The following is a 254,404-nucleotide window of genomic DNA, read 5'->3' as shown; positions in this document are numbered from 1 at the left end:
CTTAGAAGTGAACGACATAAAATAAATGATATTACTTCTTATTTTGTATCTTAATCTGACTATAGATATACCTATTATATGTCACAAGGATCCTCGTAGACTTTTTGACTCATTTTTTTGGTAAGCATATTTTTGAAACGTCAAATTAGTGAAAATATAACAACCTGAAGCTATAGTTGCACGCTATATATATTAATTTAAATATTTTAGAAATTATAATAACTTTTTACTATAGTCTGAGTGCCATTTCACGTATATCGACCTGTCATTTGCATGCAGGTGGTTTTCTCAACGTGTTCACGATAAATAATTACAGTCTATATTTGAGCGGAGCCCGGTTTTTGTAATTTTCAAGTTTTAGTATCGCCAAAAATAAAAAAAAATAATTACTGTTCGACGTTCATCGGTGTATGATGTATATGACACAATATTAAACTGATTTCAATTGACCGAAAATGTTGGCGTTCTATTCTAAGAAAACTCATTTATTTTAAATGGACGCGCGCGCAAAACTTTCATGTTATCTTTATTGCCTCGCTCAGTGTTACAATAACATGTATGACTGAGGGAAAATCATTTATTTTACAGTATAGGTGAGTAAATTCATTTAACCATTAGGTGTCTTTGTACAATTTCATACATCATTAAACAGCATACATCTAGTTTCAACATCTTTCAAACTCAATATTATACATCTTTATATTCAATTCATTCACTTATTAGAAGGCATTTTATTTTTCTTAAGATTTGTCTAAAATAGCAAAATTTTAATATTTTTTCCAATAATACTTTTTGATAATGTCATATTTTTTTATGGCCTAGCTGTATACGCCACGAAAGCATATTATAAATATTATCACCTACTTTATTATTTCATTCTTAAGATAAATTATTTTTAATAAAAAAATTATGTAATAATATACTCAATACTAATATAATATTATGCCACTAATAATTTATAATTTATTATAATTATTAATTATTAGGGCTTAGAAATTGTATAAACTGAAAAATATTCTATGGAAGTTCGATTTACATATTATTAATTTATAATAAAAAATTTAAAAATTCAAAATGCTTAAAATGCATATTTTACATATTTGTGGCAAAAAGTACATAATTAATGTTTTTAAAAAAAAAAAATGCTTTTTATATTTTATCACTGCATATTTAAGTATTCAACATGACAATTATTAAAAATAAATTTTTATAAGTACTATTTTTACCGGTAATATTTTTTCAGTTCAATAATAAATTAACATCACCAGCCATTAAGTGTAGTTGTTCAGTATAGTAATTTATACTAACAGTATAAAAATTTCAATAAATAATAATTAAATATTTATACTTTTATTTTTTGATATATGTTTGTATATATTTTAGATTTTATCATGCAAATTATATTTACTTTAACTTCCAGATTTCCTGAGCCTTACTAATAACTAATCAGTTCTAATTTTATTTACATATTCTAGATTTTTACTTTTATATTTCTATAATTTTTGATCCCTAGTCATGAATATTTAACAGTTTCGCATTAAAACGACATCATTTGAGTAAATAAAACATTTATGATACACCCTGTATATAATACATACTTTTATTGTAAAAGTTGCTAAAGCGTGCAATTTATAAACAATAAAAATTCTCTAATCCAAACGGTAGAATTTAGAATTTATTCGGTGGAAACAATTGTTGCAGATAAACATTTTGTGGTAAAAAATGTTCATTTGGTACAGAAACTATTTAAATTACCTAAATATCTTATCTCTTTTTTTGTGAGGGCTTAATACATGTGTATGATGCATAGCGTGTGTTATATATAGAGTAGCATACCAATATATAAGTAGTATAATCCGTATCTGAGCCCATGAGCAAATTCGCAATTATACAATTCATTAAATATATATAAACTACAACAGCTATTGCACGACACCATCTGAACCTATTATACATTTCAAGGCAACACAATATTTTACATTTTTTTTTCCATTATTATATTGAACGGCCGCAAGAGTTCATTTATTATTGCGTCGCAACTTAACTTGGTCATTTTTTTTTCGTCGCAATATATTAATTGCGTGTAGAACACAATCGAATTTTTTACAAGTTCAAAACGTATTTCTACATAACAATAAACTAATTTAAATAAGATGATAATATAAAATAAAAATTTTGAATATTTTTACTTCATATAAAAATGTTATACAACTCATACAATCAGTATCACTTAAAATAAAACCAAATGTATCCATTTTAAGTTAACCAAAAAACCATAATAATTAAATATCTATCAAAAATATACCTATCATCATGGAATATTTAATAAAAACAAAAATAAATTGAAACGCTTATAAAATGTAGTATAGTTAACTTACTAAAGTTGTATTATAAAATTATTTATTTTATGTTAATATAATAAAGTCAAATAATTTGGCCGATCCGTTTATTTCCTATACTCGTATATTATATACGTTGATTATCATTCACATCAACTTCAATACGATCTGGCTCGTGAAACTTAATGATATGAAAATATTTTTAATATCTTAAAATTATTTATAAGACAATGCTTATTTAAAGTTAAAAAATTAAAAATTAAATTAAATACATACAAGTAATAAAAATTAATATTAAAGAGCATTTATTACAGCATATTTTTTAAAAGATCCAATGCTCACAAAATTTAAATTATAGCAAATAATAATATAAATACTAACAAAATAGATTTTGCTAAGAACTAGTTTTTTAGAAAAATTCTTGTTTTTTCTAAATTTTATTTTTGTTTCATTTGATTATTTTAAAAAATATTGTGAAATTTCTCTTTTTAAAAATATCAACAAATTAACAAAATTCAATTTTCATCAGAAATCACGCTCACGGTTAAGATTGAAGCATTTTTACTTCTTATACAAAAAGTGGTAACAGACTGATAGACACAAGAATCTCTAAAAAAATATGTTGAAAATAGAACACACATACCTAATTGTATAACCAATACATTCATCTATTCATTCAGAATCTAAAAGTCCATGAAGATTCATCGAATGAAAATATGATTTGAAAGAGGTTTTAGAGCATATAATATAAGCAGTACTTATAAATCGGGAACACAATATTTTCGAGGGCGTCTATTGAAGCATTTTTTTCTTAAATTAAATTTATCGCTTAATATTTTTTGTTGTGTATTTTCTTTTGAAACTTCATACTATAATATCTACACGTTTTTCACATAAACATTTATTCTTTTTAGAAACAATAAGTTTGTAAGATGATCTCAAAACAGTCAAGTTGTTCTCATCAATATTTATAAACATATTTATTGATGTTTTACCTCTAAAATCACTTTCTCAATAATTTATTACAGTCCTTCATGAACTCGTTTTTGCTCCATATGTCCCGTACGCATATAAGAGACAGAATCACAGAGATGTAATAACAAACCTTGGAGTAACTACGTCCTCTTACAATACATATTACAATATATGTGTGTGTGTGTGTGTCAAAAAACACATGTTATTGCACCAAGTCGCCCCTCGTCAACGTTTAGTGACTTTGAATAACACCGCCAAAATTATATATATATAATAAATAGTTTATATATACATATTTTATTTATATTAAAAGTTTATCGATAAACTCAATCCGACGATGTGAATGTTATACGCGTATAGATGAGATATCTCGATAATTATATGCGTTTTTATGCTGTATCGTCGTATCGGTGAGACGATGAAACAGATGAACAAATAACATAAATAAATAACAAATACATGCAGTCGAGTTCTATATTATTATATATACGCGTACTTAATACCTCTACACTATATTATACCGTTGCAGGATCATTGCAGGATTATTGAATAATGTTACGCTTGACCTATATAATATAATATATCCATCCCGTGCGTTTTCAGGTACACGGTTATGACATTTTTATTGAAACATACAACCAATAGATTATTGTTATACATTTAGTTGTAAAACGCATTGCAAATAATTTAAAAATAATTCAAAACTATTGTCAATATTACGTCCAATCTACGGCATGGAAGTTGACTCAGTTAGATGTCCACATAATTTCAAACTAAAATCTTTCATCATAATTATAACTTTAAACAATACTTTTCCTAGCACCTCCCTGTATTTAATTTTATTCAAAACTCCGTCTCCCGACCTATAGCCGTATTCTTATATCTTATAAACGAACTTAGCTTTTATACTTAGGATAAAATTAAATATTATAATACTAACTTCTAGTATTTCTTTTGTTTAAGTATATTCAATTGATATATATATATATTAAGTATAGCTCTTCAATACCATATTTAAACACTAAATACATTATATAATATTGAAAAATAAAGATTTCCTTATAATAAGTTATAATATTATAAATATATATTAGGTATTATATTGCTGCTGGCCATTTAACCGTAAAAATTATCTTGTTAAAAATTAAATTTACACACCGTGCCCTAAAATCCTTATTTTTTTTTATTTTTCTAAGGGGCTGCGTTGATCTTAAATCCTAAATAGAATTTAATAATATAAATAAATAGACATCCACTGATTTAAAAAATGTTATCCCTGACACCTGCCACTCAAACTATACTATATTGTGCATTTTTTCACATTTGAATTATTATCATTATAATACTTTTTATGGGATGTACTTATTCAACATAAATGTTTAAAAAATATATATGTAATACCTACATTTTATAATGATATGAGTGCAAAGTGTCATAAATCGATACCATCTCTTAACACTGAATTATGTAATATATATACATACCTATATGTTTCGAGTGATACGTTTGATATTTGAATATTATTATATAATTTATATCCACCCTCACTTATTTCAAGCCACTTCGATAACATTCACTATTCAAAAGGGATATAATAAATTATATACACATATATATATATATATATATGTATATCTGATCGTTAAAACCAATATATGTAGTATATACATAATACAACAGTACTCTCGGCTACTATAATAATATAATAACAAATAACAACAATAATAGTAAATGTATATAACAAATGTGTCCGTCGAAAAGAGACGCTTACCTATATATTATATGAAGCACTGTGGTTAACCCTCTGGAGAGTTTTCGTCACGCGCATTTGCCCATATATAAACACGAAACATCGAGACTATCACTATCACTATCTCTCGCTATCACTCTCGTCGTCTCCTCGACCTACGCGTTAAAATTTGATTTTTTCCTAGTATACCTACCCATTATCATTATTAATACTTACTCTACGCCTACACCCTTCGTACGGCCGAACATGCAATAGCTATATCCTGTTACATAATACGTATCCTCTGACACACTGGCGTTTTTCCCTTAACCCACATTATCGTACATTTGTATACCTGCAAGCCACCTGCCTAAATTTTAAAATATGTGTTCAACTATTTTAAAACTTCCTGGAAATTAATAACTCAAATTTTAAGGTAAATGTATACATTTACATTAACTCTCTAATTATTATCAATCCGATACTATTGGTAAAATAAACAATTATCCATTTTGTTTTATATGGAGTTCATGTAAACCCAATTTAGATCGTGTGTGGTTTTCCAATCAATTATGAGTGTTATTATGACTATTTTCAAAAGATATTTAACATTAAAATTTTACTGACGAACTTATAGTCTCCCACTCTCTTTATGTTTAGTTATAAATATATATCGTATAGTGACATGTCAGTATTATGTTCTGCGCAAGTCAAAACGCTGATTTGCGATTCGAATATATTATATTATTTTCGAGATGGATATTCCGAATACGTCGGCGATATATTGCATAATATGTCATATTGACGTATTGTTGACTACAATTAAGTACGAACACCATCCTGGCAAATGAACTTACGTCCTGACGTGTTTGTTACCACTTTTTTTTCATTGCGTTCTTTCGAAACGTATTTCTATTCTGACAATGATTCATATAATTCTTTTGAGAATGTTTTTTAAAGTGTTTCCTCGAATTTCATCGTTTTGCTTGTAAAATTTAAAGATTTATGCTACTGGAGTATTAGTTACCTAAAATATAACATTTATACTATTTGTTATGTCTTTTATCACATATATACACTAAATAAATAATAATATTATGTTCATTATCATGAAATACATCTAAATGGTTGAATATCATCGTAATACAAATCATTTAATTAATTTATATTTATTACTGGTGTGTTTGTTCTCGTTGCGTTTCCCATTTTCTGAGTGGATTTCCTTGTTGTATTATATTATGTATATATATATATATATTCAATGGTGTTTTTTAATTTCATTACTAGTCAAAAAATATACCCAAGAGAAATTAACCAAGACACATATATTTAAAATTTTAAACACTTTTTAATAATTAATTTTTCATTTTCAATTTTATTTCAAATAACTGTGAATGTTTAAAGGTGAAAAATAATGGGTTTAGACACATTTATTTTAGAAAATAAAAAAAGCTAAGTAATGTAAAATTTTCAATTTTTTTTTTATTTAATAACTTTGATCCCTTAATTTCAAATTATTTATATTTTCCAGATCTATATACGTATTATACATTTAATGATTTGGGAGTGGCTTATAATCCCGAAGGTCAAGCGTGTTCGAATAAAAAGTACGTCAATGGTCAAGTGTTAGAAATATTATGCACGCGAACGATTGTGTGTTCGAAGTAATTTTATAAAATTGTTTTTAAATACAAAAAATGATCATGATAAATTATTTAATTTTTTGGTAAAAATAAATAAGCTATATGCATGTTTTGTAGGGGCTTTTTTATATTATACTTTTATTACGTACCAATTGACGTATAAAATATATATTTATAATTATTAATTTCAACTGAAAATGTGAAAATGTTTGGATTTTTAAACGTAAATTAAACTAGGTATGCCAATGAAATATTAAATACATAAAAAATAATCTCCAACAGATCTAACAAATAAAGTTAAAATACAATTATTTTGATTCACAACCATTAAACGAAAGATGAGACACAGTACTAATGAAAATATGAAAACTTAAAAGGTTCACTTATAACATATCAACCAAATAGAACTGTCATGGAAAGTATTGTGCTAAATGGGACCATTTTAAATATTCGTGAAAAACATGGATTGAAACATCTTTTAATATTCATAAGTTTTCATTTTTAAATTACGAGTATTTCCTGAATATTCCCTACAATTAACTAAACTATTCAAAACTGTTACCGTTTCACCCTCTCAAGAAAAACCGTTGAACTTATAAGTAATATTTTACAAGAATACTCTAAATAAATTGAAAATATATATTACACTTAATCATTCGAGTCAAACATAACATTTTTAACACTTATGGCTATTCAAACACATGGACATGACCTTCAATAACAAATCATTTTTGGACTGGTAACCCTCAGAATTAATTGAATTTAATTATAAATACATTTATATATTATATACCTATAAGGTATTATATTTTAGTGTTTTCAAAATAAACTGTCGATAATAATTGTAAGTAAATTATGAATATCCGTTTAGGTCATATTCAACATATTTTTACTTTTTAGGTACCTGCTAAATATTTTTATTTATTAAACTGTTTGATTAATTGCGATAATTTTATTTTATTGATATAAATACTCATCAGTCACCACGCACATCATATAATGCAGGTCAAATGAATAATATTAAAATGAATAACAAATTTATATAATATTTGAGTTACTGCAGGCATTATAATTAAATATAATAAATCTGTTGTATTTCAGTAACTTGTAAACTTGAAACTTCAATGGTTCAATGGGAATAATTCATATTTTATCGTAAAAATGTCGATTGTAATTTATGAAAGAAAAGTATCTTCAACTGATGTGTTCAATCGTTTAGCATTCCTCAAGAAAATAAAAAATTTCAATATTAGAGTTTAATTTTAGACTAGATCGATTAATACATGGGATTTATATTTTTATAATTTTTATAAACCCATTATAATTAATATATATACATATTAAATAGTCTATAATGAAAAAATTTTTACGATTCACTGGTTTTCGATTATAACAGTAAAGATATAATAAAATTATTGTTCTATATACTTAACGTTTCCTTAATTTGGAAGTTTTAAAATCATTAATCAAGTTCAGATTAATATAACATTTTTATAATAATATTATAAAAGATAATTATTATTGATTAAAAAGTATACATCGGGTATTAGTTAAAAATATATATAGTAGGTACTAGGTAGGTGCACAAAAACACTATTAAGAATATACAATACCTATATTTTAGTATTGTAATTTTAAAACAATAATACGATTCGAACTTAAAATATAAATAAAACAAGAAATTATTTTTATTTTATTTGTTGTGACTTATTCGCGTTATATTAATTGCAATGATAAATCATTGCATATACAAAAAAACAATTCGCTCAATTCAGATACCATAGCTAAAACGTGCATCAGCCTCTATTTCTTAAGATATTTCATAACTTAATTATATTATTATTGCTAATTTATTTTTCTATTAGTATAATATATGCCATGAAATTAAATTATTTTTGCCAAACATATTATCATATATCATTATTTTCGGATCTTGTTACAAAAATTATAAATAATTTTAAATGATAATATATGAATATGATGTAATATAAAATGAATGTTATGTGTTTTGAGCAATAATTATGAAACTTTAAAATATTGTAAAAAAGAAATCGCAACGCAATATGCCAAGTGAAAACGTCTAGTATATGAAAAAACTGTGTATAGCCCCATCCTTATCATACATTATTGTTATTGTTAGAACTTGTCTCAAAACAGCAAAATAACACTCACCATAGAATTGTGTGAATATTCTCATTGTATAAATTAGCTTTAAATTTATTACTATAAATGTTTTGGAAATGTTAAATTATATATAAAAATAATAATATTTTCATGATGGAAAAAGTTACATGTCCCATTGGTTAATATTTTTTGTCTTACAACTCAATAACTAAAATCAAAGAAATTAGTTAATTTTTATCTAAGTACATAATTTTGTTAAAATTAAAAGTTAAAATATCTATAAAAAAAATTATAACTATGCATCATATGTATTTTTGATATTTTTAGAACACTGCAAAAAAAATTTATGAAGAATCTTAATTTAAATTTTTAAGCATTTTCACTTACAGACAAAAAAAATTGTAACTAAATAAATAAATACAATTTCAAATGTCTATAAATAGCAAAAAAATGTTTCATATCAAGAAAATTCTAATATAAATATATGGTCACAGTTTTAAATCTTTACAATATTATCTTTACAATTATTAATTTGAATCACAACTATAAAAAAAAATTTTAATTTAAAATTAAAAGTTGAAATATCTATAAAAAAATTATGCATAATATGTATTTTTGATATTTAAAATTTTTTTAAAACTGTTTTTGCAAAATTTCTGTATTTCCTTAAATTTTTTTACTAATTATGATTATTTTTAAAAACACTGTAAATTCAATTTTGATCCTAAAACACTAACTAGCTAAAATTTTCTACCAGAAACTACCCTCAAAAGCTAAAATGGAAAAATGTTTACAGCTCCAAAAAAATGACGATAGACACCTTAAAATAAAAAAATATGCATCGTTGTAAAATTAATTTGTAATACATTCATCGCTATACTTAGAACTTATTATATTTATAAAGATAAATTATACATCAAACGAGTATGATAAAAAAATTAATATTTTACATGGTTTCAGTTAAAATCTGAATATAAATGGTTATGAATTTTTGGTTTTAGGCTTGAACATTTTGTTTCAGTTTTGGTTTTATTAGTAATCATTATTTATATGGATTTTATATAACTATTAAGATCGTTTCAAAATAGTTAAGAATTTAAGATTACTTCAATTATAATATGCAACACAACATATGATAATGCTAACGTATCCACTATATCCAGTCATCTAATTCCAGGGGCTACAGTGATTGGTAAATTCGTATAAAAGACGACTTCAATCATTTTCCTATTTTCGAAGCATCAGATAAAACATCTTTGAAGTAGTATTAGTCGTGTGGGGGGGAGGGGTTCTGATAATATGTTTTTAATGACAGAAGTTTTGTACACAATGTGCAGTATATCCTTATAGTATATTTAAGATCACATTTTCATAATAAAGTTCACTAGCTATAATCATTTATGTTTTGCATACATTATATTGTCTATTTTAAATAGTACGTATATAATATTATTGAGTAGGTATTAAATGTGTCTAAACCATAAAATTTGCGCAATTTAGCGTAATAATTCGTTTTGTCAATACACCCGTAAGCACTGTAGTCATCGCGTTATAAAGTTTCAATTTAAGTCGGTCCAGAACGCATGTAGTCGACGTAATGTACCAATAAAAGCTTATTTAAACAGTGCATATATATATAAATCTATAAAATGCGATGACTGATAATATAAAATCTATAGACAGAGGCTTATTCAGACTATAAGACAACAAATGTTATCATATTTATTTTACAAAATTACAAAAGAATTTTATTTTAATTTAAAATAATTATTTTTTTATGTAGAAAAATATTTTTATAAAAATTATATATTATAAATATTATAATATAATATAGAATTAAAGAGTGAACGATCGTATGCGTTCGTTCAAAATTGAGTAGCTACTTACATATTATTATACAAATATATGCAATACGGCCCAGTTCGCACATAAAAATAAATGCGTGCAAAGTTTGAATAAATATTGATTTTCGAAACCGATTTGCTACTGACTTTGAATTATGATGTTTTCATTAATAAATTTGCTGAAGAAAAAAGAGTAATATATATATTATTTCAAGTACCTATAATTATTTTATAAATTATATTTTATTAAAAAAAAGAGTACTTAAAATTTAATTTACATCAAAATATATCTTTTTTGTATAAAACATAATATAACAAATCATAAGTTCAGATGTATTTCATTATTTTATTATTATTATTATTTTTTTTTTTATGAAAAAAAACCTAAATACGCAACTGCTAATAGACACTATACAAACATAGTCAAATTCAAGTATACAGGCATACAGCTCAACTAATTTGTCACATTTATATTTATCCTACTAGTACCGCATTTTTTATGACATAAGCGACTAGAAAACACTGAAGATAATTTTAACTAGGTAAGTATATGTATATTGTATAACAGCTAAAAAAGTCACTGTATGAACTATAAATAATTTGTTTATAGAGATTTTAAATCTGTAATACAAGTACATTGAGTAATGATAAAATATTGGATTGGTTTCCAAGGAAACCAGTAAGTACTGAGGAAATGAGAAAAAGGGTAAAAATAACACGAACGGAAAAGAATATATAAAAACTAAAAGTAATCATAGAAAAATTTATCTTAATTTACCTTATTGAGTACTACATAGTACATATGGGTAAGGTCCATTTTACTTCAAACTTTTTTTTGGACTTAAAGCATATCCATTTTCCTCCAAGTATTATATTAAGCCGGCATTTGTTTTGTGGACAGTGGACCGTATTATAAAATGAGCGACTAACAGTCATTACCATCGTAACGTTATAAATTTGATTAAAACTAATAAATTAAGTTATCTACGTACAAGACATGTCCAAAATACATGCGTATTTAGTACACGGTCATAAGTTACATTATTGTATATTAGTAAAATCATCATCAATCATTTTGATAGTTTTTATGGTCACCTACACACAGACTTATATGAAACAAACATACGAATGTTTGAAATCTGAGGTATTACACTGTATTTTTAATACTATAATTGTACGTCGATAAATGACTATCGTGTTGAATGTGTTTTATGGTTATTGTACTTCTCTCAAGTTTTAATTTTTAACATGTCTAAAAAAGCGATATTCATGGAAAGTTTCCGCAGAAATCCTTTAATAATTCACAAAATTATCCCGTTAGTGATGTCGTTTAACTATTTGCCAAATAGTAATATACAATAATAAAACTGCTAACGAATTACGAATTATATTTGTATATAACATAAACATTATTTTTATTCTTAATTCTTTATTAGAGGAAAATGGAAAGTGAAGAATAATAGTCAAGATTTATTTTATTTTTTTGGAAGAAAATTCGAAGAGTGGAAGAAAACAGCATCTCATTTTTGCCATTTTTGGAGGGAAATGGTTACCGCTATCGAGAGCCATACATGTAAATATCTAAATAGTATTTCTATGGGTGATATCAATTAAACAATTTAAAAATTTCTCTTTTTTCACTATACCTACTTGTAAAAATAGAAATAAAAACATTTTTTATTTACAACAGACATGTAAAATGAATCGATTAACACATTTTAATAGTATACTATAGTAGTTATTAAAAATTTAAATAATATAATATTCTAGTTTTAAATAACTTCTTTTAAAAATAACCGTGATAGAATGATGAAAAAAATGAACATTTAAATAAATGAAACTCATCATTATTAATTTATTCATCAAGGTTTTTATATAATCAAAAATATACTAAAATAAATATAAATATCCAACACCAGTCATCACCAATCATGAAGAAATACTTTAAGAATATATTTTTTTCTGCTACATTGTTAGTTTCGGGATGGTTGGAAATTAACTTTTGTAGTTAATATTTTAACATCAACATATTAAAAATAAGTATTTTGTTTATAATACAATAAACAATAAACAATAAATCTAGGAACAATTATACAAATTATTTTACTAAAATAATTTGTTCTTTTCTTTTGAATATAGAAAAAATATAAAGTTAAGTATTCTGAATACGTATTTGAACACATTTATTCAAATACAGATTGTATACTACAAGGTTGCCTAACACTTATCCGTGGGTTATGCATTTTTGTTATATCAATCATATCAATCGTTAAATATCATTAGATTTTTAATTACGTTTATTTAAACTGTAAAATCTTCTATACAAAAATAATAAATTGGTATTATGGATATCGATAAGTGTAACATATCGATATTTGTATCCATGGTTTTGTTGACAACTAATATTTAAGCATTTTTTTTTATGAAAAAATGTCTATTGTTTTATATTAATTGGTATAGATAGAACTATAGAATAGTATTTAAATTCAATATCACATTTTTTTTTTACCAACATAGAAAATCACACATCTGCAATATTCAATATACCTACATCATACCCATTCATCATCTATTATCAAGTACGCGTAAAAAAATAGAAAGTACCTATAGAGGTACCTGTAATAATAATTGTATAGGTACTTGTAAAGCATCCAACTAAGAATGTAATTTGAATGTAAAAATTTTCAGATCTCTCTAATTCATACTATATAATGATTTATGTAATAATTAAATAAGTAGTCAAAATTGTAAAATATTATCACGCATTTTGTATCTGCGTGAATTTGTGTATTTCATTCCTTACATAAAAACGATAAAAAAAATTTAATTATTTAATGAATTTAATTATTTTAATTTATAGGAACTTAAAATAAAAAAAGGTAAGGTTATCATCATATGATTTAAATGATAATATAAACATTTGGTGACATGGTGACAATTCCAAGTATCTACCTATTTTTTTTTTTTTTTTTGAAACAATCAATTATAAAATTATAAAATTTAATTTTAGGAATTTTCACTTTTTACCCCCCTCCCCTCATAAAAAAATTACAAATCAGATTCAATTTTCTACCATAAATCACTCACATTTTTAAAAATCGAAGCATTTTACTGTTCCAAAAAGTATCAAAGCATCAAAACGGTAGATCGCTTAATAATATCTATTTACTATATTTTATATATTATTTACAATATTGAATATATTAATCTATTAAAATTTAAAGTACTATATAGATTTAAGATATATCGTCAGACTATGATACATTTCTATTGATAACTATATGAAAAAACCACCTGTATGAAAATCGCAAATACGCCCCTTTAAAGTCATCGAAATACGCCACTGCTAAACTTTAATAATATTTAGTTTTTCTCATATCTTATGTGTATTATGTAAATATACTGAAACTCGTACCTAATTTATATATATACATTTATGCACTTAATTTATTCGTGTATACTGTATTACATATTCCATACAAATTACTAATACACAAAGCTTGATGGAATAATATTATTATGCATCAGTATTACATTTCTACGCGTTACTACCATCAATAAATTTATAAGACATTTGATTTATTGCGAGACTTGAAAATAATAATGGTCAAGTCCATTCATCTATATACAATGGCATAATATTTATAAATATATACGTATATTATATATATATATATACTATACATATTACATTATCTATGTACCTACTATTGTTCAAATACCTATACATATAACATCGGAAACACTATATATATATATATATATATGCGTTTTGTATAATGTCATGTCATCCAACATAATATACCTACATATATGATTTGCACGGCTTTTATACAAACCCTTGAATATATATTTTGATATACATATATTTATATGGATAAATATATAAATATATTACGATTTTACGATTTTACGAACCGATGATAGATTTATGTTTTGAATTATAAAGCAGCTATGTCGTGTGCGTGGTTATCGCAAGTGTCAGTATAATGCATTTATAGCTTAGTTTATACGGGTATACCTACCTAATACAATGCAAATATAATAATTACTTGTGTTAGCGTAGATGCCGAAATGGCGTACTTTATCTGGTAGATATGTGGTTAATGCGGTTATACTCTGATATTCCAAAAATATAACCATTAACCACGTGCCTATATTGTTGACCGCGCGAGTTATGAAAATACGGCGTAGGTCAGTTTATAACAACAACAATAATTGGATATCTCTTACGAGTCTTACGTATTTATGTATAGTAGTAGATGATATATATATATATATATATATATATATTATACATGGCTATACAACGTGTACACACGCTTAGCGTGTACATATTATTATTATTATTATTATTATTACTATTACATGAACTTCAGAATATTATCATCGTATTATGAGACACGTTATCATTGTGTTATTGCGTATTAAATTTGAAACCGTTTTTATTTCTCTTATACTGCAGTATAGCTAGGAAGTGCACTTGTGTATTAGACCAACCCTCTGAACTTGATAGCAAAATATTTTTTTATGCGAATAAATGGAAAAAACAGATAATATTGTAATTTCAACATTTTCTTAATCTATGGAAAAATACCTCGCATGGTATTACGTGCAAACACTTACGTTTTACGATAAACCATAAAACAATCAGTTTTGTTATCTAATATAGGTACCTATACAAAAATTAAGTGATAAAATGATTTGTATTTTTAATTTAATCTGTACCTAACTTAATTACAAAAAAAGTTGTTAGATAAGGTAATACTCGTATGTCCATCAAACAGGAGATGAAGCATCTTATATTATTATTAATTAAATGTGTATTATGTTATAAGGTAATTAAAACGGTTTAAAGTGATTTAACTATATAAGTACATATGTTATACAAAAATACATTAAAAAAACTATAATTTAAGATAGTACAAATACCAAAGAATAAAAATAAACCGTTTAACAATGACAAAATAATTATAATTTAAAAGTACTTAAAGATTCTCAAGTCTTTTAGAATAAAAATACCAGCGTAACTATACTAAATGCGGAAGTAAAACACAATAAAGTTATGAATATTAAACAGGTATATCCATTTGACTGTGCAGTAGATGTTATCTTGTTATATTAGGTTATATATAGCCACATACGACATACTCTATAAACAGCGGGATGGTATATTTTCACGTATTTTCAACTACTAGCTAGTTGGTATTTAACTATTTATGTGCCTTATGTCTTTATATCGAACATTAACAAAAATATTTTGTTGTTGTATTTCGGTTTAATAATATAATTGTTATAACAATTCAAATATTTTTTATTCTATGACCCTTATATTATAATAACATAGGTATATATAACTTATAATGTTGTCAAAACAGAACTTTTTTAGAGCTTCAGGTCATTTAATTTGGTCCTATATAATAATATAGTTCACGACTCAAGAACAAAGTATTACTGTGTACGATGTATTGACGTTATGTGTATTTATATAAAATGTATAGTATTTTACATCATTAAAATATTTAAAAAAAAACTACAATATAAAACTTACTGTAAAAACCATCTACCGTTGGGAACCATGTATTATTATGATAAGGGTCGGATATTTGAGCGCGTCCGCTGGCACATTATTAAACACAGCTCTAGTTATTGGACACGACTGACGACTCGTAATCCTCACTCGGACATCAGTTTTCATCAGGACATCTCAAGCGTTAGATAGAACATTATCAAAATATTATACACGTCCTCGGAATATGACGTGTTTTGACAGGTTCTCTCACTATATTATATTATATTATGCATATTAAAATAATTATTTATAAACACGTAACTACGTAAGACTGTAGACATATACGTACACAATAATATTATGGTCTGAATTCATCTATCGTCTTCGTAATTTTAATGTTATAATATTCATCAACGTGTTACGTTGTTAGATTAATGTGCAGCCATTCGTGTTTTCAGACTGTTTTATCGATTTAGATAATTTTCGCTATTTATGCGGTCGAATAGGTTTAACAACAATACTAACATTGTTTTTTCTAATAGTATGTAGGTGATAAGCAATAAAATTCAGGAGTAATATTTCGAAAAAAATATATATCACAGTGTGGTTTATTTCGGTGTAAACTGAAAATGTAGAAAAATTAAAAATTGAATTTCACCTTAATACGAAAAACAAAACGCCTTTTAAGGGGTTCAAGATAGGCAATTAACAGAAACAGTTTATTATTAAAGAATCAAACTAAGTGTTTTATCTTTCAATAAATTATTCATAGAACGGTATAAATGGTTTTACGGCGATGCTTCTTGTTGTCTCGCCTAAATTACTTAACTGTTAAATTTAATTATTACAAATTTTCCCAGTTTTCATTTATTATGTAAGATGTGAATCAATTGTCTTGCGAACTCCATCCAACTATTTTTTTAAATAAAAAATATGTGAGAATCTACTAGACAACATTTAAAGAATAATACAATCATAATCAATATAATTTAATTTAATTTAAACACTATTCTATGAAATATATATAATTGTTAATATACACATTTAATTACATTTTGAATATGTAATAGCCTAAAATGACATTATAAATACCAAGATTTGAAAATGGTAACTAAATTTCAATAAGTGTATCTTTGGGGCTATGAATACAAAAATAAAGCATTTTTCTAATAACTTTTTATCATGCCATATTTTAAAATAATATTTTATACATTTCATTACTATTATTCATCATTAATCTTAATCAAGAAAATATACAATTGTTAACTAATTACAATTATTTGTTTATTTCTTCAAAAAAATCAGTATGACTTTAGTCGAATGATAAAATTAACTATTTACATATAAATTATTATACAACACTACAGCAATGTTTCAAGTGACGGAAATACGAAGTAATTTCATACTTCCGCTTCTTTCTGTAGACAATTCCCATCTACTCTATTACTTTTGTTTAAAATCATACATTACATATCTTTCTCTTAGAATTTGAAAAATTAATTGTTTTCATATTAAAATTTGTAACTTTTGTAAACGATTTCGATAATTTTTTTTTACAAAACTACCTATTTTAAATAAACTTTTTTTATCAAAAATATTTTATTTAATATAAATTTAACATTTTGGTATAAAATATAACAGTCATGACACATGAGTCAATAAACCAAAATTTCACACAATCACTAAAAATATAATTTAATAATATCAATTATGTATTAGGTAATCACTTATCACTAATAACTGGGATAGATAACAGTACAGCAGATTATATCGATTACAGTAAAATACTAAAGTTTTGAAAATGCGAAATGCTATTAACTGGACGAGTGCTCACATAATATTTTGATCCACTTCGATCACTGTAGCGTACAACACAGTATAATATTATAATAATGTGCATATTCTGAAGCATCCCCTTGGGGAACGGGGGGTAATGTAAATCATTATATACTTATTTATATATGATGATGATAATATATACACAATAATGAACACCAATACATATATATATATATATATATATATATATTATGACCACACATAATTTATTTATAATTTTGAATATTTATCGTAATTTATTACGACTCTTAAAATATTTATATACTATATTATTGGTTTTTTAATCATATACCCGTAATGTTTAATCATTTATATGGAATATTTTATAATATTATCAACTTAATTATATATTATATTATTATACAGATATGTCACATATTTAATATTATATTTGACTGTGATTTGTTCAATTTAGAAATCGAATTTTCAAAATGTATTTATCTAAACTGTAAATTCAAATAATTTAGTGTTAAAGTTCACAATAACTTTAAATAATTGAATGTTAATAATATTGGTATAATAATGATTAAAATATGATATATGAATAAAATACATTTAAAATAAATATTATATTACTATATTGTATTTCAAAATTAAAATGTATTAAAAGAACAAAAATATGTAATTTTGGTTTATTGAATATTTAATTACACTGTGTAGATACGATATATATATATATATATATTAATATAACAATATTACATTATTATGAGATTATTGACATTAACTCAACTTGAATATCATAATAATTTTATTATAAAATATATAAGTCATAATAAGCTGTAAAGTCAATATTTAATATATTTTGAGATTAAAATTTAAAATTCACTTATACGTTATTTTTATTGTACATATTTTAAAAGTTAAATATATATTATATTTAAAAGTTTAAGCATATATTTAGTTTTAATGCTTATACGCAACAACCTAAATAAAATATACATAATAATGTAAGTTAATACCTATACCATAACATAATGAGATATTGATATAAGATTTAAACACATTAGTATAGTGCTCTAAGGAAAACTTGCTATCTAATATATTATACTGCTTACTATATATTAAATGTACTTATAGTTAGATTACAGACTAATGAACGGTGTCCTGTACAATACAAAAATAATATCATATATAGATTTGAATTTGAATCTTATTATAATAGATATTAAATAAGCGTACATGTACCTAATTATATAATATATTTTTATTACAGTAAATTTTTAGTATGTAAAATGTGGCAAAACGAATAGATAACACAACACCTTTTAAAATTGTATAATTATAAAATATTAATATTTTCTATCTCTCACAATATCTTGTACAATATTATAGATATATATATATCTGTGAAAAGAGAAAAAATTAACCACACAAGTAAATTTCAACCTTAAAAAGTTTAAAGTATATCGGTATATGCACATAAAAACCATAGGTACAAATTTTAAGGAAAAAAATAATATACATTACACGTTATAATATTAATAATTGTACCTATTAATGTTCGGTGAATATAGTTATACAGCAGTAATAGAAACTAATGGAAACGATATAAACACTAAACAGAACGTTGGTTGTTGAGCCTTCGTTTTTTAAGATCGGTTAATACAGAAATAAAATAATTTTTTTCAAACCAGTAGATATACAAACCGGTTATCTGATAATATGAGTATTATAAGCTAAGACTCTAACATTATAATTGTATAGGTCATAAAATATAATGTAAGTACTACACCACCTACCGAACGAAATCGAATAAATACCGAGTTGACTAGGTTTTCAAGTAATCGATTAAAAAGAAAGGAAATAACGTAAACGCTATAATCCGAAGCAAAAAACTCGTCGAAGTTTGGTGATCTACAAGCACAAGTTTAGAAAACGGTTTTTTCGGACACTTAAAATTAATGAGCTTTCGGTACATACGGAAAAAAATCGGTCGGTAAACTCAATTTGCATTTTATGTAATATACTTACGTAACATGATATTGCAAAAATATTTTTTCGCTTCAAAAATACAGAATGATTTTCTTACCGTGAACCTCGACCAAACCGACAATATAATCAATAATCATTATAATCTGCAGCTTATCCCGCTACAGTTAATATAATATTATTTATATTTTAACGTTTTATTTGAATGAATCGCTTTATAAAATGTGTGTCAATGCATAATAGTTAAAAAAAAAAAATACTCGGTATTTAGTAGGTACTATGTAGGTAGAATATAAGTATAAATATAATGCCTTGATAAGACATGCGTATTATACTTAAGACACGATAAAAAAAAATCACCCTGTAAAATTTAATTGCTTTAGCAGTATGTTTCACATCTAAACGAAATAATAAATTATAAACATAATAATATTATTATATAATATACCTACCAAATACGGTAATATGTATAATATTAATATATTTTTACTCGCGGATGTGGTTGTGCATATTATACAGTCATGTACACCACACTATAGTCACTATAGTGACACACGATGTATGATAATATTGCTATGTACCTATATAGATAAAATAAACCACAACGACAGCCTGCAGCAGTGGTGGTGGCATATTTATTATAAGCACATATTATACTTCGAAACCTACGTGGATGCATACATATATATATATATATATAGGAGCTGTTACGACAACATGGTATACGATTATTCAAACATTTTAATGGTACGATCTAGGTACAGCTGTAAGGGTGGCAGTTTACTGCGGAGGTGTATTAAAACTAAACTGATCTCTTTGGGAGCGAAACGCAGTGCATTTCAATCAAATCTCGTTACACAAATGTTTCGACATCACGCCATCGCGTCAACCATCGGATCATATTATATCCGACGTATAAGTCCATTTTATTCACTTATTTAATCATAATAATACGAGGTATACGCATAAAATATATCGTGTGCGTTGTTTTTTATTTGATTCTTACATCTACTGAAGCGAAGAATATACCTACAGTATTCTATATAGTCATATTGAATTCAGGTGATTTATATTTTTACTGGGTGAACGTTTTTTTTTTGTTGGATAAAACCGGTAAAAGCAATGCTCAAAAGTTAAAAACGCGTTCGTGGAATCTAGTCTGATCAGTGAGACGATATTCACCCTACGAACAGTTAGTTCTTCAATAGTTCTTTCTTTACAAACGTTTATAAAGAAATATTACCGACACCTGTCAACAAATAAGTCGTCTACCGGCCATGACACTCTGGAGGATTGAGTATATTTTGAAATCATTCAATCATCCATATTGTATATTATATATGTATATTATATTATATGGGCTTGTTGGATTGCAGCTGGTCTGCCGGTTTAGATCGACATCTATTTTATACGCATATATTGCATAAATATTATTATTATACATTTTTATTGGCCTATCTGAATATTTAAGTCCGACAATTTGTACGTTATACGATATGAGAAAAGACGCGTGCAAGAATATTTTGTGCCGCTTAGATAAACTAGTTCAATGACCGTGTGTTCAGTGAAAATATGTAACATTTTAGTCAAAAGATCACGGACAGTTGAACGGGATATTAGGTTATAGTTAGATGCCCACAATAATTTACTCAGTATAAGATTTAGCCATTTGGGATGAATTTGGTTATTTATATACGATATACCCGAAATAACAATAACATTAAATTTTATAGGCTACGTACGGTATAGTCTAATACAAAATATATGGTTATTCATTTTTATAATTTATTGGTAGATACTGGTGCAAGAGAGAATATAAATTTAGAATATCCAATTTATCTTTATTAATTACTATAATAGTAGTTCAAATTATATGATTGGAATATTTAGATTATTATATGAATATTCCTAAGCATAAAACAAATATTTTTTTTAATAAAGTACCTAGGTACCTAGTACCTACATAAAATAATTCAATTATAAAAAGGAATTGCGTTCAAATATAATTAAATTTGGATTGCCCTTGTATAATTCATGGTTTGAATAAACATATAAAATTAAAATAGCATTAATTACTATTTACTAGAGTTGCAAAATAGAAGAATCTACTAATTATTCCAAAAAATATTGATTCACTTGAAGTTTTTCTATCAGCTTATGGAATGGACTTGTAAGGGATAATGTTTGTGTATTGTGTATATAATAATATAATACGAGTATATTGTTTATTATTGATCTTTTTATTAAAAACATTGACAATAATAGAATTTGTATATTATGTAACTCTTAACGATTAAATACAAAAATATTAATTAACAGTCTGATAATATTAGCCAATGGCTGAGTGGCACTGACAATGAGGGCGAATGATGGCAGGGGTATTTAAAGTGTCCATAAATACCACCGTTAATGAGCATTTGAACTATGTTTTTGTAAAATATATTCAATGTAGTTTTCGATCAGGGAAAGCGATATTGACCAGACAAAAATGAAAATATAACAATGGCTATTTATTATGTAAATTTACTATGTATCTAAAAGGTTAGGTACTACATACTCAATAAGCATAGACCGCCCCGCGGTATAAAAATAATAATATATTGAACAATAATTTTTAATATTTTTTATAAATTCATTAACTATACCTATAATATTATTCATGTTTGTGTAAACAAACGAAGATGTACTTACATGCATAGGCGTAACTAAGATGATGGCTAAGGATGAGCTTATCTCCCTGAAGTAGTTTTTAATCCAACTGAGTTAAAATCAAAATTCTTGGATAAGAAAAAAACTATCATTGGCTCAACATGTAAAATAATTAATAAAATAATAACTATACTTGTATTTATATTGTGGATATATCATATTATATGAGAAGAATCAAAACATATATCAAGTCGACTATGATCAAAAACAGATTTAGTAGTCTCGCTATACTAAATAAATGTGATGTACATATTGATATCAGTTTATTTTGAAACAAAATACTTTCACATAAATTAAATTTATTACATATTAAATATAGTTTGGAAGTCTTAAACAATTATTAACATCCAATAAAATCAAATACTTCTGGAAAATACAAAAAAAGTGAAAAATCTTATAATTTAAAATGCATGTTTATGATATTTCCACGGTTGTCATATTCAGCAATAGAAGATTTGCAAATTTCGTGTAGCATTTTCTAAATCTTTAGTATCTATTGGGTAGTATGAAAACTTTATTTTGATTTATCGTGATCCCTTAATCCCTATTACACCCCCACTCACACACACGCAACGAACCTGCAGGATACGCGCGTTCCTGACATAATCATAATAATGTGCATATCAGTATTATGAGAACATTAAATAAAATTTATGCTCCGAAGCACATCAATCCTCCTAAGGGAGCTTTTTTGAGTCCACCGCAAGACGAAAAAAAAAGCGCAAAATTATCTGGTGTAATGGTTGCGGTGACAGGCGATAGGCCGACACTGGGGGGGAGGGGATCCGATCATTAATATTGTTTCGCTGCGATAATAAAACAGCCGTCGTCACCACCGTCTTCTCCCAAGTATGCGTTGAGGGAGATGTCTCCACGCCGCCAACCCGTTTAACGACGACGCATATTGTTAAATTACTCGTTTGTGCATTATTATTATTATTCGTAGAGATCGACCGCCGCCGCCGCCGTTGCCACTACCGACAACAGACCGGAGCCCCTAGCCAAATAAATCGAACTATACACATATTATATATAATACACGTATATACTATATAGTATATACATGTGTAATTGCAGCAATTGTCGTATTTATAAACACGCGTCACAAATAAATAACTAATTAGTCGCGTAACGATCATACATTGTGATGTTTTGATTGTGGTTCCACATATGAGGTATGTCGTTGGGGGACCTAAGTATAGCTATAGGTACTATAATTACTTATTACTATCCGTTTTGTCCTCAAATTAACGAAGAATTTCGAAAATAAACACCACAGACTTCTATATAATATAATATTATTATAATATATCACTAAAATAGTGTACAGTCTGCTGTCAAAGCGCGTAAAATGGTATAATTGAAATCGTCCATCATAGCAATATATATTATTATTAAACAATATTGTAAACCTTAAATTATCCTTTCAGATGCAAGGGCCAAGGACACGCGTCAATCGTACGACTTTAATAATAACAACAGTCAACAGCGTATAATGTAGTATATACAGTGTATATATTCATGAAAACAAATCGGTTACATTCACAGTAACATCTGCATCAGCGTATACGAAAAACAAGAATATTGATATTTTAAATTATGCCTGTGGTTTGTATTAGAATCGATTTTTGTCTCGCATGTTTATATATTTATATAGTGGTTTAGCCAAACTGCTAACCAAGCGCAACTAAAACATAACGCAATCGTCAGAGGGAGCTGTTATAGGGCTGATTACAAAACACCACAAGGGCTAAATCCAACAATACGGTAAACAAAGTATATTTTCTGACATCAACCACCATTACTCGATACACTCACAGTCAGTCCTGTCTTCAAACGATGTCTGAACTCGAAGTTCAGGAACCTAATGAATAATGATATAACGATAATATATCTCGGTGGATGTACGAAAACTTAGTCTAATCCAACGCAAACCTAATCTTAGATCGTGGTGGTAGTGTTGACAATGGAATTCATTAATATACATTCAAAATATTATGTCAAATATGTGAATAAATTATTGCCTGATGTTAAGAACATTCACGAGCCTAGTCACACCGCTCTCCCCTATAAATATATGCATATAGGTATAAGAGTATATTTCCTAACTTTTACAAGATTTAAAAATGAAAAATTGATATCCATCATTAAACGTTCAACGTAAATATTAGGTACCTATAAACAAACTTGAATATATTGAATATATTCCAATAATAATTAGTATAAACATGTACTGTAAGTCTGTAGATCTAACATTAAAAAATAAAAAAGTTTTACTAATTCTGTAAAATGTAAAAAATGTAATATTTATTTATTTTATTATTTTTAAACTGTACTATAGATAAAATTAGTCTGTAGTTGTTATGTAATATGATAATAACTGACAATACAAATAATCATATAGCTAAAAAAAGGATTATGGAGGGAATCAATCGCAGGGCAGGACACATACCCATAGATAGCTCATCTGCAGTCTCCTCACGTCTCAAGACTTTTGTCTTTACATTTTAGCAAAATAATGTAACATTTTTTTTTTATTAGTAACGACATGATTTCTAAGTAGACGCAAACTACCCAACAACGAGAAAATTCTACAACGCATTATTTAAAACTTTAAAAGAATAGTAGGTACATACAAAGCACTACATTATACATGTAAGATAAGTGTTATTATACTAAGGCCGTTGTATTGGTTATTCATTGACCAGGGTGCGTCCTGGCGTTATTCGATATGATGTTAGATGAATTATTTTTTTGCAATAACCTAGGTTAGGTTATATGAGTCAAGCTTTTTTTTAAATTTATTATCATTTTAAACATGACTACTCAAAAATCACGAAGGTCTGTAATTGCAACCTTTTTCATTTATGAGCGGGATATACCCATTATATATAATATATAGTATAATAAAATAACATATAGGTTAGAATACGATCGCGTACCGTACTTAATATCAGTAGTACCTACCTACCTTTTTCATTATTCAATACGTTATTTTTATGCAACCACGGTGCCTCACCAGGAAATCACATAAACTACAAGGTATATGCCTACTATAGAGTAATATAAACGATATTATCGTGTAATCAAGACTGTGAAAGTTTACTAATATTTTTAACTGGTTGAGTTAAAATTTACTTTTTTCCTTTTCAACTTGTAAAAGTTACAAGTTAATTAGAAAAAAAAACAAATTAACTTAGCTATAAATCAGTCATATATTTTTTTAAGCTTTATATTTACACCCATACTAAAGTGCAATAAAAAAAAAATCCAACAAAATTACAGAAACTTAAAATAGAAATGTACAATTAAAATATTACATAAGAGACTAATGAAAAAGTAGGCAATAAAATGGTAGAAAATTAACAAACAATAATCGTTGAAAATATTTAAAATTTTGGATAAGCATAAACATATTACAATATATACATATCCATTTCTTATAGGAAAAATGTTAACGCTAAATCTTACGTGAGATTGTAAATTAGAAACTTGCGAAATCTATTATGTAGTTTTTATGATCTTATAATCAACAATTCAGCAACGATTAAAACGCAATTATGATGTGATACTTATGGATTTCCATTGTTATTCAACTAACATACACAATTCAACAATCGTATTCTACCCAATAATATAATATATATTTATTACTTCTATAAGTTATTAATTTTTTGTTAATCATATATATCATAATAATAGGTACTTATAACTTATATCGTTTTTGAACAGAATCTAACGTTCAGTATTTTGTGGTAGAAAATTCCTGGTTGCGCATGATAACCGTATAGCTGCATGTCATAATTTTGTTTTAAGATGACATTTATACACTTATGTCTCATGACGGCTATTTTATCATTCCATATTTAAAATTAATATGTGTATAAAAGTAAGGTTCTGACTCAGTGACTCATGAGTACTGAGTGTATAATTTATTGTCTGAAAAATATTCAATTTATGTTTACAGTTACAACTACTGTAATTCCATAGGCTCATATCATTTTTAACAAGTTTATTTTCTTATGTATTTAATATTTATACAATAATCTTCCGCATGATAACAAACAGTTTCCTGATGAATTTTGTAATTATCAAAACAACTTACAATAAGACACGAAAGTATCTGCAATATAAGTAGGTACTCAATATTTATGCAGTTTTGTTTCTATAATTTAAGTCAACGAGAATGTAAACATAATTATCTGTAGAATAATGTAATGTATTTTATTTTTGTTTTTCGAATTTTATCTCCGTGAAATCGTTTTTTCATTTTAATCCTTGTAATTATTTATCTTCTACTTGTAGTCAACGTATGTTAGCTATTAAAATATGATGTATAACCTTCATATAATTATTATATTTACCAACTGTTTGATTTTAGATAATTCTATTAAATAACCATTGAACTGGATATAAGTAATATAATACATGACTATACTGCGTTTTATTCAATAATGTTTAGCTTTAGCTTATCCGAAAACTAAATACACAATATCATAACATTAATTAATGTATTATTTGGATCAAAGTACATATTAATTGTTGTTTATTCAAAACTATATTATTTCATTGTTTAAAGCATAATTATTAGATATTAAATATTTGATTCACATCTAGCTGACTGCAGTAACCTATACGCATTACGCAGTGTACAGGTTCAATATTTACATTTTAATATTTTATGACCAATATAGACAGGTCATAGGTAGTATATTATTATGAACTACATAGACAATTGTAATTTTATAATACTTATTATTTTGTAGTGGCGGTTCTGGCTGTATTTTTTTTTACTAATAAGTGACATATCATAATATCCACACATTCACCCCCACGCTGAAAAAATATACACATCGCAATAAGAAAAGTTTAAAAACGTTTAAAAAAATATTATTATCGATCAACAATGTCAACAACTTGTAACTTTAAGCTTAAATAACTGTAATTTCAATTTAAAATTGAATGTGGATATATAATTATAATATATTTAAGTATATTATGTCCGGCGGTCAAGTGTATAGACTATTCGACTATTGGAGTAATAGCACAAATATTATCAAAATATAAAAAAATTATTGAACAATTCGGACTAATACCTGACAACGGTTCGAACAAGACTACTATTAAACATAATTAAATGTTAATTTGACTACAGAAATCCAATAGTTTTCATCCGAATTGATTTCATCTCTCCTTAGCCACTTCATAGATGTCTTGATATAGACATTAGACAGTGTGACGATAACATGAATTATTTTATTAATTGTTTACATGAACTTTGAACTTTATCTAGTGCCTCAATACAATCATTACGCACAGTAGTGATTTTTATAAATTAGCTATCATATGTGCTTGTTTTTTCTGTACACATATACACCATATTATGAGATTGTGAGACGATGTCAACTGTTGTTTACTTCAGTATCAAAATCCTACATTGCCGCCGGTATGTATACTATACTCGTATATAAATGTTTGCTTCCCGCATTTTATTTCATTTTATTTACTATTTGGTAAACTTATAAAACTTACCTTATTTGGCTTAAACTTGAATTAAAAATAAAAATAAAAACAACGACTAGGTTAAGATGTTTCAAAGATGTCAACCATTGGTGAGCTAAAAAAGAAAGCTAAGCATTATTTACTCAAAAAGTTTAAGTGAAATGCTGCCTCTTACAGTCGTGACTCTTCCCCAGAGCTACCAATGTTATTTTTGTTTAATAAATGGAATATCATTATTTATAAAATCAAATGTACTAATATTTTAGATTAAAAGTGAAGCTATATTTTTATTTTTATTATTAAATAAAAGCTTCAACGTCACAAGTTATTAGCCTAAAGAATTAAAATGTAAATTAGTAAATTTTCTCTTATGTAACCTTATGAATATATAACATATGCATTAGGCACTTTAATGAATTAGCACGTTTACTCCAATATCCTTCCTTAAAGCGAGATTCATATCCGAAGTAATATTTATTAATCTATTATGTTTGAAGCAGTAAAAATACTTAGATTTTCAAATTCAATAATTTTTTATAGAATCTAGTCCATGGTACTTTGAAAGGTTTTAACTACAAAATGTCCACAGCGTTTTTTAATAATTCGGTAAAAATAAATAAGCAGCAATATAAATATTCCATAAATTTTACTTAATAATGTATAGGGTGTCGATCCGTCTCCTTTCAAAATCGTTTTTCATATGCAATAATTTATCTTTGAGTTCAAATTTAACACAGATTTGAGGGGGGTGGCTTGCAAAGCGATTAGGGACAGATCCCTCTAGTTATATATAGTATACGATTATATCTATTATTATTATTATTATTATTATTATTTTGATGTACCTGTACAAAAATTGACGAAACACATTATTCATCACTTATTTTAATACCTAATCAAAAATATTATAAGTACCTGATATAGCTTAAATATTTCTCAACAAAAAATACATTATATTTATTTAATTTCATCATAATCATACATTCCTACTGTACAGCAGAACGGTTACCCAGTTTTCCCTCTTTTTTTCTTATTTACATTAATAAAACAAATTTATTTATACTGTCTAGTGTCTATTGATCATAGTCCAGATGCCAGACTTTTTCAATCACCAGTTCAATTTTATACTAGCTTTTCTGTGTATTACATCTTAAATTAATCCTTTATCCGTGTGTACACTATTTGTCATATCCATCATTCTTTCTCTGCAATTAATAATCGAACATTATAATTTATAATGAAGATGGGTGTATTCCTGTGTGTGGGCTCACATCTGACAAAAATAAACAATTATGTTGACATTTTTATAGTAATTATAAGAGTATTTGATTCTGCTTAATTTTTTTTTGTTTTATTTTACTTGAAAGCTGTAATTAACGTATCTTAACTGATATACCATACTTTCTTATATTATTATCTAAATATCTTTTTAGCTGAATATTTTGAACTATTTATAGCAACGGGTTTGATGTCAACAAATTGTATACATATTTATTTGTTATTTTATACTACAATCTAAATTACTATTATATTTACCGGTATCAAAAATAGAGTAGTACATCAAACTATCACTTGTGGACAATATTGAGCTGCAATATTTAAATCAACTTTTGGCTTTTGTTTTATCTTGATAATTAAAAAAAATATTTTCTTTTAACTAAATAACTGACTTATTATTTATGATAAATAAATATTAAAAATATTTTTTTTTTTACAAAAAATAGAATGTGAATGATGAGTACTACTATACTAAGTAGCTTGCAGATACTCTGAACTTCAGAAAAATCTTTGTTCAACAAAATATGAAGTAATAATATTTTTATTGTGCTTTATTAACACAATTTATACCATAAAATACACTTTTCACATTTTTTATTCTCTAAGATTTTCAAGTTTCAAGATTAATAATTTATTACTTGTAATGACTTCTACGCAGAAAAATATTAAGATGCAAACTATATTAAGTCGTCGTTCAATTGATGAGTTAAACGCAATAACAACGCAATAGTTTATATATTATTATTGTGTATCGATACGATTCGCACGTAGTCAATTTTATTTGCTTTTTTCAATCCCTCGTATTGTGTCAAATGAAAATGTAATTATTATTTTCATCAATATCCTCAACATGACTTCATAAATCATTTACAGTAATCGAACAACAACAAAATAAATAAGGGAACAACATTCGGTGTATAGGTATATAAATAATAAATATATTATGCTCGACATTGTTAGTCGATAATCAATTGTCGTCGATACTCAATAATACACCTAAGTATTTTATCATCTGAGATTTTTGTGTTTTTATTTTAAAAGATTAAAAGAATTATTAAGAGGACGTTACACCCGTATTAGTTGTCTTCGCCTTACACAATAAATGTGTGACATAGCAAATTTACGCTCTGCAGTTTACGTTTAGCTTCGTTAGCTTTAATATTATAGCGAATCTACTATTATGAAACTTTATCTGTCCTAAGAACTTTATCTGCGTTCTTATATGTAGGTTTTTACGATAATTCAATTTTTTAACAAGTTTTGCGTAAATAAAATAGCGCAGTTTTAAAATCCTTATTATTCGCTTAAAAACAGAATTATCATAAAAAAACTAACATACAAACGCATTAAAATGCTCTTACCATTAAGTTTCATAATAGGTTATTCACTCTAATATTTAAGCTAATGAAGCTAAACGTGAACTGCTGAGTGTACATAATTTGCGATGTCACGCACTTACAAGACAGTGACAACGAATACGGGTTTGACGTCCTCTTAAAAAGTAAATTCAAGTTTCAAAGTGATACTTAAATTAATATTATATAAAATAAGTTAAATGTAGGTGTATCTATTATAATAGGTAATAATTTACAACTATTTCCAGGGTAAGACTGTTCCAAATATTATTGAAGAAAAATTGCACATAACAGCGGTTTAATATGTATTACTTACAATATATGACAGACGACAGTATAGCACATGAATGTTTGATTATAAATTATATATTTATATGATTTACGTCGTGATTTTATATTACAGTTAAGTTTTTTAAATATACATAATTCATAATAATGATAGACCGAGGAGAAATAGTGTAAAAAGCATTATACCTCGTTCCACGAAGAATAAGAAAAATAATTCTTACTAAGTAATAAAAAAATTTAAAAAATATACATATTATATTTCAATAACATAAAATACACTGTATTTTGTTATATTAACCTTTTTTTTATTTTTTATTGTATTTTGTAATAAATTTATAAATAAATTAGAGAAAATAAATATTTGTTTATATTTAAATCATAAAATTGAACATATTACTGAATAATTATGAAAATTCAAGTAGGTACCTACATATTTTTATATGTACATTGTACATATTCGGATAAATCTGTCTTTCCAAATTTAATTCCATTTTACAATAGATAGTGGTGTCAACCGTTTCCGTTTATCATGAACGCTCTTATTTTTTGCAATGCAAAAAATTAAATATGACTTACTTAGCCTAGAACTTCAATGTATCAAGACGAATTTACAAATAAATATTTCTTGAATACATTTCGGACAAAAAGAAATATTTTCAACAAGATTTCTATGGAATATATTTTAAACTAATTTTCAAAGTACGTTCTCTTTTTTAAAATAAAATAAGTATACATTTAATATTAAAAAAAAAAAATTGACAGTGTCATTTATTTTTTTATGGAAAGGTGTGTGAAGTGACAATTCTTATACCATTTTATCTAGAAAAGCTTGAGTAATAGTCATATTATATTACATTATAATGACTTAAATGTAACAATAAAATATTATATTAAAATCTAGCAAGATTTCAAAAGGTATGCTAGGTAAAGTCTTGTTGAGGAAGGGAAGAAGGTAAAGTCACTCACGAGTCTGATTGTTATAAATTTTTCCAACTTTTCCTTCCTTAAGTAAAAAATTTAAATTGCGCCTGTACATCGCTTATAATATTTGATTTGGGATTTTGGAATTTAATTGTAGTCTTATTAAGAACCCCTGGTTTAATGACAGAATATTATTTTGCTTATGGATACACTTTTATCATTTCATATTTCACGTGACTATTACATAGTACAATTATATAATGCACGTTAGTTGTGCAAAAATGTAATCTAAAATTATTACTGTGTACCTAACTATATTTTTATTTAATATCGTTTAAAACAAAATATTTAATTATTCATAATTGTTCTTTAATTCTTCATTCATCATCAACCTCTTACATCTTCCTCTGATTGGAGTATACCTAACCGAGGAGCCTGTTATAACAGGCTGTAGGCCTGTAGCCAACAAATTTTATACATGAAAAATATTTAATTAAATATATCTAAAATGTTCGATATTATATAGAAATGATATTTGTTTTTATTTTGCTAATATTATTGCTTTTTTAATATTTGTATGGATATAATAGTTAATGGAAACGAAAAATTATTTAAAAATTTGAGAACAGTTTGTTGTTACTATATTTTAAGTTGTATACGTTATATATTATAATTAATGAATAATTATCTTTATTTTTTTGTAATATTCTAAACTTTCTAGTTTTTCGTGGCTTTGTTGCAGTTCAGTAATTTTGTTTGAATTTAAATGCTATTATATACTTAGTTGAAGTCATTATATTTTTGAACTTCGAAAAAACTAAAACGCACATTAGTCTGAAATTTAGTAATTTCATAAACGAATTTAAAGTTAAACGAACAGTAAAATAAAATTAAAATTAAGTTTGTTGTTATCTTGTAGCTCGTTAAATTTCTTTTTTATACACTATATACAGATATAATGACACAACATGCTCATTTTGACGAAGCTATTTTGTATGTGTACAATTAATATTTATTAGTAAAAAAATCTTCAGATCTATGTAACTAACATAGGATTTAGTGGTTTAACAAAAGAACAAATCAAATTCTATTAAGTACACATGGAAATTTTAAAAACGACTTTTTAATCACATTTTTCAATAAATTAAATTTCTTATGCAGCAGATAATTGTGTGTGTGTGTATAATGTAATATATTTGGCAGTGAAATATAATATGACATAAATCCAACAGTTTTTCTTTATATGCAATAGTAGTGCAGCGTCGGGGTCGGGCTGTACCTATATATTGTTGTAAAAGTTTTAAAAATAATATATAAACCTTATATAATACCTTTACGGGCGGGACGACATGACATGACGGATTGTAATATTCAATTATTATTTCTATAGTTGTATGAAAAAAAGTTATAATACATATTTTATACGCACGTATAACTGTGTGTTTTTTACGAACACATATAATATAATAATGCATTGTACTTGTGTCCTGTCTTTAAAAACGAATGTATAATGTAAATACTTTAATGAACCTTACATACTCTCATATGGACATTGAACACCAGTCACCGAGCGAAGAGGAAACTTCCTATAGAAGTGCGAGTCCGCGTCTTAATCAACCATATTATATTAGTAGTTATAATACAACATAATACTTTCAGAGGGTGGGTGAGTGGGTTAAAAAAAATATTCAATATTTACCCATGAACTTGGGGAAATAGTTCGGCGCAGACACGCGTAGACCTGCAGTGAAGGTTGAATTCCCTTCCACCGAAATCCTTTTCTACGACGTGCGTACCTGGTTCGGCGAAACTACACCGAATATAATATATATTATATATGGATCGTGTCGAAAACAATGCATTATAATATTATTATCGTCCTGGAACGACGGTGATGCCCACCCGATGACGTTTGCTTTTAAAAAACTAAAAATAAAAAACCGACCGGCGTTTTTTGATACTGACCCGACAAGCAAATCGTCGACGTCACCGCGATTGCGTCATCACGACCTACAACAATCCGATAAGGATATCTTATATCAGTGGTGGCGTATAATAAAGTACTCATACTATTTATTATTGTTGTGGTTATTAATAATATAAGTAATTATTATTATTAAATGTTAATAACCACAACAATAATAACAAACGAGGCAAAGCTCGTGTGCCGTCAACTCTTCCGCCTGCGTTCGGCAGCCAAAGCGGAACGGACGTTTTTCCAGTAAACCCATCTACCTACGCGCCCAGCGAAAGGGGTGGTTGGTATACGCTCCGTATCGCACCCCCCCGCGGGCGACCGTTCACCGCCAGTGGGGAGGGAATGGAAATTAATGGTTTTCGTTTTTGCGCCGCGGAGGAGAAACGGAGGCGTGGCTCGCGCGGTCGTCGTGCGCACGGTCTGCGCGGTGGCTGGGACCATGCCGGGACGGCGGCGTCGACGGTGGTGAGCGGGCGGGTAGAGCCGACAGCTACGACGACCGCGACGGTGCACTGCGCTGCACTAGCACTACTCGACGACGACCGCCGCTGCCGTCGCTGCCACCACACGCCACCGGCAGTTCACAGCGGACCGTACTTCACGACGCACTGCTGCAGCTGTCGATCATTGCACTCTATCGTCGCCACTACCACCACCAACACCACCACTACTACTACTACTACTACTACTACTACTACTACTACTACTATTATTACCACCTGAGCAGTAGGAGTAGCAGCAGTAGCCGACGTCTCTCGGTGTCGTCCGCGTACGGATAATAATAATAATATTAAGAAAAAAATTAGACATCTCCTCTCCGGGACATAGTTACAATTTTTTCATTTAATTCAACTCACCCCTCACAGGCCCACGTCCGACCCTCCCGAGACCCGAGTCCCCGTAGTAAATAACCCGCACGCACCACGTCCGTTTATTCTCTTGACCGTGTCGCCGGCAAACTGGTAACGATTTCGCACCGCCGCAGCTACCCGACGTAGTAGTAGCCACGGCACCCAAACGACCGCCGCCGTACCGCACGACCGCCGGCCGCAGCCGCCGCCACTGCTGCACCACTGCAGCGCGCCTTAACGACGACGGACAGCCACACGGCTGCACCAGACCGCACCAGACGCACCGCTATGTCGCATCATTTCGCCGCCGCCGGAGACGTCGCTGGAGTGCCCCTGAAGTCGACGGTAAGTAATTGCGACAGCGATCGCGCTCGCTCTACATTATATATAATGTACCTATTGCGATACCGTTATTTTAATTACTATATTATTATATTATAACCGTCCCGGGACACTGCCGTCACCACTTGCACCACCTACCACTAACCACCGTCCGGTAGAGTATGTTAACGCCACTGATTTTGCGCTGGTTCGGCCGTTTGGCGGAAGTATATTTGATCGTTTTGCCACCTGCACTTGGCGAAAGCGCAGCGTGTGTTTCCCTCCCCAATTTTTCACGAACCTACACGATTTTTTACGTTTTTCCGGCACGACGAGGGGGTTGATAGTTTGATACGCGTGTTATCGCACCGCCGCGGCCGCCAACTCACGTGCTGGCCAGATGCCGAGGTCCGATATATATTTACATAATATGTATATCCGCACCGCGGCACATTGGTTCGTAAAAAAGGGTTCCTATTTGTTAATATTATGTTGTATACGTGTTATAATAATATATATCTATCGGTTGTCTATATATAGTGTTGTTAATAAATACCACGGTGTTGATGTTTTATGGATACATGTTATTTTACATAATATAAAATGAATTGTGATGGTATGTTCCCCACACTATAAGATTACAAAAACGTATTCGCGTTCGGTAAAATCGGTGTTTTTCTTCAATTTTTCTTTACAACTCTATAGGTTCCTTGTAATCATAATATTACAATAATATTAATATACAATATTATACTGTTATTTATATTTGGTGGTACGGCTTTTTTTTCTTGACACGCTTGCCCGTTTTCAGGTCGGGGTGGGTATACCTGTCTCGGCCGAAGATATAAACCTACAGACTTTCGACAATGATGACAGACTGCAGGTGTGCGTATGTATGCTTTGGAAATCTAATAGAAAAAAATGTATTTTAAAAACCGAATTCTATAACGTTTGTCTCACCCAAATTCTACACGCTTGGATATTAAATTTCTACATCATAATATACCTAATAACAATTATTTCATGTTTTATATAATACTCATTGTTTTTTTTTATTTTATTTTGTTATAACAACAATGTTCTTCCAACTGAAATGCATGTGAGAGCTTGTTTGTTGGCATGCCACGATTTTATATCACGACGGTATAATATTATTTTAATTTTATTATATTATACATAATATTTTGACATAATATTATATTATAATATACACAGGGTCGACGAAATTGTTCGTTTATACAGGCGGGGATTATGTCAAAATGTATACCTACTTACACTCTCCGCCAGTTTTATAACGAAACATTTTGATGACCATAATTTGTATAGATTCATATTAGACGATTAAATACCTATACGGTATGAGATGATAATAATATATAAATATAATATTATAATATTAATAACTATTAATAACTTATTACGCGCAACTTGCCGCGCGCGCATTTGTGTGTGTGCGTGTGAGGACCGCTTTCATCCATTCTGAGTGTTCCAATAGGACAACGCGAAAATATAGTGTTGCATTCTGTTGTATTTTTTAATTATTTTTTATTGTTTCCATAATATTGTGCCTAGTTCGATTTATATAACACATGCAGACATGCAGTAAATGCAGTAATAGTAAATTACCACAATAATAGTATTAATGATAATAATAGTAATAATAATAATACGATACGTTCGTTTATACATAATTATGTATGTATAGATATTATTATTAGTAGTAGTGCTTACGAGCTGCTGTGTTATTGTTTTAATATTATTATTATTGTTATTTGTTGTTATTTGTTGTAATTTGTAATTAAAATTTAACACTAGCTAACTTACCACTGCATCAGTGCAGCGTTCGAATAGACGGGCATCACTACTGCATTAGTATACTAAATAACATTTTTACATCATATTAAACTGCAGACACCGCTTACGAATAAAATTCACTTTTTTCATATCGTTTTTTATTGTGACGACAGTAATTACAACACACGCGCCGACGAACAATTTACACAGCTTTTTACGTGGTATTAAAATCTGCTCGTATCATTCCAGTGTAAATATTGAACGTGTATTGGGGGTCGGGATATCAATAGCGATTCGTGTTTTATTTATTTTATTAAGCGCAGTTGCGTCAGCAGTCTATGCCTAGTTGTTTTAGTTTATAGTTATAGTTCTATAAACTAACTATTTGAATCAATTTTATTGGTATAAAAACGATGGTTAATAGGTAGACTACGTTCAGTGTATAATAATATGATTGCGATGCCACATGCGCGCGAATGCACGCAATCCTCTCGGAACGGGTACTATACCCGATTTCTACAACACTCAAATTATACTTACTATGATATTTTGTATTATATTATGATTGTATCGCAACAAAACTTATGAGTCTTACCACGAAAATAATTCATTTTTGAAAACCTATACTCACGATTCGTTATACTACTGTGCAGTTAGTTACAAATCACAATCAATTCTATATAGTTGTTGGTATTTGTTTGTAGTACAATCATGACTTTGAAAATGGGTTTCAGTTTCAAGTTTTGAACATCCTACTGTGCTGCCCGTTTACGTGTGTATAATAATATGCCATTATATTATATTTTCTTCATACCTATACACGTACACGGAGAGGGCAAACTGGTTTTACCGATTTCATACAATAATAACGTTATGTTTGTGGGATCCCATTTACCTACTTAAAAATAACCTATAACACCATCCACAACATATGAGTGATGCCTGCGCATAATCCCTAAACTCTAAACTACCTACTAAGAGACGTGTTCATGTACACAACAATGTTTAATTCAATATTTTGTTGGTGGTGGCACGAGATTTGTCAAACATCGAAAAGAAATGGTGACTAATTTTCATTAAATTTGCATGTTAATCGTATAACGTATTACATGTTAATATTATATTATATAGTTGCGAGTCAATCAATCGATTTTTCGTTTGCGAGTGGTCCCTTAAGCTTCCTATGCCGAACAATATGTTTTTTTCGAGTACTCTTTCTAGTGTTTTACATTGTATTATTCGTTTGCGACTTCCATTTCTATATAATATTATAATAGTCCATAATGGAGAAACGTCGAGACGATATAATAAACTAATCGTTCTTTTTATTATATTGGCATTCAATACAAATATACTTACATTATTCGCATTCTTCAAATATTTATAGGTGAATGTGCGTTTATTCACTTCCATATGGCCATATTATGTATAGCTGATGTACACGACGCATATTATGCAAATACATATTTTAATCAATGTTCTAAAAGTCTGTTAAATATACTTCCGGGCTTTAAAAATAATTATCGATTGGTAAACAATCAACATTGACATCGGTATAAAGACATTTAGTTATTAGAGAACAGAAAAAAATTCCAAATAATATGATATTTGCCCACTACAGTGTACACACTCAAATATGAATAATTGAAGCGATCGTCGATAAAACTAATACTAATTCAGTTTATTTTTACGCAACACATTAAAAAGTGATTTCATTGAATAAAATTGAACCACCACGTCATTATTAAACCACTCAAGTCTCTTAAGTATAATAATATTATATTATACATAATAATATATTTCTATTTATTCCCATAATATAATATTCCTTACGTACCTGTAGGTTTGAACTTTGAACGATTTATTATTAAAATTATATTCTTTCATGTATAAATGTATAATGCTATTTTTACGGGGTATTTCGGTCGTCTATTTTTTCTTTCAGGAAACACAGCGACCCCCTGTGACACGGTCAAAAATAACTTTGTATATGTTTTTTTCACATTAATAATGTATTTAAATTCGTGTATACATATTGTATAATAATACTTATGGTTCATTACAAAAGTGTCGTGGTGCGTTTTAAATTTTAATATGCACTTAAAAACATTACGGCCACTCCTCTTGTCGCTGAACAAACATTTTGTTCTATTTTAGACTTTGTAGTTAGGTAGGCGGCTAACCAACAGACGGGTTTTTAGGACAGAAGTGATCGATTTCTAATGGGGTAACACGAGGAATGAATTTCATACCAAAAATTGTGAACTTGCTTTATTGAATACGTATATGTTATAGTCGTCATATTTTAATGTTCAATTTTTTTTTTGTTTTAAATATTGATAATACTATTAAATATATACTATATAGTTAGATGTTATATGATGTAGGAAGTTGGAACTTATCAAATAATGCTCAAAAGACTTTCAATTGTGTTTTGTTACATTTTATTTTTAAGAGATATTTCGATGGACATACTTAAATTTAATTATTTTTATAAAAATATTTTTAACATGAATGATATTTAAATACTATTTTGTTTGTTTAAAATGTACAATTATCTTACCAGTACAGCTCTATTAACTATTTGTTTTTACATATTGGATTTACTTTTTCATACATTTACATAAAGACGGCTAGAAAGATTACAACGGCAGTAGGTCACTTTCAAAATAAAATCAATATATATTTTTTTTTGTGTATGTATAGTAGCTGGTCGATATGATTTTGCATTTTCTTAATTAAACTGAAAAGTTTGTTTCCCCGTCACATCTGGTCCAGTATAACTGTTTAAGGAACGCCAAGGTTTGTTTAACATTGAATGACCTGTCGGGGATGGACGTAAATCGAAAATGTTTAAGTCAGTCTGGTCACGTACGAGCGATGCTTGTTTTGAATATACTTAGTGCAGTGTTTTATCTGACGGTCGTGTAAAAAACGGACTGAAGAATAACTTACGGAGTAAAAATGTAAAAGAGTTTTTTAAAAATATTATTCTTACTGCACATCGCGCAAGAGGTTGTACAATTTTTCCTATCGATATTATTTTTTAACTGGCACCAGTTATTTAGTTTTTTCTAAACCCGGTAAGGTCATGTCAAACTTAAAAATAAATTAGAACATCCAAGTAATTCTTGAATGTCAAACGGTGTATTTCTTTTCCTCCCACCATACACCTACAGACCCGATGTATATTTAGCATCTGGCATCTCATACACTGTGGCAACAAAAACACTCGTGTATTGTAAGGGTGGGGAGTCGGGTAAACAACGTAATATGTTATTATAAAAAAAATGATAATAATTTAAATTAGAAATATATTTCAATATTGTGACATACTGATATTACGTTAATTAATTTCATGAATTTTGTTTTGAAATTAATTACATTTTTCTTTAGAACTGGGTGTGTAGTAACAATTACAATTTACCCTAAAAATGGTCAAATTATTATGCAATACGATTATTGTAACCAACATTTTTTTTTAAATATACAACTTTTTCTTTAAATTTGATAATTATTAAAGATTTTAAATAAGGAACGGACAGATTAATTGACAGTGATAGTAGACTTAAACATTACCGTAATCGAATATTAAAATGTATATTGTGCAAAATAGGTATTATCATTATTATATGATATTAATAGACATTGCTGTATTTATAACGGTTTCTTAAAACTTTATAATAAATACCAATATTATCATCTCAATAAATGGCGTTTACGCTACAATATTCCCTACAGTAGCTGTACACAGGTCATCAATATAAAACGTATTAGGTACAATTTTAATAGAGCTTTAACAATATATTATTATATCATAATAAATAAGTAATAAGACTCTATTAATAACGTATTACGTCACCAACCAATATCTCAATACCTACATAATTGTTATTATATACTGTATTTACTATATTTACACTTATATTTGTTTAATAACGTAATGTTATCGTTCGAATCCAAAGCATTTAAATATTTTTTAAACAATATAATTTCATTCCTATTGTGACGTCTAGACGTATATTATACATGAGCTACGGTTACACAAATTATAATTCACAAAATAATATAAACACGGTTTCTCGAGCGTAATATTATTATTATTATTGTTACTGTTGTTGTTCCTACACAGCCTGTTTTAAGATTTATGGCCAATGAACGATCGCGGTTAATTCGTTAGATGGAGTATGTGTATAATAATATTATTATACATTAGGTACCTGCGCGATGCCCAAACGTCCTAAACCAGCACTACCTTATGATGAATAATATTGTTTCGCCACTGTTTCTCTTTTCTTTAGAGATCTTACTCGTGTAAGCTTCGTTACTTACCATACGAATTTTGAATTTACACGATCATACGTGTTTCAGCTTAGCGTCGACAACAGCAATAATTATTTATAATTATACAATCTATTATCCTTTATTCCCGTCCTTTCGCCGTCCCGAGTCGGTGTTTCACTAAGAGTATATTAATATAATGGTCATTGTTCGAAATTTTACAACCAAACAACCATTCGTGACGGTCTGTGAAAATCGGTAAAATCCAGTACACAATAATTAATAATATTTTATTTTTAATACTGGTATATTATATACTTAGTATCCACGCGTTTGGTTCGTTTTCATACAATACATTTTATGTACAGGTAAAATATTGTTTATGTGTTCGTTTGAGCTACAGAACGCGTCCATTGAGGATTTAATAACAAATATTATATTATTTAATACCCAAGTACAGACAAAACAAAAAATTAAGAATAAAACGATTATTCGGTGAAAACCTCTGATTACAGATCAAAAACTATAAACATAAAATAAAATCAAAAATAAATATATTTTATGCTTATAATTTATATTATTTTCATAATATCTGCCACGAATGTTATAATTTTTCATAGCATCTTACTCGGTGGACCAGGATTATCTACATGTCTAATCGGATTCGTTATGCTCCTATTCCGAATACATAATATTATTCGTATATCATTATTTTTAAACTAAATCCTCTGATGAATAATTACTATTCGTTACTAGTAGACCTAGATATTTTTACGATGTGTCTACAATATTGTCTGTAAGACGTAAATAAAAATGACTGTTACATAATATTAAAGTTACGCAAGACGAATTATAATAAAATTATTAGGTACTTAGATCCTCCTCTGATGTACCTGCGTCTTTTTATTATTTATTTTTTTTTTAATATCTTAAGGCTGCTTGCGTGATTATAAAAAGCCACATTTTTTCACTACGTAGTGGGTTCTCATTCATTTAAGCATCTTTTTTTTACGTCCGTTGATGATTGCTTTTTATTTTTTTTATGATCGTCGAACTTCGTTTATATAGATAGATTAGACATGTGAGTATGTGACACATCACTCGTAACAGTCGTAACATAAGGAAACATCAGAAAAATGGTTAAACACTAATAAACGATAATAATTAATGTGTAACTGTTTAAGTATAACCTATCGCGTTGACCTCTGCACATTACCTTCCGCTTTCCGGTTATGAGTTTACTAAACGATCTTTATCGTAGGATAAACTATTGATATTTTTACATACTATTATCTTTGAAGCATTTATTTATGTGAAAATAGACTGATTTATCAAGCATGTTCATCCACATTAGGTTATTACTTTATTAGTATTAAAAAAAAAATCGTTGAAGGGTATATGCAATTAGAGTAGAAACAATTATGTTAACTTATTAGACATGTCTTATGGTGAACCTCAAGCCTGGGACTGGGTGTTACCTTTGGTCTCTTTATACAAATTTGTTTATCCTTTTGTCCTTTTACTTCGCCTGGAAAACGATTCGAATAAAATTTCCTTCTAGGATATATTTTTGAAAATATCATTAAAAACAAAAATATCACACATTTGAACTTTAAAATGTTTTTCTTAAAAAAACAAACAAACAAAATTAATCGTGTTAAAAATATATTTAACAATGTATGTGAACAATATTTTATGTTCCACTATGTCCACTAATCAATTTAAATTTAAATTATTTGCGCACCGTAATTAAGTACCTATATTTTAATTTAGTTTTATACAACAACAAAAATATGTTGAACGAATTATACAGTTTTCATATTTATATTCCAATTATCATTTTATATTATAAAAAGATAAGGTACTTCATGTACATTTATATTTACATTTTGCAAATTATAATTAAACACTAATAATAAAATTTGTGTATTTTATGTTGAAAATTGAATTTAATATTTTTAATATTTTACATCGTTGTAAAACGAAAAACTAAGGTTAGGTATGATCAAAACGCTTATTCCATTATTGCCATTATTCAAAGTTAAATTAAATTACTGTAAATTATTATCGTACAATTAATTAAGATATTAAATATTATTAAAAACCCAACATTTATTTTAAACAAGGTTTCTTGTTGCACATCGCATAATAATATACTCCAGTTAATTATTAGTGCGTGTTTCGAGTGCTAAATTTACTTTGAATTAGTCAAAAATCTCCATATATTTTTACTTACTTATTATTCAATGTGTTCAAAATATTTTACGTTTTGTTAAATTAATGTATAAACGATTTTTTTCAAAAGCTAAATTTGTTTTAACATTAAGAATTTAATTGATTAAATTAATTACACAATTTGAAGTCATTTTAAACCAATATTTTAGAAAAATTAGTTTTTATTCTTCTATTTTTTTTTTTTAAGTATTACGCAGTATAACAGCATATATTTTTAATGAGCAGAAGACCTAACATTTTGTGTGGAACTCCAGCGACACTTCACTTCGCTTATCTTGACTTTAAACAAATGAATTACTCTAAATTCGATTTTCATACTTTGAAATTCTAGGAAAAATATTCTTAGGAATATAAAAATTGAAAATACACGTCATTAAAAAAAAAAATACTTGAAAAATAAAAACCATACAAAAAGTAAATAAAATAATTGTTTTCACAGATTTTGTTTTGTAACTACTTCACAGTTGAAATTATGTAAATCTAATATTACTCAAAACGTTAATACTTTTCGATCAATTGTTTGACAGAATAGCCTTGTTAAAAATTATTATTACTGTTTAGAAAAAATATAAAATTATTAAAATTATAATTCAATTTTCTATAATTTTCGCCATTCAATGCCATCGGATATGAGCGGAAATGCCTATAATGTTCGTTATCCGAATTATATGTTAATTGAGAACTTACCAAGATCAGAGATTATGAATGTCGGTTCTAAATCGATTCTTAGTCCTTAAACAATTTCTTTAGGTACTTGAGTTATTATGGAACGCGGGTGTTGTATCAATTTCTATTGTATTCTATCGATTTCCATGACAACGTACAATAATATAATACGTAAGAAAGTCCTTTGAACGAATGGTATATTTTTATGACGAAGTTCAAGACTCCTATATCTGTGGGTGGGTGGTTGGTTAAGAGGGGGAGGAAGATGTCTTCCGTGCAAGCATAATATTTTTATCATAAAATTTTCAACAGTCTATGATATTTTAATAATATTCATTGTGACAATTTCACAGTAATGTAACGGATTGTAACATAATATTATCAGTGTTTTGAAACGCTTTAATATATTATTATAATATTATGAATTGCGTGTAGTATAATAATATGTGTCTGTATGCCTACATTATTATGTGTACATAATATACGCGTAATGTGTATAATGTATAATATATTTGCGTATATGTAATGTACGTATATTACATTGAACCGGTGTAAGATGTGTGAATGTGCGTGATTTATAATGCGGATTTCGACGACATGATATGGGCATCGTATTGGCGATTTCAAGCCTCGTGCGCATGACGTAGGTTCTCTACCTGTTTGACGAGAACCGATGAAATCGAAAAATATGTCTTCGACTCGCGTCTGGTCCGAATGAATTAGCAGCTGCTCGGTACGTGATCAATATTCCTCTTGGCTCTTATTGAAACAAAAATACATATTAATCGGTATGTTCAACAGAAACGATCGTTTACTGTAATATCCATATTATTATAATCATTTCGGTGAAACTTGTGTTCCGCGAACGCCGACACTGAAACGTAATAAATTACAAACATTCGGCGTAACGTAAAAGAGGCGGCACTGATGTACAGTATAAACTGATAATAATAATAATATAATAGTACAATAAAAGTGAAACGTAAAAAAAAAATAGGAGGACAAGTCGTCATCGTCTCGCCGATATAGTAGCGGTCAAAGCCCAAAGGTCGTCGTCGTCGTCGTCGTGGATTATCAATCAAAAGAGTTACGTGCATGATGCGGAGGAATAAAAATAATGAAAAATAAAGTGTACCAATAGTGAGACGAGTCAGGGCAGTTACAGTGGTTTTTTTTTGCATTTCGCTGACCGTCCATTAATACGGTAAAAATAATAAAGACATACATATGTCATTAAATACGTCATGCCAGTGACCTACTCATGTGAATCGTGTTCACGAAAACGGCAGGCGAAATATCCGTTTACCGCAACGCACAGTCGTCGAATGCCAACCAAAACCTGATGGTCCATACTATGTACTGTAGAAATGAAAATAATATAACGAGTGTTATTACGGTGTATTTTAACCGGTACAGTACGATTGGGGGCATTTTTAGTAACTATTTTTTACCTGTTCTGTGTTCAAAATCCACATTGCGTTTGAACACTCGTGTCCCTAAAAAAAAAAAAAAACACCACGTTTGGACATTATAGTGAAAGAAGTATAATATACCTTTTGTTAAGAATTGTTGTATGCCGTTTATGACAAATATTATTCACTGTCTAACCCTAATATACGTGAAAAATGTGTATAAAGTTAAATGCGTATGTACCAAAAATACTATATAGTAATCATATTACTAAAATAAATAATATAAAATAATTCGTAAAATTTAAACTCAAATATTATTTTCCTGTTATCGAATTCCCATTATTTTTTATACACTTTAACACTGTTCCACCTAGTGTTTGGAGTGTTATGCAATCGTCGTTTTTTTTATGTACTTTAAAATTCGATGGGATACATGCGCGTAATTGAGCGAGAAAATAAAAAACAGAACTGGAGTTAAGTGAGTTTCATAATAATGACATCAAATAATACAATGATGATAATAATACTATTAATACTGCAATATATTATTTTATATTATGAAAACTCATTTAGTCGATTCAATCAAAATATCCCTTACATCATCCAAGTCGACAAGTACTGACACGTACCTATCACCTAACCTGTATTAAATATAACTTTTAATTACAATATAATAATATACTTACCGTGTATACCAATCGGCAATCGTTTCCACGACAGCCAGCGTGGGTGCTTTAAATTTCCCGAATGACAAACCCTCCCACACACACGTTTCACCGTGGCGTGTACAAAATACGACCGTATTACGACGGCGGCGGACTTATTGACTCAGACTTTATAATATCAAAGATAGGTATTTCTGTAAAATCCAATTATTGTACAAAATTATGCTGTACAGTTCGGAGTAACTGCGCGACGCACGCAATGGGCGATTTAAATTTAGCCTATGATTGCGTAGTAGATATTATTATGTTCGATTTGAATTAAAAGGACGAACATTGTTTTTTTTATAATATCATAAAATTAATGCATATGATGATTATGTACATGGACGAATGACGTAATAATGTAATAGGTACTACCTAATATTTGTATAGATTTCGAAACCGTTTTGTTGTTTGACAATAAAACCTCACTCAAATATTTTTGATCCATGTCCGACGATGACAGCGATTATATTTTTATTTTTTACGGACAATACAATATATATATATATATATATATGATAATCGTGTACAAACAAATTATTTTTGCGGTGCGACATCGGTAATGTTTAATAACAATTTGTATTTTCAATGTGATCGAAATGCAGGCGCCTAAATGTAAAGTTGTATATACGCAGTACGCATTGATTGGAAAATAGCGTACAACTTTTTTTTAAAGCAATGTCAATATATTACAGTGAACAGCGTGTATTGCACTATATTGCTATGTTTCAGTAATCGGTATAGACTTGTAAAGTACCTATATATATATAACAAATTTCCCTCTGTAAATATACCGCAAGCAAATGTCGCTCATCTGAACGCTACACATTTTACGATCGTTTACGTGTCTTTGACAAATTCAATATTTCTATTTTACATCATAAACTAAAATACATCGTTGATTAATTCTAAATTAAAAAAACTGAAAATTCGTTTTAGTCGACTGGCACATTCAACAACGAACTTGAGATTTACCTTCCTATAACCATTAACCCGGACTTACATATATATTTTATTTGTATAATTTTATACTGATAATTTCATTAAATTTGTTTTTTTTATTCGTATTAAGTAAAAATATCCAGGTGTACATTATAATATGGCTTAGAGTAACTTCCAAAGTTCTAACCACACAGACAGGTATTGTAGAAAAGTCACGACGATCTCTCGCTAAATCGTACAATCATCGTGACCGGCAAGTAAAACACTTGTCTTGTATTTCCCTACAGGCTTTTTAATATATATTTTATCACCCGGTGCCACGCCATGTGCGAATGTCTGCAATATAATAGGTACCTATATAGTCTCAATCGGTTCTGTTTTCGATTAGCTCCCACCACAATTTCCCGAGTTTCTGTACCAAATACTCAATCAACTCTGTATTACTGTGTTCACTATACAACAACGGATTGGGTTAGGTCAGTTTGTTGTCGTGGGTATAAACCATAATATTATGCGACCCCCGCGTTACGAAAATCAATTACAGCCTGTAAGTGTGATTTAAGTGCGAGCGATTAGGGATTTACCATAAGTAACCAGAGGAAAATAAACACGAATTTAAACACCAACGGTTGCAGGTTTCTGAGTGAAATAGTATGACCCGTGTGCGTGGGTGCGCGAGCAAGCGATTTTTCACTATTGCCCCGACACGGTCGTTTCCGTCGGACTTTGGCCTTAACCGTCGCGGCCGAGTCGTCTCGGGTACGGCTTTTATTTTATTTTTGCCCTCCGGCGTGCGTCATTCGGCTGTAACCCTGCCGCCGCCAAATATCGATTTGAACGTTTTCGCGACGAGTATATTATATTGTGTGCATATAGACCGTGTTTGTGTTTATATAAAAGCGCACGCTATTTTCGGTAGTTGTAATTGTCTTTGACGTTTACGGAAGTCGGCGGTGATTTCAGTACTGTCGCCTCATCAGTGGAATAATTTCAGTTTTCAATAGAGGAAGTCAACAAATAGCTACCTAACCAGACTATATATATATATAGTCAAAAAATGAAAATAAACCCTCTCTATAAAATACTATCAGAGATTTCTTATAAATTACGCGGATAAATCTAGAAGTGGCTGTTTAGAATTTTTATTGTGGTAGTTGCTACATACTACCGATGGAATAAAAAAAAAAATAAGTTTAGAAATAAAAATTTGATGGAACTATAATATTATATGTATTGTGGTTGTACATGCCCGCATACAAATCTTTGTAAACGTGTATCTAATATTTATGTAATATCCGCGTCATTCTGTACGACAGTAAAAGAAGAATACATAATTAATAGCTCGCATTTAAAAATACATAATAACATCTAGACAGGTATAAAATATTATGTTTTTTCACACACAAACATACACCATAATTTATACCAAATCTTCTTATATACACGCCTATATTTTCCAACTTCAATAAACTACAATAAAAATGTATAAACTCCCAGTACTTTTACAGTATATTAAATTTTCCCAAAGTTATAAAAATATCTATGTTTTTTACCAACAACCATTGGGCCTTGGGTTGCTTTTAAAATCAAACAGTGGAAAATGCCCATTTTGCTCCCTCTCCTCGAGTGATGCATAATTATTGATATACCCAGCCGGATTATAATTGACGGATATGAAATTAAACTATATTATGTTATTTCACGTATAATATATTAATATTCATGCACGGATAGATTGATCAATCGACAACCTTGCTATTCGGTATGCCATAAATTCGTCTGTCAAAACAACGGTGAATGCTTTTGATACGTACACCGAAATGTGGTAGTTCCCTGTCGGTTCTGTTATTTCAACTTGTAAACAGGCACCAGTGCACAACCGCGGCTTCCCTTTATCTACACAAATTACACACAACTTCATCAGTGGCGTTTTAGAGAGTGTTTTTTTTATATCAGCGATTCCTTATATTAAATTATTTATATTATAATCATCGATTTGTAAATGACTGAATTAATTGTTTGTATACGCTCTGCATAACTAAACATCGTGTTGCATAATAATATGCTCTTTTAAATATTCCACGATATTGTTTTCACACATCGCGGATAATAATTTATTCGAAACAAATGTAACTGTATTCATTGGGGTAGATGTTTTTGAACTTTGTAACTTTGAAAGCAACAATAGTTTAGTATAGTTGACATAATGATCGACAACATTTAGTTTAAATCAATGTGTTCGCTTTCATTCGATCGTCACTGTTTCCCTAGAGATTTCAAAAACGACCTCTCATCGGACAGTATTTGATTTGAATATAGTAATCTCCATTGGCATTTCATTTTCTTTTGCAAAATGTGATTTATGAAAAGAAACCGTAAAAAAGCACACCGCATATCGTTGTCAACAATGAAAAAAAACCACCAATAAAATACGCATTTCTCGACGCGCGTTCGGTGTCTCCAAAAGTAGAAAAAGGAAAATTCAAATGTAATGTATACCCTCCACCTCCACTTGAGAACGATTTCACCAACACTTTGCCGATATAACGATGCAATATGTATATTTGTATAATATATGACACGCGTCCACGATAAACTGTTGAAATGTCGTGTATCTATAATAATAGGTTTACACAGATTATATTTTATGTGGCTATATATGCGTCGTACGTGTGTGTATTTACCCTGCGTTTATAGCGTGAGACGACCAAAAATCGATTTTGACACGACGGCGGCAACGGCGACGACGACGACGACGATAACTTTGACGCGTCGACGTTAACAATATAATAATATGAATAATATGATGTATTTTATGTTATATTGTGTTTGCGCGAAACCGAATTTGTACGGACGACACGTAGTCCTCGGGTTAGGTTGTGTACATTATTTTGTGTGTGTTTGCTCGCAAACGATATGTACACTCGGTCATTATACCGCTTTTTAGTATAGAAAACATTTGTTTTCGTATTCTTTTTCTCGCGGAGTTCTTCGTCAGGAGACAGACAACGTGTCACATAATTATTTACATCTTGTGCCACAATCGAGTGAATGAATAGACTTGATGGGTATCGCATGGCGTTTAATAAAATACACACAAGTACTGACAGTAATAGTTATTATAGTACTGTGTACTTGTGTCCCAAATATTTAGGTAAATATAATATCCGTATCGACGCATTGTCTGTAAGTACACACTACATCGATCATCTCATGATAAAATATAACTATGCTTATTTATATATTGTTATTACTTATGATCATCGGTATAATTAGAGAGACTTATCCCCTAAAGATGTTTTTTGCCTTTTCTGGGATTTTTACCAAGTCCGCTAAAAATTAGGAGCTTATATTTTGTCATTTGCTTAATACTCTTAACTGGTTTGTTAAGCCATTTAATATTTAAAAAAAATACATCTTATGTTTAGATTAAAGATTAATAAAATTAAAATTGTAAATTTCGTTATTAATACTGTCTTGTATTATTATCTTATGGTAGTTATATTTATGTAAATATTCTTTATATATACCTAACCCATCTGCCTTACCTATTATTATTATTATTGTACGTATTATACATTTATAATATAGTTTATTAACTTGCATTAGTGGTTTATACTTTTATGCTGGTAAATTATATACCTATGATAGTTTTGTTCGGTTTTAGTTGTAATTTGTAAATTAATACGCAATATATTATTATTTATTATTAATATTTTATATACAGAGTGGCAAGTGCCTTATTTTTTAGACGCGGTACGCAAAACCCACCAAAGCCTTTTTTTTGAACTCTGATTTTGCAAAACTCTAGCCCCCTGCACAGGTTATGACTAAATTCTTGTTGTACACCCATGACTATAATACTTGTATCTACGGACGTGTATAAAGCTGTACTACACAACTACACAAGTATGTAGGAGACAGAACTACAGGAGTGTATATATATTGTGTTTTTCATTCTTTTTAGCAACTATAGTTCTTTTATTTATTTTTTTTTTTCGGACAATGAGCTCTGTTATTGGCGAGGTCGGCGTGTATGCGCCGGCTCCACACCGCCTCCGGTCCCCGTCCGTTTTCCAGATCAATACCAGTCGGACCGCCTGTTACCGGACGTCCGAAACCTACAGCCCGGACGACGCTTTATAACCTCTGTTGGCGCGCTAACAACCAGGCTTCGGCTTACAGTGCACACGCGACACACACATGTCATTTCACACACACATTCAAGTGTGTGTCTAACTAGTATTAGTCATTTTTTTAACCACGTTATGTAAATAATGAAAACCGTAAATAATGATGAAGTACACTACGTCGGTTAATTTATTAGGTAATAATAACATGTTTTGTGTATATAGTAACGTAATCGTTAAAATTAAAAACCGCTATTTTTTTTTCTTAAAATTATCGGAATACTCGTAATCGTTACATTCGTTTTCGTGATACCTGTTATCTATAATAATAATATATTGATATCGATACACCTAATCCCGTAACTGTGTTATTTTAATTTAAATAGGCATTTCGTAGTGACATTAACACTGATCTTATACTTTGATCACTTTAAATAATATTATAAGTTTTTATAACGATAATAATCATTACAATTTTTACGTGATTTCGTACAATATTATTGTATCATATAATCGCTTGGTGTGTGTCCGGGTGTAGTGCGAAGGTGTAGGTTTCGTATTTACTCTGCCAGACGCGGCGAGCACGTGTATAAAGCGTGATATTCGCGTGTATACCATTTCTCATTTTACGTACAGGCATGTGTGCGGTGAAAAAAAACCAGGCTGTGCGCCTGCCAAATGCCTCCTCTCTCTCACTCTCTTTCTCTTTCTATATCTCTCTGTATATGTCATATCTCAGTTACCCCCTCCCCATATTTTTCTCTCTCGCTATCTCCGTACTTTGGTGTGCAATGTGCATCAGCATCGGAAAAAGCGGCCCGATCATCTGTCCCGTCTACTGTATATAATATTGTTGCCCCGCACAGATAACATCATTATCATCACAGACTGCGATGGCAAAATGGAATTCACATGTACGGCGGGAAAGCCGGCACTGCCACGAAGATTGCGCGAAACGTTTATTATATGTGATGTGTACGTTAGAAGAGAAATATAATCCGAAGAGCGAATAAATAAAATAAAGAGCGCAGGACACGAGCACGCACTATTCATTATGCATTCAGGCCAGCCGGTCAGTCTGTACCTGAGCCCGAGTTACTGCAGCAGAGCCGCCTGTCCCCCCGAACGCACCTGTGAAACGCACGCCGGCAGATCGTAATTGGTTTTTCTTTTTTCTCGTAAGTCGTCGTCTGCCCACAACCACCCGCTCCCTACCCTAACCCGGATTTTCATTGCACAGTTTACACCGTCTAAATAAAGACACGCGGTCCTCGACCGAATTAGACACGTGATTCGTTGTACACGTTTCAATTGCAGAAAATCCATCGTAGACCGTAAACGGAAATCGTTCAAAAGATTGATGTCTCACAAATAATATATACGTTTCCGTCGGTTTTGGAATTCCACGTCGGCCATAGCAATGAAATAATATATACTCGAATTTCCTTAAAAATTGTGTATGTATACACATAGTGTATACATACACAATATGTAATTATCTAATTTCAGTTAGCATTCGAGTTATATTCAAAACGAGTTTGCCAATTTAGCGATTAAATAATATATACACTATACTAATCGACTTGAAATCATATACACAGCGATGAAAAAATGTCGCGTGTTCTAGTCGTACAATATATTTTATGTGTGTTACATAATTCCGCCGCAATTCGGCAATCATTATCGGGAGCTTTAATGCCGGGACTTGACGCAAGCGTTTACTTCTATATCGCGGTGTAACTGGCTAGTCGGTGAAAAAATACAGAAAAACGATAGAGTTGTTTTATTGTTGAGCATTGCAACCTTTTTCGGCTTTGCGCCTCACACGACTTGCGTTGTCCTCCTGCAACTCTATTGTTTTCAACAGTGGTTTCAATTGTTCTCGGGTCACAACTCACAAGCGCATAACGTGGGCGTGTGTATATAACGAATGGCGTAGCCGACGATCGTAACTTCGTAAGTCGTACAATTTTATCAATAAACGGGTTTTATACTTTTACATTATGTATACCTAGTTACACACACACACACACGCACGCGCGTGCGTTTATGTTCAATTTTCACACGTTTTTCTTTATAATATTGTATATTATATATGTTGTACGCACGTCGAACACACGATATGCGGTTACAACACTATGCGCCTACGACGACGGTTTATCGACTCGCGGCGATTTATCTACAATTTATGCGCTGGCTAGAATTTAACACGATAAACACACGCCGAGAACGACTAGAAAATCAGAGTTCGCTTTTTGCTACTTTTCGCTGATTCGCCGATCCTCTCAATCACCGGAGGCAGCTATAATAAAATATATATTATATTCGTTTTTGGGACGCCGGACGGTCGTTACACGCGCCTGCGGTCGTCCGAAATATGCCGAATCGCGATTTATGTAAATTAGATGTCCGTATAAAGGTTTCGCTCAATATTCCTGTTTGCACGTGAGCAACACGATTGTCAGAGATATCGTTCTTCGATAGCAATATGTCCACGCATATTATTATAGGGTTGTGGATGGGATTTAAATCACTCGAAAACAATTTTTTTTTCAAATCTATGATGTCATCTCCATCCCAAGCGGCATTATAATACACACAACTGTCATTTATTAGCTGATGGATGCTGAAAGTGATATCAGATTATACGTTATCATATCTAAATATATTTTTAATGTATATGTTCCTTCTCTTATAATATACGTAAAAATATATTAAGTTTCTAGTCCCGATAAATACTTATTTACCTCGAAAATATATTACCGAGTACGCGCTTGACTTTTTTTTATGGACACTGGACAGAGGTCTGTTTTGCTGCTGATCGGCGACTAAACGATTATGATGAAATTCCGAATCAAGTGTACGTCAAAATTTTTCCAACATGTTCGGGGCCCGTGGGCCGTGGTTCTTACGGATCGAGTGACCAAAATATTCATCACTACGCAGTCAAAATACAAAAATACAAAATGCTAATCGCGCGCATTCGCAATAATTATTTTTGTATACCGGAGGCAGTTTTGTTATTTTTCATCGTTAGCACAATGTGTACCTAGCAGCAATGCATAGTATAAGTTGTTATATATAATATATATGTATTGAATAGAGCTTACACAATGGTGTGAATTAAACAATACGAAAACCGCACTTATAGAACATGCCAATAACCTTTTCAATAATAACATAATATGTGTACGACTAGAGACATTCGTGGTGCAAATTATGAGTAGGAAGCGATGTCGTATGATGATAAACATTCGAACTAACCAAAAAGTATTAACAATATTTTCGTATGTAATCGCCTTGAACCCAATTTTCTGAAACGTGAATATATAATATATAGGTATCTAATACCTATTATTTATTATATTTATTGCCTTCAAATAACTATTAACGTTTTAAACAATATTTCCTTCATGTATAACTACTCTACCACTGTTATACATTTTATCAAAATTATTTCTACAAAAACTATGAAACATTGAACATTAATATTGTAGTCGCCATCAGGCGTTTTAATATGTTAAAATAAATTAAATATTTTTTTTTATTATTATTATATTATACCTAATACATTTGTAACAAAAATTGGGAGTTTGAACGAATCTAATTCACGAGTTTATTTGAAACCAATCATTATATAGAACTTATAAAATATATGTGTGTAGATTGACCATCATTATAATAATTTATAACATAAATCTCGTTTTGTTTGATAAAAAAAAAAATAATAATATTAATAATACCTCCTATGATAACTAGTCAATCCGGTTGAGTCTAAATCTTTCTTACAATATTCAAGGTTTAGGTACATTCGTTTATCTATTAAAATAGAAAAAAGGAAACAATACGTATTTAATTTTTTTTATTAAAAATGAATAATTACAATCTAAAAATAAAAAAAACTTTGTTAGGCAACATTGATTACACGTTATAGTGACAAGAATAATTGAAATAGGTAAGCAGTAATTACTCAGTAGTACCATCCGACATATTATTAATCCCAAAATACCGAAATAAAATATAATGGTTACATGACTACTGTTTAATTGAAATTTAAAATATATTTATTAATTTTTTTAGTAAAATTGCATCACATTTTTGAAGTATACATTTTTTATATTAGAATATTGTTTAGTGTATACATTTTCAAAATCAACGATTTAACGGGTTTTCTTTTTTGGCATACTTTCAATAACATAAATTACTGTAGTTTCCTAATGAATGTGATAATTATGAATTATGACCTACAAAATATTATAACTGTATTTATATATAGATATACCTATATTGTTAAATTGTTATGTTCAACCTTCACTTATTTCTATTGGACTTGAATTTTATCAAAAAAAAAAAAAAATGTGTTTTATTAGTTAAAGAGCTAGGTATATAGCAATCAGAGTACCTATATTTATGTATAGTAAATAAACATAACCTTTGTCTTGGTATAATAATGTGTTACAGATTACTTCAATAATTAAAGACATTAATCAAAGCGCCTGCCATACATAAATATTAATATCAATCACGTTTAGGTATTTGTTATTTTTTATGAATAGAAAGAAAAAATTGAATTAATTATTAAACTCTATTGCAATTTGTAATTTGCACCTATATAATTTGTAACATTACCCATTTAATAATAAATAAATACATACAATATATATTATTTATATATATTTTTTTTTTTGACTAGTAGATTAGTTGCTCAATATAGTTAGATCAATTATAAATATATATCGACTATATGTCTATATCAATCAATAAGAGCGTAATATTGAATGCATTTCGATTTATTTATATTTAATCTTATTAAAAATAAATAATCATGGTTATAATTTAATTTATATGATGAATTATTCTTTGCTACCATTAATAAGGTTAAGAACACTGTTTATCGAATGAAAAATGTACACAAAATCTAACTCGTGAATTATAGTGAATAAATCAAATATATTGATTATGTCTAAATATAATATATTTTAAAGTAGGCATTCAGCTTATTCAGCTTTTATTAAATCGATTACATGTACTGATGTATTACTATACTGCGAAGCTGATCGTTTAAATACGGTTAACATAATCAATTTAAACGTTAAATTTAATTTGATTTAAAATATTAAAAAAATATTTAAAACTAATTAAAACTTAATGAATTCCACTTAAAAATGAGAACTATTTGGTCATGAATTTCTATTTTTTTTCAATTTTATCAATTTGCATAAAACTTTTATCTATTCTCAGACTGTGCAGTTCTACACACTTTTTAACCATCTTGTACGATTCATAACATTAATGTTTAATAATATGACTATTTTGCTAAAAAATTTTACATTTTAAATAATATTATCTCTATACTATTGTGTTACGGTTGAGAAAAATATACATACTAAGCTACTTTTAAACTCGTATGTCAGTGAATTCTTTGATCCCATATTTGTTTAGGTTTTTTTTTCATTTACGCTTAGAGGTACACTTGTTCAAATAAATGACTAATTTATAATTTAAAAACTCATTTAGATGTTATTTTGAAAATATATTTCATGTACAACCGATATTGTAATGCCATGTGCTAATTGTCTAATACATTTTTATTTAGTTATAATAGATTGTTATTTTAGATTAATAGTAAATAGTAATAATATTTATAATTATTTATTTATTTATTTCACGTTATGTTTACGATAATAAATTATAGATATTGATAATCATTATTTTAAAATCTTTCGAGACTTTAATAATTTATAAAAATAAACATTGTAAATAAGGTGTATTCACTGAAAACGTCTACGAGTATATCAGTGGAGGTCCTTGAAAAATTCCAGGGGGGGAAATATTTTTTACATTAAATACAATCCTCAAAAATAGAAGTCACAAAAAAAAATAATGTAAAATATGGATATACCTATTATCAGGTTTTTGTTTTAATATAATATAGGCCAAGGAGGAGGGGGTGATTCACTCATCTCCACCACCCTTCCGTAGGACCCCCACTAAAGTATATACAAAAAATTATTTAGAATCTTCAAACTAATACAAATTAAATTTGTACATACCTATTATTCTTTGTTAAATATTTATTACACCACATAAAAAAAAAACAATACATATATGTATTGAATTTCATTTAAAGCGCCCATTTAGTATACATTTCTCGAACCTATATTTTAAAAAATGTCACTATATATAGATAAAAAAATATTATATTGCTTTTTTAATTACTTTAATGTATACAGCTGCATTGTTTGAAATTTTAATATCAACAAATCATATTACCCGTTCCTACTGGTAAGATAATTGAAATACCTCTGTTAGGTAAAAAAAGAATTTATATAGAAATATAGAAATATAGAATTAAAATTTCGTTCAAATTTAAAACTGAAACGTTATAACATTGCAGTATTGTGCGAACATTAAAGTAGGGCAGAAATGTCATCATTCTTTTATTTAAATTTATGTTTAAATTTTTTTTTATATTCTACGAACGTAAACATTTTAAAACTACCCCCGTTAACAAAAACCAAGAATAAAACCGTTGTCGCAATTCATATCTATCTATAAACACAAACAACGCTGTTTGTGTCGTATTGATATATTAATTTTTTTTTTATTAAAAACAATAAGAGATCATTACGTGTCATTATTACGACGCACTCCAGTGATGACTGAAGCGTTAATTATTATGGAATAATTAGTTTTAATTAAAAACAGACATTGTGCGTCCATTACTATTTTATTTTTATACCAAACGATAATCGTGATAAATTAACATCAATTCTCGGAACACATCCACATATTCAACGTCGTCCCTCTTAATTGTTTTAATATATTTTGAAATCGTCTTCGACAAATTTTTGCCGTCCTTACATTATAATTTGTCAATTGCGCCACAAACAAAACGTCACTGTTTACTGCTCCAGAGATTGTATATACACATGCATATTGTACATGATATTATGTGTATGAAATATGCATATATAGCGGCCCTTCAACGGGTCACCGAAGTCAAGGGTAAATCAATTGTATAGAACAATATTGAACGGCATAAGTTGCCGTTTATTTAGAACGAATAGAGAAAAATCGATAACCATTACGCACATGGATAAAATTATGTAAACCAATTGAGATGACTTGACAAACGATATGTACTTGGACAATGACGTGTGTACCCGTGTTTGAGTAACGATTTTTATACGTATTTAGTATAATTATTTGTAGATTTTTCAATTGTCATTACTTAACAATAATATATTATGTTTATACCAATAAAACTTCAGTTGTGGTATTGAGAGGGACAATTTCCCTTAAAACCTTCTTAAAACTTTGTTAATTTCATTTAATATATAAATAAAATAAAAAAACAGGCGATAGTTACCTAACTACTAATTATTTACAATACTTTAAAAAAAAAAATCGAATACAACTTAAGTATACGATTTGACAGTTTTCAGCAAGAGGATTAAAATAATTTTTTTTCGCTTATTTATTTGTACCATGGTACTAAATATATGTAAATATCAATGTTTAATAAATTACCAAACATAATACAGCACCATATTAGTAGTTTGTGTATGATTTATAATATTTATAAATTTTAATTATCTTTCTATCTATGTATAGAGGTACAATGTTATAATCTTATGAATATTTAAAAGGACCTGTAAATAATATGTAAATAATTACATCATTGTTTATTTTATTTTCAAAATAAAACAGTCTAATTTTGGGTAGTTGTGTTTGAATAAACTTATACTGAAAAAAATATTCTTCATAATAATCCGTTTGAAAATACTGATTTTTGATTAAAAATTACAGCCCTCGCTTTATATTTTATACTCAAATTACAAGTAGTTAAATATTTTAAATTATATTTATGGCTTATGTATACTAGTATACTAATTAATATTTTTATGATCCAATACGATTGGCATGGCGAAAATTAAATTTAAAGCCCTTGTAAACAACCAAAGTCGGTATATACTGTAAAATATAAATATTAAAAATTTCCCTTTACCTCTCTAAACTTACAACGATTATAATTTTAACAAATAAACGAATATTTATGTTTCGATATTAGATTTAATTATTCTTAAGTGCACACATATATTTTGTGTGCAAGTATTGAATGCAATTTCGTACATAATGACATGGGCTGCATACGTACTGAGTCCCAATAAAACGTTTTAGGATGAATTGAGTCCCGGGTCGTTTTGAGGTATATACTAATTGAGCCCGTATTTTAACACTAACCGAGTCCCGTTAGAGTGTTCGACTTAAAAAAATATCATCCTTCCCATTTTTATAGACTTAAAAAAAAATTTTTATGTATATATTTTATTATATAACAATGTATGGCTATAATATAATATGAATAATTTAAATTTTACTTGTGTATAAATTAATTAATGTAGGTGATGATAAAATTAAATTTTTACATTGGTAAAAATGTATATGTGATAAACATTATTATACGTATAAAATGATGTCAACGATATACGTAATCTCTATGTATGAATACTATAGTTAGTTTTATATTTTACTCAAAATAGTCCGCGGACTCAATTAGTATATTATTTTATTCCAGTTCAGGTATTGGGACTCAATTAGTATACAGCGCTGACATGTCAGTTGATGAAATTTTATTAATATTATCTTCATGAATTTATCACATTGAAAGAAGCATTTTTTTCTATATAACAATAAGAAAATTACTTAGTGTTTCAAAATTAAAATAATAAATTTTTTCAATGATTACATGTTAGGTACCAAACAAATCTTTTTAGGTTTTAAAATTGTTCTATTTGTGACGGTTTAGTAAATTTCATATTTCATTAAAAATACTTTTTTGTACAAAACATTAAAAATTAAAAAAGTATATATTTTAAATTTCTATAACATAAAAATAATAATTATGATGATTAAAAATTCTTACTTTACCTTTTTTAAAGAGAAAACAATGCTCAAAATCGCTTAAAGTCCATCTCCATCATTTTGCTATTTTAAATTATGTTTTATTGAACACTTCAACAAATGATAAATCAAATTAATTTTAATCGTAATACCAAATATATATATATACATATATTGTTAAAATTATTAATATAGTTATACTCAGAAAATAATAAAAATTAACTTGTTAATTATTATTTTTAATTTAAAACATTATAATATTTTGATTGGATACATTTTTGTATTTTAAGTAAATATGAAACTAACTTGCGTCTAACACTATAACCAGTAATTACAAAACTAACTAATTGTGTTCTAATAAATCTTCGGGTAAAAATTGTAAAAACAAAAGTGCCAAAACGTGTTTGATAATTTTAACATAAATCTTATCAGAGTAATGTTAATTAGTACTAGAGTTAGATAAATATTAGTATATTATTATGTAATTTTATGGATTTATTGATAACTTTTTGAAGAGCGTTAACTTAAGTCTGATAATTACAAATGCTTATATCAACAATTTAGTTTAAAATTATGCCTATGAATGAGTAAAGTATATATAATTGATTAAATAAAATCAGGAGTAAAACAATTATTATCTCAAGTGTTTTATTTTATACGATATATACATGATGTAAATAAGGTGTATTGGGATAATTATTTTATGTTTAGAAACAGTAAAAGACGATTTGTAATCCGATGCCATTAAAGCTTAAAATAAATAAGTTTTCTATGATTTTTTGATAAAACTCGAGATCAATATGACACTGTTGCATTTTCTAGTCTGTAGTGAGTAGTGTTCGTTGGTCGGTTGTTGGTGTCGTTTCAATATGAGGCGCTATAGGGTATTTTCATAATGTATAATAAATAGTAATTATTAACCAAATGAGTTAGTTCATACTTCTATGCATATCATCGTTTAGTTTTGTTTTCTTCTTTGTGTGTAATATTATAGATAGTTTAACTTGAACTAAATAATTAAATTGATTTAATATAGGTTTTTCAAATTATTGTTGATAACTAACTTAAAATTATAATTATGTGTTTATATATACTGTTAATTTTTTCCGTTTCTGTAGATATTCATCATACTATAATATAACCATCGCATGTATATATTTTCAAATTTGTGTTGTTCTCCATAGCATTAGCATGAATATTATTGACGATTTCATGCTGAAACTTTTGTTATATGTCCCCTTGTAATTTTAAATACTGCTATAGTTTACTCAATGTGTTGAGAAAAAGTTTGTTATATTACAAGCTCGTATAGTCTCATAACTATAGTATGAAAGAACTACTTTGCTTAATTAGATGATAGAATAATCACATAGTTAAAGTTTTAAAGCAATACAAATTAAATTGTTCTTAGTTTTTTTTTTTAAATGTGTGTTGTTCAATATTAAAATAAAAAAATAAAACCCAAAAAAAGTTATTATTAATTTCACGATATTATATTTAAATATTTTCAATATTTTTTCTTTTAATTTATTATATTGCTCAATTTAACATATAATTTTAACATAATACTTCAATCATTTATTAAATTATATTTTGTTCAAATATATAAATTAAATAATTTGAACAATTCATCAATTAATTACATTTTTTCTTGTGTTAAAAAAAAATTATTTCTTAGAAGAAATATTTTATAAAAAATCTTAACATATAATTTTCAAAACGAACAATTTAATTGTTATTGCAACATATTTTTTTTTTTAAATTTAAACTAATCATATTATTTTATTTTTCAGGGGTCCATGCGACCGATTATCACAGAACTGGATAACAACAAAAAAGGATCTATTCGAACAGATGTTGCGGATCTTGTTATGGTCAAGTACGTTATAAAAATTATTATTAAAAATGTATAGTTAAGATTATTAAAATGAACACACTAAAATAATTTATTTTGAAAATTTTATAAAATATAAATATTAAATACATTATCTTTTCCTATTGCATTTCGATTTTAAATAGGTATATAATATCAAACATATTTATATAGCACATCTGTGAAAAATATTATTCTATTTACCATAAAATTACCACTTTATAAAAATAATTTACTTAAACTATACTCAATCTAATTTAATACATTACAATCATAACTTGTATTTAATAATAAGACATAGATACTTTTCAAACACGAATTACATATTATTAATATTTAATTTTATTCGATATTTTAGTTTTTCATTTATGACTAATAATACATATATTAGTAATTGGACATAGACTCTTATAAAATATAACACAGACATTATTATAATGTATAATACCACATCTACTTAGGTATTTACTATAATTAATTTAATACACATTATAAAATATAAATGTAAACATGGACAAACCTGAATTTCAGGTGATAGGTACCAAGTACAACATTTTTGGGTACCCTACTTTATTTGGCCCCTCTCCTATCAATCTAAATCTACATTTGAAGCCATTTATTGTTCTGTAGTAGACTTCTAATGATTCCTAATGGTTTTGGATCATGCTACTTTTACTATTAAAATAATGATTTTTACACTCAAATGTAAAACGTACATTATGTTACATTATGTAATAACACGGAATAATTTTATTATTCGTTTTTTTTTATCACATACTACAGAAAAATTTCGATTTTATTTAGAAAAAACATATAAAATATGGCTAAATGGCTTAATTTTTAGGATCTAATTATAAAATGTCAGCAGGTGCCCTGGCACATCAACCTTCCATTGTATACATATGATTATTTAGTTAAAGTAGATATATTAGACTACATAGTACCCACACACAATGTATTCATATAATGGAATTTTAATGCAGTATTTACATTTACTAGAAATATTTCCAAAGCACTTTATTGAATCGAAAACACCACGCTGAATCTAAAATGGGATGAACCCACCAAAAAAAAAATAAAAACGTTTTCACTAAAGTAAATAGTTTGTCTCCACGCACATTGATTCCACTACACTTTCATTTAAATCAAAAATCCACTTCACTAATATTCATGGTCAACAAATTCGTCTAAATATGAATAATTTTACGGACAAGTATAAATTTGTTAAGAATGTATAACCATTTATTTATTTTCGTTTTATATTTTACGATTTAAAAATTGGATATGCTGTGTTCTTACTTAGATATTTAATATACTAATATTATAACACATTTGTCTTTAAATAACTACTTTTGTCGGTAAAATATTAACTTATAATATTATACTACTAATATTATTGGTGTGCATATCATATTATGATAATAAAATTGACTTAATTTAATGAATTGAACACGCAATTACAAAATATGTGTAATTAATTTAACATAATATATCATTACGAGCTTCAATAACTTGTTATCTTCGCGATGACTGAATAGAAACCTACATACCAATTATTACTATACAAAATATATATTAGTATAATACTTATTAGTTATTATACTTATTACATATTTAAAAGTTATTCATAATTAATAATTAAATTAATAAACTCATCCACTTGATTTTTATATAACACATCAATATGACTAAACAATTTATTTTTAATTTAACATGTTTATTTTTTAATTCTAAAAAAATATATTTACCTATAATATTTTTTTAAACACGGTAATATTCGTTAATAGGTAGTTAATAATCGAAATTTAAATTAGTGCTCACATATTTCGAGCATAAAGATGTATAAATTATAAAAATATTTGACTTTACTGATAAATGTTATTCTAATACATAATATTTTGTAATAATACTAAATATAAAAATCAAAATATTAAATTATGTATATATATCTCTTCACACAGTACACTCCAATTTTTTTTATTTAGAATTAGTGTTAAAGTATTGTACATTTCTACAGGTATAATATCTGTATAGGATAGAGTACCTATAGTATAGATCTTATATCAATATCCATTTTAATAATCATTGAGCCAACGTGTTTCATTGTTTCAAACTAAATTTTTCTATATAAAACTCTAAAAAAAGGCAAATTATATCATACTCATAGTTGTAATAATCATTAACGAAATTGATCTATTTTAAATCCGATAACAAATTCAAACATTTATATTTTTTATATAATCTGCAAATGCATAGGAATTGATTAAATAATGATAAATATTTTATTGGATTTTTCCTACGCAGAATCAACGTTTATTTTGATAACTTATGTGCATGCATAACGTAGTAATATATTCAACTTTTGGTTTTTATATGAAACAAGAAAAACGATAATGTATCATCTTAAATTGACAAAGACAATAAATGTTATACATATTAGTGTATTACCATTGATTATAGAATAGAGAATAGACTATTCTATAATCAGTGGTATTACATATATTAAAATCTCTGTAGTAAAAAAACAATCAATTGATTTCTATTGGTTACCTATCTATGAACTACCGACGTCGGTCGATGTTTTATTGCACTAAATGTTTTTAAAATGTACATGTTTGAAAATCTGGTGGAATACATATGTGGAGAGGTACTTATCTACTTTTTTTATTAACGTTTAATTTTTGTATTAACCATTAAACTAATAAATAAGTACTGACTTATGCGTTTAAAAATAAACTATTCTTACTCGAATAATGTTAAATTATGTACTGCGTAGCTATACATTATAATGCGGTTGTAATTACTTACAGATTACAATATATGTATTTAATATTATGAAGGGCTCTTTTCATATGGCTATAATGTATTGTACATAATCGCAACTTGATTGTGTGAAATTATTTTGAAAACCGCATTTTTTTTTCTAAATCCAAAAATAAATAATTTTTAACATCCGTTTAAATAGGTACAAATGTTCATCAAACGGAGTACCTATAACACAAACCAATGGCTCGACACTTCCGCTGGTATCGAGTACAAGCAAAGATGCCGAGTTCGGTGGCTACAATCCATTCGACCACCGGACAGTCCAATATCCGACCACGTAATTAAATACAAATTGTTTAAGATTATCGTACAAAAACTTAGAATGGTTAATTTTCAGGGATATGGAAACATTCATACATTTGCTGAAAGGAAGTCTGGGTTCAGGCATATTGGCCATGCCTTTGGCTTTTATGAACGCTGGACTAGTGTTTGGGCTCGTCGCAACCGCTGTAATTGGATTCGTTTGTACATATTGTGTCCATATATTGGTAAGATTTAATTATACTCAAATATCATAGGTATTAATTATTGGCATAAACACTAACTTGGCAAGAAAATAAAGCATAATCTTAAATTATGTTACAATAAATAATTTCTGTTCATTCTTTGTTGATAAAATCAGTATTTTTAAAAAAAAAATAGCTAGACGCTTATTTTTTTTTCTTAAAATAAATCCAGTCTATTCAACGAGTTTTATCAGTTTGACCTTTTAAACATCTAATTTTAATTTTAAACATTTACTTATTTTCAGAAGTTATTCATATTTTAATACACATTATATAAGCAAAATTATTAGAATTTTAATAACAAGGAACTTAGCGATATTTTCTTAAAAAAATAAACGTGAAATTAAGTAATATTCCATACAGTTCAGTAAAAACGTATCTTTCCATATAGATGATTTAATAAATCTGTTTATCTAAAAAAAAATTATTTAATAGACTGGACATAATTATACTTTTTTATAAACTCAATAGTTTTATGAAAATTAACTAAACCCATTTATTGAAGTATTTTTGTATTTTTAGGTAAAATCTTCTCATAAATTATGCCGTAGAATGCAAGTACCAGCATTGGGATTTGCTGATGTTGCAGAAGTTGCCTTCCTCGCTGGGCCCCCAGCCTTCCATAAATTTTCAGGCCTCTTCAGGTATGCAATTAAAAAGTTAAATATTAAATACTTCTTAGTAGATATATAATTTTTTAGTTAGAGGTGGCTCACCAAGTTTTATTGTATATCTGAATCCTGCATGTGGAACACAGCAAAAAATAAGTTCATAAAGTACCTACCGGTGTAAATGGTTAGAACATGATCATTATTATTTATTACTGTTAAGTAGTGTTAGGTAACACACTATTATAAAAATGATTTTTTTAATTGCATCTCGTAACATTATTTTTGGTATTTAATACATTGTAGTATCGTCAATTATAAATTGTATTTAAGTATATTTTATTTTTAATAACTCTCTGTATGCTAGTTAAACTCTTTTACGTAATATCATTTTTATTAGTTTTTAATACTGACATTTTAACTCTAAAATATTTTACCAATAATTTATGATAATTGATAGGCCTTTGTGAACTTGTTTGTGTTAAGTTCCATGTGTGATTAACAGAATATGACAAACTTTAGTGTGATGTCTTCTTAAGTAGGTATCTTTGTCTAATTGCCTATCATATATTTATATGGCTTGTATGGTTTTATACAATATTGTTTTATATCTATATGTTTTTTTTCATGAATTTTTCAGAGGCCTCGTTAACACGTTCCTAACCATTGATTTGCTTGGTTGCTGTTGTGTTTATATTGTTTTTGTTGCAAAAAATATAAAACAGGTAAAACAAAAATATTATGCATTTATTAAATATTTATAATTTACATTTAATAGTTATCAAGACATTTATTACAATGTATTTGTTAGTTATAATTAATAAGACAATTTTGATTCATAAACTCAAATGCAAATAAATAATGCTATTTATATATTTTATACTCTCCTTTTAAAAATGAATACCAAACTTGGTTTAATTTTTTTATTTTATTAGAAATGTATTACCTACTATTGAAATAAACAGTTAAGTAAATTTAGTTTCGTTCTGTATAATCCTAGTTAATTCATTTATGTTTTATTTTGATTGTTAAGTGAAATAAGAAGTTTTAGATAAATTAAAATATTGTAAAACCCATCAGAAGACAATATCCTTACCTAAGTTTGGTAATTATTTAGTTAATTTTAATTAATAAGGCTTACTACACACAATCAACTACTGAACACAAATTTGCTATATTTTTTATGTTTGACAATTAAGTACTTATAAAAATATTTTAAAATATTTTGTATAATTAAATTAAATATTTGAAATAGCTATAGATTTTTATATATTTAGGCAATATTGTGATGAATAAAATAATATTCCTACATCTATTTATTTAGTTACAATAATACATAATATGAATAAATTAGAAAAATATCCAATATTTTCATATAAATATAACACATTATTATGAACAGACAAATAATTTGAAATAATTGGGTTACATCACTTACATAATACATGTATTAATATTCTATAGTACTGAATTTATTCAGTTTCTATATTTTGTAGATTTTTAAGGCAACTTTTATTGCTTGCATAAGCCATTAATGTTAAATATATGGTTTTTGTTTTCAGGTTATGGATGAATATGTTTTAGAAATAAATGTTAGGTGGTACATGTTGATGATGTTGCCTTTGGTAATCGCTATGAATTTAATACGTAATCTGAAGTATCTGGCTCCATTTTCAATGATTGCAAACTTTTTGGTTGGTATTTGCATGACCATTACATTCTGGTACGTGTTTCAAGATGTGCCATCCACAAAAACTGTACCTTACATTACAGATTGGCACAAATGGCCACTATTCTTCGGCACTGCCATCTTTGCTTTGGAAGGAATTGGTGTTGTAAGTATATCATATTTTACAAATTAATTTTTTTAAATTAGTTATTAACAATAATTTCTCAAAAAATATTTTTTTTCATTTTAATTATTAATTGTGTAATAATGTCAGTTACTTACATTTACATAATTACAATATAAAAAAACCAATGAGATATTATTTTTTGCAACATTTACTTTGCAAGGGAGAGAAAGGACTATCTCTTAAGAAAATTAATTTTACTATAATAAAATTGTATATATTAATATATAATGAGTAATGACTGTATCTGTTAATCTATTAAGGTAATGCCATTGGAAAACAACATGAAAACACCACAACATTTTATTGGTTGCCCCAGTGTGCTCAACATTGGCATGTCCATTGTTGTGATTTTGTACTCTACCGTTGGATTATTTGGTTTCCTCAAGTATGGTGATAAGACTGAGGGCAGCATAACACTAAATTTACCAAAAGATCAACTGTAAGTTAATATAATTCTGCATTAATGATTCTTTCAAAAAATTATTGCAATAATAATATTTTAGCTATTTTAGCATTAAAATAAGTAAATAAAAAATTTCCTTTCCTAATTGCAGATTGGCGCAATCCGTTAAGATCATGATAGCCGTGGCCATTTTCCTTACATATAGTCTTCAGTTTTATGTACCCTTTGAAATAATCTGGAAAGGTTCTAAGCACCGGTTTACATCACACCCCGTTCTTTTTGAATATTTGCTCAGAGTGTTCTTGGTCGTGTGCACGGGTAAGTCATTTTCTTTGTGGAAATAATTATATTACTAATATTATTATAGAGTTGTGAATTTGTATGAATATATTAAAAAGTGTGTATTAATTATTGAATATTAAGCTTATACAATGACAAGTAATATTCGTTACATTTTGAGTAATATATTTCTTGCTATTAAAATCATCAGACATAATATTTATTTACTTAAAATAATATTCAGGACAAGGTCCAATAAACAATAAAATATGAAGAAATAAATATAAAGATAAAATATATCAAGAGTAATAAATAAGTACAAATTTTGTAAAATAAGAATAATAATCAAGTGAAAAAAGAAGGAAATAAGCCAACATTAGCAAAACACTATTCTTATAAAATATCTAAATATTTATATAGAAACATAACTTATAAAATATTAATATATAATGTTGAGTTTGGAGTATTAAGTTCTATAATTGATCTATAGTATATATTTACATTGGAGTTAATATAATTTATTAAAAAAGTCATTAAATATTCCACAATATTACTTGTTTAAATTAAAATACAGGAAAATTCAAATACTAACTAGGCATTTAATTTTTTTATTTTTCTAGTTTGTGTTGCAATTGCTTGTCCTAACCTGGGCCCAGTCATATCGCTCGTCGGAGCACTATGTCTGTCATTTTTGGGTCTAATCTTGCCAAGCTGTATCGATCTGGTTACATGCTGGGAAGAACCTGGATTGGGTAGAGGATATTGGCGCCTGTGGAAAAACTTGGCCATCATAATGTTTGGCATTTTGGGATTGGTTACCGGTGTTTACTCTAGCGTACTCGACATCATCGAACAGTTCAATCAGTGAGCGTGTGCGCAAGTAATTATTTCAATTACAAAAGGACGGCAGCGACACAACTCTCATACAGACAGAACAGCAATATTAGCGTTGTCAATTACAGCTATTAGTGTCCAGTAAAATTGTTTTTAAACAAAAAAAAAAAAAAAACGACAATAACTATTTTGTACTGATTAACTAGGGTGCAACAGTGAATTTTGAAACAAAAATTTAAATACAAAATCATGGATTTTAGATATTAGACTTTTATCTTTTGTCATCAGTTTTCGAATATTATATTATTATATTATACAATGTTCCTTGATCGGCCTTGTAAATATAATAATAAAATATTAGATTAACAAAAATGTAAGTAAAAAATTGAAATATTCTTGTTGCTCAATATTTGTTTCCGTTAGTAGTACTTCATGATTTCTATGAGTGTTATTTGCTCGTAATGAGATATTTTGAGTCCGATAAAGTTTTCCTTATTTTATTTGAATATTCCATATACTATCTTAAAAAATAATTCATAATTAATCCATATTTAAAATAATCTATACTATTGTAGTACTATTATTTTTCTGATACTATATAGTATATACCATAAGACATTAAGTATTTTAGTTATTTTTATTTATATGCAACTTTTTTTTATATATATATTATTTTATTCTTCACTGTCTCAAAAATATATAATATTGTTTTTACGTGTCTAATGCTGATAAACAAATACATTTCTGTCCATTTATTATAATAAATATTTGTTTGACCAATAATGTTATAACATTTTTGATTGTTACTGTGAAATTATAACTGTGTTTATTATAAGCAGATTTGCATAAAAAATTATGTATTAATACAAAAATAATCAGGTACCTTTTAGATCAATGAAAATTAATAGTTTGGTAGGAATGATGTTTGAAATCACTTTCTACCTAACTATAACTACTTACTTTGGACTATTTATGATTTAGTTAATTAGTTATTTTATATATACCTATAAACTATTTAGCCATATAGGTTTTACTAAAAACAAACAACTCTTAACAGAAAAAAAAATTAATTGGGCAATAACTATATTAAAGATGAGTGCAATCAACTAGTTATTATTATTGTTCAGTTAATAAATTAAGAACTGAGATTTAACTAAGAAAATTACAAATTTTATTCATGGGTAAGTTCTTATAACATATAATAATAATAATAAAAATTCATTGATTTTTGAGCTAGTGAAGCAAAGTTGATTTCATGTCCAAATATTTAGTTCTCTAATCTTACAATATAATTCTTTGTGTTTGTTTCATTGTATATTTTCTCTTTGACATAGACAACTATTAAAGTGATTACATTATGTTCAACTAAACAATTTATTGTTTAGATCATGTACAAATGAATAAAATATTTTGTTATAAAATAAACAAAACTATTTTACCTCAAATTTAAATTAACTGTAATTATATAAGTAATTTAACGATATAGAAAACCGTTGTTTACTGTTTACCATTATCTGTAATTATTTAAATAACTAAAACAATATAAGTAAATGACATGATATTATTATTTATTATCGTGATTTCTATAATTTTATTTACTAAATAATAGTTATTTGTGGTGCGATTAGAAAATATTAAAAATTATCGCAACCTAATGTAAATTGAAAATATTATTTCAAATACTGTTTGGTTTGCATTTTGTAGTTAGGTAGTAAATTTTAAATTTTAAAAAAGGCGACCTTGTGATGTAGTAATAATAATAAATAAATGTTAATAAGAAATATATAATCATGACAAATTTTACAATATTGTCGATATAGTAGCTATAAGTTATTTTGATCAATCTAAGAGGTATTTAAATGATTTATTTTTAGACTGAAATTATACAAATTCATATCCATCGTTGTTGATTTAGTATCAGAATATTATTGTATTTTATTACGGATATTAATATACTTATTTTTTTCCTTATTAAGTATATAATATAGCTGGTGACTACTACCAATTTACTAATTAGTAAAGTGCTCATTAATTTACCTATTCATAAATTATGAAATTATTGTTTATCAACTGTCATAAAGACTAAGATTCTATTAATTGGACTATATATTACCCTTCATAATAGTAATTATTTTTGTGTACGTGTCTTAAATTACCATCTTGCATATATAATATTACTTTTATTTTTTATAATTGAGAAATTATATTTTTATGGTGTATACTTTGGTTAACAATAAATATTAATATATGAAAAAACATCTTGATTGTTGTACAACAATTTCAATTTAGATTATATATTATATATTATATTGTTGAAATATTTAGTTTGATTTATAAATGGACCGTATCAATTAAATTAAAAACAAAATTATTTCTTTTGTTTACCTATTTTATTTTATATGTAAAAAATCGTAAATTCAAATTTTGAAATTAAAAAGAAAACAAATGTTTCAATTTTTTATGTGTAAAAAATTAAACTAAATTTTATAGAAAAATCATAACATAGATGTGATATGGAGTATGATTGAAATTATTATTACATCTTTTATGCCTGAAATTTGCTAGCATTTTAAAAAAATTTCTAAATTTTTAAAACACATTTTACAGCACATCTCTTGATTATATAAACATTTTACATAACATAAAATATTATATTAGGTATGTTTCTTTAATTTGGCTATTAAATTCATCAACATTGTTCATTATAATAATTCAAATTCAAAATACATTATAAACAATTTCTGAACATGTATGGAAAAAGGTACTCAATTTGTAAAATAATAAAGAAAAAAGACTATTGTTGTGAATGACCGTGAGATTGTTTATTTGAGTGATACATCCTGTACAGTTTCTATTTTGATAATTGTGCTGAACTTTTGTTTATAATTTAAATCGCATTTAGATAATCTATGTAAATCCCATATATTTAATTAAACCAATGGCAAGATATTTTATTTTTATCATTTTATTTATTTATTTATTTTTGGTATCTATAATTACCAATACAATTATAGTGTAAGTTTTTGTTTTATATAATTAAAGTATAATGAAATCTGTGATGTTACGCGAAACGATATTATTCGGTAGCTATAAGTAATTATTTTAGTCTAGATGATGCTGATGAAAAAAAAATGTCTATGTAACAAAATATATAAAAAAAAATTAATATTTGATTGTCTTTATATTTTATTCAACAATCATAATATTTTACTCGTTACTCCTAATATTATGTGTAGTACAGGCATTGTGGATTACACACATAAATGCTACTAAATTGACTATTCAAAGCGCCTTATTTTAAATTTATATGTATTTTTTTTTTATACACAACAATTCAGATTGGATATTACATATTAAAATAACAAATGTGAAAAGAAATAGTATTAAAGTATTTACTATGTTAGTTAGTTAAATTATAGTATGAAATTATTTTGAAAACATAATATATTATACATATATCATATATGGACAATCGCAAATATTTATATATTATATACATACAGCGTGTAAATATGTGCATTATCGTTCGGTCTATGAGGAATTGGAGACAGCTGCAGAGATATGTTCGAAATATTTCAATACTTTACATCAGTGTTTCCCAACTTCTTTTACTCGCGAAACCTTCACAGGAGCTTGAACGTTTTTGTGGAACCCCCATATAATTTTTGGAGCTTTTCTATGTTCAAATCATAACTCAAGTCAAAAATATTATTAATTAATATATATTTGCCCAAATTTCTCACGAAATCCTTTGTTGGCACTGGCTGACGGAACCCTTAGGTTCCACGGAACACCAGTTTATCTGATTGAGAGACAAGTTTTACTTCTCACTTATTTCAGAATTTCATAAAGCACAATATGATACCTATTCAGCATATACATATTGTATAGCTATAGATTCTCTTCAAGCTAATAATTAACAAGCTGATTGGTATAACAGAACAATAAACGCAATGATATTAAAACTTATCCATAAAATAGGAAAAAATTGAAATGAGTTTATATAATGTGAAATTCGCCATTAATATTCATCCTGTCTAACAGTATATCAAAGACAAATACTTAATTTGTTACTTTTTGGAATTAATCAACATGATGAGACGCTGAGACCTATGGCTATGACTATTTATTGAAAGTTCTAGATAATGAGGAAAGTGTGACTACAAATCTACAATAATAGTATAGTCAGAAGAGACTACATAAGTGTAATCAATATAGGTGATAACAATATCAGATAATTCCAGTTAATTATCAAATTAATTGTACGTGAATGCTAAACACTTTGTAACTAAAACATAATCAAACATTTTGATACCATTTCAGGAATAAATAAAAAACGTATCTCAAATTGTTCATTATAATATGAAGTGAGAGCTGTGTAACTTAATTATCTTTATGTTATAAAAAATATTCATTCGAATCTGATTTAAAAGAAAAAGCATAATATGAGACTTTAGACACGACAAGTAAATTGATTTTTATTCGGTACTTTTCACCTGTATTACCTATTATTATTTTATATGCAACATTAATAAGTCATTTATTTTATTATTATACACATTTTGGTTGATGATCGGATAACTGTTTAGTATTTTTTTTTTATACTTGGTAATATATATGCCATTTTGAAATTGTTTTACATTTTTATTACAAGTTATACTAGAAAAATCTTGTGGTCTTGAATGAAGGTCACTAAAAGTAAAGAATTACCTAGTTGTAATTATCTCTTATATTTTTATTTACCACGATTATTTACTGTCAATATTATTAGTTAAGTATTACTTAATACTTATTAACAAGGCCGTACCTAGGGGGAGAGGGGTTGGAGTTCAGTTATGTAGTATTTTATTATTATAAAAGTATACATGTATATCCTACTATTATAAAAATTGATATAACTCAAAATTTAACTTTATCTTTCTGAAAATGCCGTAAACAGCAAAAAACTTAATTTATTATTCGTTGTTTCTTAATAATTATAAAAAAATTACCAAGAATTTTTGATTTTGACCTTTTTAAAGTAAAAACTAAATTAAATTTTCTATCCAAAAGTTGAAAATTAAAGAATTTATCGATAACCTATACTCGTGTACTCAAACATAAAAAAACAACATATACACACACACTATTGTAAAATGTATACATTCATCGCTCCGCTTAGAATCTAAAATACCTAATATGAAATTTAACATATTATTGATTCTTTATGATAATATTAAAAGTCGTGTCATCATGACAAAATATATTTAAAAATGTAAATTATTTTTTATTATTATTTATATACAGGACTCGGAAGTTAATGACCTTAAAAACATTAAAAAATGACCTAGAAAAATCCAAGTATGACATAAAAATGTCCTTAAAAATGACCTAAAAAAATTACAAATATTTGTTTTAAATTAATAAAAATATGATTTTTTTAAATTGTACTTTATTTTACTATAAAATTATGTATACTTTTATCATAGCTTACAAATTACTCAAAATATGACATAAAAATGACTAAAAATGTGGAAAATGTCAAAAAATAACTTAAAAAGCAATAAACACCATAAAATGCAAAATAAAAATTAGTTCAGATTCACATACTAACGAAACACATTTGTGGCAAGGAGAGCATCGTCTAAAAAGTTCCAAAAACAAAATGGTTTTTTGAAATTACATGTTTTCTATAAAAACACCTCTACAGGCAAGAATTTTGTAAAAAAATTTGTTTATAATCTTTAAAATATTACTTTATAGAACTAGAACGTGTATCATGTATGTCGTGAACTGAGTCGATGTAGTTGGGAAAAAAAGGCGTGTCTTTCAAATCCTTGAATAATATCAATTTACTTTTCTTTTATTAGTATAAGCATACATATATGTATTTAAAATTGCGTCAATTATTAAATTCTGTTTTACAATATTGAGTATGATTTATAATTTATATTCCAGGTGATAAGAATCTATTTATATGTATAAAATATTAGTATAATACTATAAAGTATAATATAATATAATATTATTATACAAAAATACACCATTAAAATCAGCTGGCCAATGAATAATCAAACCTAATACAATCCAAGTATGGGTTTATAAACAAGATAACTGTAGGTATCATATTTTAACGATAAATCATAAATGTACCCAAAATATGCTGGTAGTGCTCAAACAACAAACCAGAATGAAGATAATCAATATGAAAAGCACATTTTTATGGATAACTTAAATTAGTTAGCTTTAATATCATACATTTCTACATACATTAAGTACATAAGTATTAAAAAAGAAAAAGGAAGTTGATTTTTAAATTTCTTGACACTATATGACTAAACATTTTTAAATAGTAAATTCTAAACAAGAAAATAAAAATAAAAATAAAATAATGTCAAGAATTGACTAATTATTGTCTCTCTATAGCTCATTAATTTTTTAAAGAGCTATAAATTAAATGCAAAAGCCAATTTGCTACATACAATATGTAGAATATAGAAAAAGAGCGGATTACCTATATCAGACTACGATTTTATAAAATCAAATTTATCTAGCTTTATTTCACACGTTCCACAAGTAAGCTATCAATATCATTTTTCCACTGTTTCAACTAGGTATATAAAACTCTATTAACTGATGTTCTATGCCAACACAATATGTTCTAGCCTCTCGAAGGATATACCAAGTGAACTATTTTCACTAGAAATAGTGTTGGCCTTGCTTAAGTCATAGTTATATAGACTTAATCCTGATATTTTTTTGATCGTATTATCAGCTTAGTAGGCCTTTGAAACTTGAACATTAGATTGGAGGTAAATTCCTTTTTTCCCCAGACAAGAGATACTATTGTAACAATATAGATATCGTTCACTATACAATATTGTTTCGAAACTAGCATAAATTATAATATAGACAGTACCTATTGCAAGCATTCAATGACAATATATTATATTATAATGACGACGTGGAATTAAATTACCAATCTGTATTATTTGAAAGTATATAAATACAAAAACAAATCTGCATATTACATATTATGTGTGATACTATTATTACGCATCCGCCGTAGTACAGAAGCTCTACAAAAGAGACAAAAGCATCCATACAGGCGTACAATATTGTATAATAATATAATTACAATGGCAAGAATATATATGTTATAAGTAATAAGTGCCTTCTTTATGTACTATTCAGGGTGTCTCGCTGATTTGTCCTCGTATATATCCGCCACCTACTAATTATTAACATTATATATATATATATATATAATATTCTCAACACTCGACAGCCGCCTCCTACCTATCATTTAAGACTTAATGTAACCATTTAAACACCTAACGGAAATCACTACAAGTTCAATACTTTTAAAATATTTACTTATACGTCAATACAGTACATTGACTAAATTAAACCTACAAATGTACTATTTAAAAAAATATTTCTTTTTGGTATTTATAAGTAGACAAAATAAATTAAACTATGATGAATATTAGGTAAAAATAATATTATTTTTTATAAATTTATCATAAAATTCAATATGTTATACTATTACGAGGTACCCATATCGCGTATGTAAATCAGATGTTTTTTTTTGTGTGTGCAGCAGTATAACGACAAACGGCGTGACAGTCACCCTGTATGACTGTCGGACTGTATATTATATTGTGCACGTACAGTATAATAATGCGTTTACAAATACATTGTTTGTATGGGTACCTCGTGACCGTGTAGCCGTTTTCGCTTCGGTTTGACCAAATTTAGCAATAAAGATCAACGGTCGAAGGGGGACGGACCACGTATAGGTGCTCAAGTGGCAGACTATAGTATTATATACCTATATTATACCTAAATCTGCATATACGATGCGGTCGTTCTCGCGGTGACAGAGAAATCGTTTCGCGTGGGACCGGCCGGGCGTGGGCCCGACGACGAACGTTTTGCACATGCATCCGTTTGCGGTGGTAAAGCCGCGGGGCGGGCAAACTTTTCCGTTTCAGTTATACCCGTGCTCCTGACGAACAAACACCGCTTTCACGGGTGTACTCTAAATACATAATATACCATTCGCATTCTACGGTATACATATTTGTATCACACTCACCAATAGGTAAGTACTAAGTACATATTATTGTATAACATTATCACATATATACTACCCGTTTTATTATTGCACAAATAGTTTACAACTCATTTATAGAGGGACACGAATACAGGAAACCTCATTGCCTATTACTATCTTATATTTGTATGTATAGTATCGTGTATTGGAAAAATTTTAAATACTCACTTTTATATATATAGCTAATTATTCAATAAATAACATTCGAGCTAAATCGTTTAACACAACAGCTCTTCATAAAAAAAATATACATAGCTAATGCTTAATATATATACGAGTTTTCACAATTTTCGGAGATAAGCAGTCTGACATCGCCTGTTTTGAGAGATGTGTTATTGTTCTTGTATTACATGGTAATAAAATACGGTTTAACGTTATTAGGATTAGGTATGTAAAGCATTGAGTATCACTTGTTATTAACTACTTAGAATTCTAATAATTAACAATGCAAACGATATATTTAGGTACCTAAATCATACTGTCTATCACAATTCACAATCTATTGTTCACTCACGACACACGCTTAGCGTACTCACTACGTATATTATACACAATAATATTATAAATTTAAAAGTTTTTTTTTTTATTTATGAAATTATATAATAAATAATAATTATAAAGATTAATTTAAAATATATAACGATTCGCAAGAGCTTTAAAGATACACTTTCCAGTCATATTTTTATATGTTCAAAATATTCTGTATTAAACTAAATATCGAAAGATTACAAAAAAATACACGATTACCACTTATATCTAGCATATACATTTTTAGCTTAGTTACAAAGAATTATAATTTTAAACGAACTATTTATGTATATTTTATCAACTTTCAAAATATAGAATAAGTATTCTAAAACTAAAATAATTGTTTACACTATGACTGCAGCTCTTATGATGATTAATTTGTGTATATGAATACAAAGTATCAAGCAATAATAGACATATTATTTTAAGAAATTAAAAGTTGTTGAATTAATTATGGTATTATGATACTGTAATTTAATATATAAATATAACTACAAAAACAAAGAAATAATATTTAATTTTCACTTAATTACCAAGAATAACTTTAATTTAAATTTAACAAACTTACTCGAAAAAATAAACCATAACTTCTAAACACACAAATCGTGACCTAGAACTAGGAAAGGTACCCACTACTCACTACGTCAATTTTCCATCGCCGAAAAAGCTCTGTGAAATGCTAAGTCAAAACAGAGAATAAACCTTTTTATTTTTGAGGACATCCCTCTCTCCCAAAAAATCTATTTTTTGTATCATGTCGCACGTAAACTATTTAAAAAAAATAATGTTTAAAAATTTCACATCCAAAACTGGTTAATATTTTGTATAAGTATTTAACAAATTTCAAAAGTCCTATAAGTTTATGAATAGACTGCATTTGTTATACTCATGTAACATATTATACTATATTAAAAGGTAAAAAAAGAAACATCAAATTATTATTATTATTCGAAAGTAGGTGACCATAAATGTAGATTGTATTTAGCTGATTGTGTATATACTAACATCACGTTCACACTATTTTTGGACTTTTTCTTCGATTCGTGCGACCTGTGACATACCCTGCTAGTTTATAATAAATCGATTATTATTTATTACGGTTTAAATCAACAAATATTATTGATTGGCACATTCACACAGTTCATAATGGAATTAATCGATGTATTGTTGTACGCGTTAAAAGCACTTTAGTAGCGTCAAGGTCTTATATATAAATAGTTTATTATCTGCCTAATTTTTTAAGAATAGTGTAGAATCTATATAGATAATAATAAATGGTTTAGTAATAACAATAATAGTAAAATCCACAATAAGTATTGCCGAAAAAAAAGACCACAGCAATAATAATAATATTAATATATTAGTAATACAAGAGGGTTTGACCAAAAATGGTTATATCAAGGAAAACGCGTGTATACGAAACGGCCCACTTGCGATGGTCCATCCCACGTAAACTTTATGTAGGTACCGTAATACCCGTGTGTGCTGTACATTGTAAACCGCGTACTTATACGATAATAATATATATACTATATTAAAATAATGCGAACGCGTTTCCGATTCCGATATGAAAGAAAAACGCCAATTCCCCTTCTGACATACTCTCTCTAACGCGAATGGCCCCCAACCGTTCTCCTTCTTTATCGTTCTTATGATCCTTTTTTACATGGCCAAAGCTAACACCTTCGCACTGACGTTGCTGTTGCTGCAGCAACCTTAAGTTGACCGCCCCCGTGATTCAAATGTCCCAATTGAGCGTGTACGCGATACTGACTCATATAATACATAAAATACATATAACAATTTAATTGGCACAGTGCATACTGCTATTATTATTTCATACGTCTTTATATTATTATGTAGTAAAAAGGACAAATTACTCGGCGTAGATATTTCAAATATATAGTATTTTGATTATACAAATGTTTTTTGGGGAACATTTATTGGCGATTATGGGGCGGGACAACCACAACGGTTTCGAGAAGTGCATTTCAAAGCGTTGATGTTATTTTCACGAGTTGTAAATATCCAATTATGTATAAGTAAATACATTATCTGAATATTTAACGAGCCATCACGTGTATCTTGTTGTACCATACCAATCGACTACCCTATGGCCTATACATTATGGCCTGGATAACAATATACATATCTGATATCTATATTACAATCAATAATTCTATAAATATTAGTCATATATATATATATATATATATACACTACGATAAACAATAATTATCAAAATTTCATAATACAGATATATCAATATATTATAATTACATGCTTTAAAGTTTAAGTAATGTTTGTCATTATCAAGTTATATATATTGTACCTATGTAATTTTTAGTCAACGTTTTTTATTCAACAGCACGATTAATCTACGTTTGTAAATACAATTACCGATTAATTAAAATACATAAAATTACACTTAGAACATGAAGTACATAAGTATAACAATTTAATTTTTTCCACTTTTTGTTTGGCGTGGTTTGATTAAAATACGAACATATAAAATTAGATAAGTACCTAGGTAAATATATTATATATAATATATCGCAGGAAATAATGGAAATATACTACATATAATTATAATATTTTCATCACTCATCATATGGCATGTACGAATTATAAATTATATTTATATACAGGTATTTATATATTATATTATAGTCATTTATACAAGAATTAGTTTCATTGTTTAGATTTTATTTAATTGTATAATATTATGTGAATATTTTTGATAATAAAATTCATACACGATAAAATATCGAACAAAATTAAAAAGCAGTACGACTTTATGCCATATTCGATTACAGCCCACAGAACAAATATAACTATTATTCAAACGTTGTTAGATATACAAAATGTTCCTCTTTCATAACACAAATGACTACGTCACTAATATTTTACGATATTTTAATTTAAAAATTTTCTGTATTTTTAAAAATTCATAACAATACAATTTATACTATTTTTTATTGATCGACAATAAATTCAGCAGTTAAGGTCATACATAGATTACATATTTTTATAAAACGTCCAATTACATTAAAATCATTAAATAATATTTTTATAAATACGTATATGTAATAATAATTTATTATTATGTACATAAGTGACTTAATTATAATTATTATTATATATTAAATTGTTTATCCAGTTGGGCATCTTCATTAAGGTACCTATTTATATTTGGTACATACTCATAAAGTTTTAAAATACGTAAAATAAATGAAAATACAAGTGTTTTGCGTGTACAATAATATTATTACATCTAATGTAGGTATAAATGTATAAGTAGTATATAATTATTAATAATACCCTATTTTTAACATAATTCGTTAAATGTTATTATATTATTTATCTGAAAAAATAACTATAGTCGCGCCATACGATAACATAAAAGTTGACAACAATATTTTACGAACAAACATTGTGAATTAAACGTTATTACACTGCAATCATATCTCTTATTCGCACGAGTTTATACTTAATATTTTATAATAATAATAACATATTTAAACGATTAAAAAAAATAACTAAGAATTGATTCATATAAGATGCAAACATAATATTACAATAACAAATATTATCATAATAAACCTAAAACCGGTCCACAACAAATAAATCATGGCCCATATACAGAACTATATTTTGGACATTTGGTATGTGGCACTGTATTTTTTTTTTGGTTTCCGCAATTTCCCACTGCGTTTTGTTGCACTTTAATTAAAAAATCATATTTACACCAAATTTTACACATTCGCTCTGTATCTAATGTCAGGGATGGATCAAGCATAAGTTATGCAGGAGGGATTTATTATAGTTTTGTATACATTATTAGGTAGTTATAAGGTAGTACATAATTTATAATTGCAGATAACTTAGTACTAACCAGTTGAAAAATGCAACATTTGCATATTGATCTAATTAAACCTTTTAATTTTAAACCCCCACTGATCAATGTACACTATGTACACTAAAGCTAGCTACAATCTTATTGTAAGTAATATAGGCATAGGCGCAATTTCAATAAAAAAAACTGAGGGTGTTTAAGCTCTTCGTTTTCCGGACATAGCGTTATTGAATAGCTACTAATTATTGTAATATTATAAAAAAAATATTTGAGGGTGATACTTTTACAATTGGGGTATTAATACCCGCTACGCGCCCCCTATTTGCGCCTATGAATATAGGGTAGAAAAAAATAAGATTGATAAAGATTTCTGTCACTTAGGACTGAGGAAAAAGATAAGGGTCTGTACAAATGTTGGATCAAATATTATAGCTCTGTACTCTATAGTAATAAATGTCTTTAATATAATAATATCTAATCCACTAATACAGCAAGACTATTGACTACGCATTACTTAAATATTATATAATAATATACAATGACGTATACATATAATGCTTATATTATGTATATTATCATCACTAATTAGTATAAACACAATAAGCCAAAGCACTTCAGTTATAATCGTATACGATTAGTACTTTTTTATGACGAAAGACTACATTTAAGTATATATATTATTGTAGATAATATATAAAGTAATAATTTTGATCAGTGATATTGAAAGGATTTAATAACAATAATAAAATATCATAAAATATTCCACTAGTTGTTTATAAGAAACTTGTTTGTTGTAATCAAATGTTTTTTCTGAAGATTTTATATATAAACTATCTCATTGTATTTTTTAATTTGTATAATATAGTGTTTGACGTATATCGTAATTACGTTTTTAATCGTTTGGATAATAATTATTGCATTACGAGTAACAATAAAATTTAATCTAAACTACATTTTCATATAATCTAATTGCTTATTAAGATTTATCATTTACATTATCATAATTGGTCATAGAGAACTTAATTTGCATATAAATTACTTAATCTAAAATACAATTTTAACTACTTATTTTTTATAATACACATAATATACATACATTTTTAAAGTGTTCTTCGGTTATATAACGTTACAAAATGTATATTTACAGAGGATAGGACCTATCTGTAAAAAGTACATTATAATATACATTATATAGTTCAATTAAGTTATCAGCATATTGTTTTAGATATTTTTTAGTATATTCAGTATAGGTATTACAGATATCGTATTATATTATACTATACGATATAAATGCATAAGATATATAGGCATTCTGTTTTAAGATAATTTAAATTTTTTTGTAATTTTATTTTTGTGTCTCGGATAATTACATATTCATGTACTGAAATGTGGTACATAGTTACGATTCACTTTCAGTTGGCGTACAGATCTATGAAATGGTTGATAATTGGATCAATGTTATTATAAAAACTATATAATATATATATTTAGAGCTACTATAAATTTATTTAAACATAGGTGTAATGTTTTAGGCATTTTTTAGTTTAAGAGTAAGTACTTAATAGTTATTTATCTAATCTGGCCCACGTAACCACGTGACACTTTTATACATCATTACCTATTCTGACAAAACGAAAATCACTTCCGGTCCATCGTCCTTGTTTAATTATTTTTAATTATATCACTAAGACACCATTCCGATTATAAAATATAAAAATAAATTTGAAATTATAAAACATAATAAAGGTAAGAGTGATACAACATCTAATGTTTAATTTCTCATGTAACATACGCCGAGCCTAAGCAACAAGCATTTCAACACTTTGTATAAAGTGTTAGCTTAAAATGTACTTTTTATTATTCATATAATATATAGATGATCATTAAATTGTGTTATTGGTAGTTTTGACATTATTAACTACGTTATTTATTTGTGATTACAAAATATTATCTTTTAACATTTTCAGTATGATAAAACTAACAAATTTACACTACCTACCTACCAATGAAATTAAATTGACTGTTGTATGGAAAATATTTTCTTTTATGAAATATAATATGTATATTGTCATTCATAAATGCAAACAAAATTAAAACAAAAAAATATTAAAAAATATAATTTTTTTTTTTATAAATGTCTTATTTCAACTAGAAATTAGGTAAAAAAAATATTTTCAAAAACATAGACAGATTTTAAAATAATGAGTTTTGTTCGATAAATAAATCACCCAGTATATGTTAAATACTCGGGACTTGATTAGAACGTACGCGCAAGCAGAGAGCTGATGTTCAGTGGGCAGTGGCTATCTTATTTCTAGTGTTACGAATAGTGACGTGCACACGCTCACATACTTAATGCTAAAAGCTATATGAATTGATAATACTACTAAGACACAGACACGTACTTATATATAACTATCGCAGGCCGCAGCAGTGGATAACAAACGAAAATCGTTTGTCAATAATCTGCAGCATTTTTTTATGTAAACACTCCATACATAATCTGCTTATACCTACTTAACTTTATAACTACCTGTGTTAGCTGTACTACATCTATGTCTATATAGAAATATGGTTGAAAACCACGAATAGGCGTTTTAAAATAAAAATGTGTCTTAATCTCGCGGGTGAAGTAAAAAGGTGAAAATGAAAATATTTGCGCTCTGCAAAAATTGATTATGATAGCCTTCTTTTAAATACGTTTCAATGGATTATAATGGTTCATTCGGCGTTTTACAATAATCGGAATGAGTGTATAATATATAATATAAAGTTTTGGATTCGAAATGATATACATAATTATATTATTATGATATAATTAAAATAGTTAAAAGTAATTTATCGTGTAAGTACCCATATTGCCTACCTTGCAGTACACACATATAATAATAATAACAATAGTATATATCTGCACTATCGTCTAGCGCAAAAATAACGCGCTCCAAAACGACACTAGTTTGGATGGAACGATAGTCTCTGAACGCGAATCGCGTGACTACTAACAGTGATATTTAGCCGGATGGTACGGACCTTAACGTTGTACACATAGGTACACGCGTGCGATTATAACGTGTATATATATTCATATGCCTAATTCGTACACTGAAAAAAACTGCTTGTCAAAAGGCAAAAGTTCGAGTTTTATATATATTTTTTTTTTAGTCACTCAATGAAGGTAAAGGTCATTTGAGAATTAGGTCGAATACCTCTGTCTGACATGACAACAATTTGACGAAAATCACTGCAAAAACACGCCACCGCCAAAAAAAAAAAAATATTTAATATGAGTAGGCGTATTATATATGTAGGCATTAGGTTTGAACGTTTATAATGTTTATATATTTATAACAGATAGGTAATTATAATTGAAGTTTTATAATCATCAATCAATTATACACAAATAATAATATTTTATTCAGCTTCGCTGCGACGAAATCATTTGTATTTGTTTGCATAGAATTTTCCTACAGCGTGAGAATGATAATGACCGTTGTCATGGACCATAAGATATTAAGATCGCGCATATTAATCTCAGATAACTCTATTTGCGAAATTTTCGAAACAGTTAGAGCGGCATGCCTGCATATAATGGTCATGAAACGACGAGGACGCGCGTAAGTGCGACTGTACGAGTATACCGTATTCAAAACTTTTGTAATTGATGGAGAGGGTATTAATAGAACATGATTTAGGTATGAGATATTATGCACAAAATTAGGTATTTTATTATTTTACTTATACATATCGCAGATAATATATATATTTATATAAATGACGCATATGGATTTTGTTGTATTCATTAGACAACTACCTACCTGGCTATAAGTAGGTACACTTACTATACACTTTAATAATTTAATAAAAGTTATACATAAGTATTTAATACACACCACACGTGTGTATGATGAGTAGAATATATGACACTATACCAGCAACTATTCCATAATATATTGTCCTCGCGGTAACTGGATCTTTAAAAAAAAAATTATCATGTTAGGTATTATAACTGTAATTGTGATTGTAACTATCGCGTACTTACTATTGTATATTATCGTGTGGCTTTAGAGTACCTATATCGATATAGTAAAGTTGAACTTTAATTCGCGTATTACTGACATTTTCCACTACGTACGTATTATGTGAATTTATACTACCTATGTGTATTTTATTGAAATAACTACAATATATTATGTATAATATGAGCAAAAGCAATGGCATACTAGCATGTTTCGAGTGTTGAAACACGCTTCTATCGTATTTATACAAAAAATATATTTGTTGTGTGAAAGATTTATACAAAATTATGGTTGTATTTTGTATAGTTTTGTAGTTCTACTTCATATTATTATGATTTATATACACGCCCCCCCCCTAAAAGTTATATTTAAATATACAATTAAAAAAACACTTCCCTAAAAAATATCTCGTTTACACGACTGAACAAGAGTAATTCTATTATAGTTTTAGCTTTTCTTAAATTATTTCGAATAGAATATTTCCAAGAAGAGAACATGGGACCCGCCGATTCATACATCGTCCCTCTATATAATGGTTAGTGCTTGCAGTATATTGTAAAACGATCCCAAAGTTTGTTGACTACACACATAGGTACTACCCATCATAGACGGTATTCTCATACTTATTTACATTATTAGGTAGGTACTGAAATTCGTACATAAATATTTACTATATAGGCGTACATTATAACGTGTATGCGCGTATATAGGGATGAATATTATCTATTTGTATTATTAATTTAACGGCATTCCGTGTTCGTGCGTAATTTACCGGAAACAATACAAGCTAAATTAATTTCTATATCTTATTGTGTTCTAGTTTCCATACACATAGATTCAAAATCGATTTGTAGAGTTGTCAGCACTTGTCACGCAATAATATTTTTTCTTGCAGACTTTTCAAACAACTGCAAATATATATATTATATTATATTAATCTACGTATATATACATATTTACTTATATTTATTTTATATAGGTAATTAGTAATTACTAAGCGATAAATAAATAATCTATACGTATACAAGTATATAAGAACACTATATTACTACTCTTTCGATGGGTATACGCTTATATACTTTGCTTTTACGTATACACTCAACCACCGACGCACTCACGACTCACACATATTATATATGTATAAATGATTCAAATTCTATATGTATACATAATAATATAGGTAGCATTTTTTCCATGACCCTAAAAAAAACCTTGAAAAAGTCATCGGAAACATCAATAACAGGGAACACATGGAGTAAATAGCTACGCGCGGTTTGTTGCCATTTCTCACCCTTTTATTAAATATTATAATCTCGCGGTATACAACGATCATGCGATGTATATAAATTGTTAATAACTGGACGGTCTGGATGATAGAATTAATTCAATATATTCGTCGAATATATTTTAAATTAAAAAATAAATATATAGTTGATCTGGCACTGGCTGCATGCTGCATCACTAGAAGTAATACGTTTTAATGGGATATTAATACACCGTATTGTAAGTAGACTATTGTAATAGAAAATTGACGATTTAGGATTATACTTGTTTTCTTATAGTAAAAATAATATTCTTTACATTGTGATTATTCTATATACTAATGTATTACTGCACTATTTGCACTGTTTCGTCAAAATGTATTATATTCAACAGTATAATATAATCTAACATTAAGCCGTTAAAGGCAACGTGTAAATTCAATCCATGCAATAATGTATTATTTTGAACTATTACATTAATGTATAAACAAAATATGTATTCACATTAATCAAGTAAATTGCATTAATGTCTTATTTAAAAATAGTACATAATAATTGTAAGAAGGTAATTTAATTAAAAACAATGCTTTTTTAAATAAGTAATTTTTTTAAACCTTTTTTATAATATAATACTAAAATTTCAATCGTTTATAAAAAAAAACACTTTTTTATTTATTTGTGATTTATGACATTGAAAACATCAAAACTCAATTTTCTCAAAATCATTAAATTTTAGTTTTACAATAATGCTCATAATTCGATATGCCGTTGTAATTGATTAGTAGTTTGTGCATATATAAATACATAATACACATATATATGTAAATATTGTAAATACATATATATTAGGTATATAAATATCAAAAAAACCCACTGCAATACTGAATATGTCTGAATACTTAGATACATATCATAATAAAGTCTATGTTTGATATTGCTATTTTATAAATTATAATCCACACCTAGTCGTCTTGAACAATTGTCTTTTAGAAAAAAAATAAAATATAACAAAAGACCATTTATTATAGCATATAATTTTCTCATTTCAAGGTGCCAAGCATAACAGACGTATTTAAATTAAACAACAATGGGCGGATTTCAACAAAGACAATGGACGCCGACTAAAAGACGAGGCCCAATAGCTGCCGAATTTTCCGGTCCCGGACCAGCAGCGGTTGCGTTACCAACTCTCGTCGGTAAGTCTTAAAAATAATAATATACATTAATATAAGTGCGTTTAAAGAAAAAAATTCTTGGGGGGGGGAGAGAGTTGTTGATTTAATATATAATAATATCATACCACGTTTAATTTCTAAATGTGGGTTCGACCATATTATATCGCATTAATATTATCCACGTACAACCTATATAGATCACTCCGGTATCCATTTACTGAACATTTAGATTTTTGATTTCGAGTTTGAACTTTATTGAAGTGTTTGAATGAAACAATTGTTGGAATCTATATTATCGAAAAACCTAACCTATAGTCCTATGTTTAAGACAGAAAAAAAAGTATCGACTTCCCCCACATTTTGTTTACTTTGACCACTGACTACTGTATGTAAGGCATTATGGCCAGTACTCAAGGAGGGATCTGCTGCTTCAGCGAATTCCAGCCGAGCGTTTATCGTTACGTGTGAACATTACATTATTACAACATACCTATACTAAATAGTAAATAAACTACATTATTACTGTGTAGTGGTACAACAACCCAAGTCTAAACTTACCTATACTACAGCTGTAGTAATTACGTGTACTTATACACAAAACCTTTAAAATCGTCACAAATAAATAAAAACTTATTTTCAAACCACCCCCCGGATATGAGCTAAAAGTTTCCCAGTATTATCTATAACCAAAACGATAGTACATTATAACGTGCTTACGTGTAAAATTGAATCTACGTATGCCGTATTACAGTATATTAGTAGTTAATTATAATAAATGCGTTATTATATACGCGTGAATACGTGATACGCCATACGCATGTGGAATATATGTTTGAGCTAGAACGTTTTTTGTACAAAAAATTGTCTTACAGGACACAACAGCCCATAGGAAAAACCCTCATATTCTCTGAACTAATCAAATGTCGATAATTTTTTTTTTAATTTGAAATATTAAGACTTTATGTGCAGATTGCACTGGTTTTAAAATCTGTATTTTTAGAAGTTTTGTATTGAACATTTATAATATTATAATTATACATATGTTTGAGTATAGTTTTAAATGTATTATGACAATTAGGTATATTTCTAGACTAATATTATTCAAAGTTGGTTCAAAAATCAGTACTAAATTTATTTGAATTTTTACAGGAAATTTAGTACCAGAATCCAAACGTGGACGTGCACCAGCTTTTAGTTTTGGTGCAAGGTATGTTATTTTAACAAAATATATTAATTTTTATTAATTTAAATCATATTTCATTAATGTAGTTTTAGAAAATTAATAATTGTTATTATACATTTAATAGACATAACGAAAAAAATGACAGTGCCGGACCAGGACCAGGCCAATACAACATCACCGGATTGAGTGCAAAAGGTTAGATCAACATAATAATTATTGTAGTAAATGTATTTATATTTATCGCCTGCACATAATATTGTATCTACCTGTTATTGAATATAACTACCCGTGTATTCAAACGAGTAGTTAATTAATTACAACTTGTCAACTTATTACTATTATAAGTATTTTGAAGGAATACCTCTCTGTATTACTATTCCACTTATTTAATATTCATAAGTCAACGTTATAAACTTATAACCAATTATATAACTACCCGTTCGAAATTCGAATTTTCCGTATCCAAGTCTCCGAAAAATATTATTCTTAAAAATATGAAATTCAAAATGTATAACCACTTGATGAATGCGGATTACTATCACCACTTATCTTATACAATATAATATCGTATTCCGAAATAGATATACAACGGCGCGTATTTTTTACAGGCAAAGACACGCCGCCAGCGTCCACCCTGCACTCGAGGCCCAAGGAAGTGAGGCCCGACAACTTCCCGGCCCCGGGCGACTACAACCCGGAAAAGTCGGAGAAGGTGATCCATGAACACTCGCCGCAGTACACGTTCGGATTGAAGACGCAAGTGGACAAGCCGAACCCGAACCCGGCGCCCAACGTGTACAACATACCAACTGTGATGGGCGCGGCCAAGGAGGGCCACTTCAAGGCGGCCCCGTCATTCAGCATATCCGGCCGGACTAAGGAATTCCCGGACGGCCGATTGCTGAACCCCGGCCCGGGCGCTTACAACGACGTAAGCGCAGACAGTATTAAACCGAAATCGCCGGCGTACACGGTCAGCGCCCGGTACAACATGCCCGGCGACAATTCCCCTAGACCCGGCCCGGGAGCGTATTCTCCCGAAAAGGTTAGTCGTGAAGCGCATTTCCGTAAAGTATAGGATGCACAAATGCAGCAAGCGCAGCGATGTATCGTCCTCCCGCAACGCAGCGGGTCCGTGACGAGTGCTCTCATAAAATACGCATATATATATACATAATATGGACATATAGTCTAACGGTTATATTATGTGATTAGGCCCTAACCTGTACATAATATATAAGTATCTATACATAAGTGTATACACTTGGATCAACGAGGGACGGACTATAAGGGTTATTCTTATTTTATACTTTAGGGGTCGGGTAACCCGTTATTTGATATTTTCAATAGTAGGTATCTGCGGTATATCGTATATGCTAATATATTCCTTTTCGGTTGACGAGTATATGTAAAGAAAGGTATATATGATTAATTTACATTTCTGTTTTACGTCTATTTCGCATGAGGGTGATTTCTGATAGCAAATAATAGGATTTGGGATTAGTCGGTTAAAAGTAAAAAATTCCCAGTAGTTTTTAATATAATCGGGAATAATGAATTTTTAAGTAAAACCTTAAACTAGTTTTAAACAAAATCGATTTTGTTTGTTGTTGTGAGGAACTATAGACATGAGATTTTCATCAAATATTATTATATTAGAATTTTCTAGACATAAAAATAATTAATAATTATTACTTCCAAAATACCTATTTTGGCTCTTGTCATGACATTTATTGGTACCTATGTCCTATTTAATAAACATTCAAATTATTTTAGTTTTTATTTCGATTAATTTACCATAAAATTGCGAGTAAAATATTTTGAAAGTAATACAATAATAAGATATGGCTTTATTTTTTTATGAGTGATTAAAAGCATTTTTGACGACCGAAACGAAGGGGTTTGTTTTAAATTTTTACCTATACCCGCCACCTATTAAAGAATAAATATAGGTATAAGAATAAGACTGATATTTTTATTTGAGAAATTATGCATAATTATTATAAACTATCGTCATTAAAAAATTGTACAAGACTTTCAAATCTATATACTAGTATATCTTAATATAGTTATTATTGCAGTTAATATTATAATAAAAAAGCTACAATTTGAAATTTCAATATGGTCAAAACTTATTTAAAAATTAAAATATCTAAACGAGCCTACAAGGGGCTTTAAATAACAATATTATTATCTTAACATTTGATAATAAGTCAATAACTACTCATAATAGATTATTATGAACATATAACTTGGTGGGTAATAGGCATCTACATATTATGTTATGACGTGTTTCCACGCTGGTAAGGGTAACACAGAGACAGCACAGTACCCAGTCGCTACACCCACATGTGTTGTATGCCAGTGCCGCCTACGTAGAGTATCAAATAGTACAATTGCATTGGTTTCATGGGGATCCCGGGGCCTACATAAAAAAAATGTTAGCTATAAATTAGCAATATTTTTGAATTTTTTAAGGAAAAAATGAGAAATTGAGAAATGCTAATTTGAAAAAAATTAAATGAATCATATGAATATGAATATAGATTAAAATCAATTTAGAGGCCCTATAATATTATGACTGCATTGGTTCGTGGAAAACTTGTGGGCGCCACTAGTTAATTATCTCCATCTTACATTGTAAAATATAGTAAAAACTGTTTTGCACGGGAAATAACCAAGAAGACTACCGTCATAACTCATAACTAAAAAATGAAATTTACACCGCATAAAAAGGACAACATTATCTGTGAAATATCGTTTTTATTTTTTTGATATCACTTGTACGAAAATAGTTCTTATTGTTTAAAAATCTATTGTTTTTGAAATAAAATAACTTTTTTGTCGTTCCGATATCAAAAAAATAAAACGATATTTCACAGCCAAAGTTCTCCTTTTTATGAGGTGAAAATTTCGATTCTTAGTTAGCTATGACTTTAGCCTTTTCGGTTTTTTTCCCGCGAAAAACAGTTTTTGCTATGTTTTACATTTTTAAGACGGAGACAACACATGCGAGTATACCGTCCTTCTAAGAGGTTTATATTTTCAAACATTAATTTAATTAGGTATCTACATTTTTAAATTTAACAAATGTCAAATGGCCAAGTCCCAATCACCCTCTTAATAATTAGTGGAATAATCCTTAAAAAAAAAAAATTACTACAATATATTTGACTTTCAGTTAATATCAGTGTAAATAACAGCTATATAAATTGACAAATTGTAAAAACGTATTTATATGTAGGACAAATAGATAAGGCCCAAGTTTAGACAAATTAGTATTTTCAAAATATTAAAATTTTAAATCAACGAAATAATTCCTAACTTCACAAGCGGTTATCCTAATTAATTAGATCTAACTAAAACCCTAGGTACGTCACTGCTCATTGCCTATTTTATGAAAGGCGTGTAACTAGTTTAGTAATGGAAAATCAAAAGAAGATAGGTAGTGAATGTTAAAAGTTACTGATTCAGTAGCTTATCCTGAGCATAGATACCTCTAACAGTACACAGTGTACAAAGAAAGAAACAGAATGAAATGTTAAATATGTAAAATAAATTTTATTTTAGAATTTTTTACCGATTATTATATAAATTACAATTATAACATTAGTGTTTAACTAGTGTCTATATTTCTATTGTGATATAGTGTTTTCATTGACATATATAAGTTTAGTGTGCAGCACAAAATAATTTAACACAATTTTTATTTTTAAATTTGGTTTGATTTTGTATTATTTATGAGGTTATACAAAAATAAAAGTGTCAGTAATAATTGGCATATCAATTTGATGATTTATTTATTACACAATCACATAAATTAACAAATATATGACAAAAATAAAACATAGTCAACATGGGTCACTTAAAACATAATTTCTCCACAATAAAATATATATACATAATAATATTAAATTAATATATGAAACATTTTAGGTGACAATGTTAAAATCATCTGTACCATCCTATTCTTTTGGTATAAGACATTCACAATATGAAGGAATAATATATGAACAAGAATAGGTCAGTGCATACAGCATAAACATTTCAAAGTAATTTGTATAACGCACATCGGACAAGTTTGAAAGAGTCTAGTATATGCACAATTTGACTAGATTAAGATTAATTTAAAGATACACGTTGAAAAGCACAAATTATAAAATTAATTTAATTTCACATTGTTAAGTAATTAGTAATATAACATTCAGTAGTTATAAAATTAAAAACTAGTTATGATCTTAGCATATATGCAGAACCAAGTGAGGTTTTGCCCCTTAAAACACAAGATAAAATATTACAGACACTAGTTTTAGTTATACTATTATTTCCACGATTATGTAAGAAAAAAAGAAAAGAAAAATATAAATTATCACAAAATACTAAAAATTAAAATATCAATCTGCTGAGCTTTCAGCATTTTAAATGATTCAGTTTAATTTATTAACATTTTATTATGGTATTTTCTTAAATGATATGTAAAATGTAAAATTCTGTTTTTAAAATGAATTAATATTTATACAATTTAAATTGTAAAAAAAAGCCAGCAGATTAATAAATTAATTTGAGGAAAGATATGCGTTAACGGAATGGGTCTTGAAAGTTATCTATACAATATTTCACATTATCTGACAAAACTTTTTTATAATGACATTAATGTCTTAAAAAAAAGTTATCTCAGTTAGACAGCATACATTACAAATATACTTATGTTTATGTACAATTATTTACAACACACTGCTGTCATACTGATTTTATTATTTCAGGTTCAAGTCGATTTGCAACCAGCACATTCGTTTGGAATTAAACATTCACCGTATTCTAATTCTTTCGGCATTGGTTACTGAGTGGAAATGAAAACAATTTAACAAGTTTAATTGAAACGCCTAACAAAAATATTGCTTTTAAATACAAAATGAAGCTATCAGGACAAGAATTGTTATTACCTACATATTATATTATGATTTTTTTTTTTTTTTACTGTAAAATTATTATTATTTTGAAAAACATAAAAAGTACGAAATATATCAATTATTTGACTAACAAAAAAATATATGGAATACATTAAACTAACAAAAAAAATTGTACTTTGAACAAATACACTAGTTATACAGTTGTCTTATTTTTGTGATTTATGTTTCATCTATTTAATCCTAATAATTAAAATACCTAGTTACCTGTTAATCATATAATTAATATTTTACATATTTTTGAAATAGCCTGTTGTGTTTAACATCAATATATTGGGATTTTCTTTCTCAAATTCAGTAGGAGCTCGTTCACGTTCATCATCTCCCCATTCTCCAAGCGTGTTCATAACATCGGGTTGTTGACTTAGAAATTCTTCTTCTTTTTCAGCTAAAATTAATAATTGGTAAAACCATTTTGAAGAAGTTTAAAAACAAAAATAACTTACTATCTCTCTTGGCAAATTTCTCAAACATATTTGAATAAACAGATTTTTCTATTTTTTTTTGTGATTTTAATTTTTTATCACATTCAAATATTTTTGCGATAGCTGCACGATTATTTGGCTCTTGTTGTAAAACAGCTTCAAAACTTTGTTTTGCAGCTATTACTTCTTGTAAACCAACTAAAGCCTTTAAAAATATAAAAATAATATAAGAATCGGAAGCCTTTAATTATTGTGGAGAGATTTTACTCAATAATTCATTTATTGATAAATAAATTAAAACAAATTTATCACAAAAATAATATTAGTAGATATATGTATTTTATAATTTTGATAGTTTTTCTTTAAGTCAAAATTCTGGAAAATGGAATTTTAGTCTTAAAATTCAGACATTGTAGATTTTTTAAATAATAAAAATTATTTACATAATTAACTAATTATAGCACCAGCAATAAAACAAATAGGGGAATTATAAAATGTGTTGAAGTAATACTTATTTTTATATATTTCTTTTTATTTAATTAATTGATTGATTTTCAAATTATAATTTATTTAAAATAGTGAATTATTTCTTTTATATGTATCTAATTACTGTATTCTGCTTAACTCTTTTTGAATAAACAATTGTAAACAATGTTTAATATATAAATAAAAGTCTCTATAAAATGAATACATACCTCGCCTTTTCTAAACAAAGCTTTGACATTTGTTGGTTCTAGGTTTAGTGCACTCTCACAATCATTTTTTGCTTGAGTATGTCTATGTGATTTTAAATTACATAAAGCAGAATTTAAATAAGATGTAACTGAAAGACATTTGATTTCTTTCATCTGGTTTTCATCAACTGATAAAAAAATGTACAAGTAATTAAAATATATTTTAAAAATAAAACAATTAATTAAAGATAGATAAATACTTGAAATATTATCTTTTAAATAGTCCTCCATTTTCTTATAGAATTTAAGTGCTAGTTTATAATTATCCATTTTAAAGTAATCTGTTCCTTTTTGTTTGAAAAATTTTGCTTGTTCAATACGATCTTCACATGTCAATGACCATCTTTCTTTAAACTATAATATACAATTATTTATTTATAATTAATAATTTATATTAGGTATTATAAACATTAAGAAAAATAAAAAAATTAATAATATAGTGGTGGTAAAGTTAAGAGGGGTTTGGGTGTTGTATCCATTCATATTTTTGTTTGTGTGTATTTTATGTTAAAACAATTTAAATAGTAGATGGCAAGTTAGTGAGTCACCACAACTAGTTGAGAAAGAGAAACCCTTCCCCATTTATTAAAAACTTTAAGGAAAATTTAACTTTACATAACAATAGTAGATAATAACATTTATACTTAAATTAAAATTTAATAGAGAAAACCAAATAACAATATAATTATTTAATAATTTCTAACCTTTTCAAAAAAGTTAAGTTTGATGACATACACTTCTTTGAAATCATCATCTCCAAATTCCAAAAATGTATGTTTTCCGTGAATAAACAATCTTGACTTCTCTTTTGATTTAAATTTAGTTAATGCAATCTCTATGCCAGGACAAATACCGAAGTCTTTGCCTTCTCCTAATCTAAACTCTATATCTCTTTCTTCAATAACATTACCATTTTCTTCTTTTTCTAAATGAATATTAACTAACGAAACACTACTAGGTGTAGCATGGTCCACTCCATATTCTAATATTTGTCTTGTAATACTTTTATCTTTTCGCCGGCTGATATCTTCCCACGTCCATTTCAGTAAGTGTATTTCAAATGTAAGCCAAGTGTTAGGGGGGATAATTTGTTCAAAACCATCTGATCCATATCCATAATCTGGATGACATCGAAATGTTGATTTTTCATCACAAGTCATTGAAGATACAGCCAATTCAAAACCTTTTATAGTCATATCTGAAATGAGAAAAAAACAAAATATTTTAAAAAAACGCAGAAAACTTTAACCAAATTATTCATACCTTTTCCTATTGTAAACTGAAATGGCGCATTATTAGTTTTGTCAAAAACAGTACCATCGGAAAGTGAACCAGTGTAATGTACATAAGCCCTACACCCTTTATGTGGCTTATCCGTTCCATTGCCATGTACTAATATCTCTTTCAAGACTCCACCATCTAAATTATGTGTGATGTCCATTTTTGACCAATACTTGTTTACAATCTAATTTAAATCAAAATTTAAATTATTGGGAGTACAAAGTATGTTACAATTGTGTCGCAAAAGCACAGTATGCTTTCATTTGGTTTATTGTGAATTAACAAGTTAAAAAATTTAAGAGTTGGTTTTGATTGTTTGAATTCAATTAGTTAAATGCCTGAAAAATTAGATAAATAGAATTGTAAATATTAGAGTTGAAGTATAAGATTTAATGTTTTTACTTTACTGTACCTACCCAATTTTAATTTAACTTTTTCCTGTCAGGCTTAAAGTAAAAGTTATTTAAAGTACACCTTATATTTTAACTTATAATTTATACATGTTTGCAGGTTTGAATAAATTATAAATTATTAATTTCTGGTTTAGCACAAGTATAGTAATTAAATTAATCAAAAAAATAATAGATCTGTAGGCTGTTTGTGATATAAAAATTACCCACGTTTGAGAGGTTGATGAAAATGTTAAATACATCCGATTTAAAACTTTGCGCAAATATATAAGGTGATAAGTATTATAATATTATATTATACTGTAGTAATAAAATGATTGATATACCTATTAATTAAAGTACACGGTGATGGTGTACAAAATAATGATCTTATTACTAACGCATAGTAAAATTATAGAGCAGTTGTAAGACTGATCCAAAGATTCAGAGTATAACCTAAGTTAATTTGTTTATTTATGTTATTATTATTTTAATTACAAAAGATTTGAATGCGAGAAGGTTAAACAATTATTATTGGATATAAAATTTAAAAATAAAACGACTAAATTAAACTAAGTTAAGAATAACAAAAAATAAAATTAATAAAGGATCGAAAATTGTAACCAAAAAAATATTAAACTTAAATTAATCAAATTTGAATTTTCTATATTGTAGACACTCTAATCCTAAATACGAGGGTTACGATTCTAAAGACCAAATATCACGGTCTTTTATATTATGTTATCACTTATCACACATATTAGCGGCTTATGGTCCACACACTATACGGGTAATATTAATTACAATGAGATATATATATTATATATATTGTCTGTGCAATAAAGTAACATTACAATATTACTGTATTTACACAACTTTGTTATTGTCGCGGTTAAAAGAGATAACGCTCACGGACCGCCGACGGTGTGACCAACCTAAGCGCGTCTACCAGTCATCTGCAACCGACGGGCGACCACTGTAGTTGTCATATGGGTTTTTATTTTTTTAATCGAATTTCATCCTCTGAACACGATTGTTGCTAAATATACATACATATATATATATAAATACACACCTAAGTTCTGAACGTAATAATATTTCGCTGCACACAGTAAGCCACAGCCACATAGGTACCCTGGTACCCACTACTCGCGTTCTACGAGTATTAATATTATTTTTTTATTGTTCGATAGTATAAAGATGTTGTTTTTATGTTGTGTTTTATTTCGTGTTTACGTCCAATAGAGTGGTGATTGTTATTACTGTCAGGTCGTATCTTTTTTCCATTTTTATCATACTCGCATCGGTAATAATTCGGTGTTTTCGTCGATGTGCGTTGTGGCCGACGTCGTTTCGTGGATGTATTTCACAGTGTTTTAACATTGTTATCGTCGTTGTTACATTTTTGCACGCGTTGGCGAATCAGTGACGACAACAAAAATAATAACAATAATAATAATAATATTTTTATAATATTTCACCGCCGTGGGACGTGATGCACGTCCGTGGAAAACACCCGCACGACGTGCCCGTCGGTATGCCGCTCGATGGTTTTTCCGCGGAACGCCGCGACTAAAATCGTGTATCACACGTAATAGGGAATAATCTCCGTTGCAGTCGTCGACCATAAAATAACGCTCTGCCCGACGGACCGACATTACACCGAGGAAAGATTGTCTTCCTGGTCCGACGGAAATGCACGAATACTAATTCATATTTTGAAAAAAAGTGAGTTTTCCTGATCTCCCCGAATGGGGATGAGAAGGGTACGACTTCGGACATTGAACGGTTAACCTCCCTTCGTAACTTAAACCTCCGTAAAAAAAAAAAAAAATAATGAATAATTAATAACAATCGATAATAATATAATTATGACCATTTAAAGGCAGACGACCTTCGCGAAACTAGAACGCGACGTTTGCCATTTTCGAAATATAAAATTTTACTGAATACAATAACGAGGGGTAACTTCCCGCTGGTCTTGTTGAAACGAAAAACGAGTAGAACTTTTTCTCGAGCAACATTATTCCTATGTCGCATTTTATACCAGATGTTTATTATAGATACTTTGTAGTTGTCGACAAGGTTGACTAGTGCAATTTGATAGTGTGTGCCTGCAGCTATTAGATTCAATGACTGGACATTATTTTTCTTTCTTTTCCAGTTTCTGTGTAATTTTATTTGTTGATCTAGAAATATCACGCATCAAGTAGATCATCATTATTGTTACACATTCCAATTGTTTAGAATGTAAATGTCTTATGTTTTGCGAATGTTAATTTTACAATAGGAAGATTAAATAAGTTTTATTTATTCTGTGATTTCACTATCAGTAGATTAGTGTGATAAAAAAAAAATAATAATATTTAGTGTATACAGTATACCTATCCAATCAATTATGTATCAATGTCAAATTAAAAGTCGATTTGTATAGCCGTTTAAGTAGATAATTAATATTATTATATGTATTAATGACTAATGTATTATATTATACTTGTAGCATCATAGCAACTAACAAATACAAATGTTAAAAATAACTATGAGGTTCACCGCGAATTGATATTTCTTTATCTACCTCCCTAGTTCCGAGTGTTTTAACGATTAATTATACTTAACATAATGTAAACAGAACATTTTGCTTTGACCTTTGACTGTCCAGTGTTATTTAAACGGTTATTGTGGTCAAGCGGTATCAACATATATTGAATTTCGTTTAAGTATAGTATTATTTGATAGTGTGTTTGTGTTATGAATAATAGATAAACAATTAGTTGGTTCCTACTTCCTATGGTATTCAATATGAATAAATTTAAACATTAAATAGTTTTAAACGTTTCATTTTATCAAGTCCATTGATAAAACGTCAATTTAATAGGTACAAACAAAATTGCATACTAGTTGGTAATTTTATATGTTTCGAATAAAAATTTATTTTTTTAATTCGATTTTCTTTTTACAAATTCTAATTTAATTTTATATTATTCGATGTGAACCATTTTGTATTTTTTTAAGTAAACTGCATCTATTATATTTTATATCATTGTGAATAAATTTAAAAATATCCAATAAAAAAAGCATCTTTTCATAAAGGTAATGTTATAATATTATGAAGGTTGAAAATATTTTAAAATTTTACAGTTTTAACAGAATAGATCTCACTTAATTTTACTATAGATTTAAACTATTGAGTATTTTTAGATCTATCTAGATCTATATAAGATAGATTCAAAAATTTGTCTATAATTAGTTGCTAAAAAAGAGTTAATAAACCTCTAATGGTTCGAGATGGATAGTAGGCATATTGTTATACGAAAATTTGTCAGGTATTTCAGATAACATCGGTCACTGGACACACTTAAATATTAAAACTGTAAAATACAAGGTTACTCATTACCCTACATTAAACTATTTTTCCTCATTCATATGTGTATAATTTATTAATAAATAAATAAATAAATAACTTATAATATAAATTTAAAATATTAGATGAAGGTTTTGTAATACATTTTTTATTATTTTAGATGGAGTTATCCGATTCATCTGGTAGTTCATCGACTGTGACTCAGTCTATGTGTCATGTACGAGCCTCTGAATTGTATCCAAAAAGAGATTTGGAAACCGATGAGGGTCCTCCAACTTTAGAACCACCACTAGTGCCTTTTGTTCCTTTAGCTGGTGAATCTGTTGAATACTTAGGTCGTGGTGCCAATAACACTGTGTTAGCACTATCCAATTACCGTTTTTACCTAAAAGTATCTAATGAAGGGTCAAAACGAAGAAGAGGCATTCAAGACAGTAACATACCATTGGGCCTTATTGAAATGATTGAAATAAAAGATCTATTTTACATGATAATTAGTTGCAAAGATTCTCGTACATGCAGGTAAGCATACTATGTAACTATGTACTAATTATACTTTGTATAAATTATTTTCTAGGCAAACACAAAAACTAAATCACTCAAATCAACAATGAATAATTTCATCTTAAATATAATCTTATAAAGAATAATTATTTACTAAAAGAAAACATTTTTTAATTAATTAAATTTGTTGTAAAAGTTTCTAAAATATCTACATATTAGTAAATTTAGTAGTTATAACTTGTAAGGGATCTGCAATTAACATTATATTTGCATTTTTAGTAATTTCTATAGCTCAAATGTTTATTTAAGTATTTCTTTCATTATATGACTTGTTATTATTATTACAAAACAAACTTCATAATGCTATATAACTATTACTTTACAATCAAATGTATTATAATTGATAATTGAAATTAAATATGATATCCACCTTCCCGAAAAGTAACAAATTCTATAAAATATTGAATGTGATATTTTGAGCAAATAAAAATAAAAGTATACCCTAGTGACATAATGATATAATAAACAAAAAAAGTTAAAATTATAACATCTACCTTGTTATATAACTGTTGTAGTCATATAAATATACTAATAACCTTGGTTTATATTTCCATTTCATTAAATTTAAATTGACACTTATAAAGGTTTCTTATTCAGATAGAAGCTTAATTCCTCTAATTTAAATATATAAATATACAAGTTGGACTTAATTTATTTAAATTTTGTTTAAAATATATATTGATTAAAACATAACTATAACCAAGATAATCCACATTTTAAAAAAAATATTAAGATTGAAAAGATTTTTATTAGGTATACAACTAGATATACAAGTTACTAAGATGTTATTAGATATTTTTATAGGAATGTTGTAAAAATAATTATTTATCCTTCAATTATTTAACTTATAATTTATTTATAATTCCTTGATGTGTCAACTAGAAATGTTTTTAATTAAAATTCAATTATCATTTTATATGAAATGTTTACTAGAATTAGAAATATGATTATTAAACCAATCTAATTGTAATCAATGAAAAATTTACTTAACACTATTAATACAAGGTAATATATTTTTTTTTATTTCAGGTGTACTTTTACTACAAATGATTTATGTTTGGAGTGGTATAAACGATTGACCAGAGTAATAGTATCACCAAAAAACGTTCAAGATGTTTTTGCGTTTGCATTTCATGCTTGGGCCATTGAGGATCAATGTAATGAAGATATTTCTTTAAACTTAAGCCATGATGGTGATGATGATTATTTTATGAAAGAGGTAAATTAATTAAACAATAATTAATATTAAGCCAAATACTTTTATTTTATGATTTTAAAATCATTATGCAGATTGAAAGACTAAATATAAGTGTTCAAAGTGATAACTCTAAATGGCGCATTTCTAAAGTAAATTGGGACTATAAATTATGTGCCTCTTATCCAAATCGATTATTGGTTCCTTCCTGTATTACTGATCAAACTTTGGAAGCTGCTGCCAAATTCCGTAGTTCCAAACGAGTTCCGGTAATTGTATGGAGGTAAAAAGATAAATTTAAATTGTTAATTAATAATTTTAAAAATTTCTTATACTAAACATACTAATCGTGTTATTATGACTTAAATAACAATATTAGGCATAAGGGTAATGGAGCTATTTTAGCGAGATGTTCCCAACCTGAAGTGGGTTGGTTAGGGTGGAGATCCTCTGAAGATGAAGACTTATTAAAAGCAATCGCTGAATCTTGCCAAAATAAATCTAAAAAACCTAAAGTAAGTACAAAAATAACCTTAACAATAAAAAAAGATGCATAATGTATTTATAATATCGTTTATAATTTTGTTAGAAATTAGTTGTTATTGATGCACGATCATATCCATCTGCCGTAGCCAATCGAGCTCGAGGTGGAGGATGTGAATGTCCTGAATATTATCCTGGATGTGAAATTCGATTTATGAATTTGGCAAATATTCATGCAGTCAGAAAAAGTTTTCACTTACTTCGTCAACTATGTGCTTCACCTCCTGATCTTCCAAAGTTTGTTCTTTAAAAATATTGTATAAATCTATTTTCTTTATTTCTAATTATTAATCTAATATTTCATTTAGCTGGTACAGTTTACTGGAAAACACACGATGGTTACATAATATAAGTGGTCTTCTTCATGCTGCTAATACTGTTGCAGCAACCATTGAATTTGAAATGCAACCAGTTCTTGTTCACTGCTCAGATGGTTGGGATCGTACTCCTCAAATTGTCTCTTTGGCTGAACTAATGTTGGATTCATATTATCGAACGATTGATGGTTTTCGTGTTCTATGTCAAAGAGAATGGTTAGATTTTGGTCATAAATTTGCTGATCGTGGTCAAGGTGAAGATCCAAATGAACGATGTCCAGTATTTATTCAATGGTTGGACTGTGTGCATAATGTGATGTCACAGCATCCTTGTGCTTTTGAATTTTCCAAAACGTACTTAGTCAAATTAGCACAACACACATACTCAAATCTTTTTGGTACATTTTTGTGCAATAGTGGTGCTGAAAGAAAACGCACAGGGATAGGTACTGCTACATTTTCTGTTTGGAAACATTTGGCTGCATCTACTGAGTGTAAAAATCATTTATATTCATCTCAACCAGATAATGTAATATTATATATTATATATTTATCAAATTTTCTTTTTAAACAATATAATTATGTTTGATTTTAGGTTTTATGGATTAGTTGTAATGTGAGAGATATGAATCTTTGGAGAGATTTATATGTTGGACCATTTACTGATGGACCTCAACTAACAAAACCTACTGAAATATGTAATTCTATGTAAGTAATTTGTTAGCACAATACCTACATATTTGAACAAATTATTATTGATTTAAATACAGTTAATAAATCAGCTTAGATTAAATGCTTTATATAGCTACTGCAAAGGTAGTTTTCTCGGAGTATTAATATTTTAGAGAGAAAAGAAATATATTTTATTGGAATTGTACTATACCATCTATACCTTATTAAAAAATTTTATTTTAGATTGGGAATGGAAGGCATAATTGATCCAATGATAAGAATTGATCAGCCTATTGTGATAAACAGTGAAAGTTCTTGTATAGAGTTTTCAAAACCCGAAGATATAATATCTTTGGATGAAAAAGATGATAAATCTTCAGACACAAATTCTAGTTCATTGTCAAGTATTATTGCCGAGGAAAATGGTATAGGTAAACAATTAAAAGATTCCTTAATATTTAATGATAATATAATATCATGATTTATTAAGTATTTTGTTTGTTAAAATAATATTATTCATTATTCAACATTCATGTAATTATATTTTGTTATGTAGAACGGCATTCAAGTCCAACTAATTGTATCTTAAATACTGTTGATGGACTGTTACCACTTGTAGACGATGTACAAAATAGACTTCAGCAGTTAATTTTAGAACATAAGGTAAAAAAAAAAATCAATAATTTATTAAAATTAACCATTAGTCTATTATTAAAATGATTGATTTTAGACGAGAGAAGCGGCTCTTCAAAATGAATTACATGTCACTCGGCTAGTACTGTTGCGGCAAGCAAGTCATCGTTGTAACGGTATTGAAGCAACAACTACGCCTGATGTGAATGGTCTATCACTAGCAGACAAAACTGATGACGATGTGCGTAACTAATTTAAAATTTAAAAGTATTAGCAGCCTTATTTGGGTACACTGATACATTTATCTAGTCATGTATTAGAATGAGGGTGGAGTAATTTTTTGAAGGTATCCGTGTGTAGCAGCACAGGAGGAGAGACGACATTGTCGTGGGAACCTGTGGAGTCGTTCGATGCTCAGCCAACCCTGTGGGTACCGGATCACGCAGTTACCCAGTGTACGTCGTGCGACAACAAGTTTTGGCTGGGAAGACGGAAGCATCACTGTAGGCAAGTTAGACTTTATAGAACCTTTTTTTATAAATAAATTTTATTGTTTTATTTTAGTTAGCATCAATGTTATATTTTTTGTCATAATTTATTATTAGGAGTTGCGGCAAAATATTCTGCGCTGACTGTTCACGAAATCTGGTTCCTCTACCAGCTGAACAACTTTATGAACCTGTAAGAGTTTGCGAGCCATGTTTTTCAGTCGGAGCTTTAAAAACCACTTGCACTTCAACTACCACCACCACCACCATCACATGTAAGCAAGCTGTTGCAGATGATCAAAAAAATGTAAACATTACATTACAGCCAGCTCAGTCAAATTAAACTAAAACGAATTATAGGTGGAAGTTGATCAATTATAAACACATCATGTAACATAGTATTCTGTATGTGAATTATATAGAACAATATTATTGATAGGATTGTTCTGTTAAAAGTACAATTTGAGTTGAGGCGTGTTCGACTATAAATTATTATTATTTTTTTGTCTACTATTCTTTGTTATTATCTAAAACTTATTGGTCCACTGACTATTAATTACCCCCAACTGAGTAGTGAACATCTTTACAAGTATAATATATAAGAATGATTTTGAGGTGAAGGCTTCTTTATTAGTGGCTATTAACTTTTATTATGGTTACCCCACAAGCTGGACTATTTTTTGTGCACTTAATAAGTAATATTTTAATTGTATCTGTTACGTTTTATCATTTTATATATATTATTATAATAAAAATAAAGTATAACAATTTTTGGAAGTTTATTTACTGTTATAAAGTATTAGACATATAACCATTACATATCCTTTGCAGATACAACTTTTTATGTAAATCAAACTGTTGGTATTTGTTTTGTTGCTGTTGTTGTTATTGTACTTTACATATTATAATAATATGTAATTAATGTAATTGTGTATAAGTTATTTAATTGAATAAAATAAAAATACAAAATGAAAAAAATATATATAATAACATTTGTTTAATATAATATGCATATATATATAATATATATGTTTACATGTATGTGTAACGTAAAGAAAACATTTACTCACTGAGCACTAAGAAAACAATGGAAATGAGTTTGTCAAAAACTATAAGTATATATATTACAATTACAATAGTTTATTTCTTCATACATATCTCCGCTATAGCGGTTCAATTGTTTATTATTATTATTTTTTAACTCTAGTAATACAAAGACTTATCAAACTTACATTTCATATACAACTTCTAACATCACAGACAAATGGTACATAAGAAAATAATTCTTTGTACTTATATACACGTTGTTTTCTAAAGATATAATAATGAATTTTTGTACACAAGAGGTTCATAATCTTTAAGAAATTATAATGTATTATATAAAATAAGTATGCGATTCAAGTTCATTAGAATAAAATTACAATTTTTCAAAAAATAATAGTTAATTTTTTGTTTAAACATGCAAAAATAAAAGAAAAACAACTGAATTGCTCTGAGGAAATAATTTTAAAAATAGGTCAGTGAAAAAAAACACTGAACTTAAATTAAATAAAGAACCTCATACTAAAACAAAAGGAAAAGAAAGAAAATATTGAGACTTGGAGAAGGGCCCTATAAATATTTAAAAGGAATAACAACTTGATTTTTTTTTTTTTTTTTTTGTAGTTTACGATTTTTACACAAAATTGTTAAGTCGCCACAATTTTTACTAATTAAGAACGACCACCAACCTGGAACTTTTCGATATCTTCAACACTGAGCATATTTAAATTCTGCGACATAGCAGGCATGTTTGGTAAACGGCCAGCACGGGCTTGTGCCAACAATTCTGGAGAAAACCAACGTGCAAGCTGATTGCTAACAGGGGATTGTACCCGGTTCATACGCGATTTATCCCCAGAACCATAATTTATACCTTAAAATCAAACAAACATATTATTTTAATTCCTATTCATAATTGAATAATTGATAACAATTAATTGGCAAATTTCATTTTTAATTATTTTAAAATTGTGAAGTTTTAATTTAAATGTAAATCAAAAAGAAGAAAACTTACTGCGACCATTCATATTATTGGATTGTTGCTGTTGCTGTTGTTGTTGTGCTCCATGGTACCTAGGATAATTACCACTTAGTATTTGCTGAATAGTAGTATTGACTGGTCGTTGCTGTTGTTGCTGCTGCTGCTGCTGCTGCTGCTGTTGTTGTTGTTGTTGTTGCTGCTGCTGCATAAACTGTTGTTGCTGTATTTGCTGTTGCAAAGTGTTTATTTGATGCTGAAGTGCATGTTGGGTAACTAAACAACAGATTGATAATTTTACTCAATGAAAATCATTAATAAATTAAAGCAAAATATCTAAAGGTAATATATCTAACCAGATCTTTCATCAGGTATATGGTGTTTATCTACCAAAGGTTCTGAAGTTGAAGTCATCTTACGTAACACAGATGTTGGAGTAAGACCAATTCTTGGTTGAGACTGTGACTGAGATGAGCCCAAATCCATAGCACTTTCTCCTCCATATGATGCATTATGAACCTAATTAAAATAAATATATTAATTAATTTAAATAATCATATCTTCTATAACTTATGCATACATTTTCCATCCTTTTATGGGTTTGGTCAAGCAATTGTCTTTTAAGCATTTGGCTTTGGTATAATGCAGCTTGTTGTTGTTGGTAAACTAAATCCTGTTGGTTAGCCATTCTTTGGGCATCTAAAATTATATATTTGTATTTTTTAATAAAAAATATATTATTTTTCAATAGTATCATATTTATATAAAACACATACTGCTTGAATGTTGAAATACTTTCATAAGACAAATAAGAGTTTCACGATAACGAGACTGATTAGCACTAGTCTTTTTCCATTGCTCAACTAAATGATGTAGCATTACTTCACCGCGTTTAATTCCTATTAAAAAATATAATTAATATTTAATACTCAAAATATAATATATAAATATTATACCCATAAGCATTTCTTGTGCTTCGCGGCTTTGCAATATATCTTTAGTAGGTGTGTAGAAATTGACCATATTTTGAAGTTCAACGGGAAGTTTGAACATATGTTGCTTAGACTGTTGTTGTTGAGCAGCCATTGCTTTTGCAACCATATTTTCATGTTGCTTTTGAATCTAAGCAATTAATAATTATGTATTTCTAGTTTATTATAAGTTATAACAATACATAAGATAACTAATGAAGAATATCCTATAAAATTATTATGCTTTTATTTTGTTGAATTTCAAAGTTTTATACGTTAATACGAACCACAATTAAGTACATGTAAAACACTGATTACAGTAGCGTTAATTGTGAATACCAATTGAATTTATGAAGTTGAGATCCAATTTAACAGAAATAAATTGCTATCATTTTTTTAAGAAATATTAAAATTAAATTTATAATGTATATGTATAATATACTAATATAATAATTATGATAAAGATATTAATAATATGTACAATATTAACATAGTATAAGTACAAATTTTTTATTTTTCATTAAATAAGTATGTTTGTAGATTAATTTTACTTTTAAAATACTGAAACCTGTCTATTACAGACAATTATTTTGGTCCCACGATTGACCGTTATATACAGGTTCACTGTAATAATGTGGTAAGTTTACTAAGTTTTATCAAAAAAATCATGTATATTATAAAATTACTATTTAAATATTAATAGTTATTCTTTACTAATATACAGAGTGTAACTCGTCTATTTGACATTATTGCATTTGCACTATTATTGAATTTATCAAATAGACAAGTTACACCCTGTATACTAACTATATTATACCTTATAAGTCAATACTAACATATATCATTATGTAACACTATATTGATTGACAGCAATAAACTTTTATTATCATAAGTCAATACTAACATATTGTTTGTGTGAATAGGTTGAGGTATTCATAGCTTAAAATTACTTAAAATATGTTGAACATTGTAAATAGAGTGTGATAATTTAAGTAAAAGTGGAATTCAGATTAAAGTTTACAATTTCTAGGGTTCATTTTTTTGAAAATAAAAATTGTTAGAGAATACATTTTTATATTTTTACTTGTAAATGAAACGAAAAATCAGACATAAATGATGAATTCCTTCAGCTCAAAATCTAAAATAATGGTTTGAAGATGTTGAATAAAAATTTACTAATACTAAATTTCAAAAATTAACATTAGTTCTATTACTATTGTTTTAAAAAACCATAAATTAAATAGTTCTAAAATATTTTGCATAAAGATTTATATTCAACACTATAAAATATAAAGGATAATAAATATTTTTTTATATTATATTATTTCAAATAAATAAAATATTTCATTTAATTTATTTACCTGTTGTGCTTCCATGAGCTTCATTACAAGATCATTAGGAACTTGCATATTTGGTTGTTGACCACGGTAATTATTTGAATGGCCATATGGACCTAAGTTTGTACATGAAAATAAAATAAAATTACTTAAAATCATTTGAGATAATTATAATTTATTTTATATTAAATAAAATAAAATAATAAATAAATTATACTATTACATATTATAAATTTTAGTGCTAATTGATCACGGTTTTCAGAAGGATCAAATAATTAATTAAATATTTTTTAAGTAAATATACATACCAGTAGGGTTTTGTACTTGGTTTGCCATATAATTCTGTGGTCCTTGGGCATTATTCAGCATCTATAATTTAATTTTTTTTTTTTTAATTTTATTAATTATTAAAATTATGTTCACTGATAAGTTTTTATTTTTTTAGTTTTACAAAAATAAAATATAATACCTGCAGTATGGAATAGTTTTGTGAGCTGTTTGTTACATGTCCATCATTGTTAGAGTTTTCGTGCTCATTTTGAGGCATCTAAATATTAAAAAATATTATTAAGTATTCAAAGTTAAAAATCTTAGTATAATTTCAATTATTCACGCTTACCTTCATGTTCTGCAGTTTTTTTAGTTTCATTTCTTCATGGAATTGAATATTGTTATGTGGTGGTGAATAACCATTTTGTTGTCCACTTGACATACGTAGCCTAGATTCAATTTCTTCAAGACTTTGAACTTTACCATTAACCTCTATTAAAAAAAAAAATAGTCAAATGATATTAACTATACAACTTGACAATAAAATAGAAGGAAAAAATTACCTAAATCGCGTATGGCAGCTTTAGGATCAGTCAACTGAGGTGCACTAGCTTTAATAACATCCATGATAGCAGGAGGAAGTTTATTATTTTCACTTGATGTGATAGAGTCATATGCATTTGTTAAATTTTTTGATTCATTCTGACTATTATGTTTAACCATTCCCATGAGCATTGATGATAACTGTCTAGGGTCTTCTTCTACATTATCTGTTGCACCTTCTACAAACATAATACAATGTTTTTTTATTAAATTGTTATTATAAAATAAAAAGATGTATTATAAATAATTATGATAATTATTATCTTACTATTAGTTGCAGAATTTAACATTTCAGTAGAAGCAGATGAAGCACGACTACTATCATGTGTAGTAAACCATTGGCGGAATCGTGAACCAGCTACATTTGCGTCAGTTTCCCCTTCAATATGCATTATATCACTTAAGTAATCTGGCTTTAAGAAATCATCAATATTGAAATCATTGAATACATTGTCGTTAGTTTTATGCTCAGCATCATAAGCTTGAATGAACTCATTTCCAGTTATTGATTCAGAATCTTTTTTAGTTTGGTCTTCGTTCTACACAAAACAATAATTATAATTTCCATAAAATTAAAAATGTGAATTTAAATAACTTTACATTAGGTTTTTCAACTGTTGGCTTTTTCTTTTTATCTTCATCTTTTTCCTTTTTAGTTTTCTTTATTTTAGTTTCATTAGCTCCTTTTATAGCAGCTGCTGATTCCGTGGATGTCGAATCAATTGAATTCTTTTTAGTACGGGGAGCTAAATATTTTATACATATTACATTAAAACACTTTCTTGTCATTGTTAAGATTAACAATATTTACTTACCAGGTTTAGTTTTTTTCTTTTTTGTTTTGTCAACAGGTGGATCTTCAAAACCTCGCAACTCAATAGTATCATGTTGAGAAGTTGGGCCATCTTTTAATAATAAAAATATTTTAGTCGATTAAAAAAAAAATAACCATGATAATATTATTTTAAATAATTATTTAAGAGAACACGTAACTTACAACATACAATTGTTTTTGTTTTACATATAAAATAACAAATTTCGGTTGTTAAATTTAATATTATGAATGAATTAATCTATTAATAAACTTAAAGGTAAGAAATATCTAGATATTATCTATACTCCGGCCCACGAGAGATCAGTACTTTTACGCGCATGTAAAATAGCCGGCAGCGATGCTCTCGTGGGTAAATGAGTGGAGGATGCGCGGATCGGACGAGTTTTGATCGAAATGCAGTATTGATCTCTTGTGGGCTGGAATATACTTAATCTCACAGGCATTTATTAATATTTAATTTAAAAGCGAGTAATGATAATTACTAAATTCTTATACTTTAAATAGTTATAAGTTATAACTCACTTTAACATTAAATTATCAGTAAAATCCTATGAGGTGCTTTATATTATATTTTTATCTTTAAATTAGTTAATATGTATCAATTCACTTTAATATTAAAGTTAATCACTCTAGATTGGTTCTGCTAAACACAAATGTGTTGTAAATTTTTTTAAATGGAGACAATGTATGTTATATCAACCTTCTCAATGTTCTAATAAAAACTCATTAACCTGTCATCCATTCCGGTTCTTCTTGCGTTCGATAAGAATCATTTCGGCGTCTATCATAATTACTAGAGCCTTTGAAGCGATCATAATTTCTATAACGATCTGTTTCTCCTCTATCAAACTCAAAATCTTTTCTACGAGGTTCACTAAAACATATATTATTGAATAAATAATAACAGTAGATCAAAAATTTAAAAAATAATTATAAATACAAACATTGAGTTATGAGATGAAGATTCACGAAAGCTGCCTCCTTTACCAAAGTTATAATTATTAGAGATTCCATTTTCTGGCTGACGAAAACTAGAATCCCAAGAATCTCGACTCATTAATCGACCACTACCAACTCGACGAGGTTCTCGAATGGGTTCCCTATAAATAAATATTTTGTAAATAAAAATATATAAACTAAATAAAATGTACCATACCTTTCAACATATTGTTTAGCAGATGTATTCAAAGGACTATTTGAACGTTTTGGTCCACTAGAAGCATTCATAGTAACAAAACATCCTGAATTGAAACTGCGTCTTTGAGGACTCAAAACTATATCTTGATCCTTTTTCAAACGGTCTTTAGCATCCTGCGGTTTTTTCTAAATTAAAAGTTATTATAAATTGTTTAATAATATTATCTTACACTATCTTATATTTATTTTATCATTTTAATATTTGGAAATATGAAATAATATATAACATCTTATCTAGAAGTCAATTAATAATTTTAATTTTTGGCAAATCAATAATATATGAAAATAACACATTTTACGTAATATTTAAAAATAAATTTTCTTTACTATATTTGATTTGGCTTGATGCTACCCTGTAGATAATTGTAACTATTATTATCATATATAGTAATGAAAATCTAGATCTAAGAGTTGAAAATTATAATTCTATAAAAATTAATTACAAAATCAATATAAATAATTCAATAAACTAAATTGATGAATACTTATTATAGTTCATAATAAAAATCAACGTATTTCATAAGAGATTTAAGGTCCTACAAAATTCTACAATAATTATCTATACTATAGATTCTATAGCATAATTGTATTACAAAACGCTCAATATTCTTTAGCCTAAACTAGTCAGAAATTAGAACAAATGCATTGACAAAAATTCACTGTATTATATTATAGTTAAATGAATACTTAGATTATGGAGAAAAATGACAAAGATGAAAATATACTGTTAACTTATATATTAATTATATGAATATATATACAGACACAGTCAAGTAGAGATTTAAAGGATTTGAACACCACTTTGATTCTTTTGACAGCCACTGGTGATTATGTATTTTCATTATCATTTGAATAAGTTGAATTATTTTTAACAAATATGAATAAAATAACAATATAAAACTAACCTCAGTTTTAGATTCTCCATTTTCTGTTGGTTGGTTCTGCCAAGGTGGTAAATCAAATGCTACTGTCTTAGTATTAGTAGCGGGTTTTCCACTGGCTACAGGTCTACTTCCTCTGTAGAAAAAAAAACAAATTAATAACCATTCAAATATGCATCTAAGTGGTTTTATATAACAAGCAACAAAAATAATTTATTGTGTACTTGTAGAATATAAAAACTGAAACTTACTTTCTAGTTTTTCCAGCAAGTTCTACATCCAAGTCAGGGAAGTTGTCTAAAAATTTTGGGCGCAATTTGGAACTGCTCAAGTTTTGTAATTCCAACAACGCTTCTTTGGTATACTTTTGTGTTGGCTGTTTAAATCTCACTACTTTAACTTTATCTTCAATGACTGTTTCATTTTCCATTTCATTTGTTGTTATACCTATACATATTTTAGTTTATTGTTTAGTTATACAAATAAATATTATACATAATTAAAAATCTTATACTTTTGTAAATATATCAAATTTAAGTTTATATAACTTGTTACTTAAAATAAAATACACAAATACGAAGTAATACAGTAATACAAACCTAAACAATTTTTAAGGCCTTTTGTACACATACTATTATAATTTAAAGGTAGTTCTGGAATATTTTCTTTACAATGAGGCATGGTTTTCAAAACTTTTTTTAACATATGACCTTGAATACCAGAATGTCTTTTACGACTTTTACTAACTCTACTATCCATAGTGTCAATTATTTTTTTATAATTAAATACTAGACAATCACAAATTAAAATTAAACATTCTTATACATACATATTATATTATAAGAAATTTTGAACAACTAAGTTCATACAGGTACTAACTAATAAAAATTATAAAATCCAACTGAATTATTTTCTTTGATAAAAACAAATTGGAATTTCTTAAAATGATTTTCTAATAATAAATAATCAGTGAATTATTTCCCCCAATCTATATAGGTAATATAATATGATAATATTATCTTAATATTGACTAAACTCTAATAAATAGCCAGTCATGTGTAACATAAATAAATGAATACAAAAGAACATTTTATGTTGCATTTAGTTTTTGATTGATAAAAACCTAACTATATTTGTTAAATATAAAGTATGATCACTTTAGAAAATAATTAAATTATCAATGAATTTGTATTAAATAGAAAAAAATATTAAAACAAAATTCATAAAAATTATCTTACCAATGATTATTCAATATAAAGATTTGATAAATATATACATTATAATAGACATTTAATATTATTATTCATAATATATATTTTTTAATTTCTGTAATGGAATAAAAACTATTTATAAATTAACTATTTTTAATTTTCAATTTTTTTTCGAATAACACTGTATATTATTTCTATATAAATAATAATACTAATAATAATAATAATTAAACTATATAAATTAATTATATACTATTATTCAAATAATAGTATTCCTAACACCTACCATAAAATAATATATCTATTTACATATAACTGTATAGGCCCCTAAAATATGATTTATTTAACAATTGTAATTAAAATTTAATTATGAATTTAAGTTCTTGAGTACTTATTCTCTTAAACCGATTGAATCATACTGAACTCAAAATGAATGTCTATCAACCAATCAAACAATTACAATGTTTAATAGGACTAGTTCAAAAAAAGTAAAAAAAAACCAATAGTGTGATATGTACTATGTACATTTAATATAGTATGTTACATTCAGTTTCTCAATAAATCTTTTTCTATTATTAAAAAGGATATGAAAATTAAATTAAATACCTACCTATAAATATGCAATTTAAAATATAGCTAAGAGAGTAACAAAATTAAAAAAAAGAGTACTAAAGATATATGTTTATATATTACTATGTAACAAAATATAAAAATAACACAGTAGTCCCATAAACAAAACAGTTAAGGTGAATATTTCTTTTTTTCTAATTATTTTAATATTGCTTGTAATTTAAACATTCAATTAATTTTAATATAATTAAAATAAAATAATCTCATAAATTCACATTGATAGGCCATTGCAAAATATGAGACAAAATAATTCCTAATCAATTAGATAAAACAGGCTTATTAATTATTCTTATGAATAAAACTAAACGGCTGAACTGCTATTATTGAATTACTGAATTATACGAAAACAAAATACTTTTTTTAAACTCGTGACAAAGTAATATTATATGTTACTATCAATAATAGCCAATAAATAACAGCAAAGATTATAACATTAAAATTAAAGGATATGTTCAAATGCATACTATAGTAGGTATAATATTATGAAAGATTATAACAAATTAAGAGTAGGTACTTTTATTATTTAACATCTAGGTAAAGACTAAAGTTGTATATCAATACAACTTTAGTCTTTACCTATATAAAATATTTGAATGATTAGAATAATTTGATTATAATTTAATAAGTACTCTGATTTAAATATAAAAATGATCATTTAGCAGATTAGTATAAATTACACCAAATAAATATCAGCATAGAAAATAAAATATATTGTAACTTGTATGTAATATAATAATATAAATATAGGCATTAATAATAAATAAAATTATTAATAATCAATACATTTGATATTCTAATTTTTATTTTTAAATATTTGGATAATTCTTATTTAATTAATTATGTACCAACTTGATTAATTGTGATCTGGCAGAAGATAAGATTTATTTACATAACAATATTTTTAATTTCTTATAATTATTAAGGTAGTTATAAAAATATTTTACCAGAATATTAGTCTGCCGAATAAAAATGTATATTTGTTATATGTCTATCTTACAAATTAAAAATTGTCATCAATAAATTGTAAAACATATAATAATAACTGCAATAAAATATTAATTTTAGAGAAATTATGGAAGAATTTATTATTCTAAAAAGGAGTCTTGTAGTTACATTACTTTATATTTTAATCAATATAGAAAATGGATATATATTTATTTAGTTATATTAATTTTTTTTTATTTATTTATTTATTTAATGCAAACAAACATTTTATAATATATTGTAATATAATGCCTTATTAATTTTTTTTGGTTTTACTTTTTAACTGTGTTAACCCATTCATGAATAGTAAGTAAATATTTTTTAATTCATAAAACATGTTTCTTCCCTATATTTATCTAAATTATTTACACTTGTATTTAATCAATTTAGTTTATAATTAATACTTGTTTAGTGATCATAAATACAATTAATAAATACATGTACTTTAGCATAAGATTTAACATTTATTAAAAAGTTTTTAATTAAGCAAAATAAATTCAAACTATATACCTATACCATTGATTAAATATATGTATATTTCAATGCCTTTACAATTAAAAAAATAAAATTCTAAGAACATAGCATATGCAATGATAAAACACTCAAATATATATTTGATTGTCCAAAATCTACTTAGTTATTACTATTTCTAGTATACCTAACTAATATTTGATACTAACTATAAGTTAAACACAATTTACATTGAATGTGGTAAAATTAAAATTAAATTGTTTATAACTTGAACCAACTGATGTAACTGAGATAATTTATAAAATAATGTTAAATATAATAAATAGATTCAATATTTTAATTAGTTATTGAGTAAACTACAGTTGATAGTTTAAAATACATAAGCATTTCTAATAAGTTATTTTTGATAAGGTACCTACAAGGCTACAAATAATTATAATATCAAATATGCCAGAAGTCTAATTACTATTTGGAAGGTGACTAAAAAACAAAATATTAAATAAATGAAGTGTTAAGAGATGAACAACTTAATGGTTCCCAGTTCTAGGCCAGATTTACCTACAATTATAATGATTGTTCTAAACAATGTATTTTCTTTTGTAGACTTATGTAAATAATTGAACATGGAATGAATATTTCGAGTACTTACCTTCATTGTTGGCATCCGCCATCGATTTCGATAACTTGTCATTATCGTTGATCATTTCGGACATATCGACACTCGGCGACGACCAAGTCTTCGTAACGAGAAAACGACCAAATATCTGGACGCCGTTTTTTTCAAGCTACAATATCGGACATGTAAGGAACACACGGACAACAACAAACACGACGAGACGAACAATTATAGTTATAGCTCACAGTAGGCCCGTGCAGAATGCAAATAAACAGGAACAAAACACAGTTGTCTCCTGTTGTTGTACAAGATGATATCGTTATTTGTTTCCTGTGCGCGACTAACGGACGGACGGCTATAATTGTTATTTGTAAATTTGTTAATATTACACTAATTACTATTATTATTTATTTATTACTATTATTATTATTATTATTATTGTTATTATTGAACGGTGATAACCGACGCCGAGTGTGAATACCCTACTGTTGTAGCCCGTAGTTGCTGCCCCGTAACAAGCGAGGATTATTACTTTTTAGCGCGTACGTTAACGACCGACCTATACGAGCGTTGAACAGAAGTACGAAAATAATATACATACGCCGTTAGTGTTCGTTCGACTGCAACAAAATCAAATAGTTAAACAAACAACAAAAAAAATTATTTACTTAGACGACAAATAAATAACAAAAAAAAAATTTGAAAAAAAAATATAGAATCCAAGGGACGACTGCAGTTATCGCGATCCGCAGCGCGACATTAAAGAGAACGAGCGAAGCAAACGGGGAAATGAAAGTATCAAAGTATGGAATTTTTTTTTTCTTCTTTTAGATCACAGACATACAGGATGCCTATTGCCCGGTGATGGTGATAGTTGCGGTGGTGGCAGGTGGGTATTACTGTCATGGAATAAAATATACCAATGTGCTGGGTAATGTGTCGTTATCAAACGATTATTTTCAGTCGTGTTCATAGAGTATAGACCTTAGTATAAGTAGGGCACTATAGAAGTATAGAACGTGTTCTATAAAATAAATTATCATTAATAATATTCAATATAATTTTACTTCTCAGGTAATTTAACTAAATATAATGCTAGTATTTATTTTTCCTGTATTTTTAGATTTTGTAAGACTGATTATATTTTTTTTTTCAGATAATTTTTGTAATGGATAATCAATTTAATAATACCAATAATGTATCCAATTCAAAAACTTTGGACGCAACAGAATTTTATTTTGAAACAGACTTTTACTTATTAAAAAATAATAAAGATTATAAAAATTTATTGAAATCTTTGGCTATACTTGAAGTACAAAGATGTACAACGATTCAAAATATTGAAAAACTTGCCGTGTTAAAAGATCATTTATCAAAAAATCCTTCGTTGACATTGCAGAAAATTCTTAAACGTGACGAAGTAGGTACATTAAAATCAGTTACTGTTCATTCGTTGCCAGATATTGACTGGTCAGTGTATATAAATAATGATGAAACAGAAAATAAACCAATTAAACAAGTATGTGATTTTAATTTACGACATAAAAATGTCTCTGATAAACAAGAACCACAGACAAACAATACAACTTCAGAAATGGAAAAACCAGAAACATTTAAAAAACCTTGGACAGTTGAAGAACAATTGCGTCTTGAAGAACTTTTAATCGAATATCCACCTGAAAGAAATGAAAGTAACAGATACCGAAAAATAGCTGATGCTTTGGGTACAAGAAATTTGAGACAAGTCTGTAGTAGAGTTCAAAAGTATAATATGAAAATGAAAAAAGTTGGTTCAATTAAAACCATTAATGCAAATTCAAAAAATTTAAATAAAAAAACTGTATCATTAAGTCATAAAAATATTGGTGCATTATTAAAACCAACCACATTTATACCATCTACAACATTAATTGATGATGTTGATGTTTATAATGCCAATAGAAATAACTTCAATGTAAGTCACAAAAATATTGAAATGAATAATAAGACAAAATTAGAAATCTTAGATGAAGTATTAAAAGACAAACTTACAGAAAAAAATAATCCTATTGTACATATTGATTTTGCATGTTGCATGTGTCAGTCATCCCCTATTGTTGGAACAAGATGGAATTGCAATGATTGTCCTGCTATTGGTAAAAGTACTAATTTTTGCAGTGATTGCATAGTTGACATAGTTCGAAATGTTCTTGAAAACCCTCCACATCCTATGGATCACATAGTTACTCCTATTAGAACTGTTCAGGCCAATGATGATAATAATGACAATCTCGTTGACCAAAATTATGTCCCTTTAGTATTTAAAACTCAAAACTACTTGGATCCAAATTTTATGGTGTAGAATTACTTATATTTATTATTTGTATTGTATCATGAATTAAAATTTAAATTTATTTTTATTTTTCTAATAAGCCATTCATTTCATAATCAGTGATTGTAATTTAATCTATATTAAAGTATAACACTTTAATAACTATAATCAACACTGTAGAATAATGTTTAGTATAATTTTTATTTTAGTATTTAAAAATTAATAGTAATTTATACAATTTTATTCAATAATAAATATAATTTTTTATGTAATTAAATTTACAACAATTTTTAGTGTTGGCTATACCCTAGATTAGGGGCTAAGATAATAGATGTTGAATATTTTATTTTTGATTATAAAAAAAAAATAAACCTTTTAATAAATTGGTTATTATCAACTCATTAAGAACTAAAAAGTCTAGAATAAGAATATAAACATAATTTATAATTGAATAATTGTACATAATATGTTACATTTTTAAAGCTTCTTTGTGAACATACTATAAGCTTAAATATCCTATGTTCTATTTTATATTTGTTCAATGTTCATTCAATAAATTGGCCTAATGTGCTTGTCATTTAAACAAAAATATAAAAAAAAAACCGAAATAAACAAATAAAATAATAATAAACACACAATTACTTGAAATAATTTGTCATACTTTTAATTTTTAAATTTAAATATTACGATCGTATATTATTATTTATGAGTTATGAGTGTATAACTAGAGTTTGAGACGTTTTATAGTGGTCGTGGTCGTAGATTATTCTAGATGAATTATAAATTTGTTTTATGAAATGGAGAAACTTAATACTAAGTTTAAATTTCCATATTTTGCATTTTTTAAATTTGTATGTGCCTACGTAAAATTGTCGGGACTACCGATCAATTTTGATTTATTGAATTTCTTATTAGTTATAGTAACTACTACCTAATAAATTGTTTAAAGTTTCTGCATAGGTGTTCCAAACACGAATTCAATTCCAAACTTTTTAAAAATTCTAACGATGTAACGTTTATTTAGTATATATATATAATATATATAATATATATATTGTCATGCTGCAGACTCACTAATTATCATTATGGAAATAAATGACTCAAATAAGTGTTTATTTATGTTTTATCGATCTACAAACAGTTACCTATTGATAATATTGGAGATAATATTTTTTGAGTATAATTTAATCCATAGAACATTTATCGAGTAGCTACGTTAAAATCGTTAAAAAAAAGATTATTCACAAATATTAAATTTAATTTGCCAATTTTGTAATTAGAAAAAAACTTTTTATACAAAAATTTGTTTTAAGTAAAATACTCTACTTAACTCTGTAGGGAAAAAATGGTGTTGCCATTAAAAAAAAAAAAATTTGTATTGCATATTATGTGACGTGCGCGGTACGACAGTTAACAATTTAAAATTTGTCTGAGAATGTGTATTTTGGACTTGATTATTTCCTTTCATTCCTCAAAACTCCATTTCAATAGATCACCTATTGAAATATTTAGTGGTAGATACCTCTTCCAGTCTTACTTCTTAGCGTGAACATACTATATGTATAATGTATATAGGTAAAACTGTAAAAGTTATAAATATATTCTTAGAATTTATAGGCATAGGTACCTATAACTCTATAAGCCTTTTAAATTAGCTTTATCCCTATGCATCCTTGCTGTATCCGTCGGTGTTGTATTTACAATTAATAGCATTTAATGTATACAATGTTTCAACTATTTCTTGAAACATTATTTAATACGTTTTTAGTATTTACAGCGCACGCATATGTAGTTCGATACATCGACCATGAACTTGTTCATGTAACTCTACGAGTATAGTCTATATATACATACGAATATTCTGTTAAGTAGATAAATATTATATATTAAGAGGAGAGGATGTAGTGTCCGCATCCGCATTCCGCATGTGTTGTCTCTGTCTTACACACGTACAACATAGCAAATTTTCGTTCACCAGTTTTCAATATTGAGCTGTTTTGATATTTGAGTGAACTGACCTATTATAAAATTTAAAGGTAAGATTATTATCCAGGGCTCCATGGAAGCCTTTCTTTGATATTATTGTTCTTAAATAAGTTATGATCTTTTTTAAACTGTACATTTAACTAGTTGTTGTTGCAGTGTGATGAAGTCTAATCAAGTAAATAAAATTGACAAAAATATTCTGTGTTTTTTTAATTGAAAATATTTCTAAGTCCAAATAACAAGATTTTGATGTAGACTGGCGTGAAGGTGCTCGCACTAACTGGTAAAATCACGACCCCTTATATAGTTGATCCCCCCCCCCGACCCTCTACTCATGTCACTTCTGGCCTATTCCAAGTGCGTCATTACGCATTTCAGGATGCACGTGCGATGATTAATCCCAATATAACGTCCGGGTGACGCCTTGCCCACGCGCGAGTAGTCAGCCACAATCGCCGTGTTCGAGTTTTTCAGAACTCGAAGTTAATTAAATATCAAATTTGATTATAGGCCTACAATGCATTCCGGAGTTCGTTCATTTCCCACTTTCCCAGTTCCGAAAGTTAAGTCATAGGGATTTTATTACTGTCCTTTCATGAATGTCATTAGTCAGATCTTGCACAATATAATTAATAAAACAAATTCAAAATTTTATTTTACATAGCTATGTCGAAAAATAAATATTTTTTGAAAGCAATTCGCAGGAGATTTGAATCCTCAAAGCTCAAACCCATCTGTATACATACTTGTACCACTGCAGGCGTGCGCATGACTCGACCGGAATCTTTTTAGGGGCATAGTAAAATTTCAAATTTGTGTATATTAAATTTAACTCATCTATAATTATATTCGTGGAGACTGGAGATCATGAAAATTGTATTTATCGTAATAGTGAAATAAAATATAAATATTTGTGTACCACCACATAGTTTTTATTGATTTATTTATCTGACTAAAACATTGTGCACTAAATGTCAAAATATGTACCTATAGTATGACTAAAGAAGTACTAAAGAGTCTATACTCTATAGTCAGTGGTGTATTGGAGGGTATACGGTGTATACTTACTTCTCAATTTTTTTGTTTAGCGTATAGGTACTCTCTAAATAAACGACGATACGCGGGTATACAGCCGTATAGCCCCGTATACCTGTTAGAATTTTCAAAAATGAATAAAATGCACTAAAAATATTATAAAAATGACCATAAAATTCCCTAAAAATACAAAATATAAACTGTACTATTAAATTCTATATTTCATGAATTAAATTTCTGTAAAGACGAGTCTCGAATGTAATCGTTATAAAAAAAGATGCAAACGCATCAAGTTCCGGGCCCTAGCAATCATGATTAGTGCACTAAGTTATTGGTAGTTAGTAACCATTCTAATTTCTTTGACTGTACTATTTTTTTAAAGTTAATCTTTGGTCAAAGTGATAGGTACTGATAATTAGAATAAAGATTGTTAGTTAATTCGAGCGAAGCGAGAAAAAATTTTTTTTGATTCAATGTTATAGGTATATCATTGACACCCAAGATCTAGAAGGCGTATACCCACGAATATTTTTAGTAATACACCACTGTCTATACTCTATAGTATAGGGCCTAATGCATTATAGGCCGACTAGGCCGTAACCTCGAATTGGCTTTAGGAAAGATTTGTATAGAAAAGTCATTTAATATTTAATTATATTGTTGACGATTAGAGTTTTAAGCATTTCTAAACGGAAATTTAACATTGAAATTAGTAAATACTATAATTTTTTGATAAAAAATAAATAATAACAAATAGGTATTTACTAGATTTCTTATAAGTGTACATTTATATTGAGTCATTATAATTTGTAAGTAGGGCTGGGATTTATATGTTTCATTTTACTGAAAATCACATGAAATGAATTTGCAATAATTAATTTATCATGTTTTAGTAAAAATATGTATTTACATACATATCCCAGCCCTACTTATTAGTAATATCAATTTCATATGTTTTTTTTTTATTATTGAAATTTGTTATATAATTATAGGCATGTAGTAAAAAATAAACATTTTGTTACACAATTCTGTGTTATAATAAATACATTTTTTTTCATTAGGTATATTAAAAATAAATAAAGGTACTTTGTACAGACATACAGATAAACACAACATTACTATATAATGATTTAATTTTTTTCTATTGAATTTTTTTATAACCCAACCACTTTATTATGTGATCTGTATTTACAATTTTACAAGTATTAAAATCATATAATAAAACGTCTCTATTTAATATAATAGTGAATAAATTAATATTCTAATGTAACTCTACCTAGTTTGTGATAATTGTAATTAAATCTTTTTTCATTTTAAACATAAAAATAAAATGCCAATTTTGCAAATTGATACCAATCTGTCGAAGACTTCTGTGCCATTAGACTTTGCAGTTCAGACTTGTGAACTACTGGCACAAATATTTAAATCACCATTAAACGTAAGATAATAAAATACTTACACACATTTTTTAAATTGTTAATTAACACTGAAAGATGACGCAGAGCTTTTTCTAGCTTGGTGTTTTCATAAACCAAGCTCTGGTATGTCGATAAAATAAAATATTGTTTGGTCTTCTGTTGGTTTTTTTAAAATGGTAAACTTATGAAAATATTTAGGCAATATTTCTTAAAATAATTAATTGTTAAGATTAAATACTGTTGTGTTAGTTTAACGAACAATTTCTGATTTGGTACAGAAATTAATATCTAAAAAATTTGTAAATTATAATTTATAATAATACTTAATAGATATAATTTTTAGACTAAATTTTAGAAGGTAATTTACAATAATCAATATCAATTTACAGCACATTTGTAATCATATTAATACAAAATAGTGTGTAAAATGTAAATTATATAATTATTGTTTAAAATTTGATATTAATTGTAACCTATTTTAATTTATAGTTTTGTGTTGTGCACATAAATACTGATCAAGATATATATTGGTATGGATTAGATGGTCCATGTGTTTTGGGAACATTAAAAATAGTACGTGGTTCTGGAACAATCAGTCCTGAACAAAATATTGGACATGCTGAAAAACTTGTAAAGCACATCAGTGATAATTTAAAACTAACTAATAAGAAGTATAAACATATTATAAAAAATCATTATTTATAAAAATAAAATATTTAACAAGATTTTTATTTCAGTATATCAATATCATTTGTGGAACAAGATGCAGCTAACGTTACAATCTTTAATACTACTGTATCAAATTTTTTACAAAATAAAAATTAAGTATAAATTATAAAATACAAATATTATTTAATTATTTAAAAGAAATCTACTGCTCTTGAACGTTTGGAAACATTAATATTCAATAAGTTATCAGTAAGGTTTTTAGGTACTTCATATGGTTTTTTCTGAAGGGTAGGTGTAGATTTTTTAATGTTGCCTTTTAATCCCGAAATTGATGGTGATCCAGATGGAGTTGTATGTGGTGACGGACTATAAGATGCTCTTAAAGCAGCATCTCTACTTCTATCACTACTTATTCGGTTGCATATAAGTCTTTGAGCTGCTGGCGACATAGAATTCAATCGGTCTAATGGACTATTCATTAAATTGGATGGTGAAGGTCTGAAATTGTATAAAGAAAACAAATTAAAAAATTAAATAATACATATAAAAAATAATATTCCTTACGTAGATAACTGTTTTCGGGCTGTTTCCAATGCTTTAATTTTTTTATTTCTATGACTTTCACTAGCTTTTTCAGCAAGTGCGTGTGCTAATCTTTCACGTTTGGGCTGTTCAGGTATTTTGAAAATAGGTCCAGAATTATGAGGAGTCAGTGGGGTGTCACTGCCATCTAAACGGAATGGAGTACCTTCAATTTCTCCCCAAGTCATCAGTGGGCTTTGATTAACACCAGGAGCAGGAGATGGAGTTTTAACAAAACCATAACCGTTAATTTTAGGGGTAGAAGAAGTTAATTCTTTGCCATCAACTCCAATTTTGCCGTCTAACTGTCTTGTCTGCATGTGTGCTAAACTGCATAGTTGCTGTTTGTTATGTCTTTCATCAAATGGGTTTAATTTGAGCCTCGTGTTAGAATGGTCAATTTTTTGTCGTTTAGATGCCATATTAATAAGTTCATCTTTTGTTAATGTTACTCCATCAGGAATATACATGATATAGTTTTTGTTTTTAAATGCCCACGAATCTAAATTAAATGCACGCTCTGTATTAGACGCTTGACTTTCAATTGAAGGTACTTCAAGTTTATCAACCATTTCTAATGCTTTTTTTTCGCCCTCAAATAACCACGCATTCTAAAAAAAAATAAAGATTATAAGTTTTTTTTATTATTCATTTAATTTAAAAAGAAATATTTATAAATGAAAACCTTTTTTTTATATTGAATTTCAGCTTCTTTAATAATTTCATTAAAACTATGATTATCTTCACTTGTAGTATTGCTTAAAAATTTGTCCAATCCAATAATTTCTGAAAAATTAATTGTATAATATAATTATGTATAATATGTATATAGACTACATATTATAAAACATTTTATTAAGACATTTCAACATTTGCAATAATTCAAAAATTAATAGTCATTAGATTAAATTGTTTTTCTAGGCTAGTATAACTACTTTAATTTCTAAGCCAGTGGTTCCCAACCTCTTCTATTCTACGCCCATCCAATAAATTGAAAAAAATCGATTATCTTTTATGGTGTACTTAAAAATAAACTACAATATTCGGAATGACTATTTTTTTCATTAATGATAATAATTATAAAATATAAATAATAGTAAATAAAAAAATACATAATGAACTTAATAATTAATGTTAATGCTAACAACATTTTTCTTAGGATAATTTTGTAATAATTGCTGGGGCCTCCCTAGCAATATATACACGCCCCCCAGTTTGGGAACCAGTGTTCTAAGCAATACTTATACAGATTATTCTAATTGTCACAATATCAAAATGTATTTTATATTATAATTAATATCTTAGATACATTCTATTCAATTTTGTTCTTGTGTTCGTGTAGGAAAAGCTTGTAGGGTTTAAACCAAAACTGTTTTTTTGCTTTAAATTTTGTGATGACCCTTTTTAACCTAAGTAATTTATACCTACCGTATCTATAATATTATAGTAATCTTGATAAATTATGTGAGTAAAACAAAAAAATTAATGTAATCTTGGCACCTTGAGTCCAATTATGTGATAGTCATGATAACTCAAGAGTACTAATTAAATTTGTTTTTAAATGATTTTATCTACTAACCAGTGTCTTTTGATTTAGAATCATCAGGTTTTCCATCATCTAAATCTGTAGGATTTACAGTTCTATTACTCATTGGTCCTTTAGTTGGCTGTGGTGTCTCAAATGTATCTGGGCTTGCATCTGTGAATAAAAATTAGAAATATAATATACTAATATTACTGGTAAGTGCTAATAAATAATACCAACATTATTGGTAGAATGGTAGTCAATACGTTATAACTTATAGTTATATAAAATAAAATAGAAAATATTAGCAGGCAATTGATTTTTTTATTACTTTAATGTATTTAAAATAACATAATCAAAATTGTAGTTAGAAACAATAATAACAGTCAAGCAAATATTTTCATAATGGAACAATCAGATTTTCAATTCTGATTCTTTAGCAAAATATTAAATCTTTACTTTTTTATTTTTAAAACTAATTATTAAATTGTAAAATCACCTGGTTGTTCAATAAGCAATCGTTTGCTTAAACTATACTTTTCATATATTTCTCTTAATTTCTTTGTATCATTTTGTTGAACTGCATCTAAATAATCTTTTTGGGCTTTCCATTTCTCCAAATCTGGAAAGAAATCTCTTTCTATAATTTTACCAATACTCTGAAACAAACAAATAAAAATCAATTAATTAAAATTTTGTACTTGGAATAATTCATAAGTAAATATGAATTCCTATGTAAAAAAGAAAATTGTAAAATTAAAATTATACATTTTCAGCTATAATATTAAAATATTATATTTGTCACTATTAAATTAATGTTTAATTATAAAAATAATAATCATTCTACTGGCATCAAAATTAAAAAATATTTTTTTATTTTTATACATATAATATCAATTTATTATTATTTAGTTTATTATTCATTAAATTAGTTATTATTATTTAATATTCTTGGGAAAAAATATAAATGATTACAAATGTAGCTAAGATTTCGATGCTCTGCATTATTTTCCAAAGCTTATTGTGCGATGCTCGTATTGTCACAAATTTGTATTATGTACTTTTGAATGAGAATAAGAAATTAAATTTCACATTTTTTAGTTTTTAAGTAATTTTCTTAATTTTTTAGGACATTTTAGATTTTGGAGTATTTTTTTGGAACAAAATATGAATTTGAAATTTTATTTTAAGATTTTTACACACTAACATGATTTTTATATAAATTGTATAACTGATTACAAAGTAAATACTGAGGTAAATACTTGTAATTTGTATGATATTATAAGACAATCGTTGAAATGTTAAAACTTAGATTAGCTTGTCTAGACACATCTATGGTAAATCTAACGTGGTTATCTAGATCCACTACTTATATTTCCTGTGTAATAATCTTAAATCAATAAAAATTGATGTCTGACAGTATTGGTCAGTACAAGTTTTGTAGTTGTATCTACCGTGTGAATTTATTTCCTATTATTTTATTATTCTAGTTAATTTCTTTTGAAAATTTAATATAAAAAAATGCAATAAGTAAAATGTTTGACGGTCAATCAATTGCGTGTATTTGTACAAGAATTTGGACATAATGTTACTACTACTAATACTTGTACCAAATAATCAATAAAAGTAGATATAATTCATATACATAATATAGTAATAGTACATTTTAAAATAATATAGGTAGTTTTTGTATTATTCACATAAAAATTTTGATGATTTTAAGTTCATTACTAGTTCACTACTTAGTACTTAAACATAATAAATAATAACAGTTATGTAATGAGTAATGACTAATGAGATGATCTACACATATTTTTATAGAAGCTGTATAGTCTATTTAAGATATTTTCATCTCTAAGCATACACAAGATACATTTTTATATATAATTACCTCTAAATATTCCTCTTCGGGCAAAACTGTCTGTTGTTTTTTTTCAGCCATCTTATGGTGTATGGGTTAGGTAATTGTATGAATAAGAAAATATGTTGTAATACTGAAGTAGATTGTTATTTTCTATTTAGTAGAATTTACTATAGTTAAACACTTTCTTCTTAAATAATATAATCTGACATAATTGATAACATGCAACTAATAACTTTATTACTTTGAATGCATTTATGCAAGCCAAGTTCAGGATTTTAACTATTTCGAGTTGTAAAATGAAATTATTTTTTTGATAATACAAAAAAAATGTTGATAAGGACAATAGTATTAAATAGTAACTACGTCATAGAACAATAAAAATTGGTCTGTCTAGTTTATTTATTATTGTTTTTTCATGCGCAAGGTCATAAGACAAATCACAATGTTTGGTTTCACAAAATAGTTGTTACAAAGAATCTTAAGTACATATTTTGTTTAAATTGAACTACATAATATCCAAAAATGTACATTTGTTCCAACTACCAATTGTTCCATAGTCTATTTGTGCCACTAGTCAATACTTTCTATATTTGTTTATTCGTAGGACCTTAGACTATGGCTCATTGTTCCAACCTACATATATTTGAAGTAAACGAAAATTAAAATAAAAATAAAAATAATTTAGAATAACGATTAGCCGAGGGTTTAAAAAGCCAAATATTAACCCCTAGTTGAGGGTCTTTGATCAAAACATATGTGACCATTCACCATAGGTACCCAATACCCATAGAATATTAATTAAATTTATTCCACGCAAAAATATAACATGTTTCATCTGCAGGTCTTCAGTCGTTCCGCCAAATATCTACAAATTAATTGTTTTCGATTTTATTTTAGTTATTGTTCCTACAAGCTATTATAGCTAAAATGTATTTAACTTTAAACCTTTTAACAGTTTAAACCAGGAGTTTCCAACCTACAGTCCGCTATTTTATGTTTTTAAGATAATATATTAGTTTCCATAGTTTTTAATTTATTTAATTAGTTAAATAAAATTAATTTCTTAATTTTTTCATTTGATGTTATTCATTGAACTCGTGGTCAATGGGTTTTTTAACTGCGCAAGTATACAGTAATATAGTAGGTAAATAATATTGAATTATATAATATTTAATACAAAAAAGTTTTTTAGGCTCATAATATTTATTGATTTTAATTTTTGATTATGACATGTAGAGTGAATTTATTTTTTTAATGTCACCCAGTAAAAATTCCCTAAAATATCCACTGTGACATACATGTATGCCGTTGATAATAGAGTTATTAGGTTAAAGTTAATATTGAGTATTTTACTGTATAATAATTATTTACTTTTATATTTTTCAGATGTAGTCATGATGCATAACACAATAATCAAAAATTACAATCCCGCGGCTTTGGTGAGCTACTCGTGTAGTCCGATGGCCTAGCTTGAGTAGCTAGGTTGGCGCGGGTTGCTTAGCTAGCCGGTATTCTTGGCTAGCCAATTATTGCTCCCTGGCCTTCCTCTTCTCCGTTAGCTTCTGGAACTGTCTACGGAGCCGCGCCTGCTGTGCTACTATTCTTATACTTTCACGGTTGGTGTACCCCCTGACGCCTTGGTTATCGTTTCCGGCTCCTCGGTTATCTCGGCAATGGGTCCATTTACCGCAAAACGCGTTTTTTCCTCCGCTTGCTCTTGCGGCGGTTGCTTTTCTCCTGGCTATGACCAGAGAGGAGCACTGGCTGCTAAGCTACAGTCGTTGTGTTTGTCGGCTGTCCACCGCCCGTCTGCCCAGCCGCGGCGTTATATAGCAGCCCACACCGGGTCCTGCAGCAGTTCCTAAGTGGACTTTGGTTCACCTGAGCTGCCGTCCGCCGTTCCTCCAGGTCACCGGACACCAGTCCCAGCTGGGAGGTGTAGTCCGCCACATCGGTGTACCATTTTCCGGCCTCTTTGTTGACGCTCATTGTATCTGGAAATAAGGATATGGTTAGTACAGTAAAATGTTATTTATTAAAATAGAATGCTGTAACGGAACAATTTTTCGTAGCTGTTTGTTGTTTTGAACTACCTACCGAACTACGCAAATGTTTATTGCGTAATTTTTTTTCTGCGCATTTGCTACCGATCGACACCCGTTTATACAGATTACAGACCCTCAACCTACAACACGCAAATTTTTCATTAATATTTCATTATATATTATAAAATGATAAATTAATTCTTCTTACTAACATTTTGTCGTATAAGTACATAGTTAATGCTTAAATTATTTAATTTATTTTTTACGATTCCACGACTTTATTTGAATAAACATATTATACAATTATTATTTTAATGAAACAAAATGCTGTTTATATTTCGGAGAGATGGGTTTCGGCAGGATGGGTTTTCGGTGAGATGGCCTCCGGGTTCGTGGTCGGCATGGGTTTCTTAGCTAGCCGATATTTCTGGCTAACAAATGGCTTGGCTCCCGGGCCTTCCTTTTTTCCTTCGGCGGCTGAAACTTTCTGCGTATAAAGGCTTTTTCTATCGTTTCCGGCTTCTCGGCTGGCGCGGAGAGTGGCCCTGACGCCTTGGTCACCGTTTCCGGCTCCTTGGCCATCAGGGCACTGCGTCTCTCAAACGCGTTTTTTCCGATGGTGTGGAGAGTTTTGTTTGTTGGATGTTCGCTTCTTCTGGGTCAGCCCAACCACGACGGTATATAATCGCTCACACCGGGTCTCGCAGCAGTTCCTGCAGGGACATGCAGTTCACCTGAGCTGCTGTTGGCCGCTCCTCCTGGTCACCGGACATGGCGGACACCAGTCCCAGCTGGGAAGTGTAGTCCGCCACACCGGTGCACCATTTTTTGGCCTCTTTTTTGACGCTCATCTCATTGTATCTGGAAATAAGGATGGTTAGTACAGCACAATTTTATTTATTAAGATAGAATACTGTGACGAAACAATTTTTCGTAGCTGGCTGTTGGTTGTTTTGAACTACCGAACTACGCAAATGATGATTATTGCGTAATTTTTTTTCGCATTTACTACCGATCGACATCCGTTTACAGACCCCCAACTTACACCACGCAAATTTTCTTTAAAAATAAATAAAAGTACCTAACAGTTTATAAAAATTATAAAATACCTAGTTAAATTAACAATTATTCAGTCATATTTAATCTATACTATGGTTACATACTGAATAATATTGTTTAATTTAATTTTACATGTGTGGTCATAACACATACCTAGTTACATATCAAAAATTCAGATTTATGAATTTAAAAAAACAATAATAATAACATGCTTTAAATTTAAATATTAATGTTGTGCTAAGTGTAGAAACTTACAGGGGTTAAAAATAGTTTTGCATTTTTTTATAAGCCATTACATTTTTTATAAAATATTCAAATTATACTAATAATGGCTAATATAGTAATATTCTTGAAAAAAATAATTTACCAGATCTTTCAGAATTTTTCGACAAGTCCACTGGACTATTACTGGAATCAATCTTCGGAACATTTTCAGTATCGCGTAAGCAACCGGAAATCTGCACAAATATATTGTAATGTAAGCAAATTGCACTATAAAAAGTTGCCTTAAAGACATATGTAGTGAAAATCAGATGGCTGAGATGCAATAGTAATCGACAAGTGGTAGTGAGGGTATACTTACATGAGATAAATAGCGGCCGGTTTACCCATTAATAATGTATGACTGCAGATACGGAAACGGTGTCAAATGGTCAGAATGGGTGATGAGTGATGACAGCCAGAGTATTTTTTACTACAATTTATAATATATTACGTTTTATATAGGGAAATTGTAGGCTATTCAAGATAGATTAGGTAATAGGTAAGTTACTATTGAATAACGCACTACCTATACAGATCTGTCTCTGTATATCTATGTATAGAGTTAAATTAATATGTTCATTGTTTATGGTCGATGTATCGACCAGCATGCACTATAAATACTAAATACGTATTACATCATGTTACAAAAAACAGTTGAAATCATTTATGTATTATAGATTTATAGAGTAGACTATTCTTTAATCAATGGTTGAAACATTTGAAACATCGTATACATTAAACGCGGCAAATTGTAAATTTGTAAATACAACACCAACGCGACGAATAATACTACATTACTATATTATACAAGGATATAGGTCAGTGTTTCTCAACCGGTGTGTCGCCGGGGAAGTCTAAACGTGTCGCGGGAAGAATTAATATTAAATGCACAAACCTTGTTGACACTATATTTACAAAAATTAAATGGTATAATTATTCTTATTTTTTTTTTATTGTGTGTCGCAAAGTATGAAACACTTTAATAGTGTGTCGCCATAATACAATGGTTAATATATATTATTATATATTATTTATATATTTTATATTATAAGGATTATGATTATAAATATATGTGTTACCCATGTGTAGGCCAGGAGTTTGCATGTTTTTCAATAATCATACAAAACATAACAATGTAAAATATTAATTTGTTTCATAGCAATAGGAGTGTATATTTAAAATGTATAATTGCATATTTTGCATAGTTGACCATTTTTCATTTATAAGTGCATATTTGACAATTATGTAAAGATGTAAATTTTAAAATGTTATAAAGAAATATAGATAATAAAGAAAATATAGAAATATAAATTTTCTAGACCTGAGATTTGAAAAAAAATTAAAAAATCTGGAACGAGGTCATCTAGAAGGACTTCTCAAGTTTATTTTGGTGTATAAATCATATTTCTACGACTATCGAGAGCTGAGGAAAATGGGAAGTACGAAAGCATGTTTTTACGGCCGATTTTTCGCTACCAGAATGGCCTCTTAATATGATAGTATGTAGATTGTTTGGAATTAAATGAAGTGTCAATAATAGAAGATCAAAGATGATATTTGTTTAACCTTTAGGTGATTAAAATTTGCAATAAACGGTAAGAAATTTTTATTTGTACCTCAGGACTCAAATCTTAGAAATTGAAATATTTATTATAATATGCAATTTAAATTTATCATACAATATTAATAATAGCAATAGAAGTTACAATCTCAATTAGGGGGCATGGGCATTATATCATTTCTATGTGAATTTTTCAATCTGAGTTTTCTCTCAGCAGTCGAATTATTGTACCTAATGTTGTACGACTTTTGTACGTTGTACCATTGATTATGACCATTTTCAAATATTTAATATTTTTCATACTTATATCTCACTTAAAACTTAAAATATCGTAAAAAACCAATAATATTCTTACCTATAGTCTGTTCAAAATGAGATCGGTGGGCCAATATAACAGTTATTTGATCAATAATTTACTCTAATATCAAAACTAAAAACATATTACCTATTGAAACTGGTGAACAAAAATTTACCATGTCGTATGTGTGTAAGACGAAGACAATAATACATGCGGATGCAACGTCCTTTTAATGTTTAGGAAAAACTGCAAAAGTTGTTATGCAGGCCATAAAAAAATTATTTTAAAATATTAATCAGAAGAGCGTTGTAAGATTTTTGAATATCAAGAGTCTTACAAACAGTGGCGTGTCCAGCACAAAATAATTGGATAGGCCAGTTTTGTTCTGTAGTGTGCTTGTAACTATTAGGGAAGATTTTTCCTATCACATAGAACCAAACAGTCAAATGAAAATTGGGTAGGCCCAGGCCTAGTCGGCCTACCCTGTAAACACGCCACTGCTTGCAAAAACTGTTTTAGATTGTTTACCTACTCAGTATATACCACTGCTGTCTGTTGCATGGGTTATTCAAATTTACAAGGAAGATAGACTATAATAGACTGTTATTAAAGTACATTAAGGGAAATAAACAACGTATTGAGTAGATATTTTTGAATTTTTAAAATATTAAATACTTAAATAAAGTGGCTAGGTACCTGTATAAAAAAAAGTCATAAATAGACTGCGGAAAAAATATTAATTCTCTATATAGTAATTGGCAATAAAGTGTATAGAATGAAAACAAATTATTTATTAGTATTAATATTATTACATAATAGATTTAAAAGTCATAAAAAAAAAAAAACAATAATTTTATCGTCACATAATCATTGAACTTCTAATAATCTATTGAATAATCTCTTCTAAAGTCGTGCCTTTGACACCAATATTACATGGTTTTTGTTCCACAAATGATAAATAAAATCTACAACAAATCAATAATTTTTGTATTAAATGTATGATATAATTTATTGTATACTGATGTAATGTGATATTTTTAATACTTTGTGAACATTTACTTAATGTATGCTGAGGTACAATAAAAAGATTAAATAAACTGTTAATTATTATAGATACTTATTTTAGTAAAAAGTAAAAATTATATTTATTGATTATTAAATAAAGTAGTGTCGTTACTATTGCACAAGTTTAAATAACAAATCGAGCAGAATATTATGTTTAAAATAAAATATCAAGAAGTTCCATCGCTGGATGGATTCTTCGCTCAAGTGATCAGTCCCTTTTATTTTATTTTATTTTATTTTTATTATATTCCTATCTTATCAACACTTATACTCATTGTAAAAAATAATATATTTACAGATTGTATAATAAAACAAATTAAAAACAAAATAAAACATACCAAGTAACATATTGTTATAGGCGTATAAACCATATAGAATTAGACTATATGAATCAGAATATTATTGATTACCTGTATATAATATTATTTAATTAGTAGGTAATTTAGTAGTGTTGGTATAGTGTTGGTAGTTGGTACTAACTCTGTAATTAGTAGATAATTTGATTTATTTTTAAATGTTTAAATTTTATTATTTTGTATACTTTCTATCGTTGTCTCTTGGGCTATATTGTATCTAGTGGCAAAACAAAGAATATAATTATTTTAGTTTTAAATTATTAAAACAATTGTTTTTCTTTTAAAAGATTGATATCAATATTGAAAATTTATTAAAAGCTTATTTTTATGAGAGCGATTTGTAAACTGTAAACTGTAATGTAAACTGTAGTATCTACCTATTGTAAAAATGAACAGAAGATTAATAAAGTTAAATATTCGCACTTTTTTTTTTTTTAATTTGAATAATTATAGTTAATTAACTATTTTTTATTAATAGTGGTTATACACAAATAACATAATAGGGGTAATTACATATTAAACTAATAGTAACATTATTATAAACAATATAAATTAATTGATTTAATACTGAAATTACCTATCTTGAGGTATGCCAATTTTTTTTTCAAGAAAATCGTATATTATTGACGCATAATGTTTATTTTCATCAACCCCAAAGTTTCCAGTTCCAGTTATGTTTCCTAACGCGCATGGTAATTCATTATTAAACCAACACATCTGCTGTCCCGCCTTGATTCTCACACCAATATACTGAAAGAATTAAAAATTAAAGTTTGATCAATCATTAAGTATAGGTAATACAATTTAATAATTAATATATAGATAATATACATCGCCAATAGGTGTATTAAATAATAACAAAATGTATAATAAGTAGGTAGGTTAGATATCTATATTGGCTGACGGAAAAAAAAAGGTATCTATATTGGCTATATTGTAATAATTATTAAGTACATTTATATACCTAATACAATCAATTATCAACATATACGCACATTATATAAATATATATACAGGGTGGTTCAAAATTTATGTTACAGCCATTATATTATATCTGTTAAAAAATAATAGGTTTCCATTTAAATTTCTAAAGTTAATCCTTCAAAACCCCTCTAAAATATTAAAAAAAAAATTATAAAATGTACAAATCATTTTAGATGTTTCTAAATCAAAAAACTTTCGTATCATAAATTGTTCTTTATTTTGAATATCGATGTGTTAAAATGGCTGTAAAATAAATTTTGAATCACCCCGTATATATATATTATGTATTGTCAAACTGTAAGGATATATTTGAGTAAGTTTTTAAAATGTTTTCGCAAAAGAAACAGACTTTAAAAGGGTACCCAAGAACCACTAAAAAGAAAAAAATAATTTTATTTACAAAAATATATTATAAGGTAATATAAGTAATTATTCAAAATAAAGCTATTAAACAGTAGCTGTACTCAAAGATTAAAGAAATGAAAGAGTTGTGGCGCAGCTTTGCATGGACCTTAAAAAATAATGAAGTACCTATTGTATTGTTCTGATTGATTGATTTGAAAAAGTTATTGAAGTTACTTAATAATATAGTTTTGGAAATACAATTATTTTATTATTTTTAGTGCCTTTTTAAGTAGGTAATTTTTGTTTTTTCAAATGTTTATTATATATTTTTTAGTGTGTGAAGATTAATAGGTAAAGTATAAGTAGGCCTACTAAACACGTTACTTGTGTGAAACACAAAATATTAATGAACACAAATAAATAAGGTTAACTCGTTTAAACAAAAATATGAAAAAAAAATAAGAAAATAGATCTGGGTAAAATAACGACCAGCATGATAAATATTTCACAAATGCGAACGTATTCACAAAGTAAACACCAAAACGAAAGTTTGGAAAATCATGTTTGCGTGTTCTTAGATACGAATAAACGAAACGAAAGATCATCAGCACTGAAGATTGGAATTACTTTATCTAATTTAAATAGCAATAAGTTATTTTTAATATACTACACGACATTTTTATGGTTGAAAATTTGAAATGATGGTACACCATCTACTAATCTAAAACATTATAACATAGTGATATCCAGCTTTGATAGTATTTAGTATAAAAATATGAAATAAATACTAGATTCAATTTATGTAAGATTCACTATTTTTTTTAAGTATCTGTGATAATTAATAGCTTATGGAGTGTCCCAATGTAGGGAAAATTGCTGTTTTATTTAGTTAAATAAAAGTAACCAAATAGATTTATAAATATGGAATGTAAATTAAAACATAGTATTATTGGAAATATTTAAATTAAGGAGTTCCGTTCTACATCACTAAAGGTCTAAAGATTTTCATCATATCTTCATAACATAAAATGCATACAGGATATTTCGGTAGGCGAAAGATCTTTTTAAAAAATAAGTCCATAGAAATATTCAAAATTAAATATTGGTACCTTACGATCAAATTTTATCTTATTTTTTTACTGCCTTAATATCCCGAATAGTGTCCACTAATAAAGTAATAATTCTTAAAATTATAAAAAAAATCGAATTATTTACTATTAAGGGTTGTTAATTGGCAAAATATTTTAATGTAAGTAGATGTAGATGTTGAAAATTAAGTGTGATAAAATGTAGTCAAATCTAGGAAAATAAAATCTAGTTTAACTTCCAAGTTCTAAAATATTAGTATTGTAAATAATAGGTACATACTACATAATATAGAAACATTCTAAAAATGTTAATAATACATCGTTTCAACTTTCAGTGTTAGTAGGAGATATAGAATATTCATTTAACTTACTAGTTCTGGTGTTTGAAGTGTTTGGCTGATTAATTTTGATGTTTCAGCTAAAAAAGTTGGCGGAATTTTGTATTTTGGTATGTTAGTAGTAATGCTTATAGTTGGCATGTTGTTGAATTTCTTATAATAATTAACTTATGAAAAATTACAACTGCAGATTAACGAGAACGTTATACAGAAAACAAGTAGACAAATAGGTAGTGTAAGTAACTCCAGTACACCAACTGTAATTTATGAGATATTCTCATTATATTATAGGTATTCTCGTATTTATCATTATAAGCATCTGTTGTGTCATGAACAAAAAAAAAATATAAATTCATAAAAAAACAAATGACGCAATAAACAATTATCTCATAGTCTTCTTATATATAATACATTATATACGCAATACCCATTTAGATATAATCGTCATAGTTTTTATAGATTTTATTACCTACCTCATGGTATTTCTAAGAATACTAAACATTCATTAAAACAAAATCACTAACTTAATGAACGGGAGGATTTTCAATTATTAATTAGCAATATTGTTTTGATAAAATCCATTTTCTGCTATTATGCCAGTGAAACAAAATGTCAAAATCTATACTATATATTTTTAGAATAAATAAAATAATATGCAAATTGTTATGTGGAAGAATTGTTTAATAAGACACTGGCGTACGCCGTACGCGATTGCGAGACCGGAAATTTGGGCTGGAATCTACTGATCCAGCAATCCCCACCCTGAGCGTAGGACAGCGAAGTTTTTCGCCACGGTCGTCAGGACAGTCACGAAGATCGACACATTTCGAGCAGAACCTCTTTGTTTCAGAAAATCTATATTATTATAAGTTCATTAATTAAGTTGTAATAAATCGCAGTAAATAAAAGTATCTTAAATCATTTTAAAAGGATCTTGTCGTATAATCATTAAATACATGTCTTAACTCTCCTATAAGGTACTACGCGCGTTGTACACATCAAAATGCTATAAGTCCCGAACACTGGATATTATAATATGCAACTCATATGCTATTTTTAACAATAATTTTGTATTATCATTGTCGATTGTATGTTTGTATGCACGAGATATAATGAACTTAAAAGGTCATCGTACCCGCTGTTGTCTCTGTGCACACGTTCGCCATGGAAAATATTCGTTAGCAAGTTCGATAGTGTGCTGTTAGTTTTGATATTATAGTAAATTTTTTACTATATATATACTTTATTAAACTTTTAGCTAAAAACATTATCTAGGTTCTCTCATCGTTTTTTTTACAATATTTTAATTTTTAAGTTAGTTATAATGTAAAAAAGTGTGTAAAATATTAATATTTAAAAACGGTCACGATTCATTTGAAAATTAAAATATCGTAAAAAACCGATCGAGAGAACACAGATAATGTCCTTACCTAAAAGTTTAACAATAGGAAAATTGATTATAATATCAAAACTAACAGCAAACATTTAAATTTTATTTTAATTAATAAATTATAACATAATAAAACATATAAATTTAACTTTTTTAATGTATTTTTTCCAATAATTCAATAAATGCGATTATTTTTTTTTTCATTACATTTTTAAAATTAAATTTACTAAAATATTTTGCCACCCCAGGGAATGTGCCTGCCCGCGCCTCCCCTAAATATGGGCTTGTATGTATAATACAATACAGTACCTAAGTTAATTTTAATTAGAAGAGTGAGACGGTTCAGTATTGACAATTCTCATCATTCTTACAAGTGATTCATTAGCAGTATAGTTTTTGTTATAAGAAGGAATATAAAACCAATAGTTATTACTTATTACATAATATATAGCTAAGACTAAAATGTCTAAAAATATATAAACACATTTTTTTTGACAAAGAAGATCAAATTTTATCAAAATGATGTATTTTAAGAATAAAAACAATGTAAACTTTGGTCAAAAAACTTAAACATAACGTGTAAGCATGATTGTTTTTTTTAGAAATGAATTTTGTTGAAGTTATATTTTGGGCGAAATCATGAAGACATTTAATTAAAAAATAAAAATTTTAACTATTTTTTGTAATTTAAAAATATTGTTTGCTTGGACTTGAAATTGTCGAATAATAAATAAAATGAATTGAAAACAATAATATTATTATGTCAGGTTAGGATTAAAAAAAAAATACGTGTACTTTTATTACTATTTTTAGATTTTTTGATGAATTGATTTTATTTAGATTTTGAACGATGTGTATTTTTTTAATTAATTTTTATTGTATCTGTCATCAGTCATTACTTTTTCAGCAGTATAAAAATATTTAGGTGTTCAACTTTCTAAATTTTTGAAGAGCGTTTATTTTAGAATTTATAATACTCCTCACAAGTTTTTTTTATATCTATTAAAAATGATTGAAAATACAGTCATATTATTTTATTATTTTTAAGTTTTTATTACTTGCTTATTTGAAAAAGTATGATTCGTGAAGAATTGAAACTTTTATGTATATTATTATATTTTATAATCATATACATACACAATGATTTTTCTGAATTATTTAGATTAATTTTAAACTATTAAATATTTATATCACGAACCTATATTGACGCCTACAGTAATTTAGTACTAACTCAAAAGTTAATATGAATATGAATAGTTGATATAAATGTATACTATTTTAATAATTAATTATTAATAATGTAATAAATGCAATGTTTTCGGTAGAAATGTAATCAATCGTCGTAATGCGAATAGAAAAAAAAATATTTTAATATCTACTAAAAAATATAAATACAGTGGATTCCGCTTAATGTGAGCACATTGGGACCAGCCCTATAATAACAATAAATAGTAATAAATAAAAAATTGACTTAAATTTGTATTATATTATATATTTAATTAATTGTGATTTTTATGTAAAATGTAATAAATTGTATTAGATATTAAAAACAAAAAAAAAGCACATTTTTAACCACGCCAGTTATGTTAACAGTTAACATAACAGATAGTACTACGCCTGTAAAAGTGAGAAAAAAAATATGCTGTTTTGGAAACTAAACCTATTATAACTAGGGACTCAGTTTACTTTATACCTTTTCAAATCCGGGACTTAGACGACTCAGTTTACCACAAAAATTATATTTCGGACTCAATTTACCTAGCCCCATCTTAATATCCAAAAAAGTATACAAAATCCCTTTTTGCATGAATTTTTATTTTTTTCCGATTAAAATGTACTTATTGTAAAAATACACCAGGATGATGGGAAAAATATTTAAAAAAATATTCAAGTGAAATGGCTGCATACTAGTTGTGGTCATGGATGATTTTTGAGATAAGCACATATAATAGTTGCGGTCACTGCAATTGTAGGTAATGTCTAAGTTACGGTCACAGCAAAGACTGAGCTTTTACACTGATAATAAAATAAGATAAACAATTTAGAATTGAAATTATATATTAGTAGGTAGTAACTAGTATGATATTATAATGAGTATCTAAAAAATTTGCTGAAAAGAAGCTGACGGTTTTTAAGTAGTCCAATCTGGAAATTTTGTTGGTATGTACAAGTTCCATGCTTTTATATTGGTGTTGACTTTAGAGCTATTAAATACCATTTGATGTAAGTTTATAGGTACTATATAATATACTCAATACTGTATAGTAATCTTAAATGATTATTAACCGTTACCGTAGTTTGTTAACTGAAGTCGATCACTGTTGTTTTTTAAATATAAAAATACTATTTTAGGTACTATGCATTTAAGAAATATTTATATATTTTTGTGATTTTATCCCACTATTGAGTGCGTAATTTTTGATTTTGACCACAACTAGTAAACACCGAGTGAATCAGTGAAACTACCCGTAAAAGTTGATCAAGAGTTAATTTGGGCACAAAATTAGTTTATGATATATTTTAATTGTCAATAAGTATAATACTTAAAAATCTATACTATTAGTTTTAAAATATTCCGGACAAAAAGTACTACAAGATTTTTTTTTTTTTACCTAAGATCGGTAAGTATCATTAGTATCAAATTGTTATTGTTGTAACATAAAGTGGGTAGTTTTTCATTTTGCACAACAATAAAATTTTCAGTTGTTTATTTTTCATCTGAAGTTCACAATTTTACAGCTAATGTACCTTACATCAAAATTATTCGCCATTTTGTGTCGAATCTGGTGACGTATATGCAGTAACGTTGTAACTTTATTTTCAACAATAGAAACTACGAAAAACTAATTTTTGCCGTTTTTGTACAATATGCAGAAAAGGGTTTTAAGGTTTAAATGGTAATGCTCTTTATTACTGTTGATAAACACAATCTCATAGATATGACGAAACCCGATTAAATTAGTCGTTTTTAAATACATATGTGTATATTCTAACACTATGATAAAAAAAAAATTGCCCATATTACGCGGCTTTTTTTAATTTTGTTAATATACATTATATTGGGACCAGACCATTTTGTCTATATTAAACGGATGCCCATATTAACCGGTGCCCACATTAGGCGAAATCCACTGTATATCTTAGATTAATATGATATTATTATTTATTACAATGGTGTAATAATTAATTTTATATAGCCTATATTTTATGTTTATTAATTATCATTATTATTATTTTCTTTTTTTTTTTGTATGACTAACAATAAATAAATCAATTGCAACTTAAAAAAAAATTTCTTATGTAATTTATTTAAGCGTCTATTTATTTTTTATGACATGATAGAGGACTGTACATTTTTATTATATGATCATCATTTTTATTAACTTTATTATCTAATTTTAAACGTAGTTTATAACTGACCTAAAAAAATGATAATCCAGAATCAGATAAATAAATTTTTTTTCTGAAAATATGCATATGATCTTTATAAAATTTCATAATAATGTATTATATACTTATTATTATGTAATGTATTATGTAAAATTGAAATCATCTATTTGTATATAAATTTAAATCGGTATATAACTGATTTGGTGGTTAAACTAGTCAATCCGTTATTAATCAATAAGAGGACGTGAATGTTAAACATATACGTTTATACTATATACCGAAAGCTTTTACAATTAATTTAAAACAATGTCTGTTCTAAGAATTGATACAAATGTTTCACACGTGGACATTGATGATGAATTTTTAGTGCTGTGTACAGAAGCTCTTGCTAAAACTTTCCAAAAACCAAAATCTGTAAGTACCTATATTGTCATTTTTTTTATGAGAAAATAAACAGCTTTAATGAAATAGGTATCTGAAATTGAATTATCTAATATAATACTACTATTGGTACTATTGGTACATCGGTTTTAATATAATAAATACGAAACATTAAAATTTAATAATTATTTTTAGGATATTTTAGTATTTGTTAATGGGGACCAACCCATTATTATTGCTGGTTCTACAGAACCAGCAGTAATTGTATCATTACTCAGCGTAGATGGAATAAATGCAAATATTAACAAACTCCACTCTGCAGCACTGTTTCCATTGTTTACAAAATATCTAAAAATTAACGAAAATAGGTGAGTAAAATATTAATAACATAAAATTATTATTATCATTATTACATTATGTAATATTAATTACATTTAGATTGTAGGTATCTCCTAATGTGTTTCAGTAAAAATATAATTGAAAAATATCCAAATACCTACCTAATTTTTATTATGTATGTGGGTATATGGAATTTTTATTGAAATTCTTAGTTTAATTTTAAATACCTACTAAGTTATAGGAATACTCAGTGCTTGATTTGGAAAAAAACTAGAAAGGGGATTCAATGGATGTTGGATGAATGAGCGTTCCACATAAAATTTACTGTCACATTACCGTGGAGGGATAAGCCCCCCCCTACAACCGCCCTTAATCCCAAAAGATTATTAAATCTATTATATAAAAATATTTTAAAAGAAAGAACACTTATTTGTTTATTACATCATCCAATAAAATTATAATTTATAATATTACGATTTATAAAGATATAATCCATAAAATATATAATATCTATTATTTATAGCATAATCACAGATATATGTTTATACGTCTTCTGTGGGCATAAACTTCGACTGTATAAACTAAGTAAAAAATAAACCGAGTAAACTTAGAGTTTAAATGATTGAAGAGCATAATACTTTCTCATCACTATATTTTACGGTTACGAATTTTACAGTTAATTTTTTTTTCATAGTCGATACAAATGTACAATGACTCCGTGCTCCGTCCCCTCGCGTCTACCCCCTATTCAAGCACTGAATTTATATCTTTATAAATCGTAATATAAATTATATTATTCCGAATACTTTTAACTTTTAAAGCTTGCTGACTGCTATCGTACATAGTTAGATATAAAATAAGTAATTATTTATTATTTACTTAATAATAATGATGTTTATATTGAACATTACTCTATATATATACTATTCAGTGCGGTACCCATAATTTGTGGGGGGCTTAAACATTCATACTTAACTATAGAAAAATAGGAAATAATTTAAAAACATATATATATACATATACTATTTAAAATAAAAGATTTCGGGGTTTTAAATTATTATTTATGATTTAAGTAATATACAATATTTATTTAACATTTATTTATGTTTTAGAGTTACAATTGCATTCAGTCCAATTGATCCTCACGCCATGGGACACAACGGAAAAATGATAATTCAATAAAACTTTATTATTTATATTGTATAAATTATTGATTTAAAATGCCACTATTTAAAATTGGTATATTATTGGTATTTAGAAGGCAATTTACTATGACAAAATAATATATATATATAATATAATATAATATATATATATAAATATGATTTACATTACAATGTAACATAATAAAACAAAATTCAATTTAAATCATTAGTTGATTATTTATTTATTTTAATTCAGTTAATCTTATGGAAGTATTATTATGTTAATAATTAATTAAATATTATCTGTAAGACTTCATGTATGAATATAAGTTTCTATAAAAATATGGTTTTGTATAGTATTTAAATTTTTTTATTAACAGGGAAATAATAAAAAAAAAATGTCATTAATTAAAAATATAATTATGGTACATTGGTACAAATAAATATATTGCGTATGTAAGTATGTAAAATATTTAATTTATAAAACAACAAGCTTAATTTTTATAAATAATAAGAATTTTATAAGATTTCAATCAGGACTTAATTTTACAATAAAAGGCAAAAGATAATACAATCTTATAGATAGGTACTATTTTAAGTGTTACCCCCCCCCCCCAAAGAAATGTTGGTATCAAAACTAAGTTAGTCTATTAATTCTTTAGCATACCAAAATCCTATTTTCTGAAAAATTGTCCATTTCTGTCCTTTCAGTATAACTAAATGGTGTATATCATTCGTTTTTAATTTTCAATAACAAATAGTTGATTGATACCTACCACTTATCAATCTGATGATTTATTTACTTTTTTTATTAATAATTTTTACTTTTTTATTATATTCTATACTGACTATACTATTTATGTAACTGATGCGAACACCCTGCAGTTGTACAGGTCAGTGAATAATGTTAAAATAATTTCGATAAAGTTTTTGAATATTTTAAAGTGTTTAATTTAATAAATATGCTTTTACAAGTCCAAATGACAGTAAATTGAGTAAATAATAACACTAATAACAGTAATGTGGTAGTTAAAGCTGGAGGGATGTTTTACAAGCTCTGCTAGAAGAGTGATGACTATCTCTATTTTTATTTACATAAAAATACAAAATGACCATATATAGTCTGCGGAAACGTTTCACGTTATGTTAAGATGGTAGAAAGTGATTGACGAAACATGACGTGTGTACATGCCGGATGTCCGTCCCTTCTTGGTTATCTTGCATAGTTGTGTGTATTAACGAAAACACACAATTCTGGCTTACATTAAATTACGTGTACTTATTATGATGATAAAATATATCCTTAACATTTATCCTTGCGCCTATTCTTAAGCAGTTAAGCTACAGATATCTGTTTAGGCCTACAGCCCCTTTCGTGTTATTATTTATCATTCATGTGTTTAATTTATGGTTTCTTTATACTCAATACACCTACCTATTTGTAAACCACAGAATAAATTAAATTATTATCTAATTTTTTTGAGGGGTGGGGGTTAGAGTATAAATATTTATAATATTATACAAGTTTTAAATGTAATAGGCATTTAAACCTATTCAATTTTATTTCAAGAAAAAATTTCGGGAGGGGGGGTCTGAACCCTGAAACTCCCCTCCCCTGGCTACGCCCTTGTTCTGTGTATATACTATATAGGTATGTATAAATGTTTAATATATATGGTGCAATCATCATTTTTCGTTCGAACTTAATTTTGAAGTTCTTTATATTTATATATAACTATATCATTTATTACGCGTATTATATTTAAATGCGCGATAGAAAACATGGTATAAATCAAATTTTATGATTATATTTTAACGCTGAAGACAATACAGAATTTGTTTTCAACCATTATAGACTATTATTAGTCAGTAGTCACTAGTCACCAATATACAGCGCCAGCTATTAATAATAAATAAACGTGTATTATAAGTAGTAAGTACTCACCTATATTGGTATGGACTCGTTACCAATTTACCCAGAGGGTAAGTATTTCTGTCACCCTCGGGGGGATCGATTTCTACCCTTCCCACAGGTCACAGGTGAACTATTTTCACTTCCGTCGATCTAATAAGACAGGGGTGGCGAACCTTCTGGAGTCAAGTGCCAAATTTTCCCAATCAAGGTTTTGAAAATTTTTCACGTGCCCAAAGGAAATTACATTTTCTAAGAATAAAAATAAAGTTACTGATTTATTATATATTATTTTATTAAATAAGCATACCTTTTTTTTTGTAATTATAATTTTTAAAATGTATATAATTTGTTTCTTTGTATTTCTTTTAACAGTTATAATCAAAACTTTATAAATAGCATAATTTCAATTTTTTCATGTCATTGAAATTTGATCAACGTGTCACCTTTGGCACGCGTGCTGTAGGTTTACCAACCCTGCAATAAGAGGTCCAAACTCCAGAGGACCTTTACTCGTCATATTTATTACTTATCTGCGATGTAGATGTTACTCATTAACTACAACGTTAAGTATCTTTATCATAGTTGAAAAAAATTCAAAATAGCAAGGGGGAACTAAACTACATTTGCTCCCAAATTATTATTTATGTTATGTACATACATTGCGGCAGTAGCAATAAAATGCAACCACACACAATTAATCAGTGGCACCACCATGATAGTAGAGATTCACCTCAACTTTTGTAAAGAGTACAGACCTTAATTTTCATCAGGTTTAAGTTACTTGTAAGTCTGAATAGTCTAACTTTTATAATGGCATGTTTTAGTAAAATCATCAAAGCACCACTACATACACCACTAACTTTGTTTTAGCTGTTATGAATGGATTACAAATGATTATAAATTATACTATATAATTTTATATTAGTTTTATTATATATTAAGTAAGTGCAATGGTAATTTACATGCATTTTTTTTAATCAAAATCTTAATACACATTTCTTTGGAATTTAAATTGATTAGTATATTTGTGTCCCCTTCCCTTTGAGTTTTGACTCTTGATTACAATACTAATTTTGGCCAGGAAATAGAAGATAAGAACTAGAAACATTAAATTAATAATATGTTTGATATTTATTTATCTTTCATTTCTCAATAAATATAAATAGTAAATAATGCCATATAAGCTTTTAGTGAAATTATATGGTTTTTACTTATTTTTAAACAAACAAAAAAAAACATACATGTGCATATTCATCTTTGATTTATAAATTAGTATAATATTATAGTATAAAAATTCTAAATTAATAACAATTAAAAATAATATTCAAGCATAAATAGTTTCACTTAGAGCATTGTTGAAAGTTTACATTTTTAATACTTGCCAGTGTAAATCCAGGTATAATTAGAAATATGTGAATGAAAAACATAGAAATCGCATTTCACAACATACTAGGGATACATCAACCAATGCTATTAAGATTAAATAATTTAATAAATATTTATAAATGTGACAATTAGTAATAATCAGGAATTGGTGCACAAGCAATTTTTACAAATTCATCATAGTTAACTTTGCCATTAGGATGGACATTGGCTTCTCGAAAAATTTGTTCAACTGAAAAATAATAACATTAACTGATAATTATTTATTTTTTTCAATACGCTTGATTGAGAAAAATGGGCTTTAAATATTTATATCATAAAATGAATTTAATATAATAAATAATATACCTTCTTTGCTATTTAAATGCTCTCCCCAACCTTGCAATAGATGTTTAAGATGTTTGCTATGAATAGTTCCGCTATGTTGACGATCGTTAGCTTTAAAAGCTGCTAAAATTTCATTAGGTAATTTTTCTACACGACAATGATTGTGCATTACCTTCAGAAAATCTGGAAAATGTAATTTTCCATCTGAAAAAAAATAATTATACTTATGATTTAGTAAAATTGATTTATATTTTTATCTTAAGGTATTTTTAAACTAGTTATGATAAGTTTTCAATGAATTAATTACAATACAACCCAACTATGATAATTATACTCAATAATATTTGTGATTTATTATAAAAATGATGTACCTATGAATTATTGGATAACATGATATATACATATAATTATATTATCAGTAGAGCCTGGATTTGAATGCAAAATGTATTATTTTGTGGAAAGTCCTAGGCAAAGTTTGTCAAGTGCAAAATTTGTTTCATATATCAGACAATTGAAAACTTAAACTTTTAATTTGTATTTTTATAGCATTTTAATAATTTTTAGCCTATATGAATTACAAGGTTTTTTAAAAAAATGTAACTGGTAATTTAAAATGTTTGCTTAAGAAATTTTGTTCCTACAGTTAATCATTGATCATGTTTTTATGATTAAACTGATTATATCATTATTTAAAGCAATCTTTGTAATTTATTAGGTGAAATAGTTTAATGTAAAATTTAACATAAATTTAAATATGCTTAGAATAAATAATTCAGCTTCAAAAATAACGTAAAATTTTTCAGATTTTGTGTAAAAAAATAAAAATATGGGTCACTTTTAAAGGACATGATTGCAGTTGAAATTGATTTTTTTTTAGCCTTTAAGGTATTTCTTGATTTGTTTTTGAGCTCTAATAAATCATATTAAAAATTAATACAATACTTTCTAATTATTGATTCGTCAATTAATTGAAAGTGCAATAATAAATAATTATAATTAGCTTAAAAATCACAATCATTATACATTTAAAATAAAATACAGTACATACAGTACATACATGAATGTGTTATGTATTTATGACATTTATGAATTAAGTAAAAATTGTATGTTATACAAAGTTCTCAATAGATAAATGAAATAGTTTTAGGTGTAAATTAAAAATTATATTAATTTTTTTTTAATTTAATTACCTAATTGTACTTACTGTTTTCTGAAAAGTATTTCTTTAATTCAGTTATTGTTGGACTCATTCCTAGAGATCGCATAATTACACTGAGTTCGTCTAATTTATTAATTGTCCCTTCTCTAGCAAATAGATAAAAACATTCTCTAAATTCTGAAAAAAAATATCAGAGTGTAAAATACAGAACACACATTAGGTCAAATACTCACAAGTAATCATTTTTCTTTTACAGTAAGTATTTACAATAAACTAATGTCTTACCGTCAATGTCTTCTTCCTTGAAATGATGGGCCATTATTGTACGTAATTAAAATATAACACAATTGTTTTGATGGTAAATCTCGTAATATAATTATTTTTCTGTCTACCTAAATAAGTAATATAAATAAATAAGGAATATTATTTTTAATGATATTTTAAGTATGAGGAATAAGAAATTTAATTTTTCATAGTCTTATCTACTTAATATTAATAATATATAATTATTATAATATAATGTTTACAGCATAAGGTATATAGGTATTCGATTGTATAATATACCTGTAAAAATATAAAACAATAAACAGAAATTTAAAAATAATTATCGAATCGTAAATTGATAATATTTGTAGTTTGTACTATGAATTGTGAGAATAATGTTTATGATTATGAGTTATGACATAATTATTGTCGTCGTCACTAATTTCGATATTATTGTTATTTGTTTTTTAATCTTTACGAAGCGTGTAGATAATATGTAGATAAGAATAAATTGGTGTAAAGCTTAAGGTATCCTTAGTAGACCAGTGCAGGCTCCCAGGTGTCTATAGGTGAGGCGTAAACGGTGTTGAATAACGAGGGGTACCCGACCCTTTGTCTGCTGTTAATAAATTTCCTCGCCATTGTCCGTTTTATTCCGTCGCTGATAATAACACAACGGAGTAAATTCAATTTCATTTATTTTGTGATTATACCTTATATACTGTTTTACTGTCACTGTTATTATACGTACTTAAATTGTCGTTTTATGTACCCACTGGCTATTGCGACTGCTCTACCCATTACGATTACACACAACAGTGAAGAGACGGCGCGACAGCTGTTCGCGAGATAGGTTTACTGCTATTTTTATCAATTGGTGAAAAAAAAAACTTCAACGTAAAAGTAAAATCGACTAAGGGACAACGCAAAAGTCCGTTCCGACCAGCAGACGTCGACCAAAGCGACCCCCGACGGCCGACGTCCGCTTTTGGCGCTTTTGCGCGTTGCTCGACCGAGAACGAATCCTATCTACAGCTGCCGTCGTCGTCGCGATTGTTTTGTGCGAACCAGAGGAGCTCATCCGCAAACGCTGTCCGCGCACATTGTGAGTATTTTGCGTTTGATTTGCAACCATCCTGAAGTATTTAATGTTTTTCACACGCATCTTTTTTGTATATTCTGTCACGTCCTCATCGCCACTTCAACAACCACTGCCCATCGATGACCCGGGTGTATACCCTAGCCGGTTGTATGCTCTGCCCCCAGTTTACCAATTATTGTTTTGTACTCGAAGTGGCCCTTGAGTTTGCTTTGTGTGCCTCCTCTCATAAATTAGTTATAATGATTAATTAGTCTAAACATTCGATTTTTAATTTCCCCCATTTATATGTAAAATAATGACACAAATTGCTACATTTGCTATGCCAGTATAACAACTCCTGAGATTGGGTTGCCTTGAAAGTGTAGGTCAGTATTGTTTTTGTTTTTATGCTTTGAATTAATTAAACAAAGATGTTTCTGAACACACATGTTCATTACTATTTTGTTTTAATTTTCATGTTTATAACATCAACTTTAAAGCAATGAGTCTGCATGTTCATTGTCTGCAATTTTTGTTAATGTCTGACATCAAGAATGTAGGTATTTATTTACCAATATTCAATTTATACTTATGTATAATAGAACTGATTATGATTTATGATAAACATGATATATTAGGTAACTTCTTAACTTTAATTTATGTATTGATCCTGAACTTTTATAGTATTATTGTTAAAATAATATTTCATGTAGGTACTCTTAATAAATTATATACATTTAATTTAGTTATTATTTGTATAAACTTCATTTTTTTTTTTTTTTTTATTCCTACCCAGATGTTTTTAGTCATTACATTTTAATCAATAATCTAATTTTATTAATTTCTTTATTATATGTATATAATTATACTTCTAGAAAATTTGCTTATTTGACGAAAAATAACAACTTGAAATAAATAATACCTCTGACATTAAACTCTATTCAGGTTAAGAATAAATTGCTTGGTTGATGAAAACTAGTTATGTCCGTGTAGACACTTTTAAATCTCTACCTTTAAAAGGGTCCTAACACAAGTGTTAATATGGTCCATGTGACATGCCTGCTTTATATAATCACCATTAATTATAATCTATAATAGTGGACCTAGACAATCCTTTGGGGTTTGGACAATAATCAGTGGCTCAGTCTTTATGCACGATATTAGTTTATGTTTAACCTGAATAAAGTATGGATTTTGATAACTTCCTTATTATTCAAGGTTAAAGACATTGATATAATGCAGTAAATGGCTAAATTAATTCCTAAAAAGGTATATAAATATAGGTTATAATATATTGTCTGGTGATCATCTATTGAGTATTTATCTATTATAGCTATTATTAATTTGATACATAGGTTTAGGTACTTTTAAAAAATAAAATTTTGTAATTTTATATTTTAAAATCATTAGGTAGGTATAATGTTATTTAATAAATTACATGTAGTACAATTTATTAAAATTCTTTACTAATTATATATTCGGTATTAAGAAATATAGCAAATAATTTATAATTCATTATTTTGTAATAATTTAATATGATTTTTGTTCTTGTTTATAAGATATTAACTAAATATATCTATATATATATATATATATATAATTTCTTTTATTATATGTATACAGAGTGAGTCATAATATTAGCCAATTAGACATTAATTCATACAAAAAACACCACAACCCACACTATATGGTCGTATGTTATATGTATAATATCACCATTGGCACAACTACAGCTTAAAATTATTTTTATTTTACATTACCCTGAGTAAATTATTTAATGAACAATTTCTGCTCTGTAATATTTACCATTAATATTTTTTAATTATTTTAAATTTTTAATAAGATTTTAACTCATTGTATATTCTTTACATGATTTTGATTTTGATGACCTATTTTGTTCAGTTTTGAGTTAGTTGTAAAGACATTTGTTAGAAAAAATTTGTTAAGTATAGCTTAGCTGCTTTCCTCAATCCATTCGTCTATCGTTATCAGCTTTTTCCAGACCTAAACACTAACAGAGAATTTTAGGATTTTTGTAATTAATTCTTTATAAAGTGGTCTAACTTAATTCTGGTAATCTACAGGATCCAATAAATACAATTTGTATTATTATTATTTGTGTAATACTAATTTATTTACAATAAAATATTAAGTTTAATGTACATATGTAGAAATAAAAAATTCGTACTGAATATTACAAACTTCCAAAAACTGTCCACTATTTCACATTTTTAACATTCAGAGATAAACAAAACCAGTTCTTTATCATTGGTAAATGATAATAGCTATAGGAATTATATTGTAAATTGTCTCAGTAGATCATACGTCATACCGTAAACATTGAAATGTAGATCACCAACAACTGGTAGATTAGATCACACATTAAACCAGAGATTCCCAACCTTTTTTGACTTACCAGCACCCTTAGTCATTATCTAAAAATCTGGAGGCATCCTATACCCTATAGATTAAAAATATATTTCAAATAATTTTGCGGCACCCTGATTGGGAATCTCTGCATTAGACTAATGCTAAGCCTAATTTATAATTTTAAATTATATTATATATAAAATCAGTCTTTTTGAAGAGTTTTAAAAATGAATACAAATTAAAATATTCTTTAGTCATCTCTAAAGTTTTGTCCAGATCATTAACTTGTAGTTTTAAAATAAAATAAATCACATTTGGCTTCATAAATAAAGCTTTTTCATACATAATTTGCATGAAAGATTGACAATATACAATAAATAATTACAATCAAAGTGAAACTACTAAAACACTAATCTGTATGACAAAAATTTGGTAGAGATATTTTTCATCAATATCATAGGCGCCTATCTTTGGAACTTCTGTCATATATTATCTACAATATCTCTTGTGTAATAATGCTGTCATCTGTGAAAATTTATGTTTTTATGATCAAAAAAGTGTTTTTCACGTGTTCAAAACGTTAATTTAAAAGGTTTTTGGAGATAATGGGTGATGTCATCACTGTTTTGTTTGCTACATCCAGTTCAATAGGTTGGTGGCACCACTTGTTTTCATGGCATAATTGACTGACACATTTTTATTGATACCAAATTTCAGTTGCCTCTGTTTTTAGATTAATGTATACTTTATTCAGCAGAAAATGCACCGTGATGAGACAAAAATTGGTTTTTTTGGGCATCTCCACTTGACACCTTGCTATCAAGACCAGTTAGACAATGGTAGGATGTTGCTTGGGGATGAACAGAATTGGTATTTTCTATTGACATAGTATAACTGGTTATTTATGCTATCAAGAACATAATATTACCATAGCTTAAGTTACTATAAACCTTCTATTTGCCCTAGTGAATCGTGGGTTCCAATTTTATTTCACATTTAATAACGGGAAGTGATAAAGCTCTTACCAATTTTCTACTACATAACAACTATTTACACTTCATTATTGCATACCGACAACTTCAGTCTCTCTACCGACTCTCAGATATCACTCTAGACATAGATAACAAACAACTCATTTAGATATATGACTCAAGTAGCTACATGATATTAAACTTGTATTTTTATTTTACATGTTATGAAATGTTTTAATTTTATTTTGTAAATTTTGTACAAAATAGCTATCTAGTACCTAATATTTTAGTATTTAACTGTTACTTTGAAAGGTAGAAATATTAATCAATTAAATATTATTAGTGGTTTTTCGATAGACCTTTAAATTGTATTATTACAGTAATTTGTTAATATTTTATTAATGTATGAAGCAGTGTATTGTCTAACAGGTTGGTAATAAATACTTACAATACATACATACATACATACATACATACATACATATGAGCAATATAATATTTCCTTAATATTAGCAATTAGCATGGAAATTAAATACATTTGTTTATGCTTATTGATCACGTATTAGTAAATTGAATTATTCTATTATATCAGTATTTAATTTTTATTTACATTTTCAACGAAATATATTAATACTTAATTTTTAAATTTTGTTTTAGGTAACTCCATGACAAAATGAGTGATTTAGACACTCCAATGGATGTGGATGAAAGTAATGATTCTAAAACACCAGATAAAAATGTTGACATTGTTAATGAATGGTCGAAAAAATTTGAGAATAATACTTTAACTGAATCTGACTTTCGTAGCTATTGGAAAACTTGGGTGCCAATTATTTTGAAACCAGAAGTCCAAGGAAATTCTCTAGATTGGTCATTTAATGAACGGAAGGCCGAACAAACTTTACTCAATACACTTGAAGAATTTATTTGTAATGGAAATAGTATTGAAGTATTACGTGGTCTAACACAACAGAACTTCCCACCTTCAGTATGTGGTCGAGTATTCAAAATGGGTGAGCCAACATATAATTGTCGAGAATGTGGAATGGATAGTACATGTGTATTATGTGTAGATTGTTTTAAACGATCTCCACATAAAAATCATAAATATAAAATGGGAACATCTTATGGAGGCGGTTGTTGTGACTGTGGTGATGTAGAAGCTTGGAAACAAGATCCTTACTGTCAAACTCATAAGCTTGGTTTAGAGAAAAAACATGTCAACTTGAATTTTTTAACAAGTGATATGGAGAAACGGGCTCATTTAGTTTTTGAAATTGTTCTTGGTTATGCTCGTGTATTACTTACTTTAGAACATCCTCCTATGTTACCTGCTGAATTGGATTCTGATGAGATGTTAGATGATTTATATAGCATTTATAAAAATCAGGAAGATCGTTTTTGCACAGTTCTTTATAATGACGAAACACATACATTTGATCAAGTTATAACAACTCTTACTAGATTCATTAAATGCCCACAACGAGAATCCATTGATTATGTTACATCTATTGACCGAGAAGGTAGAGCAGTTGTTAAATGTGCTGGATTTGTGCAATGCAAAGACTTAAAAGAAGAAATTGAAAAATTTACATCACGTCATGGGGGGAAACCTTTGAAAACAGTTGTAGTTCATTCTCATGTTATTGCCCATCAAATATATGCACTTAGATTGTTGACATGGATGCAAAATTTACTAGGATATTCAGAACGTTTGAGAGCAGTATTTTCAAATGTTGTACTTGCATCTACACCGTCAGAAGGTTGCATTATAGAAAGCATTTTACGAAAAGACACTGCTTTATGGAAGTCAGCAAGATTACACTGGCATAAACTTTTCATTGCTGGTATGTTCATAGAATACGAGAATAAAAAAGAATTTGCTAAAGTGTTTACAAAAAATTATGGTGCAATTATGAAGGATTTCATTAATGATGATCATGATTATTCATATTCTGTTGCTTCATTAGGTGTACAAATATTTACTGTACCTACATTAGCTAATTATTTAATGGCGCATCACGACGTTTTATATCAACTTTTAAATACATTTTTATCAGAGTGTTCACATAAAATAAATAAACAAGGCAAGTTGGAGTTTGAACGAAATACATCAACTTTGCCATTTAAAAGAGCACAACATGTTCTTGGTGATATTCGTTATCTCTTAGGTTGTGTACCTGATAATTGGAATCCTGAATTAAGAATATCATTTTGTCATGCTGTTTCGTTGGTCCTTAAAATACTTAATTATATGCAAAATATGGATACTGTTACTAGGCAAGTAGGTCAACATATGGAGTATGAACCAGAATGGGAAACAGCATTCAACTTGCATATAAAATTGAGGCCGTTAATAACCAAAATCCTGTCATGGTGCGGATCAGATATTGTTGTTTTAAAAAAAGTGTACAGGATGACTTTAAAAAAAATTTGGGAAAATCCAATTTTAGATCCTCAAAGATCAACTGTAGTTAGAGAATTGATTGATCATAAAGTTACTTGTATTGATTATGATGTTTCAATTGAACCAGTATCTATTCATCTTCCACTTTCAAGATTTCTTGCTGGACTACATTTATACTTAGACCGATATGGTCTAAGTTTTGAACATTCAGAGTTACAAACTGCAAAACAGTCTCCTGAGCAGATTATTGAACCAGTTCTTCGCGCTCTCGTTTTAATATCACAAGTGCATGCAGGAATGTGGAGACGCAACGGATATTCACTATTAAATCAAATTTATTTATATCATAATTCTAAATGTCGTGTGGAAATGTTAGATAAGGATATTGTTATACTTCAAATGGGCGCATCTTTAATTGATAGTAATGAATTTTTAATTCATGTGTTAAACAAGTTTAATTTATTAAAGTGGGCACAACCCAATTATGAACTTAACTTATTAAATGGATCAGAAGATGAATCTATACGTCAAACAATTAGTTTAGTAGAAGAATTTTTAACTCTTATAATCACTATAGTCGGTGAAAGATACACACCTGGTGTTGGAAAAGTAACCTTTAATGATTGTATAAAAAAAGAAGTAATACAACAGTTATGCGTGGAACCTATGCCTCATTCAGAATTAAATAAGACACTCTTAAACCTTATTGAAGATGAGGAATGTTTAGAAAAAGTTATACATGACGTTGCGGACTTTAAAAAAACTAGAGGTAAAGGTGTTTATGAATTAAAGCCAATTTTTTACGATGACTATAATGTATTTTTCTATCATTATTCACGAGAAGAAATGTCTAAATCTGAAGAAGAACAAAGAAAACGGAGAAAAGCAGCTGGGGAATTGGAGTGTTGTCCTCCACCCAGTTTACCATTATTCAGTGATGCTTTTGCAAAGATTGCCGATTTATTGCAATGTGATATAATGTTTTACATTATGAGATTGATATTAGATAGAACTGTAAATTTAAGAAGTAGAAGTTTTTCTGAATCTCAGCTTCATAAAGTTCTTCATCTTATTGGTTATGCTCTTCATGAAGAAGAAAAACAACAAAGTCCATCATTTACATTTACAGAACGTTCTGAATCTTATGGTATAGAAGTTGCATTAGACGAGCTTAGGCGTAGTCCTAGGGTTGACGCTTATAAAGACTTGGCTATATGGACACTAAATAAGTTTAAACAAGTGTCTGCTCCAAGAAGAAAATCTGAAAAATCTGAAATAGTAGAAAAAGAAGTTGAAGACATGGAAGGTGTGAAAAGTGTAGATGCAGAAATAGAAAAACAAAAAAGAGCTAAATTAGCAGCTGATAGAAGAGCTGCTGTTATGGCTCAGATGGCTCAAATGCAGAACAATTTTATGAAAGATAACGCTCCATTATTTGAGAGTACACCTACTTGTTCAGAATCATCTAATATGGATATCCTAGAAAATATTAGTGAACTTTCTGTTGCTTTAGGTCCACATCAAACTAAACCCAGTACTTTCGACAACAGATATACGTGCATTTTGTGTCAGGAAGAACAACTGGTGACCCATGATAGCCAAGCAATGGTTTTAGCTTCATTTGTACAAAAATCAGCCATTCTTTGTCAAGTAAGAAATAGTCCAGAAAATGTTATTGACAACTTTACTGATCCATACTTTATACCAGCAAGCTTTGGTCCCTCTCCTCATATTTCCACCTGTGGACATGTTATGCATGTTGCCTGTTGGCAAAGACATTTTGATATGATTCTTGCCAAAGAGAATAGAAGACCTTACCGATTAAGACATTCATTGAGTTTCGATGTGCATAAAAATGAATACCTATGTCCACTTTGTGAAGGACTTTGTAATACTGTCATACCATTGCTACCACCAATTTCGAGTTTTACCGAGCCAGAGAACATGAAAACGTTTGAAAATTTAACATTTGAAAATTGGTTAGAAGGATTAAATATGGCGCTTAAACAAAGTAAGGTTGCCAAGCCAATAACTTCTGAAGTATCTCAATCACAACCATCCGTTGTTCAAAAATCAACAAGTCCGGAACCTGAACAACGTCGTCCTACTAGAAGAGATGTTCCATTACAATTGCAGGCTGCTAATAATTTGGCTCAGGTAATTGTTATACGAGATAATACTGAAGTACCCCAAGATGAAGAAGACGACGAGGAAGAAGTTTTGCCACCGTCAAACAAATTCTCTATAGGAACTAATGATTTTATTATGCAAATACTGATGTTTGACAAATCATCCCCAAAAGCTGTACCTAAAGTATCAGTATATAAAAACAGTGATCTGTCTACTAGCTTAGTTGATACTATACTGAAATTTGCTCATACTACTTATTCAAAAGGTACTGGTATCAATAACCCACATCCAGATAATAATCAAATCCCATTAATGACATGGAAGGCATGTGCATACACTATACATTCAAATGAAGTGATACTTCGCTATAAACAGAAACCATTACTTGGTGAATTATCTTCTCGACAAAAAGATTGTCTAGAAGCATTAGTTCGGGTTTCAGGAATTCTCAGTTCAACTTGGAAAAAAGAACATGAAATCAATTTACATGCACTTCGCCTTTTATCCTTGGCAATTGATAATGGTGGAAATAATTCAATCGGAATACTTGATTGGGATGCTTTTGGAATGTTAGTTTCATTGACTATGACTCTTCCTAGCTTGTACTATACTGAAGTGCCTGGTCCAGCACCTAGAGGAACTATGCTAGATTACCATACACTACTTTTAATGTTCATTTCAAATTTAGTACAAATTATATTAACTATTCATATACAAAATGATTTTGAGACAATGGGCCTAGAAAAAAATAAAGACACTTATTGTTTAATGAAAATAGTTAAACAACTTCGTGGTATTGATATTTTGAACACAGAACATGTTTGGAATGAAGTAATGGCTTGTTCCATACCATTTTTGCGATGTTGTTGTTTGTTTTATCATTTCCTTACTGGTATTCCAGCATCTAGTGTCTTAACAGATGTGAATGGTGGTACATATTTTGATATGTGTCATTATTTGGGATTACCTACTACGTGTAAAGAAATATTAGACAAACCATATGTTGAGACATTGATAAATAAATGGTCTGAAAATGAAAAATTAATAAGGATAAAACAAGGCGATAGAATACGATTTAGAGATTGGTTACATATCAATGAATTAGTACAGCTACCAGATGATTATAGTGAATTGATCAATACTGTATCAATGTTTACCTGTCCAAATAGTGATCACGAAGATTCGAGAAATCCTACTATGTGTCTGGTGTGTGGAGCAATGCTATGTTCTCAAAGTTACTGTTGTCAAACTGAAGTCAAACGTGTTGCTGTAAGTTATTTTATTTATTTTTTTATTTTATTTTATTTTATTCATCTAACATTTATTACTAAGGTCTGTTTAAGTTAAATCCTAAGTATAGATAAAATAAAAATTGTCACTTTTCATATCAGTTTATTATAAACCAGTGGTTACCAATTGGTGGTCCATGTGTTGATGTTAGGGGGTCCGTGATTGTATAATACTGTAATGATTTTTCATTTTTATTTTAATTTAATAAAATTATTAAGACATTATAACATTTTTTTTTTTAATTTTCATAGTTAAAAAAATTAAAAAGTATTTACAAAAAAGAGGTCCCCTTAGAGGCGTATTTAGGGGGAAAGGGGGTCGAAGAGTCGCCAATTAGTAAGTTTCTTAAAGGGTCACCAAGCTTTTTTTTAGGAGGAAAAAAGGGTGCCAATATATTTTTATACCTAGGGCGTAAAAATCGCAAATATGCCCCTGGGTCCCCTAACCAATTTAAGTTTTAGCTAGGGGTCCGTTGCTTCATACTAATTGGGAACCACTGTTACAGATTACGTATTTTTTTTTACTTAATGAATTTAATATTATAATATTATTGTCTCATTATTATGTTGTGTGGCTATTTTAAATTATCTATTGTTTTTTAATATGCTTTATTCAACTAGCATTGTTTATTATTATATTATTTAAGTCTTAACAAATATATATTTTAATTATTTAGTATAATGTAAGATAAGATTGAGCTTAAGATAATAGAACAGAATTCAAGCATAATTTAAATTATGTGCCTTTTCATATTTATTTATTTTTTATACTGTAACAATATTTTTTCTAATATAAATTTTAATTTTTAATTTTCATAATTATTGATAATTTAAAAATTTAGCTCTAATATTTTGTGCTATAAATGTGCATTCATCAAATATTAGTAAAAAAAAAATTATGGGTTATAAACAATTGCTTATATTTTATTTTATCTATCATAATTCATAATCATAATTAATATGTTAAAAACTTACAACTTATAAGTGTACTTATAATAAATTGTTTAGTATTCAACAGTAATACCTACCTATATTTATTATAATACATTATGTCAATAAAATTATGTAATTGAGATTTTGCAATGCACAAACAATGTAAATAACTTAATGCAAATAAATGACTTGTTTCTTAATTATGTCTACATTTGTTAAAACTATAGTTATATAATTAATAAAATTGTTGGTTTTTTTTAGGTTGGAGCATGTTCTGGCCATGCTTATACATGTGGTTGTGGAGTTGGAATTTTCTTACGTGTACGCGAGTGTGAAGTTTTATTGTTAGCCACTTTAAATAAAGGAAGCTTTATTTTGCCACCATATTTGGATGAGTACGGTGAAACTGACCAAGGTCTAAAACGTGGGAATCCGTTGTACCTTTGTAAAGAACAGTATCGAAAATTACAAATACTTTGGCTGAGTCATGGGTTACATGAAGAAATATCTAGGTATTTAGACTCAACACAAAATCTAATACCTATCACTTGGCAACACATGTAAATTAGTATATATTTTTCTACTCTTGCCTGTCTGATTGTGACTATGTTAATATACTCTATCATAAATATTTGTTGTTTTAATAAATTTGTTTTCTTCTAACACTGCAAGTGATAGGACTGTGTATGTATATAATATAAGATACGTAACATTATATACATATACTATTAGTCATAATAATTATATTGCAAATATTATACATTATATTGATATTTAAAAATATGAGAATTGTGAATGCTATTTACATTTAAAGTTAAATGATTAAATTATAAAAACCATAATATATTTTATTGTAATCCAATTATTTTTAAGTTGCTGTAGTGTTGCTCTATACATTTTAATGGTTACCACAATTGTAATCATTAATTAGATGATTTGTATTTAGGTTGTTTGTTTGATTTTAAAATAACAGAAACCAATAATTTTTAATGTTTTATAATATAGTTTAACTTAAAATTTAATAGATTAATTATTTTAACTAACTATCTTGATTTACATTTTCTGTACAAAATATATTTTTAAATAATAAATATAAAACAAATTAACTTACGACTTTGTGTTGTATACTACACTCTATAAATTCAATACTTACCAAATTGTATTCTGGCGTTCCTAATTTGTATTTTTAATTTTATTTTGTGCAATAGCAAAATTAGGCTAATATTTAAAATTGCTTTTATATATACTTCATTCATATTAAGAAGGAACTTGTGACTAGTTTTCATCAGGAGGACATCAGTCAACATTTATTTGTTCCTCAACTGAGTCAAATGTTTGTATGCCTGCTGTGCAGTATATCTATGTCTGCGTATTGACCAGTTCTCTAGGCTGGAGTTCCTTCTAAATGTGAATGAAATATAATTATATTCTGTATTTATTATTATTAAGTTACATTGATAACTTATGTAACTTATCAACTTTTGATGTTAGTCGATTGTATCATTAAAATAATATTTGTTATAATTATAAAATATTTTAATAGGCTATAAAATATATTAGATCCTATCTTTATTGTAAAACAATTAATGTCAATGTAATTATTAAAAGCTTTTGATTTATAAGTCATTGTATATTTACAATTTATGAGTGATAGAATATTATAAGTGATAGATTGTATTTTGGTACATTATTAACAATTAAATATTTTTAGAACGTTATATTTGATTAAAAAATTGATAAATAATTTATAAGATTTTAATTATTTCCTATAAATTTTAAAATTCTCAAAAATGTCTCTTAATATGGGTTTAACAGCAAGAGAATTTGTAATTAAAAATATAGAATAATTATTAAGTTATAATCATTATGAAATTTAATATATTTTTTAAATGTTGTAAATACTATAAAATATGAAAATAACAACTCCAAATTTAAATATCATATTTATAAATTATAGTAGGTATAAACTGGCTAGTTAAACTTTTGGAAAACAAGGAAACATTGTACATGTTACATTTTATATTAGTAATATGTACAGTATTAGCTAATAGAAGGATAATATATAAATTATGAAAAATGTTGATGTATTTTGTGTTTTTACTACACTTGAAAGTATAACAATTTAATTTGTGAAAAAATGAATTGGAGTTTACCACTTAAAATTTACAATAAATATATATTTTATTCTGTGATATAACTAACAATTTTGAATTTAAAGAAAATAGTTTAAATTAAGTAAACAAATACTAATTTTTAGCATTTATTGATCATTTTGTTTAGTTTATATTCTAATATAACTTAAATATACAACAATGTTGTAGTAAATTTATTTTTTGTCTAGCTTATAGACACTTTATAACTTACACTTATTTTGTTTTTAATAAATATTTTCTTTTTGAACACCCAAAATCACATAATATATTATATCAGCTATTCTCAAACTTATGATGTTCTTAGAAAATAGTTTGTGTCCGTGGACTCTATTAACTTCAATTTAACCAAACATTTTCAACTATTTATTGAAAAAACAATATTAAAAAAAAAAATTACAAAAACATTGTTCTTGATTATAGTTTATCGTAATACATTATGTATATATGAGTTTCAAGTGTTTCAACTATGAAAAATAATACCAGATATTCAACCATTAGCAAAATAATATTATGTTTAACCCTCCCCCTCTCCTAAAAAAAATAACTGTTTAATCAAAATTGATTTTTTTAAAGTTATTTATTAGTTTATTATGAAATATATTTGTTTTTAATAAATTACAATTAGTAAGATCTTGTACATATTTACTTTTAATACTTTTGATGTGAAGAAATTATCTTTCATAATTTGACTTATGATAGTTTTTAAATTTGGTTTTATATCTGAAAGTGGTATTCATAAGTCAGGAGTGGCATCCAATCATTTTTATACTTATTTTTAGTATAAGCATTTGAGAAAGAACCAGTTATTCAATGGTAGATAGTTTTGTCACAAAAGGTAGTAGTCAGAATACTTCAGCTACTGATGGATATTTGTTTCAAAGTTCAATCAAAAATTGATTCAATTCACTTTATCTAAAGGTCCGGATTTAAATTTATGTATATAAAAGGTAGGTATATAAGAAGTAATTTCCTATACAAATTCTTTATTAAACTAATTGGAGTTTTATAATTTTTAATCGTTCAAATTTAGTTTAACAAATATTTTTTAGCCACTTTTACTAATTTAAAGAACATTTTTTTTCCATATAAAATAATGTAACTAATTAATAATAACATCATTTTTTTATTATTCTCATGTATTTTGTATAAATAATACCCTTGAAATTAAAATTCTTTGGGAACTGCTGCACCGTACAAGACTAAATCTAAAAGATATTTAGTGGTATCCGGAAAAAAGGGGTAAGTAGATATTGCTGTAGTTACAGAAGGTGTTGAGTTTATCTTGTTATTGAAAAGTCACCGCAGTATATGTTATAAATTTGAATTCAATGATATTTTGTTATTTTTAATTTATTATTGTTATTAACTTTCGAGCCGACTTCTTTAGAATGGTGTATATTGTATCTATTTGTACATATAAAAAAATTAAGTTATAGCTTAAAATTAATTTAATATCTTGAAAATATTATTGTGTATAGGTACGTTTATAATACATATATAATAATACAAAAAAAAATGTTTAAGTGTTATTCTTCGTTTACATTTAGATAGGTTATTTAACTTCATCTAAATTTCTATAAAGAAATTGTTTAATTTTGAATTTTCTAAGTATTGACTAGATTCACTTTCCTACTAGAAAATATATTGAAATTTTAAATTTAAGCATTTTTCTGCTCCAAAAACCGAAGATAAATTCAAAGATAAATACATCATTGTAAAACCAATAGGATCCTAACCTACATTAATCACTATATTTAGAATTCAAGAATAGTTTTAAATGGAATTTGAAATAATACATTTTGAGATTAATTCAACCATAATATTTCTAAGCTATTATATATCTAAATATCTAAGTAAGTATTTAAAATTTAAAAAAAATACAATTTTAATCTGCTAAAAATATTTTTTATGACTTAATACATTGTAATATATTTGAATATAACGGTTATTTATGAAATATATATCTATAACTATTTATGTTTGTATAGAATTATCAATGAAAAATTTAAAAAATATTTATTTCATAGAAATCATGAGCGTGAACACAGAGTAGGGGGGGGGAATAAGAGTATCATATGGTGCTCCCCCTTTGACTTATTTTTATCATATAAAATAATTGATAAAGCAATGAAAGCATAATTTACCACCGACATGGGGTGATTTACCCCAAGATGTAACTACTCGTAATAATTATAATAATACACCTACACATAATATAGGTACAATAAATTCTTTTTGCACGCAATTAATGATATATTATTATAATTAACCAACATCTGCAGGCAAATACAAGAATACCTACATAGGCTATACATTTTTATTATTGTCTGAGAATAATCAAAAATCTAATACCTCCGCCTCTTTTCAAAAAAGTTTAGGGCCATTGACATGAATAATCTGGAATCGGTACTTAAAACAGAATTACTAAACTTAAAATATCATCTACAAGCTATATTGATAATTGGCAATTGGCCAAGTGTGCATAGATCTGTTCACACTTCATTTATTATTATGATATAGATAGTGAAATTAGATGGAAAAATAGAGGTATCTACATGTTACATGTATAATATCGGGAAGGTCACAATCGACTCTTCAAATCAAGGACGAATTATAGACCTGTACAGACAACTGTGTAAAGTGAAGCATGTGTAAACTGTTTCCTCTTATATAATTAGGACAATTAGGTCATGACTTTTTATACGACTCACTAAGAAATTAATAGGTAGGTACATCGTTGTATAGATATTACAAACATGAATACATCACACATCATATACATAGGTTATAGCTATTATACCTACCTTATGTTGTATTTAATTGTTCCTAAAGTATATTATGTATATATGAACATATTGTTTTTGGTTTCTTACCTCTCATATGTCTTATAGAAATATTTAGGTACTCGTATATTACGCATTACGCCTATATAACATATGGATTTATAGTATAACTAAATTTGCCATCTTATCGGTTTTATTAAATCCTTCTACCAAGCAATTTTCACAAGGGAGTTACCTATGTGTAATTTGGGTCTCACTAAAAATTGACTAAACAGCGAAAACATGAACAATAGGTTACCTATTTGCTATGTATAGGTATACAGTATGAACAGAATGATTCACTAAGTATGATCAATCCCTTTTATTTTTTAATAATAAATTTATTAAAATTAATTGTATTTTTAAGTATATAGGACATAGGTACTTATTATTTATTGAGAATATATTTTAAATAACCTACCCTACCTACCTAGTATGATTTTTAATACCGTTTAAGGAATATTCTGATGCGATTAATTTTTTTTCGACTGAAATCCACCCTTTTCGACGTTACATTTTTAAGTAGGTACATAACATAGACAGATGCGCCTCTAAAATGCATCAAAATTCGAATGAGTAGTTTTTCATTACTAAAGTTATGTGCTTATGTCTTAGGATAATAACTGAAGTAATAGAATAATAAAGTTTTTGCTATTAATATTATTTGAATAACTAAAAAATAATAAAACCATTAGAGAATGTATGTAAAGAAAATTTTACAAAAAAAAAAAAAATACTAATATAAATATTTGATGAACATTTTAAGTATGTATGCTATGTACAGTTATTTTTATTGAATTACTGTAAAAAAATATATTTTGTTAAAAAATTGTGTTAGTATATTACCATTTTTTTTTAGTTTTTATGATTATCGAGAAGTGTATGGTAAACTTTTGACCTAAGTACCAACTTGATCTAATTTCTATAAGAAACCATACTAAATATAGCCAATATAGGTATATTATCGAACATCGAAATAAAAAAAAACTATTTATATAGGTAGGTAATATTTGATTGTACATTTGTACACTCATTTATTTTTGACAATAGGTACCTATATTTTGTACTTGAATGTGATTTTGGCTACCTATTTAGTTATTTAGTATAATATATTAAGAAAAATGTAAAGTGGCCACTGGCCAAGCATCAATGTATCATTATACATTCGGAACTAATCGAAAGAAACTAAATATTGACAGCATCGAATACTTCCTTCGCGGCTTCATCAATCCCCTATGGTCAGATACAACGTACATAATATATAACATATGTCGTATTATCGTCTACTGTGTAAGAATATTTTACTATAAATAGAATGATTTACCAAGTATACCTTCTTACTTCTCCCCATTTTCTTCTTTAATTATGCAGTTATTTAAAATCTAATTTTTAGAATTTCCAAATACCTACCTATTTAAAAATCATATTTTCAAGTTCTTTAAATTTTTACTGGATACAATAAAGTGTTTTAAGGAGACACAAACTTTTTAATTTCAAATAAGAACCCTTTTCTACTGTACATTTTTAGCGCGAATAATTTTTCTAGAAAATAATCTGTTGACTGATTAAAATTCGAAAATGTAAGGTATGGAAATAGGAAATAGCTTGAAAGTTTTAGTAATTTGTTATAACTTATAATCTATGTTCCAAGTATAATAAAGACTAGGTATTACATTTATTTTATATTTTTGTAAAACCATTTTTAAAAACTTTAATAGTTTATAGTTATAATCATTTTAATAATTGAAAAACTACTTGTTTGAATTTAGAATTAGTTACATCAGAATTTTCAAAATAAATATCTATAATAATATTAAAGTAAAAGAGGGTTCTCATCTGAAAAACATAGGTTTTTATTACCACAGGGCACTCTTTAAGTAGTAGAAAACTCTAAAATACGATATATAAATATATTTAAAAATTCAAAAAAATCAAAATATTGATTAGATACTTCAATAATGAAAAAAAAAGAGGAAAGGAATAAGTACCTATATAATGTTTATATTCAAAACTATAAATTACACACTGTACACCTAATAATAATATAAAAAGGAATGTATCTAAAATATGTTCACGTATGCGTCGTGTTCGTATATATACTACGATGCCGCATACCTGCATGAGTATAATATATTATTTATTATAATATGCACCATTCATACATGTTATAAGTAGTAAACATCGTTTCCTGTATGACTGTATGTATAATTCCGCACAATTATGTTAGAAATTTACCACCGCCCGGCATTATAGTATAGCTATAGTATTGCAAGTATTAAACCTATCTTATAGGTAAATAGGTTTTAGTTATGTCTAAATCATCAGTTCCGTACAGTTATTATATAATAAGCATGTCCGCATGTTTGTGGAGGAAATTGTTTACTATTTATGTCTACCTACATGTGTATATATATTATTATAATATAGGCTGTCAGCAATCAACGCGGAAGGTGATTTTTTTAACCGAAGGCATTCGAATTGATGGAGCGATTTTTGTTTTTGAAAAAATTAATAATTTGATATTTGAAGTGGGTAGGAGGTACCTATCTAGCTATTTCATAGCACTATAATGCTAGACTTTAGAGGGGAGACTTAATTAAGGCCATTATAATATACGATGGTATATAATAGTATATAATAATTATAATAATGTGTAAAAATTAATTAATATAGCAGAAGTATTATAAGGCACCATGCACATACCAAAAATTGGAAATAATTAATAAGAATTAAGAGATTATAAAAAATAGCAAATGATTGAAAAAACGTAACGAAACAAAACAAAATGATATTTTGAAAAATTTCTTTCAAATTTTGATGTTTTCTTTTATCATTACAATGATTTAAACCGAAATATCCTTTTACAATTTAGTGAAAGTTTCTCTGAAATTAGTGCCTGATTTTTCGATTCGTACCTATGGTGATTTCTGTTATAAAAATTGAAATTAGCAGTAAGTATAGCATTACTACAAGTTATTTTTTTTATTGAAAAATCTTTAAATGGTTCTTGGACGTTTTGAATTAACTTTGTATAATTTTCATTAAATGTATTGACTTAATATTATTTGTTCTATTTTATTATTAACTCTTACCATAACAGAAAGCTACACCGAGCTAAATAAAAAAAAACATATATAATTAATTTTGTAAATCAGAGCAAAATAAAAATAAATTGAATTTACCTATTATTTTTTTTTTAAACGTTATTTGTATGCATTTATACAGAAATATACAGCTCACAGTCATTTTCAATTAAACGTGATAAAAAAATTACCCATAGATTCAACACATTACGAAATGTTGAGTGTTTTAATGAAAGTTATTCTATAGATAAATTGAACAATATGCATTTATTGCATTTGCATAAAAATCTGGGCCTTCGTCATAACATATATCAATATTAAGTAGTTATACCATATGAGAATAAGCAGTTCTTCGAGCATTGTTAATACGTACCTAATCGCTAATCTTATTGTTATCTTTCATTCTTTCCTATAGGTATTAATTATTATGGTCAATGGCGATGAAGTCATCGAGAATCAACATAATATTATAAAGCCTTATACTATCTTCGTAGTCTGATATAATATTTTAATTCTTATAACGAATAAGAATTATCAAAATCTAAAACTTTAAATGTTTTGTCGTGCAAAACGAATGGGTTCGATACATTTATTGGTCAAAGATCGATATTAACGTAAAATAATTACCCCGCCTTAGATTATCTATAAGCAAGTGCGTGTGCTGTGTATGTATATTATATAGATCAACTGTAATCTCGTCTTAACGTTATAATAACACTCATGCGCGTGGTCGGCGTGTTGTAGTTATTAGTTAATTTTGTGTAGGAATTCGATTTGTTGTCTACACGTGTATATACGAGTCAATAAAATCGTTCATTTTTTTCGACAACACGTGATCGTTATAATATACATTAATCATACATAAGTACATAAGTTATGTAATGATATATTATAATTATAACTATATATACGTGTATTAACGCATAATTATACACGATACATCGTTGCAGGTGTCATATCATATATATTTTATTGTACATCAGGGCAATATTATCGATGCCACTCGCGAATTCGCGACATATATTATATATATATATGTATAATACCTATAGCTTAATATAAAATACGTTGTAGTATTACGTGCGTGTTGTTTATACGCGCGACGGCGTTGACTCTCATTTCTTCAAGTAGCAGCAAATACTTCCTCTTGCCGACAGCGTGGGCCGGTACCGGTAACCCGTCGCGCTTGACCGGATGTGTCCCTCCGTCGAAGCCCTGGCCCGGAACTCCGGAGTGTCTTCTGTCCGATTTGACGAACTGCACGCGCTATCGCCGAACACTAGCGGCCAACCTGCGTTGTTTTAACGATATATCGATAAATACATCATATAATATAATAAATAATAATATATATATATAACATGTTTGTGTTGCAATGTATTGTGATTGTTAAAAATGGCAGTGGCGCAAATGTTCAAAGTTCTATGTGGAGGGTGTTTCAGCCTCTTAATATTTTTTATAAGAGTAATTTAATAGACAAAGCTAGAAACTTAAAGAAGGAATTCGAGAAAAATCTACAAATATATAGTGCCTATATTATAGGTCGTTGTTTATATTATATTGTTTGAGGGGGCTTGTTGAGTTTTTGGAGGAGAGGGATAAATCTACCCGACTTTCCCTATTTGTGCCACATAATTATGATAACAGTATGCACTATCCGTGTTGACTCGTATCTGATTAAAAGAATCTCGGTATACCACAATGCAGATTGGTTAAAGCTTAAAGTCAAGGGTTAACCATGTTGATATTCTCAAAATAGTTGCATATAAAGAGAGTGAGCTACTGGCCACGAACCGCACGCTCTGAATAGTTCTAAGTTTACCTCGACTGTCTACAGGAATTCACAGGATACTTAAATGCTCGGTAGATTTAACGGTATATAACTAAACAATTTCCATTTTTACACTTAAGCGAATACTACATCATAATGGTCTTCGCGAAAAATCTAAAAAGCAATAACTATATAATTAATATAACAGTACATATTTATGCACCTAATCCTCACCCTCTCCCCCTATTAACCACCGCAAATACGTATAACCAATTATATAGGAACCTACTATTATTAGATAATGTGTTTTTTTAAATTTTTTAACGAGGACTATTAAAAATCTGAGAAAATGACTTGTTATTAATATATTATAATGTGTAGGTACACCGATTTATCATGTATGAGTGTATGACTAATGTCTGTAAAGTCTAAATAACTGATTGTTTACGACACGAATTTATACACACGCAGTTAATGTATCTGTTAGTGTGTTTTGTATCTATATTATTTTTTTTATTCTTTCGCAAATTAATAATTAAATCGTATACATCTATTATTGAAATGAAGATGGTATATTATAATGACGATATAACTTATGTGTAGGCGTGTAGGCTAGGTTTTTACATGGCGTATGCGTTTAAATGCGATGACCATGATTTAACCGTAATGTACATACCTATTTAATACAATACCTAACTTATAAGTGGTTGAAAAACAAAATATAAGAACTTAATATATTATTATTATTATGAACTTGCATAATTTTTTTCCAATTTTTTTCTCGGGATCAGTATAGATGATTTATTTGCCACTGCTAGTAAGGCTACCAAAATTTAGTTGCTAAAATAATTAATAATTCGCATCATAACACAACCGGGCCACTATATAAATATATACCTACGTAGTTTATTATAAACATTGAAGCGTATGACGATAATATTACGAAACATTAGATTTTATAGTAGATTTAATTTATTGCCCATATAAAATATTTTAAACTATCAACTATAGAAATTAATATTCAAGTTTAACGAAAAATAGTTACATAATATGATGCTCACTGCTTAGAATTTTCAGATAAATAATATAATACTATTATAATAAATGTAACATTAAATATTAATCAGAATCCCTATAATATTATTATCTATTTAACTACGCATTTTATACGCATTATAATTACAAATATTGTATTTATTACCTGCTTTAATAACAAAATTAACTTTCATCAGTTTAATATATATATACATAGTTTATAGTATGATCACGATTTAAGGTATAACACTAAATATTTCAGCTGGATGACCTTCAATTTTCGTATAATAAGTTTTTCGTATTGCACACAGCATTTAATATTCTACTTATTTTTGAAATTTTTTTCAGGCATGCTTAGTGAAATGAATCACTCTTTTTTTGAGTTCAAACATAAATCACATTATTTTTTTATTTAAACATATTTGACTTATAAGCTTTTTAATTAATTTCGTATACGCCAAAAAAAATTGTTTGTAATAAAAAAATAAAAATAAATAATAAATACCTACTGCGAATAATAAAATGTAATGTTTTGCTTATTATAATTCGTATTTTTAATTTTTTTTTTTTATTACAAATAATTTAGTCACATACAAAGTATCAAATTTAATTAAAAAGTTTATTAGTTAATTTTGTTTTAAAAAATTTTATGTTTTAAGTTTGAACTTAAGAAGGAAGAATACGATTAAAAACAATGTATTTCTCTACACATGATTGGAGAGAGTTTCAAAAATAAATATATATTTATATTATTTATATAATATTAAATGCTGTATGCAGTACATAAAACCCAAGTTAACCTCTGAGTAATTTTGTATGATTTGTACTAATTCGTATAATTTTTAATACATTCTTAACCACTCAATTTTTAAGATAGAAAAAACTTTATAAGTCAAAGATTTAAAAAAAAGTAATGTAAATCAAAAAGAGGGTAGAGGATGGCAAATTTTTCTAACGTCACGTGCTAAAAATTACCCGGTTTTTAAATTTTTTTTCTGTATGCCATAAAATAAATATAAATATAAAAAAAATACGAAATACGTATTATTTTAAATATATTTTTTTTATTAAGTAAAAAAATAAGAAAAAAAATAACATTACAACATCTAATTTTAGGCACGTATGCTAAGGATTTACCACCCCTGATCTATCCAATTCTAATAGACTAATAGCTATACCTATATTATAATATACCTACAGTTTTTACATAAAATATTTATTATACCTATTCATAAACAATAAAAATTCTCTTTTTTCTTTTGTTTCCTTTTATGTTACTCATTTCCCCATTAACTACATGTGTAATGACTCCGTTGGGTGGTTAATCGGTTAATGTCTTGCGTTTATTATAGGAACCATATTTTTTTAATATTTGTATTTCTGACACTTAGTAGTTAATATAGATATAAGATTTTTTTGTATTTGTTATTTGTACAATTTCTTAAATTGTAATTATGAAATTTAAATTTGTAAATTTTATTTGTGTAATTAAGGGAAAAATTACTTTTTATACCTATATGTATTAAATAAATTGATAAAATGTAAATACTTATAAATCTAGAAGCCGAATTGAAGAGTGCTTCTGCACCGTGATCAGAAGAAGAACGTTTAAGTTTTGGATTTTTAGACATTGATTTCCAGCATGTGAACGCTTCTTTAAATACCGCATATGCCTATAATATATATAAATCAAAATAAGAATGTTTATAATCATATCATTTTAAAACTATGTAAAAATTTCACAGACCTGATCGACATCTTCTCGCACTGAAATTTCATGAAAAGCTACGCACCCAAGTTCCTGGCAACGTTTCCGACCTTCAGCATACGTTACCATTCTATCATACTGTTGGTCCACTTTGTTACCGACTAGTATCACTGGCACGTCAAATGGATGATCCTTGAGATCAGGTCCGTTATTAGATTATCAATAAATATTATTGTTTACTGTATTACGTTTACGTGAGTACATACATGAAGTAATCCAGTTCTTTTGCAGTAAATATACATATTTGCATTTCATATTATTTGAGACAATATTATTACAATAAGGTAGACAGTATTTCAAAATATTATAGCAATTAAAATTGCATACTTTGTGAGTTGTACATAAATAATTAGTTAATACATATTTGTGATAAGTGTATTTAATTATATTGTATCATATCAATTTTAAAATGTATAAACATATTAAGGGATGTGTTCGTGAAAATGCATAGTTTCAGAGTTTATTTTGCTTTTAGTTTTGTTAGAATTATTTATTTTAGGATTAGGGTCTTAGAGGAATAAAGAGGAGACTGCCTTTGTTACTTTTTGTAATAAAAAATTGTTTAGTTGCTTATGTGCTTATGTTATTATGTTAAATTGGATTATTATTATTTTATACCCATACCTATGTCCTATATCGAATATTATATTGTGGGTTTTTATAACTTATGATAAGGACTTGTCCCGTCAATTAAAGTAAATTAATGTATGCGATTTGTTTTTGACAAAAATAAAAGTTTATTATAATTATATACGACATAACTATTTGTTTTTGGCAAAAAAAATTCGTTCAATCTACCGTATTTTCTATAAAAAAAAATAAATTACTATTTGCAATATAATTATATAGGTACTATGAAATATTCTTCGATATATATAGGATACGGGGCTGTTTACACCCGGAATTGTTTTTCGTAATTTTAAATAATAATTTATCATTAAATTAGAATGTAATAGGTACATTAATTACAGCTATCTAATCAATAACAAAAATACTTATATTCAAGACCGACTGTATAATAAAGATGTATCCTATTTTTTTATTATTATTTATATTATGATAAAAACAAAAGTTTAAGAAAATGTCAAAGTTATTACATTTTTTAGCTATATTTATATATATATTTTATTAAAATAGTTTTTTTTACAATCTAAGTTAAATAATTTAATAAGTAAATTTGATGAAAAGAGAAAAAAATAATGAAATGAGGAAAACATGAGTGAAGAAAATATCCATTGATATTAATTTATAAATATAATATATATATACATAAGTATAATAATAACATTAATAAATAATCTAAAATCTATTTTATAAATTTGAGTATGAATATTAACTAAGTTAAAAGATCTTTGGACCATTTTCTTTTCAGTCGAGGGTTGTATTGTGTAGGTATAGAGAAAATGCATTTTATATGAGTGGATTTAAATGATTATATAGTTTATTATGGAATCATATTTTGTTGAATTTAGATGCTAGAATGAGATAGCTAATAGTTATAGTGCTATATTATATTAAAAATATTCAAATTTATTAAAAAAATAAAATAAATAAAAATTCAACGAAAATAATTCTCTATAGGTAAGTATTAATGTGGTATGTAACCATAGGAAGTAATTTTAGTAATTGTATTAATTAATATCGTAATGGGTACCTAGAGCTTAAGGCCAGCCATAGGGAGTAATTTATTCAGTAATAATGCAATATTACACACCAAAATAACAGACATAAATAATATGTGATAAATGCTTTAGTTAATACTTCTAGGCTATTATAGTATAACTATACAAAATATAGTAGATGTACGAAATTGTACTACTAAATTAATATAATTATATTCATATAATTAAAATAAATAATGATAAATGGAACGGAATAATATACACATCACACATGAATGATAAATGTATCATGTGTCCGAATCTTAAGACCACAAATTATAAAAAATAATATTTTAATATAATGTCTAGGTGTCTATTATAAAAAATATATATTGATGATTTCCAAAACTATTATGAGTATTACGACGCTACGATGGACGGATTTACTCAATAAGAATACAAAGTATGGTACAAATAAGAAACCTTTAAAAATTAAAATTTGCACTCACGTATAAATATTATTGTAGGATATATGAGAATATCTAAATTCATAAATAAAATATCTAATTAAAACAAATATTAGGCAAACCAGTTTTTGTAAGGAAAAGGAAAATATTTGGTCACTGAAGTGAAAAATCCAAAATATATATATACACTACACTTATATGATATAAAGATTAAAGAAACCTTAGAGTATAATAATTTATGATAAACTGTCGGTTACGGGTATACTCACTAAAAAGCAGTATACAATTACTAACATATGGGAATTTATAGGTAATGTGATTATAATGATTAAGTGCAAATAATAACAATGTTTATATATTTTATGCCAGTTTGTATAATTACCTAAATGGCTAAATGTATAGTATTGTCTTGTAAGTGTTAAAAAACCACCAGAAATAATTATAGTAAAAATGGTTTTAATTAGTCAACAATGACTTTTATATAATATACTAGTTATTCATCAGTAGGTATATAGTTAACAATAAATTAATAACGATAGGTAACAACCAGCTATCAATCTCTTTTACCAACAGTACTTTTTGTAAATAATATAGTAGGTGGTTATTATCATCATCTTGATTGCTTGCAATTTTATCTATGTTCCGATAGTTCGATAGTACATACGTGGTTACATAATACCTATTATAAATTATTATTATAATAATAGGTATAGCGTATTATTTATAATAATATAATTAAAGTATATCATAATATTAATGTGATCGTTCGTACAATAACATACCGAGAACACCCATTTTCAACCTTAAAGTCCTAGTTGACTCTGACTTGGTTCCCATTAAAAAAATATATATTTTATTGAGGTGAGCTGAAATGGTTTTCGCTTCTATTCAGTTCGCTACCAAACCAATATTAATAAAAATAATTCAAATTTTCCATCCATATTAAGTAATTATTTGTAATATAAAATCATGTTAGGACATTGTATGATGAACAACTACGTTAACGGTATATTATATTACACGATTAAAATATTTGATAAAAGTTCGCATCAAATAATCGTTTTAACAATTTTAAATCCATTTTATTAATTATATTTTAATTTTTAATTAAAATTACCTCCAAGTAGACAGTTATATTAAAATGTTGAGGGAGATTTTCGGATTTGAACATTTCACTGCGAAAGCGGAAACCATCTAAACTAGTAGTGGGATACATCATAAATTTAAAAGGGAAATATTTCGGCTCATCTTAAAAAAATAACTTTTTCAAACCGAAACCTATTAAGCCAAATTTTCAGTTATAGTAAAAGTTGGTAAGCACCAACAATCTATTTCACATTTGTGACGGAAAATATAAAAAGTTTAATTTTATTGAAAAATATTATTGTTTAAAAACTTCAAATTATGTAAAAATGTAGTATTACGTTTAAAAAATCATCCCGACACATATTTATAATACGTAATTCAGGTATTCGGTATTTGTATAAATATATTTATTCGTACTATCTACTATACTACTATACGTTTGAATGTATATTCACGCAAAATCATATTGTATTTTTATAATATTATTATATTTTTAGAACAATATTGTATTCCGAAATGCTGGAATTTTATAAATTCGTACCCAGCTCATTCTCCAAAATTTTAAATTATACTTAATTTGTGAATTGAATTTATTCATATTGCACCTCTTAAAAACTATAATAAATAAAATACTAATTAGATCGCTTTAACATTTATATTTTTGTAAACATATCTTTTTTGTTGAGATTAATATTAGTCGAAAGTCATCTCGTTTCGTGTATCTGCTGTACGTATTTGGTATTAGAATATTATCGAAAATTGGTAGGTACTTAGTACCTAGATAGATATTTAATTATATTATACATTGATGTGGGTCAATTAAATGCAACATATTCTTACATTAATATATACTATATTACGTAGTGATAATCCTGTACCTAAGATTTTTATTTTTATGCTTTCGTATATACTGTATATAGGTATATAATATCTACCAATATTTTATTCTATATAGTTTGGTCATCCGTGTCAATAAATAATTACGTTATACGTCATAATGTTATATATCACGTATTCGTGTATACTGCGTATAAAAAATAGCTGTTATTATGTATTATATTATAGTATCAGTGGTGGCTTAAATGGTTTTCGCCTAATTCTTACTTTAGTGGAGAGGCGACGTTTCTTTTTGTTGTAGTTAATCAAAAACTTGAGCCTACTGCAATCGTCGAACGAACATTTGTCCGTAATGGAGTATACCAATATGAACACGTCGGCCCAACGCATGTTCATTTCCAAGTTGCACGATTTCTAATACAATCGACAGGCGTCATCAATTGGCAAGCTTATAAAAAACGAAAAGATTTTAGAAAAACGACGGGCGTTTTCTTACGTCTTGTACGTATCCAGCGGTGTCTAATATTTCAAAGTTGACCGTTTCCGATTCCATGCACACTTGGTACGTGTACATTTTTTCTAGATTGGGGTCGTAGTCACCGATGAATTTTTTCGTCACGAACCTCACTAATAGCGCTGCAATACACATAAAATATTATAATATACGAGACGGTAAAAAAGGTGTATACACATTCTATCCACATAATATATCTGTATACAATATAGGTAGGTATATGTATATGAGTCAGAAAATGCGTATCCTTGTAGAACATATTATATATTTATAAATCTCTTTTTTAATATACAATTATAAAATGACGACCAAACGGTCTAAACGGTTGTATAAAAAAATGGTCACAATAGGAATTAATTATTATGTGTTTTACCAGTTTTCCCCACGCCGGGCTGTCCCATTATCATTACTCTAATCGGTTTTTGTTTGGGTATAAGCCCAATCTTATTGTACAGCGTCGATGTCATGGCAAACGGCGGCTGGACAACACGTCGGGATTTTTTTGCTGTAATAAAACAGAAAAAAAAAAAACAAACGGGGAAATGCAAAATACTAGTGAAGTTCACGGACAACCCCTTTGGTTGTGAATATTTTATGGCGACAAGTGGATAAAATAAATAACGAGAATCAGAAGGAAAAAAAAAACAAAGAAATAATAAAAGAGTTAAAACATATTATAAAATAATACAATTTTAACGTCGCGGACCTTGATCTTCAATAATAACGACCTTGTTCGGCGCGATAGCGTTGGGCCGGATGAGTTTATATTATAATGTAACGCGCGTGTAACTATATGTATATGCTATGTGAAAATTATATATTATGTATTTCACCGACGGTCGTGACAAAAAACACTTTAATAATGGCGATATTATCGTGTACCATAAATCATATACACGGTCCGGTCGCGAATAATAATTATTACGATTTCGGCGTATAGCGTGTGTGCACGACGGCGGTATCGCGGAAGAACGTCGACCTACCGTCTGTATATTATCACGCGAATATTCTATTAAGTTAAAACGTATATATACGATTATCTACATTGTTATTATTACGTCGGAAGGTAAAAACGTTTTATTTTTCACTCGCGGACCGACCACCCCAATAATATTATATTGTACGGTATATATGGCGAACCGTATTATATATACGAACACCGACGGCGATCAATCCGTTCGGATTTGATTTCTACGGAAAACTACGCGCGACGTACGTAAAATATGTATCGAGTCCGCGCAGAAAACGTGTGCACTGCCGCCCCGGCGAGTATTATTATAATGTTAAAAAACATTATATTATTGTCGTGACACGAAAAAGTGATGTATACGCGCGCGTGTAAGGGGCGCCTGACGCGACTGCGGATACCCGACTATACTGCCGAGAGAGACTGCGGCGACGGCTAAGAGATACGCTATTATTATTACTATCGTCATCATCATCGTCGTCGTTATATATATTTTATATATTATAATACGTACGCGACACATCGGTGAAAATGTCGGAATAATGTCAGCGTAGTGGAGTGTGTGTGTAAATATGTTGTGTTTACCGCAAGCGTGGGGTCGGGTTATAATATACGATATATACCTATATACCTATATTATATAAACATATATTTATTATGATGTGTGTGTGTCTGTCGACCGTGTACAGGGACGTGTAAGTAATGCTTACGGACGTTTGCCGGGCACGCGATGGTATATTGCAGACGATAGTGTTGTTAAGCGCCATTTTCGGCGGGTCGTCAGGTGATCGTATTGCGATCGACACGACGTGTGCACTCACTCGCGGGTACATAATAATAATAATAATATAACATTATTATTATATACGCGCGTGGCGCACTCGCCGATATATATATATATATATACGTACACCACAACAAAATTATACAATTAATACATATTAATATATATATATAAAGAGTGTACCTATATGTATACGAGTACAGTATGGACGACCTCTGAGCGCAATTTCACATCGCCTTTATGCACAGGTACCTACACGGTGTCCGTCAGATTTACGAATATATTTAATATGCATACACGATTTACCTCCGTATTTCTCGTTATTAAATAATACGTGTGTATTTTTTTGCTCATTATCATATCCTATATACACTATATACCTATACCGTAACTAGTTGGTATAAAACAATATTACACTACATCGGAGAAAACATTTTCGACGTTATATTATATTATCCTCATAGGTAGACGCCTAATTTTATATAGAGAGGCAAATAATATTATATTTTATAAAATTGACCCATTTTTAAGTATATAAACGTAGGTATATATTCAACTTATATTTTAGTAATGGGGAGAAGCTCTTCCCGCCATTCTCTTTAAATTAGAGAAACAAATGTGCTTGACGGAGACCACGCTGAGTAACACGACCATAGGCCTACGCCGATGACTTAGCTATATAGTTGTTAAGAAGGTTGGTCTTAACGGCCGAAATCCACAAGAAGAAGACGACGATATTTAACATGCTGCAGCTAATAAAATGCCTGTTAAAAGTTAATATTATATTTGTAATTATAAAACACTCAAATATTTTAAAAGTAATAGATTGCGTATTACGATAACATACTAGGATTTTCCTTATTGCATTTTATTCTTCGGCGATGACGATACTGTTTTTCTTTTCGCATTGTCAGCCGGCGATAGCTGATGTGTAGCTGACATCAAAGAGAATTTAGCTTATGTATTTGCTCGACACGGATTGATGTTTTTATATTGCATCGTTATCAGAGTTTACTTAGTGACTTTTAAAAAAAAAATTTAGCTATTCATGTATACTGATTTATCAATAAGTATAGAATAACTATTATAGCTTTGAGTAACTTGTATGTATGAAGAATAGTCTTTGGGCGAATCATTAATATACCTAAATATAATAATAATATATACTATAATTATGGGTACGTATTACATACAATATTTAATAGGTTTGTATTTTCGTTTAATATTTAATTTATATATGTTTCTATACTATAAGTTGAATCTATACAATTTAGTTTATCAAAATTTTAGATACGATTTTCTAATTACAATATTAGATATATTGCGTTTATACTTTATACCTGTTTAAGGTGTAATAGTGTATAACATCGTTATTATTATCTACACGTTTTTACAATAATAATGTTGTCCGGTCGTTAAAATTGTTTTAAGAGTATAGAGTCATAGGTACGCATTATTCGAACATAAAAACATAAATACGTAAAACACCTTGGCAAACGAGTTACCTAGGCATAACTAATAATGCTGTTGTCAATACTAGGTATATTAATACGTAACGCATAATATTAATTTCAATAAATCACAAATATAATTGGTACACACTTCATTTGGACGAGTTTCTTGGAAAACCATCGTGAGAACTATAAGGAATAGAAGTTTGGACTATACTTTATTAGTATTACTATATAGCGAGGACAATCGGTAACTTGTACCATATAGGTACAATGTAAACACGGAGTATAAACACATAAAATTAAAGTCTACAGGTAGGAAAAATCTCAGAATTAAATACAAGAGTAAAAAAATTATTATTTACCTTATAAACAATTCTAACCACAGTATTTTTATTGTTTTAATCAAATTTGCATATTGATTCAAAAGTATATGGACTGTAATAAGATATTTAATTAACACTTTTTTTTTTTTTAAAAAAAAGAAACTTGTATGACGCTGCACTTTTCAAGCACGTGTAAACATCTGATAATTTGCGTGAACATTATGTTTGAAAATACTGTTGCAAAAAATAAGTAAATTAAAATTAAATAAATTAACAGTTTTTATTAACAGATTTATTAGGCGCCTATCACGTAATAACATGGCACATCTATGCGTCTGAGCCCTACGCGATATCGTTGTTTAACGATGAATTAATTTTTTTTCACTAAAAATAAAAAAATAATAAAATGGATAAAGTCCGCCGTCTATACACGCTGTCGCCACCGAGTCGACCTTCGTCCTGGTTCTTCTGCATCTCACGATATAATTTAACAGACCACATATACACGCATAATATTCGTATTCCTCTCTCTGACTTTATCACTCTCTAACTCTCTCTCTCTTTATCTTCGCCTGCACTGCTGTCCAAAGAGTTTCGTTAACACTTCCTCGAGAATTCAATGTAATAGGTTGTTATAGTTTATTATTAGCAGTTATCTGATCGAAATACACCTGCATCCTTGAAACTTTAACAAGTTTGATCATGTTTTAGACCAGTCAAACGGGTAGTTGTCAGTTATTCAACCCGGCAGACCGCCCAACCACAACCCCGTCGTGCTCGGAAGTTTAGAAACCATACGTTATATCTATTGCAGTATTATAATAAAAGTTAATTAATTAAAAATTAAAAGTAATTAATTTTCTAAGCACACACACACACTGTAAACTGAATATACTACTACATATAATACTACTATTACTATTATACAATTACATTTGTTTACCAGGAAACACGGGATCGTCCATAATAATATCAAATACACTGATACATCGATTTAATTTTATAGAAATATTTTTACTGTAAATATATCTGCTGTAGTTAATATTTTATTGATAACACCAACGGCCGCGGTTCCAATGTCAACAAGTTGACAATTTGATTGACATTGAAAACACGAGGATGTGCATACAGTATAAATATTAATAATGTATACGATTGTTGCAATAATTTTAGTATAAACTCTATTATTATATATTATTTTAAGTATTATCTATCTATGAACGATGTGAACTCACTGAAAATAATTGTGACCGACTGAAAGTTCATAAATGTACATAGGTAAACTCATTTTGTGATATTAGACTAACAACTCGGACGTACATATATTTAACGCACAGTTAATATATTAGGTTCGTTGTTAAATAGTAATAAATACGTATGGTCAATGTCATTAATCGAACATTATTAATAATGAATAATGATTAATATATGTTAATGCATTTTCAACGTATCAACACATTTCAATGAAAATATTTAAGAACAAATATATTATTTTGAAAAATTAATGTCTTTCTCAGTCGTTTACCCAAATGTCACAATATTTATTTAATAATGTATATTGTATAAAACAAAAAGAAGTAAAAAAATGTATAAATCACAAATGTTATAGGTGTAAAATGTCTACTGTATACTTATTAAAACTAACTTGCGATGTTTTCAACGTAGCTATCAAATTTATTATCACTAATACTTATAAAATAGGTATTTAATAATTAGTATAAAACTATAAAGTATATAAAAAAAAAATCAGAATAAACCGTTGTTATTTGGTTAACTTATTCGTAACATTGAATTAAAAAACTCCTTACTAAATTTGCATACTATTTTTCATTAAATATATAAATATCTATATTATTTAAAACACATAGTACTATGAAATAATCAAAAACCTTGATTTAATAATTTCAAATGTGAAACGGAGAAAGAAAATAAATGATACAAAATCAGTTTATTTTGATACTGGGGATTTAAATTAAATTTGTTTAATGAAAATCAACGATATTTTAAATTATGTTTAGTTATTCAAATGTATAGAATTGGTATATTTTTACACTACTTAATATTTCAGGCGAGATCAGCGTATTTTTATTTTGTATAATAATTTTTGCTAAATAAATAAAACAAAAAATATAGATGTTTTTAAAATACAGACACAATCTTATAATTTTTAACTAAAAAATAGGTACATATTAGGTTCAGATTAATAATGCTTTATTACAATAAATTTAAATTTAAACAATATTAAATAAATAATAATACAATTAAGTATTTTAAGTTTAAAATGATACTTCTAATGTCAATTCTATTCTCAAAAATATTTTATAACTTTTTTATATTACTACATAATAGGCATAATAATAATTTATATTTTATTAGTAGGTAATGGAATGCATTCCGTTGAACTAATTTTTGATAAAAAAAATGCATGTTTTATTGAATTAATATAATACGTACCTATTATATATCATTTATTTAAATATTTTTGTTATTAACCCAAACCTACTAGTCAATACCGCTCACCGTATAAAACTGTATTAATTGATTTATGGTAAATACCTAGCTAAAAATTAATCTATATATTTGAAAATTGCATTGTGAAAAAAAAATATGTCTATGTATTTTCGATATTTTTTTTATTGTTATTAGTAAAACTTATGAGGACCCTTCTTGTGTTTTATTTTCAAGAGTTTGGCGGTAATAGTTTTTATTTTCAATATACATTAAATAAAAACTATCTTTTAAATGTTTTAAATAACATAAAATGTGTCTAAATATTTTAATATTTTATAAGACTATAAATAAAAAAATAATAATTCAAGTGTTGTGTAATGTTTTATGATGTTATAGTTAATATTTTTTGAATAACAAGAAAATATCATAAATCGTTTGAGGAAAAATTGATATTTTATGTTTTAATATCTAATTTCATCACAATTTAAACTTCAAATACTCATAAAATAAATGTTCTTTACACTAAATTTTTTTTTTTTAATTATTGGATTAAAGATATCAAATTTGCTTATTGTTCTAATTTTTGTATAGATTGTAAATTATTTTAGATAAACGAAAAAAAATATTATTGAAAAAAAAAGAGGAATATTGCTTTAAATTTGCAAGTCTGTCTTATTAGTTATTAATGAAAATGAATAATTTTCAGGAATAAAAAAATGTGCGACTGTTAGTGACTGAATATTTTTAATAAAATGTAAACTTTAAAATCTCATAAAATAATATTATTTTTTTTTTGGAAATTTTGACTGTTGTAAAAATAACATAACCTATATTGTATTAAATTGCCAAGTATTTTGACAGATAAAATTTTTTTTAAATAAATTCTTAGAAATTCTAGAATTTTACTCTGCATCCCCTCAACTCAAAAAAGGTTAGTTTAGTTCAATTTGTCACCAAAAATCATCTACAATTTTGAAAATTTAATGCTTTATTAATTATTAATTATTATTGAAAAACTACACATTATTGCAAAACAATAAATAACATACGAGTATCAAAAAAACAAAATATTTTAAAATAATTAATAATATTCTTTATTTTTCTTATATTAAATTTATTAAAAGAGCATATTTAATGTTTTTATTATCTCTAATTAAATTTAGCAAATATAGAAAATGGCCGTAATTCGATAATAATAACACTTAAAATATTAATATAATAATTACATATAGTATTTACTCTCTAAAATATTATGATATTTTGTAAAGCCTATTTACTTGCTATAATAATGCGAGGTTAAATGACTACCTACTGATTCATGTCAAACAAATGGTTCTATTATTTTGAAACATACTTAATGGGAAAATAAATAAATTGCCTATTGTATAGTCGTATACCATTATTAGTTTGAAAATATAAATCGTCAGCAGTGTAAATTAATGGTTTATCAATTATTTTCTTAAAATTAAAAGAGTGTGTCAGTGTGTGTATATTTGTTATAATAATATACACGTGGATCAAAACTCTAGTTATATTCGGAACAAGTTTCATAATAATGGTTAATATAACTTAATTGAATGTATTAATTTATATGAAATATATAATTTATACTAGCATTTATATTAGAAGTTTGGTATTTTTGAAAAACTATTATTGATAAATAGTTTGAATACCGAATAATTAACTTATACCTATAGTAGCCCATTTAAAGTTTAATACACTTTTTGTGATTTTTTCGTAAGTTTTTGATGGATTCACAAAGATGTGCAATTTACAATTTAGCATTACAGCGTTGTTTGTCATTAAAACGGACAAAAAAAACAATTGTATAGCAGTAACTGAAACCAGTTCCGGGGAGGTCAACACGAACAGCCGCGTGAGTATAAAAGGTATCTGAACACAGGGTTGCGGTATCACACTTTCGACGGTTTCAGTTTCAGAAGTAACTTCGGGAATTAATATTTTCCTTAGTTTTTTCAAAACTTACAAATAACCAAAAACATAATTTAACTTTAACGATCTGATATCGATTTCCTTTGGAATTTTTTATTTTTTATTTACAATCTAAATATTTCCAATTAAAAAAAATGGCAAAATCGTTGCTGATCGTTTGTGCTTTGTTTTTGGCCGTCGTTGCTTCTGTAACCGCTGCACCCACACCGAAAAAACGTAAGTTAAAATTGTTGTACACAATAATATGTTTATATCAGTCTTATATAGTGTAGTTTAATTTTTAACGTGTTTAATTTCAAATAATTCAAACTATTTATATGTTCAACATTTTATGTTAGAATCTATATTAAACATTATTTAATAAGAATAAAAATTGAAAAATTAGAAAATAACTATTTTTTTGAACGCAATATTTAAATATCCATTTTCTTGAATTGTTATTTTATACCTTGTAATTTTACTTAAAAAAAACATTTAAAATAAGATATTCAAACTGCAGTATGTATATATATTCATTTTACATTTTAAAAATAAATAATGATATTTACGAGTAGTTGCTCGTATTTTTTGTAGGCTAACTTGACTTAAAGGTTTTTATTTATTTTGTTTATGTTAAATAATTATAGCCTTTAGGAACATAAATAGCAGACAACTTAAAATTGAATATCTCACAAATAATTATATTTATTAAATTTCTAAGAATATTATTATTTATTAAACTATTTGAACACGGATTTTAATATTCAATATTTATTAATAAATAATTAATATTTTTATTTTCAATCTCATCCATATTTTATATATTATGCATATATGTATAGTGATTATCATATTAATAGTTTGTGTCAATAATAATAAATTTCACCGAAATTCATCATTAATGGATACATGAATAAACAATTATTAATTATAGGTACATATAGTACATTTATATGTATTTTAGTAAGAAGTAAGAAAATTATTTCACACGACCAGTCTTAATTATCACCTTCGGCGCCACTACCAGTAATAGTGACTTATCCCGGAAGGTTTAAAACATAAACATGGTGGCAAATAGCCAAGGTTAAAACAGTTTAGGTATTCTGTGCAAATTCTGTTAAATAACAATCTTAGACTTGTTACAACTTTATAAGAGACGTTGGTCTTTTTTTTATTTTTCACCATTTGTGAAGATCGAATTGATTTTAAAAAAAATTGACTACAACCTATAAATATTTTGCATAATATTACATACCACTATACCAGACAATATACCCAATATAAATCAAAATAATTAAACACTAAAGAGTCAAGAGTCAAAATTTGGACAATAAATACAGAATAACTAATATTAATACTTATTTGTAGTCTGTAGATATAAAAGGCTTATTAAATCGACTTGTTATAAATATGTAATACGTAGAATGATATTTCATAACAAAACATATTAAACCGCGTAATTTCAATTGTTTTTATAATTTTGTTATAATTATTTCTTTACAGAATTGTCTTTCAATTTATGCAAGAAAAATGATCCAAACCTTGACAAATGTTTGAAGACCTCAATCCAATCAGTCATTCCGGATTTGGCCGAAGGATACCCGAAACTCAGGATTCCGGCCATCGAACCGTTCGAGCTACCGTCATTGGAAATCGACCAAGGCAAAGGCTCCAGCAAATCAGTCAGCATTGACCTGAAGCTAAAGGACGTCAAAATCATGGGCTTGACCAGCACAGTGATCGACTCTTTGAAATTCGACGTAGACAACTACAAATTGAACGGCAAGATTGGTTTCACAAAGCCACTCGAGATCACTGGACAATACACGGTTAACGGCAAGGTGCTCGTTTTACCGATCACCGGCAACGGACCGTGTACCTTAGTCTTGCGTAAGTTTTGAAATTACTATTAATTATTACCTATACAATTATCTAAATGCTAATTTTTTTTTTTTACAATTTCGTATATTATATTCCTGATTTTTAAAATTGTAATGTTTTTTATAGAGGATCCCGTATTGGAATTGAAAGAAGTATCCGGATCTCCAAGCCAGAAGAACGGTAAGACCTTCGTCCAAATCAAGAAATTCGAACTTAGGTTGGTGAGCATCAAAAAACTGAGTGTCAAATTGGAAAATCTTTTCAATGGAAACAAACAATTAGGTAAGTTTATTATATTCAAAAAGTATATGATACACCATAATCGTTATTGAACAATATAAAAACCCGATATACCTATTTGTATTTATTCAATTAACTAATTTCCGTGTTATTGATTTTAACAGGCGACAGCATGAACTCCATCCTGAACGAAAACTGGGAAGTTCTTTTAGAGGAATTGAAACCAGCATTCGAAGAAGCTGTTGGAGCTATTGCACAAGACATTGTTAATAAAGCATTGCAAAAGACCGCGTACTCAGACATATTCCCTTTGTAGTTCGTTGGATTGTTGTATTTGTTTTAGTTTCCTAACCAAAAATGTTGTTATTTTTAATTTATTACACGTCACAGTCAGGACGCGCTAGAGTAGCTCGACAAAAATGTCAAATGTGATCGACGCTAACGAGATGCTCACATATAGCGCCCACTTTCTGGGGATTTGTTATTATTATTTATAAAAACTACGACTATATTATTATGCGCTTGTCTCAATAACAAATTGATGACTTGCAAATTATTTATTTGAAAAACCTAGTGTTTTTATTAACTTATTGAATGTTATTTATATGAAAATATAATTTGAATTATTAAATTATTACCTATTCAAGTAATTATTGCGTTGAATTTATTTCCCGTAAATATACCAATATATTTCCGTCCTGCAAATCACCTCTCTAATAGTGTACTACTATGCTCTACGATTTAGATATTTAATATTCATTGTTAAGGTCATCATTATTATCTCAATATAATAATATTTTTAGATTGTTTATTATTATTTTATTTTATAACACGTTTATGAAAACATAATATCCTAAAATTGACTTCCATAAAAATAAAGCTAATTAAAATCTCACAAATCTATAATATAATATTCATACAACCATGCAATCATATTATCTTATTTTTTGGAAATAAATTTTAAATTCTGTAATTGCCATTTACTAATTTGGTTTTATTTTTAATATTAAATGTTTTGTGTTGCTATAAAAGTTTTGAAGGTAATTTAATTTATCTCATAAAATATACCTAGATGATTATTGAAATAAGAAACTCGCATTGGCGCACTAGCACCCCAACTTATTTTGAGCTAAAAATATGGTTTAATGTGTAATTTTGCATTTATAAGAATAAGTTTAATGAATTTGTATTGGTAATGCATTAATGCTACGGATGTGCATATTATATATATATATAATATATATATAATAATATTATATATGTACAATATTGGGTATTTGGGTTTGCGATGTTAGTATGTTACTCTTACTCACAACGCAATTTGGTCAATAAAAAAGGTGTTTTAAATGTTTTAATAGTAATGTCTTTATGATTTTTTAGGAACTTAATATAAAAGTTTAATAGTGTAGATGATAGTGTTAAAAATTTGTCTTAGCAAAAATGATTTGCTAGAAGTTCTCATGTGCGCATGTAATCCGGAAGTATGTCCGAAACTTTACAAATTAATTCAAGTTACAATAATCATATAAATCTCATCACTCATCAGTAATATGCCAACACGTGAAAAGTAATTTTCGTCAATGTGCCGCATTTTGATTTGGTTATACACCAATATGGTGCAGAGTAGATTTATTAATCGTTCGTCTTTATATATAAAAAGATAACTCATAAATGGATGAAAAAATAAACATAAAATTGACTGGTTTGCAAAAAAAAAAAATCAAGAAAATTAGATTTAATATAATTTATTTTTAATTTATAATTATTTTTAGTTTTCCTATACCGGCTATACCTATAATAATAAAACCATGTTATGCCTACATTTATATGAGTACATAATTATATTTATAAATATAATACAATATATTAATATAATAATACAGTTGTTATTCATTTATTTCATATTATAAAGGAAAGTATTCGGTGTTGGTTATAATATATTAGACAAAAGATATATCGATAAATATAGTAATTACTTAGTATACTATATATACAATTATTTAAATCAGCTACCAAGAATATGTCAAACATGTGGAGACTGAAAATCCTACATCCATCAATTGTATATTCGTTGGATGTAGACTTACAAGAGCCTGGCAAAAACACGACATACCTTCATGTCATGCGTAAGATGGCAAAATTGATATTAATTGCCATAATTATTAATTTTTACAAATTAGCTTAAATTAATTTTATATATTTATATATAATAAATTATAACTATTATAAATTATGACAATTAAAAAAAAAATTGTAAGTTAAAAAAAGATATAAATCAGTGGTTAACTACCAAACATTTAAAATAATCAAAACATAAAATATAAATTAAAACAATATATATTATATGGTTTAATTTATAATTAGATGATCGTTGATAAGATCTACTCATTGAATAATAAGTTGACCGTTATAAAAATTAAATTAGTGACTGAGATTTATATATTTTTTTTAAACGAATAACAAATTTAATGCGCACTTATGAGGTTCGGGTTTAAAACAAACATTGGTCGCTTGTCATGTTTATTTATAATATTAAATATTTGATTGATTAAAAATGTATGTAATATGCATAGATAGTTCTGTATTAAAAGTGTTTGTAGTTATTCGAGTTATTCGCATACAATATAAATGAAATATTTATCTATAAAAATAAACTTTAGAAATAGACTTTTGTGTTAGGTACCTAATTGACGACAAACAAAATATAAAATTAAGAAGCAAATTCTGATTGGTATATTGTCCCAAAAAATTATTTAGAGACCAATATATTAAAAATAAGAAGATAGTAACTATATTGTATAGTTATTTAAATAGAATAATTCAACGAATTTTAACTAAAGTGGTATACCTACCTATACAAGTTCATTATGATATGTTCCAAATTGCCATTGATTATTTGATAATGACAATACAATTTCATAACATTCAAGATAAATTGATGAATTTGGATTTGTAAATATTTGTTGTCAAAAATATCACACCTCGGTAGTGGTCAAACCCGAATTAAGGCATAGGTAGTGTAAGCTGCAGCCAATATGATCACGGATTTAAGGGCACCACATACTATCTCAATATTATTTTTATTAAAACATCAGCTGAAATCTGAAAAAGTATCGGGTATCGGGCGGTATTACACTTACTTGTAGATATCTGATATACGTGTATTTTTATTTATAATTTTGAATCCTATATTAAATTTAATAATAATTATGCAAATTAATTTTCAAAATATTATTATCATCACTTAGCGTAATATTATAACTTTATATATATTTTATGTTGTAAGCATTTTGTAATATTTGTATACTTAATATATTCCTATAATATAGTGCATTATTGAATAGTATACCTAATCTATCTTGAATAACCTATAATTTCCCTACCTATATAAAACGTAATATATTATAAATTATAGTAAAAATACTCTGGCTGTCATCATTCATCACCCATACTGGCCATTTGACAGCGAAAATTATAAACATCGTACGTATTGTTTATAAAATAACCATGTAAACAATTGTAATTATTTTATTATATTAATATTGATATTTTCGTTACTTACATTACCTGTACAAAATATAATATCATTATGTTTGCAATAAGTTTTTTGGCGTTCCCGTATCTACGGTCATACGTCATGAATGGTAAAACCGGCCGATATATATCACGTGTAAGTGTACCCTCTCACTACCACTTGTCAATTACTATATCTATCACCGAGTATTGCATCTCAGCCACCTGCTTTACACTACATATGCTCTAAGGGCAACTTTGTATAGTGCAATTTGCTTACATTACAGTATATTTGTGCAGATTTCAGGTTACTTACGTAATAATGAAAATGGTTCTTCCAGTAATAATGGTCCCGTGGACACATCAGAAAATTGTGAAAGATCTGGTAAATAATTTATTTAAGAATATTAGCCATATTAGTAGGGAATATAATTTGAATATTTAATAAAAAATTTAATGGCTTACAAAAAGTTTCAAAAATATTTTTAACTTCTGTAAGTTTCTACCTTTAGCATAAAATTAGTATTTAAATTTAAAGCATGTTATTATTATTGTTTTTTTGAATTCATAAATCTGAATTTTTGATATTTAACTAGGTAAGTGTTACGACCACACATGTAAAATTAAATTAAACAATATTATTCAGTATGTAACTATAGTATAGATTAAATATGACTGAATTATTGCTAATTTAACTATCTTATAATTTTTATAAACTGTTAGGTACTTTTATTTATTTTTAAAGAAAATTTGCGTGGTGTAGGTTGGGGGGTCTGTAAACGGATGTCGATCGGTAGTAAATACGAAAAAAAATTACGCAATAATCATCGTTTGCGTAGTTCGGTAGTCCAAAACAACGAACAACCAGCTACGAAAAATTGTTTCGTCACAGCATTCTATTTTAATAAATAAAATTGCACTGTACTAACCATCCTTATTTCCAGATACAATGAGTGTGGGACTGGTGTCCGCCATGTCCGGTGACCAGGAAGAGCGGCCAACAGCAGCTGAGGTGAACTGCATGTCCCTGCAGGAACTGCTGCGGGACCCGGTGTGGGCGGTTATTTGGTCGTGGTTGGGCTGACCGAGAAGAAGCGAACATCCGACAAACAAAACTCTCCACACCACCGGAAAAAACGCGTTTTGCAGGGGTTAGTGGACGCAGTGCCCTGATTGCCAAGGAGCCGGAAACGGTGACCAAGGCGTCAGGGCCACTCTCCGCACCAGCCGAGAAGTCGGAAACGGTAGAAAAACCCTTTATACGCAGAAAGTTTCAGGTGCCGAAGGAAAAAAGGAAGGCTCGGGACCCATTTGTTAGCCAGCAATACCGGCTAGCTAAGAAACCCATGCCGACCTCGAACCCGGAGGCCATCTCACCGAAATATAAATAGAATTTTGTTTTGTTAAAATAATAATTGTATAATATGTTTATTCAAATAAAGTCGTGAAATCGTAAATAATAAATTAAATAATTTAAGCATTAACTATGTACCTATAGGACAAAATGTTAGTAAAAAAAAATAATTTATAATTTTATAATATATAATGAAATATTATTAAATAATTACAAAGTATTAAATAAAATAATAAAAATTAGTAATTACCTACACCTTTAAATTTAGCTTGTAGTGGTGTAGAGAGTAACAGTACACACAATTTATTTTTCAATTATTTATTAATATAACAACATTAAATAAACAAACGCTGTATAATAAAAAGAGAGAGAAGAAAAAATAAAATAAAAATAAAGACTATATTTTATTACTTATAATAAATACTGTCGTAATTCACTAAATAAAACATCATTGATACATTTATACATTAATTTAAAACAATTATTTAGTCATTTGTTAGTAAGAAAAGTCTACTTTTCTCTTGCACAATCTATATCTATATAGTTACGGTATAGAGATTTGGGGTGGAACATACAATACTCATCTCCAGAATCTATAGATTACTATGAATAGTTTAATTAAGATAATTTTACACGAGCCAAGATTATATCATACAGTAAATTTGTAAATGAATTTAAAGTATCGAATATAAAAGCACTTTACTTTAAGAATATTTTACTACACTTATTTAAAACAGATGTAAAGATATTTAAACCACACCATTCCTATAATACTAGATTAAAAATGTTAAGTAATTTAAATTGTATAAAAGTAAATAAATATTTTGGTAATTTTAATACTCTTAATGTTGGAAATTAAATATTGATATAATCAAATATAAAACAAATAATCTATATTAGTTAAATACTTGTATACTTTAGATCTTAATAATTTTAACTTTAATCTATATTTCTTTTATATTCTTTTTATCTATATTCATATTATGTTTAAAAACTTTATATTCCTTGTCTATATAAAAATGAACTGCTAATCTTTAATTTTTAAATCTAATTATTATTAAGTATTATAATATGTATGTATATTGTTTTTTCTTTTCATTCTAACTGACTGTTTTGAACTTACCCACCCCAAGCACAAGCTTTGCTTTTTGTGGAGGTGTCATATATACTGTATATTTTATATATTATTGTAAGCTAATCTTTTATGACAAAATAGAGGCTCTAGCTAGGTCACTTAGTACGATCAGGTAAATCTTTAGATTGCAAAACGCGGACATTTTGTACTATTATATACATAAAGTATACATAATACATATAATATAAATAAGTTTGAAGTTTGACCAATTATATTAAAGATTGTATTAAGTTTAAATATTATTTTGTAAATCTAAGAATCTTCTAAATTTGTACAAATCATATACAACCAGTAAGTACCTACTATTTAAATATTGTATTGTTATTTATTAATTGTATATAATATTTAAATAACTATAGTATATTTTCTTATTGTTAAAAATATTTATTTTTTTTCAACAATTTAATATATTGAGTACATATATTTCACAAATTATTATTATTAAGTTAAGAATTGGATTTTATGAATAAATGTATTACCTGTATAATTTACGATCAAAGAATCTTAATAAATCTTAATAATTAGGTAACTGATGATTTAATAGCTATATCTTTATAAAGGAATTTGGTACAGGTTAATTTAAAATTAATAACTGATAAATTTCACAAAATAGATATGTATTCTAGAGTATAATACCTACATTATTTTACGTATAGGTATAGGCGGTATTACATATTGCATTTTTCAGTTTTAAAGGTTGTAATTATATTTTCGTTAAAATAAATACAATTTTACTTTGAAAAAATTTAATTAGTGACTCATATTCTAAGTTTGATTGTTTATTCTTAGTTTGATTGTTTGATTATGAATTGTATATAATTGTTATATATTTAATAATCATAAAATATATTTTAAATTATTAGCTTATTAAATTGGCCAATATAATAGATACTGAATCAATATTCAATTTTGAGTGGAGTAAAAAATGTATTGATTTACAAAGATGTTTTTATTTATTTTTGTGTTTGAAACTAATTTTTAGTTCAATTAATGCTCCGATCATCAAATTTGAGAGAAATTACTGTAGTAGTGTACACTATAATATATTAGATCTAGTAGGTTTATATAGGTATACAAATGTCTCAGTACATTTTAGAAAATTTGGTGGAAAAAAAATATTTGTTTAAATTTTAATGTTATTATTAAAATGATTGTTTAGCTTAACCAAAAAATTAGACCTTATTCGGTCAGCATTGTTTTTTCTAGTATCTTTTAGTATATAATATTATACTAATATAATACAAAGTTTCTAATAAATTATTATAATAGTAAAAATTTTTTCGCTAATATATTAGTAAATGATAGAAATAAAAATAAAATTGATGTAAATCCACAATAATTTTTTATGAGCATTAAAAGTTTGAATCTTGACAAATTTCGTTAAAATTTCAAAAAATTGTACATTATTTTGCAATGTCTACTAAGAATTTGTTTTTTTTTTGTAATTAACTACCTATCATTGAACTAAAATTGCATAAATACATTATAGCATTTTACTCAATAACGAAGTACACTTGACGCCTACTATACAGCAAAGCGGTTACTTACTAGACGGAATTCTTTTATATTTATTGAAATTTATCAACTTTAAATAATTAATATATAATAATCTTTATAAAATAATATCCTTTATTTGCTGACTGTATTCAATAAATAACTGTTTGTAATAAATATTTATTCAAAAATTAAACTAATCGAGATCACTGACCAGAGTAAAAGGTTATAGATGTGTTCAAACACTTAAATTGCACTCCCTACCACTACACGGAAGTCAGAATGGCACTATTGGCTGCAAATTATTTGTCATAAAGTAGCTTTTTTCTACTTCCTTAAATGTTAAACCTCCGATAGTACAGAAGTATATAATATAGTGGTTAGTGCATTACAAGTGGGTTATGCAATAAATATTATAATACGGTAGTTCGAATTCGATATGATTCAGAATAGAAATAGGTACGAACTGGCCGATTATCTCTTTAGAAAAACTGTGTGTTGTTGACGGCTGATAGGAAATTAAGATGAAATAACTGTTGCTCTGTTATTCGACGACTGACGTGTCATGTGTGATATTGCCGATATTGGGTATGGTAATTTAGACAACCTAAATAGACGTTTTTATATGTCTTGATCATTTTTGGGGAGGACACTATAGAATGGTCTTTATGAGGCCAATGTACGTATACAATTCAGAAATTCTGCGCTATCGTAATTATTACTAATTATATACATTTCTGTGTACATTGGTCTGCGAGAATGATTAGATCTCGTAATATTATTTTCAAGGTTAAGCATCGTGAACATAACGATTTAAAATTTTTAAATATCGTTTTAAAATTATATTGTCGCTGCTCATGGAAATTAGATAAGTGAAGGGGGGAGGGATCATTACTGGATTTTTTTTACACAATGTTAATTTTAGAATACTTATTGTTGCTTGTGGATACACGATAGGAAGATATAAACTATGTGAATTATTAACATCCAAGGAAAAAGATGTTTGTTGTTATAAAAACATTTTAATTTAATTTATGTATATATTATACAAAACACACATTATTATATTTTTCTATTACATAAAACGTTTTAAAAATTGTATTCAGTGTTTTATTATTAATTCACAATAGCCAAAATAAATATAAATAAAAATGTTTGTAAAAAAATGACAATTGTGAAATTATGTATTTCAAATATCACAATGGATTAATTTAAGAAATAAATGACTATAACAATTAAATGGAAAATAAACTAGATATGATTTAATATTTTACATATTATAAATCAGAATAAATACCAAAATACACAAAAATAATACTTACCTACTCACTTTTAATAATTGTCATCGTCATATTTTTAAATAGATAAGTTATAAATATTATTTAGTTAATAGTTATTAATAAATAATTTTAACACTTAAAATGAGAAATAAAAACTAGGGAAGTCACTCATTTGTTGTATAGTAAATTTTTAATGTACCTCGTCATTGAGTATATAACTGTAAAATATTTGAGTTAAATTTGATTTCAATAATAAATCATTGCATACGAAAAACTAAGCAAATAATACAACGTGCGTCACTATCACACCGATTTTTAAGAGTATTTTATATTTATTAATACTATTTATTACTATGTATTACTATAATTATTATAATACTTTATATTAATACTATAGTAATAAACTAATATGGTATTTTAGACTAATTTCTCTAAAATTATCACATTTATTAATCAATAATTATAATATTAATTATTATACCATAATTTATTATTTATAATAATTGAAATAAATATGTAGGTAATTGTGTTTATATTGTCGATATTTATGACTAGCTATAAGAATATTTTATTAGGAATTTCGTTTTACATTTTCATTCTTTATGTATTAAAATTGAATAATTAATTTTTTTACTAAAAACTAATATTTTGTAAATGTTCGAAATTTTGACGAATTTTGGGATAATTTTAATGACTTTATAAACAAAATTATGAATATATATTTCGAATTTTTTGACTGCTGTAAAAATAAATTTTTGACTTAGAATAATTTTTTTATCAATCTGTCTGAAAACAAATTCTATACAAAAAAAAAATCAAAAAGATCCAAAATACTTTGAAAACTATGTTATATAGATGTAATTTCATAGTTTCATATCTAAAATATGCGTTTATAAATATTTACTAAAATTATTTTTATTTCAATTTTCAAGCTTCTACAGTATTGTTTATTATCAAACAAATAAAATCGATTTTGTCAAAAATCATTAAATATTCTCATTATACAATTATTATAAATATTTTTGGATTTATGTTCTTTTAATTTCCTTTTGTTCCTAAATAATGTGACAGAAGATACAAAAAACATATATCATACCTAATAAAACTAATACATTAATCGTTCTACATAAAACAATTTATAAAATAAAAGATTTTATAGAGTAATTTAATAATCTGATTATATTTTTAATGTAAGTAATCAAATAAAACATTTAAATTTGGAATGAAAGTATTGTACCAATATAGAATTATCATAAATATAATAAAATATGTATTAATATAAATATTTTATGTTTATTCTATATAATATAATTATATATTATTATTAATAATAATATTTTTTATTATTATTTTAGTTAAATTATGTATACCTATGAATTATAAATACATATATATATACCAAATATGCTTTATGAAAGAAGACATAAAAGCTTTTGGAATAAACCGTTAAAATTTAAGTACTTATTAGTTCTTATATTTGAATAAATTATTATAATAAATAATAATCTTACTATGATTTAAAATCAGAAAATATTTATTAATACTACTTAATTATGTAACAGTGTAAGTACTATAACAATGAATATTAAGTTTCTTATATTAATATGAAAATATATGGAATTCATACTGTCGTATTTAAACTTAATTATGGAATCAAATAAAATGTACCTATTCATATAACACACGTATAAATTATTAAATGTTAAACTTGATGAGTGTGGAATGAATTATATTTGCTATTGATATTTTAAAATATATACAAGTAATATAACATAACATTACCCATCAGAAAAAATTATATAGGCGTTTATGGGTGTGTCTTTAACGAGTTCCGGGGAGGTCAACGTGAATTGCGAGCTGCGGGAGGTATAAAAGGTATTCGAACACAGGGTTGCGGTATCACACTTTCGACGGTTTCAGTACCAGAAGTAACTTCGAGAATAATTAAGATTTTTCTTAGTTTTTTCAAAACTTACTAATAATCCAAAACATAATTTGCACTATTTCGATCCGAAATCGATTTGGAATATTTTTATTTTTATTTTACAAGTTAAATAATTCCAATTTAAAAAAATGGCAAAATCGTTGCTGATCGTTAGTGCTTTATTTTTGGCCGTCGTTGCTTCTGTAACCGCTGCACCCACACCGAAAAAACGTAAGTAATTTTTTTTATATATGTATACACTATAATATTTGTGTAGGTAATAACCAGGTTTGATTCCATTTGATGAGTGAAATTGTTCACAAACAATTCGCTAAGAACTTAAATTTAAGTATTACAAAAAAATTATAAATACCTTATTTTTTTTACTTTTTTACAAAAGATAACAATTTTATTTTAAAGTATTAATTTATATTTTATATTCGTATACTTAAAAAATATAACAATAATTATTTTAGTAACAACATAATAAAATATTTATTTTATTTTTAAAAATAAAAATGTTTATATAGTTGCCTATATGATTCGCCTGGCTTTGTTTAAATGTTTAAAACTTAACAAATGTATTTTAAATTCTATCAGCACAAAAAATAGTCATATAGAATACAATTTTAATATATACATTTTTTGTAGCTTAGTATATTTTTAATTTGTTTAGATTAAAACATATTTTTCATAAATCATTGAAAAAAATCTTTAATGCTAACAAAAATGTAATCTTTTCTTTTATTACGTATTGATTTAGTATATAGTTAAATTATTAAGTTTCACGTTTAAAAATGTTTTAAAATAGATGAAAAATCAACCAAATATATTTTCAACGTAAATATTTCATTAATAAAAGCTATTAGGCTACTAATGCTATAAAAATTTATAAAGTTAGTTTTAGTATACCTTTACGATGGTTGGACGTTATGTATTATATTATTACATTTTATAATTTTTATGGTTTTCTTAATATTTATATAATTATTTATTTACAGAATTATCTTTCAATTTGTGCAAGAAAAGTGATCCAAACCTTGAAAAATGTTTGAAGACCTCCATCCAATCAGTCATTCCAGATTTGGCCGAAGGATACCCGAAACTCAGGATTCCGGCCATCGAACCGTTCGAGCTACCGTCTTTGGAAATCGAACACGGCAAAGGCTCTAGCAAAGCTGTCAGCATTGACTTAAAGTTAAAGGACGTCAAGATCATGGGCTTGACCAGCACAGTCATTGATTCCCTGAAAGTCGATGTGGACAACTACAAGATGAGCGGCAAGATTAGCTTCACAAAGCCACTCGAGATCACTGGACAATACACGGTTAACGGCAAGGTGCTCGTTTTACCGATCACCGGCAACGGACCGTGTACCTTAGTCTTGAGTAAGTTTTGAACTTATTATAATACAATTTTTCTAAATGTCATTTTTTTTTTAAAATTTCGTAAATATTCCTGATTTTTAAAACTGTAATGTTTTTTTTATAGACGATCCCGTATTGGAAGTGAAAGAATTGTCCGGCACTCCATTTGAGAAGAACGGTAAGACCTTCGTTCAAATCAAGAAAGTCGATCTTAAGGTGGCAAGTGTCAAAAAACTGAACGTCAAGTTGGAAAACCTTTTCAATGGAAACAAACAATTAGGTATGTTCTCTATACTTGAAGAGTATATTATTCTACTTAATCATTTTTGTTATACTATTGTATTTATAGTAGTATAGTAATATCATACATTTTTATTTTTATTTTCCATACTAAATTTATTGTTATTGTTTGCACAATAGGCGATAGCATGAACTCCATCCTGAACGAAAACTGGGAAGTTCTTCTTGATGAACTGAAACCAGCATTCGAAGAAGCGATTGCAGCTATCGCGCAGGATATTGTCAACAAGGTATTCCAGAAGACCGCATACTCAGACATATTCCTTTTGTAATCGGTTTGGTCTGTTCCTTATGGTTAATGTTTCCTAACAAAAATTATGTTTTTTTTAAATGTAATACTTGTTTCCGTCAGTAGGCGCTAGAGTAGCTCGACAAAAATGTCTTAAGTGATCGACGCTAACGAGATGCTCATAAAAAGCGCCAACTCTCTGGGGACTTGTTATTATTTTTTATAAAACGATGACTGTTACGTGTGCGTCTCAATACCTAATTGATGACGTCCTATTATTTATTTGAAAAACCTAGTTTTTATTAAATTATTGAATATTATTTATATGAAACAAAATATATAAATTTATTAAATTAATATTCAAATAATTATTGAGTTGTTTATTTCCGACAAAACATCGTCCATCCAAAGACCTGCTCTAACGCTACATATACTATACACTACTAGTGGTGCACGTTCAATGTTAAGGTCACGACAGTATAATATCTTTTTATTGTGTTTTCATATTAAAATACTTATTATCGAACACCAATATTAGAACATTTGACAATGTGAAATTGAAGTTTTTTATAAAATTGGAATAATATAACTTTTATAATATAAAACGATAATTTCTATACTGTTTTGGGAAAATTTTGCTAAAAATAAAGTAATAATGTAATATGTAAATGTTGATTGAATAGATATACTATTATTTCTTTATTGAAGGTTAATATAATCTTTAATTATACTAATATTACTACAAGACAGAAGTTTTATGTTAAAAATTATTATAGTTATAACTTTTACCTGTATAGTGTATATAGTATATACCTACTTATTATAGAAATCACCACTAATTATTTATCGGTATTATACACAGAAGTGCCAAAGTTTCAAAGTTATAACATGTATGAAAATGTAGCTAAATATATTATTTAATAAAGTATAAAATATTAATTTAAAAAATATAATGAATCTATTAACTTTTAATAGCTGAAAATATAGACAATCATAATAAATATAAAAAAAAAATCACAATGTTTTAAATTATAATTTTTTTATTTTTATAAATACGTTATTAAATTTTAATGTTATAATATACAAATGTTAGTCAATTTTTCTCTTGAGATCACAATGTCAATTATTTTACCACTAAAATGTTTTATTGTATACACTGTCCCAATTAATTTTTTTGTGTAAAATAGTTATACTTTCAATTTTATCTTCATTTTTTTTATTAAATAGGCAATAACTTAAATTATTTAATTAAAAATTTTTGAAAATGTCATTGCGTAGGAATGGTAAAATGAAAGGATATACGTAAGCATATCAAGTCCTCAGGAATATTTTTGAATTACGAAAAAAAAATTGTTATACTTTATATAAATATTAAATTTTGTCGAGATTTGAACTTCAAATGTCTATAAAAAAAAAAAAAATTGTTCTTCTATATTTAGTAAGAACTATTTATGTAAGGAACCTTATATACAATTTTCAAATCTTATTAGCTATAAAAATTGAACATTTATATTTTTTAAAGACTGTAAATTTCACTTACTCATACGGTTGTCGGTTAAAAGTATTTTATATTTTATATCTTTTATTTAATAAACATAATATATTTTTATTTCTTTTTAAACATGCTTATGCATATATAGGTATGTCATGACTATAGTGACTTATTTTTAAATGTTTCAAAAGTTTCATGTAAATAAATTAATAAGTAATGAAAAAATTGATTTCAAACCAATAATAAGTATTTAAATTTATATTGTAATTTATAAAACACAAGGTTGGTTTATAGTCTTGACACATTTTCATCGGTACAAAGTAGGTTGATTTAAAAACAATGTGTATGAAATATAGTCATAAACAGTTAAACATAATATAAGTTATATATGTTATCCAGTCTAAGAACCCAAAATGAATTGGGCATTACAATCATGGACACATATTTCTACAGAAGTCTAGTCACTCTAAAATCATTGGAGTATTTATAGGAATACAATTAAGACATTAGGTGCAGTAATATTTATTATTCTATTACTCAAAAGAAGAACTATACTTTTGCACTTACAAAAATCAATACATTTAGACATAGTAGAATAATTGCAGTACCTATTGAAATAGTATAAAATAATACAATTATAATTGCTTATGTGCTTATGTATAGTTATAATTTATATGTATGAAAAATAAAAATGAATGATTTATGAATATATTTTACTTATTGACTGAATAACAGATATATTATATTCATTATAATTGGTTATATAACGTTTAAAATTTTCAATAAATTACTTTTAACATTTAGTATTTTAATCGAAGGTGAACATCTTGTATTCATATTAAATCTTATATCATAATAATATTTAACAAGGGCGCTAAGGGAGTAAACAGGTTTATTTTAATTCCACGGGGAATACGGATATCTTACAAACTAAAAAACACAGCTTAACATCACGAAAGCGAAATAATCGTTCTCTAGGCAATCAACTTTTCGGTGGATGTATAGACGATGTATGTGCATATACAAATATTCAATTGGTAGAATACAGTTAAATTAATTTGACCAAGTAATAATAAGTAGATAATATTTTAAATAAACGCATATAATTACTATAATTAAAAATACAATTTAAAAATTAATTACATTATTGTCTACAAAATTGATAAATTATCAATGATAATAATATATTATATTTGTAGGTATATGATAGAATATTTCTCTAACATTAAAAGTTATTATTTTAAAATTGATAAATAAATAAACTTATAATAATAGTTATGACATTGGTAATACTAATACATAATCTACACCTATAGCTATATAATCTATAGAATGGATTATTTGATTAATAGGTCATCTACTCATAATTTAAATTTAATCATTATGAATATATTATGTTAATAAATATAAATATGTAAATAGTAAGTACCTACATGTCCTACATAGTATACCAAACATTATAATTAAGGTTATACTGGACACTGGTAATAGGATGTTTATTACTTTTACATATTTTTTATTTTAGTCGTATTCGATCTTCGACGTTGTGAGTAGTTTTCGTTAGAAAATTGGATTTAGTTTGTACTTTTGTCTTTTGGGCAGTGTTTTGGAATAATATACGTTCGTTCTACGTGATTACGAGTTTATATATATAATATATATTGTAATGAACATCACTCAATACTCATTTATTATAAAAATAGAGTGTGAAGTAGAACGAAATTCATATTTTTAGAGAACATGAGAATTTAACAGGTTGTTCAAATTACTTAATTTTTAATTTTTTTATCTAGTAAATTGTACTTATCTTCACATAAAAGATTAAATTGTATATTTATTTATAGACAAATATAGTAAAATAATATAACGAAACGTGTTAGATTTTTTAATGAACGTGACCGCAAACAATAAACATACACCTTTAAAAAAATTGGAAATATTTCCAGTACTTTATAAAATAATTGAAAAAAACAAACTAAAAAAAATTAAGGAAAAAGGAAATTTGCACGTGAAACCAGTTTTCGACATTTGTTTTTTTTTGGTATAACTCGATAACAAATAGAACAATTTTTTTTTTTATAAACGTGAAACTTAGAATTTCGACAAAATTTGTTAAAATCTCGAAAATTTACAAATTATTTTGTTATTTTGTTTATCCACGCATTTTTTTTTTAATTTACCACAAGATTACTCATTTTTCTATTCGTAAAAAAAATCAACAATTTACTGAAATTCATATTAATTGTATATATGTTATCATTTGAAGTTCAGAATATGTCTACTACATGTCTACATTGGATTTTCACCTGTATAATAACTATTATGTATTTCTCCACAAACAATTTTTATTTTTTATAGATACACTTGAAATCTTCACTAAATATTAATATTTATATTTCTTGAGCATAGTATATTTTTTTTAATATTCTTTTTGAGATATTCATAAACATTTGAAATTCAAAATTTTTGAAATCAATAATTACCAATAAAAAATTATTTTTGAAATTCTTGAAAAACTAATAAAAGATTTTACATAAGTTGTTTTTATATTTATATAAAAATATTAAAAATCGATCGGCATGTTTTTTTTGTTATATGTGCATTTGAAGTTCAAATTTTTACAAAATTCGTCAAAATCACAAAATTTTACAAAGTATAAGTATTTCGTTGTAAGAAATTAAAAATTTGTTTACTGTTAAATTAAAGTAGTATTAAGTTCAATTTTACACGAAATTACATGTTTTATTGATACATAACGATATTTATTAATTATAATTAAAACATAATTCGTGGTGAATTAAAACTTTTACGTAAAATATTTAAAAAAATAATTAAATAGATACATACTGTAATATTAATGAAAAAATAAATGCTTTTTATAGCTACTTATATAAAGAAGCAAATCATGTAATGTACTAGTGATATAGACTGACAGATCATCTCCGCTTAGTGTTATTTTTCGTACCTATACAACGATAATGTATCACTGAATTCAAATTTAACTTATCCATATAACCATATAAGTATAGTGACCCACTTGACATCTAAATATCTAATGTACAGCAGAGTGGTACCTACTTGCGTACTTTTTTCTCAGTTATTTTAAAAAGTACTGGGAATTTTTATCTTCCAAAAGTAAGTACTTAGTAAATTGAATTTGCTATCTGTATCAACTCTCAAAGTTGAATATCGCTGTATCTTTCTACAATAATGAATAAATCGTGTAAGTAATAAGTATACAAATACATAAACACAAAGATATACACAAACATAATCATTGTAAAATGTAATAACTATAAGTCACATAACTTTGTATTTAAAAAAATATAACACCTCAACAATTACTCGTTAGGTATATAGATGGCAACTGCAATACGTAGTACAATGATAGCCGATAGGTCGCAAACACACGCAACAGATAATATTATGATACCTAGTTATAATCGCAACACAACAATATACAAAAGATATAAAAACATCATTATATAAGGCACAACCAATTTATTTGTGTAAATAACTTTCACATGTATCACCTACATGGCTTCGTTATATTTATCGCAAGAAATATCATCAAGTCGGCTGAAATAAATAGGTAAATTGTAATAAAGGTCAACATTTCATAGTTTTGTGAATAAAATACTACAAAAATACATAAAATATAAAGATTCAATTTAATAAAAGGTATAAGCGTACCTACTATAAATATTTGCGTTATTCGAAACTTCCTTGCGACCTCTTGGTAAGTGTGAATCGCAAGACTGTTTTCACAAGTTTTTAGCAACAACTAATAACAGTATACCTACCTAGTACCTATAGACCAGTGGTTTTCAACCTAGGAGTCGCGAATGACATATTTAGAGGTCGCCAAAAATAATAGACAAAATGGTTTTTCCATATTATATAAAAATAAAATAAAGGAATAATTATTTATTGTTTTCTATATCTATACAATAACATGCAGATGAGCGTAATCTTAGCTCAAGTATCCCATTAACACGTGGATAACAAGTTAAATTGTACATTTTTTAAATGTTATTTATGTATTGTGAATGCTTAACAATACGTTTTAAAATAATGTTGTATTATAAATTAATTAAATTTTTAAATGTACCTAAATTAATCAAAATTGTATACCATATAAATATTTTATCAGTAATTAAATTAAATTTTGATGAATAACAGAATAAAACAAAGTTTTTTTTCAGGGGGTCGCATTAGAAAAAAAAAAACGGAGGGGTCGCGATCCAAAAAAAGTTGAAAACCACTGCTATAGACTATAGTAGCCAGTAGGATAGGTATTGCTATAAATATCATTTATTTATCAATCATATTAGTGCCTATATATTATAATTTATAATCAATGGTGTTATGTCATTCATCATTATACAAATATAATATATTATGTCGTCGATTATCATAAACAAAACTATAGGTAGATAGTTAACTATATAATATTTTAAGACGAGTGACCTCTACGACCCGCAGACGGGAAAGGGAAAAATACAAAAAACGTTATTATATCCTTAACCTATTTATATCATTGACATGATCACATAATATAGTAAGAGTATAAGACCTATATAATCTTCAGTCTGCACCTAACCTATGTCGTAGTTCACCACTTTTGATTGGTCGGTTTATTCCTTATTATGATGTATAAAATATATTGTTTATTCACCAACATGTAACGACGGCCAATAATAATATATTAAAATGCGGAGAACAACGATAGTCGCAGCTAAGAAATACTCGAACGAGGTGTGCATATCAAACACAAGTTGAGTGATTTATTTTGTTATGAATTATGATACATTATACTGAGAACGCGGAGCAATTAAATCATAGTCTGATACCAGTCTAGACAATGATTTGTAATAGGCAGGTAGTAGCCAGTAGGCATAGAATTAAATTATGAAACTCATAAATATTGCATTTGACCGCAAGCGTTTTTACGTATTTCTAATTTTCTAATATAATATATTATGTATATTGTATATTGTACATGTATTTAAATATATTAAAATATAAAAAAAAAATGTTGTTGTCATATAACATAATAAAAATAATATTGTCGTAACGAGTCGTTTGACCAGTAAAACAGTTGCAAGTTGTATAATATTATTTTATGTTTATAGTTCATGGTAACTACCGCCGATAATGGCGTGTTGCACAATAATTATGATAACAAAATAAAACAATGATTAAATACGACATCCAAGTACGTATCGATAATACAACTCGTGACAAAATATAATGTCTGTTTTGTCAAGTTTAACGTATAAACTATAAACCAAGAACTAACATTATAATACAAAATAATAATAAAATATACACTAAGTTTACACCTCAATGAATAATAATACTGATAATAATGTGTTTACGGCTTATCGATTTCGGACGGCTTGACGTCACGAACGGACTGCGTTCGTCGTTATCAATACTTTATCAACAACTCGACAGAACGATTAAACATATGTTCATTGTTCAATGTTCAAGCTTTTCACTCGACTCGCTGTGTTGTAACTCGGACTATAGTTAGATTCCTCCAAGTTGATTATTATTTTGTTTTACTGGTGTTATGTATGATTGCTAATAATAACCGTTTACCTATGTAAAATGCGAAAAATTGAATACATTTCCCATCGAATTCTGTACGACTCGTTTTGGAGCTGAGATTTTGCTGGACCTACAATAGCTATATTGAACAACTGGAGCACGCCAAACTGTTGTTCGATTAGAGTTTAACGATCCGATCGCGTCTTGCTCATAAATGTCGAAGTAACTCTGCGACAGATACCAATATTAGGTATATTTTGTATTACAAAATATTAATTTTTGTCAAAAATGAGTCGACAACCAGAAAATCATATCATGGTTAGTATTATTACATACAATTTGAATAGTATTATTTCATACATATATTTACTATTGTAATTTGTAGCTAAACTTTATGAAAGTTATAAATGAAAAAATATTAACCCATTTGTTAACTAAGATTACCAAATGATACCAGTTTACTAAATGATTACCTTTTAATTTTTATTAATAAACTATACCTATTGATATGTCATAGTATAAAGTTATTTAAAATTTAAGTAAAAAATGTACTTGTCATGTAAGTGCATGATAATGGTAATCAGATAACTTGCTTTTATAGTTTTATGCCATTACATAATCTATATTTAAATATTAGCAGAAATAAAGAACACACTCTTGTGGTGTGAAGTCTGTGTCTTAAGTATTTATCTTAGTACTTGGGCTTAAGTTCTTAGTACTTGAAAAAATTATTATTTAAAACTTTAGTTTTGAAAAGGATAGGATTAAATGATTAAAACAATGTTTGAAAATTGGGAACTTTTATACAATTATTTTGAATATGTTACATTTTTGATTTATTATTTTTTTTACACACTAAAAATCTAATTAGCTATTAACAATAATATTTTGTTTGAAAAATAGATAATATGAAATATTTTACATTTTATTCATTATTTATACTCAATATTTTTAATTATTACACTATTTAAATGATTTTAAGTCTGTGTATCATGTAATATCACGTACAAAAGTATCTATACCTATTTATTTTTTAGAATTTAAACTATGTAAGTAGGTGCATACAATTTTGATTTCATAATTCAAATTAACTGTTAAGTTATAAGTTTTTAATTAAAGCTTGATAATTACATCTAAATATACAAATTATATTCACAGAATATTTTTTTGATGCAAAACATCCATAAAATAACATGTTATAGACAGATTGTAAAAATATAGATATAATCTAGAATTTATGAATGGTTTATAATTGTTGTCTTGTTTTAATTAATGGCAAAGTCCACGTTGAAAATTGTTTATTTTAAGAGTGGGCAAACAAAATATTTAGTATTCTGATTATTTTTTATATTTTTATTTTTATGCATTGGTTTATTGAATCATTGATGAATTATTATATTACAAATTATAATTGCTAATTACTTTATTGTATTGATAATAAAACAAGGTATACAACATTGATCCTTTCAACCAAAAAAAAAATGTATATTTTAATTCTTAATGTATGCAATTGTAAACTACATTACAGATTGTATAATATGCATCCATAAAACTCAAAATTGTACTTGAGAATTTGAAGTATTAATTATTTAATGTGATTTATATAGGATATTCCTCCTCCTGTATATACAAATGTGGCAAATAATACTCAAACAGTAGAATCAGAAAATGGAAATGTTGATACAATACAGCAAAATCCAGTTCATGTACCGACATCACCACAGGTATCTAATTAAATTATATTAATAAGAAATAAATAGAATATTCAATTATTAATATTTTTTAGCATTATGATGCACAGCCTCCTAGATTAGACTTTTCAGCCCCCCCACCATATGAAGACTGTAACCCAGATTTTGTAAAGCTACCAACTTATGAAGAAGTGCAAATGGAAAAGCGATTGGAAGGAGAAACATCTCCAAGATTACCTGTTAGTTTTACTATTTATTTATATTAAAAATGATATAATTAATATTGCTTCAATAACACAATTAACATTTTTCAGGGAAGAGTTATTGGAGGACCTCCTAGCATTGGGCCATTACCGCAAGACGTAATTATAAAACATTTTGATTTATTGTTACTAATTCATTAAAAATGATAACTTTAGTCTGAGTTGTCATCAAAACATAGGTATTTTTTTATTTAATTTTTCAAAAGAAAAGGTGTATCTTGTTAAGTAGGTTAGGTATATATTTTTCAATAGTAATTAATAAATAAAGTAATAGCCTAATATTCATACCATTGATTATAAAAACTTAAATTTGCCTGATAGCTCTAAAGTAAACATTTAGTTTAATAAGAAGTGAATATTTTATTATCTTACACAATGTACGTTCATGATTTTTATATTGTTGTTTAAATTATGACTGAATTTTAGTGTAGATATGACCTGATAATACAAGAGCTTATCATGTTGATATTTGAAGACAATAGAATGTTTTTGTTTTTATTTTGTCAACATTATTTTTCCATCTGGACTACATATTTCCTGATAACTTTAATATTTCAATAAAAAATGTGAATGGATATTCTTTATGTAATTAATAAAATATATTAAATATACCATAATATGTTGATATATTCTATTATTATTAAAAACTTATGAAGATGCAAATTTCAATAACTATATAGTTCATTCCTACTTAGAATATATATACGACCAGTTTTCATTCGGCGGTGAGCAATCCCCCAATAATCATCTGTTAGTTTTTACTGTATAGTGGGGAAATCGGGTTACAAGTAATGCACAAATCAGTATATTCTTATTTATAGGTATTATGTGTTAAGTATAATCACTGTATACAGGAATATACATTAAAATAACTATTTTAAAGATTTATGATAAAGTATATTTTTTAAATAATGTAAGTGACAAAATGATGTGATTTATAAAATAATTATTGTGAGTGAAATATCAAACAGCCCCTCTTTTATTTCATTTTCCGGGTCATTATCTGAATTTGCAAATAGGGTTGTCCTATCCAGTCTGTTGCTGTATTATAAAATATGTATTTAATTTATTTTTCAGATACCTGCACAAACATTGACTGTTCTTACGATTGATGCTGCACCTAATCCATGTGAAATTGATACTAATTTATTAGGCACAGACTACATGTTTCTAACTGCTTTTTTGGGTATAAAACTATTTTTTTTATATATTTATTTTTATGAATTATTTTTAAATTTAATTTTCGGTTTTTTTTTTTATAGTGGCTTTGCTATTCAATTGGGTGGGTTTCTTGGTGTTAATGTGTTTATGCCAAACTGTAGCAGCTCGTTATGGAGCACTTGCTGGATTTGGATTATCATTAGCAAAATGGACGATGATAGTTAAACGAAATACTGAGATGTCTGATTTATCACCAGAAAGTCGTTCAAATACATGGCTTTGGTGGTTAGTTATGGCATTTGGATTTTTGATTTGTATTCGTGCTGTCATACAATACATGAATATCAAACGTGGTTGGAGGCTGCTTAGTGTTCCTGCACAAGAACGAGTGTTATATTTTTATTAAATTTTTGATCTGATGGTAAAGTAAAGTAAAGTATGTGAAATATTTATTAAATTTATTTTTGTTCATATTTTATTTTGAAGTCATAAGAATGTTACTAGAAAAATTGTTAGAAAAAATAATAACTTATAATACTTATATAAATTACAAGTATTTAACCTTTGACAACACACATAGACACCAACTTAATTGCAAAAATATAAACATTTGCCAGGGGTAAAAACACTAAAAACTAAAATTCACCAAATTTTGTGTCTTATAAAATAATAAAGATTTTAATTAGAATAATAATAATATGATGAGAAGATGCTCGGCTTGGGTTAATTTTTTTAAAAATTATCGTACCTGCACTAATGTTGTATTTTCAAGACATGTCTGAATATCGTTCACGAAATCATTAACATAAACAATGCCACTATAAAAAAGACACAAAAACAATGCAAGTATTTATTTGTCTCGTGTGACTTAACCTAATGGAAGTAGAAATTCACACAAGAAGTGAAAAGATAATACAGTTTTAAGATGATAATGAAGTTAAAGGTGGTTTAAAACTGCTTAAATTCCAATGAGACAGATGTGAAAAAGTTTTTTTTGATGAGTTATGAGTACAATGTGGATATACACCAAAAATTATTAAACATTCCGATTTATAAATGTCGCGAAATATTCCTGAAGAAATCAAACAAGACATATTTCAGTTTTGCATACTCATTTATGTATTGAACATGAAGATATTTACTATAAGTAATTACGTATTAATGGATAAAACAAACTGTGGGGTAACCAGGATCATTATAAAACCATAGATGTTATTTGGGAGGATTATGTGGGTATAACAATTATCCCCATGGTACTTTTGTCATGTTACATACTATTCTTTTATCCACCCCAACAACAAAAAATAAGGTATTACGTTACAAAAAAATAAATAAATAAATAAACAGTTCACGAGTGTACTTATATTCTAATGCTATTTTGTTTTATCGATTCAAGTTTTTTCAATTTGCATTCCTATTTTTAAAATATTTAATTTTTGCCCCTTTTAGTATGTTTGCCAAGTGTCGCAGTGTCAAGTGTAAAACAATTTTTCATACCTTATAATATACATAGTAATTCATACTTGTTTATTAGTCTAATTTTCTTAGATCTTTGGATTAAGATAGGTACTAGGTTCTTTAACATAATTTGTTTATAGTTAGAATAAAAAATGTTTGATCTCAAATTCACAGAACATGTGACAATTTGTATACCAAAATAATAAATGTTATAAATTAAAAAAAAGTTAATACAGTTAAATAAAGCTTCATAAGGTGATATATCATCACATCACCCCTTTCTCCACGTAGTTACACCACTGGCAAACAAGATAAGTAAAATTGACTAAAAATATATATTCTATTCTACAACAACAGTTCTTAACCTGTGATCCGCGGCAGCCTTAACATATAATATACGTTAATATGTGACATGAATTCATTATTACAATATTGTTCAGTTATTATTTTATTTTTGTCATGTTTAATATTATCTTATAATATAATTAATTATAAGAGATAGACCTATCTTATCTTTATTATACCGACAACGAAATATAAAGGAATTTGATGCAATTTTAGTATCTACAGTTTTAGATACTAAATAATTTTATTATTCATAGTTATTTATCAGTTTTTATTGTTCATACAAAATATGTTGGGGTACCGCACTTAAGTCAGCAGTGGTATATTTATTGCATATGTAATATTTTTCAAATCATATTTAAGACATTTAAGTTAAAATGGACCGTTCGCTAAATTTAAAAAGGCATAATTATGAACTTCTGTTGCACTCTGAAATTTGTTGGTTATCCTGAGATAAAATGCCCTCTTGTCTATATGGATTGAGAGATGAGGTGAAATTATTTTTTATCGAACATAAATTGTATTTGTTGAGTGAACGCTTAAATGATTATTCTTGGTTAGCTACTTTAGCATACCTATCAGATTTACTTTTTGCACAGTCTTCAAGGAATAAATAAAAAAAGTTGAAGATAAGATTGAAGCAATGATGAAAAAGTTGGAACTATGGAGTTTCCGCCTGTCAAAGAAGAATTACGATCCATTTGCAAACCTCAAAAATGTTATTAAATCAACTGGAGAAGAATTTTCTGTTAAAAATTCTTTATATTTCATAAAACATATGGTTGATATGCAACGTAGCTTCCGTGATTACTTTCCTGTTCCAGATATAAGTAGAAATTGGATTCGACAACTTTTTGAAATTGATATTCATAAAATACATGGACTGGAACTGACATCATTGGTAGAAGACAGCCTTATAGACATTTCTACAGATAGTAGTTTAAAAATACAATTCGATCAAAATTTGTTGGAACATTTTTGATTTCATGTTTGAAAAGTTTATCCAAAATTATCGAGTAAATCCCTGAAAGTTCCATTCCTTACAACTTATTTGTGTGAAAAAGCCTTCTCCGCATTTCTTTATATTAAGAATAAGTTTCAAAATAGAATAGATGTCGTAGAATTTGAACTACAATTAAAGCTTTCCAGTATTAAACCTGTTGTTCAAAAACTTGTGTCTTAAATGCAACACCAAGTCACCAACTATTGCATTAAGTAAATAAAAATTATATTTTAAGAATATAAAAAATAATATAATTTATATGACATTTTTATGAAAAATTAAGTGCAATAAAAATAATTATAAATATGTATGTCCACTTATGTAATTTTTAATATAAAATAATTATTATAATTTTAGTCATGATAACTTAAAATGTTTTGTAAAAATAAGAAAATTGGCAAGGGGGTTCGCAATTTCTAAAAATCTTTCAAGGGTCCGTGATTTACAAAAGGTTAAGAATCACTGTTCTATACAACTTAATATAGGAATTAAACTATTAATAATGAAGCTACAAAAATGTACAAATTTTTAGATTTATTTTCATTGGTGATATAAATTATCAACAATTAAATATGGGGTATATATTTTTTATCCGAAGTGTGTTATCATGGGTTAACATTTACCAATCCTCATTGTAGATATATATTTATATTAAATGATTACTAAATAGTAAATAGTTGCTATTCTGTATTCAAATGTATTTTTTATCAAATCAAATATAGGCAGTTAAGATTATTCATTCATCTAATTATTATATAATTAATTAAATATGTATGTACATAATTCATTATTTTTGAATGATTATAGTGGTTGTATTGTTTATATTAGAGATACCTAAGACAACTTGTGTTTATGTACAATCAAATAATTATAATTAGGAAACATTTATAATTTTTTTTAAATGTGATTAAATATGATAAAACCATTTTAAATTTGAGTGCATTTTTTTATTTTTGAACTGATCTTTTGTAGTTTATGTCAAGTTGTAATTTAACTTTGATATATGAAAAAATATCTTTTTTTTCGTGAAATTTTATTTTATTCTTATTAAATACATATATATTGATCTTTCTTTTTGTTATAGTTTTTATTGCTTACGTGGTTGTTAAAAACTGAATTTGGAAAATAATAAATTCCATCCATTAATATCTGTGATTATTAGCATTTTCTTTATGTACTTTATTATTCTTATTTTTCTGTAAAATTAATTTTCTTTTTAATTGTATTATTTGTAATTATATTTTGAAATGCATACATTTTTTCAATTTATACTTTCTTTGAAGTTAAATTTTCTACATTAATCTAATTAATATTTAATTATAAAAGTATAAAGTAACTAAAAAAATATTTATACAGCTATTCTGTTTATTATATATATTTAATGTATAATATATACTTCATAAGTATTTTATGTAATACTACTATACAATAATATTTAGATTCTTTAGATCCTAATTATTTTCATTTAATTCAAATTTCAAATAGATTTTTTTCAAATAAAGTAAAAATACATAAATTTCTTATTGGTATAACTAATAATACATATACATTTTTATAAAAAAAATTGCTTTTAATCAATTGTTTTAGATGTTTAAATGTATCTTGCTAAAATTTAAAATAAATATGCAGAATACAATTATTTTGGCTTTTGTACATTGATAAATAATAAATCTTTATGTTAAAATTTAACTACATTATGTATTATTATTCACATATTATGAGTGAAATTAAATTGTAATAATTAATAAAATTGTATGTTTTTTTTAAACATATAATATATAAAGTTATTACTTATTAGCTTAATAAAAAATGATCTGAAATAGTAAATATATAAGGAGATAGTCTCAAAATCATCAAATATGTTATGAATTAAATTTGAAAATTGAAGTGATTTATGTATATTATATTATTGTACTAAACATGTATACCTACTCTATTATATTTTATTTATTTTTATGATAATATAATATTATTTTTGTTTTTATTATTATTATTAAGATAATTGTTTATTCACTTTATTTTAAAGTATTAGTGTAAATTTGTGTAATTGATAGTTATAATGACTAAGCTGTGTGTATCTACCAAATATATTATGTAATGTATGTTTTAATATATATTTTTAATTTTTCCCTTTTAGACTATTGTTTAAGCGTGATTAACTTTTTAAACACATTTCACTATAAACACGTTCATGGATTAAATTTATTTATGAACATCTACATATATTATTCTCTATCTTAACATTTATACTTATTGTATTATTCTCACATTTAATATACAATGGGAGATTTTTGTTGCATTTTTAATAATAGTATTGAACACTATAATGTATTGTGGTATGTATTATTTATTTGTTAAATGGTTTGTACAATTTATTTTGCTCGTTAGTATTGTGTATCAACAATAAAAAATTATAGAACATTGATAAATATCCATACAAAAGATTATTTATTTATTATATTATCCATTAAAAAGTTGTGAAATATTGAATTATTTACAAAGTATTATTTTTAAAACTTAAAACTCTTCTAATATCCTATGCTTTGTTTTAATTCAAAAAATCAGGGAAGTCATTGAATAGGTATTTGTATTGCGGGATGTGTTAAATTTAAATTCATCGATTAATTATTGTACTATACTAAAAACAATTTTGAGCTGAAGTGGTCTGTCAGCTTATATTTCTAAGTCATATTTTATTATATATATGTATTAACTTATACTTAACTCAATACCAATTATCAATAAACTGTAAAAGGGAATATGCCATATTTTATACTATTTAGTCAATTCTAATGAAGAATTGTATTATTTCTTATTAGTTTTATGGAATATTTGTTGGTTTGTAATAACTTACATAAATTATAGAAGTTAAAGTTCATAAAATATTGACAGCCCATGCATGATAAATCCAATATAAGCAGGTATGAAAAATAGTAAACTTATTAAATTAGCAAAAAAGAGTTTTAATACTGTGGAAAAATTTCTATTTAGTATATATTTTTTAGAAAATAAAATAACCACATTATTTAAATAATATTGAGTGTAAAATAGTTAGGTAGGTATAGTAGGCTGTAGGCATATATAAATATATAATAAAATAAAAGCATAATTTTTATTATATATGTATACAATATTGTAAATATAGTTAGGTATATAAAAATGAAAACTAACTGGTTGGGTGTAATTATCACATAATGGTTGAAACATAAAAACCAATGCCACGTTAGCTTTATCTTCAATAGTATTTGCTTTGGGGAAATAGTGTTCAACATCATTACCAAAGTCTATTAAACCTTTATAGGTTAGTGAAGTTGAGCAAACACTTAATGATTCTCTTACTGATATCTCATCAAAAAGTATTATACCATGTTTTTGTAATTCATTTTTAGGTGAAATATGTTTTTCAAAAGTGGAAAAAAAAATTGGAATTAAATTCAAATTTTGTATCCATAACACTTAAATATTGACGTAATGTTCTTGGACTAGGAAGAGGTAGTATATCATTTGTTTAAATAAAATTATAACCACTTGCTGATCATATATGAAACAATAGGCATTTTAAGATGCAGTCTTCTGAATAAGTCAGAATAACGCATTGTTTTTTTTATTTTGATGCTTAGATGCTTTAAAAATTTCTTGGACAACTCTATAAGATTCTGGCAAGTTCTGATCATTAAAAGAATCAATGTTTTCATTTTATTTTTGCATTCATCTAATTCAAATTCTAATAATTTTAAACGATTTTCTGCATTATTTTGTTTCTTTCGGCAATTATACATAGATTTATAAAGAGATAATAATTTTGATTTACTGCATTTGCATGTGTATTCTTTTCCTGTATTTAATTAAGTTTTATGATTTAGAAACTGATTTCCTATAACATTTTTGCCGTTTATTGGTTTAAATTCGCGTACAAAATGAACATAATGCATTTTCTGTTTCAAATACATTATCTAATAATAATAAACATTTTGTATGACATACTGTTCCGAAAATATCTTTTGTGTAAGGACTTTCCTTACAGAGGACAATAAAATATTATTAAAACCTTTACATACTGACTGTTTTTGTTTACTCAAAATTTGTTTTGGACAGTACTTCTATTGATTTTATAGTATTAAGTATAGGTATCATATTTTTTTCCCACAACAGTTACTTCAATATTTAAATTACTGTGTAGTATAATTTGTTTATAGGGTACAACCATTTTCAAATGGTCTGAAAACAGAAAAGAAGAAAATGCCACAATATTCATATTGCCATCAATAATTTTATGATAACTAAAATTGGTTGGTAATGACAAACTATATAGGTCATTGTAAATTAAAAAAAAATATATCTGTTTCAGTCTCAACCATTGGATTTTGTTGGATTATTGGAGATAAAATTGAATTATAATACCCAGAATCAGTGTCTAATGAAAAAATATTATTTTGAATTATAGTACTCGAAGATGTCTGTTGTGGTATTTCTACAGGGGCATTCAACTGTAATTATAATTTTTTTTATATAAATAACAAAATTATTAGGTCGTTGAATTATTGGTGTTTGAGCGACATGCAATACACATGCACGTCCCTGTTGTTACTATATTAAGATTGAATCACGGACAAAAAGTCCATAGACAAAAAGCCTGCTTTAAAAAAAGTTGAACAAAAAGTCCGGATTCATTTTTTATAGTTTGACAAAAAGTCCGAAAATACAAAATATTTTATAAACCTAATTAATATTTATTTTAAAAATTTAAGAATGCTGTAAACATATCATTATATTTTCGTATAACTAACAAAAATATAACAGAAATCCACTATAGTAGTATAGTTAGGTACCTATAATAATGACAAATTTATATTTTTTTATTATAATTATGATATACTATTTTTTTTTAGATTTGTTTAGATTGACGTGTTAATAAATAAAATAAAATTCATTGTTTGTTAAAACGTATTTAGTTACAAAATACATTTTGATATTGTTGTTCTAATATGTTGTAATACATTATATAATCATAAATGAAAATAAGAAAATAGAAATAAATTTAATAGTATAATGTGTATAATATATAATGTCTATATATAAACATTTTTAAATGTTTAAGTTTTTAAAATAAATATTAATTATATAAAATTGTATTTTCGGATTTTTTGTCTGACTATAAAAAATGAATCCGGACTTTTTGTTCAACTTTTTTTAAAGCGGACTTTTTATCTATGGACTTTTTGACCGATTACCATTAAGATTATAACCTTATCATTAGAAACATTTTTATGTGTTTTATTCTTGTGCGCAAAATATGATATTGGAGTAGAACTTCGCTTAAATGTTAAATGCCATGGTTCAGAATTATTTATATCAGCTGATATGTCACATACGTTACATGTCCTCATTAAATATAATATTGTTTTCAAAGGACTGTTTTAAATTATTTGCCATGATATCAATCTTAAATAAAATAATTAATTTAATATTTATATACTCAAAATACCTATTTAATTTAAGTTATTTTACTGAAATTAGGTACCTGTGGTATAGCATTTGATTTCAAATTCTTATGCTCCCTTTGTAGCTAATAATAAGAAGAATGAAATAAAATAAGTTGTGATCTACTTATTCAATAAATTAAAAAAATTTATATAAACCTACTGTAATCATACAATTTCCTACAATATCACTCGATTTAAAATGCTTTTCACATAGCTTATGTGAAATTTTATTTTCATATTTTATATTAATGGTCTGTAATAATGAAACCCATTTATAAAATCTAAATCTACAATTAATAAACAATTGCAATTTAATCATTATAATTGTGTAGGTTATATTATATTATATAGTAGTACTATAATAGTACTCATAAATATTCCCTACAATTGTCTTATTAAAGATTAAATTTTATTATTTTAATACTACTTACGAAGATATGTTTTGTTCCTTTTTTGACCCACAATTGGGAAAACAACAAAACTATACCATATTAATTTATAAAGGAATTAAGGATCGGTTAGAATAATAGAATAGGAATTCTGAATAATCATTTACAAATTATAACATTTTATTTTCAAATAATAAATATACATAATATATTATGCAAAATGCAAATCAAAACATTTAGATACAATTTAAATAAGATAAAAATTAAGCGAATTTATGTAAATAAAAACTTTATTGTGTAACTTTATCAGATAGTTAGATCTATAAAACTTAGTTTTAGTAATACTTGTCAACATGTAATATTTTCTTTTCTTTTCTTTAATACCGGTCAATGTATTGTAACTCATTTAGCCCATCATAAGCTTTGCTTTCCTGGTTAAATTAATCAAGTTGTAAATTTTCATATAGTATGTAATAATATGTAATGCATAATTTTGATCCAATACAAAAAAAAAAGTACCTACTTACGGGTTACTACAGAGTGAAAAAATGAAGAATTACTTGAAAAATATAAGTAAATTAACTGAACTATACTGTGTTTTATACTTTTATTTATAGTTTATGTTTTAGTTTGACAGTTAGCTTAAAAATTATGTTTATGGTTTTTATAAATTAAAATTGTTTTTAACAGCTATATGCATCATATTCTAAACGATATTTGTGATTTATTATTATTTATTTTTTGATATTTTAATTTGATAATTAACTTAATTATAAATTAATTATGTGAATTTATGTAAAACATATTTGATGTTTTTTAACGTGTCGTTTTTTCCATATCTATCGTTTTTATAGGTTCATAATATCTATATTTAGTTAGTGAATACTGATAGTTGATACACATAAACAATAAACATATTATAATAATATGATATTGTTCACAAAAATATATATTCCTGATAAGTAACTAATTACAATGAAAATTGACCATTATGTACCTACCTAAGCAAAAGACTTTATTTAATACGATCGTATTACAAATAAAAATAAAACATAGGTAGCGAGCCACGAGGTATATGCATATTAAGATTGTGATTAGCGGATTAGGTGCCTACTTGGCTACCTATACTATTCTTATTTCTTTTATATATTATATGCTTTAATAAAGATATTATGTTTTCTGATTTCATAATATTTTTAAAATAACTTCCGTTTGAAGGTAAGTTGTTAATTATACACCTATAGTTGTATAGGTAACCGTATAGCTATAAAGGTACCTAATCAGTAATCACCTACGTTTATCAGTTACTCTTTGTTTAATATCTACCTACCTATATAGTAAACATTTCAATTGTTTCTAATCGATGTAAGATAGAATATCGTAGGTATATTCGTATATAATATATTGTATAGTTATAATATTCCCACGAAAAAGCAAAGAACTCATTAAATTGTATTTAACTTAAAATATTATATCAATTCTTTATGAAGGTATTGAACATGGCAGTAATATAATATAATATTATTATTTATTTTAACAACTAAATATATACGAACTTAAATATTTAAGATACATTTTTCATTTCATATAAGTAAAATATTTATAAACCATAATATAATACTTTCGATAATTACTGATTATAAATTAAAGTTTAAATTATAATTTAACCCATTTGGACCTACGAGCTTCAATTCTGGGGTAGTGCAAAACAATCGAACATAAAAAATTTAAACTTTTCAATATATTTCCCTTAGAAAAATAACTAACACAGTAACACTTCTCTTTTTATTTCTGATCTTACATTCCGTAATGGCTTAAATGACTTAAACGTAACAACAGTACTTGACAAAGCAATATTTTTCTACAAAAGATTTCATAACAAACTACCTTTCCAATTTAACCCTCTTATAAAAAATCTATCATAGTATCAACCTTATCCATTTCAGGAAGACGGCTAAAGACGACCTTCTCAAGACGGTTAAAGCGAAGATAGTATTGCAATCTTCTAAATTGGGCGTATGTAATTTGCGCCAAAAACAACCGGAAGAAAAAAATATTTATGTAATTTGCGCCGCATTTGAACATTTATTTGGTAATTTCTTCCACTTTTTAAGGTTGTAATTTGCGACACACAAAATTAAATAATAGAACATTATATAATCTGAACCATTTTGTACCTTCAAAAGTTGTAATTTGCATCACTTTTAAATAACTAAACAATTTTTTTTACAAAATAACATATTATTGTATTTTTGATCATTGATCAATCAAGTTAATTTTAATAGTTATACATTTCTAAAAAATTATTAAAAGTAATTAAAAAAAGTATTAAATAAGTATAATTCCAATACATAAAATTCAGCCATATTATAGTTATAAATAAATATATATTAGTATACTTAAATTCCAACAATTGAAGTTAAAAGTGTGGCGCGGATTACATATTCTATTTCGTTTTCTGTCGTGGCGCAAATTAATGAAATTAATTTTTAGATGTGGCGCAAAATACCATCTTCCTCTAAATTAACATTAAACGAATTTAGTTTTAAAAATAAACGAATTATACAAAAGAATAAATAAAATAAAATAGAAACTCAAAATACGTAGGTAGTGCCAATTAGTGTCACTAATGGTTGGCTTCTTTCCTCAAAAATTTCATATGTAACTCAGAACTTCTTTTTATCGAAGTTGCTTATTTTTCTAAATAAGAATAGATTGTAAAATATAAACAAAATACCTTATATAATAATATATTTAAAAAATATAATTTTTCGAAATTAAAAAATCGAAAAAATCTAAACTAAATTAAACTGCATTTGTTCCAAAGTTATTAATAGTTATTTTGTTAAAAGTTACCGAAAACAATAATAGCCTTAATTCTACGTTTAACTATTTGTAACTATACATGTTGGAGACGAAAGCCGTTCTAGACACGGTCTGTAAGACCAAAAAATAAAATAATCCAGAAAAATGTCGAAAGAATTGTTAGTATGCAATATTTTCAAAATGATTAATATTGTACTTAAATATAAATAATACATCGATATTCTAAAGCGATTTTTTTTGTACATGTGTTCGTCTTTTTAGACATAAATACGATAGGGCGTTAAAAATGGTGGTCAACGTAACAATATTATACTAAACATAGTATCTACCTTCTAATGTACAATATAATAATAGCCACACTAAACACGGTGCTTGTCTCGAACGCAAAAACAAAATAAATAACAATAGTCGGTCTTCACTCTCCAATGTGACAATAATGGACAGAAATTATTATGAAAAAAATAACGCGTACTTACCTATAGCTGACGAGCTCACATCACGTATGTCAAATTTTCAAATGAATAATGGACGAATTTTTATACGCAGCACAGTGCATAATACAATAATACATAGGTAGTTCGTTCACCAGTTCATCAGTGAATTATTTTTTAATTCTCGTCGATTTTTAAATTGTCATGGACTATGAAATAATAATCGACAAATCCGCAGTATTATTAATACTTAGATTGATTTAATAAGTTTGTTCCATGAACTTCAATCTTCTTAGTTCATGATGGTTTGTTCGTTTTAAAAACTTATGTTAACACTATAGTGTGTTGGAAGTCGTGTTGGTTGTGGACGGTGTGGTGTGCCAATTCAAAATAAACGTTTCAGGTGTGGGAATTTGACATTTGTTTAAATCGGAAATTAAATGAATTAATGTCGGCATCATAGTATATCTTTAATCGAGGTATGCATGTAGCGAGTGCAAGGCTGTAACCGAAAAAAGTTTCGGTGGAGGTCCAACATTTTTTTAAAATATAAATGCTGAAAATGTTTAATTAATAAACTATATTCGCTACTAAAATATTTCTACTTTTAAAAATTTCAGGAGGGGTCCGGACTCCTTGGACCCCCCCTCAGATACGGTCTTGCCAATAGTGCTACAATGCATTTTAACCAGCAAAATGCAACCAAAAAAGACTTGACAATGTAAAAGTTTAGCTGAAAAACATTTTTAATAACAAAAAATAATTTATAAAACACATTTTTATATGTTCAAACAAATTAATTCTTAGCACAACTAAATACAATAATTTAATAAATAATGAAAAAAGTAAATTAAAAACTATTTTATTCATTTATAATAAATATGTACTAAAATGTTCTAAAAATGTCGAATATGCGTATAATTAACAAAAACTAAATAAAAAGCTAATAAACTGACACAAAAGTACCAAAAAAGCAAAAACAAAATTGTATATTTGAACTCGATGTATGAATCAAATTTTGTTTTTTATTAGCTGTCCTGGAGTACTGTGAAAGAAAATGCAAATGCTACAAAATCCTAGCCCTAGTCATAACTTTTCCTATTTGCTATAATGTTTTGTTATGTTTTCATATTGAATGCAGGAACGGATTCAGGTAGGCTATCGCTATAGGGGCCTTAATTATGTTATAAATAATATATTATTATTATATTAAAGCGTGTTCATGATAATATTATGGTGTAAGGTGCAAAGACGTGATGGCAATGTATCAATGTATGATTATATTATATGTATAATATACATCTATCAAGTCACGATTTTCATTCTAAAGTAAAATAAATTTCGTCAATTTTCTAAATAACTTGGAATTTCTGCATAATTTGTTTGTAGAAATAAAATTGAAAAAAAGATTCGTCCAGTAAAGTAGTTTTATACCCTTTATCCATAACCCGTGTCACACACCTATGTTTTGTACGCTTTATACAAAAAAATCGAATCAATAATGTCAATAATGGTCTGTTAAGTCCTCTGTACAGACCAAAGAAAACATTTTTAAATACCTATGCTAAACACGTTCGGTTTGTTGTATAATAAATAATTTTTTAAGCAGTTATTCGTGTTAAGTCAAAATTTGAATATGAATTTTAAAATTAGTTTGAGTAAATAGGTATTCAAAAAATAATATGAAAAAACGTATAACTATTATTTGTTTTAGTAAAAAAAATATCCAATTTATAATTTTAAATTACTATAGTATATACTAATTAGTAATTAGTAATTAATTATAACTAATTAGGTAGGTAGATACTAAATATTACAAACTTGTATACTATGAATTACACTTACTAGCTACTATTTATACTGCCTTGTTTAAAATAGTTACATTTCAAATTTCACAGAATTAAAATATATACATAGAAATAGAATATAAATATATTTTTGCAGGTGGTAAACTCTAGAGAATAATGTAATAAAGCTATAAAAACGATTCGTAATAAATTATATTTTAAATAATATTATACTGCTATTAATAGTATTACTATATTAAAAAATGTTATTATTTTTACTAATGTTCAATACAGCTATTGCTGTCGTAGGTTTTGATTCACAAAAAATATAAAATTATTTAGTATAAAGATATTAAAATTCAAAACTTGAAAATCATACTATTTTGTACGCAATAATACAAATAATATTATATTTATATTTTTGTATTTTGAAAACTGTAGTTATGTACATATCTATCTGGTTTTCTTTTAAAAAAAACTGTATAGATAAGTAAGTATACAGAAATAGGTATTTGAATTAAATAATTTATGGATTATACATTTATTTTGAAATACATATCACTTAAAAAAAATTATATCTATAGAATTTTTCAATTTTCCCTAAACACTTGTTCATACAGAAATAAAAATAAAATTATATTTTTCAAGGTTGGTAATTTATTTAAATATAAAATTATATCTATTTATCTAAGTTGATGATCTGTATCAAATAAAACTCTTATTTTTATTGTTTAACATATTTGCTCAAGAAGTAACGTTAAATAAGCACACAATTATATGAAAATAAATAAAACTATTATTTAAAGTAGTTAGGTCACTTAGGTACTTAAGTACTTATTATTAATAATTTTTTTTTAGAAGAATTCGGATATTTTTATTAAATTACTTATTATTTGTTTAGTTATAAATTTCAAATTAGGCAAGTAGGCATATTTAATATTAAACGTAAACATGGTATATTAGCATAATATTTTAGTATAATAATATAATATAAATTATAGTAAGTAGGTATATTATATTTGTTTAAGTAATAGGTTCACCAATTTAATTTTTTTTTTTTTGTAAATATAATAATAAGGGCTTAAAATATATTTATGTTTATAATGACCATTAAATTATGCCTTTATGTATGATAAAATGATACATTGATACATAGTTTACGTTAATATATATAAGCGCCTATTCGCCCCATTCTATATTTTGTAATAAATAATAATTGTATAATGCCTATAGGCTATAAATTATAATAGCTACCAATAACATAAATAAAATGCTAATAATAAATAACAATTCCATGTTAAAATTTAACATTAAAATTAAATTGATAAACTTAAATAAAATTCCGTTTATAATAATACCTAATAATAGCTGTATTGGTTTTATTTTGATAACATATTACTATATTAGATAACATGAGCATCTATCTATGAAATGATTATGTGTTAGAAAATGTCTGCTCTGTACCTGACTATATAGTGGGGACCAAGTTTAAATTACATACACCTATTCTCTACTCGATAATTAGTATATAAAAGGAATACCAATCTTGGCTGTCTCAATTGACAGTTTTACATTTTTAGTCGCGACTAAACTGAAAAATAATTGCAATATACAGTGATGGCCTTTTTAAAAATTATCATTGTATATACAACATTGTTTATGGTCGCAACATTAGTTACCGCGCAAGTAAGTAATATAAATCATTACTTACTACTCCAGTATATACATTTTCAATATTTTAACCACTCGATTCTAAAAACGTATAATTTAGTAGGTTAGGCAATGATATATATTTAATTTAATTACCTTAAGCCTTAAGCATCATTATATTTGAACGACAATAGTTAATTTTAAAAAAGTTATCTTTATAAATACAATAAAACATATATTTAAAATAGTAAACTATTCATATTACCAATGCGTGAGTAATATACTAATATATATATAAGTGCATGTGTTATGTGTAGAGGTATCTGAATAGTTGAATTGCACTAAATACCTAAACCAAAATTTTATTCGATATTTTTACTCGATCCGATTCATAGAACTTATTAATATTAATTTTAGTTGACAATTGTACGAGATCCTCTCGCATATTTTAAATTTCCATTTTTATTTTGCTCCAAAATTGATATGGTTTATTGAAATAATTTATTTAAGCTAGTAGGTGTTGAAATACCTCGTTCGTAATAACTTATTACTTAATATTTAATATATATTATCTACACGTTTGTTTAGGATAATAGCATACCGATTAAAGTCACTGAAAATCAATGGATAGTTGATGCCCAAAATTCTATAAAAAATTCTTTGTCAAAAATAGAATCATATGGCGTAGAAAATGAAAAAATTAAGACGATTACCAACGAAGCATTCGATACATTTACAAAGTTCGTGGAAAATGACCTGTCTAAAATTATTAAACAGGTATTCTGTATAACTTGAAATGAGTAAGGTAATCATTTTTAATTGTTTTTATACACATATAAAATTATAAGTAATTATTAAAATATTATAACATATAATGATTAAGACATGTTCAAACCAAAATAATATGCCAAATGCCAATAGTTGATAACTAAACTGCACACAAATTAAGGATATTCTATTGATGGGACTCGTGAGATACCAACAGATATATGTTTTATATTCATAGTTTAAATTTAAATTATGAGTTAATAATAATCTGTATACCCAGGTAGATTATCACATTTTTGGAAATTACCATGAAAGTATCTACACACATTTTGGTTAATACAGTGTATAAAAATAAACAAGAGTATTATTTAGTACACAGGCTTTTTTCGTTTACGATGTAATTTATATTATATCAGGAGGTAACTAGTAAAAAAAAAAATTATTGACATTTTTAACTTAGGGACCTAACTAGCACGAGTGTCGAGTCCTAAAAATTGGATGCGGATAAATGCAAGTTGGTCTTGTCCATCTTAAATTACGTAATTTTATTACGAATTTATGTCATTAAATATAATAAGGTGTTATTAGTATTGTATTTTTTTTTATTTAGGTCGATGATATAAAGTCTGACAAGATATGGATATTAAAAAGTCAATTGACTAATTGGTTGGACGCTTTGCAAAGACTAAATAAAGTTTCTGACGTGACTGAAAAAACGCCCGATAAAGCAATAGGAAAATTTTACATCACCATCGATTATATATTGAACGAAGTTGTTGGATTTGATCAAAATTTCAATGACGATTCAATTGAATCTGATCAAATTTTCGATGAACTCAAATCATTGCTTAAAAACTCTGTTACTAAGTTGGTAGAATATGCAAGTTCCGTAGAGGTATTAATCTGATAGTATTTTAGGGTAAACTTAAATATCTATCTGTATTATATTATTGTTTTGTTTTATTTTCAGGATCAAGTTTCCGGAATTTCTAAAATGTGATGAAGCGTGAAAAATAAAATATGTGTCTATTAATTATTGTAGTTCATGATAAAATTAGTGTTCACTCATAACACAATAAAGAAATAATTTTTTTTAGTACAATACCTAGGTAGCTATTATAATATAATAACGTTTATCTTGTCATATATACATGCATACTTTACAAGTATATTTTTACTATAATTATAAAGGTACAAATAAACTTACCTGCCTCTTAAACTTGTCCTGTGAAAACATACATGTATTTTATAATATTTTATCAATATGCTAAAGGAATTTTTAATTTGTAGTTTATTTGTTTACTTTATGTTTCAAATAAAAAAAAGAAGTTATTTCCGTATTAATGATATTATAGTATTATTATATCTTCGTCTGATCTTTATAATAGTATAAACAATATTATTATTATATTTTTGTTTTAGCAGACAGATAAAATGTATTAAACTTTTTATGGATTATTTAATAAAGAAAAATGTATAATGATTGGAAACGTTATGCGACTAACGATTTGTAATAAAATAATATGAATACACACATGTGCACTGTAGATAGGTATATTATTTAAAATAACAGTTTAAAGTTGTTCAATATTTAAAGTTATTTAACACAAGTATCTGTGAATAAAGATTCATTATGTTATAATGTTTGTTAAATACTTCATGAATCAAGTGATTATAATATGTATTATGAAAATATTCATTAGGAATTATTATGTTTTATGTCCTTCGAAAAATTAATGAAATAATATTCATTCCACTAATAATGTTATATTATTAATGATAATTATATCATTATATTGTGTTTAATATATTAAACGTGGGATTATCTAATTTAAATGTAATTGGTTTATAATTATTTTATACTATACTGTTTAGGCATATGTATCATGTATTTATATTATTCTACTTATAAGAATAATTATTATGTTAAATTAAAATCTATTGATACCCGATAAAAGAAGTCTACTACAAATAAAACGATTTAGTCTTGACTAAAAGCGTAACAACAATATTTTCAAAGCAGGAAATTTGTTTTTTTGGTATGTAACATATTATTTTATATATTTATCTAAAAAATATCGGCTTGTAATAATTATAACGAACCTAACAAATACATCACGATTACATTGAAGTTAAATATCTCATTTTTATATTTTATAAGATTACTCAGTTTATAGGTAAGTAGTTACCTACACTACATAATATAGTGTGATTTAAGTATATTTTTTGATCCGAAGTAATTATATAAACTTCAATGAATATCACTCGAAGTGAATTACTTTTGTCACGATAATTTAATAATAATATTAAAAAAAAATATCCATTCGAGAAAATGTAGTTTAAATCCATTATAATGTTTTGCCCGACCGAGTAGTCGAATTGACGTCATATACTCGTAGTAGTCCCAATCGCGCTGGAAGCAATCATCCGACTGAGAGAAATGGAAAAGGTTTATCCAATTTTCCGGTTGTTAGGGATCGTGATGACACGCCGCAGCGCCACCGTATACCTACGTAATTATATTTAATTCAAACTGGTTCGTAAAGCAAAAGAGAGGTGGGTGTCTAAGTGTCTTGCACGAATACCGTTATATATGTGCGCGCGGTTCTGTAGGTATACTCATCTCAATGTCAGTGCGTAAGGTCGTTGATCTGGACGTGTAGAGGAGGTAGGTAGTCCGTTGTTCGTAACCTGCTCAGGAACGCGTATATTATATTATATTGTACGTATTTGATTGACCGATATTGTACAGTATCGTCTTATTAATATCGTCATCGTTAAATTAATTATTTCATTGCCGAGGTGACTTTAACGCACCTGCGTGAGTCTATTGTGTTCACTTTGATTCGCGAATCACTCTAACGTTCGCGCGTTATCGACATGTAGTGTAATATAATTACGTAAATTATGTATATATAATCGTCGCGTGAGACGTCAATCGCCGATGCATTTGTTTTGACACTATACGTTATCGACTGAGTTATGTCTTGACGTCGCAGAAGCAACGTTTCATTGCATACAACAAAACACTAACCGGAAAACATTTTGGTAGGTGATTTAAGATATATATTCTGTTATACAAAGACATTATACATTTCATAATGACGTAGCTAATTATTTTAAATATTGTATTGTACATCCGTGAAGGACAAAATCGTGTTTATAATATATTCAAAACATATTTCCGAACCCACCTGTATGAATTGACGAATTTTATAACTATTAACGATTATGACGTCATGTAAAACTAATTCGAGTGATCGAACCCGCCGCGTTCCGCGAGAAAAATATATCATAGTAAATCATATATGATAGGTATAATGAACGATCTGTACGTGCTATTATTAATCTGATCTACTTTTATCACGTGAACCAATTTAACTGAAATATAGTTTTCGTGAAAAAAAACCGCACATTTTTGCCATCCTATATTTTTTATATCCTGTCCGTCCGACTTTGCACATTTGAAAATTAGGTTACAGCGACATGTTTATTATAACATACGTCTACGTGCTCGTTGTCACGTCGGGCGCCGTTCCTTTCTTCTTCGCCACATCCGCCGTACATGGTATAAAATATAATACTGGCAATTGGCATCGGTTAGTTTCACCACCGATAGTGATAGTGACCTCAAACATCAACGGCGACCCATCTTGTGTCTTGTTTATGTTTTTAGATTAGCTGTTGTGATACTATGCGGTACTTATGAGTGGCGTGGAAGTTCTACCCATCGGAGCGATTGCAGGGGCCGCGTCGCAAGTGGCCTGGTTCCTGCCCGTTTTGGTCGCGGCTATTGCTTATTTCCACTATGAAGTAAATGATCCCGAGTCAAGGATTATAGATCAACCAGGAAATTTGCTTCTTGACCAATATGATTTTATAATAGTCGGCGCTGGATCGGCAGGTGAAAACATATTTTATATTTTTCTTATAATTATTATAATACATATACGCGGTGTACTTTCGTAATATTTCATATTGTGGTATTGCGATGTGTTAACTCTTTAAAATGACATATTATTTGTAATACATTTATAATATATATAAAAAAAACCCGTTAATTATTCAGGTGCGGTGCTGGCGAATAGGTTGACCGAAGTCGAGGATTGGAGCGTATTATTAATAGAAGCTGGTGGAGATGAAACTGAACTATCCGACGTGCCTTTGTTGGCTGCCTACTTGCAACTCACCCAGCTCGATTGGCAATATAAAGCCGAACCACAGGATACAGCATGTTTGGGTGAGTAATAAATAAATTTAGATAGATATTTGTGGACTCAATTTATTCTGATGAATTTACTAAGATTTTATAAGTTATAACGGTATAAAATATAAATTATTTAGTATTATTTAAATGTTAGATATTAAAATATTAAACCACACAACCACACTCTTTTGAAGAATGGTGATCTTGAGGTTTCATAAAGTTCTATTCTATAGTTAGAAAATCAACATGAATGATACTTTAAGTTGGGTATTTTTATATTTTTAATACATAAGTTTCTTAAAAATAAATTGAAAAATGTTGCAGCAAATTTAGTCTTATACTTTATGAAATTAATTATATTTGGTTATTTAATTGTAATTATAAAAAAAAATAACTCTAAACTTTTAAACTTAACATTAAAATTCTTTCTTCATAGTCGTTTGGTACTAAAAATGTTAAAAAAAAATTTAGTAACACTTATATATATTATATACTAAGTAGCGCACGACGCACGCATGCGTGTATAATATATAATAATATGAAGTTTAAATAAAATTGTTTAAAAAAACACGATATAATAATGATCATAACACTATTCGTCTACAGACATAATAAATGGAAAACACGCGTGTGTATTACAGCTATGAAAGATGAACGTTGCAATTGGCCTCGGGGCAAAGTGCTTGGCGGGTCCAGCGTGTTGAACTATATGATGTATGTGCGCGGAAACCAAATGGACTACAATAACTGGCTGAATCAAGGCAATCCGGGTTGGGGGTACGACGACGTGCTCTACTATTTTAAAAAATCAGAAGACAACAGAAACCCGTACCTGGCGCGGACCCCGTACCATTCGATGGGCGGATATCTGACGGTGTCCGAGGCGCCGTACAAAACGCCGTTGGCCGACGCGTTCGTCAGGGCCGGCCAGGAAATGGGCTACGACATCCGCGACATAAACGGCGAACGGCAAACCGGGTTCATGACGCCTCAAGGGACCATCAGGAGGGGAGCCAGATGCAGTACGGCAAAGGCTTTCCTGCGACCCGCCCGACTGCGGAAGAATCTGCACGTGTCCATCAACGCTCACGTCACGCGCGTGGCGATCAACCCCGAGACGAAAGTCGCGTTCGGCGTCGAAATGATCAAGGACAACACGCGACATTTCATCCGGGCCAACAAAGAGGTGCTGCTGTCGGCGGGTTCCATTAGTTCTGCGCAACTGCTCATGCTTTCGGGCATAGGCCCCAAGAACCATCTGACGGAAATGGGTATACCCGTTCTAGCCGATTTAGATGTCGGCAAAAATCTTCAAGACCACATCGGACTCGGCGGCCTTGCATTTCTGATTAACAAAGAGGTAATATTATTATGTACATTGATCAATTTAATATGATAATAAAAGCGTTGTTTTATTTAATTCGACTGAGGTATATTAGCGTAACCAGTGGTAAGGAGGGGGGCACGTGCCCTTTTAGTTTTTTTTAAAAAAAATTATTAGTTATTTAAATTAAAATAACTGTCTTATTAAAATTATATAAAAAAAAAAAAATTATCATCTATGATAATACAGAACTGATGGTACAGATATGTACCACGAGTATAGATAACATTTTCACGTTAGATGTTGCCTTAAAAAGTCAAAGAGTTTTAATTGAGTTTTAGTAAAATTTTAGATAAGGTTGATTTTTTAATTAAGGATTCCAATTTTTAGCCATAGTTAGAACACTTGCTATTTTATATTAATCGAATAATCGAATAATCGAATTTATACATTTTAAAAATGTATTCTCCTTAATTAATTGAATTGTAATTTCTGGTGAAGCTTTTTGTTTAATTTTTACTAGGTAATAAACCAATTTTTATTAATTAAACGTGTTTTGTTATGCAATTTTAAAATTTGCCCCCCCCAAATAAATTTCTGGTTACAGTAATTTTGTATTGAACTAAAATAATATAGCCACGTCCTCTTTTATTCATTGTACAGGTGTCGCTAACGCAAGAGAGAGTGGAAAACGTTCAAACGGTTTTAAATTATGCTACAATGGGCGACGGACCGTTGACAGTCATGGGTGGTGTCGAGGGATTGGCGTTCATCAACACTAAATATGCTAATCATTCAATGGACACACCGGACATCGAATTACACTTTGTGTCTGGTTCCACCAACTCTGATGGCGGTGTACAGCTTTGGAAAGCACACGGGTTGAAAGAAGAGTTTTACAAATCTGTCTACGAACCGATTAACAACAGAGACGTGTGGTCTGCTATACCTGTAAGTGAAATGTCTTGAATAAATACGAAAAACAAATAGGTATATCAGATTTTATTTTCACGGAGTGTTGGAGGATCGAATAAATGCATAAGAGTTAATAATTCAAATACATCATAAACGTGCTGAATTGAAACATTTTTATCGTAATATTTTTTTGATATCAATATTATAATATTCAATACTTTTGTTTAGCTGAATTGTTCACTTAAAGTCAAATGCATGCATCGCCTGTAGAAATTGAAAACGGTGGATTATTCATTTTATACTGTTTTTTTGACGTTTGTACTATTACCTGCGGTAGTATTCGAGGAATACATTTTATAAACTTGTTAAATAAATCGATTTTGATAATTTTCTTATTATTAGTAGTTTCAAATAAAATTATTTCATAGACCTAGCTGAAATTATAGTATTATGTTCACTATAGTTTTAAAACGGTTTAAATTTGAACGTTCTTCGTTGTATCCTTATTAGTTTATTTGACGCAAACTAGTCACATTCTTAGATCAATAGGTACCTACCTAATAAATCACAGATATCTACTCCCCCCCTCAGACACGAGTCCTGCGACGTTGCTCAGTGATAAAACCGTATAATCAACGTTTTGCATTTCGTCTACAGATGTTGCTGAGGCCCAAGAGCCGGGGCGAAATACTGTTACGAAGCACCGACCCGTCCATGTATCCCAGGATTCTGCCCAACTATCTGACGGTCCAAGAGGACGTGGACACGCTGGTGGAGGGCGTCAAGTTCGTGGTGGCCATGTCCCGGACCACGCCGTTCCGCCGGTACGGCAGTCGCCTGCACGACATACCGTTCCCCGGTTGCGCCACGATACCGCGGTATACGGACGCCTATTGGGAATGCATGGTCCGGCACTACACGGTGACCATATACCATCCGGTGGGCACCGCCAAGATGGGACCCGAGTGGGACAAGACCGCGGTGGTGGACCCGCGGCTCCGGGTGTACGGTATCCACGGTCTCCGGGTGGTGGACGCGTCCATCATGCCCACGCTGGTCAGCGCCAACACCAACGCTCCGGTCATAATGATCGCCGAGAAGGCCGCGGACATGATCAAGGAGAAATGGCTGGGCAGGAAACTGTGACACGCGACGACTGTGATTGCAAATTGAGAGCGAACGTCTACAATATTGTTTTTTTCCGGGTCTTATAATAATTTATTATTACCGCGACGATTTCTTTCTTTCTTTCTTCTGTATTTTTTTTTTCGTTATTCTATTAGTATCGTAACTATATAAAGGTATTATTGTCATCCCGACCTGTGCAAAATACGTTATTTATTTATTTATTTATTTATTCGTATACCTAAGTTATAATAAAAGACATTTTAATTTATGTATAAAAAAAAAATACTATTTAAACATTTTGACATTTCGAAATTATTTGTGTTCATGATATTATTTTTAAATTATTTATAATTATAATGTCTGCAAATGATGACTTGTTCAGAATACTGTATTATCTTTATTTATCTAGACACTATTGGATGTTTTTATTTATTTTTTACTTTGATTGAATTAAAAACATTCTGCAATAGAGTATAAAGATGATATTTTAAATGATAACTCATAAAAGATTTAGTTCTACGTGTATTAATATTATTTATGAGGTAAATTTAACTATTTTTTTTTTTAATACGAATCCTGTTTTAATCTAAACATCATCGATTAAAGACGCGTTATATTTATTTTAATATCAAGCACATGATATAATAAATTATTGTAAAATAAATAATAACGCAAAGACATTATTTATAAAATGATTTGAGGAAGTAATTTTTTTTTTTTTATATGATTATTAAGTAGAACTTTAATGTTTTTCATAGTCAATAATAATTTAATAACTCTTAAATTATTATTTTATAAGTCTATACAGTTTTGAAAATGCTTGTTTATATGACTGACAATTGTTTGTATACCATAATATTTGCAGGCTAGTATCTATTCACAATATTTGAATAATAATATGAATATACATATTAATTTGTATAATTGGCCTATAAATCCCTCAACTGAACTAAAATCAAATTATCTAAAAGTAAGATTTACATTTGTCAATTATCCGTGGTCATAAGTTATTATAATGATATAGACTGCATCAAATATAGATATTCATTTAAGTGTTCATCTCGTTAGTGTTATATTATTATATTTTGATGTATAAATTGTAATATTAATAGAAAAATAATAATATAATCATATCGTAAAAACGAATTATGATTTTAAATGCAACTCCGAAACCGGTGCCGATCGGTTTTAAAGTTTAACCGTTTCCGCGGTAAAAGTTTTTTAGTAAATTGTATACTTTATTTATTTATTTTTATTTTTTATTAATTAACGGCTACAAGACCATTAAAAAAATATTGAATATTTATTGACACTGTAAACTAATAGATACAGTGATAATAATACAAATAAAACTAATAGAAAGACAAGAAAAAAATAATACATAATAAAAAACAAAATATAAAATAATTAGGCTCTATATTTTAAGAATAACAATGTTTTAGCTTTAAAGACTTGTTTTATAAGCAATATATTATTTAAAAACTTTAAAATTAAATTATAATTAAAATTGAAGAACGAAAATAACTTACTATATTTACTTGCACAATTTGCCTGACGATATTAGAGAATATAATATAATATTGCTGTTGATAACCATAACCTATCCTCGAATTAATATGTACATGCGTGTTGGTTTATATAACTATATTATGTTTAATCTTTTAAGATTTTCAGTTTTGGGCTTTTCTAAGTCACTACAATATTAATTGTAGTGTCAGTTGGTCTAGAAGTTGAAAATGAAAATAATGAAAAATAAAAATCTTATACGGCAACACCGTTTAGCACTCGCTGGCGGTTCTACTTACGATTGTTGACAGGTTCAATATGACGACGGTAGATGGTACTGCTGTTATCGCCTGAAGGCGTCAACAATAAAATACATTATAATATTATGAAAGCAACAATTTTTTTTTTAATCCGAGCTCATATTGTAACAATTAAAATACGAGTATTAGTAGGTTCTTAGGAATGATTTTAAATTCTTAGCAGAGTGATAAAAGTACATATTAGGTAGTTTTTCAAAGATGTGTGTCTATTGTTTTCAATAATGTTATGACGGGTTGGAGTAAAAAAAAAAAGAATGCTCTTATCTTTAACTTTGACCATGATTTTGACAAATTGGATATGGCTAGTACTTTGAAGGAAAAGGGACATAAAATCCTAATATTTTAAAAAATCGCAGAAAAAATAAAATCATCAGATTTTGATAACATAAATTTTATTATTTTGTTGTACCTAATTAAAAAATTAACATTCGCAGATGTATACTTGAATTTTTTACTAAATATTAATATTAAAATTTTCTAGATAATATGATATAATTTTCATATATTTTTAGCTATTTATTAACATTTGTCATTTTAAGCAAATTGAACAATATACAATTTTTGTTTGTAATAAAGATTTTTTCTTATACTTTTAGTTATTATATTGTAATTTAAAAAGCATTAATCGTAAGAACTTGACATTTGTTCATGATATATATTATTATTTTTTAAACACACAATTAATTTTCGAAATTATTTTACTAATTTAAGGCTATTTACTCCGTTCTAAATAGGTAGTCACAGGTATTGACTTTTATGTTAATTAAAATAATAGGTATACTTATCGTATAATATCATAATATTTATTATACTTATATAATATATGCGATGTTTTCTGCAAAAATCAGTTTAAAATACTTTATTACTAAAATAGGAATTAATTATTAATATACTAATTATATAATTATATATTATATATATTATATTATATTATATTAATTATTTTTTATTGACATTGACAAATCATTTTACTACAGAATCCTATTTCGTACGAATTCGTCATTGTATGTCCCACATAATACGATAAATACTCAAAACATACTTTACAGCCGAATGACTTATCCATTTTTTTAATAATATTAACATTACCATTTATCTATACATATATAACTAATCTTGATGTATGCTATTGCTTTTTAAATTTTTGAATGTTACATTTACAATTAGTTTCATTTATATAAATTATTAAAAAACACGTTAGAATTTTTATTTTTTAAACGATTTTTTATAATAGAAAATATATAATATGTTTTAATATCAAATAATTAAATGTGATCGAATTTATATATGTAATATAGAAGAATATTCTTTGATAATTGAAAAAGTTTATAATAGGTATACTATTTTATACTTCTTCGTAATTTTTATAATATATGTGATCAAAAAGAAAACATCTTGAAATTATAATTATTTAAATAAGTGGTTAAAATACTTATTCTGTTATTGATGATAATGACCTATTTACGTTAAGTATATGTTAAAAATATTTAGTATCATTTACAGTCACATGATTATTTAAATTTTTTAATGTTGTTATATAGCTTCTTAAAACTATAAATATTATACATACCTACCTGGCTACCTACCTTTTATCTAGGACAAATGAATTATACAAAATATTTATATTTGTTTTAATCATTTATATAATAGGTGTTTAGGTACTGCTGGCTAAGCAATTTTTCTGACTGGAGAAGATAATGGATTTTTCTTAGTAACATTTTTGGTTGATGTGCCAATTTAATTAGGTACCTTGAACACAAATCGAAACGACTTTCATTTAATTTAGATACAATCGCAAACAAAGTTTTTATTGTAATTTAGTTTTTAAATAGGTATGCAGCTAGTATTTTGCAAATGTAATGAAATGAATAGTTAGAAGAATGTACACTAAACAAAAATTTATTATGCAATAATTAATAGTATATTAGTATAAAGCAAAAATACTTAAATAAACATTTTTAATTTTTTTTTTATAAATACATAAACATACGTGTAAGTAAGTATATGATTTATAATTAACTGATTAATAATTTTTCTAACTTTACAGTATTATTATTTTCCATTAAATTAAATTAACGATATCAGGTGATTATTTATTTTTGTAACCAATATTAAATAATAAGCTTGAGATGGTTTAATTTTAACTTAAGATATGTTTTCTAGAAAATATATCAACTCTGAGTCAACTTTATTAATTTATAATAAAAGTCCTACGATATTTAGTAGGTATAAAATAAATTTAAATTAAATAAAAAAAAAGTAAATCCTGTGATTGCCGTGTAAATAAAAAAATTAAAACGATTCAGACATGTCTACTTTGTAAATTATTATTGATATAGATCCACATTCCGTCACAATGTCATACATCTTTGTTTCCGGGGACGGCTTTAATTTTAGTTGATTACGTGGTTTTCAATTATGAACAAACTATAGACTGTAGTTGATATTATTACTATACTGTATTTATGTATGTAATATGTTCTATCAAATTTCATGTATTTCAATTATACCTATGTAAATTGAGTGAATTTTTTTTAATCGTTTGTTTATACTGTATAATAGTATAACGAATCGAATTGTATAGTGTTTATGCGTTTATTATAATATTTATTATTTAAATGGAAAATATTTGAATATACCTTTGGTTATGATTACACAACCAAATGGCCCAGGAATTTGTAGACAATTTTTTTTATTTTGTGTAATATTATTATTTATTTTTTTTTGATCTTTTTGGTTTTATTACGATTTGTGCTATCAATTTTTTTATAATACGTCAACGTATCTAATATTATAGTGTACCTATATATGTATTCTGCTCACATTCTTTATGATAGATAATCTAATATTAGAAGTATATTTTAAGTTATAATCGATAAATTATTTCCAATAGCACTTGACACATGGCAATGGTTTGTTTTACACAAAAAACGAGATCTTATATAACTCTTATTATTGGACCTATTTACCTACTATTACACAGTTAGGTATATGGTTATTAAATTTGTTCCATTTGACCGTGCTCAGCGTACAACTGCAAATATACCATCAAATGTACCGATTTTAACGTCGTTTCTCCACGGTTCAACGTATACTAGCTATATTTTATACTTACGTACACATTTAGTCAAAAGATCACAAATACATTTTTTTAAATTCGATTATTAATCAAAAAAATGTCCATTATAATAATGTTAAGTTTCTAAAAACTTTGCGCACATAGTCAAATAGGTACATTATCGTATAATGTACGTATAGTGTGGTATGTGTGTCGAGCGTTTTGCAAGTTTTGCTAACTTTCATGTACAGATACGATATCACATTAGATGTGATAAGCCTTTGATAGTCGGGATAGAATATTAAAAGATCCACAGAAGATAGATGGATTTATTATAAGATGCAACTCTGCTGCTACGAACTTGGGACATTTAACTTTCAAAATCAAAAATTCGGATTTTTATATTTTATTCGGAGCTCACCAATGATTATAATGTACATATACCAAACTATGTACTCGCATAAAATAACGATAGTTGCGTTAGAAGTACCGAAATATCAAATTCAAATCACAAGGGTTCTACGCGGTGACCTGCAGGGCCTGATTTAGGCATTTTGTGGCCTTAGGCAAAATAAAAAATGTGGCCCCTTATTGTCAACAGTAGCGTATATAGTCATAGCCCCCTCCACAAATGGATTGTATAAAACAAAATAATAATTTATTACATTTTCACAAACATAATTATAATGTTATACATTTTTTTTATCTCTACAGGGTACAGATTTCTTAAAACTATTAATTTCATTTACATTTTACGCCGATAAGGATTAATTATTTTAATTTTTTTGAAATATTATAATATGTTTCTTATATTTATTTTATATGATGGAAAAAAAAAGGTTCATAAAAATCTGAGGCCCTCTAATAACGGAGGCCATAGGCAGTTGCCTATCCGGGCGGTGACCGAAATATTTCAAAAAATATATGTATATTATCATTGCACGAGTATTTTTTTTATACCAGTGGATATTGCGAAAAACAAACAACGAACCGCCACTGGATTGAGTGTAAAAACATTTCGTCGACAGGTATATAACGTTATTATTGTTGTTGTCGCATGACTGAAGGCGACGCGAAGTAGAGACCCGAAAAAAAATATAACAATAATAATAATAATAATAACGCGTATAATATTATATTATTACCTACCTCGTCGTCTTTCCGGTATACAGATACACGTGTGTATAATATTATTATATACACATATACTCGGCCGACGGACATAACAATATGCGATAATGTCATTATCGCCTCGTCGGTCGTCTGCACATCGCCAGCCGCGAATCGCAAATTTCGTCCGTCGCCGTCCGAATTTCGCGCGCGCGTACGTGTGCTCGACGCGTGTGCGTGTGTTCCGATTCCCCTGCGCAGGTAGCGGGGCACGCGCGCGCGCCGGCGTGTTCGCCTCCGGCAGTGTCCATTTACCGGTCGCCGCCGTCGCGCATGGCGCCCAACCCGTTCACGGCCCGGCTGGCCGCCCGAATCGCCATGTCGTACGGGCCCAGCGTCAGCTACATAATGCTCCTCCGCGTGGCCATACTGTTCTTCCGGCCCGACATCGAGGACATCGATCACCGGCTCGAGGACCGGCGGATCGCCGAGATCGGCGACAAGTACGATTTCGTGGTGATCGGCGGCGGTTCCGCGGGTTCCGTCATGGCCAATCGCCTGTCCGAGAACGCCAACTGGACGGTAATGAAAAAAAATATTCACTCAACCACTCCACCCCCTCCTCGTTATCGCGATAAAGGTTGTAGCGATTGAGTGCGTGCACTGCTGTTGTTGTAAAAAAAAAGGCCTTAAATAGGAAACTAAATAATTGAAAATAACAATAATATTGATTGCGTGTAAAAATCCGTCATGTTAGGTAACACACGTTCTACAAAATAGAGTTCGAATCGGCTCGATATTCCGTGAAAACATAAAGTGAATTTGAATACAAAAAACTGGATGATATGACGGGAGAGGACAGAGAATAAGGACATTTTATTAAAAAAAAAAACCCAACACAACTAAAAGTAATTGGCGAAGAGCGACTTAAACTATTTTACTATTACAGTGTTACAAATTACAATATCGGAGAATAACAAAATAGCGTGATAAATACTAAAATGTCTATATTGTAAGTTACTATATATCATAACCTGTCATTTAGATTGTAATTTATGACAAAACCGGTAAACCGTCAGATAACACCGCTACAATCAGTTTCACGTAGGATATAACATATTATAGGTATGTTTATGTTTACAATTAGATTACATGGAACGAATAAAATATTTTTTTATTTTTTTAGTCAAACGAAACACGACAATCGAAAAATGGAACCCGAGTCGTTTTGTTCATAATATATCTAGTGTACTATATATGTATAAATATTACTAGTGTAATATAGTATCAAATGTCAACGCGAATGGTGCAATACCATGAAGACATTTTTATGTAGTTTTTTTTTTTTAGTAGTTTTTTTGATATTGAGTATATTATATAAAAATGTATATTTTTTTAACCTATCAAAAATATTTATAATGCACGATTATACGAGTTTATAGGTGAGAAGATAGTTTTATTATATTTATACTTTTCTTTAGTGGTTAAATTATATAATTTTTGTATTTGCTAAATTATTAAAAACCGAGGAGTAACTACGTAGTTATAGTGAATTTATTCGATTCATCATAGTAAGCAATGATAAGAATTAAATTAGTGGTATAATAGCAAATAAATTAATTGGGTACTAGTATTATGCACTGACATTATAGGATATTTTTCTAGTAGATACACACATTTTGATTTGAATTTTTGAAATTTTGAATTATAATACAGTGATAATATTAATTAAAATAATATAATTTTACTATTTCTGCCCTGAACAATTTCATGTTTAAACTTAATTATTTCATTTTCGATAATACTGATGAATTCAATTTTAGATTTCTTCCACTATTTTCAACTGTCATTTCTAGTAAACAAATTATTTACTAAACATGCATATTTAATGTTTATTTAATATAATTATCAAGTAACTTACTTTTTAAATTTTAATTGCTACAAGGTACCTAATAAAATAAAAACCGCAGCACGGACTCGGGGAAATTGCGTTTTCTCGTGATCGGGCCATCGGGGAGGTGCACGAAATTTTAGTTTGGTTGAATAAAATATTACAAAATAAAGTACATAATACTAGATAATTTTTATATTCAGTTTCAAACTTGGCAGTGCTGGGGTAACGGAGTTGTATTATAAATGTATGCGATAATATGCTTTTAATTCTTGATTTTAAATTGCTAGTCATTAAAGTAATTTTATATTTACAAATAAAAATTATAGGTACATATTAATCAATAATATACTGAAAATTTGTTTATTTATTTCTTGTAAAAATTACTTACTTTCAGTAACAAATCTATTTTTACATAAATAATATTTATTATAAATAAATATGATATGGTTATAAATTATGATTTTAAATAATAAATATATTAGGAGGAAGGGGGTACTTAATTAAATTTAATAATTTAATTTGTAATTGAATTATTTATTTAAAAATTATATTATGAAGATTTTGTATCTTAATTTTGATATATTTTCAATATGTTGTCACAAATGTATAGAATAGAATATTGTGCTCACGTAAGATAAATTCATTACAAATTACTGCAATGATTAATAATCAATCAAATTAAACCTATCTAAATTTAATTTGTAAATTATATCAAAGTTTTAATTTGACAGTGAAATCGAACTTTGAAATGTACTTGAATAATTTTACTAAAAAATGTATTATTATCATAACATAAACATAATAGTAACTATATATTATTATACATAATTTGAATGAATAGTAGTTGAAATTATAAATCATACAGATATTGCGAAATAAAAAAAATTCTAAAATCGTAATTATTGTTTTCTATTTACTAACGCGTTAAATTATTATTAAAACAATAAAATCGTATTGAATTTGTAATTGATAAAAATGCAATTTAAAATACAATTAAACACTATCTATAGTTGCAAATATAGGTATGAGGTATATGAATCGATCGTAGGTAATGGGAAAAAATATGTATCTAGAAAGTAAACGAATACTATAACAATTAACAAGTAATAACAATCGTTCTCGTTTTTTAGGTTCTATTAATAGAGGCCGGAATCGACGAACCGGCATTGTCAGACATACCGCTTCTATATCCTTCCCTCCAGCGTACGTCTGTTGACTGGCAATATAAAACAGAACCCAGTCATTCGTCATGCTTGGGCTTCAACGGGAACCAATCTAGCTGGCCCCGGGGCAAAGTTATCGGTGGCAGCAGTGTCCTGAACGCTATGTTCTATGTTAGGGGCAACCGGAAGGACTACGATGCATGGCAAGATGCCGGAAACGAGGGCTGGGGCTACAAAGATGTATTGCCATACTTCATCAAGTCCCAGGACATGAGGATACCGGAGCTCGTGGATTCGGAGTACCACGGTACAGGAGGATACCTGAGCGTGGAGCACTTCCGGTCGCAATCACCGATCGTGGAAAGTTTTTTGGAGGCTGTCAAGGAGGTCGGTTACGACGAAGTCGATATAAACGGCCAGAGTCAGACAGGATTCACGCGATCTCAAGGTACTAATTATATAGCTAATAAAATGCGGTAGATAACAAACGAAACATTTATCGTGTATTTCTGATATTTATTATTACCTACGTCGGTGTTTAAATTTCGCATTAAGAATTTTAAAAGTTTATTAAATTGTGTAACACATATGATTTTTTAGGAACTCTAAGAGACGGATTGAGGTGCAGTACGGCCAAAGCGTTTTTGAGGCCAATCAAAAATCGTCCAAACCTTCATATCAGCTTACACACGCACGCCTTAAAAATTGTAATCGAAAACGGCCGTGCCACGGGCGTACTGATATCGAAACTTGGGACAATACCGACGTTGGTGAGAGTCGAAAAAGAAGTAGTGCTCTCGGCGGGCGCAATAAATTCGCCCCACCTGTTGATGTTGTCCGGGATAGGGCCTGCCGACAAGATACGCAAAGCTGGCGTCAAAATTACCAAACACATACCCGGCGTGGGCCAGAACCTGCAAGACCACATTGCGATGGGCGGAGTAACATACCTGTTCGATTCGCCCGACGAATCCAACCCCCTCGGCCTGGGCATAGTGTTACCGAGGGTGTTGACGCTCAACTCGTTCATCCAATTCTTCCGTGACAAAATGGGACCACTCTACAGGATACCACTTGGTGAAGTTATGGGTTTTGTAAACACGCGGTGAGCAAATTTTCGATTTCAGGATTAAAACAGATTAATTACATAAGACAGGTCGACATAGTTTTCTAAGTTTTGTTTTGGTTTTGTTATTTTATCTTTGTTATATACGGTTTTCTCGTTGCAGCTATAACGATGATTTCGATTGGCCGGACGTTCAGCTTTTCATGGCAACGGCTGGGGACAACGATGACGGCGGTCTATTGAACAAACGGGACGTGGGCATCACCGACGAGTACTACGAGCAAGTTTTCGAACCCATACTATACCAAGACGCTTTTACGATAGCGCCGTTGCTGCTGAGGCCGTACAGCCGAGGCTACATTGAGATCACAAGTTCCAACCCTTACGCTGCGCCGAAAATCGTGCCAAATTACTTCAGCGACCCGCGGGACATCAAAACTATGGTGGAGGGTGCCAAAATCGGATACGCCATTAGCCGGACAGTGGCAATGAGCAAGATCAATACCACTATACACAACATCCCTACGCCAGGGTGCGAGAGTTACGAGTTTTTGTCCGACGAATATTGGGAATGCCAGGCTCGTCATTACACCATGACCATTTACCACCCGGTCGGCACGTGCAAGATGGGTCCAGAGGACGACGAATATGCCGTGGTGGACGAACGGTTAAGGGTGAGAGGCATCAAAGGCTTGAGGGTGGTAGACGCTTCTATAATGCCTACGATTGTTAACGGCAACACAAACGCGCCAACGATTATGATAGCGGAAAAGGCGTCTGACATGATCAAACAAGATTGGGCCGGACACACGAAAATACTTAAAACGCGATATGTCAAGAAGACATTCAGGAGATGGTGGTAAACCGTTATCCAAACACATCTGAGTATTGAACAATCTGATTGATAGATATATTTACAAAAATGGAATTTAAACGACAAAATTATTATCGATATTTATATTTTTTGTATACCTAATCACTAACCAATAATCGATTATTATCACTAATAATCGTATTGTACCTACTAATATGGATAGAATTTATTTTATTCAGATATAATATTAATTGTACAAATTGTTACGAAAATATATTTTTCAAATATGAAAATATATATTGTACATTACTATACGAAACGGACAACAGTAACTGTAAATCGAATGTAATTGGTAATTGTTTACACTTTTAATAAATATCAATATTTATCTCAGAAACTGACAAATAAGCATAGATGATTTCAAAATAAATTTAAGTATATTATTATAAATACCATAATTAATATCTTATAAATATTATTATGAACTGTTAATAGTTTGGTTTAAGTGTGTATACATAATTGTTATTTATTTGTAATAATAATCGAGATATTATAATAAATATAAATTATTTATTTAAATATAATATTAATATAATAGTAAATTTATTGAAAAAAGTCAAATTTATATGGGTGCTATGTAAGTTAATACGTATAGGCACTGAAAGTAATAATAATATTGAGTATGAAGTATACGAGTGTATCGCATACCACGATAGTGTATTATTATAATAATATATACAATGTGCATTCTACACATATTATAATATGTTAATTAATAATAATAAAGCGATACCCGAGAATGTATTTTAGCAACAACAACACGACGATTTCAAATTGAATTTTCTGGGAGGATGATTGATTACGGATTATGCATTTTTTAAAAGCCTATTTTTCATTTATATACCCATAACTGGTTTTTGGAGAACTCGTTAGTCGCGTCCGACTGGGATATCCGAAAGTAAAAAAAAAAAAATTCTCCTCAGTTTTTACTTTCTTATGTACCCACTCTGCGGATTATTATGATTATAACACTACACTACTGGGCTTGAAACAATAGAGAAAGTTGATTGGCCACGGGACATCTAAGCGCCAAGTCGATATATTATAATATTTTCAATCGATATTCGTTTATGTTCTTCAAGAACGGAACACATCGAGTTCAGTGTAGAATACGTCTCCGGAGCCTTCGGTTACGGATGAAATGACTGCGGCAGATAATTATTATACTTGGACCGTCGTCGTAGCTCGACTCGTTTCACTACTGTACTACAGCACCGGCACCTAAATCACCACACACGTCCGGCGACCGCGAGCGTGCGCTAAAACCCGAATCCGCGTTCTCTCATCGATTTGCCAGCGTTTAAACCGACGTCACACGTGCACACACAATATATTATTATTATACACGTCTTGTGGCAGTCGTTAAAATAATTGCACATCGTCCGGGGCACTCGATATTATAACGAACACTGCCGATCGTCATGCCTACTTCCGGCGGAAGTTGCGAGTGCTCGTGGTCCGACTCGTCGTTCCTGTCCGGCTCGTGCGGCAACACCGGCGGCCTGGCGTTTTTCATGTCGTTGGTGGACCTGGTGATCCGGTCACAGTGCTCGGTGACGGACCCGTGTCGACGGGCCACGGGCCGCCGGCCGTTTCCGGCCGGTCCGGTGTATCCGGAAGAGCTCGATTTCGTGGTGGTCGGCGGCGGCGTGGCCGGTTCCGTGGTGGCGTCCCGGCTGAGCGAGGTGGCCGGCTGGACGGTCGGACTGCTGGAGGCCGGGCCCGAGGAGCCGTCGGCCACGTCGGTGCCGGCGTTCGCGTCGGCCGCGATGGGCACCGACCTCGACTGGCGGTACCTGACCGAGCCGCAGGGCAACGCGTGCCTGGGCGCGGGCGGAATATGCGCGTGGCCGCGGGGCAAGATGTTGGGCGGCACCGGGGCCATGACGGGCATGATGTACTCGAGGGGCCACCGGCGCGTGTACGACGGATGGCGCGACTCGGGGGTAGTGGGCTGGGGCTACGAGGACGTGCTGCCGTACTTCAAGAAGTCCGAGAAGAACAAGGACACCGACATGGTGGAGCCCGAGTATCACGGGTTCGACGGTCCCGTGTCAGTGCAGCGGTTCGCTCACCGTCCCGAGATGGCAGAGTCCATCGTGCAGGCCGGCGCCGAGTTGGGCTACAGAGCCGGTGACCTCAACGGACACAATCAAACAGGTGCGTACGCGATTGCTGATGTATACACTATGATAACGCACGAGTATAATTTAACAGCAACTATTATATCACAGCAGAGTGTGTTGTACTGTTCATAAATAATTTTGGAGGAATTTAGAGTTTTTTAACTACATGTGCAGCAATGCAATGCACACATGTGGTCGGCAGGAGGGGTTACAGGTATTATTATTATAATTTTGAAATAAGCCCAAATAGTGTTTATGGTTATTATAGTTGTTGTGTACGTGCTTGAAATGCGATGCCTTGCTGCAGTTCAAATAGTCGTATAAAACCTGATTCCCACAAATCAGATCTCGTGATTTGCTATGAAGTTATGACTAATAATAAAGTATACGGTTGGAATTTATAATATGCAACATTCAGCTGCTAACTCATTTTCCGTGATACGATTATGTTTATTATACATTTGGAAATCGGAAGTAAATAAAATACTAAAATAATACTGATTATAGGAAATGTATATTGTATATATATTAGGAGTAAATATTTTTTGATTAATGTTTAAACCATAGTAGTACAGATAAAATAAACATTTTATATATATTATAATCCGTAGATTAAATAATATAATATTTAAAATAAAAACGACGGATGAAAGTTTTATAAAAAGTAGTTTATCGAATATTTGCTAAAGGTACGAGTTATGCATTATGCGGATCACAAAAAATAAATAACGGTATGCCAGGACGGGAAAATACGTGTAGGTATATAAAGTTTTATGATTGTGACCATAGACGATAGTATTAAATAGCGATATATTTAAAACTGGTTTATGATTTTTGTTGCATTGCCATTTCATTAATTTATACATACTAAATTTGAATATTAATTTGAGGAGATAAATTGAAAATTTGGCGATACCAGTGTTTTTTTGACCTATTAAATTTTTTTATTTTGTAAGACTATTCCAATTTCATACAATTCTAACACTGTTACACTATGCACCCTTGTATATATTATAATAAATTATATGAATGGATTTAAAATATAATTTCGTATTTAATTATCGTTACTTACAACCATTATAAATATCTTATAAAAAAATTAATGTATAATACTTATTTCAAAATAGATGTGCAGCCTATCTGATGTCGTCAAAGTAATTGTAGCATGTACAAAGTACGTTCAAGACAAATAATGTAATTATTAATTTCCAAGCCTTATAATGAATCGATATGTATAATATGTGTCAAATGTCCTAAAGCGCCAATTTCACTTGTACCAAAAAATCATAATAATGCTTGTAATCTGAATCTATTTCTTTTATTACACTACATAAATATGAGAACATGATTAATAGATTTTTTAGCTGTGAATGGTGACATGAATTTGTACAATAAGTCATCATATAGACGCACGTGGGAAGATGATAGGGAATAAGGTTGTTTAACAATTTTTAGTTTGAAATATAATATTATGTTTATTCGATTTAACAACACATGTAAATAATATATATATATATATATATATATTTATATAAAATCAATAACTTAATTTTGTCAATCTATCAGTTACGGTAATGGTTAACATTATACTTAATTTATTTTATTATTCAATTAAATGAGTATGTTATATAGTGGGTGGAAGAAGGGACTTAACCTTAAAACTATTGCCACTTTCTAAACAAACAAGGGTGTTTCTTCCTCTTGACAGTATGTCACTGGTGAGGTAAATGATTTCCTTAATTTTACTCCTAATATCGCCTACAATAATTATCTTAGTCTCATAAAACCAGAGTAAAAAAAAATTATCTCTATTTTTTATCTATTGTTGTATTTTATAAAAAAATTATCATTATATTTTTTATGAGTTAAGTATTATTTGCTAAACTTTAGGTGAAAATCATTTGTGTACTACAATAATATAAACCAAACCACACTACATATACCTAATAATAATTATTATAATGTGGGTTAACATGCAATCGGAATATAACGATACACACACAAATCGGGAAATTACTGTAGTTACCTATGTGTTGAGAGTCGAGAACTCGAGACTATAGTATTATATTATGGAAGAGGAACAACCGACCGGCCTGGAAATAAAAACACGTTTTTGATTATTTTAATTAATTTATATTTTGTAATATTTTCACAGAGATAACGGAATACGAAAAAGTTGTTATAAAAACATAATTAATATCAGTAGTGACGAATCCGCATTAAAACAGATTTCACAAACGTACGTGCAGCCATAGTTTTGTGGAAAATAACGTACATAGGTATATTTGTTAAATAATACGTCTTTGTATTTATCCCGTTTATTATTTTCCTTTCTTCTGGCAGGAATTAATAAATATTATGTACATTAAATACGTCCATGTGTATCGCATTATCCGTGTCTACTACCTATGTGGATTACGGGGTACTAATAGCTGTCGACTAGACGTTTAAGTAACACTTACGATACACAATCGTACAATAATATGATGTATTATTATTATAAACAGTTTATTGGTCGATTTCATAACAGTATTTCACACAGTAGGCACAGCTATTATCGATGAAAATATATATGTTTGGCCGGCGGTGGTGCATTGAATAGTAACGCGTTGTCTAGTCGAACATTGGGCTTATTATTTTTTTTTTTTATACATTTTCAAATAAATCCGACACGGTAATAAACACTTGTAGTTCAGACAGACAGTCGTACCTATACAATACGCTATTGTGTGTAATGCGTATTGTGCTGGGAGAATGTAAAATCGTGATGCCAAATCGTACTCGTAATATATAATATACAACCCTATTTTAAAAAATCGTCATTATCAGATCGGACATTTTAAATACCGAGCATTTTTTCTAAGAAAATTTAAATATTACTGTTAAATCATGTGGTATGACATCAAGTATAGACAAAATCAAATAATCAAATATTGTTGTAAATTTCTGTCGCAGGATTTTCCATAGCCCAAGTGATGGTGGATGGCGGTCTGCGAATGAGCACTTCACGGGCGTACTTGCGGCCCGCCCACGACAGACCTAACCTGTTCGTGAAGATCAACAGCCGCGTGACCGGGTTGGTGTTGAACAAGCTGAACAATCGCGTGCAGGGCGTCAAGTACGTGGACCAGTACGGCGAGCACATGGTGCGCGCCCGAAAGGAAGTGATCCTGTCGGCGGGCGTCGTCGGTTCCGCGCACCTGCTCCTGGTGTCTGGCATTGGGCCGGCCGAGGAACTGCTCCGGGCTGGTGTCACCGTTTTCCAGGACCTGCCGGTCGGTCGGAACCTGCAGCACCACGTGTCCGTCAGCGTCGCTGCCACGGTAAACGCATCCGAGGAAGCGCACTACCTGACCATGGACGCGGTGTCCGAGTTCCTGGCCACGCGCACCGGCCCACTGGCCAGCACGGGACTCACGCAGACCACAGGATTCCTGACCACCTCGTACTCGGTCGACGGGGTGAGCAGTATTTTCTTAGATATACAGTGGAACCTCGATAACTCGAATTTTATTTTATTTTAACCTAACCGATTCGAGTTAACGAGGTTCCACGCTGTATTAGGTTAGGTCGTCGTGTACGAGTAACTCGCGACTCGCCGCGATCGACGGTCGACACTATATGACCTAAATACCTAGTTGTTTATATAGTTTAGACGGGAATGTTGTCTTTTCGACGTATTTAATATTTTATGTATGCGTTTACGCGTGTTGTCCGATACAGGTACCCGACGCACAGGTGTACTTCGACGGTCTGGCGCCCAACTGTGACAAGATCCCGATGGATCCGGACGGGCCGGCGTACCGGAATTATGACGGCGCGAGGGCGTACGTGTGGGCAAGACCGACGTACCTGTTGACGAGGAGCAAGGGCTACATAGCGCTGCGGACCGGCAACCCGCTGGACGACCCGATCATCCAGCCCAATTACTTTCAGGACCCGCGGGACGTGCTGGCCATGGTGGAGAGCATACGGATCGTGTTGGCGTTGATGCGCACGCGAGCGATGAGCAAGTGGGACATGCAGCCGGACACCACGCCGTATCAGGAATGCGCGCGGCACGAGTACGACTCGGACGCGTATTGGGCGTGCGTGGTGGTCACGGACACGAGGCCCGAGAACCACCATTCGGGCACTTGCAAGATGGGACCGGCCGACGACCCGGAGACGGTGGTCGACCCGGAGCTCCGGGTGCTCGGCGTGGCCAACCTGAGGGTGATGGACGCGTCCGTGTTCCCCACCGGGCCCAACTGCAATCCCATAGCGCCGGTCATAATGGTGGCCGAGAAGGGCTCGGATCTGGTCAAGCAGACGTGGAGTGCATATCTGCACGAGAACAACGTGCCGCCGTACAAACAGCCAACCACTGCATGATGATATGATAAATATTACTTTCAACATTGCAGTCGTCGCGAACCTGACCTTTGCGGTCATATGTATACGTTATATATTTATAATTTTCCATTATTTATTTGTTCTGCGTTTCTCGGATGGTGTGTATTATAGGCGACTACACGTGTTTTCTTTTTTTTTGTGTTGGAAAATAAAACATCGATGTAAAAATAGTCCTAATAAGTATTCTAAATAAGTAAGAGGTGTACATACTATTAGAATTTATTAACGATCTTGACTTTTAAGAAATAAAAATCATATAATATATTTTCAAGACCGAAATCGCTGACGTTATTTTTTTATAAAAAGGTTAATGGTTTTAAGTTATTTATTTAAATAAAGACATTTGCTTTTACTGAGTTCTGGATTTTATTTTGGAACTAATATTTATGGATTTATAATAATCGGGGAAATATAATATTTAAAATATGTATGACGCATACTTGACAATCATCTGATTCTGGAAAAATAATTTTATAGTTTTGTCAGTTTTCATCATTTAAATATTTGAAAAAAATTATGGTACCACAGCATCATTTAGTTTAAAAATAAATTAAAGAAAATATAATAATAATGATATTTTATAATTTTTTATCATTGTTAATATTAGTATTGATTTAATACGTAAACATATAAACATATTATTTAGAATTTGTTTGATGTCCTATTAGTTTCGATTTATTGTTAATCAACTATTATTATATTACAATCACATTATTATTACGCAATATATTATATCTACGAACAATTATTAATTATTATTACTGTAAAAGTATCGTTAGTCATTGTCCCATCTCATCTGTATACATTATGTATACAATACTGATAGGTACTGTGTATCTTCGACGTTTAAGTTCATTAACTCATTAATTTATTTTATCGAGACCGGACCCGGATGCAATGTTATACATTAAATAACTGTATATGAATGTATATGAATAATCATATTAAATATACAACTTTATATTATTATAGTTTCTCGTAGACATTTTGAAGAGGTTTGGTGTATTTCTCAACACACGCGGGGTCCGGAGAAAACTGTATCACGTTGTGCGCATTCGCATAAACAATAAATAATGATTAATGATTAAAAACGATTTGGGTCCAGGACGATCATCGAACCGAAACAAATGAGTTCAGTGTAATACGTCCTAGATTTTTGATAATTGTTTAAATACATTTCGTCATTATAATAATAAAACGGTATAGACTATAGGTACACAATGATGAAACGTTAATTTTTGGTAACCATTCTTACATTGTATTTAAATTACGATTTTTTAAGTTTTGATTAACTTTAAATTTGATTTGTGATATCCAACGAAAATAAGTACGGCATATTACTTTATTTTCTTATACAATTTTTTATTTACAAATAAATATTAAGCTTCTTTAATGTTTGAATAAACACACAAAGGTCATTTTGTATAATTATATAATGATATGAACAACAGGTCGTAATTTATGCATGCGTGAATTGACGTTATTATAACACTTACACTTGTAGTATGTATTATGTATATGAAAGTCAAAATATATAATAAAATGTTTACTATATGATGCTTTGTTATATTAAAAAAAAAAAACAATAATGAAAGTGCATGTAATATAATAATAAATAATTATTAATATAAAATCTATTAAGTATTTAAATATTTACTTCGTAAGTGAATATGAGGTGTATAATAATTATAATCAACATTACAATGAATTATAATTTAGTAGATTTTACACTAATAACAATTTAAATTTTTTATTTCTTGTAAATATTTAAAAATATATATTAGTAATTACAGCGCACTTAGTAAATGTTACTTGCACTTGGAATATTGTTTTTTTAATTTTTTACGAGTATTCAATTTTAAGCTTTTATGTTTCTAAAATTTGAAATGCTTATAAAATAATATATAAAGATTGTATTAAAATGTTTCATGCAAGACATGCAAAAATTCAAGTTATATAAGGTACCTATTATTAATTACCTAATAATTAGTAAAGTAATGTAATTCAGATTAAAAGTGCTAAATAAAAAATGTATCCAAGTATTCTAATTTTTAAGATTTATAAATAAAATATTAATACTAAATCAAAAATATTTAAAATTCACCTTAGAGTTCTAGATTGAAATTATTTTGTTTATAAATAATTATAATGTTTTATTATAAAAGTAACAGGAAATCGAAAAATAACTAAATATACAGCAGTCGGATGGTAAATTATAAAAATAAATGCGCATAAAGTATCTTCAAACTTAGATAAAATCCACAAAAAATAATTGGTAGTATTTTTTTACAACTTTTAAGAAAATGATAAGAATTTAAAAAAGTTTACCTTTTTAGTTGAATGTTGAAATATGCAAGTACTATCTATGCCTATTATTTATTTTTTATATAAATAAATATTAGGTATTTACAATGAAACATTTTGAAACATTTTACTGGATAAAAAAATACAATGAATTATTGTTAATGTAA

The 254,404-nt window shown here is 27.7% G+C and overlaps 20 protein-coding genes and 2 long non-coding RNA genes across 46 annotated transcripts; 14 read left to right on the top strand and 8 right to left on the bottom strand.

The window, feature by feature from the left end:
• Positions 1-34,488: 34,488 nt before the first annotated feature.
• On the top strand, positions 34,489-69,660 carry LOC132918900 (proton-coupled amino acid transporter-like protein pathetic). Of its 4 annotated transcripts, none has more exons than XM_060980252.1 (11): positions 34,489-35,164; positions 35,952-36,023; positions 62,008-62,093; positions 65,053-65,190; positions 65,251-65,401; positions 65,942-66,063; positions 66,668-66,752; positions 67,590-67,862; positions 68,144-68,322; positions 68,438-68,604; positions 69,186-69,660. In XM_060980252.1, exons 1-11 carry the CDS (start codon positions 35,108-35,110, stop codon positions 69,431-69,433), a joined length of 1,578 nt encoding a protein of 525 aa, XP_060836235.1. In that variant the 5' UTR covers positions 34,489-35,107; the 3' UTR covers positions 69,434-69,660. The 4 variants fall into 4 exon arrangements, with proteins under 4 accessions (XP_060836235.1, XP_060836234.1, XP_060836236.1 ...); XM_060980251.1 differs by having other exon boundaries at positions 35,952-36,029; XM_060980253.1 differs by lacking the exon at positions 35,952-36,023 and having other exon boundaries at positions 34,490-35,164.
• LOC132918901 (uncharacterized) lies at positions 44,501-60,591 on the bottom strand. Of its 6 annotated transcripts, none has more exons than XR_009660581.1 (4): positions 60,242-60,591; positions 46,215-46,387; positions 45,568-45,612; positions 44,501-45,475 (listed from the first exon to the last, which is right to left on the bottom strand). It is a non-coding gene; the product is annotated as an uncharacterized LOC132918901 (long non-coding RNA). The 6 variants fall into 6 exon arrangements; XR_009660583.1 differs by having other exon boundaries at positions 44,501-45,468; XR_009660580.1 differs by having other exon boundaries at positions 45,568-46,387.
• A 7,665-nt stretch (positions 69,661-77,325) lies between the features above and the next one.
• Positions 77,326-94,636, top strand: LOC132920373 (ciliary microtubule associated protein 1A). Of its 2 annotated transcripts, none has more exons than XM_060982721.1 (6): positions 77,326-77,485; positions 88,210-88,355; positions 89,484-89,541; positions 89,642-89,712; positions 90,126-90,448; positions 94,281-94,636. In XM_060982721.1, the coding sequence occupies exons 2-6, from the start codon at positions 88,247-88,249 to the stop codon at positions 94,359-94,361; spliced, it is 642 nt and encodes a 213-aa protein (XP_060838704.1). In that variant the 5' UTR covers positions 77,326-77,485; positions 88,210-88,246; the 3' UTR covers positions 94,362-94,636. The 2 variants fall into 2 exon arrangements, with proteins under 2 accessions (XP_060838704.1, XP_060838703.1); XM_060982720.1 differs by having other exon boundaries at positions 90,126-90,562.
• Positions 93,290-98,080, bottom strand: LOC132920372 (FK506-binding protein 59-like). Of its 4 annotated transcripts, none has more exons than XM_060982718.1 (7): positions 97,661-98,080; positions 96,907-97,262; positions 96,348-96,841; positions 95,844-95,997; positions 95,605-95,771; positions 94,931-95,114; positions 93,290-94,872 (listed from the first exon to the last, which is right to left on the bottom strand). In XM_060982718.1, exons 2-7 carry the CDS (start codon positions 97,082-97,084, stop codon positions 94,715-94,717), a joined length of 1,335 nt encoding a protein of 444 aa, XP_060838701.1. In that variant the 5' UTR covers positions 97,085-97,262; positions 97,661-98,080; the 3' UTR covers positions 93,290-94,714. The 4 variants fall into 4 exon arrangements, with proteins under 4 accessions (XP_060838701.1, XP_060838699.1, XP_060838700.1 ...); XM_060982716.1 differs by having other exon boundaries at positions 96,907-97,108; XM_060982717.1 differs by lacking the exon at positions 97,661-98,080 and adding an exon at positions 97,341-97,643.
• A 327-nt stretch (positions 98,081-98,407) lies between these two features.
• LOC132922115 (myotubularin-related protein 3) lies at positions 98,408-105,868 on the top strand. Of its 4 annotated transcripts, none has more exons than XM_060985460.1 (13): positions 98,410-99,041; positions 100,835-101,196; positions 102,268-102,457; positions 102,529-102,716; positions 102,813-102,948; positions 103,023-103,213; positions 103,285-103,822; positions 103,889-104,001; positions 104,209-104,396; positions 104,522-104,628; positions 104,696-104,839; positions 104,962-105,105; positions 105,204-105,343. In XM_060985460.1, the coding sequence occupies exons 2-12, from the start codon at positions 100,835-100,837 to the stop codon at positions 105,103-105,105; spliced, it is 2,301 nt and encodes a 766-aa protein (XP_060841443.1). In that variant the 5' UTR covers positions 98,410-99,041; the 3' UTR covers positions 105,204-105,343. The 4 variants fall into 4 exon arrangements, with proteins under 4 accessions (XP_060841445.1, XP_060841443.1, XP_060841442.1 ...); XM_060985459.1 differs by having other exon boundaries at positions 104,959-105,105; XM_060985458.1 differs by having other exon boundaries at positions 98,411-99,041; positions 104,945-105,105; positions 105,204-105,868.
• A 198-nt stretch (positions 105,869-106,066) lies between these two features.
• Positions 106,067-117,276, bottom strand: LOC132922114 (eukaryotic translation initiation factor 4E transporter). 2 transcript variants are annotated; one of them, XM_060985457.1, is made up of 20 exons: positions 117,146-117,276; positions 113,452-113,647; positions 113,225-113,336; positions 112,279-112,445; positions 112,067-112,222; positions 111,854-111,996; positions 111,103-111,192; positions 110,888-111,033; positions 110,556-110,826; positions 110,248-110,466; positions 110,034-110,176; positions 109,884-109,961; positions 109,723-109,783; positions 109,439-109,530; positions 108,063-108,228; positions 107,883-108,005; positions 107,687-107,805; positions 107,463-107,625; positions 107,143-107,382; positions 106,067-107,001 (listed from the first exon to the last, which is right to left on the bottom strand). In XM_060985457.1, the coding sequence occupies exons 1-20, from the start codon at positions 117,207-117,209 to the stop codon at positions 106,799-106,801; spliced, it is 2,952 nt and encodes a 983-aa protein (XP_060841440.1). In that variant the 5' UTR covers positions 117,210-117,276; the 3' UTR covers positions 106,067-106,798. The 2 variants fall into 2 exon arrangements, with proteins under 2 accessions (XP_060841440.1, XP_060841438.1); XM_060985455.1 differs by lacking the exon at positions 117,146-117,276 and adding an exon at positions 113,800-114,079.
• Positions 117,277-117,868: 592 nt separating this feature from the next.
• LOC132922116 (ZZ-type zinc finger-containing protein 3) lies at positions 117,869-122,098 on the top strand. 2 transcript variants are annotated; one of them, XM_060985464.1, is made up of 2 exons: positions 117,869-118,001; positions 118,269-122,098. In XM_060985464.1, the coding sequence occupies exon 2, from the start codon at positions 118,281-118,283 to the stop codon at positions 119,451-119,453; it is 1,173 nt and encodes a 390-aa protein (XP_060841447.1). In that variant the 5' UTR covers positions 117,869-118,001; positions 118,269-118,280; the 3' UTR covers positions 119,454-122,098. The 2 variants fall into 2 exon arrangements, with proteins under 2 accessions (XP_060841447.1, XP_060841446.1); XM_060985463.1 differs by lacking the exon at positions 117,869-118,001 and adding an exon at positions 118,072-118,186.
• A 1,480-nt stretch (positions 122,099-123,578) lies between these two features.
• LOC132921803 (macrophage migration inhibitory factor homolog) lies at positions 123,579-124,708 on the top strand. Its single transcript, XM_060985007.1, has 3 exons — positions 123,579-123,882; positions 124,352-124,533; positions 124,600-124,708. The coding sequence occupies exons 1-3, from the start codon at positions 123,775-123,777 to the stop codon at positions 124,685-124,687; spliced, it is 378 nt and encodes a 125-aa protein (XP_060840990.1). The 5' UTR covers positions 123,579-123,774; the 3' UTR covers positions 124,688-124,708.
• LOC132921801 (splicing factor ESS-2 homolog) lies at positions 124,571-128,813 on the bottom strand. The gene is made up of 6 exons (XM_060985006.1): positions 128,530-128,813; positions 127,138-127,297; positions 126,693-126,812; positions 125,799-125,899; positions 125,096-125,724; positions 124,571-125,029 (listed from the first exon to the last, which is right to left on the bottom strand). Exons 1-6 carry the CDS (start codon positions 128,578-128,580, stop codon positions 124,723-124,725), a joined length of 1,368 nt encoding a protein of 455 aa, XP_060840989.1. The 5' UTR covers positions 128,581-128,813; the 3' UTR covers positions 124,571-124,722.
• A 1,060-nt stretch (positions 128,814-129,873) lies between these two features.
• LOC132923229 (uncharacterized) lies at positions 129,874-132,944 on the bottom strand. Of its 2 annotated transcripts, XR_009661136.1 has the most exons (4): positions 132,190-132,944; positions 131,974-132,064; positions 130,600-131,408; positions 129,874-130,496 (listed from the first exon to the last, which is right to left on the bottom strand). It is a non-coding gene; the product is annotated as an uncharacterized LOC132923229 (long non-coding RNA). The 2 variants fall into 2 exon arrangements; XR_009661135.1 differs by having other exon boundaries at positions 131,974-132,943.
• Positions 132,945-134,498: 1,554 nt separating this feature from the next.
• LOC132922572 (macrophage migration inhibitory factor-like) lies at positions 134,499-138,184 on the bottom strand. The gene is made up of 3 exons (XM_060986150.1): positions 137,939-138,184; positions 135,728-135,900; positions 134,499-134,694 (listed from the first exon to the last, which is right to left on the bottom strand). Exons 1-3 carry the CDS (start codon positions 138,044-138,046, stop codon positions 134,616-134,618), a joined length of 360 nt encoding a protein of 119 aa, XP_060842133.1. The 5' UTR covers positions 138,047-138,184; the 3' UTR covers positions 134,499-134,615.
• A 4,696-nt stretch (positions 138,185-142,880) lies between these two features.
• On the top strand, positions 142,881-144,773 carry LOC132922771 (macrophage migration inhibitory factor homolog). The gene is made up of 3 exons (XM_060986462.1): positions 142,881-143,099; positions 143,262-143,434; positions 144,518-144,773. The coding sequence occupies exons 1-3, from the start codon at positions 142,992-142,994 to the stop codon at positions 144,585-144,587; spliced, it is 351 nt and encodes a 116-aa protein (XP_060842445.1). The 5' UTR covers positions 142,881-142,991; the 3' UTR covers positions 144,588-144,773.
• Positions 144,774-147,572: 2,799 nt separating this feature from the next.
• LOC132922826 (uncharacterized) lies at positions 147,573-150,483 on the bottom strand. 4 transcript variants are annotated; one of them, XM_060986546.1, is made up of 5 exons: positions 150,350-150,483; positions 149,620-149,726; positions 149,380-149,511; positions 148,197-148,379; positions 147,573-148,080 (listed from the first exon to the last, which is right to left on the bottom strand). In XM_060986546.1, the coding sequence occupies exons 2-5, from the start codon at positions 149,651-149,653 to the stop codon at positions 147,980-147,982; spliced, it is 450 nt and encodes a 149-aa protein (XP_060842529.1). In that variant the 5' UTR covers positions 149,654-149,726; positions 150,350-150,483; the 3' UTR covers positions 147,573-147,979. The 4 variants fall into 4 exon arrangements, with proteins under 4 accessions (XP_060842529.1, XP_060842528.1, XP_060842530.1 ...); XM_060986545.1 differs by lacking the exon at positions 150,350-150,483 and adding an exon at positions 149,899-150,037; XM_060986547.1 differs by lacking the exon at positions 150,350-150,483 and adding an exon at positions 149,821-150,007.
• Positions 150,484-150,563: 80 nt separating this feature from the next.
• Positions 150,564-162,523, top strand: LOC132922825 (E3 ubiquitin-protein ligase UBR2). Its single transcript, XM_060986544.1, has 3 exons — positions 150,564-150,703; positions 154,678-159,826; positions 161,041-162,523. Exons 2-3 carry the CDS (start codon positions 154,694-154,696, stop codon positions 161,341-161,343), a joined length of 5,436 nt encoding a protein of 1,811 aa, XP_060842527.1. The 5' UTR covers positions 150,564-150,703; positions 154,678-154,693; the 3' UTR covers positions 161,344-162,523.
• Positions 162,524-169,781: 7,258 nt separating this feature from the next.
• LOC132922254 (ras-related and estrogen-regulated growth inhibitor) lies at positions 169,782-181,872 on the bottom strand. 3 transcript variants are annotated; one of them, XM_060985669.1, is made up of 7 exons: positions 180,515-180,780; positions 179,594-180,431; positions 177,899-178,038; positions 177,670-177,816; positions 173,391-173,543; positions 173,193-173,316; positions 169,782-170,128 (listed from the first exon to the last, which is right to left on the bottom strand). In XM_060985669.1, the coding sequence occupies exons 3-7, from the start codon at positions 177,974-177,976 to the stop codon at positions 169,953-169,955; spliced, it is 678 nt and encodes a 225-aa protein (XP_060841652.1). In that variant the 5' UTR covers positions 177,977-178,038; positions 179,594-180,431; positions 180,515-180,780; the 3' UTR covers positions 169,782-169,952. The 3 variants fall into 3 exon arrangements, with proteins under 3 accessions (XP_060841652.1, XP_060841653.1, XP_060841651.1); XM_060985670.1 differs by lacking the exons at positions 179,594-180,431; positions 180,515-180,780 and adding an exon at positions 181,484-181,872; XM_060985668.1 differs by lacking the exons at positions 179,594-180,431; positions 180,515-180,780 and adding an exon at positions 178,290-179,527.
• Positions 181,873-185,798: 3,926 nt separating this feature from the next.
• LOC132921065 (protein takeout-like) lies at positions 185,799-188,598 on the top strand. Its single transcript, XM_060983890.1, has 4 exons — positions 185,799-186,064; positions 187,331-187,717; positions 187,835-187,990; positions 188,113-188,598. Exons 1-4 carry the CDS (start codon positions 185,983-185,985, stop codon positions 188,262-188,264), a joined length of 777 nt encoding a protein of 258 aa, XP_060839873.1. The 5' UTR covers positions 185,799-185,982; the 3' UTR covers positions 188,265-188,598.
• A 10,019-nt stretch (positions 188,599-198,617) lies between these two features.
• Positions 198,618-200,912, top strand: LOC132921120 (circadian clock-controlled protein daywake-like). Its single transcript, XM_060983970.1, has 4 exons — positions 198,618-198,879; positions 199,650-200,036; positions 200,140-200,295; positions 200,436-200,912. The coding sequence occupies exons 1-4, from the start codon at positions 198,798-198,800 to the stop codon at positions 200,585-200,587; spliced, it is 777 nt and encodes a 258-aa protein (XP_060839953.1). The 5' UTR covers positions 198,618-198,797; the 3' UTR covers positions 200,588-200,912.
• A 6,589-nt stretch (positions 200,913-207,501) lies between these two features.
• Positions 207,502-212,945, top strand: LOC132920340 (NEDD4 family-interacting protein 1). Its single transcript, XM_060982641.1, has 6 exons — positions 207,502-207,910; positions 209,200-209,316; positions 209,379-209,522; positions 209,598-209,645; positions 210,624-210,732; positions 210,809-212,945. The coding sequence occupies exons 1-6, from the start codon at positions 207,881-207,883 to the stop codon at positions 211,111-211,113; spliced, it is 753 nt and encodes a 250-aa protein (XP_060838624.1). The 5' UTR covers positions 207,502-207,880; the 3' UTR covers positions 211,114-212,945.
• Positions 212,946-225,969: 13,024 nt separating this feature from the next.
• Positions 225,970-227,941, top strand: LOC132920925 (uncharacterized). The gene is made up of 4 exons (XM_060983667.1): positions 225,970-226,115; positions 226,668-226,856; positions 227,458-227,742; positions 227,818-227,941. Exons 1-4 carry the CDS (start codon positions 226,047-226,049, stop codon positions 227,845-227,847), a joined length of 573 nt encoding a protein of 190 aa, XP_060839650.1. The 5' UTR covers positions 225,970-226,046; the 3' UTR covers positions 227,848-227,941.
• Positions 227,942-229,474: 1,533 nt separating this feature from the next.
• On the top strand, positions 229,475-235,480 carry LOC132920924 (glucose dehydrogenase [FAD, quinone]-like). 2 transcript variants are annotated; one of them, XM_060983665.1, is made up of 6 exons: positions 229,475-229,895; positions 230,524-230,751; positions 230,917-231,087; positions 231,696-232,414; positions 233,042-233,329; positions 233,951-235,480. In XM_060983665.1, the coding sequence occupies exons 2-6, from the start codon at positions 230,553-230,555 to the stop codon at positions 234,437-234,439; spliced, it is 1,866 nt and encodes a 621-aa protein (XP_060839648.1). In that variant the 5' UTR covers positions 229,475-229,895; positions 230,524-230,552; the 3' UTR covers positions 234,440-235,480. The 2 variants fall into 2 exon arrangements, with proteins under 2 accessions (XP_060839648.1, XP_060839649.1); XM_060983666.1 differs by lacking the exon at positions 229,475-229,895 and adding an exon at positions 230,277-230,446.
• Positions 235,481-240,547: 5,067 nt separating this feature from the next.
• On the top strand, positions 240,548-245,936 carry LOC132920960 (glucose dehydrogenase [FAD, quinone]-like). The gene is made up of 4 exons (XM_060983717.1): positions 240,548-240,997; positions 243,440-243,920; positions 244,073-244,577; positions 244,702-245,936. The coding sequence occupies exons 1-4, from the start codon at positions 240,749-240,751 to the stop codon at positions 245,399-245,401; spliced, it is 1,935 nt and encodes a 644-aa protein (XP_060839700.1). The 5' UTR covers positions 240,548-240,748; the 3' UTR covers positions 245,402-245,936.
• Positions 245,937-246,265: 329 nt separating this feature from the next.
• On the top strand, positions 246,266-252,289 carry LOC132920961 (glucose dehydrogenase [FAD, quinone]-like). The gene is made up of 3 exons (XM_060983718.1): positions 246,266-247,572; positions 250,494-250,999; positions 251,262-252,289. The coding sequence occupies exons 1-3, from the start codon at positions 246,834-246,836 to the stop codon at positions 251,910-251,912; spliced, it is 1,896 nt and encodes a 631-aa protein (XP_060839701.1). The 5' UTR covers positions 246,266-246,833; the 3' UTR covers positions 251,913-252,289.
• The last annotated feature ends 2,115 nt before the right edge of the window (positions 252,290-254,404 follow it).

This window comes from Rhopalosiphum padi, chromosome 2, assembly GCF_020882245.1.
Source record: "Rhopalosiphum padi isolate XX-2018 chromosome 2, ASM2088224v1, whole genome shotgun sequence".
NCBI classification, from domain to species: Eukaryota; Metazoa; Arthropoda; class Insecta; order Hemiptera; family Aphididae; genus Rhopalosiphum; species Rhopalosiphum padi.
Note: the sequence above shows the minus strand (reverse complement) of the source record. Positions and strands in the feature narration are given on the sequence as shown.

What these genes read in the sequence shown, in the direction of transcription:
- LOC132920925 (XM_060983667.1), top strand. Translation starts at nt 226,047, where the DNA reads ATGGCCTTTTTAAAAATTATCATTGTATATACAACATTGTTTATGGTC. An exon ending in CAACATTAGTTACCGCGCAA is followed by an intron (nt 226,116 to 226,667) that starts GTAAGTAATATA and finishes ACGTTTGTTTAG; the next exon opens with GATAATAGCATACCGATTAA. An exon ending in TGTCTAAAATTATTAAACAG is followed by an intron (nt 226,857 to 227,457) that starts GTATTCTGTATA and finishes TTTTTTATTTAG; the next exon opens with GTCGATGATATAAAGTCTGA.
- LOC132922826 (XM_060986546.1), bottom strand. Translation starts at nt 149,653, where the DNA reads ATGGCCCATCATTTCAAGGAAGAAGACATTGACG. An exon ending in CAAGGAAGAAGACATTGACG is followed by an intron (nt 149,512 to 149,619) that starts GTAAGACATTAG and finishes ATTTTTTTTCAG; the next exon opens with AATTTAGAGAATGTTTTTAT. An exon ending in GCATTTAAATAGCAAAGAAG is followed by an intron (nt 148,081 to 148,196) that starts GTATATTATTTA and finishes ATTATTTTTCAG; the next exon opens with TTGAACAAATTTTTCGAGAA.
- LOC132920373 (XM_060982720.1), top strand. Translation starts at nt 88,247, where the DNA reads ATGGGCGGATTTCAACAAAGACAATGGACGCCGACTAAAAGACGAGGC. An exon ending in CACCGGATTGAGTGCAAAAG is followed by an intron (nt 89,713 to 90,125) that starts GTTAGATCAACA and finishes TATTTTTTACAG; the next exon opens with GCAAAGACACGCCGCCAGCG. An exon ending in GAGCGTATTCTCCCGAAAAG is followed by an intron (nt 90,563 to 94,280) that starts GTTAGTCGTGAA and finishes TTATTATTTCAG; the next exon opens with GTTCAAGTCGATTTGCAACC.
- LOC132920960 (XM_060983717.1), top strand. Translation starts at nt 240,749, where the DNA reads ATGGCGCCCAACCCGTTCACGGCCCGGCTGGCCGCCCGAATCGCCATG. An exon ending in CCGAGAACGCCAACTGGACG is followed by an intron (nt 240,998 to 243,439) that starts GTAATGAAAAAA and finishes CTCGTTTTTTAG; the next exon opens with GTTCTATTAATAGAGGCCGG. An exon ending in ATGGGTTTTGTAAACACGCG is followed by an intron (nt 244,578 to 244,701) that starts GTGAGCAAATTT and finishes TTCTCGTTGCAG; the next exon opens with CTATAACGATGATTTCGATT.
- LOC132922254 (XM_060985668.1), bottom strand. Translation starts at nt 178,383, where the DNA reads ATGACATCGACGCTGTACAATAAGATTGGGCTTATACCCAAACAAAAA. An exon ending in GCCCGGCGTGGGGAAAACTG is followed by an intron (nt 178,039 to 178,289) that starts GTAAAACACATA and finishes TGTGTATTGCAG; the next exon opens with CGCTATTAGTGAGGTTCGTG. An exon ending in TTCGGCTTCTAGATTTATAA is followed by an intron (nt 170,129 to 173,192) that starts GTATTTACATTT and finishes AAAACAACGCAG; the next exon opens with GTTGGCCGCTAGTGTTCGGC.
- LOC132922572 (XM_060986150.1), bottom strand. Translation starts at nt 138,046, where the DNA reads ATGCCAACTATAAGCATTACTACTAACATACCAAAATACAAAATTCCG. An exon ending in CACTTCAAACACCAGAACTA is followed by an intron (nt 135,901 to 137,938) that starts GTAAGTTAAATG and finishes TAATTCTTTCAG; the next exon opens with TATATTGGTGTGAGAATCAA. An exon ending in ATTGGCATACCTCAAGATAG is followed by an intron (nt 134,695 to 135,727) that starts GTAATTTCAGTA and finishes GATTTGTTGTAG; the next exon opens with ATTTTATTTATCATTTGTGG.
- LOC132922771 (XM_060986462.1), top strand. Translation starts at nt 142,992, where the DNA reads ATGTCTGTTCTAAGAATTGATACAAATGTTTCACACGTGGACATTGAT. An exon ending in CTTTCCAAAAACCAAAATCT is followed by an intron (nt 143,100 to 143,261) that starts GTAAGTACCTAT and finishes AATTATTTTTAG; the next exon opens with GATATTTTAGTATTTGTTAA. An exon ending in CTAAAAATTAACGAAAATAG is followed by an intron (nt 143,435 to 144,517) that starts GTGAGTAAAATA and finishes TTTATGTTTTAG; the next exon opens with AGTTACAATTGCATTCAGTC.
- LOC132920340 (XM_060982641.1), top strand. Translation starts at nt 207,881, where the DNA reads ATGAGTCGACAACCAGAAAATCATATCATG. An exon ending in AACCAGAAAATCATATCATG is followed by an intron (nt 207,911 to 209,199) that starts GTTAGTATTATT and finishes TGATTTATATAG; the next exon opens with GATATTCCTCCTCCTGTATA. An exon ending in AAACATCTCCAAGATTACCT is followed by an intron (nt 209,523 to 209,597) that starts GTTAGTTTTACT and finishes AACATTTTTCAG; the next exon opens with GGAAGAGTTATTGGAGGACC.
- LOC132922114 (XM_060985455.1), bottom strand. Translation starts at nt 113,959, where the DNA reads ATGGATAGTAGAGTTAGTAAAAGTCGTAAAAGACATTCTGGTATTCAA. An exon ending in AGCTGCCATACGCGATTTAG is followed by an intron (nt 110,177 to 110,247) that starts GTAATTTTTTCC and finishes TTTTTTTAATAG; the next exon opens with AGGTTAATGGTAAAGTTCAA. An exon ending in AGCACAAGAAATGCTTATGG is followed by an intron (nt 108,006 to 108,062) that starts GTATAATATTTA and finishes ATTTTTTAATAG; the next exon opens with GAATTAAACGCGGTGAAGTA.
- LOC132920924 (XM_060983665.1), top strand. Translation starts at nt 230,553, where the DNA reads ATGAGTGGCGTGGAAGTTCTACCCATCGGAGCGATTGCAGGGGCCGCG. An exon ending in AGTCGGCGCTGGATCGGCAG is followed by an intron (nt 230,752 to 230,916) that starts GTGAAAACATAT and finishes TTAATTATTCAG; the next exon opens with GTGCGGTGCTGGCGAATAGG. An exon ending in ACGTGTGGTCTGCTATACCT is followed by an intron (nt 233,330 to 233,950) that starts GTAAGTGAAATG and finishes TTTCGTCTACAG; the next exon opens with ATGTTGCTGAGGCCCAAGAG.
- LOC132920372 (XM_060982718.1), bottom strand. Translation starts at nt 97,084, where the DNA reads ATGGACATCACACATAATTTAGATGGTGGAGTCTTGAAAGAGATATTA. An exon ending in CTTTGTTTAGAAAAGGCGAG is followed by an intron (nt 95,115 to 95,604) that starts GTATGTATTCAT and finishes ATATTTTTAAAG; the next exon opens with GCTTTAGTTGGTTTACAAGA. An exon ending in GAAATTTGCCAAGAGAGATA is followed by an intron (nt 94,873 to 94,930) that starts GTAAGTTATTTT and finishes TATTAATTTTAG; the next exon opens with CTGAAAAAGAAGAAGAATTT.
- LOC132921801 (XM_060985006.1), bottom strand. Translation starts at nt 128,580, where the DNA reads ATGGCTGAAAAAAAACAACAGACAGTTTTGCCCGAAGAGGAATATTTA. An exon ending in CCGAAGAGGAATATTTAGAG is followed by an intron (nt 127,298 to 128,529) that starts GTAATTATATAT and finishes TGTTTGTTTCAG; the next exon opens with AGTATTGGTAAAATTATAGA. An exon ending in AAATTCAATATAAAAAAAAG is followed by an intron (nt 125,725 to 125,798) that starts GTTTTCATTTAT and finishes ATTTTTTTTTAG; the next exon opens with AATGCGTGGTTATTTGAGGG.
- LOC132922116 (XM_060985464.1), top strand. Translation starts at nt 118,281, where the DNA reads ATGGATAATCAATTTAATAATACCAATAATGTATCCAATTCAAAAACT.
- LOC132921120 (XM_060983970.1), top strand. Translation starts at nt 198,798, where the DNA reads ATGGCAAAATCGTTGCTGATCGTTAGTGCTTTATTTTTGGCCGTCGTT. An exon ending in TGCACCCACACCGAAAAAAC is followed by an intron (nt 198,880 to 199,649) that starts GTAAGTAATTTT and finishes ATTTATTTACAG; the next exon opens with AATTATCTTTCAATTTGTGC. An exon ending in ACCGTGTACCTTAGTCTTGA is followed by an intron (nt 200,037 to 200,139) that starts GTAAGTTTTGAA and finishes TTTTTTTTATAG; the next exon opens with ACGATCCCGTATTGGAAGTG.
- LOC132920961 (XM_060983718.1), top strand. Translation starts at nt 246,834, where the DNA reads ATGCCTACTTCCGGCGGAAGTTGCGAGTGCTCGTGGTCCGACTCGTCG. An exon ending in CAACGGACACAATCAAACAG is followed by an intron (nt 247,573 to 250,493) that starts GTGCGTACGCGA and finishes TTTCTGTCGCAG; the next exon opens with GATTTTCCATAGCCCAAGTG. An exon ending in CCTCGTACTCGGTCGACGGG is followed by an intron (nt 251,000 to 251,261) that starts GTGAGCAGTATT and finishes TGTCCGATACAG; the next exon opens with GTACCCGACGCACAGGTGTA.
- LOC132921065 (XM_060983890.1), top strand. Translation starts at nt 185,983, where the DNA reads ATGGCAAAATCGTTGCTGATCGTTTGTGCTTTGTTTTTGGCCGTCGTT. An exon ending in TGCACCCACACCGAAAAAAC is followed by an intron (nt 186,065 to 187,330) that starts GTAAGTTAAAAT and finishes ATTTCTTTACAG; the next exon opens with AATTGTCTTTCAATTTATGC. An exon ending in ACCGTGTACCTTAGTCTTGC is followed by an intron (nt 187,718 to 187,834) that starts GTAAGTTTTGAA and finishes TGTTTTTTATAG; the next exon opens with AGGATCCCGTATTGGAATTG.
- LOC132922115 (XM_060985458.1), top strand. Translation starts at nt 100,835, where the DNA reads ATGGAGTTATCCGATTCATCTGGTAGTTCATCGACTGTGACTCAGTCT. An exon ending in ATGATTATTTTATGAAAGAG is followed by an intron (nt 102,458 to 102,528) that starts GTAAATTAATTA and finishes ATCATTATGCAG; the next exon opens with ATTGAAAGACTAAATATAAG. An exon ending in TCACCTCCTGATCTTCCAAA is followed by an intron (nt 103,214 to 103,284) that starts GTTTGTTCTTTA and finishes TATTTCATTTAG; the next exon opens with CTGGTACAGTTTACTGGAAA.
- LOC132922825 (XM_060986544.1), top strand. Translation starts at nt 154,694, where the DNA reads ATGAGTGATTTAGACACTCCAATGGATGTGGATGAAAGTAATGATTCT. An exon ending in CTGAAGTCAAACGTGTTGCT is followed by an intron (nt 159,827 to 161,040) that starts GTAAGTTATTTT and finishes GGTTTTTTTTAG; the next exon opens with GTTGGAGCATGTTCTGGCCA.
- LOC132921803 (XM_060985007.1), top strand. Translation starts at nt 123,775, where the DNA reads ATGCCAATTTTGCAAATTGATACCAATCTGTCGAAGACTTCTGTGCCA. An exon ending in TATTTAAATCACCATTAAAC is followed by an intron (nt 123,883 to 124,351) that starts GTAAGATAATAA and finishes TTTAATTTATAG; the next exon opens with TTTTGTGTTGTGCACATAAA. An exon ending in TTAAAACTAACTAATAAGAA is followed by an intron (nt 124,534 to 124,599) that starts GTATAAACATAT and finishes TTTTTATTTCAG; the next exon opens with TATATCAATATCATTTGTGG.
- LOC132918900 (XM_060980251.1), top strand. Translation starts at nt 35,108, where the DNA reads ATGTCGCATCATTTCGCCGCCGCCGGAGACGTCGCTGGAGTGCCCCTG. An exon ending in GAGTGCCCCTGAAGTCGACG is followed by an intron (nt 35,165 to 35,951) that starts GTAAGTAATTGC and finishes GCCCGTTTTCAG; the next exon opens with GTCGGGGTGGGTATACCTGT. An exon ending in AAATTTTCAGGCCTCTTCAG is followed by an intron (nt 66,064 to 66,667) that starts GTATGCAATTAA and finishes TGAATTTTTCAG; the next exon opens with AGGCCTCGTTAACACGTTCC.